Source organism: Orcinus orca, chromosome 2 (assembly GCF_937001465.1).
Source record: "Orcinus orca chromosome 2, mOrcOrc1.1, whole genome shotgun sequence".
Lineage (NCBI taxonomy): Eukaryota > Metazoa > Chordata > Mammalia > Artiodactyla > Delphinidae > Orcinus > Orcinus orca.
Window position 1 is genome coordinate 198321545 of NC_064560.1, and position 285891 is coordinate 198607435.

General features: G+C 47.7%; 3 protein-coding genes, 3 long non-coding RNA genes and 1 pseudogene across 21 annotated transcripts in view; 3 read left to right on the forward strand and 4 right to left on the reverse strand.

The window, feature by feature from the left end:
- The first annotated feature begins 59490 nt into the window (after positions 1-59490).
- On the forward strand, positions 59491-191385 carry PPP2R5C (protein phosphatase 2 regulatory subunit B'gamma). 15 transcript variants are annotated; one of them, XM_033420368.2, is made up of 16 exons: positions 59491-59654; positions 60597-60662; positions 73497-73659; positions 138245-138444; positions 158246-158356; positions 159354-159446; positions 159535-159665; positions 164140-164199; positions 165990-166098; positions 167510-167563; positions 173396-173566; positions 174968-175095; positions 175773-175874; positions 177858-177930; positions 183231-183347; positions 188629-191385. In XM_033420368.2, the coding sequence occupies exons 1-16, from the start codon at positions 59628-59630 to the stop codon at positions 188758-188760; spliced, it is 1737 nt and encodes a 578-aa protein (XP_033276259.1). In that variant the 5' UTR covers positions 59491-59627; the 3' UTR covers positions 188761-191385. The 15 variants fall into 15 exon arrangements, with proteins under 15 accessions (XP_033276259.1, XP_033276262.1, XP_049562293.1 ...); XM_033420371.2 differs by lacking the exon at positions 59491-59654 and adding an exon at positions 60028-60156; XM_049706336.1 differs by lacking the exon at positions 59491-59654 and adding an exon at positions 186253-186338 and having other exon boundaries at positions 188629-188861.
- Positions 68135-70430, reverse strand: LOC101272892 (ATP synthase subunit g, mitochondrial-like). The gene is made up of 2 exons (XM_049706861.1): positions 70421-70430; positions 68135-68630 (listed from the first exon to the last, which is right to left on the reverse strand). Exons 1-2 carry the CDS (start codon positions 70428-70430, stop codon positions 68251-68253), a joined length of 390 nt encoding a protein of 129 aa, XP_049562818.1. The 3' UTR covers positions 68135-68250.
- On the reverse strand, positions 70681-97485 carry LOC117199806 (uncharacterized). Of its 2 annotated transcripts, none has more exons than XR_004481140.2 (3): positions 97387-97485; positions 74414-74560; positions 70681-72293 (listed from the first exon to the last, which is right to left on the reverse strand). It is a non-coding gene; the product is annotated as an uncharacterized LOC117199806 (long non-coding RNA). The 2 variants fall into 2 exon arrangements; XR_007475711.1 differs by lacking the exon at positions 70681-72293 and adding an exon at positions 72307-73348.
- A 10235-nt stretch (positions 191386-201620) lies between the features above and the next one.
- On the forward strand, positions 201621-203838 carry LOC117199810 (uncharacterized). Its single transcript, XR_004481143.2, has 2 exons — positions 201621-202258; positions 202589-203838. It is a non-coding gene; the product is annotated as an uncharacterized LOC117199810 (long non-coding RNA).
- A 4125-nt stretch (positions 203839-207963) lies between these two features.
- On the reverse strand, positions 207964-208060 carry LOC117200307 (uncharacterized; annotated as a pseudogene).
- Positions 208061-218115: 10055 nt separating this feature from the next.
- On the forward strand, positions 218116-284267 carry DYNC1H1 (dynein cytoplasmic 1 heavy chain 1). The gene is made up of 78 exons (XM_004262407.4): positions 218116-218526; positions 226073-226160; positions 228139-228312; positions 228550-228805; positions 229335-229521; positions 231458-231729; positions 231821-232048; positions 235056-236132; positions 236823-237002; positions 238415-238564; positions 240207-240353; positions 242825-242965; positions 243316-243492; positions 243626-243736; positions 243820-243939; positions 244350-244589; positions 246182-246337; positions 246468-246581; positions 246816-246926; positions 247005-247214; positions 247382-247528; positions 247879-248045; positions 248148-248321; positions 249016-249181; positions 249264-249452; positions 249546-249740; positions 250424-250706; positions 251215-251315; positions 251910-252069; positions 253088-253331; positions 253507-253690; positions 253961-254173; positions 254931-255169; positions 255353-255509; positions 257150-257377; positions 257884-258114; positions 258263-258403; positions 258587-258820; positions 258907-259113; positions 259203-259324; positions 259788-259953; positions 261048-261211; positions 263550-263679; positions 265120-265253; positions 265924-266038; positions 266124-266285; positions 266367-266581; positions 266666-266870; positions 268191-268364; positions 268476-268595; positions 268843-268963; positions 270159-270354; positions 270830-270947; positions 271030-271245; positions 271982-272194; positions 272326-272453; positions 274632-274785; positions 275434-275580; positions 275677-275827; positions 275981-276234; positions 276311-276445; positions 276560-276654; positions 276829-277003; positions 277182-277257; positions 277960-278120; positions 278251-278362; positions 278464-278524; positions 278619-278742; positions 278870-278983; positions 279425-279595; positions 279683-279900; positions 279989-280092; positions 281601-281812; positions 282241-282394; positions 282953-283095; positions 283240-283408; positions 283613-283740; positions 283909-284267. Exons 1-78 carry the CDS (start codon positions 218274-218276, stop codon positions 284035-284037), a joined length of 13938 nt encoding a protein of 4645 aa, XP_004262455.1. The 5' UTR covers positions 218116-218273; the 3' UTR covers positions 284038-284267.
- Positions 265034-285891, reverse strand: part of LOC125963573 (uncharacterized) — a 62611-nt gene continuing 41753 nt past the window's right edge. The window contains exon 2 of the long non-coding RNA XR_007475718.1: positions 265034-265707. This is a non-coding gene — a long non-coding RNA (uncharacterized LOC125963573). The remainder of the gene's footprint in view (positions 265708-285891) is intronic.

Genomic DNA, 285891 nt, shown 5'->3' on the forward strand with positions numbered 1-285891 from the left:
GGATGGCCACACATTCAGGCTGCCGTTTGCAAAGTTGGGGGCAGGAAACAAAGCAGGACACGCCCCCCAGGGGGACCTAGGGAGGTCAGGGCCTCGCTGGGGTGGGTTTCCAGGTGGTCGCTGGTCCCCGGGCAGGAGAAGGCTGGTGGGATTTGGGGCCACGGTCAGGTTTCTAGGCACTGGGATTTGGGCCCCAAGGGTGGCTTGGGCTTGGGGAAGGTGGACCCCAGGAAGATGGTCCCAGATACCCCCCCAGGGGAAAGCCAAAAGCATGTGTTGCCCCGGCCCTTACCCTGGGTACCCAGAAGAAGGGCCGTTGGGATCTTGCCCTGGGACTCAAAGCAAGCTCTGGACAAGGGGGCAGATGCTGAAGGGCCCCAGCTGCCCCGGGGGACAGCCACCATCCCAGGGAGCCATCTCTCTCAGCATCGTGGCCGCCAGCCCCTGGGCAGAAGGGGGGCATGTCAACCACTGAGGAATGGGCGTCAATGAGGGGCGACCTCCAGCCCGCTTTGGGGTCACAGCCCCGACCCAGGACTGACTGTCACCCTCGGCCGCTCTCTCTCTGCTCCCCGTCAGTCCTCCAGCCCAGACCCTCCATGTTCTTCTCTGCCCCACCCCAATCCCAGGGCTTTCTCTCTCCTTCCAGACCATTGGAGTGGCCCTTGCCTGACCTCCCTGGGACCCTACAATTCAGCCTGACATCTCTGGTCCAATAGCCTCAGCACAGAATCGAGGGACGGTGCCGCCTGTAGGTCCTGAGGCCCCAGGGTCCTCGTGAGACACGAGGAAGCACCTGTGACGGAAGGCACGCGGACAAGAGCAGGGAAACGTTGGCTGTTACCACATGACAGCCACAGGGAATGTGGCACAGGGGTTCAGGCCTCATCGCCAGTCCGGTGGACACGGACAGGATGGTGGAAGGGAGTGGGACCCTGGCACCCACCCTCTGGGACCCCAACCGAGGGCTCCCGCGCCTGTGCCCAGCGCTCCAACCCCCATGGAAGGCCCAGTGCAGGGCAGAGACCCAGGCCATCACCGTCCAGAGAGACACATGCATCAGGGCTCTGGCAGCCCCAGGCCCCCCAAGCGCCATCCATCTTCCCTCCAGAAACTAAGCCCCACGTCCCCCGCTGTCTCCCCAGCACCCAGCGCAGGGCCTGGCACACAGTAGGACTGTTGCCCAGGACAGGGACGGGGGGTCGGGAACCCCCAGGGGTAGCAACAGCTGGGTTTAGAAAGATCTGGAACGAGGGCCATCCCGGAGACCTGAGGCTGGATCTCACGCACACGCGCACACGCGCGCGCACACACACACACACACACACACACACACACACACACACGGGGGTGGGGGGGAACCGTCTCTAAGGCTCCTTAACCACCTGCAGTCCCAGCCCAGCTGCTATAGGGACCTGCTTTGTTAATCAGCCCTGTGAGGACCTCACCAAGGCATCAGGGACAGGAGTTAGTTCTCCAGAGTCCAGGACAGGGTGGGAGAGAAGAGGCCTGTCCAGTCAAATCCCTGAGGAGGCTGCCTCTTGCAGGGTCCAAGGGGTGGAAATGGATGAAGGAAGGCCAATGACCAGCAGCTGCTGGTGGGTCCATAGGCCGCAAGTGAAAAATTACCCACCTGTGCATAATATAGGGTGTAATGATAGACTTTGACCACCAGAGGGCGGGCAATGATCATCTTTGCTTTTAGTATCGCAAAAATTACCACTTACTTATACAGCAGCAGCAAAGAAAGGTTTACACTTACTGATCATTCAGCACGTGCAAGGCACTATGCAAGTGCGTTTCTTTATTAACTCAGTCTTCACAACCACCCTATGAAGTACTGTAGCCATTTTACAGATGACGCATCCAAGACTCAGAGAGATTGAGTAACCTGCCAGAGGTCACACAGCAGTGACTCACAGATGTGGGATAAACCCAGGCCTTGTTTCCAGCGTCTGCACTCTGCACCCACTATACTGTTTCCCGTTTGCCCTGTATGATTTTTCATGCATTCAAGTTCACGGTCTAGCAAATTCTCTCCCCGAGATGTCAAATTTTAACTTGAAATGTTAGGGGCAACACAAAGGAAGGTCCATTGTGCCACAGGGCACACAGAACCCTCCAGGCTCCCTCTTCCCCAGCAGCCTTGCAGGTTCCTGATCGCAGGAAGGAGAGTTGTGGAGATCGAGGAACAGAGGCGGTGTGAGTCAGACAGAGGGCAGCAGGAACAAACACAGCAAGGTCCATTTGGGGACCGACATGTGGTTCCAAGGAGCTGGCCTGGGGCGTGGCAAGAGCTGAAGCAGGTCGATCTGTGGCCGGCAAGGGGCCGCAGGGGAAGCTATGGGAGTTTGAGGTTTTCCCTGCAGCCGTGGAGTGCTTATCCTGGCTCTTGACAAGAGCTGACTATTGCATTTTCAGGAATTTCTAAGACCGATTGTTACACACACATTGTTAAAAAGTAAGTTATGTAACTTACAACTAAATTATATTAAAAACAAATATTCAAAACGTCACCTTGTTATTTTACTAAACTTCGCTCTGGTCTCTGCTCTCGAGGTCACTTCTGTTTATCGGTAGAGTGGAGACAGCGTACAACAATTTACTACTGTGAGTCTCTTCCCCAACCCAGTTGAATAACTTCAGGTCGGTGGTTTGAAATTGGCCACGGTGAGTGTATTTACGCCAGTGAAATTGGCCAGCGTTACAAATCAGGGCTTTTTACCCAGAGAGTCAGTTGTTACACATTTACACACAGTGAACCCCTGCCTGTAGCGAAGGGCACAGTGTGGTAAGAGCTGCACTTTGCAGAGATCTTGAGGTCAGGAGAACAAGAGACAACGTGCAAACAGGGAGCGCAGCAACAAAAGGATGCGCAGCTCAGCAAGTGGGACCCGGACACATTTGAAGTCCCACGTACTTTCTGAGAGCCACTGGCTGACGTCCAGACACGGGAGATTAAGCCACCCCAAATCGGGTCCTCTGGCTGGGCTCCAAGGAGATAGTTCAGACAACTGGTTGGAGTTTTGTTGCTGTTTTAAATTTTATTTATGTATTTATTTTTGGCTGCATTAGGTCTTCGTAGCTGCGCGTGGGCTTTTCTCTAGTTGTGACAAGCGGGGGCTTCTCTTGTTGCAGATCACGGGCTCTAGGCACGCCGGCTTCAGTAGTTGTGGCTCGCGGGCTCAGTAGTTGTGGCGCACGGGCTTAGGCGCTCCACGGCATGTGGGATCTTCCCAGACCAGGGGTCGAACCCGTGTACCCTGCATTGGCAGGCGGATTCTTAACTACTGTGCTACCAGGGAAGCCCCTGGTTGGAGCTTTAAACCCCCCAGCGGCAAGGGGAAGTTACCGCCCCACCTGCTCCGTGGTCCATCTGCTGCTTCAAATGCGGCCTGGGGAGGGCGCTCTAGGCGGTGCAGGCAGCAGCGCGTTCGTCTGGGGAGAGAGCACTGAGGGCCGTGACCGCTTCCTTCCCCTGCCCAGATGTGGGCAGCTGTGCTGGTCAGCAGTTACAGACGGAAGCCAAGGTCTCCGTTGCGCAAGGACACCTGCCAGGTGCCCACACTCGGACTGGGTGAGACCTGGACGGAGTCCCCACCCCCCTGGGCCAGGACAGCCCGGAGGGGAGCTGGAGCAAGGGTGGGGTCACTCCACCCCTCCTCCACCCCCTTCCCATCCCCACCCCCGTCCCGCATCCCGTGGGGAGGCTGGGCGCTGGACCTCTAGCTCCACTTCTGCCTCTTGGCTGTGGTGTGACTCCTCTCTCAGCTTCAGTTTCCTACTCTGTAAAATGGGAAGAGTGTCGTTTTTAAGGGTTATTTTTCTTGCCAGAAGACGTTACCAAGGTATCTGAGATGTGTCGGGTGGCATTTGGTGGTGTCTGTCTGGGGGACCCCGTTATGCTTGGGTCCTGCTCCCTCAATCACCTTTGGCCTTTCTGGGAAGACACCCTTGGGAACAGTGGACAAACAGGACACAGAGAGCCCTTGGTCAGTGTCCAGCAGGGCCTCTGGGACAGCTGAGCTGGGGAACACCACTGGCCTGAAATCTGCACATGGCCGTCGTGTGGAGCTGAGGGAATGACTGGGACACTCTGGGGTATTTCTGGGGTGCAGGCAGGCAGTAGGGGGCAGTCACTGAGTCCACTTGTCCACTGCCCCGTGGAGACTGGCAGCAGCCAGAGAGGGCAGTCACCAGGGCTGGGCATGACCCTCTTAAGGGAAGAGCAGAGATGTGGACAGGGCAGCAACGCCCCAACATTTGCCCCTTTTTTAAAAATAGACTTTATTTTCTACAGCAGTTTTAGGTTCACAGCAAAATTGAGCAGAAGGTACAGAGATTTCCCGTATGCCCCCCACCCCCTCCCCACACGGCTTCCCCCATTATCAACATCCCCCCCCAGAGTGGCATGTTTGTTACAGTTAACGAACCTACACCCATACCTCATAATCACCCCAAATCTGTAGTTTACATCAGGGCTCACTCTTGGTGTTGTACATTCTATTGGTTTGGAAAGTTTATAATGATATGTACCCACCATTATAATATCATCCGGAGAATTTTCACTGCCCTAAAGATCTTCTGTGCTCCACCTGTGCACCCCTTCCTCCCCACCCCAACCCATGGCAACCGCAGATATTTTTACTTTCTCTATAGCTTTTTTCTTTCCCAGAATGTCCTATAGTTAGAATCATACAGGACGCAGCCTTTTCCGATTGGCTTCTTTCACTTAATAAGATCAAATCAAGTTCCTCCGTGTCTTTTCGTGGCTTCATAGATCATTTCTTTTTAGCGCTGAGTAATATTCCATTGTCTGGATGGACCACAGTTTATTCGTCCATTCACCTCCTGAAAGTGAACGGACAGACTTGGCTGCTTCCAAGTTTTGGCAATTATGAATAAAGCTATTGTAAATATCCGTGTGCAGGTTTTTGTGTGGACGTGAGTTTCCAACTCCTTTGGTAAAAACCAAGGAGCGCAATTGCTGCATCGTATGATGAGAGTTTGTTTCATTTTGTGAGAAACCACCAAACTCTTCCAAAGCGGCTGCACCGTTTTGCAGTCCCGCCAGCAGCGAGCGAGAGTTCCTGTCGCCCCGAACCCGCACCGGCGCTGGGTGTGGTCAGTGTTCTGGATTTTGGCCGTTCTACGAGGTGTGTGGTGGTATCTTATTATTTAAATTTGTATTTCCCTGATAACATATGATATAAAGCAACTTTTCATAAGCTTATTTGCCATCTGTATATCTTCTTTGACAAGGTGTCTGTTAAGATCTTTGGCCCATTTTTATTTTTAATATTTATTTTAGTTAGTTAGTTGCACTGGATCTTAGCTGCGGCCGGCAGGCTCCTTAGTTGTGGCATGCAAACTCTTAGCTGCGGCGTGCGTGTGGGATCTAGTTCCCTGACCAGGGATTGAACCTGGGCCCCCTGCATTGGGACCGTGGGGTCCTAACCACTGCGCCACCAGGGAAGTCCCTGGCCCATTTTTAATTGGGTTGTTTGTTTTCTTATTTTGAGTTTTAAGAGTTCTTTGTATATTTTGGATAATAGTCCTTTACCATGTATATCTTTTGTAAATCTTTCTACCAGGTCTGTGACTTGTATTTTCATTCTCTTGAAAATGTCCTTTTTTGTGTGTGAAGTATATTTGCTTTGCAATATTGTACTAGTTTCAGGTGTATAGAATTGTGATTCAGTATTTTTACAGATTATATTCCATTAAAAGTTATTACAGAACAATGACTATAATTCCCTGTGCTATACAATATGTCCTTGTTGCTTATCTATTTTATACATAGTAGTTTGTATCTCTTAATCCCATACCCTTAATTTGCCCTTTCTGCCTTTCCTCTACCCACTGGTAACCACTAGTTATTTTCTGTATCTGTGGGTAGGTTTCTGTTTTGCATATACTTCATTTGTATTATTTTTTTGATTCCACATATAAGCGATACCATACAGTATTTGCCTCTCTGACTTATTTTACTAAGCGTAATACTTTCTAGGTCCATCCACGTTGCTGCAAATGGCAGAATTTCATTCTTTTTTATGGATGAGTAATATTCCTCTGTGTGTGTGTGTGTGTGTGTGTGTGTGTGTGTGTATACACATATACATATGACATCTTTGTCTATTCGTCTGTTGACAGGCACTTGGGTAGGTTCCAAATCTAGCTATTGTAAATAATGCTGCTTTGAACATTTGGGTGCATGTATATTTCTTGATGCTGTCTTTTTTAATTTTAATGAAGTCCAACTTATCAATTATTTCTTTTATGGATCAACCCTTGGTGTTATATCTAAAAAGTCATCACCAAACTCAAGTTCATCTAGATTTTCTCATGTGTTATCTTCTAGGATTTTTATAGTTTTGCATTCTACATTTAGGTTCATGATCCATTTTGAGTTAATTTTTGTGAGGAATGTAAGGTCTGTATCTAGATTCATTTTTTTGCATGTGAATGCCCAGTAGTTCCAGCACCATTTGTCAAAAAGACTATCTTTGACCCATTGTATTGCCTTTGCTCCTCTGTCAAAGATCAGCTGACTGTATTTATATGGGTCTATTTCTGGGCTCTCTATTTGATCTATTTATCTATTCTTTCATTAATACCACACTGTCTTGATTACTGTAACTTTATAGAAAGTCTCGAAGTTGGGTAGTGTCAGTCCTCTAACTTATTCTTCTTTTTCAATATTGTGTTGAGTATTCTGGGGTTTTTTGTTTTTTGCCTCTCCATATAAACTTTAAAATTTGTTTTTTAATATCCACAAGATAGTCTTCTGGGATTTTGATTGGGCTTTCATTGAATCCATAAATCAAGTTGGGTAGAATTGACGTCTTGCAATATCGAGTCTTCCTATCCATGAACATGGAATATCTCCCCATTTATTTACTTCTTTGATTTCTTTTATCAGAGTTTTGTAGTTTTCCTCATATAGGTCTTGTACATATTTTGTTAATTATAAACCTAAGTATTTCATTTTGGTAGGGTGCTAAGGTAAACAGTATTGTGTTTTTAATTTCAAACTTGTTCATTGCTGGTGTATAGGAAAGTGAGTGACTTTTGTAAATTAACCTTGTATCCTACTTGTATCCTATTTGTTCCATTTTTGGTCAATTCTTTCATATATTCTACATAGATAGTCATGTCATCTGCAAAGACATTTTTATTTCTTTCATCCCAATCTATATACCCTTCACTTCCTCTTCTTGTCTTATTGCAGCATTGGTTAGGACTTCCAGTACAAATTGAAAAGGAGTGGTGAGAAGAGACATTCTTACTTGTTCCTTATGTTAGTGGGAGAGCTTCAAGTTTCTCACTATGAAGTATTATATTGGCTCTAGGTTTTTGTAGGTATTCTCTATCAAGTGGAGGAAGTTATCCCTCTGTTCCTAGTTATTACTAAGAGTTTTTATCATGAATGTGTGTTGGATTTTGTCCAATGATTTTTCTGCAAACACTGAAATGGTCATGTGATTTTTCTTCTTTAATCTGTTGATGTGATGGGTTATTTTAATTGATTTTCGAATGTTGAACCAGGCTTCCATACCTGTGATAAATCCCACTTGGTTGTGGTCTATAATTCTTTTTGTACATTGTTGGATTCAATTTGCTAATATTTTGTTAAGAATTTTTGTATCTATGTTTATGAGAAATATTGGTCTGTAGTTTTCTTTTCTTGTAATGTCTTTGCCTGGTTTGGGTATTAGGGTAATGCTGTTCTCATGGAATGGGACAGGAAGTATTCCCTCTGCTTCTATCTTCTGAAAGAGTTGTAGAGAATTGGTGTAATTTTTTCCTTAATATTTGGTAGGAGTCACCAGTGAACCCATCTGAGTTTGGTGTTTTCTGTTTTGGAAGGTTATTAATTATTGATTCAATTACTTTAATAGGTATAGTCTTATTCAGAATGTCTATTTTTCTTGTGTGAGTTTTGGCAGACTGTGTCTCTCAAGAAATGTGTCTATTTCATCTAGGTTATCAAATTCATGGTTCATAGTATTCCTTTGTTATCTTCTTAATGTCCATGGGATCTGTAGTGATGTCTCCTCATTCCTTTCTGATATTAGTAACTTGTATCCCCTCTCTTTTTTTCTTAGTTAGCCTGAGTAGAGGCTGAGCAATTGCATTGATCTTTTCAATGAACCAGCTTTTGATTTCATTGATTTTCTCTATTGATTTCCTGTTTTCAATTTCATTGATTTCTGCCCTAATGTTTATTATTTGTTTTCTTCTGCTTACTTTGGATTTAATTTGCTTCTCCTTTTCTAGTTTACTAAGGTGGAAGTTTAGATGACTGATTTTAGAGCTTTCTTATTTTCTAATATATGCATCCAATGCTGTATATTTCCCTCCAAGCACTGCTTTCACTGCATCCTACACATTTTGATAAGTTGTGCTTTCATTTTCATTTAGTTCAAAATATTTTTAACTTACCTTGAGATTCTTTCTTTGACCCATGTGTTATTTAGAATTGTGTTGTTTAATCTCCAAGTATTTTGGGATGTTACAGCTCTCTTTCTGTTATTTATTTCTAATTCAATTCCACTGTGGTCCAAGATCGGACCTTGTATGATTTCTATTATTATATATTTGTTAAGATGCATTTTATGGCCCAGAATGTGGTCTTTCTTGGTGAATATTCCATGTGAGCTTGAGAAGGATGTGTATTTTTCTGTTGTTGGATGAAGCAGTCTATAGGTGTTCATTATATCCAGGCAATTGATTGTGGTTGAATTCAACTACGTCCTTATTGATTTTTTGCCTGCTGAATCTGTCCATTTCTGATGGAAGGGTGTTGAAGTCTCCAACTATAATAGTGTATTCATCTATTTCTCCTTGTAATCCTATCAGTTTTGCCTCACATATTTTGACACTCTATTGTTAGGCACATACACATTAAGGATTGTTATGTCTTCTTGGAGAATTGATTCCTTTATTGTTATATAATGCCCCTCTTTATCCCTGATAAGTTCCCTTGCTCTGAAGTTTACTCTATCTGATATTAATATAACTACTCCTGCTTTCTTTTGATTATTTTCAACATGGGATATCCTTCTCCATCCATTTCCTTTTTTGTTGTTGTTGTTTTTTTGCGGTACACGGGCCTCTCACTGTTGTGGCCTCTCCCGTTGCGGAGCACAGGCTCCGGACGCGCAGGCTCAGCGGCCATGGCTCACGGGCCCAGCCGCTCCGCGGCATGTGGGATCTTCCCGGACCGGGGCACGAACCCGTGTCCCCTCCACCAGCAGGTGGACTCTCAACCACCGCGCCACCAGGGAAGCCCCCATCCATCTACTTTTAATCCCTGTGTGTCTTTATATTAAAGTGGATTTCTTGTAGACAACACATGGTTGGGCTTTGTTTTTGAAGCCACTCTGACAATCTCTGTCTTTTAATTGGTTCATTTAGACCATTGACCTTCAAAGTGCTTACAGATGTGGTTGGACTGATATCTACTACGTTTGTTACTATTTTCTATTTGTGCCCTTATTCTTTGTTCCTATTTTTGTCTCTCTACTCTTTTCTGTCTTTTTGTTGTTGTTTATTTGAGCCTTTTATATGATTCTATTTTCTCTCCTCACTTAGTGTATCAGTTGTACTCTTTTAAAACTATTTTTTGTGGTTGTCCTAACATATGCAATATATGTTTACAACTAATCCAAGTCCACTTTCAAATAACACTGTACCATTTCACAGGTAGTGCAAGTACCTATAATAACAAAATAATCGTAATTCCTCCTTCCCATCCCATGTACCATTACTGTCATTTATTTTGTTTATACATAAGTACACATTATGTATCAAGTAAGATGAATTAAGAATTAGGTTGATTAAGAAAAATAAAAGGTTTTTATTTTACCTTCACTATTCCTTCTCCTATGCTCTTCCTTTCTTTATGTAGATCCAGTTTCTGACCTATATTATTGTCCTTCTCTCTAAAGAGCTTCTTTTTACATTTCTTGCAAGGCAGGCCTACAGCAACAAATTCCCTCAGTTTTGCTTGTCTGAGAAAGCCCTTACTTCTCCTTCACTTTAGAAGGATAATTTTGGGGAGCCCCTGGTAGCCTAGTGGTTAGGATTCCAGGTTTTCCCTGCCATGGCTGGGGTTCAATCCCTGCTTGAGGAACTAAGGTCCTGCATGCTGCCTCATGTGGCCAAAAAACAAGGAAAAAAAGGACTCCACCTTCTGATCCACACCTCCTCCCATATTTACCCAAATTCCTTGGTATACTTCTGGAACCAATGAGACGAGCCCACTCCAAAGCCTCTGAAATGGATCAAAATAAGGCAGCCATTATCTTACCTCTAAGCCACACCAGAAACCAGTACCCAGGCTTAACGGCCCCATTCTATTTCCCATTTGAATGATGCTTAGCCCTGGGGCCAGGCCAGCTGCTGGGAGAGTCAAGGGACAGCCCAACCCATAGGGTTCCAGTGCCAACATTATGCAAGATGAACCCCTGCGAAGCCCCTCCCATTCGTCAGTTACCATAAAGAAGCTGAAAAACAAAAATCCCCCACAGAAATTAAAGTTCCAATGGAATGAAAGCACCCCATCTCCCGCCCCGCAAGCCGGCAGACTCAACGGTCAGGCTCCAAGTGTGGTGAGGCCAGTGGGGGGCTGGGGGGTTTATCCTTCACTAATCAGGTGGGTCCCCAGCATCACTTCCACAGGAGGAATTCATCCAGCCTCAAGAGTCACACACTCCCCACAGGTCCCCAAAGTGGCCAGGATGATAAGGACAGGCCCCCAGACCCCAGATCAGCCCCCACAAAGACTGAGTCTCCCCTCTGCCCACCTACCCCCACCCCCAGAGCAGGGGAGGGACTGGGCACACTTGGGCGGAAGCAGGGAGCCAGGAGGAGGGAATTCCTGGGCTCCTCGGCACCAAGATGCTGGTTGTTCTTAGTTTACAGCTTAAGCTGAAACTCAGAAAAAATCTCCCACCAGGATGCAAACTGTGGGCCTCTCTCTGCTTCACAGATTGTCAGAGGAGCCTCCTTCCTACGGCTGTTTGTCCCGGAAAGCAGGATTCGATACTTTCCTCACCACGATGGAGTGGTACCTCATGCCCAGGTTTACCTCATTCCTCTGGCTGGGGGTGTCTGCTGCTTTCGTGCCCCAGGGTCCATCCTCCCAGCACTTGGACCCCACTTTCCCTGGAGGAACGCCCCTCTCAGCCATGTCAGCTGTGAGGCCACCCCCAGAGTACAAGGCGGCGATGATGCAGGGATGACAACCCAGAACACTCTGTTGGCTCGGGAAGAGAAGGGGCACAGGACCCTGGGCTTCAGTTTGTAAGAGCCTGAGAATCCCACTGACCTCCTGGAGCTCCAGTCATGTTGCACCTGAAGCCAGATCTAGACTTTTCCTGCTTTTGTGAACTGATAGATTGATTCCCTTTTCACTTAAGCAAGGCTGAGTCAGATTTTCTGCACATCCTACAACTAATGAAGCCTTCTTCCGCTTAGAGTCCTGGGCGTTTAAGAATTCTTTGCTTTTATTTCTCCTTTGACACCCCCTGCCCCACACACAGTGTGTCACATACGTATATGCACACAGTGGGAAAGTCTCCAAGGAAAGTTCTAGACCTCACGGTCCCTGCTCTGACCCCGCTCTGCCCTGCGCCTGGAGCTATTTGTTGCCGTCTCCTCTTCTAGAATATTCCTTAGTGGATGAGGCTGCTCCCAGGCAGGGTTCTCCCAGCTCCCCAAGCTCATCCCAGTTGGGAAGCGACCCTCTGTGTACTGGCCAGGCCCCACAGCCTGGCGGGTCCTCTGCTCCTGAACTTCCCTTGAATCTCCCAAGGGCAGCTGAAGCCTCCTTCCTCCAGCCCCCTCTTCTTCCTGCAGACCTGGGCTTCCCTGGTGTTCCTCACCCTCTGTCCCCAGGCCCCTGGGGTTCACTGCTCACCAGGTCTCCTTCTGCCCCTGTGCTTGCAGGGTGGACAGATGAGGTCTCATCCCTCTGTTCCCCATCCCTGCTTTGCCTGCAGGACCAACTCCTGTTTTTAAACTTAGACCAGGTCCCCCAAGGTTGATGTCCTACTCCCAGGGACAAGCACCTTCTGAGGCCTCTCCCCCTCTTACTTAGCTTCTCCACCCCCCATTCTACCCACCCCCCACCCCCCACCTCTTGGTGCACCTGATCCAGAGCCCACGGGTTCCAGCTCTAGGCCTTTTTAACTCCCTTCTTATCTCCTGAGATGGTCCTCAGGCTCAGCTGAACACGAAGATGAAGGGTCAGAGCTGTCCTTTCCCTTTACCTGGTCATTAAACACACACCACCACTGTTGAGAGTGAGTGCAGAGGGGCAAAGGCAGAGGCCAGGACCCCAGAGATGTTGCTGCAGGGGCGGCGAGTCGTGGCCAGATTCTGGATCTATTTTGAAGGTGAGTCCAGTGGGTTTCCTGGTGGCTTCCACAAGGGATGTGTAAATAGAGAGGGGTGACTCGGGGTTTGGGCCTGAGCACGTGGAAGGGTGGGGCTGCCATCCATTGCCCTTCACTGTCACAGAGGTGGGGGCAGAAGACAGAGCTGAGTCTGGGGCTGAGATGTTTGCCACCTCATCAGCTACCCTGAGCAACAGCTGGGGGTGGGCGGGAGGTGCAAATCCGGGAGGTGTCGGCATGTGGATGAGACCTCCAAGGGGTGAGTGTAGATAAAGACAGGGAGTGAGGATGGGGAGAAGAAGCTGAAAGTGCGTGCTGGGGACACAGCTCGATCCCTGGCTGGAGATGTGCACCAAACAGAAGGGAGGACTTAACTGGGGGGGGCCAATCTTGTGCCATCTGCACTTCGATTCCAAAAGCCCCAAATCTTGGGTGCCACAGACCACAGTCCTGGCGGAGAAAGGGGTGTGGGAATACAAATACAAGCGTTCCCACTCACCAAACAGCCCGCACCTGAGTTCTGCGTGTATTCGAATGGGGTCTCCCTGACCCCATGATGGGACGTGGGCCCCCGCTGACAGTCTTTGCTCGACCACCTGAGGCTGCAGCAGAGGGCTGAGTGGGAGGGAAACGAAGATCTGCCCCAGTTCCCACAGGTGAAGTGGCCCGGCCACCTAGGGCCTGCCAATAGCCCTTGGGAGGGACAGCAACCCCGACGGAGCTGACACGTGGGAAAGGCCAGGCCAGCTCTAGGGGACCTGCATCTCTTCCACCTGTCAGCACAGGATCAAGCGGGTGGAGAAGACTTGGGGCCTTTTATGCAATGACTGGACTGCTGACCACGCCCGCCAACCACGCCCACCGCGAACTGCGGCGCCACCAGCCGCCCACCTCCGCCCGTGCAATCCGAATTTGTGCCCCCATGGGACGCACTGGGTAGGCGGTAGGCTCAGAGCTCCCTCACCCCCCGCTCCAACCCCAACCCAAACACCTCAGGCGGGACCCACACACAAGAGACAGAAGCAGAGCTGCTCTGGCTGGAAGGGTCGGGGGCTCAGAGCCCACCTGCTTAACCTTTACCTCACTGGGACCAGTAGGGGGGCACGCCCGCGAGAACACCGGGAGCCCACTCAATCCTTCAAACCGTGCTGAGAGGCCAGTGTCATCACTGTGCAGAAGAGGAGACCGAGGTTCAGAGAGGACACAGGGCTCTGGAGTAGCACCCTTGTCAGTCTCCCACGTGGGGCCGGTTCTTCATGTGGTTTTCCTGCGCGCTCCTCCCCAGGTACAGGCTGTCTGTCTGGGAGCCTTATGCCTGGTTTCCTCTAATTATTTGTCATTTTACGTTCTATTTTGTTTAATTTTACATTCTATTTTATTTCATGTTATGTCTTATTGTATTGCATTATATTATTTTGAGCACCAAGAACCTGGAGTCACATCCTGGGCCTACCTGCGGTCACTGCCCAGGTTGAGACACCAGGAGTGGGGCTGGGATAGGACCTCCCCGCCCCCGCAGGTCAGCTGCTGCTGCCTCATAATGGGTCATCCAGTCACTGGATGGAAATATCATCAGAACCCGCCCCTGGGCCCCCAGGATGGGTGTAAAATAAAACAAATTTTTAAAATGTGTATGCAGCCAACCAAAAAGATGCCAGTGACTCAAAGGAAGCCGGACTCTCACATCCCCCAGGAAGCTGCGTTGGAGGCCAGTCGGCCCGGTGCTCCGGATGTCCACTGGCAAAGGAGGAAAAGCAGACTCTCAGCACCCAGGAGATGCCCCACTGGCTCTTGCTGACGTCTCCATGACCTGCCTCAGAGGGATGCCCAGAGGCCCTGACCTCCCCAGCCTCCCTCTTCCGGACTGATAGGCCTGGAATCCCATGTTCCCCAGGGCCGCCCATCCATCCTCTGGCTCCACTGGGAAGACGTAGTGGCCTGGCCCCTGCCTGCCCTGGGAGCCCAGGCTGATCATCTGGTGGGCAAGCAGCCACCCACACTGGTCTGTCTGTGATGCAGGGGGAAAGGGAAAGGTCTTTGACTGAAATTCTCCTCCCCGTGAGGCTGACCTGGTCAGGCCATGGAGAATTTTAACACCCCTCCTCGATCCCAGGTTTCACGCCCCCCTCCCCTTCGTGAAATGACATCCCTCGTTTCTCTTGTTGCCGCCATCCCCCTCCATGCCCTTTTGAGCATTTCCTGCACTGCTGCATCCCCCTGCCTTTGGGAGCTCACTTGACATTTCCAGAAGGAAGAAAGGAAGGGAGGAAGAGGGGGAGGGATGAATGGATGAAGGAACCAAGTAGAATGAAAGCCACTCTGAGCGTGGTGTCCAGGGTCAGATGGGAGACACTTCTCTATCTGGTGAGGGGTGACAGCTGGGGGGTTGCACAGGGGAGCAGAAGCTGGGGCTTAGAAGAGGCTCAGCAAGTGTTTGCCAGAAGCTTCCATCATGTGTGGGGTGGCCCTTCCTGCCACCTAGAGCGTCAAATGAGCGGGGAGAGGTGCAGGGCTGGGGAGAGGGAACAGCTGTCCTCAGCACAGCCTCACCATAGTCTTGCACCCCATTTCCTTCAGGCTTCTTTGAACAAGTCCCTGAGAAGATGCTGGGGATTCCCGGGGGCCACTTGTGGGGATGAGAAGGTTCTGGTTTCGGGTTGGCTGCCTACCGCCTTCTGGGTAATCTTAGTAAGCCCCTTCCTCTCCCTGATGGTCCGGAACTGCACTGTCCTCGTGTGGCTCTGAGCTGAGCTGAGCTGTAAGTGCAACACACACCCTGGAAAGTAAAGACAGAGGGAAAAAAAGAATGCAGAATATATCGTTAGTAAGTTTTATACTGATCACATGTTGAAACGATGGTTCGGATGTGTTAGTTAAATCAAATATATATTAAAATTAGGGTTACCTGTTTCTTTTTACATTTTCAATGTGGCTACTAGAACATTTTAAATTACATATGTGGCTCTCATTCTGTTTCTGAAGGTGCTGCTCTAGAGAGTTCTAAGGCCTCTTGGTGTGAGTGCTATGATAACCCCCCATACACACACACAGCAAAGAGGATGTTGACCTTGTTTGCTGGTCGATTGATGGGTTAAGTAAGTGTGATATTAAGGTGGGGAGGTCCAGGCAGCCCGGGGAAGCAGGGGCTTCGGGAGAATGTTGCTTAGACAGGATGGGGATGGGCTACTTGCCTTTCTTCCGGATCTTCCAGTTTCCCTGGGAGCTCCAGTGAGGGCTGGAGCAGAGAGAAGCCTTCTGTTCTGGAGAGTTGCCACCCCGAATAGCGCCCACTCTTCTTCCAGGGGGTCAAACGATTTAACCTTCCGGAGGAGGTTCCCAAGAGGGTCACTTCCTTCCTCAAGTTCTAGAGCTGGGACGCTGCCAGCCACTCCAGGACTTGCACCCTGTCTGACCCACGGCCTGGCCGGTGCCAGCCTTACAGGGGTCGGAGGTCACCTCCTGTCAACCCTGGATTCATCCCGAAGGAGGCTGGTGGCTCAGCTTGACGGATGCACGTCCCCAGGTCACAGTGACCCAAGGGTGGTGGCAGGAAGTGGCACTCCCCCTGGGAAAAAGCCCAGTGCAGGGGTCAGGGGATCTGGGCTCGTGGAGGACTGGCTAGGGAGAGGACCCAGGCTCTTCCTCCCTCGGGTCAGCACAGTCCCCTCTAACCAGGTCACCAGGGCTCCATGCCTCCGCACAGGTGCTGGCGACAGTGTGTGTTCCCACGCAAATTTACTTCAAGGCTGTGGTCCTCTCCACCCTTTGAGCTCTGGAATACTGAATTTACAACAGGCTGGGTGGGACAACGTGGTAACCCCCTTGCCACCCTCTGCATTCCCTCCCCCGCAGGTCCCCCCTGCTGGACCCGTCCCCCCATTCCTCCCACACCCGAGCCGTCCTCTTGTTCCCAAGATGCTGTTTCAGCTCAGCTCACGACTGTCCTGTTTGTCCCTCCACCTTCCAGAGCCCCCATCTGCCCCATGCCTCCCAGCTCTCCCACCATCCCTCCTTCCCAAATCCCCTGTGAGTGCTCCAGCTGCCCACCACCACCAGGCAGGCTCCCCCAAATGAGAAGCTACTCAAGACCCAGCCCTGGGGAGCCTCCCTCAGCTTCCAGAATGCCCTCCTCCCCCCGCCAACCCCTTGGCTGGCCTACAGGGAGTCTCTGTGCCAATTAGGAAAAGGCGCCCCTGGATGGTTGCAGGGGAGGGAGTGTGGCCTCCAGCAGCAGTTCCCACACCATCTGCAATCTGGTCTTCACTGGCCCTTCTTCCCTTTCCGACCGTGAGCTCTGCCAGGACAGTGACGGGTCTGCTGTACTCACCACTGGGTCCCCAGGTGATCGATCAGGGCTGCTTCTGTGATGGAGCGCCCGGGAGTGATGCCGCAGAAGAGGGGATGTGCAGGCGCCTGTGTGTGGACCAGCCTGGGAGGGGCTGGTGTGTGGCTGGGGTGTGGAGAGAAGCAGGGTAAGAAGGGGGCCCTTGGCAATGGGGGGATAGGTGGACAGCCACCTTGAGGTCCTGAGATGAGGTCCAGAGAGCACTGTTTGGACTGCGCAGAGCTGGGACCAGTGGCCAGCCATTTACATACAGATAAGTTAAAGACCGTGTTAGTTTCCTAGGGCTGCCATGACAAGTACCAGAAACTGAGGGCTATTATGGACCGAACTGTGTCCCCTGAAATTCACACGGTGAAGCCCTTACCCCAGGAGCTCAGAAGGCGACTGTATTTGGAGACAGGGCCTTTAAAGAGGTGATTAAGGAGCTTCCCTGGTGGCGCAGTGGTTGAGAGTCCGCCTGTCAACGCAGGGGACACGGGTTCATGCCCCGGTCCGGGAAGATCCCACATGCCACGGAGCGGCTGGGCCCGTGAGCCATGGCCGCTGGGCCTGCGCGTCCAGAGCCTGTGCTCCGCAACAGAAGAGGCCAAAACAGTGAGAGGCCCATGTACCGCAAAAAAAATTTAAAAATAATAAAAAATAAAGAGGTGATTAAGGTAAAATGAGGCCACATGGGTGGGCCCTCATCCCTGTGCCTGGTGTCCTTATAAAACGAGGAGATTTGACCCACAAAGGTAAAATGGGTCAAAGAGACACCGGGGATGCTTGAGCACGGAGTGGAGATGATGTAAAGACAGGGAGAGGAGAAGACGGCCGTCCACAAGCCAAGGAGAGAGCCCTCGGGAGAACCCAACCCTGCCAACACTGTGATCTGGGACTTCTAGCCTCCAGAACTGTGAGAAATAAACACGAGTTGTTTTAAGCCCCCCAGGCAATGGCATTTTGTTATGGGAGCCCGAGCAAACTAACACAGGGGCTTAGAATAGTTATGTACTGTCCCACAGTTCCGGAGTTTGGAACTCGGAAATCAAGGTGTCAGCATGGCCGTGGGCCAGGCCTCTCTCCCAGCTTCTGGTGGTTCCTTGGCTTCGGGCAGCCAGACTCCCATCTTCCCATGGTGTGTCTGTGTTCAGATCTCCTCTTCTTATAAAGACCTCAGTCATATTGGATTAGGGCCCACCCTAATCTCCTCAACTTAGTTACATCTGCAAAGACCCTATTTCCAAATAAGCTCACATTCTGAGGTCCCAGAGGTTAAGACTTCAGCACATGAATTTGTGGGGAGACACAATTCAACCTATTGTGGACTGAACTGTGTCCCCCCCAAATTCATATGTTGAATCCCTAACCCCCAATATGACTATATTTGGAGTTAGGCCTTTAGGGAAGTAATTAAGGATAAATGAAGCCAAAGGGTGGGGCCCTAATCCTGTAGGGCTGGTGTCCTTATAAGAAAAGGAAGAGAGGGCTTCCCTGGTGGCGCAGTGGTTGAGAGTCCGCCTGCCGATGCAGGGGACGCGGGTTCGTGCCCCGGTCCGGGAAGATCCCACATGCCGCGGAGCAGCTGGGCCCGTCAGCCATGGCCGCTGGGCCTGTGCGTCTGGAGCCTGTGCTCCGCAACGGGATAGGCCAACGCAAAGAAAAAAAAAAAAAAAAGGAAGAGACACCAGAGATATCCTCTCTCTCTCCACGCACACACTGAAAAAGGTTACGTGAGGACACAGCAAGAAGGCAATGTCTGCAAGCTCGGAGGAGAAGTCTCACCAGAAACCAGCCCTGGAGGCACATTGACTTTGGACTTCCAGCCTCCAGAACTGTGAAAAAATAAAGTTGTTGTTTAAGCCGCGCAGCCTGTGGGGTTTTGTTATGTTTTGTTTTATGGCAGACCGAGCAGACTAAAACACAGCCCATAACAAAGCCTTATCAATTAAATCATTTTGTTACAAGTGACAGGAACTCAAACTAAACCACTTTATTTTTTTAATATCTATTTTTTATTTATTTATTTTGTTTATTTATAATTACTTTTTTTTTTTTTTTGGCTGCATCAGGTCTTAGCTGCAGCATGCGGGATCTTCGTTGAGGCATGCGAGATCTGTTGTTGTGGCACGTGGGCTTCTCTCTAGTTGTGGCATATGGGTTTTCTCTCTCTAGTTGTGGCAAGGGCTCCAGAGTGTGTGGGCTCTGTAGTTGCGGCACGCGGGCTCTCTCATTGAGGCGCACGGGCTCAGTAGTTGTGGCACACAGGCTTAGTTGCCCCACAGCATGTGGGATCTTAGTTCCCCGACCAGGGATCAAACCCGCATCCACTGCATTGGAAGGTGGATTCTTTACCACCGGACCACCGGTCAGAAAGAAACCACTTTAAACCACTTTAAACAAAAAGAAAATGTCTTAGGTCGATAACTGAACAGACTAAGACCCGAGTACCACAGGACCCAGGAGTTGTCCAGCCCTTTCTTTCTGTCCCTCTTTCTGCATCTGCCTCTCCTGGCTCCTGTCTCCTCGAAGTGGCTCTGTCCTGGGGTAACTTCTCACCAGCATGGGGGCTGAGGCCACGCCAGGTGAGCTCGGCGTCCCCTTCAGCAACTTCTGTGGAAGGCGACTACCTCCTGCAGGAGGTCAAGGTGCAGAGGGGCTCAGATGCCAAGGCCACACTTGGCATGGGGAGTGGGCAGCTCAAAAAAAAGAACCCCAAATGAACACAAAGGCACCCAGGAGCCAACTGAGAGAGCTCCCAATGGCCAAAGTTGGAACAAATTGGGCAAGAAAATAAATAACCTAGCGTTGGATTATAACCCAAAGTAGAACATAAAGATCCATGAGTCCATATGGATACAAATAAATGATTGAATAAATAAATGTGGGGAAAGAGACAAATCTCCCATGCAGAAGAATTCCAAATAATTTACATAGCTGCTCCACCCTCAAGGAGGCGGGGCACAGCTCCCCACTCCTCAAGTGTCAGCTCCACAGTGACTTCCTGCCAAAGACCACGGTGTGGGAAAGGGGGAGGTCATTTATTTATTTTTTTTTTGTCAGGAGAAACCTGACAAACATTATCTCAGCTGGTTTATCAAGGTCCACGTCAACCAGGATGTTGATAGCATGTACCCTGGATACGACGTGATGGAAGTGAAACTTTACCTCCGTGGTCGTCCTTCCCCAGTCCCATAACACTTGTGTCATCATGAGAAAAACATCTAACAGTTGACAGATATCTTACAAAATAGCCAGTCATCCTCAAATGTCAAGGTCATAAAAACAAGGAAAGTCTAAGAAACTGTCACAGCCAAGAGGAACCTAGGTAGCCATGACAACTGAATGTAATGTAATGTCCTGGGAGGGATCTTGGAATGGGAAAAGGACATTAGGGAAAAACTAAGGGAATGTGAATAAAGTATGGAATTTGGTTAATAACAATATGTCAATATAAGCTCAATAATTGTGACAAATGTACCATGCTGATACAAGATGTCAAGAATAAGAGACACCATGTGGAGTTTACAAGAACTCTCTGGACGATCTTTTTAATAATCCTGTAACTGTAGAACTATCCTCAAATAAAAGGTTTATTTAAAAGTTTCAATAAAATGGGGACCAGTCGGGTTCTGTGATGGTTAATTTTCTGTGTCACCCTGACTGGCCAGGAGGTGTCCTGATTAAACGTTCTTTGCGGTGTGTCTCGGAGGGTGTTTCTGGATGAGATTACCGCTTGAATCAGTGGACTCGGTCAAGCAGAGTTCCCTCCCCAATGAGGGTTGGGCATCACCCAATCCGCAAAAATGACCTAAGAGTCTCCACGTGTGCCCTGAAGGAGATGGTCATGTTCCGGAGCTGCAGGGCTGGAACTGCTGAAACTCAAACAGCAGTTCATCCTGTGGTTGGCGGAATTACAAAGCAAATTGAACTCCCAGCCTCACAGGGTGTCTCCTTTCTGTTAAAGCGAGGGTGTTATCACTTTGCTGTACACTTGAAACTGACACAACATTGTTAATCAACTATACTCCAATATAAAATTAAAAAGTTAAAAAAAAAGAAACAGAAAAACCACGAAGGCTTGTTAATATTGAATGTAGAGCTCGATTTACATAACTGTCTTAGACAACAATTGGAAATCATTCTATAATAATGTTAATATATTTGGATATTGTGCAGTCTTTATTTAAATAAAGATACATTCTTAAATGCTTTCGAAAAAAAATAAAGTGAGGGCGTTGACTGGGGGAGCATGAGGACGTGTGGAGAGACCCTGATGAACTAGGAAAACTGAACCCCAAATTCTTTTGAGTCTTCTCTACCAGTGGCAGGGTCTGCCCACCTTGTAGGGGTATTGGACTCTCCAGGCTAGAGGTAGCGGAATTTCCACCTCCATCTGAGGGGATGAAGCCTACATGCCTAGGAAACTACCAGCTGCCTGATTCCCCTCAGGACCCACCCCATCACCCCTCTTTGCTTCTAGACCTATAACTAGACTCTAGTCCCAATGGGACCCTAAAGATGGGGTACAAAGCGTGACTCATGAGGGGGTGCGCTGCGTTCCAAGACAACTACGTGAGTTTCCTAATTTATAGACAGAAATCAGGAGCACGTGTGGGAATCGATACTAAGGGTGTGGGCTATGGGGGAAGGAATATAAGGTTGTTCAGGCTGAATTTTTTGACGTGGACTGACTACGCAGATATTCCGCATTTATGTAGCAGCTTAGAATGTTAGAAAGGGCTCTAATGGCTCCAACACGGACCAAAAGGTAGCCCAAACCTGAGGGAGTTAAACTATTCTTTGCTTGAATGTACAGAAAGGGACTCAAAGGCCTAGGCAGACTGGGAGGTTAGAGTGGCTTTATCATTTAAGATATACTCACCCACAGTGGGAGGGTCAGAAGACAGCTTTCACCGAGACTGTGAAGAATCAATGGGTGACAGGAGCCCCACCATCCTTGCAGGGCTCTGTGATTGTCCTTCTCTGTAGATCAGACCTCCCTGGGAACTGGGGTCACTAAGTTGGGAAATCTAAATGCAATGGGAAGTGTTGGACCCAGGGTTGTCAGGGGCCAATGGCGGCACTCACCAGCCACTGGCAAGGGGGGCATGGGGACCACAGTGGACGCAGAGTCAAAGCCACGGTGAGAATGGTCTGACTCGCAAGACCTATAGGCTGGCGCAGAGATCATGATGTTCCTAGAAGGGAAACAGTCAGGAAGCCCTCGGTTCTTACTTGGTCTCTATCAGCAGAACATTTCTGGGTCAGTACTTCCCTGGTGGTCCGGTGGTTAAGACTCAGCGGTCCCAATACAGGGGGCACGGGTTCGATCTCTGGTCAGGGAAATAGATCCCACAGGCATGCTACAACTAAAGATCCCATGTGCCGCAACGAAGACCCTGTGTGCTGCAACTAAGACCTTGGATAACCAATAAGCGAATGAATGAATGAATGAATGAATAAATAAAACATTTCCAGGTCAAGTGAACACACGTCTGACCACAATCATAAAAGCAGAGTTATGGCCCCTAAATGGATTCCCAGACTTGAGGCAGTTTACAGACCCAGGACCCCCTGAATGAAGGGGAGGCCATATCCCCGTGAGGAAGGACGCTGTGCACTACTGAAATGTAGCACGTTAGGCTTTCTCCCAGCCTTCCCCCAGGTAAATACACACTGAGAGAAGGGAATAATCAGACCTTTTGAGGACTACTGGACACTGGTTCTGGACTGATTCCAGGAGACCCCAAATGTCACCCTCCCATCAGAGTAGGGGCTTGCAGAGATCTGGTGGTCAATGGACCTTTAGCTCAAGTCTGTCTCACAGCGGGTCTCCAAGCCCATCCTGTGGTTAACTTCCAAGTCCATGCGTAACTGGAAAAGACACACTGAGCAGCAGGCAGAATCCCCATGTAGGTTCCCTGGTCTGTGGAGTGTGGGCTACGAGGGTGGGAAAGGCCAAGCGGAAGACACCAGCACCCCCTCTACCCAGGAAAACAGTGAACCCAAACCACCACACCTCCCTGGAGGGATGCGGAGATCGATGCCATCATCAAAGATTTGAAACATGCTGGGTGGTGATTCCCACCACATCCCATCCAGCTCACCTATTTGGCCTGTGAGAAGACAGAGGGATCTTTTTATATAGATGTAAATTTATTTCTCTTGGCTGCATTGGATCTTCGTTGCTGCACACAGCCTTTCTCTAGTTGCAGCGAACATGGGCTCCTCTTTGTTGCAGTGCACAGGCTTCTCATTAAAGTGGCTTCTCTTGTAGAGCACAGGCCCTAGGTGCAGGCTTCAGTAGTTGTGGCACACGGGCTCAGTAGTTGCGCCGCATGGGCTTAGTTGCTGCGTGGCATGTGGGATCTTCCCGGACCAGGGCTCAAACCCGTGTCCCCTGCATCGGCAGGCGGATTCTTAACCACTGCGCCACCAGGGAAGCCCCAGGACAGATGGATCTTGAGAACAGCAGTGGATTGTCGTTGGCTTAGCCGGGTAGTGACTCAGTCGCAGCTGCTGCACCAGATGTGGTTTCATTGCTTGAGCAAATTAACACATCCCCGGGCACCTGGTGTGCAGCTGTGGACCTGGCAAATGCCTTTTCCTCCATTCCTGTCCCTGAGGTCTAGCAGAAGCCAGATGCTCTCAGCCGGCGAGGGCATGCACACACCTGCACTGCCCGACCCCAGGGGTGGATCAGATCTCCCACCTGGGTCATAATTTAGTTCACAGGGACATTGCCTGCTTTTCCTTCCACAGGACATCACACTGGTCCATTATATTGCTGACATTATGCTGATTGGACCTGGTGAGCAAGAAATAGCAACTTCTCTAGACTTATTGGTAAGACATGTGCATGTCAGACGGTGGGAAGTCATTCCAAATAAAACTCGGGGCCTTCTACCTCAGTGAAATCTCTAGGGGTCCAGTGCGATGGGACATGCTGAGATATCCCTTCTAAGGTGAAGGACCAATGGTTGCATCCAACCCCTCCTGCAAGCAAGAAAGAGGCACAATGCCTATGGGCCTCTTGGGATTTTGAAGGCCACGTGGTCCTCATCTGGATGTACTGCTCTGGCTGATTCACCTAGTGGCCCGGACTCTAGCTCTGAGTGGGACCCAGGACAAAAGAAGGCTCTGCAGCAGGTCCAGGCTGCCATCCGGGCTGCTCTGCCCCTGGGCCACATGATCCAGCAGACCCAGGTGCACCTCAAGTGCCAAAAGGTGATGCTGTTCGGTGCCTTTAGCAGGCCCTGTAGGTGAATTGCTGTGCAGGCCTTTAGGACTTTGGAGCAAGGTCCTGCTATCCTCCGCAGATAACTACTCTCCTTTTGAGAGACAGCTCTTGGCCTGCTGGGTCCTAGTGGATACTGAATGCTTGACCATGGGTCACCAAGTTACCATGTCTTTCGAGCAGCCCATCATGAACTGGGTGACCCACCAAGCCATAAAGCTGGGCCTGCGTAGCAACACGCCATCACCAAATGGAAAGGATGTATAGGTGATCGGGTCTGAGCAGGCCCCCAAGACACAAGAAAGTGACGTGAAGAAGTGGCCCGCATACCCACGGTCCCCACTCCTGCTACACTGCCTTCTCTTCCCAGCCCGCACCTGTGGCCCCATGGGGAGTTCTCTACCACCAGTTGACAGAAGGAGAGGAGAATCCAGCCTGGTTTACAGATGGGTCTGCACGAGATGCAGGCACCATCAGAAAGTGGGCGGCTGCAGCCCTGCAGCCCCTCTCTGGGACGCCCCTGAAGGACCGGGCAAAGGGAAATCCTTTCAGTGGGCAGAACTTCTGGCAGCGCACATGGCCGTGCACTTCGTTTGGAAGGAGAGATGTCCGGGTGTGTGATTATACACCAGTTCACGGGCTGTGGCCAGTGGCTTGGCTGATGGTCAGAGACTTGGGAGGAATATGATTGGAAAATTGGCGACCAATTCGGGGAGGAGGTATAAGTGTAGTCCTCTTTGAACGGGCAAAAAGCATGCAAATATTTGTGCTTCCTGTGAATCTCACCAAAGGATGACTTCAGCAAAGGAGCATTTTAATAATCAGGGGATTATATTTTAATAATCCAATGGTGGTCTCTTTCCCCAGCCACCCCTGTCATCACCCAACAGGCTCATGAACAGAGTGGCCATGGTGGCAGGAATGGAGGCTCTGCGTGGGCCCAGCAACATGGAGTTCACTCAGCACAGCCAGTCGGGCGACAGTCTGGCAGAGTGCCCAGTCCGCCAGCAGCAGAGACCAACACTGATCCCCTGATGTGGCAGCGTTCCCTGGGGCGATCAGCCAGCGGCTCCCCGTGGCAGGTTGACTACGTTGGCTCACTTTCACTGGGGAAGGGGCAGTGTTTTGTTCTTACTTGAATAGACGCTCACTCTGGATATGGAATTGCCTTCTTTGCATGCAGTGGTTCTGCCAAAACTACCATTGATGGACTCACAGAAAGCCTCCACACAGCATCGCTTCTGATCAAGGAACTCACTTCACAGCAGAGAAGTGCAGCAGTGGGCCCAAGCTTATAGGATTCACTGCTCTTACCATGTTTCCCGCCGTCCTAAGACAGCTGGCTTGATAGTGGAGTGGAATGGCCCTTTAAAGACTTAATCACGGTGCAGTTAGGTAGCAGTATTTTACGGGGCTGGTGCAAGGTCTTCCACAAGGCTGTACATGCTCTGGGTCAGCACCTAATATGCAGAGCTCTTTCTCCGGTAGCCAGGATTCACAAGTCCAGGAATGAAGGTGTGGAAATGGGAACGGCATCTCCCACTATACCCCTAGTAATCCACTAGCAAAATTCTGTTTCCTGATCCCACAACTTTGTGATCTGCTGGCCTAAAGGTCGTACTTCCAGAGGGAGGAGTGCTTCCACCAGGAGGCACAATAATGATGCCACTGAACTGGAAGTTAAGACTGTCGCCCAGCCTCTTTGGGCCCCTCCTGCCTCTGAACCAACAGGCAAAGAAGGGAGTTATGGTGCTGGCTGGGGGATTGATCCTGACCTCAGGGGGAAATTGGACTCCCACTCCACAATGGAGGCGGGCAAGGTTATGTCTGGAACACAGGGGATCCCTTAGGGGGTCTCTGTGATTAGTGTTCACGGAAAACTGCAACAACCCCATCCAAGCAGGACTACCAACGGCCCAGATCCTTCAGGAATGAAGGTTTGGGTCACCCCACCATATAAAGAACCATGGCCAGCTAGGGGGCTTACTGAAGGGAAAGAGAATACAGAACGGGTAACGGAAGTAGGTCATTATAAATACCAGCTGTGATCATGTGACCAGTTACAAAAACAAGGACTGTTACTGTCATGAGTATTTTCTCCTTATTTTGCTGTGAATATGTGTGTGGGTTTTCTTTCCTCTCTTATTCCCTTATCATATATTATAAGATGTATTGACTTGGTATCACAGTAGTGAAGTATTGTTCATTTTACATCATAGTATGTAAGTTACAGGATATCAAGGAGAAGAGTAAACATCACTCAAGGACTTTACCTCCTCTTCTGGGGAAGGAGTTGGTTTTTCTGTTGTATACAGGATAGTTATATTGTGTTAGGCAGAATTATGACCTTGTTATTATTTATTTGGAGATAAAGTATGGTTTTAGGAGGTCTGTGTGGTGCCTGCTTGACAAAGAATGAACTTGTGATGGCTAATTCTGTGTCAACTTGACTGGCCCAGATTAAACATTATTTCCAATGGTGTCTGTGAGGGTGTTTCTGGATGAAATGAGTATTTGAATCAGTGGACTCGGTAAAGGAATTTGCCCTCTATAATGTGGAGGGTCATCATCCAGTCCATTGAGGGCCTGAATAGAACAAAAGGTGGGTGAAGGAGGTGTTTCTCCCTTTTTCTTGCCTGGCCCACTGTTGAGCTGGGACATCCCTTGCCATCTCCTCCTGCCCTCAGACTGGGATTTACACGGTCAGCTCCCTGGTTCTCAGGTGTTTAGACTCGGACTGAATTGCACCACCAGCTCTCCAGCAGACTGTGGGACTCCCCAGCCTCCAAAACTGGGTGAGCCAAGTCCTCATAGTAAATCCCCTTTCATGTACATAAATATCCTATTGGGGCCAATTCTCTGGAGAATGCTAGTACAGTTCCTTAAAGAAACGCTGGGCGCCCAGGAACTATGTACCTACACACAATCTTAAACCTCACATCAAAATACACTCTGGATTCTGGATGGGCATAAGATTTTAAATGAAACCATAAAGTGCAGCTAATAGAAAATGGGGGTAAATATTTATATAATCTTAAAATAAAGAAGCTTTTCCTGAATATCACTTCAGAGGCAAAACCCATAAAAGATAGCTTTTACTACATAAAATGTGATCTCTGTATGGTCAATAAGAAAAAAATAATACAGATACAAATAAAAAAGCAAATAATTATATACATTGTATTCCAGGCATTGTTATAAGGACGTTATTAACTCATTGAATCCCTAAAACAAACCTAAGGAGTATTAATATCATCTCCAATTATAGATGTAAAAACAAAGGCTCTGGTATGTAAAGGAATGTACCCAAAGTCACACAGTTAGGAAGTGGTAGGTCACTGTGACCAAGTCTGTGCTCTTAACCACAGAAGAAGCACACACCACAGACTGGGAAGGCTGAGAACATTATGTGAAACACATACAGAAAGCAAAGATGCATATCTTTATGGCAGTAACACACGTAGGCACGCTCACCCCTAAAAAAGAGACAAACACCTTAATAGAAAAACAGGCAAATGAAGTAATAATTCAAAAAGGCAATCCACAAAGGAAGTAATTCAAACAATGCCTTTTAAAAAAGATTCAACCCCCCAGTGATCAAAGTGGCAAATTCATACGAGGCACCTCTCCACCCTATCAAACGGGCTCTTTTTATTTTTTTTGCGGTACGCGGGCCTCTCACTGTTGTGGCCTCTCCCGTTGCAGAGCACAGGTTCCAGACGCGCAGGCTCAGCGGCCATGGCTCACGGACCCAGCCGCTCCGCGGCATGTGGGATCTTCCCGGACCGGGGCACGAACCCGCGTCCCCTGCATCAGCAGACGGACTCTCAACCACTGCGCCACCAGGAAAGCCCAAACTGACTCTTTTGAACTCGTCTCTATGGGGTGAGCATGGCCAGAGGGTTCTTTGGAAAGCAGAGTCTGAGATGGGATGTTTATTAGGGACTGGGCTTGGGATCGATACCTGTGGATGGGAGGGGAGGGAAGCTCAGGGCTCGGGGAGAGGGAAATTGCAAAGCAGACCCAGTGGCGGCTCCCACAGGGTATGCGCGAGCTGGAATGGTCCCTGGAGAGTCGTCCTGAGGTGGGTGGAGTTGGCTGACGTTATAATCCCATGCTGATGTGTCATTGCATAAGGCTGCCCCGAGAAGGGTCGGGACTTTGGGCAAGGTGGCTCTGCAGCTGAGCAATCCCTGCAGGACTGAGCTGAAGGCATTCCCAGCAGCTGGGGTGAAGGTCCTTCCAGGAAGAGGGATCTGGGTGACTCATCCCAAAGGTACAGTAAAATGCATATTAAAAGTCAGTGAAAGATGCAACCCGCTTCTCCAAACTCCATGAGAGAGTTTCAAAGGCAGCTCGAGTTCTCCATCATTCTTGTAAGACCTCCATGCCTCCCACCCCCCACCTCCAGCCTCTGCTGTCACATCCTTCCATGCCATCTGCTTTGGAGACCACCAGGATCTATCCTGTGTGCTTTGGAGACCACCAGACCCTGTATCCAGTGATCTGCTGCCAGAACCGGTTCGTACCAGCTTACAAGAGCCGATTGTTCAGTTTTGGGGCAGGCATTCTGCAAGCTGGTTGTTAAACCATGGGTAATTTGAAACAAGCCATGGTGAGAGTATTTACACCACAGAAACGGGCAAATGCTACAAATCAAGCCAAAAGACACTGTTTTCATCCCTGTTCTCCTCATCCACCAAAGAAGCCCAGGACTCCTGGGTCATCTCTTGGGGAGATGGGGCTGGATTAGGAGATGAGCACAACCTTATGGGAGCATCTCTCCTGTGCAAGTTCTCCCCATCTTCGTGGTCTGTGTCCAGACAGACCAGCTCTCGGTAGTGTCCTCCTCGTTCCTCATGTTTACTTTCAGATTATCCCTCCCACCTTCCCCAAACACTCCAGGTCCTGCCTGTGCTTATCTGCAAATCCCTGGTCCCTCTTACTTGTCCGAGAGATTTTCACTCATGGTTCATTTTCAGCCACTCTAAGCCTCTCCTGTCCTAATTCTTGGTGATCTGAAATCCACAGAGATGGTGTCTCCCTTGCTTGGCCTCCGCTCCTCCGACGATCTCATCTCCCACTCCTCCTTGACCTCTCCCACCCATGGTCATTCTCTCTGTCCAAGGCAGTGGCCGCAACGCCTGAAACACTGCTGGTCCAAAATGAGATGTGCTGTCAGTGTGACATACACACCAGATACACATCCAGATACAAAGATTTCAAAGACTTAGTACAGAAAAAAATGTAAAATATCTCACTAATAATTTTTTTAACATCTTTATTGGAGTACAATTGCTTTACAATGGTGTGTTAGTTTCTGCTGTATAACAAAGTGAATCAGCTATACATATACATATATCCCCATATCCCCTCCCTCTTGCATCTCCCTCCCTCCCACCCTCCCTATCCCACCCCTCTAGGTGGGCACAAAGCACCGAGCTGATCTCCCTGTGCTAAGCGGCTGCTTCCCACTAGCTATCTGTTTTACATTTGGTAGTGTATATATGTCCATGCCACTCTCTCACTTCGTCCCAGCTTACCCTTCCCCCTCCCCGTGTCCTCAAGTCCATTCTCTACGTCTGCGTCTTTATTCCTGCCCTGCCCCTAGGTTTTTCAGAACCTATTTTTTCTTAGATTCCATATATATGTGTTAGCATATGGTATTTGTTTTTCTCTTTCTGACTTACTTCACTCTGTATGACAGACTCTAGGTCCATCCACCTCACTACAAATAACTCAATTTTGTTTCTTTTTATGGCTGAGTAATATTCCATTGTATATATGTGCCACATCTTCTTTGTCCATTCATCTGTCGATGGACATTTAGGTTGCTTCCGTGTCCTGGCTATTGTAAATAGAGCTGCAATGAGCATTGTGGCACATGACTCATTTTGAATTATGGTTTCCTCAGGGTATATGCCCAGTAGTGGGACTGCTGGGTCGTATGGTAGTTCTATTTTTAGTTTTTTAAGGAACCTCCATACTGTTCTCCATAGTGGCTGTATCAATTTACATTCCCACCAGCAGTGCAGGAGTGTTCCCTTTTCTCCACACCCTCTCCAGCACATATTGTTTGTAGATTTTTTGATGATGGCCATTCTGACTGTTGTGAGGTGATACCTCATTGTAGCTTTGATTTTCATTTCTCTGATGATTAGTGACGTTGAGCATCCTTTCATATGTTTGTGGGCCATCTGTATATCTTCTTTGGAGAAATGTCTACTTAGGTCTTCTGCCCGTTTTTGGATTGGGTTGTTTGTTTTTTTTGACATTGAGCTGCATGAGCTGCTTGTATATTTTGGAGATTAATCCTTTGTCAGTTGCTTCATTTGCAAATATTTTCTCCCATTCTGAGGGTTGTCTTTTTGTCTTGTTTTTGTTTTCCTTTGCTGTGCAAAAGCTTTTAAGTTTCATTAGGTCCCATTTGTTTATTTTTGTTTTTATTTTCTCACTAGTAATTTTTTGAAGGCTCAATTAGTCTCAGATTTTAAAAATTTTTTCCACCCTTATTGAAGTATAACTGACAAATAAGAATTACATATATATATACATACAGTGTACAATGGGATGTTTTGATATATGTACCCATTGTGAAATTGTTAACTAAAATCAAACTAATTAACACATCCACCACTCCACATAAATTTCGGGGGTTTGGGTGTGTGTGTGTGTGTGTGTGTGTGTGTGATGAGAACATTTAAAATCTACTCTCTTGGCAAATTTCAGGTACGCAATATAGTATTATTAACTAAATCAGACTTATTCATCATGCATAACCAGAACTTTGTACCCTTCAACCAACATGTCCCCATTTGCCCCATTCCACAGCCCCTGATAACCGCCCTTTGCTCTCTGCTTCCATGAGTTTGACGTTCTCAGATTCCACATGTAAGTGATATATTTGCACTTTGTCTTTCTATGCCTGGCTTATTGCACTTAGCGTAATGTGTTCCAGGTACATCCGTGTTATCACAAATGACAGGATTTCCTTCTTTCTATGGCTGCATTTTATATACATACATATATACATACGTAAACATATGTGTATATATATGTCTGTCACATTTTCTCTATCCATTTATCCTTTGATGGACACTTACACTGATTCCACATCTTGGCTATTGTGAATAATGCTGCAATGAACATGGAAATACAGATATCTCTTTGAGATACTGATTTCGTTAAATTTAACTATATACCCAGAAGTGAGATTGCTGGATCACATGACAGCTCTATTCTTAATTTTTTGAGGAACCTTCATACCGTTTTCTACAGTGGCCATACCAATTTATGTTCCCACCAACAACGCAAGCCAACAACTTTCATATCCACTGAGCTCTACAAGTCATTAGTTGTTCTCCCCACTTTTTAACTTCCCCTCCTCCCTTCCCCTCATACCCTCACTCCTCTTCCTCCCCAGCTGGCACTCAATGGGCCACCATTGCAGCTCCTGTCTCATGCAGATCTTCAGATCCCTCTCCTCCCTCTCACTTTACTGTATTTGCCTGGGAAAACCTTGAACTTGGTTAAGTATAACATCATGGCAGCACCTGTTAAGTTGAATGAGGATGAAGGAAAACTTGCAAACATTGCGAACGGTCTCACTCAAGTACGCCCTCAGTGCAGGCTGGCAATCCCACTACATGTCCACTCCGTTCCCCCCAAAACCCCAACACCTCCTTCCCCATTGCAAGACTTTGCACTCAGCTGATGAACTTATTTCCTATTTCAGTGAGAAAGGGAAGCCATCCAAGGAGAACATCTAGCCAGCTGCCTGTCCTACCATTCTCTGGCTGTGCCCTAAGCCCAACCCCCCACTCACGTACCAGCTACCCACACTTCAGCAACTTTCCACCAGCCCTCATTCCCCTCTCTGTTGGATAACTCCCATTATTTCCCATTAAAATAAAACAAAAACACAAAAAAACTCTTGATTCCTCATTCCACTTCCCTCCTCTTTTCAGTAAGACTCTTTGAAAGGATCCATTTTTACTGTTTCCAATTCCTTTTCTCCCATTTTCTCTTGAATCCATTTCAATCAGGATTTTATCTCTTACCACCGCAGAGAAACGCTCCAGTGGCGCCTCTATTTCACCTGGGATAAAAGCTAAGGTCCCTACAATGGCCCACAAGACCCTTCATGATCCCTACGTGAGCTGGTCTCCTATTATCGTGGCCCCTCAGCAGCCACCATTCCACGGAGCCGGCAGGGCAACTATTCTGCAGTCCAAACCAGGGAGAACCTGGAGAATAGGTGTAGACCAGAGGACCCCTTTTCCTGGCTACCAAGAGGACCCAGACATCCTACAGCCCTCCCCTCAAACACCAGCTACAATCCCGAATAGAGGAGTCAAGGATGGGAGCAGTAAGAGATCTGAGTGGTCAAGCACTTCAGCCTAAGAATGATGAATTTCTCAAAGAATTGTTTAAATTATTGTGAGACTAGTGTTATTAGAATGGACTCCTGTTTTCCCCGCCTCTTATTACCCAGCAGATGGTACCTCTGAGGAAAGCTCAGATTAATTCAGTGGGAAAATAAAGAAGCTCTGTTTTCTTTGCACATCTGATGTATTGTGAGTGGTCTTGTGACCCTGCTACACGCACACATATGCACAGAAAAAAGATGACAGAATACAGACCAAAACATTAACAGGGGTTACGGATGAATGATGACATGAGGAGTGGTTTTTATTTTCTTCTTTATATTTTTCTTATTTTCTGATCTATTTTTCAATGAGTGTGAACTCATTTTATAACTGGAAGAGTATTTTCAACTTTAAAAGAAGGTGGAAACTTTCACTCCCAAATGAGATTGAGAAATAGAAACTGGATTTACCCTCCTGCTTGAAACAACCAAAATAAACTGGACCAAATATAAGAAATAAGAGTTCTAAACTCACTGGATTTCAGGCAACAAAACACAATAATCCTTGAGAATGTGAGAACAAATGAAGTGAACCCCACAATTACCCTAGCTTATTTCCTCTAGAGGGTTCCCAGGCCATGGCACAGAAAGGGGTACCCAGCTGGAACTTGGCATTCTTGTTGAGTTGAGAAAACAGAGTTGAGAGTCCAGGGAGACTAAGACGGCTAGAATTCTCAGGACAGAGTTTGAGAGAAGAGAGAGCTGCATAGAGACAGAAGCCAGAGATCTGCAGAGAGTCCCCCTCAAGCATTCCGCAGGGAATTTTATCAGGACTTGCCTCTGAGAAAACAACCCAAGGCTGGGGGAAAAGCCATCTGAAAGGATTAGTGGTGACAGTGCCTGGCACTCACATAGGGCTAGGAATAGTGTCTGTTCCAACCAGCCAGACTGGAAACTTACAATTCATGGGACATTGGGTAAAGTACTCAGGAAGGACTTTCCCTCCTTGGGAAATAATTAGTCCTAAAATAAAAGCTACCATGGAACCCCTTAACATATCATAAAAGCAAGCCCAGAAAGGATCAAACTGTGTCTAAGCAACTTAACTGTATTCCAAAAGAAAGTTCAACAATATTTGTAGCAATACACGATATCTAGCACCCAACAAGATAAAATGGACAACATCCGGCATCCAATCAAAAATTTCCAGACATCCAAAAAAGCCAGAAACCATAAAGAGGAGAATACTCAATTAATCAAAATCAACTCAGAACTGAGAAGATGTTAGAATTAGCAGACAATTAAAACAGGTATTAAAACTGTATTCCATATGTTATACAGAGGCATGAAAGACATAAAAAAGACTCAATCAACTTTTTAGAGATGAAAACTATAATGCATGAAATGAAAAGAACATTGGGTGAAATTAACAGCAGATCGACATTAAAAAAGAAAGATTAGTTCATTCAAGGACATAACAATAGAAACTATCCAAAATAAAACACAGAGAAAAAAAAAATTTAATGAAAAGAGCATCAGTGACCTATGGGAAAACTTCTAGTGACCTAACATACATATAATTAAAGTCCCCAAAAGACGAGTTCAGAAAAATATTTAAATGGCCCCAAATCTTCCAAATTTCATGGTAACTATAACCCAGAAATCCAGAAATCTCAACAAATCTGAAGTCCAAAGAACATGATGAAAACTCTATCAGATACATCATAATCAAATTACTGGTCAAGACCAGTAATAAGGAGAAAACCTTAAAAGCAACCAGAGGAAAACAAATACATCATGTACAGAGGAACAAAAGTAAGAATGGCAGCAGACTTCTTGCCAGAGATAATTCATGCAAGAAGACAGTAGAATTCAGGGGTGTAAGGTCAGGTAGGAATTTTTACTTTAGAAAAAAATGTAAGGCAGATTCTGAATTTGTCATAAAATGGATCCCTTCTTCTAGAGTTTTGGAAAGCTGTGAATTTAGGCAGCATGGACCAATAGGATTTTCTTGCTCCTTCGAGCCACAGGTTTTGTAGCTTTTGTTATTTTTTCAGAACATTCTTTGGCCTGTGTGTAGTAGAGAAGTTACCAAATATCGGTGAGAACAAATCTTCCTGATAAAATTGAGATCTGTACATTTAAGAAGAAATTTGATTATTTATGCTTGGTTCTGTGTCTCTCCCCTTTTCTATCACTCTTCATTCCTTCTGTTGATAAAGCTAAATATATAGAAACAAACATTGACAGCCACACAGATACTTAGGTTAAGTGCTTTTAAACCAATGGTACAGTATGAAAGAAACTTCTTGGCAATTTTCTGTTGTAGAGAATTAATTAGAACTGACCTGTGGGGGATTTATATCCAACCACCTTTCAAAATCCCTTTTCCTCCTCTTGCCCACACTCCTAGCACAATGTGTGGAACACAGTAGATTCTTAATAAATGCTTGTTGAATGTTGCATTCTGCATCTTCTTGAAATAACAGAACTGTCAATAGTCATTTAACAGTAAAATGTTTTAAAAACTTATTTGGAAATTAAGATGTAAGAGATTAATGCACCAAAAGCAAATCTCATCTCTTAATTGCTTAAGATTGATTATTTCAAGTAACCTTCTTTAATGGAAACTCTTGTGAAGGCTGGAATTTTTAAATTATACCCTTTGTTCAGACCAGCCTCTGAGAACAAGAACAATTAAGGCAATTAAGATAGCATTAAATTTTTGATGAAAAGTTGGCATTTTCTGTATATTAAGATTAGATATTAGCTACTGAAGTTTCTGTGGGTAGGGATTAACTAAAGCTTCCAACATTAATAATACAAAACTGTTAATGAATTTGCAGTAAAATTTTCTTGGACATTTTTTTCATTGAGGTGAAGTCCATGTAGCCATGCCTCAAAGCCAGTTTATTCACCTAGTACTTCCTTAATAATCCATTGGTAGTTTAACATTTAAGTTTTATTTTTTTTCACTAGTTTTCTGATTTATAAATATTAATTTCTTGGAAAATTTGAAAATTTCCAGAAAGTAAAAAATCCAGTATCTTGTTTTCCCACTATACAGAGATAACTGCAGTTAAATGTTTGGTGCATTTTCTTCCAGTCTTTTTTTTCAATGTATAAATATTAAAATTATTTCATAGTTGAGATCATGCTGCGTATATGGTACTGTATCTTGCTTTTTTCATTTTAACGTCGTGAGCATTTTTCCCATGGCATTAAAACTGTCTTTGAAAAATTGAAAGCATTTTGGGCTGTCAGCATAACTGAAAATGTTTTCTTGGTGTGACACATGTATCTTTGTAATTGGTTTGATTTAGTGTGCTTTACTTCAATAAAAGTTCAGTATTACAATTTAAAAAAAAAAAAAAAAGAAGACAGTAGAGCAACATCTTTAAAGAACTGAAAGAAAGAACTGCCAATCTAGAAGTCGACACCCAGAAAAATTAGATTTTTAATGAAAGAAAAATAAAGATAATTTCAGACATACACACAAGCTTAAAGAATTTACTAGCAGATGTGCACTATAGGACATGTAAAAGGATGTCATTTATGCAGAAGGAAAATGATGTCAGGTAAAAATATGGATCTACGGAAAGGAATGAAGAGCACAAATGTTAACTACATGGGTTCACAGTTAAGTTTTTTTGTATTATTTAAATTTTTAAAAAATATAATTTATTATCTAAACAAAATCAAAATGATGTGTTGTAGGATTTTGTAACATATGTACAAATAAAATGTATGACAACGTAAAGGCCATGAGGGGAGATATAGTCATATATTATTATGTTTCTTATAATATACATGATATAACACCACATGAAGGTAAATTGTGATAAGTTAAATATGTACACTGTAAGCCAAAAACAGCCACTAAAATAACAAAACAAAGGCTTGTAGCCAAAAACTCAACCAAGGAATTAAAATGGAATTATAAAAGCAGAAACCAACCCTAATGGCACCTTGATCTTGAGTATCCAGCTTCCAGAATTGTGAGAAAATAAATTTCTGTTTTTAAGCCACCCAATCTGTGGTATCTTGTTATGGCAGCCTGAGCAGATTAATATACCCTTAAAACAGTACTTTGGGGGAAATGTATAACATTCGATGCCTAGACTGGAAAAGAAGAACAATTTTAAATTGACGACTTCAGCATCCACTTTAATAACCAAAGAAAAAAGAGCAAATTTAACTTGAAAGAAAGGAAACCATATGGTTAAAATGGAAATCATTGAAATAGAAAACAGAAAAAAACCATAGATAAAATCGATGACAGGGCTTCCCTGGTGGCGCAGTGGTTGAGAGTCCGCCTGCCGATGCAGGGGACACGGGTTCGTGCCCCGGTCCGGGAAGATCCCACATGCCGCGGAGCGGCTGGGCCCGTGAACCATGGCCGCTGAGCCTGCACGTCCGGAGCCTGTGCTCCGCAACGGGAGAGGCCACAACAGTGAGAGGCCTGCATACCGCCAAAAAAAAAAAAGAAGCCAGAGTTACTTATTTCTAAGAGGCCCCAAGTGGGAGGCTGCCGTGCTTGGAGACACACCCTTTTCTCCTTACTCCCTGTGCCTTTTCATTGTGGAGCTCCTGATGGCTTTGCACTTCCTCCCAGACAGTGCTTTTGGTGTCCGTGCAAAAGAGCCCAAGCCTAGTCCTCGATGCTCTGAGCAATGGTTCAGGTCAGGGGTTCTCAGACTTTGGTGCAGATCTGCCTTGAAGGTGGGGTGGCGGGGACAGCTGTTGAATAAAAAGCTCCAGAGCAGACTCAGGAATTTCTGTTTTAACAAGACCCCCCCGAAAGATTCTAACACCTACAACTGTTTGCCAACCCCTTGCATAGGGCCTGGGTGACAAAAAGAGTGATCACAGTATTCTCCCTGCGCGCAGCGTGGAAATACGCTCCACTTCCCCGAATTCTCCCGCAGAGGTGGCTCAGTGGAGGAGCCAGAGGAGGGCAAATGTCCAGCAAGAAAAGAAAGAATTGCTTTTCATGGAGGCAGGAATCACGGACCAGGGGTGTGGCCAGGGGAAGCGTGGGAGGAAGATAGGCTTCCCGGCGCCAGTGGTGCCCAGCGGGGACCAGACAGCCACCGCCAGACCAGATGGATCCTGTTTCTACTTTCAGAAGGAAGAGAAGGCCCCCTGTCAATAGCAGAACCCGCCAATAACGTTTTCCCTGCCTTTCTCACTTAAATGATTTCAAGGGGTAGGAGGAGGGAACTAGAGGCAGGAAGGAATACCCTTTGCCCGCCTGCGAAAGCAAAAGACAGCAGCCTGAGAGGGATATCAGGGGAGTAGGATGGAGCCGTCCCCAAGAGGCAGCGACCTGCCAGAGGATCCCCATGATGGGGCAGGTGCCCTGGAGATACCGCGATGCTGTCAGCAGCCGGCCACCCTGCAGCAGGCACGCTGAGAGCAGAGGCCAGCTCGCTCTGCCCATCCTGCAGACGCAACTCCTTGGAAAGTGCCGCATCCCTAGTTTAGACTTGGCCTGCTGTTCCCCATCAGACAGGAAGACTGGCGTGTCACAGAAATACCTTGGACTTTGCATTGGACAGGAGTTCAAATTCCAGTGTTATCATTTACAGGCTCAAAGGTCCATTTAAGGGGAAGCTAAACAGTTTACCTTTGGGGTCCCTGGCTCCCAAGGCCCTGGACCTCACTTTGTATTCTAAAATCTATTCTTTCCCTTCAAGGAACCACCCTAATTTAAAAGTTTTAGGACTTATAAAACTGGACCCACCCCTGAGAGGTGCCCAGGTCTAGGGCATGGGGATAATCATTACCATCTTGCAGGGTTGTCCTAGGGATTTAATGAGGTTGTGAGCAACGGCTGTGCACCCAGAAGGCACTGGAGCGCTGGTGCCTGGTCTCATTACGGAGCGCATTGCATCACCCCTGACCACAAGGACCTGAGTCATTTGGATTTCTCTCTAAAACTTAGGGCTCTGGAGAGAAAATCATGTTGCCAGTACATCTTAGCAGCTTTTGGAAGCACAGAATTTCAATATTTAGACACCGCAGTTCTCTGATTGGTGTTGGGATCAAAGTAATAAAAACTCAGTCTGCAAAAAGAGGAGGATAGAAATCAGCAGATTTATTATTTCACAGATTGTTCCTCTCAGGTAAACACAACTAATAGTATCTGCTTAACTAATTAATGAACACTGCATTGTCTTTGGGGCCTCGGGCTCCGCGGATGCTCTGCATGTCTACAGCACCCCACCCCGACCCATCTCAGAGCGCTTCGTTGATAATTAAGTGGGCGGATGTAATTATGCCTCTAATAGGCAGTAGTATGTGTGCATATTCAAGCATGTTATGTGCAAACAACAGGGTGAAATCAACTGTGTTCATTCGGTCAGTTGCCTCCCGTAAGCATCGTTCATATCTCTTCCAGTTACTTATTGCCGTGAAATGAATCACCCCCAGAACTTAGTGGCTTAAGACAACAATAAGCATTTTCAATGAGTATTGTATCATCATCTCCCCCCGGTTCTGGTGGCTGACTGGGCTCAGCTAGTGTTCTTGCTGGTGAGTTGCAGTTGGCATCTTGGGGTAGAGCCATCTGACGGCTTCCTCACTGACACAGCTGGGCTTGGTGCTGCCTGTCAGCTGGGATCTCAGCTGAGGGTGCTGCCAGGACACGCACACACAGCCTCCACATGTGCACTGGGCTTCCTTCTAGCATGGTGGCTGGGTGCTAAGTATAATGCAATGTCCTGAGAGAAAGTCTTTTTTTTTTTTTAATATTTATTTATTTATTTTTTGCTGCGTTGGGTCTTCGTTGCTGTGTGTGGGCTTTCTCTAGTTGCAGTGAGCGGGGGCTACTCTTCGTTGTGGTGTATGTGGGCTTCTCATTGTGGTGGCTTCTCTTGTTGCGGAGCACGGGCTCTAGGCACACGGGCTTCAGTAGTTGGGCTTGCGGGCTCTAGAGCGCAGGCTCAGTAGTTGTGGCGCATGGGCTTAGTTTCTCCGCTGCATGTAGGATCTTCCCGGACAAGGGATCGAACCCGTGTCCCCTGCATTGGCAGGTGGATTCTTAACCACTGCGCCACCAGGGAAGTCCGAGAGAAAGTCTTTTATGACCTAGCCTCGGTGGTCACCCAGCATTACCCCCACCATAGTCACAGAACTACCCAGTTTCAAGGGAATGGAACATAAGTCCCACGTCTGGATGGGAGGAATGTCACCGTCACATTGTGGAAAAGGGAAACCTTGTTGGGACCACGCTGGAATGTGCAATCTGCCACACAAGCCTTCCGAGTACAAACAGTAAATCATTACATTTTCCTTCAATTTAGACTCTAGGGAGGCCTGCTAGATGATTCTTTGTGAATCTGGTTGTCATCGCTGTCTATATAAGGAACTTACAACTACAGCTAATGAGCATGCATTTCTTTGAATGATAATAATCTATAATTCCGACTTTGCACTGTTCAAATTTATCTTCTTCCCACGTTTCCCAGGGAGAGCAGTTTTGCCATATCTCAGGGCATATTTACCACCATCCCCACCCCCCAGCCCTGGGTAGCTGTCGCTGCTCCTGAGGCTGGTAGATTTGCTCCACATGAGGCCTTTCTCCAATCATACAGGTTGATGCTAGCTGGGGCACATCTCTGTGGAAGCGTGGGAAACAGTACACAACTGGGATTCAGCTACAGCAGCCTTGGGCCTTTGCCTATTTGAGAGTCAAATCAGCAGAGGTGTGGGGAATTCCCTGGTGGCCCAGTGGTTCGGACTCAGTGCTTTCACTGCCATGGGCCCGGGTTTGATCCCTGGTTGGGGAACTAAGATCCCGCAAGCCACGTGGTGAGGCCAAAAGAAAAAGAAAAAAAGTAGGAGGGCCTACAGGTGCTCTGTGGCCCCAAGGCCATTCTGCTTGGGCTGCAGCAGACGTGGACAAGGAAGGCTGTCTGGGCAGCAGCGGGCAGGAGGCCTCTCCCAAGAGGCCTGGATGCTCCTCTGCACGCTGGGCACCCCCGGTTTGCTGAGCTGAGGCTGCCCTTCCTGGAGGGATGACTCACAGTTCAGGCCTCCCAGCACTCTCATCACACAGGAAAAGTCCTTTCTGCACCCCACTTGTCACCTCCAGAAAACCTCTGTCCACAATCCGGGTCTGCGACTTTGAACTCCTTGAGCCCTGCAGCACATGGGATTCAGGGAGTGACCCATTCTCTCATAAGCCACACCACCTCCACCTGTGGCCTCCTAGTCAATCCCTCCCCACCTTCTCTCCCCTTTTATTGTAACAGCCCCGTTCCTCTCGCCCAACCCCCCACGGTCACACATTTTAGAACCCGAGCCAGGTCACCCCAACAATCTCGATTTCAGCGTGAGCTTGTCCCAAAGCAAGGCAGGGAATTCCACGTGGACCCCACGGCTGGGCCTCCTCTCTGTGAGGTCATGTTCCCTCCAGGCCCAGCCTTCTCTCTGCTCTGCATTTCCACAGCCCTGACTGTCCCTCTACCTAGTCTGCGTGGAGGGGGCCTTGGAGGACAGTGGGGAAAGCATGGGGTCCTGAAGCGAAAGGCTCTGATGTGGGCTCATCCTTGTCATGTGACCTGGGCAAGCTCTTCACTCTCTTTGCGCCCCCCGACCCCACCCCTGCTCACGGGGTAGCCGCTCCTGTTGTTAGAGGTTGAACTGTTTCCCCCCCAAGAAAGCCATGTTGGAGTCCTAAGCCCCAGGGCCTGAGAGCATGACCTGTTTGGAGATCGGGTCTTTGCCGAGGTCCTCAAGTTAAAGTGAGGTGGTCGGGGTGGCCGCTAATTCCACATGACAGGTGTCCTCATAAAAAGGAGAAATTGGGACACATACACACATGCGCACACACACAGGGAACACAACATGAAGACACAGGGAGAGGATAACCGTCTACGGGCCAAGGAGGGAGGCCTGGCTTCCTTCCCTCGTGGCCCTCAGAGGAAGCAACCCTGCTGACATCTTTGTTGTTGTTGTTTTTTTAAAGATTTTTTTGATGTGGACCATTTTTAAAGTCTTTACTGAATTTGTTACAATATTGCTTCTGTCTTACGTTTCGGTTTTTGGGCCGCGAGGCATGGGATCTTAGCTCCCCCGCCAGGGAATCGAACCCGCACACCCTGCATTGGAAGGCGAAGTCTTAACCACTGGACCACCAGGGAAATTCCTGCTGCTGACGTCTTAAGACATCTTTCAGACTTGTAACCTCCAGACCCGTGAGGCAATAACTCTGTTGCTTCAGCCTCCTGGTGTGTGGTCCTAGGACGGACACTAACACACCTGCCCGGTTGACTTCCCAAAGCGAGGTAACACACGGAGGTCCTGCGTAAAGTGTCGCTGACTCATTGAAACCATGAGCAATCATTGAGCGCCTATGGTGTGCCGGGAGCCACGCCTGAGTGCCAGGGGTCTGCGTGACCAACTCTTCTCAGGTCATCGTTTGCTTCTTTACATGAGCAGCCCCCTTTTAAGTGGAATCAGTCTCAGACTCTTACAGTCCTCACAGCTCCTAGTTAACCATTAAGCACACAGTAGGCACCTCATAAATGCCTATCGAATTGATTCAGCTATGGATGTGTAATAGCTGCAAATTATTTTTTTTTTTTTTAAGGAAGATGTTGGGGGTAGGAGTTTATTAATTAATTAATTTATTTTTGCTGTGTTAGGTCTTCATTTCTGTGTGAGGGCTTTCTCTAGTTGTGGCAAGTGGGGGCCACTCTTCATCGCTGTGCGTGGGCCTCTCACTATCGCGGCCTCTCTTGTTGCGGAGCACAGGCTCCAGATGCGCAGGCTCAGTAGTTGTGGCCCACGGGCCTAGTTGCTCGCGGCATGTGGGATCTTCCCGGACCAGGGCACGAACCTGTGTACCCTGCATTAGTAGGCAGACTCCCAACCACTGCGCCACCAGGGAAACCCTGCAAATTATTTAATGTACAAGTCTGTGTGTGGGCATGCTGAATAGTTTATCGTCTTCAGCGACATCCAGAACAACCAATCATAGTTTAGGTCCAAAATAGCCTCATTGATTTCTCACCACGACAGGCCCGCCTTGTTCTGTGGGGCGTGGCATCTGAGCCCGAAGGGGCAGCAGCATCTCCTTTGCTTTCATGGCCTCATCTCACCTTGCATGGGTACAGATCATGGCTTTGGAGGGTGTTTTGAAACGAGGTTACCTTTTCTGGGCATAGCCGACTGTAGGTAAAAGGCATTTCATGCGACGCATCGCACAGAATTTTAATTCTAATAACCCTGTAGGTCATTTAAAACTGGCCGAAGGAAGGAAGGAAGGGAACGGGAAAGGCAAGCAACACATTTGGGGTGAAAGCAGCCTCTGCAGCGTGTGGACATCAAGTGATGCTGGGCAGAAGGGTTTTCCGCACGACTAGGAGAATGCCAAGCGCATAAATTAGAATGCCACCTTTTCCCTTCAAAGAGTGAATAATTATAGATGCCAAGTGTCTCAGGGAAAATCTGCTGGGCATATGGCCCCTTTTTCCTTTGTGCCACTTTTCTTTGCTCCTCCAGGGTCCAAAGAAACCAGCATGAATTAGCAGCTGGCCACAGCATCCTGACCCATGAGAAATAAATGAGGACATGTTTTCAAGTTCAATCTAAAATGCATTTACTGATTGCTTAAAATGTGCCAGGTCCCGTGGGAATACAGGAAGGGTCCTTCACAAAAGGGGTGTAAAATCTTGCCTGACAGTCCAGTTCCATGATCGTTTATTGAGTGATTACTGTATACCAGGCACTGTGCTCAGCTGGGGCTGGGGGGGAGGGGTGGAGACATCAAGATAGATGTGCCATGATTCCTGCCCCTAAGGAGACTATAGATTTATGGGGGAGGGCAACTCATAAAGAGTCACTATTTTCTCTTTCATTCTCATAGCAATCGATAAAGGAGGCACAATTACTACGCCCATTTTACAGATGGGGCAACTGAGGCATAGAGTTCAGTGGCTTCCCTGCAACGGGGGTTGGAAGTGGAGAAGGAGTGTGGACCTAGCCTTGCTCTCTGCACCAGGCTAAATGGTAATCCCAGCAGAAGAGACACGAGAGATCCCAGGTGAGAGATGAGCGGGATACACAGGTGAGCAGCCACCAAGAATGCACGAGAGGGGACTTCCCTGGTGGTCCAGGGGTTAAGACTTTGCCTTCCAGTGCAGGGGGTGCGGGTTCGATCCCTGGTCGGGGAGCTAAGATCCCACATGCCTGGGGGCCAAAAAACCAAAACATAAAACAGAAGCAATATTGTAACAAATTCAATAAGGACTTTAAAAATGGTCCACATCAAAAAATCTTTAAAAAAGAAGAGGACAAAGAAAATGTTTCTCTAGGGGTGCTGAGGCGGCGTCCTTGGAACCCAGAGGAGGGAGTGACTCCAGCAGGGAGACTGGGAGAGGCACCAGGGCTGGGGTGGACTTTGAGCTGAGTTTGCAAATCGAGGAGGACTTTACTAGGCAAGGAGGTCGGGGAAGCGCAGAGCAGGCACGGGCTAGAGCAGAGGCAGGACTGTGTGGAGAGGGGGTGCCGGGAAGACACGAGGGAGGCAGAGGGAGCGGAGGCAGGGGCAGAGCTCAGAGGGCCCTGCTGGCATGCTGAGGAGTCAGATCTGTCTTGCTGGTGCCGTGGAAAGTCTGTAAGGAGGAACGTGACCTGATCCAGCCCGTATTTGAGGAAGGTCACCAACGGTGAGCAGAATTGATCAAGTCAGAAATAGTTGGACATCTGGGGGCCATTTAAAAGGCTACTGTTGCTCCAACACCTTCTTATGGGGAGTAGATGACCAAACCAGCCCCAGGGAGGCTGGGGCTAGGCCCCCGGGGCCAGAAAGATGGCAGATGTCCACCCAAGGCAGCCAGTGGTGGAAAGATCCAGAGGAAGGGTCCAAGGCAAGGCTAACAGGGACCAAGAGTGAGTCAAGAAATCCACATCTAACAGTCCAAAGACAAAAGGAGGAGACCCTGGGCAGAGCCAGAGACAGGCAGAGCCGGGAGACCACCCTGGACAAGAACCCCACATGAGGGTGGAAGGTCTCTGCCTTGTGTTTACTTGTCCTCGGCAACAGTGGTGCAACCCGGAGTCCAGGAGAGAGAGAGAATAGGGACTCAAAGGAGGGAGGGGTGTGAAGAGGGTGGCAGTGACGCTGACACCAGGAAGGGAGATTAAACAGAAGGACCAGTTTCCTGGGTAGGACCACCCACAGAGCTATGCATAGGAGCAAGGTAAGGTACCAAGAAATTCAGTTATAAAACTGCAGGTTTCATTCTTCCCATTTGTGTCAATGAAAAAAAAATACATACATATATATATATATATAAAATATATGCATAGAAAAAATGGAAAGATATACACAAAGCATGAACAACGACTTCCTTTAGAAGATGGGATTATAATTTGTTTTAACTCTTCTTTCTCTTATTTACCAGTATCTGCTAAAATCTGTGCAACAAATATTTTACTTTTGGAGTGAGTTAGATTTTCAAAAAATGCAGAAAAGGCAGACCCCTGTAACCAGGCTTACCCCACCGTGTCAAAGCTGAGTCAACAGCACTCTGTGAAACACGGTATTATCTTGCTGGTCGGTGTCATGTCAGTAGCAGAACGGCCCAAAGATAATGAGAACATGAGATTATCCAGATCAGTACAAGCTGTAATTAATGATGGAGAAAACAGCCCAAGTCAAATGTACATCCAGCCAGGACCACTGTGAAAGCTGCCAACGAGCATTCTGACTTCCTTTGCCCACCCCCACCCACGCCTCTATCCACCCTCATCCATCGGCCGGAGCAATCCTTCCAGGGTCTAAGTCAGATTGCATTGCCAATGTCTACTCATGCCTTAGGGCCTTCGCACCAGGTGGTCCTTAGGCTGCAAAGCTCTTTCCCAGTGTCTTACATGGCTGACTCCCTCATCGGGTCTAAGTTCAAATTTTAGCTTCTCAGAGAAGCCTTCCGTGATCATTGCAGCGAAAGTAGCCACCACCCACCCCTAACCGGGCGCTTGATGGAGTCTAACCTAGCTAGCACTGTCCATAGAACTTTCTGGGATGATGGGAATGTTCTGTATCTATGCTGTCCAATGTGGTAGTCACTAGAGATATGTGGCTACTGCACACTTGAAATATGGCTAGTGTGGCTAAATAGTTGAATTTTATTTCATTTTAATTTAAATATAAATGTCCATGTGGCTAGTGGCTACTGTATTGGACCACATAGGCTAAAGCATTACTCACTTTGTTTTGGTTTTGGTTTTCTTCATACCCTATCAATAACCGAAATGACCTCACTCACCTGTTTGTCTACATATTCATTGTATGTCTTCCCCCATTAGGATGTAGGTTCTATAAGGGAAGGGGCTTGTTTATCCTCTTCACTGTTATAATCCCAACTCCAGATACACAGAGTAGGAGTGCCATAAATGATGCACTATAATAGGAGAAAAGGTGGACTTTGAAGTTTATTATCTTTACTTTGATAGTTCGGTTAGATCTTGTATTGTACAGCTATTGCCCCATATGCTGCATAACAAAAACACCCCAAAACTTAGTGACTTAAACAGACATCGTTTCATCTCATAGATCTATGGGTTACCTGAGGGTTACAGGACGGTGAGCTGATCCATGCTGGGCTTGGTGGAGATCACTCCCACATCTGTGGCTGCTTGGGGTGGATAATGCAGGTGGAGTTTGCAGGGACCATGCACCTCCAAGAACCGGAAGCTGGCCTGGGCACCTTCTCCCCATGGCAATGGCAGAAGCACAGAGGCTAAGGGGAGCACTCAGGCTTGCTGAAGATTAGGCTTGGAACTGAAACACCTTCACTTCTGCCTCATCCTACGGGCCGATGCAAATCCATGGTCGAACCCAAAGTCACAAGGCAGGGAAGCGCGCTCCACCCACAATGGGAGGGCCCTGCAACAGTCACATTGTAGAGGGTTTGGGTACAGGGAGGAGTGAAGAATTAGGACCAGTAATGCAATCTGCCTGTATTACACGGTAGAGGGTTTGGATACAGGGAGGAGTGAAGAATTAGGACCAGTAATGCAATCTGCCTGTATTATTTTTGTAGCAGTTTGGGCTGCTGTAATAGAATCCCATAGATTGGGTGGCTTAAGCAACAAATGCTTATTTGTCACGGTTTGGAAGCTGGGAAGTAAGTGCAAGATCAAGGCCCCAGGAGATCTGGTGTCTGGTGAGAGCCTGCTTCCTGGTTTATCGAGTCCTCAGAGACAGGAAGAGACAGAGAGAGGGGAAACAAGCTTTCTTGCATCTCTTATAAGGGCACGAAGCCCATCATGAGGGCTCCACTCTCAGGACCTAGTTACCTCTCAACGACCCCATTTCCAGACACCGTTATGCTGGGAATTAGAGCCTCCGCATATGAATTTGAGGAGGATACAAATATTCAGTCATAGCACTACCATTAGGGCTTTTGGCTGCCAGGACAGAAACTCAGTCAGACTAGCCTGAAGAATAGTCCACGGCAAGCTACACAGAGGACAGACTCACATGGAAAGCCAAGGACAGAGGCTCTGACGGGGCCTGGCCTCCGAGAACCGGGGCTAGAGGACAGGTGTAGTTCCAGGGTGGCTCTGACCTCTGCAGTTCTGACTGCTTCCAGCATGCCTACGGTTTTCCATTCCCTTTAGCATCTGGCCTCCTTGGCCTCTAATCTCTGTATCTTTCCTCTTCCTTCTGTCCCTCATAAGTTTGGCTTAAATGTGGCCAAAACAGCCTCCCCAGCTCCCCGTCCTTCCTGATGCTTCTGCCTCAGCCCCTTTGACTTTTTGCTGCATTCTCTCTGAATTTCTTAGATCAGATGGCCCAGCAAACCTTCTCATGTCAAAACACACCCCAAATTGTCGCCCAGACCACAGATTGGCCCCCCTCATCCGAGTCCCCTACATCTGGGCCGATTCGCTGTGGCTACGGGATAATGTGGCAGCAAACGTGCCTGAGAACAAGGCAGCCCCACGAAGGGCCCAGCACTCACGGGTCAGCAGCACAGAGGCTTTGCTGGTGCCTTCACGAGGAGAGAAGCAACGGGGGTTCAAAAGGCCAAGAAAACGGTGGAGTGTTGGCCACTGGGTATCCGCTGTTCTTCCATTTGTCCTGAATCTTCTCCTTTGGGGAACCCTCCTTCCCTAATTCCATGTAACTCAGGGGACTACGGGCTGCCTGTCGAACACAGTTCCCATTCCCTTCTCCCGCAGCTCTCTAGAGAGTCTGCACCCCAAAAAGGAGCACCCCGGTGGAGGAGCCAGAGCTGCGTCCCGCAGAGAGTGACGCTCTGGGTGCTGCATCCGGCACCCAAGAGACTGCCCAGGGCTCCTGCTGTGGGGACCCAGGCCACCCTCAGTTCGTGTTTGTGTCCCCCAGGACCCTGCCAATAAACCTCTTTATTTCGCTCAAGTTAGCGTGGAGTGCCTCCTGTTGGTTGGAACCAAGGAATCAATATTGTGAGCGTGCTTGGGACAGAGCTCATCAGGGATGAAAGAGGCAAAGCACACAGAGGGTTTTAAACGGTCTTATTTCTATCTTGGTGTGAATGGTTAGAAAGTCTTCTCATAGATCAGGTTTGCGTTAGGGTTATCTAAGTAGGAAAGAAAGGCACAGAGGGAGATTAGGTTCACCCAGAGAAAACTTCCTCTTGCTTCCTCAGTTTGACTCAGACCAGCATCTGGAGTCATCACTTAAAAGCTGAGGGTACTGGGACTTCCCTGGTGGTCCAGTAGTTAAGACTCTGCACTCCCAATGCAGGGGGCAGGGGTTCGATCCCTGGTCGGGGAAATAAGATGTCGCACAGCATGGCCAAAAATAAAATAAATAAAGTAGTATCCTATTAAAAAAAAAAAAATCTGATGGTACTGCTGTCTTCCAATGTGTTACTCCAAGAAAGACATGAGAATGCACAACCTCAAGCAAATCAAACAACAAAAATGAGGAATGTACCATTTTTTAAAAGGGAAGGGGGAGTTGTACTCTTTAAAAATGTCAATATCAAAAAAAAAAAAAGAAAAGAAAGATGGGCTTCCCTGGTGGCACAGCGGTTGAGAGTCCACCTGCCGATGCAGGGGGCACGGGTTTGTGCCCTGGTCTGGGAGGATTCCACATGCCGTGGAGCGGCTGGGCCCGTGAGCCATGGCCACTGGGCCTGCGCGTCCGGAGCCTGTGTTCTGCAGCGGGAGAGGCCACGACAGTGAGAGGCCCGCATACAGAAAAAAAAGAAAGAAAGAAGGGGCTGTAGAAATATTCTAGATTGAATATTCCAGATTGAAGAAGGCTAAAGAGACATGACAATTTTTTTGTTGTTTGTTTGTTTTGTTTCCATTTATTTTATTTATTTATTTATTTTTGGCTGCATTGGGTCTTCGTTGCTGCGCGCGGGCTTTCTCTAGTTGTGGCGAGTGGGGCTACTCTTCGTTGCAGTATGCGGGCTTCTCATTGCGGTGGCTTCTCTTGTTGTGGAGCATGGGCTCTAGGCGCATGGGCTTCAGTAGTTGTGGCTCACAGGCTCAGTAGTTGTGGCTCGCGGGCTTAGTTGCTCCATGGCATGTGGGATCTTCCCGGACCAGGGCTCGAACCCGTGTCCCCTGCATTGGCAGGTGGATTCTTAACCACTGTGCCACCAGGGAAGCCCCGAGACATGACAATTTAATGCAATACCTGACCTTAGGTTGGATCCTATAGTGGAGGGGGAAAAAATGCTCTAGAAGGTATAATTAGGTCAACCAACAAAACTGGAATAAGGGAAGTAGATTACAATACTGTATCAATGTAAATTTATGCATTGTGCTTATGTAAGAATACCCTTGTTTTTAGGAAATACAAACTCTAGTATTAGGGAGAAAGACCATAATCTAAGCAATTTACTCTCAAATGGCTCAGACAAAAATTATGTCTGTAGATAGGTAGATAGATGATAGATAGATAGATAGATAGAACAAATGGGGTGAAATACTAACAATGAGTAAATCTGAGTATAGGGCATATAGATGTTCTTTATACCATTTTTATTTTTTCAACTTTTTATAATTTAGAAAATATTTACAAATACATATTTAAAGGAAAAAGCTGTTGAAATGGTTATAGAATGGCTTTGATGGATTAAAATATAGCTTGCTTTTAATATTTGTATCTTGCTTCCAATGGAAGTCACTGATTCACACACACACACACACACACACACACACACACACACACAATTGGTTAAACGGCAGCTGATCGTACTGGTATTGTTGCGGAGTTCTTTAAGCACCTCCTAACCCCATGCCAGGCATGTTCATATATCATTTAAGCTCCACAACAGTCTAGAGGAATGGCTATGATCGTTTCCATTTTGCGTGTACACAGGAGGCCCAACTTCAGTATAAGCCACTGTCATGCCACGGTTCAGATGTGCTCCCACGGACTCATGCCCATGGCCTAAGGAAAGTAACAGTCAGAAACTCTTCTTCCCTAAAACCTTTGTGAGACCCCAAGAGCCCCAGGCAGAGAGGCAGCCCTGCTCTGAAACTGGGAAGCAGAGCAATGAAAAGAGAGGGTCTGAGTCCTCACCACCCCAGGCAGGACGAGGGCTCCAAGACCCCACGGGCATCTGACACCTGGTGTGTATATGCCGTGGCTCGGAGTGCAGGTGCCTCCCAGGAAGCCTCTCAGGACTCAGAGGGCTCCAAGGGAAGGGGTGGGAGAGGACCGCCGGGTACCGGGTGGTGCAGAGAGGGCAGGAACGACCACCTCCTCCACCACCACAGCAGCTCCCACCATGCAGCAGACACAGGACCGCAGCGTGATTCGGGAAGCCCGGTGCAAAATGAACATGCGGGGCCCCTTGTTCAAAAATATTAATAATTTCAAGAAGATAATGTCTGAGCATCAAACAAAGCCGGCGGCCTTCTGCATTTGGGCCCAGCCCAACCTCACAGGTCGCAGGCCTGTGAAGCCCTGACCAGACTCTGTCTTGGAACTTTATTTTACAAAGCCCTTTGGGGGGTGGGGCATCTTTATCTCCACTCAGTTGATGAGGAAGCTGAGCCCCGGGGGTGATTAAGTGAACAAGACATAGCTGGTACGGCTCAGTAAGGAGTGAATGGAAAATGAGTGAACTTGCTCAAGATACACAGACAGCAAGTGGCAGAACTGGGATTCATGCAGGACGCTCTGCATGGATTCTCCGTCCTGCCCAGGAATTCACAGCTGTAGACACCTCAACCTGGGAGCTAACCATGTGAGGGACCCATCTGTCATTAGTCCTAAATTTAATTTACTGTGAGTCAGAACTCATACTGTCATAAGCCTGCAGCACCTTCTATTAAATACCTGAAAGGGTGGCATATCCTCTTTACCTTCTGAGTGTGGATTTGGTATCTGGAAACGCCAAAAGTCATTTTATGTCAAATGTGGTGAAGCTGAGAGTAATGTCTGGGTTTGCTTCTTCTTTTTTTTTTTTTTTTCCTCTTTAAGAAGAAAACAAACTATGGCAAAAAAAAAAAAAAAAAAAAAAAGTAAAGTCTCTAGAGTTCATTATTCCAAAAAAGATGTTTTAAAAATCTTCTGAGAAAAGTACATAGCTATAAAAGGTACATACTCCTCCAAAGTGAAGGACTATTCTTCTGAAGGGGAAATTTGGGGGATGTAAAAATTATAGCATTCATTCTAAAAGGCAGTCTCACTGAATCGGTAACCAAAACCTCTCAACAAAGAAAAGCCTAGGGCCAGATGGCTTCACTGGTGAATTCCACCAAACACTTAAAGAAGAATTAACACTAGTTCTCCTCAAACTCTTCCAAAAAATTGAAGCGAACAGAACACTTCCAAACTCATTGTATGAAATCAGCATGATACCAAACTAGACAAATACATTATAATGAAAGAAAGCAATAGACCATTATCTCTGATGAATATCGATGCAACAATCCTCAACCAACTACCAGCAAAAGGAATTCAATAGTACATTAAAAGACTATATACACCACAACCAACTGGGATTTATTCCTGGATTACAAAGATGGCTCAACATGTGAAAATCAATTGATGTAATACACCACTTAACAGAATATTGGGGAAAAAACACCTGATGATCTCAACTGACAAAGAAAAAGCATTTGACAAAATTTAACACCCCATCATGATAAAAATACTCAACAAGCTAAGAATAGAAGGAAACTACCTCACAATAATAATGGCTATGTATAAAAAGCCAACCTCTGACATTATACTCAATGGTGAAAAACTGAAAGGTTTTCCTCTAAGATCAGGAACAAGACAAGAATGTCTACTTTCACCACTTCTATTCAACATAGTACTTGAAGTCCTAGCCAGAGCAAGTAAGAAAAAAAGGCATCAAAATTGGAAAGGAAGAAGTAAAATTACCTTTGTTTGTAGACAACATGATCTTATATGTAGAAAACCCTAACAATTCCCTTAAAAAAAAAAAACTGTTCGAACTAATCAATGAATTCAGCAGTTGCAGGATACAAAAATCAACACACAAAAATCAGTTGCATTTCTATAGACTAACAATGAACAATCCAAAAAGGAAATTATGAAAACTATTCCATTTACAATAGCATCAAAAAGAATACAATACTTTAGAATAAACTTAATCAAGGAGGTAAAAGACTTATACAGTAGAAACTACAAAACATTGTTGAAAGAAATAAGACACAAATATATTGAAAGACATCCTGTGTTCATGAATTGGAATGCATAATAGTGTGAAGACATCAAAACTACCCAAAGCAATCTGCAGACTTAATGCAATCCCTATCAAAATCCCAATGGCATATTTTGAAGAAATACAAAATCCACCTTAAAATTCATATGGAATCTTAAGAAATCCTGAGCAATCCAAAGCAATCTTGAAAAAGGAGAACAAAGTTGGAGGTCTTACATGTCCTAATTTCAAAACATAGTACAAAGCTACAGTAATCAAAACATTATGGTACTGGCATAAAGACAGACATATTGAACAATGGGATAGAATAGAAAACCCAGAAATAACCCCTCACATATATGGTCAAATGATTTTCAACAAGATTGCCAAGACCATTCATGGGGGAAGGACAATCTCTTCAAGAAATGGTTGTGGGAAAACTGGATATCCACATGCAAAAGAATGCAGTTGGACACTTACCTTACACCATATACAAAAATTAACTCAAAATGGATCAAAGATCTAAACATAAGAGAGCTAAAACTATAAAGCTCTCAGAATGAAACATATGAGAAAAGCTTCATGACACTGGATTTGTCAATAATCCCTTGAACATGACACCAAAAGCACAGGCAATAACAACAACAAAAAATGGATAAATTGGATTACATCAAAATTTAAAATTTCTGTGCATCAAACGACACAACAGAGTGAAAAGGCAACCTATAGAATGGGAGAAAATATTTTCAAATCATATCCATAAGGGGTTCATATCCAGAATATATAAGGAACTTCTACAACTCAACAACAAGAAAACAAACAACCCGATTGAAAAATGCCCTTGACTAGATATTTTTCCAAAGTGGATACACAAATAGCCAATAAGCATATGAAAAGATGCTGAGCATCACTAATAATGAGGGAAATTCAAATCAAAACCACAGTGAGATATCACCTCACACCAGTTAGGTTGCCTACTATCAAAAAGGAAAAAAACAAGTGCTGGTGAAGATGTGGAAAAATTGGAGCCCTTGTGCACTGTTGGTGGGAATATAAGATGGTGCAGCCTCTATGGTAAAAGTATGGCAGTTCCTCAAAACATTAAAAGTAGAATTACCATACGATCCAGCAAGTCCACATTTGGGTATATACCCAAAAGAATTGAAAGCAGGGTCTCAAAGAAATATTTACACACCCATGTTCATAAGAGCCTTATTCACAATAGCCAAGAGGTGGAAGCAATCCAAGTGCCCATCAAGGGATAAATGAAAGGAAGGAAGTGCCGGCACATACTACAACATGGATGAACCTTGAGGATGTTATGCATAAAATGAGCCAGTCACGAAAGGACAACTACTGTGTGATTACACTTATATGAGGTAACCACAGTAGCCAAATTCATAGAAACAGAGAGTAGAACGGTGCTTGCCAGGGACTGGGGGGAGGGAAAATGGGAAGTTGTTTCAGTTTTGCAAGGTGAAAAAACTCTGGATGTGAGTATACTTAAGAGTACTGAACGGTAATTTTAAAACGGTTAACACAGTAAATTTTATGTTATGTGTATTTTACAATTAAAAAAGTTGTTTTGAAAGTCAGTCTCATTACCTCTCAGTTAAAACTTGGATCATGGTTCGTTCAGAAAGGCAGTCTTTTCAGGTCTCCCAAGACGGAGTCATTGCCTGTGAGGGAATTACCACGGTTTGTGCAGAAAGGCAGTCTTTTCAGGTCTCCCAGGACAGAGTCATTACCTAGAAGGGAATTTTGCTCACTAGACAAGGTGTTGCTCTCATCTCTCTAAGGCACAGTTGAGGTTTTCTCTTTCTCTGTGTAAAGGGCAGAAAGATGGCAACAACGTGTGTGTGTGTGTGTGTGTGTGTGTGTGTGTGTGTGTGTAAGTACATTCAGCAAACTGTAGAGTTCTGTTCAGATGGAGAATTTCTTCTTAAACGAAGTCTGTAGACACAGTTTCGGCCCATTATCTCCTATGGTGCTCACAGTAACCATGGAGGGAGCAGGGCAGGTTGCATCATATCCATCCTACGTGGGTGTAGACCGTGGGTTCTCCATCTTGGCAGTGTTGACGTTTGGGGCCGGAGGATTCTTTTTTGTGGGGCTGCCCTGCTCACTGTAGGATGTTTAGCAGCATCCCCGACTTCTAACCACTAGATGCCAGTAGCACCCACCCGCCACCCAGTTGTGACAACCAGAACTGTCTACAGACATTGCCAGATGTCCCCTGGGGGGCAGAATCACCCCCTTTTGAGAACCATTGGTTTAGAGGGTCTGAGCTAAGATCACATGGAGTCTACACGTAAACCTGAGTCTTGTGATTCCAAGTCTCCCATTCCTCTGCAATACAAGGTTTGTCCACTTAAGGCCCCTCCAGAGCACCAGCCCCCCAAGCACACACACACACACCCTTCTTTGCCCTGCTCCATGCCCTGGAACGGGACATCCAAGGAACACATCACTGGTTCCCTGGCCCTCTCCCGGCCTCCCTCCCTGCACACAGGGCTCTGACAGTGACTCTGGCAGGCTCTGGGAGCACCACGGCCTCCCTCTGCCCAGGCAGGCATAGGAATGGGGGCGGCTCCCAAGCCATCACCCCAGCCGTGCTTTGCTCTCTCTCAGTCCTTTGCTTGGCCCCTGCCTGCCTCAATACACAGATCCTTCATTCATTTGCTTCTAGTTAGACCTTCTTGACTGGGACATCTCTTTCCTCCCTGTTAAAGCCAGTAACCCCAAACTTAGGACAAGAGTTCAAATTCAGCACTGAGCACGCTGCAGCTACTCACCAACGCCTTGCCTTCCTGCAAGCGTTCTATGCCCGTCACCCCTCCTCTCTCTGAAACCTCCTAATCCTGGGTCTCTAATGCTCTTACCGTGTTCTTCTCTCTCCACCTCCGGTTATTTCTGTCCTGTCTTATCTCCTCCACTGGACTTAGGGACTTAGGAGGAAAAAAGAAAGGGATTGTATTTACATGAAAATGAAATATTTTGTGTTGTTTGCCCATTTTTCTTCGATACCAGTTATGAAATTTATTAAAATATTTTTAGAACTTTTTATGACTTTCATAGATTGTTTTAGAGCAATCTACAAAACTTTAAGTTTTTAAAATCTTCATAAATATCTCATCTTTTGGCTTCCATGGGGAAAGTACTCCAGGCATGCCCTGCAGAATTGGGTGGTATTTATCCCCAACTGGTGGGACCAACTGGCCCTTGGCACTTATCAAAGCTCTTCAGGGGCTAAGTAAGAGGCTTTTCTTAGTCTAACGAATACTCTGGGTGCCCTTGGGCCTTAAGTTGGTGACTTTGGGGGGCTTCCTTGGATCCTCAGAACTGAAGAGCACCTCATATCAAATCATGGTCCCCTTGGTGGCAACTGAACGGAGTGCTCGTTATGTGCCAGGCTCTGTGGTCAGCACTCCACACAGATATTTCACTTTAGTGTAATCTGACTGAAATTGATTCCCCGCCCCTCAACCCCAAATCTGCAGGCAAACTTGTAGTGCATGAATAAATAGATCCAAATTCAACAAGAAATGAGTGTTTAATGACAGTTCTCTGGAAATGAAGGGAGGAAACGGTAAGGGAGTAAATGAGTTGAACTCCTAGGGTGGGGAAGGCCTGAGGGGTAGCCTTGAAGTTACTGTCCAGTCCAGGCCATGGGCAGCCCTTGCCAGGAGAGGGGAGGAGCACAGGCTGGGAGCCTAGTGGGCAGAGTAGAGGGCCTGTAAGCACACCCCAGGCTGAGGGGGAGACAACACGCAAAGAGAGGCAGTGGGAGGTTGTACAACAGTCTGAGACCATGAGCCGAACCACAGAAGCAGGGGAATCAGTCTCTTCAACAAACACTAGACCCTGGGAAACACAGAATGCCTGTGACGTGATCACTCCCCCAGGAAGCTCAGCTGAAAGCCCAAGTATGCAAGACCACCTCAACGCCCAGAGAGCCCAGAGGGGCAAGGACATGAGAAACTCAGGCTGATGTCCAGAGAGCCGACAGAGGGAGCTCTGGGTCAGGGAGGCCAAAGCAGCAGCATGGCAGGCAGGACCAAGGCAGGCCAGCCTCAGAGGAGATGGTGGGGGTGAGGCCCCTGCGTCACAGACGACTTTGAAGGTGAGAGAGTGGGAAGCACTCCTGAGGGTGAACGCACAAAGGGGCACCACGGCCGATTCCAGGTCGGAGCCATCTTCTCTCTGCCCTGCTTTTCTGCACCAGCCTACCACCCCCCCCCACCCCCGAGTGAGGCAGCAGGACTCTGCGGTCCTATGGCTGACAACTGCAGTGCAGCCAAAGACCTAAGTCCTCTGGGACCTCTCTGAGCCTGAGAGAGACCTCAGGGGCACAAATGAAGCAATCCACTGTACAGAGAAGCCGGATGTGGAAAAAGCATTTCTAGGTTACCAGGGGCCATCTCAGAGAAGTGTTCCAGAAGGGCCGGGGGGGTCTGAAGAAAAGGGCTTCTGTGGAGTATGGGCAGTGTCTTTATGAACGCAGAAGGTGGGGCATCTCAGGAGAGGTAGCCTTCAGGCACACGTGCACACACTCACCACACACATGCACAGATGTTGAGTAGGAACGTGTGCGCAGCATCTCTATGCCCTTTGACGGCCTACTTCGAATCCCTTCTTTTGAGAGCAGGAGCTGCATCTGCCTTTAGCGTTCCTGTAAACGCCACAGCAGCCAGGACACTGCACGGTACCCCGGGTCCCCCGTGAACATGCTATAACTAACTGTTGGCTAACACTGGCTGTGGGATGGCCCTCTCTAATGTGGACAAACGAAAACCAGTTCAGTGGCCATTAAGGAACACATGTGCCAGGTGATGGTGTTGATTCCAATTTCTCTGGTAGCTACGGCGTCAAGGTCATTGGGTGGTAACTAGGAAGCTTTTCTGGTATCTTGTCCTATACTTTCCCTCAAACTCAAACCGACCTGATAAATACGTACCCTGACATGCACGGACACTCTGAGTGTCAGATCTGCATCTCCATTTGCCAACTAAGACACCCCTACTGGCATGTTGCAGATGCAACTCAAACTCAACATGTCCCCAAACTGAAATCACATTCCCTCAAAAGCCTGCTTTCCACTCGTGGCCCTTCCTCGTCATGACGTTGCCCAAACTACAAACTCGAGCATCAGCCTTTTATCTTCGATTCTGGCTCTCCCACCTGAGCAAGTCGGCCTCCAGTGTATTTCTGATCCTTCCTCCTGTTATTGCCACAGAGATGCCTCGCTGGCAGGCATCTGGACCATAATTAGATCCTGGTTGTTCCCCTCCCCCAACATTCCTGCCACAGTGTCTTCTAAAGCACAATGCGCAAGTCACTCCCCAGCTTAGTATCCTTCAGTGACCCCGAACCAGAGTCAAGAACAAAGTCCAATTTCTCGCCAAGGAGTACTAGTCTTCGCTCCTTCACTCTCAACTCCGGCCATAACAGAATACTCCTGTGTTCTTTCACGCTTATGAGCCAGACCACTCTCACTCCAGACCTTGTAGACTTGTCATGTCGCACGTCACGCCTCGCGATTGCTGACTTTCTTGTTTCCACCCCAAGGACGTGGAGTGCTTGAGGACAAGGGTCGTGCCTTGTCTCCCCACAGAATCCCTCGCACTGGGCTTTGCACATAGTGGGCATCCAACAAATGTTTGTTGAATGAATGGATACTGGTGGCATAAATTTGTCTCAGGGAAGCCCCTGAGCCCCCTTAGAGCTCCATGGTCATAAACTAATAGTTTCAGAATTACCCTTTTTGATACAGACTTATACTGGGTTTATTAAATTGTCAGCATATATTTTATTTTAAAAATGAAATGTTGGGCTTCCCTGGTGGCGCAGTGGTTGAGAGTCCGCCTGCCGATGCAGGGGACACGGGTTCGTGCCCCGGTCCGGGAAGATCCCACATGCCGCGGAGCGGCTGGGCCCGTGAGCCATGGCCGCTGGGCCTGCGCGTCCGGAGCCTGTGCTCCGCAACGGGAGAGGCCACAGCAGTGAGGGGCCCGCGTACCGCAAAAAAAAAAAAAAAAAAAAGCAAGAAATGTTATTAACTAGAGGCATTGCTCTACCCCCCCGCCCCCCACTATTTTTCACTATTTGTTTTGGAGAAACTATTAACCCACTTAAAAGACTAATCAAAAACCGTTTCTTCTGCACAAACAGCTGTTTGAGCCTGTGCAGTTTACCTGAGGATATTCTTCTAAAAGCACACATTCAGACACCTGCAGGCACAACTCACTTTCAGGACCTCACACGACACTACTCACTTTAGATCTTTTTTTTCTTCTTTTAGCTTTCCCATGGCAGAGCCACACAGAATAATCAAACTGCTTTGCCTGGCGCCTTTCAGGAGTGAAAACTGGGGCCTAAGAGAACACAGTGGTTTCTAAGTGCCCAGTAAGACTCAGCACCTAATCATCACAGGTGAGACACCAATGCTTCCCGCATGTGAAATCCGCTCACTGTTGGGAGCCTTAACACCTAATGTATTTCTGCACTAGACAGACTGTGGAAGTAGTGTATCCAACAGTTAGCCTTCTTTCCTTGGAAAACTCATCTCCCCAGAGCTATGAGCGAGGCGAAGGAAATCACGTGACTCCTGGTCATGATGCAGAGGTTTCCTCACATGGTTTATGATCAAACCAAAATAAAGAAGAAAATAAAATCCCATTGGCGAAGCTGGAGCCTGATCTGCGGGGCGGGGCCAACAAGGAGGAGGCGGGCCTCGGAGGGCGGGCCGGACATCGGGGGCGGGGCCGACGGAGGAGTAGGCGGGGCAGCCTCAGTAGGTAGGGCCTAGCGGGAGCCCGTGAAATCGCCGCTCGCGTGGCTGACTGACCTCTTCAGCTGCTACCGGGCACTTTCGAGCTCGGCAAGCGCCGCGGCGGCGAGGGTACGAGGCCAGAGGTCGGCGTTCGCACCCCGCCGGCTGCAGAAGTTGTAGCCATCCGTTTCAAACGTGCCTGTTCCACGCCTCACTTGCCCCCTGCTCTCTCCGTCCCGAACCTCCACAGCGGTCCCCGGTCTGTCGCCTCAGTTTGCTGCTCCAGGTTCCCTCCCCCAACTCGGCTCGGCTCACCCAGCCGCCACCGCCCCCGCCGCTCCACCTGAGACCAACTCCAGCCGGAGCGCGGCGGGGGACATCGAGGCCGCGCAGGGGCGGGGATACAGGAGAGCGTTAGGGCACGTGAGGGTGCCTCGGCCAATGGCGGGGCGTCTGGAGGGCGGTGGGGCGGGGCCGGCGCGGGGGCGGTGCGGGCGGTGCAGGGGCGGGACCGCGGACTAGGGGCGGGGCGCGGCAGAGGGCTGGGGAGCGAAGGGGGAGGGGGAGAGGAGGGCCGGGCCGGGCCGGGCTGGGCCGGGGGAGGGGCGGAGAGACGCCGCCGCCGCCGCCGCCGCCGCCGCCGCCGCCGCCGCCGCCGCCGCCGCCGCCGCCGCCGCCGCCGCCGCCGCCGCCGCCGCCGCCGCCGCCGCCGCCGCCGCCGCCGCGAGCCTGGGAAAGGAGAACCGTGAGCGAGCGAACGATTCAGTCCCCGGGCGGCGGCGGCGGCGGCGGCCGGGGAGGCGCGACGGCCGGGGCGGGGGAGCTGCTGCTGCGGGGGGCAGGTGGCGGGAGCGGCGGCGGTGGTCCGCACCAGCCATGCCGAATAAAAACAAGAAGGAGAAAGTGAGTCAGGTACCGCGCTGCTGGACTGGCCGGGCGGGGAGGGCAAGGAACCGCGCGGAGGGCGGCGGGGAACTGCCCGGGAGCGGGGCCCGGCGGGGCTCAGGGGTGCTGCGAGAGCGGGGGCGCTCTCTGCGCCCTCCCGGGGTGGGGGCCGGGGGCGGCGGGTCGCGCCGGGGCCGCGGAGCCCAGGCCGGGACGGGGGTCCTGATGGCCCTGGTGGCGGCCAAGGTGGGGGGCGGCGTGGGTGCCCGCCTCGGGGCAGCGCGCGCGGTGGGCGTGAGGGGGCAGGTGGGGCCGCGCAGGTGGTTGACCCAGCCTCGCAGACGCCTGGGCAGGGGCTCCAGGGGTGAGGGTGCAGGCGCCTATCAGGGACCCCCGGCCGGGGAGATGGGCAGCGAACGGACTCCGCTTAAGGCTTAGGAAGAATCGTCTGCCTTCCGGAGGGACGCTCTGGGGCTCTGAAATACTATTATTATCCTGGGTGGCGGCGGCGGCGATGCATGTGAGTGTGCTGCGTTTGCATTTGCGGGGGGGGGGGTATGTTTTTGCTTCAGGTGGAGCTCTGTAGCGTTTCAGAATCACCCCAGAAATCCTCGCTCGCAGGGTTTAGGGTGGGAAGGAAAAAAAGGGATGTGGTGTGGATCTTTCAAGATGCTGAGAGCGCTGTATAAATGTGGGTTTACCTGTTTCTGCTTAAAGTTGTCAGTGCCACATAATGCAGACGAAGAAAACAAGGAGAATCTGAATTTGGGTGGGTGGGTGTCACATCACAGTATTGTATCTCTAAACCATACGATGTAGAATTTCTTGATGGTATTGATTAAAACTATCAAAAGTCATTGTTAAATTGTATAACTATTTGTAAAACTGCATTTTGGTTTATCTGATGTTTAGCAGTCTAAAAATTGAGAAGCTTAATTGATTCTGCTTTATGTTTCCCAGGAATCGCCAAAAGCAGGGAAAAGTGGAAAAAGTTCAAAAGAAGGACAAGACATAATAGAATCAGAGGTAACTATTCTTAAATATTCACTTTACATTTTTTCATGAACACGTTTTAACTTAGGGTAGAAAAAATGAGGGTGAGAAAACCTAGGGTCTTCTAAAATGTTTCCCTGTATGAGATTTTTTTCTAGTGTCTTTCATAATCCTCCATTTTAGTTATTTGGGTTTGTATTATTCGCCTTTGGGGAAATATAAATGTTTTAATGAAAGTTGTGCGTATCTGTGCTGCTAGTATTTTTAAGTTCATCCCCCACCCCCCAAATCTCAAATCTAGCAGCCCTCCTGTGGAGACTGGTTTCAGGGGCTCTCTCATACTGGAGTTGTTCAAGTTCCTATTAGTTTTCCCATCCTCCCTCTTCCTTTACAAGGGGCCGGATCTGTCTCTCAGCAGCTCAGCCTCTTTCCTGTCACCCTTGCTTTCCTGGATGCAGTCTCTGCTGCTCGTGCCCTGTGCTTTTCTCTTTTGATGTCTGTTCCCCTTAGCCTCTTTCCCCAACAATGTTGGTATATTTTGGCTTATCTAGTTTTGCTATTTTTGTGCAATCTTCTATCATCTTTCACATTTTTTTCTTTGTAGTGGCCAATTCTGACCACTTTTGCTTCTTGCCTTTGGGCTCATTGAGGAAACAGCTGGGATGCTCCATGAGGATTGTGTCTACCTGGTGGGATTGGGCTTTGATAGCATTTGCAGAGCCAGCACTTGGCTTTGCCTTTTCTTCCTTGTGACTAGTTGTTGAACTGGAGGACCTTGGGCTACGGGTCTAGGAGCTGCATGGACCCAGGCAGAGCTAATAGGCCCTTTTGAATCACTGGTAGCAGAGAAGCTGCTTAATTTGGTGTCATAGTTCTCCAGAGCTGGATTGTTGAAGTCCTTCGTCTTATCACAGATGACGGTAATTTACAAGTGTCAGACCCTTTCCTATAAGCCAAATTAGAGTAGAGTTCAGTTCTGTCTGGCAGATAAGACCATTATCTGCAGTAGCCTTTTTTTCTTTTTTTTTTTTTAAGCCCCAGGTTATCTTTTCCTTATCATTTGGTACATTCTAAGCCTCCCTCCTCTTCAGGAGGTGGTTTATTCCAGCAAATCTGTTGCCCTCCCCAAAGCAAAAAACAGAAATCCGAAAGGTTCCTTAATTATCAATATTTTTGTGCCAGTCTTTCCCTGCCCTTTCTTTATAGCAGGCAGTCAAGCTTTACTGTGGCATTCTTGCATTTGATTTGATTACTTCCCTGTCACTCTTTTGACTAAATTGATTTAAATGAAATTTAGTTGCTGCGCAAGGGTGTATGCCTTTCCTTTTCCCTTTTTTGGTTTATTGATCTTGCATTAAAACTGCTTAGACTTCCTAGTGCTCCCCCAAACCTTTCTTGCTCACATACCTGTCTCTCACTGCTCGTGTCACACACACAAAAATCAGCGTGTATGTTTCATTTATTCCTGTTTTAGTGGAAAGAACCTGGCTGTAAGGATGGGAAAATGTTAAGTTTGAATCTGAAGAAAACGTCTCAGTAACTCAAAGATACCAAAGCCAATGATAAGTAAAATGTGTGTTTAAGGTGGATTGGGTTCTTAGATGGTCAGTTGCTTAAGATTCTTGAGGTGTGGCCTGCAGTGTCTTGAGTGTGATGCCCCACTTGTCTTTTTGTATCTTTTCTAGCGCTACTGTCTAAGAGCTGGAGCTACAGAGCTTGAAATTACAACTGAAAAATACTGAAATGTTGGGCCCTTCACTACTTCCTCCTAAGGATCCCAGAGGCAACATGGCATATTAACATGACAGTTGGCAGATCACTGTGTATATTTTGCAGGCGCACAAATTGAGGCACTTCCGTTCCTTTGAACTTGGAGTTGACCATTGCTTTTCCATTGTCTCTCTCACCTCAGTGTTCCTCTCTGTTCTTCATTTCTAGTCCCACCCCCTTACCAAGTGTGATGGACTCACGCAGGTGAATTAGACCATTACACACACTCGCTTCCTCTCCTGTCTGCTGATACTACTCTGAACTCGAATATTTTAACCTGAACCATTCACATAGGTCTGCAGTTCCCACGCTGCTTTTCAAACCTTTCTGATGTCACGTCACCTTCACAGTCAGCGTTGGTTCAGGTTACCCTGTGGACACCCCTCTGTTAGGACAGTTAGCACATCCAGGGCTGCCCAGCCCGAAAGGTGCAGAGTAGGTGCTCATCCGGGGCAGAGAAGTAATCCCAACAGAGAAAACGTTAAAGAACTTGGCCTGTGGTTGACTTAAATAATACACCCCTTCAAATGTGGGGAAGGTCCTTACACAGAAGTCCTGGCCGGTGATAATCTGGCCTCAAGGAAAACAAAGGAGTAGGTGGCTAACATTGCAGACCACTTTGTGGTTAGAACAGGGGGACATCTGATGGCGTGGGTTTTTAGCAAGAAGTCCTGCAGTAAAGGATAGAGTGCTTCAGCCAGGGGCTTAGTGAATAAAATGCTGACTCCTGATGGCCATAAACGATGGCGCCTAACTTCTGTGGCCCTGTTTCCTCTTCCCTAAAACGACTTGGTGAGTTTCAGCTTTGACCATTTTTAAGTTTATGGGATAGATTAGGCGTGACCTCTCTTGAAAGTTTTCCCTGCAAGATATCTGGCAGGATATGTCTTCCCATGTAACAGAAAACCATTAAGAGTCGTAACTGCTGCTGCGCAACTTTTGTCTTTTGGTAGAAACTCCTATTCCTTGAACGATGTGTATTGGAACATCTTTCTTTGCTTTTTTTCTCTTTCCAATAGAATGTTGAATGTTTGATTTGCTTATCCATACGTGTCCTGGGAATCTGTTTCCGCCCAGTACATCCTGCTGGTTTATTTCATAGCACACTTTTAAGGAGTGAGGATGCAAATGGGCTCACAGGTAACTTGACCTTGGAAAACTGTGGAGATGGACAGAGGGAACTCATCCTTGAGCAGCTGTTCTCGGTGCAACACTCAGGTCTGTAGAAACATAGCTAGGCTCATTGGATGAACACTTAGAATCCTAGTAAATTGCTCAGAGAGTCCTAAAGTCCATTTTAGAGGATCAGACCGTGCAGCCGTGGTTTTTGATACCGTTATTTTAATTTGTGTACTGTGTCCAAAGTTACGTTTTAAAAAGTGTTCGCGCTTTTTGTAAAGTGATTCGTTGTAAGCACATTGAAGGTCGTTGTGTGTTGTTCTCCAGTTGTGTATCTTACTTATCCTGCTTCAGCTCAGTTTTGTTTGAAAGTCTCTACAGCAACTCTTACGTAATATCTGTTGCTGAAAGGATAGCTGAACAATCCTCTCTCCAACTTTTTAGCTTATTTTGACCCCTTCCACCTTTAGTGATAACTTTGCTTTCTCTTTATGACCTATCCGTTTACATTCCCCTGGCCCCTTGCCCCCAGGGTTCCGGAGACAGGGAGCCAAGTCTTGCTGGGGTCTCATCGGTGTTGGTGGTGGAGTTGTGTCTTAGAAATTTAAACTGAAATTTTAGAAATATTTACTAATTCATCTAGTAATAACAGTAACACCCGTTACATGTTAATGGGAATAACGTTTTTATGAAAGACACCTTTCCATGAAACATTTTTTGACTCTCCAGTCATGTGACTCTGTAGCAGGCGTTTTAAGCTGAGTGAGTTGGAGGAGGACGAGGAAGTGGTTGTGTTGCTGTGTGGGTTTTCTGGGGAGGCGGCTGTGACTGTCCCCTCCCGAGAAGAGAGTCCCCGACTCCTGTCCCCAAACACCAAAAGCCTCTGTCTGGAGGCTGAATTCTGAGCTCAGGCTCTCACTGGGGGCCTCCCATGCCGCTTTTTCCATTGTTCTCTTCCCGACTTTTTCCAGTACAACCCTAAACTGGACTCCGGTGAAACGCAGAGAGGACTCAAAGGAATAGTACTTTAAGAACTTTTGTGGTGGGACTTCCCTGGCGGTCCAGTGGTTCACTCTGCACTTCCACTGTGGGGGGTACAGGTTCGATCCCTGGTCGGGGAACTAATCCCGCATGCCATGCAGCCAAAAAAAAAAAAACTTTTTTGAAATTCTTACGTAATTATTTTATAGGAAATGGGAGTTCCCTGCTTTTAATTGCCATTCTTCCAATCAGTCCGCATCATATTTGCTTAGAGCCACGGTGTTCAGGAAGGATGGCTCTGCAGAGAGGACAGTCCGCTGCTGACTGGAAGGACTTGGGGTCCGGAGGTGCCGTGAGCTCACTGTCCTCGGGGGAGTGAGGCTTCCCTGAGCCGCCCCCTCTTTGGCGCCCACTCCTGCCCTGCGCTACAAGCTGGACGCTTGGTAGGCCCTGAGTGTCTCCCACGGGTGACACCGCTGCCCTTGAGCAGCAGCCCACCCTCAGTACCATGGCCGGGTGTTCCCTGTGGGGCCGCCCTGTGGTCCTGTGCATGTTCCCCAGCATCCTTGGTCAGCCCCACTAGATGCCAGTAGCTCCCCGTCCCCTCCAGTGGTGACAACCAAAAGTGCCTCTCGACGTTGCCCAGTGTCTCCTGGAGGGCAAAATGGCCCCGTGTTGCAACCACTGCTCTAGAAAGATCCCTCCACAGAGCATGTGCATTTGCTTGCAAATCATGCCTGGCACGTGTTCGTGAGAAGAGCAGTGCTGCTGAAACAAAAGGGACATCAAAATTCATGAGGGTCCCAAAGAGCTCTGATCTAGGTGGGCTGTAGCTTTCAGGTGTTTTTCATATTAGAAACTAAAATTGAAAATTTTTAAATATGCATTAATTCATCTAATAACACCCCCATTACATGTTAACATAAATAGAGTCTTTTTTTTTTTTTTTTTTTTTTGGTACGCGGGCCTCTCACTGCTGCGGCCTTTCCCGTCGTGGAGCACAGGCTCCGGACGCACAGGCCCAGCGGCCATGGCTCACGGGCCCAGCCGCTCCGCGGCATGTGGGATCCTCCCGGACCGGGGCAAGAACCCGCGTCCCCTGCATTGGCAGGCGGACTCTCAACCACTGCGCCACCAGGGAAGCCCTAGAGTCTTTTTATGAGAAAACTATTTACAAAAGTTCACGGAAAAAATGGCATTGCTCTGTATTTTTGCAAACCTCTTTAATGTCTGGCTTAATAAAAGACAGCTGGCCTCTCAAGTCTGCGCCTGCATTCAGTCTGTTTTGATACCACGTCTCTGGTAGCCTGTGAAAAATCAACCTAACAATGGTTACAAAGGCAAAGCGTGTCTTGGTGTTATCATAAAAATAGTAGATCCCAGAAGGGGCCTAAGGGACCCCACTTTGAGAACTGTTGTAGAATACTTTTTCCCATCCTCTTTCTTGCTTATCTGAATCCTTTCATCTTTTTAGCTCCAACTCAAGTTCATTTTTTCTAAAATTTAAAGGAAGGTTTTTCTCACCATCTTGGAGCGTATTTTTTCCATATTTTCAGTTTGAATAGCAGTCATTTGCTGCACCAACTATTTATTATGTATAGTGCCTTGGACAGCCTTTATTTCCCTGTGAGAGAGAGAGAAAGGTTTGTTTTGAGCGTCTCTCGTCCTGTGCAAGCACTGGTAAGATAAAGAGTATGCTATTGTCCTTACTCGTGAAGCACTGTTTTCTGTTACTTGTGAAGTGTCACATCTGTTGAGCTTGGACATTCAGGAGACTTGGGAGTAACTTCCCCCCCGCAGTCAGTCACACTTGCAGCCGCTGAATAGATGGGACAAGATGGAGCACATTCTTGTTAAGAGCCACCTGGAGCTTTGAGTGAGGAAGTCAGATGTCTGAAAGCATCTAAGCAAACACAGGATCGCCATTAAATTGTGGAGTTCCTGAGTGCGTGTTGGATGTGGCGTGTGTGTAGCAGGTAAGCTGGCAGATAAGATCAGTCAGCATCCCTGTCCGTCTTAAATAAAAGCTCCGTTACATGATGTGTAGTTCTAGAAAGAGTCCTTCAAGCGACTTACGTGAAATCATGTGAAGTGTTCCAGTTCGTGGAAGCAGCTGCGAGCGAATGCAAGCCTTGAGCCCTGCCCCACGGTGGTGGCGAGGTTTCCACCTGCGTGTGGGGAGCTGGGAGAGTCAGTCTGCACCAGCATGTCATGGGGACATTTTCCTAAGTCACAGGGAAAATTCCTCTGACAGATCGCAACTCGAGAAAGTCTTCAGTGTTTCCTTGAATGTTGGGCACCTGCCCAGGTCAGGGAGTGATGCCATCTGGTTTGGCCCAGCATTTTGGTAACAGCCTTGCGTCTTGCTGTCAGTCTGTCGTGTGGAGCGGAGACTCCCCGGGCCGTGCTTCTCCCTCAGGTTTGAGAACAGCTGATGCTGGGAAGGGCTGCTTCCCAAACGCCGGCGACAGTGTCATCTTCGTCTTCTCCACCTGGGGGAGTGAGAGAACCGGCCTAGAAATTTAACTCTCCAAGGGTGGGAGGAAGAAAATCTTTGTTAGTTGGAAGACTTTGCGTTTTCCTTTATCATAAGTGTTTTTTAAAGATGAACTTGAGCATGGCTCTAAAGGGGCGTTAGCTCCAACCTAAAGCTGGTTTTGCGCAGTGGGTACCTGGCGGCTCTGAGGTGCTGGACCTGCGCCATCCAAGAGGTTAGTTAGCCTTTAGCCACACGTGGCTGTCTAAGTTAATGAAAAATACATTAGATTGAGAAATTCAGTTCCTTGGTCACACTAGCCACATTTCAAGTGCCCAGTGGCCACACGTGGCCAATGGCTTCCTGCTGGACAGTAGATAGGGAGCATTTCCCACTTCACAGAAAGTTCTACTGGACAGAGCTGCCTTAGACCCTAGCAGTAGCTTCCAAAATAACTCTAATGTGAGCGCACTGAACTTAACTTTGTTAGCTATCACTCTTCTTAATATGAAATATCAAATTTAAGATTAAATTTAAAAGAAGAGACATATAAATTGGCAAAAGAGAAGGAAATGGGTAAAATAGGGTAAAGAAACAGGTGAGAAGGGGCTTTGGTGGTGAGGTGGGAAGGAGGCCCTGCTTACCACTTGGTCCAGGACCCGCCTACGTTCTAAAGACCCCACCGGAAACACAGAGGAGGCCCCGCCAGTCCCCACAGGAGTGGACCCAGAGAGGCCCCAGGGAGACAGCCACCTTGTCTGCTTCTCATCTTCGTCTTTCTTTTTAGACATCTATCTTTACGGCGGCCGGGGGGGGGGGTGCGGGGGTCAGAACACACATGGTTTAAAAAAGAAAGTAGTGCGAAGTCTGTACTTTCCCATTTCACTTGATCCACTCTGAGCCCTGCATCACAGAGCAAACCTCTCTGGACTGTTCTGGTTTGCTCCGGATCGCACTGGAAGCAGTATGGTGTGGTCAGAGGGAGAGGATGGGCTCTGTAGTGGGAGGGAACATTCTCTCTCCCAGAGTCATCTTCCTCCCTTCATCTGGCCTTTCTCCTTCTCCCTCCCTCCCTCCCTCCCTCCCTCCCTTCCTTCCTTCCTTCCTTTCTTTCTTTCCTCCCTCCCTCCCTGACTTCATTCCCTCCTTCCTTCCTTCCTTCTTTTTTTTTTTTTGACACATTGCCTTATTTTATTCAAAAAACAATCTGCTCATACATGGTCCAAGAATACCGAAATAATAAAGCAAATATAATCACATGTGAAAGATTGGTCTTCAAACATCATAGCCAATGATGCCACACATGCCTGTGATCTCTCCGGCATGAAACCACGTCCACACCTCAGTGGCCACCAAACCATTCAGCAGAGCTTCCTTAACTGTGAGCTGTTTGAAGCTACCGGTTTGAGCACCACTGACAATTTTTTTCAAGCTCTGAATAGCTGTAGGGATCTCAGCAGGGGTTGGAGGGACCAGCTCAACCTTGGCATAGTGCCAAAGTATGGCCAATTGAGGCTTCAAGTAAGTCACAGCAGTGTCGACCTGCGCTGGGGCCTTCTCCGCGAGGTTATGGACAAACTGGGCTGTGGTTCTAGGACAGAAAGTCCGTCGCCCCGACTGGCCGGTTGAATGGTCATTCTCTTTCACGTTGCAGGCTTCCCTTCAGTAGATTCACTCACTCATAGTCATCCAGCAGGTACGTTCTGAGGTCCTACTATGTGCTGAGCGCCATCGCAGGTGCTGGGGATTCAGCACGGGACACAGCAGGGCCCCTGCCCTCAAGCAGTTTGCTTTCGGTGAGTGCTGTGTGCACTTGTGTTTCCAATTTCTCCACATCCTCCCTAACACTTGTTTTCCTTTTTCTCTTTTTTTTTAAACTATAGCCACCCTAGTGGGTGTGAAGTGTTATGCCATCGTGGTTTTCATTTGCATGTTGCCTAATGGCTAAAGATCTTGAGCATCTTTTCATGTGCTTATTGGCCATTTGTATATCTTCAGAGAAACGTCTGTTCAAGTTCTTTGCCAGGTTTTTTTTTCCCCGGATGCACTGGGTCTTTGGTGCTGCGCACGGGCTTTCTCTAGTTGTGGCAAGTGGGGGCTACACTTCGTTGCAGTGCATGGGCTTCTCATTGCAGTGGCTTCTCTTGTTGCGGAGCATGGGCTCTAGGCGCGCGGGCTTCAGTAGTTGTGGCCCGCCGGCTCTAGAGCGCAGGCTCAGTAGTTGTGGCACACAGGCTTAGTTGCTCCACGGCATGTGGGATCTTCCCGCACCAGGGCTCAAACCTGTGTACCCTGCATTGGCAGGCGGATTCTTAACCACTGTGCCACCAGGAAAGCCCCCTTTGCCAGTTTTTTAAATGGGTGTTTGTCTTTCTGTTGTTGGAGTTCTTAACGCAGGCATACCTTGTTTTATTGCACTTCACTTTGTTGTACTTTGCAGATACTGTTGTTTTTATAAATTGAAGGTTTGTGACAACCCTGTGCTGTCAGATGATGGTTGGCATTTTTTAGCAATAAAGTATTTTTAATTAAGGTGTGTACATTGTTTTAGACGTAATGCTATTGCACACTTAATAGACTACAGTATAGTGTAAACATGACTTTTATATGCCCTAGGAAACCAAACACTTCACGTGACTGCTTCATTGTGATGTTTGCTTTATTGCCGTGGTCTGGAGCAGGACCTGGAATTCCTCCAGTATCTCTGATATTGCCTGTACATTCTGGGTACTAGACCCTTATTACAAAAGTCACAGATATTTTCTCCCATTCCATGGATTGTCTTTTCACTTTCTTAATAAAAAGTGTCTTTTGTGTCTTTTTGTGTGTGTGTGTGTGTCTCTGATGCACAAAAGTTTTAAATTTGTATTAAGTCCAATTTATGTTTTTTCTTTTGTTGCTTGTGGTTCTGGCGTTATATCTAAGAACCGACTGTCAAATCCAAGGTCATGAAGATTTACCTCTGTATTCTCTTAAGAGTTTTATGGTTTTAGCTCTTAAATTTAGGTCGTGAATATGACTGGTCATTGATCTGTTTTGAGTTAATTTTTGTTTATAATTTTTGTTTATGTGTGAGGTAGGGATTTCCCCCCTCCCCCCATTTCATTCTTTTGCACGTGGTTACCCAGCTGTCCCAGCGTCATTGGTTGAAGAGACTGTTCTTTTCCCACTGAGTGGTCTTGGCTCTTAATTCTGTTCCATCCATCTATCTGCATGTCTGTCCTTACGCCAGTACCACACTGCTTTGATGGAAAGGGGTGCCGCTATGGGGTTTCAGCTACTGGTTAGTGTGATACAGATAAAGCAGCCGTGGAGGGAGCGGGAGATGCGTTGAGTTCCGACTCCTCGCCTCGTTCATGTGGAATCGCCACCCGGGTGCCGCAGCCCCTTCACAGTTGGGCTTATTTCTAGTCGTTTTCCCTGCCACATCGGTGACTCGTCCCACCATCCGCCATCTGCGGGAGCCCGGGTTCCCAGAGACCCCCCCCCCCCCGCCCACGCGCCTCCACTTCCGGGTCTTGACCTCCTGTCTAGACAACCAAAAGCCTTCTTGTGGGCCCTTCGGCTTCCACACCTGAGCCTGAGGGCCTTTTAAAAAGGGAAAGCTTTTTGTGTCATCGCCCAGCCCGAACGCTCTCCATGGCTTCCAGCTCCTTCAGATAGAGGGGAGCTCCGTAGCTTGGGCGCCTGGGGCTGGGTCGGCTGCACGCGGGCTCTCAGTGCCGCGCGCGCGCGCGCGCACGCACACGCACATACACACGTGCGCGCGCGCGCACACCCACACGTAGAGCTCCTCCCCTTCGGGTCTTCGCACGTCCTCAGAGCAACCCTCAGACTTCGCAGGCGCCTCAGCTACGGGTCCCTGTGCGGGGACGTCCCCTCGGGGTTGGCAGAGGGACGGAGTTACAGCCGAGGGGGCCAGGAGCGACGCCTGGGCAGCGGGGAGGGCCTCGCCAGGACCTGAGCGTGGAGAGCGGGCCGCCAGGCCCAGCCCGAGCAGGGAGGTGGTGACCACGGTTGCGGGAGTTTGGAGACAGCCCTTAAGCTGGAGGGGGTGATGGAGCCAGGTTTTCTTTGCTAGACACTCACTCTGCCCGTCCCGTCCCGAGGAGAGCTCTCTGGAGGGAGGCCAGAGGGAGAGGCGGCAGGTGTTCGGGTAACTGTGTTGTCCCGGACGTTGGAAGCCTTACCTCAGCGTGCGCCCTGTGGCGGCTGTCGATACCCCTGGCCTCGGTCTGCTCCGTGTATTGGCCGGATCACCCAGTCCTAGTGCAAAAAGCTCCGTTCGGTAAGACGCACAGTCCACTCTCCTGTCTGGGTAGGAGCAGCGGTGTTGTTTTTGCTCATGTCTGTACCCAGCTGTTTGTCACGGTCATTATGTGCATGGCACTGGGTTCGGCATTACAGGAGAATAAAAAGGAAACGGACTTTAGTGTGCAGGACGTGTGTGTCTGTAACAACATTGGAAACGAGTACGTCTCCTAGGAGGGGCTGTTTGAGACTGTGGAGTAACCGCTAGGGCTTTCTGGGGGCATCTAGAGAAAGCTGTGCAGGATGGTTTTAACTTGGGGAATTCCGTGGAACAGGAGAGTTATGGATGGTGTTTGTAAGGAAGAAAGACCCACGCTTTCATGATTAGGTGGAAAGAACGACAGACATCGCGGTCAGAGCCCAAGAAAGCACATTTCGAGGAAGGAACTGTTGGCTGTAGGAGAAAAGGGAACCCAGGCCCTGGCTCACGGTTCAGAGTTCTGTCTGTGCGTGGCAGTATGGCTTCTTGGAAAACTCTTTCCAAATATCCTTAAGCACCTTATTAAAAAATAAAGCAGCTCTCACTTCTTAGTAAAAATCCCATTCAAGGATGAGAGCATATAGTTGGGGGCTCAAGTCAGTGTGTCTCTTTGGCGCTCTGTAATCGGAAGGGGATTGGCAGGGTCGTGTTTCTAGGACGAGTTTGATGGGCTTTTTAAAAGAGCCTGTGTGCACATACAGAGTCCATCCTTGAGCAGACAGGAGGGTGTGGGAGGAGGGAGTGTGTTGCACAAAGAATCTTGACAGCGGACACTCACCTCTGTGGCTGTCAGCCGTCACTGCTGGGGCTGAGCACAGCCAAGCTCCACAGGGCTCCTGGGCAAGCTCGACCCGTTAGCCTGCACGGATGACAGGGGACCCCCGGCTCTGCTGCGTGTGCCCTCACACTCATCCACCGCCTCTGCTTGAGTGCTGGCAATGCTCCTCACCTTGCATGTCAACTGCACGTCGTGGGACAGCCTAGTTGTCACGGAGCAGGCTGGAGATGAGCACACAGAATCTGGAGCCTGGAGACGAATGCAAGGAAAGGCTAGAAACAAGGGCATTTCCTGTTGCTCAAGAGGAAAGCGCCTTTCGGTAGCCTTTACTGGTTTTTGAGGGCTGAATGTGAGCAAACAGGGAAAGCTGTCATTTATAAGGTATTCAACTATACTAGTTTCTTGTTGGTGCTGTACAAATGACCACAAGCTTAATGGCTTAAAAGAACACAAGCTCATTATCTTAGAGTTCTGGAGGTCAGAAGTCTGAAATGGGCTGAAATTAAGGTGTCAGCCTGGCCAGTCCTTTCTGGAGGCTCTAGAGGAGAATCGTTTCCTGGGCTTTTCCAGCTTCTAGAGGCCACCTGCACTCCTTGGCTCAGGGCCCCTTCCTCTGTCATCAAAGCCAGCAGCGTAGCATCTTCCATCCTCTGACCTCTGCTTTGTGGCCTCCTTGCCTTCTCTTGTCTCGCAAAGACCTGTGTGATTACGTGGGGCCCTTCCTGATGACCCAGGATCATCTGCCATCCCAGGATCCTTAACCTCATCACACCTGCCGAGTCCCTTTTGCCAAGTAAGGAAACATTCATAGGATCCAGGAATTAGGATGTGAACATCTTTGGAGGGTCACTATCATCAACCTATAAGGAAGAAGTTTGAAAGAAGATATGGGAAATTAGGTATATCTGTGAAGTCTCTTGAAATGTAGCATTGGTAGGGGTGGGATGTAGCCTCAAACTCCAGCAACTATAAGGGGTTGAGTTGTTTACAGTAGCGTGAAGGAGACTATCCCAGAGCAAAACTTGCATTTTTAAAAATTTTTATTTATTTTATTTATTTATTTATGGCTGCGTTGGGTCTTCGTTGCTGCGTGCGAGCTTTCTTTAGTTACGGCGAGCAGGGGCTGCTCTTTGTTGCGGTACTTGGGCTTCTCATTGCGGTGGCTTCTCTTGTTGCGGAGCATGGGCTCTAGGCGCGCGGGCTTTCAGTGGTTGTGGCACATGGGCTCCGTAGTCATGGCTCGTGGGCTTAGTTGCTCTGTGGCATGTGGGATCTTCCTGGACCAGGGCTGGAATCCGTGTACCCTGCGTTGGCAGGCGGACTCTTAACCACTCTGCCACCAGGGAAGTCCAAAACTTGCATTTTTATGTGTATTTTTTGCCTATGCTAATTGTGCTATAAAATACAACCATTTGACGTACTCATTTGTTTTTGTTTTCATTTTGGAAACAGATTCCCAGCAGGAAAAACAGCCTTGTTGCTGCCCCGTCTGCAGTATCTAGTAAAGTAAAAGTGCCAGCCCCTCAGCCCGTAGTGAAGAAAGACAAACGGCAAAATTCTTCCAGGTTTAGTGCCAGCAATAATAGAGAACTTCAAAAACTACCATCTTTAAAAGGTAATTTTTATTATTCATCTTTCAAAAGTTAAAAGTTTCCCCATTTAGGGGGAAAGAGTAACTTTTTGATAGTTTGCTAGTTTCTTGTACCTTTGCTGTGTTTAAATTCTGTAGGGTTATTTTTTCTTTATTCAGTTTTTTTAGATTGAATGTCACTAACTTAACCAACTAATATTTCAAATTCCAGAGCCATTTAAGATAAAATTGTAATCATGAGTACATTACAGGTACAAAACACTTAAAAAAAACACACACACGCAGAGGAAAGACTTTAAATCTTTTCCTGTTAATTGTAATTAAGCTAGCCAATTTTCTTTTAAGTAATTCTCCTCTTTCATTTGTCTTAGAGCTCCAGAAATTCAGAAAGGAGTAACTACAAGTAGAGTAATTGTAAAAACTGTGGTAGAAGCTCTTCATTATTCTGGTGTTGGGGAAGTGAGGGCTATAACGATAGTCCCCTATGGACTTGCTCCTTGTGAGTCATTTGGGGAGTACCTCTACCCAGGGTTTCCTACTTGAGACTAGTCAGGGAACAGTGCTCTTTGCTTCAAACGTCCCCCCAAACAGCACAGCCACCCCTTTCCGTCTGAGGGTGTTCAACCCCTAAAAGTGCTCCTCTAGGAGATCTCGAAGTACATAAAACCTTATTGGGGAAATAGGGTAAGGGCCCCAAAGTCAAATGTGAACCTCTGAACACTTTTACGTTTACTAAAATATAAGCCTAGTGTAATGAAACATCAGACAATTTTCATACCTTAAATTCATAGCAGTGGGTCTTCTGCAGTCAATTTTCATCACGTATGAAATTGGAGCAGGAAGCTTGTCACCTCTACAGGTGTATTCCAGCGCCTTCCGCACTGCAGGGCAGAGAGCCAGAGCTCAGTGCAGGTGTCCGGGATTGCTGGACAGGGGGAGGGGTAGATGGAGAGAAGAAGAGGTGGAGGGATGGAGTAGTGGATAGAGGGAGGGATTTATGGATTCACGGATGCATTTCTGGCCCCTCACTTGCTAGGAATCCAGGCTCTCCTCTCGCTGCATTTTACAGAGCTTGTATCTGGCGTATATTTGGTTTAGCTTTGTAGTAGATGACATGCATATAGGTCATTTTTGAGGAGTCTCCCCTCCCAGATAGTCCATACCTTTCTGATGCTATTCATTCATTCATCAGATATTGTGTGGAACACCTGGAAACCGGCCCTGCTCTCGGTTCGGGGGGACCAAGAGCCTGCTCTGCTGGGGCCAGCACCCTCGCCCACTGGCCTGCTGTCACTCCTCCCCAGTGCCCTGAGGAGGCCCAGCCGCAGCACTCAAATGTCTGGGGTGGAAAAGGCTTCCCATAGCTATTGCTGAGCCTCCAGGGTCCAGGCCCTGTCCCTAGTGCCCATCAGGGATGTGCTCTGCCAGGCAGAGCCTGTACTTACACTGTGCCCGGAAGGAGCACACCCACATATCCAGAATTTCCCACTGGTCAAGGCGTGCCCCTCACTGGCCTTGTCTGGTGCATCTTTATGATGTTAAAGTGATTTTGTCTGGCTCAGACAAGAAAGGAACTGATTGGAATTACATTAAAGGTATATTAACTGGGGGAAGATTCATGTTTTTATGATACTCTTTTTCCATCTAGGAACCTGGTGCATCACCTCCATTTTTCGGGTCTTGTTTTCTGACTTTTTAGAAGGTTTTATGATCTTCTTGGGAGTCTTTACCTTTGCATTAAATTGATTCCTAAGTGCTTTATAGTTTTTGTCACTCTTGTGACGGGGTTATATTTTTTTCATTTCTACTTCTAGTTAGTTCTTACCAATCTAATGACATGCTGTTGGTTTTTTAAATATTTTCTTATTCTGTCACCTTATCAAATTTTCTTATTGATCTTAGTAATTTTTTACTAGCATCTGCATATATAGTCCTGTCATTTGTAACTAGATACTTTTCTCTCTCTTCCAATATTTATACCAACACATACTGGTGGTTTTAATTTTATTATGCCGTTAGCTAGGACCAGTAACACAGAGATAACAGAGGTGAGAGCAGGCCTCCCTGTTACCTCCCATTTTGGTCAAAGGCTTCAGCATTTCCTCGTTTCATGTGAAAATGGCCCTTGGTTTCTGGTAAATCGCCTTCACCCAGCCTGCTCCTGCTCCATGGTTCACATTTGCATGGCTCTTACCAGCACCACCCTGGCTGGTTGGTCTTGAGCTAGCACTGCTGCTGAATTTTATCAGGTGCCGTATGGTTTTTCTCCTTAAGATGTTAATTTAATAATTGCCGTGTTGATAGATTTTCTGGTTTTGAGCTATTCTTGCATTACTGAGATAAACCTCAATGTTGTCGCAGTATGTTATAACTTTTCTACGTGCTGGGTTCAGTTTATTAATTTTCGTTAATCTGCTTTCATATCTACTGTGTGAAGCTGGGCGAGAGTTTTCTTCCTTTTTTGTACTACTGTATTTTGTCAGATCTAAAATGTGTTGATCCTGGCACTTTGTGATCTTTCCTGAGGATGGTCTGTACGTTTTTATGCCACTCTCTCATGCTGCCATCCGATGACAGGGATTGTAAAATGCACCCGATTTTAGCAAAAACCAAATGTGGAATAACAGATGCATCTTACAGTACATGACATAGGGTGAAAAGGTTGCTTTAGAACTCAGCTGGGCCTAGTGCTTTGCTCAGTGATAAATCTGCAGATTCCTTCCACGTTAGGTCAGTTTAGAGTAGGTCACGTATTGAGTGGTACATTGTGTTCTTTAATGAATCTTTTAATTTCTTTTACCTCTGTGGTGGTGATGTCTCCTTATGAGTTCATTTATTCTTTTGATTATTTTGTTTTCAATATATTTCACTTCCACTTTTATCTTAATTACTTATCCTGTTTTGTTTTATTTTATTGTTTTCCTCATTTATTAAGTTAAATACAGAGTTCACTTAAAGCCGTGTATTCCTCTGAGTATAACTTCAGCTCTATCCATAGATTTTCTTTTCTTTTTTTTTCAAATCATAGCCTTTTTTAAGAGTTTTATTGAGGCATAATTTACATACTGAAAAATTCACTAACTGTAATTGGAAATTTTGATTATTTCAATAAACATGTAGAGTTGTGCAACCATTACCACAATACAGTTTTAGAATATTTCCATCACCCATCAAAAAAATTACCTTATGCCCATTTGCCATCAATCCCCACTCCTATCCCCAGCTCCAGGCAACCACTCATCTGTTTTCTGCCTCTAAATTTGCCTTTTCTGGACATTGCACATAAATGAAATCGGCAATATGTACTCTTTTACATTTGACTCTTAATATAATGTTTTTGAGGTTCCTCTACTTTGAGTGGTTTCTTTCTAATGCTGAATAATATTCTCTATTATATGAATATCCTACATTTTATTTATCCATTCAACAATTGATGGATATTTGAGTTGTTTTTTTAGCTATTACTTATAACGCTGCTCTGAACATTTGAATACAAGTCTTTGTTTGAACATATATTTTCATCTTTCTTGGGGAGATACCCAGAAGGGGAACTGCTGGCTTGTGTGGTAAGTTTATGTTTAGCTTTTTAAAAAAACTGCTGAACTGTCTTCCAGACCATTTTAAGTTCCCACCAGCAATGTATGGGGTTCCGATATACCCACATTCTTGCTAACACTTGTCATCGTCTGTCTTTTTGATTATAGTCTTTCTTATGGGTGTGTACTGGTATCTATCTTCTTATGGTTTTAATTTGCATTTCCCTACTGGCTACAGATATTAAGCATCTTTTCATGTACCTGTTAGCCATTTGTATACGTTGTGGGGTTTTTTTTGGCTGTGCTGCGTGGCATGCGGGATCCAAGTTCCCCAGCCAGAGATCGAACCCGTGCCCCCTGTGGTGGAAGCGTGGAGTCTTAACCACTGGACCACCAGGAAAGTCCCTGTATATCTTTTTTGATGAAATGTCTATCAGATCTTTTGCCTATTTTTAAATTGCCTATCTTCTTATTGCTGAATTATGCCAATTCTTTATGTAATCTGGATATGAGTCCTTTATCAGGTATATTATTTACAAATATTTTCTCCCAGTTTGTGTCTTGACTTTTTACACTCTTTAATAGCGTCTTTGAAGCCCCCAAATTTTGAATTTTGATGAGGTCCAATTTATTACATTTTTCTTTTATAGATCTTGCTTTTGATGTTGTATCCAAGAACTCTTTGCCTAACTGAAGGTCACAAAGTTTTTTTTCCTGTGTTTTCTTCTAGAAGTTTTCTAGTTTTAGTTCTTATACTTAGGTCTGCGATCCATTTCAAGTTAATTTTTTGTGTAATGTGAGGTAGAAGTCTAAATTCATCTTTTTGCACATGAATATCCAGTTGTCCCAGCACCATTTGTTGCAGAAGCTGTTTTTTCATGGAGTTTCCTTGGTATCCTTATCAAAAAACAATTGACCACAAATGTAAAGTTTAATTTCTGGACTCTCAGTGTTATCACATCAATCTATGTGCCTGTTTTATGCCAGTACCACACTATCTCATTGTGGTATCTCACTGTTGTTTCAATTTGCACTTCTGTTATGAGGTCGGGGGCTTTTACAAATGTTTATCGGCCCTTTTCCATTGGACTGCCATTTTCTTAATTTTTTTTAAAGAGTTTTTATTCTGGATATGAACTCTCTGTTGGTTATATATGTGTTGCAAATACTTTGTTCCACTATAGTTTGGCTTTCATTTTAGCCATTCTGGTGAGCTGGTTTCAAAGTTAACTGATGATGAGTGAAGTTAAGCATCTCTTCATAGGTTTATCGTCTGCTCAGATACATTATTTTGTGAAGTTCTGGTTTAAGTCTTTGGGCCCTTCTTTCTACTAGGTTGTAAGATTTTATAAAAAATAGATTTGTAGGAGTTCAGATATAGGTCCTTTGTAGATATGGGAATTGCACATTTTCTTCTACTCTTGTGTCTTGAATTTTCACTCTCAAAGGCGTTAGCACTCTGAGAGTACTTTGATCTGTTTAATATATCTTTGCTTTCCACAGAGTAGTGAAGATGTTATCTTATGTCTGTTTTCCTAAAACTTTCTTTGACCTTTCGCACTGGACTGTACAGTCTATGTAGAGTTAAGTTTTGTTTCTGCTGTGATGCTAGAGGTCACAATTCCTTTCCCGTGTGGCTCTCCGTCTGGCACAGCACCCTTGTCGAAAAGGTCACCCTTCACTCACTGTGGTGTTATCTTTGTTGTAAATAAAGTACCATCACTGTGCGGACCCGTTTCTGGGCTCTGTTTTGTTCCCCTGGCTGCCTGAGCTGTGTCGGGAGAACCACTAACACACCCTAGGAGGTCTTGGTGTCTGGTAGTGTAAGTCCTTCAGCTTTTTCTTCAGAATTGCCTTGGCTCTTTTCATTTCTGTATAGGTTTTAGAATCAGTCATTTGTCCAAGAAGTCCTGCCTTTTAGTGGGGAATGGTATTTCAAGACCACAGTCTGGGTGCTAGGATTCTCGTTGCTATTGGAATGGTCACTGTTCACAGGACTTTTTAGTAGACCAAATTAGAAAATACGGTTTTTTTCAGGATATAGCACATCAGGAGTTCATACTGATATTTTCCACTCAAATGCAGGTTTGCAGGCATTTATTTAACTTCTGTCTTAAGTACCAGACAATTATTCATTTACTTTGTCCCACATTATACACAGTGTATTTTCAGAAAAATGATACCAACATTGTGACCAGTGTGACGACTGAAAGGTTAAAATTTTTGCATCTTTTCATTTCCTTCCCCCTCCGCCTTTTTTATAGTTTAACTGCCTTCATTCTCAGAGCACATAGTCGTGACAAACTGTATTCTCTCCCTCCCATCCCTGTTTACCCTTGTTCTCCACGGGAATATACAGCTGGCGCTCACCTCCAGTCTCTGTGCTGATACCCCTCATTATTTTGGTGTGAAGCGTCCTCTCTAGGACACTTTTATTTCAGACTTCAAAGAATGTCTGGATAGAAAGTCCTCGGTTCATGTTTTCTTTTCATGGGTATCTTAAGGATGTTCCTCCACTTCCGTCTGTAATAAAGCATTGCTGTCAGACTCTGATGTCAGTTTAATTTTCTTTATCTTACAAGTTACTTGGTCTGTTTGCTTTGATGCCTAAACAGGTTTTTCTCTTCTTTAAAGTCCAGTAATTTCGGAATATATCATTCTGGGTCGACTTTCCCACATACATGCTATGTTCTTTAAATGTGTACTACCAAATCTCTTTTTCTTGGATTATTATTTTGAGGATTTGTTCTGTTCCCTTGCTTTCGTTTACTCCTGTGGAGTCTCCTATTGTATAAATATTGAATCTTCTTTGCCTGTTTTTATGTTTGTTGTCTCCCTCTGGGTTTTTATCATTCCTTTTTGATTTAATTTTTTTCTCTTTTTCATGTACTATTCCCTGTAGGGCATTTTATGTTGTGCTTATTTGCTCTTGTATTCTTTTCAGTTAATCTTCATTTCCGAAATTATTTTTTCCGTTTTTTAATTCTTTACAGAGTTATTACCTATTTCTGAGTTTTTCTGTTAATATTCATGTAGTCCTTTGACATTACGCTATTCCTTTAATGTCTTTTGTCTCATCCTGAACTGTTAGGCTGTAGTTTTCAATGTCCTTGTGGGACGCCTCCCTGTCATCCTTTTACTGCTGCATAGGTGTCGTTTAGTTCTTTTTCGCTTTCTCCTTATGAGAACTCCGTGTAGGACTTGACTTTGATCCCTCCTGATGCTCGCGTGTATGTGAAATTAGAGAAGAGGAGCTTGGGCTCTAGAGCTCTAGCTTCGGTTATTTTTGTGAAACTTTCTAAAATGTGGTGGCTTACCTCCTGAGTGCCCTGATTTGGTTCTCTTCCCCTGCTAATATTTGGACCTTCTTTTTCCATTTCCTCTCCTGCCCCTCTGCTGTTCAGTCTGGATTCTCTTCCCAGCAGTTTCTCACCAGTGTGACCTAGTTCTGGAAGAAAGCTACGGCTGCTGAATTTTGAGGGTTCCAAGGGCCCCTTCAGTCTTGGCTGCGGGCTCCTTGCCCTCATCCATTGTGGGGTACAGACCCCTTCTGCTTTCAGCCGCTGTTCTCAGGTGGGTTCACCCGGCTCTCTGGTTATCTCAGAGTTCTCAGCTCCAGAGGACGCCCGTCGTTCCTCTCTGCCGTCTTCCCCCAGACACTGATAGCACACGAGCCTGTGGCTGCTGGTGGGCTCTCCTATATGCTCACGTGTCTGTGGGGACACATTTTCACCTAATTTTGTTGTAGATGTTGGCTGTGGGTATTTGATTTTGCCTGCTTGGTTGCACTGTATGATTTTATGCAAGAATTTGGGGTGGTTAAAAAAACTCTGCCACAATTTTTTCAAAATATCTAAAACTTGGAAGCAACCAGGATGTCCTTCAGTAGGTGAATGGATAACCAAACCATGATACATCCAAAATATGGCATATTATTCAGCAATAAAAAGAAATGAGCTACCGGGCCATGAAAAGACCTTAAATGCATGTTACTAAATGAAAAAAGCCAATCTGAAAAGGCTGCATCCTGTATGATTCTAACTATATGACATTCTGGAAAAGGCAGTGGAGACAATAAAAAGATCAGTGGTTGCCAGTGGTTGGGAGAATGGGGGGATGAATAGACGGAGCACAGGAGATTTTTAGGACAGTGGAACTCTCCATATGTTACCGTAATGATGAATACATGGCATTTTACATTTGTCAAAACCCACAGAATGCACAAAGTGAACCGTAACGTAAACTGTGGTCTTTAGTTAATAGTAACGTATCAATATTGGCTCACCAGTTGTAAGAAATGTGCCACATTATTGCAAGATGTTAATAATAGGAGGAACTAGGGGAGGGTGGAGACGGGTATGGGAACTCTGTACTTTACATTCAGCTTTTCTGTAAACCCAATAATTAAAGTCTATTAATTTTAAAAATGGCTGCCAGAGGCAGCGGGTGGGGAGGTAGGCGAAATGGCTGAAGGAAGTCAAATGGTACAAACTTGCAGTTAAAATAAGTAAGTCATGGGGACGTAATGCACAGCATGGTGACTATGGTTAATAATAATGTATTGAATATTTGAAAGCCGCTAAGAGAGTAGATATTCAAAGTTCCCATCACAAGAAAAAAAAATTCTGTAACTGTGTATGGTGATGGATATTAACTGTTAACTAGACTTATTGTGGTGATCATTTTGCAGTATATACAAATATCAAATCATTATGTTGTACACCTGAAACTTATATAATGTTTTATGTCAATCATACCTCAGAAAAGGAAGGCTGCCACTGCCATCTCTTCAGGCTCCTCCATCGTTGAGTATCTGAATCCCAATCTTTTTAAGTCCTCCATAACAGTATTACTGTTTTATTCTGTTGATGACCATTTAGATTTATCTACGTATTTATCATTTTATTCTTCATTCCTTTTTGCATCTCAGACTTTCCATCGGAGGTCAAAACCTTGTTTGAATACATCATTTAGAATTTTCTTTAATAAGAGTCTGCTGGTGGCAAACTGTTTATCTGGAAAATGTCTTCATTTGCCCTCATTCTTGAAAGATAATCACTGAATATCTAATCGTAGATTTTTGTGTTCCTTCAGTACATTGAAGATAAGTATTTCATTGCCTTTTGACTTGCATTAGTATTGAGAAGCCAAATTCATTCTTATTCTTTTTTTAAAAATTTATTTTAGTTATTTATTTTTGGCCGTGTTGGGTCTTCATTGCTGCGCACGGGCTTTCCTCTAGTTGCGGCGAGCTGGGGCTACTCTTAGTTGGGTGCGCGGGCTTCTCGTTGCGGTGGCTTCTCTTGTTGCAGAGCACGGGCTCCAGGCACGTGGGCTGCAATAGTTGTGGCGCGCGGGCTCAGTAGTTGTGGCTCGCGGGCTCTAGAGCGCAGGCTCAGTAGTTGTGGCGCACGGGCTTAGTTGCTCCTCAGCATGTGGGATCTTCCCGGACCAGGGCTTGAACCCGTGCCCCCTGCACTGGCAGGTGAATTCTTAACCACTGTGCCACCAGGGAAGTCCCCAAATTCATTCTTTCTGAAAGTATTGTTTGTAATTTCTGGCCACTTTTCTGATTTTGACTATGACATTGATTTTTTTCAGTGATTCCATTGCCAGGGGTCCAAGTATAGATTTCTTTTTTATCAGTCTTTTTTGCCATTCACTTTGAGTCTGTGGATTGTTATATTTCCTCAGTTGTAGAAAGTTCTCAGCCATTATTTCTTCAGTTGTTATCTCTGTATTAGTTTCCTTTATTTTCCCCCTTTGGCTCTAATCAGATGTGTATTGGAATCTTTCGTTTACTATCTTTCTTTAAGATTGTATTTTTCAACCTTTTTGTGACTTACCGTGCTATATTCTTTTTTTATTTTTTAACATCTTTTTTTTTCTTGGTTGCATTGGGTCTTCATTGCTGCAGGTGGGCTTTCTCTAGTTGCGGCGAGCAGAGGCTACTCTTCGTTGCAGTGCGCGGGTTTCTCATTGCGGTGGCTTCTCATTGCGGAGCATGGGCTCTAGGTGCACGGGCTTCAGTAGTTGTGGCACGTGGGCTCAGTAGTTATGGCTTGTGGCCTCTAGAGCACAGGCTCAGTAGTCGTGGCGCACAGGCTTAGTTGCTCTGTGACATGTGGGATCTTCCTGGAGCAGGGCTCGAACTCGTGTCCCCTGCATTGGCAGGCGGATTCTTAACCACTGCGCCACCAGGGAAGTCCCCCTTTTTTTTTTACATCTTTATTGGAGTATAATCGCTTTACAATGTTGTGTTAGTTTCTGCTGTACAACAAAGTGACTCAGCTATATGTATACATATATCCCCATACCTCCTCCCTCTTGAACCTCCCTCCTACCCTCCCTATCCCATCCCTCTAGGTTGTCACAAAGCATTGAGCTGATCTCCCTGTGCTATGCAGCAGCTTCCCACTAGCCATCCATTTTACATTTGGTAGTGTGTATACATCAGTGCTACTCTCAGTTCTTCCCAGCTTCCCCTTCCCCCCACCTCATGTCCTCAAGTCCGTTCTCTACATCTGTGTCTTTATTCCTGCCCTGCCACTAGGTTTAGCAGTGCCGTTGTTTTAGATTCCATATATATGCGTTAGCATACAGTATTAGTTTTTCTCTTTCTGACTTACTTCACTCTGTATGACAGACTCTAGGTCCATCCACCTCACTACACGTGCTGTATTCTTGATCAGAGTTTCACGTTATCCATGGTGAAGGACCAGTTTTCTTTTTAATTTTCAACCCACCATGGACTAGTACTTTCATAAAATTGAGTAAAAATAAGTTACTAGAAAAATGGAATATAAAATACAGCCACAAAGTTTTAAATTTCAGATATTCTTTTTTCATTTATGGAAGTTCTATTTTTAATCTGCTGTGTGACTTTTTAAAAATATTTTCCTATTGCCTTGCAGAAACCATCAAATTTGTCATTTCTTTTAGTCAGCACAGCTGCTTTATAGTCTGTGTGAGATATTACCAACATCTGAAGTCCTTGTCACATTTTGCTCATGACGTCTTATTTCCTGTGTACCTGACTCCTTTTTAGTGTATGCTGGTCACTGTACTCAAATGTCTGAAATAAATTGAAACCTAGGATAAAAGTGTCTTCTTCAGCAGGGATTTGTTTTTGCTTCTGCCAGACAGCTGGGGTCACTACCAGCCTGAGAGTGCCATCAACCGCAGCACTAGTGTGTGACTTGTTAAATTAGCCAAGATGATTGTCCTGTAAAGTGTCCCCCTTATTCCCTATAGTTCCTGAAAATGGAAACCTTCTGTGGATAGAATATACCAGGGGTGACGCTGTGTAACTCAGGAGACAGTTTCTTTATTGTGAGAGATGCATACTGTCTGGTGACTAGCAAAAGTGATGCTAGATTTTACCGCTGTATTATAGTAAGGTGGTGACCGATTGATCTCTCCATTGTACAGTATTTCCCTTTGCAATTCAGAAGTACCAGTGATAATCTACAAGGTATATTTTGGCACCCTGCCAGTGTCTGTTCCCCATCAACCAATGGAAATCCTATTTCCATTAATGCTTTCAGTCAACTCAGGAGAAAGACACTAAAGGTATAAGATTTAGAAACAAAGAGGTGAGATTGCTTTTACATGCAGATCTCATTAGATACCTGAAAACATCCAAAAAAATCAGCTGAAAAACTAGTGCAAACTGTAAGATAATTCAGGAAGGAAGCAGGAGGTGAAAGCAAGATGCAGAAATCAACAACCTCCAAATAAACAATTACCAATTATTTAGAAGACATAATGGAAGAGGAGATCCCATTTACAATAATAGCACCAATAATGAAATATCTGGGCACACACTTGCTAAGAAATGTGCAAAACCCACATGAGGGAAACTTAAAAACACCCCTAAAGGAAATGAAAGTGGCCTTGAACAACTACACACTACACTCTTAGAAAGGGGACTTGAACATCCTAAAGATGCCAGTCCTCTCTGGACATTTTAAAAATTTAATGGAATCACAACAAATATATACCAACAGCTTTTTTTTGCAATGAAATGAGCCAACTCAAAGTTCCTACTGTTTGTAATAATATCATTATTGTTGTCAATCATTTTAATATGATATAGCAATAATTACCTCAATGAAATTAGAAATAAAGATTTTCAGTGTAAGATAGAGATAAAACTATGAAAATTCAAGAAACAAGTGAAAACACTATGATGTTATGAATGCACAACTAATATATATATATATATATATATATATATATATTCTAGAATATATGTTTATGTTCTAGCTCCCTCCACTGAAAGTACCTAAAAGCAACAGCAGTCCAGTAGCAATGAGCACCCACTAGTACCCTGATTTTGGTCTCTAATATCATTCCCCACTGAAAGGAATCAGGGTTCGTTGAAAAATGGCTGATTCCAAGTCTGGGGCAGGGAAGGTACAAACAAGCCTGGGGGGACATCTTACTGTGTCACAAATCAAGGAAACAAAAATAAATGAGGCCATGCCAAAAAATACACAGCAGCTAGTCCAAGTATCACACAATGGTTAAAATTATGCACCTGAACATAAAAAAGAGTATGGGGGCTTCCGTGGTGGCGCAGTAGTTAAGAACCCGCCTGCCGATGCAGGGGACATGGGTTCAAGCCCTGGTCCAGGAAGATCCCGCGTGCTGCAGAGCAACTAAGCCCATGGACCACAACTACTGAGCCTGCACTCTAGAGCCCGTGACCCACAACTACTGAGCCTGCGTGCCACAACTACTGAAGCCCGTGCACCTAGAGCCCGTGCTCCGCAACAAGAGAAGCCACCGCAATGAGAAGCCCGCGCACCACAACGAAGAGCAGCGCCCGCTCGCCACAACTAGGGAAAGCCCACGTGCAGCAATGAAGGCCCAGCGCAGCCATAAATAAATAAATAAATAAATAAAATCTTAAAAAAAAGAGAAGAAAGTATGATTTTAGTAGATTGAAACACATAATGATATTCAAAAAAGAGAAAGCCAAAAAAACATTTAGTTTTCACCATTTGAGGGAAACTTGTAACTGAAAGGCAAAGAATTAAGCTTACCCTCACTTTCCAGTAGGAGCTGTATGTCAAGATAACCAAATAGTTCTATTTGGCAAGAAATAGCTCTGCTTTTAGAAGAATGCCAGATTAAACGTTGAAATCTCTAGAGAAACTATTGACTCAGGCAAGGATTATCAAGTGGTGTCTAATGCTTTAATGGAAATAGGAGCATGATTTAAACACCGTTTATTATTCCCATGGTTTTCAGCTGCTGTAAACCGTACTTTAATGTAAATCTTTTGTTGTTCACACTTTTGAACCTTTCCTTAAGCTGGAATCAAGGAAGGGAAGTACTGATCAAAGGCCACGCGTTTTCAAGAACCCTTTAGATGTGCTGTCCAGAGAGGTTGCACCATGAACACTTCTGCCCAGGGCGCAGGAGGTGCCTGTCTGTCCCATTGCCCCTTTCTAGTACTGAGGCCATTTAAATGCTCAAGTCATTCGTTAAGTGGAAAATAGTATTTCCTGTTTTTATTTTTTTAACGTTGAGGCTGAATGTAGTCTTCAGGCCCTGTTCGTTCAAAGGTTTCTCTGAGTTAGTCCTTTCTTTTAATATTTTCGGTCTGGAAGGTAGAAGTGTTAAATGAAGAGACCAGTTTTTTTAGGTGACTAATGAATCATGAACTTTGTTTCTTGAGGCCGTTCTCCTTGTTTTAGGAAAGAAAGGCCTAGGGAGAAGTCAAAGTTATAATGAAACAACTAGGGCCTAACGTTAACTGGAGACCCTGGGGCAGAAATTTAGAAATGCTCAGTGTTAGGCCATTTGGGAAAGAAGTTGTCACATTATTGTTCGGAGAACTTAACTGAATTTTTAAAAATTGGCTTTTGAGTGGCAGTTAAAAATTTATATGTCTTGCCCTCCTTTTGTGCAAATACAATACTTCACCCTCATTCAAAGCAGTTTATTTTCTGATACAACTGAAAGTCTCGCCATACAAGTGATCATTTTTTACTGCTTAAAAATGAATTAGCATCTGTTTAGAGGAACTTTACCTCTTGCCCATTAATTGAAGAATAAAAATGGAATGTGAGAAGTTACCATAGTGCCTGTTCTAATTCTCATGGCTTCAGAAACTCAGATTTCATCAGTCTTGTTTGTGCCACGTTTGATTCTGTGTCTTCTCTTGACTGCCCACAGTAATGGCAGGAAACTTTCATCGTGGTGAGGCACGTGCCAGTTCACAGCAGATATTTACTGACCACCTGGGCTGTCTGGAGCGTGGGGAGGTAGTCAGGCAGTGACAGTGACCAGAGGTGGCCCTTGCTCTGAGGGAGGCCGCAGACCCAGACCCAGACCCTTGTTCTGGCGGTAGCTGGGGAGCAGAGGTGCCATGGATGCTGCTCTTGTGAACAACTGAGAGCTGGTCTCATGTCAGCCTGAGCCCAACCTCGAGCCACAGCCTGGCCCTAGGGCGCCCTCCTGTCCGCTCTCGTCAGGCCACAGACGTGGCTTTTACTCCAGGGTTGGTCTCAAGCCTCTGCCTGTCATACCCTGCAAGCCCCTTCTGGGAAGAACCCAGGGAGTTGGTTTCAACTGGCAGCTGTAATCTTACGTTTCATGTCTAGCTCAGGCCTTCCCCAGACCTCACCTGGATTTCTCCCGGCACCTTACATCACACACAGACGCACACACTTTGCTTGCGTGCCCTTGCCCACGCCCTGCTGGCTCTGCCTCCTCCAGTGTTTCCTGAGCCACCCTGGCTCAAGCCTGCCTTATCTTTTTTCCTAAATTGTGGTAAAATATACATAGCATAACATTTATCACTTTAACCATTCGCAAGTGTACCATTCAGTGGCATTAAATAGATTCACATTCAGTGTGCCCATCACCACTGTCTATTCATCGTCCCCAACAAATACTCTGTGCCTGTTAATACCTCCCTCTTCCCCTCCCCCAGCCCCTGGCACCTACCATTCTACTTCCTGTCTCTGTGACTTTGATTCCTCTAGGGACCTCCTACGAGTGGAATCATACAGAATTTTCTTCCTCATTTTGAAGGCTGCATAACATTCCATCGTGTGGATGGAGCACCTTTTATCTGTTCATCATGGTGGACACTGGGGTTGCAGAACACACCACACGCTGCTCTGTCTAAAGTGTCACTGAGGGCAGAGGCTGTTTTGGTGCCCAGTCTAGCATCTGCCACGGATCCCCGAGACACAGGTTTGCTGAAGGAATGAAAAGCCCTCTGGGCCCGTCTGCCTGTCCTTCCCACATCCTTCCATTTTCTCAGAACTGTTATGGGGCTGGAACCCCTCCCAGGCTCACGGCTCCCTGCGCCTTAGGTTCTTCTTTGTGAAGTGAGGTTTGTTGCTAATAGTCAACACGAAAGCACTTTGGCGTGTCACGTGTGCTCTGTGTACTTTGTGTGGGTTTCCTACCTTCTCAGAACAAGGAAGGGGGTGAGGACTTGCTTTGGCTTTAAAGGTTTTCCAGCCTAACTGTGGCAAGAACAAAAATAAGCAAAGGTCTCCCAACAGCGCATTCGGGGCAGATTTTACACCGTCTACTCTGCTCGCCTCCGCTGGCCTTTCCTGGGATAAGCTTGTCCACCCTTTTAAACCACTCGCAGGACTCACTCAGATCAACAGGGCAGCAGGCGCCTGTCCCTTTGACCTTGCTGTTGGCAAGCAGAAGTGCCCTGGCAACCTTTGAACACAGCTGAATGCTAGGTATCTTTGATCTGCCTAAGGAAGAAGTCTATTTTAAACTGTAAGCGAAGCCAAATTTTTTAGGTTAGATATCCTACCCAACAAAATGTACATCACCCATGCCCGTGTAGTTTCCGGTTAAGTGTCTGCTCTGCCAGCAGTGTCAGTGCCTTGCAGTTATGACACCACAACTCTCTGGGCTCAAGACACAACCTTCTTTGTTTGTTTGTTTGTTTGCGGTACGCGGGCCTCGCACTGCTGTGGCCTCTCCCACCGCGGAGCACAGGCTCCGGACGCGCAGGCTCAGCGGCCATGGCTCACGGGCCCAGCCGCTCCGCGGCATGTGGGATCTTCCCGGACCGGGGCACGAACCCGCGTCCCCCGCATCGGCAGGCGGACCCTCAACCACTGCGCCACCAGGGAAGCCCCCAAGACACAACCTTCTTTTAATGAAAGAAACTGTAAACCTTCTTCACTAAAATATGAGCATACTTAATTTGCCCGTAAAATTGCCCGGGGAGATGAAAATTAAAACCTTCAGCCGAATTTAGAAATGAAAATGTGAAAGTTTTATTCAGAAATGCTACCTACAAATGGCAGTTTGTTTTTAAATAAAAGCCCAAATAAAGTGACAGAGGAAGCAGAGAATAAAGAATAACTCCTTTTCAACCTTCATCTTTGTGCAGTACAGAGATGCTTGTGTTTGCGTCCTTGACGGGTGGACGCACTGAGAGCTGTGGTCTGTCTGCCCACTTTCGGTTCTGGAAGGAGCTCTGCACTGAGCCCAGAAGGGTGCCTTTCCTCCGAGTCAGCTCAAGCCCTTCAGAGCGGCAGGAAGGTTGTCATGGGAGAGTCCAGAAGCATGGCTGGAGGGTGCCATGGGGGGCACGAGGGCTGGGCACAGACAGCAGTGGAGGGTGTGGTGGGAGCCTGGATGGGGGCTCTGCATGCAGGGGGTGGGACGTGTCGTTCTCCAGGTGGTTAGATGGCGTACCCCTCTTGGTTACGCGCCACGGGGACGGGGTATAAAGAGTGGTGAGGGAGTTTTGCAGGATCAGAACTGGGTGTTACTGCTTGATTCGGCCCTTCATTCAGTCAGTTTGATGGAACGCCTGCTGTGTGCCAGGCACTGTCCTGAGGCTGATGGGGAAGAGACCTGTGGCCCAGAGAGGGGAGAGGAAGACTTCCCAGAGGGGTTAGTCCAAGCAGAGACCCCGTCAGTGGCTCTGCGGCACCCTCACACTGCAGCCCCAGGGTCGAGACCCTGCTCTTCAAGTGCTACAGTGTCCACTGCTTCCAGCACCTTCCCTATAATGGCTGGAGCAACGTGCGGTGGGATCCTCCTTCAGTGGCAGCTGCCCCCTCCTGAGCTCCCCACTCCATCGGTGACGTTTGTGCCTTCTAAAAGCCCTGGCGGTGGGGTGATCACAGACAGCCCCTTTACAGGCGAGGAAAGAAGAACCAGCCTGGAGTTACTGAGGGCGGGCGGCCTCTCCCTGAGTAGGCGGTGAAGACTTATGCCCAAGCCAGTGATGGGGCTGCACGTGAGCCTCCTCCAGTGTGTTTGCTGAGTCCTTGTTTCATCCGTGAGGAAAGTACTCTGGCGGCTAATTGAACCTCGAGAGCTTAGATGAGCCTATTGATTCAGTGCAAACTTGCAGTAAAAATTTAAGGAGTCCGTAATGGATTCTTCAAGACGGGGAGTCAACATCCTGTAATTTGTTGGTTCAGTTTGTCATGCCTAGTTTAGGCTAATTTTGGTTTGTGTGTTTTTACATACTTGATCTCATTTATGCATCACCGTAAATTTTTGCATCATATTTCCTGGGTTCCCATCACAGCCCTTTCTCTGTTCTTAGCCTGTGCCTGAGAGGCAGCATTCACTAAGGGATTCTCTCTGCTGTAACTTAATCTACATGTCTTTTTTAAAATTATTACTTTTAATTTTCATCAAAGTATTGTGTGCTTATTTTAGCAATACTGAACAATATAGAGAAGTTTCAGAAAGAAGAACTACCCATAACCATAACACTCCACGGTGACTACTGTTGATATTTTGAGAGTGTTCCTTTTTATGATCATACTATTTCTGAAAAATTATACACTGCCCTTCTCACGTATATTTTTACTTTACACATTCATAAATATTTTTGATGGATGTGTAATATTTCACTGTGTGGGATAATCCCTTTGACATTAAGGTTGTTTCTGGTATTTTAGAATCATAAATAAAAATGTGATGCTCTCAAAAAGAATAAAATACTTAGAATTAACATAGGAGGTGAAAGACTTGTATGCTGAAAACTACAAAACATTGCTGAAAGACATTAAAGAAGACACCAGTAAATGGAAAGCCAATGTGTGTTCATGGATTGGAAGACTTAATATCGTTAAAACATCAGTACTGCCCAAAGAGATCTTCAGATTCAATACAATCTCTGTCAAAATCCTAACAGTGTTTTTTTACGGAGATAGAAAAATTCATCCTAAAATTCACATGGAATCTCCAGGGACCCTGGATAACCAAAGCAATCTTGGAAATGAAGAACAAAATTCTTAATTTCCTGATTTCAAAACTTACTGCAAAGCTGCAGTAATCGAATCAGTGTGGTACTGGCATAAAGACAAACACATACACCAATAGAGTAGAAGAGAGCCAAGAGATAAACCGTCACAGGTATGGTCAAATGGTTTTCAACAAGGGTGCCACCCACTCTGGGAAAAGGACAGTCTGTGCAACAAATGGCGCTGGAAAAAGTGGATATCCACATGCAAAAGAATGAACTTGGACCCTTATTTTACACCAAACACAAAAATTAACTCAAAGTGGATCAAAGACCTTATAGGAAAACATAGAGGAAAAGCTTCATGATGTTAGATTTATCAATGATTTTTTAGCTATGACACCAAAGCACAGGCACAAAAAGCAAAAGTAGATAAATTCGACCACATCAAAATTTAAAACTTCTGTGCAGCAAGGGACACAATCAACAAAGTGAAAAGGCAACCCACAAAATGGGAAGAACTATTCGGAGATCATCTATCTGATAAGGGATTAACGTCCAGAATTTATAAAGGACTCCTACAGCTCAACAAGAAAACAAGCCATTTAAAAAAATGTGCAAAGGGTAACTTCCCTGGTGGCGCAGTGTTTAAGAATCCGCCTGCCAAATCCACCTGCCAATGCAGGGGACACGGGTTTGAGCCCTGGTCCGGGAAGATCCCACATGCCGCGGAGCAACTAAGCCTGTGCGCCACAACTACTGAGCCTGCGCTCTAGAGCCCGCAAGCCGCAACTACCGAGCCCGCGTGCCTAGAGCCTGTGCTCCGCAGCAAGAGAAGCCACCACAGTGAGAAGCCGGCGCACCTCAATGAAGAGTAGCCCCTGCTCGCCGCAACTAGAGAAAGCCCGCAGGCAGCAATGAAGACCCAACGCAGCCAAAAAATAATTAATTAAAAATAATAATAATCCGCCTGCCAGTGCAGGGGACACGGATTTGATCCCTGGTCTGGGAAGATCCCACATGCCACAGAGCAACTAAGCCCATGAGCCACAACTCCTGAGCCCGCGTGCTGCAACTGCTGAAGCCCACGCGCGTAGAGCCCGTGCTCCACAACAAGAGAAGCCACCGCAATGAGAAGCCCGTGCACCGCAACGAAGAGTAGCCCCTGCTCGCCCCAACTAGAGAAAGCCCGCATATAGCAACAAAGACCCAACGCAGCCAAAAAAAAAAAAAAAAAAAAGTGCAAGGACTTGAATAGACATTTCTCCAAAGAAGATATACAAATGGACAGTAAGCACATGAAAACATGATTAACATCACTAATCATTAGGAAAATGCAAATCAAAACCGCAGTGAGATACCACTTAACACCCACTAGGATGGCTACTATCAAAAAACAGAAAATAGCAAGTGTTGGTGAGGATATGGAGAAATTGGAACCCTTGTGCACTGCTGGTGGGAATGTAAAATGATGCTGCCACTATGGAAAACAGCATGGCAGTTCCTCAAAAAACTAAAAATAGAATTACCATACTTTGCACTTTTGGGAATATACCCAAAAGAACTGGAAGCAGAGACTTAAATAGGTATTTATATGTTCATATTACAGCAGCATTATTCACAATAGCCAAAAGGCAGAAATAGCCCAAGTGTCTATCAAGGCATGGACAGAACAAAATGTGGCATACCCCTATAATAGAATATTATCCAGTCTTAAAAAGGGAAGAAATTCTGACACATGCTAGTACATGGCCGAACCTTAAGGACACTTACGCTGAGTGAAGTAATTCAGTCACGGAAGGACAAAAACTGCATGATGCCATTTATATCAGGTACCCAGAGTAGTCACATTCATAGAGACAGAAAGTAGAACGATGGTGGCCAGGGGCTGAGAGGAAGAGGATGGGGAGGAAGTGTTTAATGGGGACAGATTGCCTGCTTGGCAAGATGAAACGAGTTCTGAGGATGGATGGTGGTTATGGTAGCACAACAATGTGAATGTACTTATGCCACTTAGAGCTGTACACTTAAAAATGATTAAGATGGTAAATTTTATATTATGTATACTTTAGCACAGTTTTTTTTGTTTTTTTTTAAAATTTATTTATTTATTTTTGGCTGCGTTTGGGTCTTCATTGCTGCGCGTGGGCTTTCTCTACTTGCAGCGAGCGGGGGCTACTCTTCGTGGCGGTGTGCAGGCTTCTCATTGCGGTGGCTTCTCTTGTTGTGGAGCAGGGGCTCTAGGCGCACGGGCTCAGTAGTTGTGGCACGCGGGCTCAGTAGTTGTGGCTCACGGGCTCTAGAGCACAGGCTCAGTAGTTGTGGCACACAGGCTTAGTTGCTCTGCGGCATGTGGGATCTTCCCAGACAAGGGCTCGAACCCGTGTCCCCTGCATTGGCAGGCGGATTCTTAACCACTGCGCCACCAGGGAAGTCTCAGCACAGTTTTTTAAATAAATATCTTTTAAAATGTGATGCTCACTCATGGCTACTGCATTTTTGGAATGGACTCCCAAAAGTTAAATTACATAAACAAAGGATCTTTACATATTGCCAAATTATTTTCCAAAAGGATCAGAATAATTTATAGATTTGTTGGCAAGGTTACAACATGCCTTTACCAGTATTAATTATAATTTTTTAAATTATTGCTGATTTGATAGGTGAAGAAATACTTTTTTCATATAATTATTGAGCGGTTATAGTTCTTTTGTAAACTGAATCATTTGAACACTGAGGTCTCAGTGTTTTTCTAATTAATCGCAGTATATTATTAACCTCTTGTAGTTATAGCATTTATACTTCCTTTTGATTTTTGGAGGGAACATACAGAAATTTGTAAATTTTTTAATGTGAGGAATATCCCCTCAAGGTTTGTCCAGTGTTTTTTAATCATCCTTTTCTGGCTTGAGAATTGATATACTCACTTCCCTTTTCTTCCCAAAGCTGTGGGGATTTGTGGGGGGTATGATTTGACTTTTTAAAAATTTAACTGTGTTTGTTTTTTTATTTAACCCGTCTCAGATTTTATTTTGGTAAGACTTAAATTGACTTCTGCCCACATACAGCCAACCAGTTGTCTGAATAATCTTCCCCTTTCCGTGGATTTGAGCTTCCTTCCTTATCCAAATATTACATTTGTACAACTACACTCACTGTTTTGGGAGCTGTTGCTGTCTGTTCCAAGACCTGTCTCTTAAGCCCACATCACACTGTCCTTCATTCATAAGCTTTATAGTTGGTAGGACCAGCCTTTCTCATGAGAAGTGTTCTCATTCTTCATGCTTTTAATTTTTCCAAGTGAACTTGAGAATTATTTTGTCAGATACCCAGAAAAATAAGGAGACTCCTCTGAATTTTGAATGGAATTGCTTTAAAACTATAAATCAATTTGGGGAAGTGTTAACATCAGCTTATTTATAGTACGTATGCTTCCAGTCCCGAAACACACCTTATCTTTATTTGTGCAAGTCTTTTTTTTTTTCCTCCATATTATTTATCTGCTTGTTTGCTTATTTATATTTTAGAGTATGTTTCATCAGTGATTTCCAGATCACAGACTTTGAGTCCTTTAAAGAACTACTTTATATGCATAAGGCTTCAAAACAGCATGGAGGAAAATCACTAATAAAGTTGAGATCCTTTGATCTGAGATCATTAGGGAAAATACATCAACAAGTGTCTTCACTTTTTCTTTGACTTTAACCTGTATATTTTATACAAAGAGTCTAGGAGTCTTTCCGTGTTATTTCTGCATTCCACTCAACAGCACAATCTTAGGACAGGCACGTTTCCCCATCTCATCTCATATGAAGTATTAAACTGTTTGAGAACAGGTCCCTCTCTTTTTAACGTAAGATCTACAGTAAGCATCTGCTTCCTGACCCCTCACAGAGCCCCCTGCAAGCCTCGATCCTTAATGCTGAGTTCATCTGGCACCATTTCCTGCGTGAGGAGGTGATAGTTCTGGGAGAGCCATCCTTGCGCATCTGATGCACCCAGAGGGTCAGCAGCCAGAATCTCAATTCACAATACCTGACTGGGAGCACAGGCTGTGCAGACAGCAGAGGAGCCAGGCAGGTGGGAGGCCCATCACATGACACCCGCTCCCCATTGCTTGTTGTCATTTAATTCATGGCCAGCTTTGGAACCCAGCAGCTTCCTTCAGCTCTGCGGACGGGGGCAGGAGTAGGGTAGGATTTGGTTTGCTTTCATTTATTTTCTTAATGGCTATTGATACACATAGTAAAACCTACCTTCTTACTAATGTAGGGGAACTTAATAAGCACCCCCAAACCATTGTAGCACTTCATTTGCTCATTGAAATGTGTGGAGTGCCAGCCCACAGATGTACTGCTAACCCCGGTCCATTTCAGGTGTTTCTTACTGTTGTGTATTATGTTTAGAAACCAAAGGGCTTTTTGGTTCTTGTTCACAAGCTGGGAAAGGGGGGGTGGGGGGGGCGAGGGGCGTTGTGTGAGAATTTATAGAAAGAGAAGACATGGTTTGGACAAACGTGTGTGTGTGTGTGTGTGTGTGTGTGTGTGTGTGTGTGTGTGTGTGTGAAGGAGTAATTTTTTTCAGTTCTGCCTGGCAAAGAGGTTTTTCTCATAGCTTATTCATTTTCATTTGGAGCTAGTAATAGCACTTCTTTTTGTAGGGAATCATCTCTCCAGCACACACGTACACCCCCTCCCCAGGCCAGGATACTCCAATTCAGAAATGATGTCCTTCTTCTTCAGCTTTTCACATTAACCTTTTTTGAAGATAGGAAATTAAGATCTGAATAATAGCTTTTAATACTAGACCCATTTTAAAAAAAAGTGAAATATCTTTTTTTAATTAAAAAATTTAATTTAAACAAAACGTAAAAAATTAAATAAAAGTGGTATGTTGACATCTTTAAGGTACAAAAATAAACACTTGCATTCTATTTTATGACTTTAACTTTCACAGCCAGGTGGTATAAATAACTTTAACTTACAGCACTTTCTACCTATTAAATTTAAAGAAGCTTTCATTTTTCATATAATTTTTTAACTGAATTTTTCCAATGAAAAAATTAGATCCCGAAAAAAGTGTTTGAAGATTATTAATTCGTAACTTGGTAGTAGGAAAGGTTGAACAAGAGTCCAAACTGATGAATTGGGATTGTGTAATATTTGGATAGCCAATTTGCTTTAAAAAAAAAACAAAACTAGGTTGCCAAAATACTAAATATGATACAGATATTTAAAGTAATTAGAATAGAAAATAGGAGGTGGCCAGGTGGGTATAAGGTACCAGTGAATTTGGGGTACCAGTTAGAGAAATGCTAAAATTTAAAGTTCATGTAGACACACATGCACACTTTTTTTTTTTTTTTTTTTTGTGGTAGCTCTCTCAGAATCATGTGTTTATAGTCTGGCCAGGGTTGTGGCCTCAGTCCTGCCCCTTAAGAAATGGGATCTTTGCCTAAAAGTTATTGAGAAATGAAGACTGCAGAAAGCCAAAAAATGTCCAGGCTTTTCATGCACACTGACAGCCAAACAGAATGCTCTTTCCATTTGCAGTTTTTTTAGTGTCATTTTAAGTTGCAGCTTCCGGCCAATCAGCGAGCCCCGTGCCTGCTGACATCACGAACCAGCCAGTTCCCTCCAGCTGCAGAGAGCTTCAGTTTGTCTTTTTTTTTTAAACTAAAATGGAGGCTGGTTTCTTGCCTTAAGGAGTACATTGCCTTTCCCGCTGAAGTCTAGATGTTGACATGTAATAAAGCGGGCAGCAGGATGGTGGTGGATGCGGCCAACTCCAATGGGCCTTTCCAGCCCGTGGCCCTTCTCCATATTCGAGGTAAGTTATTGTGTGTTTCACTGAAACGGAACCTTCTGTGGTTAGTTAATAAATGGCTATTGTGCTTCAGATAAGAAAAGCAGGAAGTCCTTTCTAGTAGAATTCACCCCGTTTTGCGGCAGACCTAACCAGAGGAGGCTGGGTGTGTCACTGCAATTTGGCATTTTACGAACTACTTACAGAATTTGAGTCTTGAGAGAGGCCTTGCATGCATAGTTCAAAGCTGGTTTTTCTGCTTTCTGCTCGCTCTCCCATCCCCCTTTCAGAGCCGTGCTGATGTCAAAGGATGTGAAGTCACTGCCCGGGGAAGGCATTGGGCGGGGGGTAGGAAGGAGAGGCGGGCGGCACGCCTGGCCAAGTTGTGCGCGCGCAGAGTTTCTGTTACATCTGTGTTGCTTAACACCCTGAAGGTTTCACCGGGACACACGTCTGAATTAACGATAAATTGCAGTCAGAAAATATGCAGAAATGATTAGAAAAGAACTTCTTTAAAAGGATTGTTTTCGTTCTTGCCCTGGAGCCTAAAAGAGAAATAGACTCGTGCTTTGAAATATTGGAATCCATCGTGGGTCATAATTTCTGAGCTGTTAGCGTTTTAATTGAATAGTAGGAGATACTTTGCACTTAAATAGGCTTTGTATTGACATTTGCCTTTAAAATTTTAAATGGCAACAAGTTTTCGATGAGTGTATAGATCACTTTTAATAATTACAGTTTGCCACTTGTAGTTTATACGGAATTGGAGTTCAGAATTTAGCTTAAAACACAATTAGCATAGTAATTAATAATTATATTAAAATATAGGTATCAGGATAATCATATACTTTTTCTTAGCATTTAAAAGTATTTGTTATACAAATTTTTTGTTCATAATTGGGTGAAGTAGAAAATGGATGTTAAGCTTCATCATATCACTTTAATATTTATACAATATCACAGCTCTGTCCCTAACAGAACAGTTCTGTCAGAATCTCCTTTAAGGACCCATGTCAAGGAAGGGTGGGGGCAGGATCTCTAGGTGACTAATAGTCTGTATGACTAAAATACCAGACAAGATTTTTCAGATCCTAGGGTGTTTGCAGATAAAGGAAATAAAACCACATGAATACCCAGTCTGTTGGAATAAAATGGGTGTTGCTTTTCTCTCCAAACCCTCTTGAAAGAAGCTGGTGGAAATTAATGTCCACAATGACCAACCTGTAGGTCATTTTTTTTTGTAGTGCACCCAGGAAAGAGCAAATGTTGACCACAGATGGCACTCAGGTATTTTAGTTGCAGGAACCAAATGGGCAAAAACAAAATGTAATTGTGTTTCGATATAAGTTCTTAAATGGTGACTGACTAGCAAAAAGAAAATTTTATAGCATATAAAATGTGTATTTTGATACTTTTAAGGTATCTTATAAATAACAGATTGTTTTAGTTTGAGTTTTCTGATTTCATTAAACACTTAATGTACTAGTCATTTTTTGAACTTTATTCTGAAATGGAATTGTTTGATTTTATATCTTACACCACATTGTTGTTGTTGTTTTTAATTCCAAGACTTTACTGTGACCAGTTTGAATTTTTTTGCTGTTGGTTGAGTGGTTGGTTGCTGTCTAATTGTGAAGGGAAAAAGTAGTGAAGCGTATTAACCTAAAAGAGACTTGAGATTTTAAGAAGGGGTAACCTTTAGGGCCTAAAACTAACTTCTGGGTCAAACAGTGAACTAGCTAAAACTTGAACGCTGGATTTACTCATCAGGACTTTTTAGAGCAAGCATGTTAATGTGTGGTTTAGCAAAATTTATTTTGTTTGTATTGGCTTTTAGAGTCTTGATCAATTTAATATCCACTATGCATCTCCTCTGTATGTCCAGTGCTGAGGGTCCCCACCCCAGAGGAATGGATGGTTTAGTGGGAGACCCACACAGGGGCCCTGGTGCAGGAGGGGCACAGGAAGAGCTGACTCTGGGCAGGTGCTAGGACAGAGAGCAGGGGCTGATGTAATCATGATGCTGGGAAGGGAGGGGGCAACACTGAGGCTTACCGCTGACTCAGGGTGCATTTAGAGAAGAAGGGTCTTCCGCACAGAGGTAAGATCACCAGCCCAAGGTCACTCAGCCTGTAAGTGGTAGGGCCAGAGTCCAAACCAAGGCAGTTAAACAAACCAAGGCAGTTGTTTTGTTTTGTTTGGAATCTTTTAAAAAAAAAATTTTTTTGTTTTATTTTAAAAATAGAAATTTTGGCTGTTTGTAGAACCTTTTGCCACAGGATTATAATAGCGGGTTTTTCCCCAGTGTCTTGTCAACGTCCGTGCGTTTCAGTGGCCTCTGGTATATGACAGTTTTTGTGCCTAGGGTTCATTTCTTCATTCATTTTACAAATATTTGTCAAGTCGCTACCACCACGTGCCAAGCAGGTACCTAATTCGGAATATGAAGCAAGCCCTGTGGCCCAGCTTTCAGAGTTTACAGTCCCCTGGGTGGTGGGGCAGTCAAGTGAACAAATCAATCAATACGACCACTACACTGATGAGTAGTCCCAGTCGGTCTGATATTTATCTCCTATTACATAGTCTAGAGTTTGCAGTTAATATAGTGAATTAGCATATCCTAAAAAGTCCAAGTGTGACAGGAACATGTTGCTGAAAAGTCTAAACTTTTCTGTCTGTAGAAGGAGAAGGCGTCACCTGGAGGAACTTGATGGCTGTAAATTTAGCTTGATGACTTAAATCCTGTACTTCCAGGGCTGTCCGAGAGAAGGGTCTGCGATGGTGGGAATGTTCTCTGTGCTGTCCACTACAGTGGCCCCTGGTCACATGTGACTGTTGAGCCCTTCAAATGTGGCTACTGCAACTGAGAAACTGAATTTTTAATTTTACTTCATTTTAGTTATTTTAAATTTAAATAGACATGTGTCTAGTGGCTGCTGCATTGGACAGCACAGTTCTAGACTGGGATCGAGAGACTTTTTCAGAAAAGGCTGGAAAGTAAATATTTTTGGCTGAGAAAGCAGCCATAGATAGGCATGACTGTGTTCCAGTAAAGCTTTCTTTACAAAAACAGGTGGCTGGCCAGATTTGGCCCGTGGGACATAGTTTGCCCACCCCTGTTCTAGACTATTCCTTGAATTGTAATTGCCTGTTAAGTATAGTAAAATATATTTCACTTCCAGAGCCAGGTTTAAGGCAAGAATAGCCAAGCCAAAAAAGATGTTAATGGCCAGAGAGGAAGAGAGCGACCTCCATCCTGTGCCAGCTGGCTTTTACTCTGGCCTCAAGCAAGTTGTTAACTGCTCCGATCTTGTGGTCGGTTGGTGAGTCCTGTCTCTGAAAGACTGAGGAGTAACCTCGGCCTGGTGGGGAGCTGGAGAGCAAACTATTCTCTGTGTAAACCCATTTTTCCTGGGGAATGGAAGTCTGATTATAGAAGAGTTTGTTTTCTCACAAGTATTCCTGAGTCACCAATTCAATGAAAGTCTTTACCTTTCCAAAAAAATTTAGAAAAGAACGAGCAGGGGGCAGTGTAGGGTGTCAAACCCGAAGGCTTCCTTTCCCGCTGCAGCCCGTCTGATGACTTAACCAGCGCTGCTAAGCACACCTGTGCACATGCACGCGCACTTGCACGCGGGTTCCCAGGTGTGGGACACTCCTGCGTGATTAAAGTCAGTGAATGTTGTGAGGATGGATGCCTAGCACTGTCCTCATTCCCAGAACTAGGAAGGAAAAATGTCATTGACGACCAAAAACAAAGACCCCTCAAGAGATCAAACCAGTGATTCTTTCTCTCCGAATAGCGTATCAGTCCAACTCAAGGTGTTTGCTCACTAACATCTGTGTGTTGTGTAGCTGTCACTGTCTATGAGGTGGCTTTTTAGAAGTACACCTTTAAAGCTACCTGGAATAAGCCTGTGTGAAGTTGTTTTCTCTTGTCATTCCTGCCAGTGAGGAAGGAAACCAGAGTAACAAATAACTCTCTGGGGGGTGCATGTCTGTGTTAAAGCCTGCACAACTTTTGTTAATTAGTCTTCCCGGAACTGATCATGACTCCTGCCTTGCAGCAAAAGCTAAACTCCTAGAATTTTTTCATTAAAAGATGTTAATTGTGTGGAAGAATGAGACAAAAGTAAAGAAGCAAGGTTAGTAGTCAAGAAAAGGGTGTGTGTTTTTGAATCTAGGAAAGGACCGTGTCTTCGAAGGCACAGAGGTTTGGGGTACACCCTACTCCATTTCCACACATCAGGTAGCACTGCAGGGTGGTTCTCCTCCTATCCGACGGTGACCTGCCAGATGTGATGCGCTTTTGTGAACACTGCCCGACTTGTTCCTCCCAGCATTCCTGCCCGGGAGGTCGGCCGGACGCATCCTAGTCACTCCTCCCCAAGGTTACCAGGCTGTAAGGCCAAGTCCAGGGCCTCTGCCCCTGTGTCAGCTACATGTCCCCAAGCCGCTGCTGGTGGCCGTCCCAGAAGGAAAGGCAGCCACATATGTCATCTTCTGGTATTATCTTTTTGACCTTTTTTGGAGACCCAGCTAAAGCTGGCCTGCAGTCTTTGGGGAGGCTCTGGATTTCCAGGTGATAAGATGAGACAAAGCACCCTTCTGTCAGCCCAGCTCCTGGCCATGCAGAGCGTCCCAGACCAGAGGCCGGAGCAAGGGGCCGGTGCAGGCAAGACGTCTGTCACCCACATCTGCTTCCAGACAAGGCCCACCTCACCTCCTCTTCCCTGTCAGATGGGAAAAGTACCACCAAGGATGCGGAGAACTCCAAAACTGGGGTAGTTTCTCTCACTAATGTACTCAAGGAAAAATCTTTCTTATTAATCTTGGAAAGACGTGGCTAAAGTGCACAAGGACAAACTACTACAGCAAGAAAAATCTGGTTTTGTTTCAGGCCCTTGAATTATTCATAAATCAAAAACCCCTCTAGTTAAAAAGAAAAGCTAAAGAGATATAACAGTCAAATACAGTGAGTGAATCTGTATCAGATCTTTGTTCTAAAAACAAACCAAAGTAAAATCAAGCCTGCAGAAGACATTGGCCGAGTGCAGAGCGATATGGGACGCTATGGAATTACTATTAGTTTTAAAGGGATTGTGATTTGTAGGCACTGTCCTCGTTCTTAGGAATTGCAGACGGAGGTATTTAGGGGTGACGTATCATGATCTCTGCAACTTATTTCAAATAACAAAGAGAAAAATAAATGTAAAGCAAATATGCTAATATGTGAACAATTGGTGAATCTGGGGAAGTGGGTATACAGGTGTACACGTTGAATACAAGTATTCAGCTTCTGTGTAGGTTTAAACTTTTCCATAATGTTTGAGAGAAATGTCTTTAAAATGTTCTGCTTTAGAAAAAATGTGCAAAGGACATGTAATTACTTAGAAATTGTTTCCTAAATAGTGAGCAGTGGTCTTTTATATTCAAGTTTTGGCTTTTCCTGTGTTTTTCCTTTTACTCCATTGCTGACAAATTAGTGGCCAGTGAAATAATCAGGCGGGGGCTTGGTCACCCCGGGTGGGGTGAGGTTGAGACCCTGTAGCCCAGTGCCTTATTGGTGGCCTCCTGCAGCCAGCACTTGTTGCTAACTTGTAGTGGCTGCACAGACAGCTGCACCATCTTACCGAACGGTGTTTTTGGGACATACACCTTTTTTTGATGTTTATTGGCATTTTTATTGGACTTTTAAAGCATAACAGTTTACGGCACGCTCTTAGGTAAAAAGCAAGGTTCCCTCTGAACTTGAGAGGCAGGGTGCTTAGTGGTTAAGGGCGGGGGGTCTGAAGCCACAAGGCTGGGGTCAGATCCCTGCTCCCACCCCACCACTGGTTAGCTGAGCAGTCTTGGGCAGGCTAACTCACTTCTCTGCTTGGAAATGGGAATGAAATGGGGATAAAAGGACCTACCTCTCTGTATTTTTATGAGGGTTAGTTAAATGAGTGCATACACATAAAACGCTTAAAATGGTGCCGGAGTGTTGTAAGACTATGGGAAGTGTTAGTGGTTGCTGTGGTTATCGTCTCTTTTCTAGGTCACTGTGGTAATTCAGAGCCCAGCATCTTAACCACAACTTATTTTATTTTTCCGCTGCTGTATTACCTGTATTTGTTCATCTTGAAGCTTATCTGTCTCTGTCTCTGTCTGCTCTCTCCCTCTGCCATTTACCAAGCCTCTCTCCTTGCAATTTGCTTGTCATTTCACCACCTGGAAGAAATCAGTATCATTGATGATCCTGGAGTGTGCACTGTGTTCTGCTTGTAGACTGTGTGTAAAATTACCTAGTAAGGTGATCCAAAGTCTCTCTAGTCAGAGTGTACTTACTGACCCCCTTTCAGACTTTTCACTCTCAGGGATCTAGTCTGTTAATAAGAAATCAGCATTTAATACATTCCTCTCCTCACCCCATTTTTAACTCTTTTGAAGAAAAGTGTTTTAGCGTAAGATTCATAAGGAATTCTACTTTTAGAAGTTAGAGATTTTATCTGTGATTAGTCCCACATAGGGTGACTTCACTTGTCATTTCCCCTTAGTTGTATTTAAATGCAGATGTTGCTTTCTGATGCTTTAGCAACTGGACTTCCAAAAGTTTACTGTCAGATTGTCAAATCCCATTACATTAAACTCCTGAATTCCTTTTTTGTGTTGGGATTTTTAAATGAAGAGATTATTTGGTGGGACTTCCCCGGCGGTCCAGTGGTTAAGGCTCTGCGCTTCCAGTGCAGGGGGCACGGGTTTGATCCCTGGTCAGGGAACTAAGCTCCCACATGCTGCACGGTGTGGCCAAAAAAAAAGATAGTATTTGAACTAAGTGGGATCCAGACTATAACCTTATACCTTATTGCTTCCAGTTTTAATATTGTGATATTTTTAATAGAGCTTGAGCTGTTTCACCTGTTTGATTAGGTTTTTCAGTCTCTGCTTTGTCGTTGATGTGTGTGAACTTAGTGTATTACATTTGGATTTTTATCTGCTGGTTGTGTTATTCACCAGCAATGTGTTCTAATTATGGTATTTTGACTTATAAAGTTATGAAAATAGTAATGTTTCACTCTAGGGAGCAAGCCTAGTTTTCCTAAATTGCTGGTCCTTTATTCCTGGTAGACTTCAAGGAGGAAGAAATGGGGCGGGGGTGGTCTGTGTATGTTTGCATTTGTAGATCATTTTGATACATATACAACTAGAAGTTGTTTTTTTCACCTTCAGGTAGTAGGCCAGGCTTCTCTAGGGGTGGTATATGATAACCTTGTTTTCACAACTCTGAAGCTGTGACGATATCCTCAGCATTTCCATAGGGCAGTGTTTGTAGGTGCGGTCATTGGGCCCCTGGAGTCCCTGAGATACTTCCAAGGGATCTGCAAGGTCAAAACTGTCTTTCCAAGACTGCGAAGGCCTTTTTTGCCTCTTTCACCGTGTGGTCGTTCGCCCTGATGGTGCAAAGGCAGTGGTGGGTAGAACAGCTCCTTGCTTGGAGTGCGCATTGGTGTCCAGCTAGAAACCAGCGTGTGCTCCACCACGCCACACCAGTCGGACCTAAGACTATCCTTGATGAAGCATGAAATGTTAGGGTTAGTAAATCTCAGCCCTTGCAAACACACCTTTTAATAACATTTTGTGGATGATGTGCAGAGTTCACACAGAGCCCTCGGGCACACTGCAGTGTGCTGGCAGCCTCTAGGAACACTGCACAGTCGTGTGAGTTGCAGACTGAGCTAGCCACTTTCTTCAGGAACATCATTTTTATTCAATACTTGAAAGAACAAACGACAGAAAGATTGGGTTAGTAAGACCTGAATATTTGACGTTTGCTTTCTCGAAAAGGAATGAAGGAAGCCTGTCAATTCAGGGGAAACAGCAGTGACACTATTTGTTGCCCATGATAAAACTCAGACTTGCAAGCAAAAATTTGAATTTTGGAAAACTTGTATCCGCCAGCGTGAACCTGGCAGCTCCTGGTGCCGACGGCTCCTGGTGATACTAACAAACAGGGCTTCTTGATGTGAACGGTGGAAGATCTGCATGACTGCATGCCATCACATTCAGTGATGCTGCAAACATGCATGGGCAGGAGACACATTGAAATTGCAGGACACATCTCAGGGTTTGAGGCCACTGAAACATCCATCAATATGGTTCCAGATTCCATGGTGCAACTAATCTTTAAGAAACTACCACTTATTGAATGTTAGCATAGACTCAAAGAAGAATATCGACAATTTTTTTTAAAAGCCATTGAAATACCTCCCGTTTTCAACTAAACATGTCTGTGAAGGCTGGGCTTCTTTTCATATACTTCAAGCAAAATACCATATCAAACAGATTGAATACAGAAGCAGAAATGCAGGTCTACCTGTCTTTTAAGCAAGGCTTTAAAGAAATAGGCAGAAATGTAAAACAGTGTCATTCTTCCTGCTGTTTTTTTAATGAAGTTATCCTCAAAATGATATTTATGTTAGCACGAAATGAGTCCATTCCTCTCATCTTAAATGAATTAATAAGTAAATGTTTTAAACATTCTCTAATCTGGTCATTATCAGTAGGTAGAACCCACGTGACCTAAGCTCTTCAGGGTCCTCCAGACTTTTTTAGAGGACATGATCCTGACACCAAAAAAACTGAAGACCCTTGGCCTAGGAGAGCTCTCTAGCATGAGCGGGATGTGACCCTGACCCTGTTTTTTACCAAGCCTCTGTATTTTTTCTCTTCCTACCTCAAAAAAAAACTTCCCAGATTAACTAGTCAGCTAGTAATGTAAACAGGTCTCTCAGGCCACAGTGGGAGGTGATAACTCCACCCAGCGTGTGGGCAGTGGAGTCACCCCAGGACCCGGGGCCTCTCTTTTGGCCTTAGTCAGCTTCCATTTATCTTTTTTAAAAAATCCATATGTGAATATAGCCACTCTGAAAATTTTTTTTAATTACGAATAAAACTAAAATTCTCCCTAGCTTTATCCCCAGAATCAGTCTCCTACCTTTCCTGGCATCTCAGAGCAAATTGTTTGGAGTTTGCTGTATATCATTCCACATCTCTGTCTGCGTGTGCGTATTTTCACATTAAATAATGTAAATATGGATTTATTTATTCACTGAAAGTATACAGTATTTTTTTTTTCCTTTTTTTTTTTTTTGACACGCAGTGTTCCCGGACCAGGGATTGAATCCAGGCCCTCGGCAGTGAAAGCACAGAGTCCTAACCACTGGACCGCCAGGGAATTCCCTGGTTTTCTATTTCTTAAGAAAAAAAGTTGACATGATAGCAGTTTTAGAAAACTAAACTTCTCACAAGGTCTTAGCATCTTGATAGCTTTCTAAAATAATTGCTGATGTTCAGAGCTAGTGTTACGTTATATTATCCTGAATTTGTACTATGTATACATACATTACATAAACTCTTAAGTGTGGTCTTCCGCGTCTTACTGCTAATTTGCTTTAAACTCTCTTGGTGGACATCTGGGAGGAGGCAGGAGCTAGAGGAGCACCTGCCCTGTGCCTGGGCCATCCCAGGGACCATCGCAGACACTTAATGCCCACAGCCGGATGGGAAAGAAGCTCTGTGCTCGTTCTACAGACATCAAAAACGAATGTCCACGAGCAGACCTGACCAGATAGTGAGCGACAAGGCCTGAAGAAACCGTGTACTGTTTGACTAGAACTTGGACCACTTCTGCCACACCAAGCTGCAGGACATGTGGACAGTTCTGTGTGCTTGAGGCCTGGTCCCGGGGAGACATCTCACTTGAGAGAACATGGATGACCCTTCTTGCCTGCTGTTTAGAATATTTTACTAGATGTTGAAAACATTGGGATTTTGTCAATTTAGCGACCCCCCCCCCTTCCCAAATTAGATCTAATCGTACCAGAATCGAGCTAGCGGACTCAAGGCGAAGGCCTAACGGTGTCGCTTACCGGGTCACTGGTGTCCTTGACTGTCTCCATACCTTCCTGAGTCTGCGAATGCATTATATTTTAAAATGCGTTTGATTAAATTACTTATTTTCAAGGGAATTGAAAGAAAGGAGCTTAGATTCAAATCCCAGCCTGCTGTCCCTGAGGACAAAAGTACAGGATAAGAATGAGCAGATTCCTCCTTTTCTCTTATCCTTCGTTAAGAGAAATGCTATGCTGGTAGAAAACCTGAGTGACTGTCCAATGAGTGAGGGTTTTTTTTAAGACTTTAATAAATTCAGATACTTTTTTTCTTTGCAATAAAGCCACAAATGACATTATATTGAAGAGGTGTTATTAATCTTAAACAAAGGTTAACTTAAGTTTACACTTTAAGCCAAAGTTAAACTTGTGATGCCCTGAAATGTTTTGCTTGTCTTCTTCCTCTCTGCCTACTTCTTCCCCTTAAGCACTCCTTTCGTATTTTGTCTCATTTATTCCCCAGAGGAGGCCATCGGATATTTAAACTGCCCTTTTCCAGGGCATGCGGGCTTTCTTGGGCTGGCTGCTCTTATTCAGGTAGCGCCGCGTCAGTGCACATGCGGTCTGCATTTTTCACTTCTAAGTGCTGTGCGTCAGTTCAGTGTAAACTTTCAAAATTTTAACCTTGAATCTTTGTGTTCAATTTGGTATGCGTTGCAATCATCAGCATCCAATTAAATAAACGTAGACTGCCCTGCCTACGTAGACTAGGAAAATATCTTTTGGGGGGTATGCGTGTGCATATGCACGCACATGTGTTTCTGTAAAGCCAAATACCAACTCATAAAAAACTAGTTCAGTCTCCAGTCTTGTTGTTTAGTATATAGGCTTAATCCTTTGCTTATTTGAGCCTTTCCTCTATTTTAAAAAAGGAGGAGAGCCTTTAAGTGAAATGTAAGCTAAACTTGGAGCCCCTAAAATAATCTTTAAAACTGTACATCATGTTAAAAATACAAAGGGGAGTTTAAGAAGCATATTTGGTAAAGTGTTCTTCGTCAGGAAACAGGGACTTATCAGCCAGTTAATAGCCTTGACTGTGACATCCAAAGTAACTGAAACACGCTGCCCAGGTAAATATTTATACCAGTTAGGAGTGTGCAGAAATGAGGCACAGCAGCCCAAGAGCCAATGCAGCTCAGGCGCCTGCCATCCCTGTGTGCTCCCTTGCATACTGTCTGGTACACCAAGCATTACCGTAATGCATTTCTTCCAGAGTTTTTCAAAATTGTGTGGCCTTAAGAGAGATTGTTTAGGAAGACCGGTTTCCTCGGAGCAGTTTGGTCCTCCCCGTCTGCAGCATGGCCGAATAGCCAAAGGAGGGTGGAGACGCTTGTTTGTCATTAGCACCCAGGAACCTTTTTCATCTTCAGACCTCCTTGCAGGTGTTCATTAACCATCCTATTTCCTATGAGACAGCAAACAGGTATTATTAGTCCTATTTTTACGGCTGTGGAAGCCAAAGCAGAGAGGTTCCCGGACTTGCCTAAGGTCAGAAGGAAGAGCTCTTGGGTTTTCTGACTCACAACTCTGGGCTCACACCTCTCTGGATGTGCACAGGGCTGCTCTCACAGGCTCCTTTATCACAGAGATCTAGCCACGCAGTACTTTCTGCTCTCAGTTTTTCACAGCGGTGTAGAGTGCAGTGCAGCTGAAACCAGGTTAGTTGATCTTATGGTGTCATCCAGAAAAACAGGAGATGCAGATTCTGGGCCATGAAGGTAAGGCTGTACCTTGGGGGTTTGTGGGTGTGGATGAAATTAAGTCAGTGGGGCCTAAAAGTGCACCCACTTGCCCCTTAGCGTAGCCTGGAAACTCCCGTTGAAGAAACATGGACTCGGGGACTGCTTTCCACTTCGTTTAAGGAACTTGTACATCCTGAAAGATTTACATTGAAGCTGCAATTTCAGCATAGCTAATGAGTATTTCAGTGCTGAACATAAACTTAGTACTGGTAAAGATTCCTCATGAGTAATTCTTTGAATTTAGAACAAAGTGAGATATATTCTATTGGTAGTAATAGAATTTGGAGCTTTTGGGCTGTAAGGAGGAGAGACATTCTTTATCTGAAAACTGGCTGTTTTAGTTTAGGCATTTGTCCGGGGGGAGACAGTAGTAAAGACGACTACTTCTTGATGATGTATACAACTGAGGGGATGTTTACATTGTAGTTTATAAAAAGCCTGTGAACTCATGTTCCTGATTTTCATAAAGCCCTACGATACTCCGTGTGTGTGCTCTTGTTGACTTCAGTGTTGGTAGCATAGCCGCGCTGCATCCTTTGTTGTGCCACGTAAGGTTAAAAGTAAGACCAAAATTTTTAGTTAACTGAGTTTGCTTCAAAGGGAAGGAAAACTTTATGGAATATACCTAACAGAAAGGAGAACAAAATTTAGCTTTGACCTTTTGCCTTACGGCCACCTAAAGCTTTGTCTCATTCCCTTGACAAATATTTGTAAATCACCACCTTGGTGGTTGGCACTGTGCTGGGCGCTGAAGGTGATGTCTGTGCACCTTCAGACTGGCACCAAGGAGGAGGGAGCGGGCCTGGGGGCGGGGGCAGGCCTCCCAAGAGAAGTAATACTTGATAAGCTCACTGGTGGTCCCCGGTTCAGCGCACTGGGGAGTGTGTTGTGAATGGAGTGTGGCAATGTGGTGAGAGAAATGCTGGGAAAGGGTTTATGTCAAGTAAGTAGCGTCTCTTTGTGGACTGATGAGTGGAGTACGCGTCAGCGAGCAGTGGATGAGGAGGCCACTGCAGAGTGTGCCGCCCCCGCTGGTCCTCGCGCAGGGAGGGAGGGCCAGGCTACTTCTGTTACGGCTCCACGGTGAACCTCAAAGACAGGCGGGAAACTAAAAGTGATACCTTTGTTGGGGGGACGCCAGGGTTTTCACCGTGCGTGTGTGTGTGTGCGTGCGCGCGTGTGTGTTTGAACCCCGTAAACATAATACCTATGCAAAAACGTAAAAGAGAGGCAGAGCATTAAGAGTAGAGAGCATATGTGATTATTGATCTTCACGGTCAGAATCAGAGGGTACTGTCTTTCTATGTTTCTGTGCTGTGCTCTTAGTTAACTGGCTAGAACACAGTATGGAAAGGCCACGATCATGGATTTGGATTTGAGACGTGACCAGAGGTTACCTTTGCCGGTCCTTGCCCAGCCTGTTTACGTGCACACCCTCACTCGTGAGGGCAGCAGAGCATGGAATGCAGGAGGATCGGGCAACTCAGTCACCCTCCACACCCCAACCAGGGCCTCACTCAGATCATCTGGTTCTGATTGAACTGACCTTTCATTGTTGTGTTTCATTTTGTTGAATGAACCAGTTTTGCTGTGCTTCAGGTATTGTCACTCTGCGGTCAGCCCTCTTTCTTTCTTGTGTGTGAATGGTAAGGCTGCCAAAGCCAGATCTGCTGCAGACCCGAATTTCAGCGTCGTCTTCAGCAGAGTGTGTTTTCAGAAATTTCCAGGGCAGGAGGGGGAATTTAAGAAGGAAGTTGGGGAAGGTGAGGCCGAATGGCTTTGGGTTTCCTGGTGGCACAAGTGGAGGCCTCTGCAGAAGGTTGAGGGGCAGCGGTGACCTGGGACGTGTGAAGGGTGAGAGGGAGCTGACCGGACTGGTGAAGTGTGCTGCGGCCTGCAGGGCGCAGTCAAAGGTGGCAATCGTGATCATGATCCCTTAGTAGAGATATGCTTTGCAAACACTTTTTCCAAGTCTGTGGGTTGTCTTTTCACTTTCTTGATGGTACTGTTTGCAGCAAAAGAGTTTTTAACTTGGATGAAGTCCAGTTTATCTAATTTGTCTTTTGTTGCTTGTGTTTTTTGGTCTCTTATTTAAGAAATCATTGCCTAATCCAAAGATTTGCTATGTTTTCTTCTAAGGGTTTTATCATCTTATCTTAGCTCTTACATTTGGTCTCTGATCTATTTTGAGTTAGTTTTTGTATATGCTGTTAGGTAAGGGTCCACCTTTATTCTTTTGAATGTGGCTATTCAGTTTTCCCAGCACCATTTGTTGAAAAGACTGTTCTTTCCCCATTGAATGGACTTGGCGTGCTTGTTGAAAATCAATGGACCGTAAATGTGAGGGTTTATTTCTGGACTCTATTCTGTTCCATTGGTCTGTATGTCTGTACCACAGTCTTGATTACTGTAGCTTCATTGGAAGTTTTAAAATCAGGAAGGGGGAGTCCTCCAGCTTTGTTCTTCTTTTTCAAAATTGTTTTGTGTTCAGGATTCCTTGCATTTGCATGTAAATTTTAGGACAGTTTGTCAGCGCTCCTGGCCTCTCTCAGTAGCCTTGTCTGGGCTAGAATCGGTTAGATCAGGACAGTGCAGTTCACACTCTGCCTGGCAGTTCCTCTGACAGAGGGAGAACCGGCTGTTGTTGGAAGTCTGGGGCCATGGGCCTGATATGGTCTAGTAAGAACCCCCAAAATGTTTAAGTTTCTGAAGTCTTGGGTTTTGTCACAGAAAGCTATTTGAATTTTGTATTCTGTTTCATAATTAATACTGTTTAATTTAAAGATGTTTAACATGATTTAATTGCTTTGTAAAACTGATATTCCAGGAAGGGTATCGTGTCTACCCCGTAATAAACATGCACCGCCCCCCTCGCACATGCCCAGACCGCATGCCCCGGTTTAAAAGGCCGAGTTGGGGGAAACCCGCCCATTAGAGCTTTTGTGTTTGTAAAGGTTGTTTCTTTGCTGTCTAACCTCGCCAGACCCAGACCCCAGGCTGGCATCCGTCCACCTGGGTGAAGTGGAATTACCTGATTGTCAGTGTGTCGGTGTCTCTTGCAAAGCTGCCATCCTTTTCTGTTGATTCTTGAGGTGGATTTAGACCTGGTCAGTCTTGGCCATCAAAAAGATTCCTACAGGATGAAACCCGTTTCATTCCCTAAGTTATCATTTTTTGGAAGATCAAGTTCTTGGCCAGGAGTGCACTACGTAGTTTATCTAGGTTCAGATGTGCCGAAGGTGACAGCCCAGGATCAGTCATTTCCAAACGCCTGCGCTGCTCTGGGGCAAGGCTTTTACCTGTCCAGGCAGAAATAAAGATGATATAGTGTGTGTCTCTCATAAAGCTAAGTTTATTCAACTTACAGGTCTATCTATTCTAGGATTGTCTTTTTTGGTATTAAAATATCTTTTATGATTTGTTTAAATGTTCCTATTTGTCAGTTAGGGTGGTAAGCCAATGTCAGTCTTTTAAGATTCCTTGTGAAATTTTACTGGTCTGTGAAATCTGAACCCCAGAACATCATTTTAAGCCACAAATCCCAGATTTGTACCTTGTTTACATTTGGAATTACCACATAATAATTCAGACAATTTATGTAACTTAAAAGTCCATTTTCTATTTCCCTTATATGAAATGTCCAGAACAGGCAGATCCGTAGAGACGGAAAGCAGATTGGTGGTTGCCAGGGGCCGGGGGAAGAGAGACTGGGGGGGGACTATTTAAAGGGCGCGTGTGTTCTTCTAGGGTGATGAAAAAGTCTTGAAACTAGAGAAAGGGGTTAATTGCACAACATTGTGAACGCACTAAATGCTACTGAACTATGCACTTTAACATTGTTAATTGTAGGTTTTGTGTGAATTTCTCCTCAACTTTTTTAAAGCCATTTTATTCAATGTTGTAATTATATATGAGCCGGAAGGTGGGAGGGGGGTGTATCAGGTTATATGAATCCGGGTGAGCACAGGATATATGCTTACACACACAGGTATATATTATTAATTTGTATCTCTAAGCATAATCATTAGAAGCTCACTAGGTAGACAGACTTTCTGCTTTGGGACAGCAGAAAGGTTCGTGTTGATACTCCACTGAAACGCGAAGGTGTTCTTTATTCTCACCTCACAAACGATCCACATTCTCCAGCTTTTTGCAACCTTTCACCCTGGAAAGTTGAAGTTTTGAAATCACCTTCAGGAGAAATTGGAATAAAGTTCCTCTTGATGCTCTGTCTGGTGGCTCTGTCTTAGTGTTTACTGGGACGCCAGCCACCAGGCTGGAGGCAGTTGGCAGTGTTCTGTCCTGTAACCCTTGAAAGGGGACCGTGATTTGTCCTCCCCTGCCCCCAAAAGAGAATGGAGGGAAGGGAAAGACCCTACATTATTTTTAAGTGAGAAGAACCCTTATTATAAATTCTGAGTACAGCGTAGTAGTTGTTGTTGTTTTTTAGACTTTCTCTCCTTGATCGGTCCAGAAGGAAACGCACAGGAGGGAAACTCTGGGTTAGGGCCCCGCCTGGACTAGGGGTTCTGGGGCAATCTGAACGCTCACCACTGTTCAGGTTCCTTAGTTTCCTGAAGTAATTGAGCTTGTCACCTTGCCTTCATTTAAAATACTGATTGTGCTTTACTTTTAACAGTTTCAAGATCTCATAATAAATAGTCCACGAAGGTGGATTTGTTTTAAGGAAGGCGATTTTCCACCTAACTTTGACTTTATGTTTGTAAATGTGTTGAGTTTTGTCGGTGTTTAAATGGTTTTCCATGCGTCAACCCTGATCGCAGAGGGACAGTCCCAAGCACGCTGGTCACATGGAGGAGGAATTCACACATGGCTCCACCACCGTCACCACCAGCCCCCCACCCTGTCACCCTTTAATGTTGCCTTCCAGTTGTGTTTCCCCACGAGCTGCTAGCCGCTCAGTCCCACTTTGTTGCTTGGCGCTTGTCGTCGGGGTGGTTTTTTGCTTTGCGGCATTGAAATTGTAATTGAAACTGAACACTGATGTAGCGTCCATGGTGACGAAAAAGAGAAGTTTCGGAAGCCGTTGCTGTTTTGTCCTCTGCTGCCACAGCTGATCGCTCAGCGTTCTGGCCTCGTAAGAACTAGAACTGAAATTAGGGCATGCATGGTGTTATCTAAACCTCAGATTCTGTGAGTATCATTTTGTGAAAAGAGTACCATTTTTGTAATGAAAACATCTGCTTTGTGCAGGCCTATCGCCAAGGCAGAAGATCTTAATTAGATAGCGTCCCGACTCAATGGAAACCTGAAGTGTGACCCCTAAAAATGCCAACTGCTCTTCCACTCATTCTCCAAGGCTCAGAAGGGTGTTGTCCATAGGAGAGAGAAAATGTCTAAATCCATTAATTCAGGTTCGTGTTACCAACTCATATTCTACCACCCCTGTAACATTTTACACCCGTGAAATCTTCAGTTATCACAAGTGGAGGTGCATAGGATTTATGAGCTGTACATTGCTTCCTCAAAATGAGAGCAGGGTTTCACTGAAACTAACAAAGGGCGATCTACCTCAGAACTGTAAACAAATTCTCAGTTGTGACTTTGAAGGTTCTGACCTGATTTGGTCCTGCTTTGAGGCTGACGACAGCTGAGGGTTAGCCCAGATCAGCGTAAATCAGAGCAGCCAAAAAGTCACCGGAGCTCGGGCTTCTGCTGGGACGCCCCTGAAGGGAATGCTGTGCAGGCTCTGTGTGTGCGAAGCCTGTGTCTGATGAAATGGATCACTTCTAGCAAAAGGTGTTTAGTTGAGGTTTAACATAACTCTATTATTCTATTAAAAGAGACACATGTTTTCTGTCGAGTTAGGTCGAATTATAGCTCTTCTATCAGATACTTGAGTTTAAAGGTGTAAATGGGTAATTCAAGTCCATAAAGCAAGGAACGCAAAGATAAACAAGAGGCTCTGCCCTCAGGGAGTTTGTGGTCTGAGCATAATTAGAAGTAAACATCTGCTGGGGAAGCGCAAATGAAAGCGGCCCCAGAGCTGCATGGGGCTGCAGGAAGAGAGGATGATGAGGTGCCAAAGGGGCATCTGCCAGCCGGCTGGGCTTTCCGCAGCCGGGATGGGCTGGGAGTGTGAGGGCGACCTGGCAGAGCAAAGCGCGGGAAGGTGAAGAAATGCAGGGGTGCAGGTGCAGGGGTCAGGGTTGGACACGTAGCTATACTGGGGCCTTCTTGTAAATGTGTTCACCCAGCACACGTTTCTGAGCACTTTTGTGTCATACCTGTCATACCAGGTGAGGAATATAAAGGTAAACAATCCAGGTGCATACAACTGCAAAGCCCTGTGATAGGGTGGTAGTGGCAGCTCTCCAGGGTGTGAGCAGCCCGCAGGAAGGGCACCTTGCTCAGCTTTGGTGGTGTTTGTCTTGTTTGTTTTACCACAAATGAAATCTGAGCCTTCTTGTTGGTGTCTGTGATAGGTTAATGTATAAGACGTGCTTGCATGTTTATATAAGACATTTTATTGTTTAAATTTTGGCTACTTCCAAAGAAGAATTTGATAAGGCCTAAAACATTAGAACATGTGCAACAGTATATTAAAGAAAAAAAGTTATTAAAAGCCAGTTTGGAGGGCCAGTTCAACCTTTGAATGGAGCTATGTAACAGTTTCAGAAAAAAATGTATGCTACTGATGGCCCAATGGGCATAGCATCTTTTTAAGCTTCCTTCTAGTTTGTGATGCTAAAACCAATGCAAAATGCACAAAGGAAGGTGCTTACCTTCCTGTTTGATTTGTGAGGTGGGACATGCCCACCTTATTGTAGTCATTTCCTTAAATAAATAGAAGAATTCGTCTGTTACTTACACTGGTTAAAGTTGGGTTTAATTTGTCTGAAGACATTCTTATTTTAGCAGCAATATTATGATGTAGATTTGAAGGCAAAACCTAAAAGAACGAATTGATTGCCTGGGATAGATGGAGAGATTCTAACACCGGGTTCCTAAATAAGTCTTTTATTTATAGAACCAAAGACTGGAAGGGGGTCAGCAGAGGCTGAGAGGAATTGATCCCTCGGTAAGAATGTATGATAGGGCTTGAATGATCTTGCTTCTCATTCAGGACCGTAGAGGGTGACTCCAAAGCATGCATTTTGCTGGGTGGTAAGAGTCAGCATAGAAAACTGTGAACCAGCCGAAAGAGGGTTTCTGTTTTGTTCTTCATACGGTGGGTAGCCCAGGATGCCTCCAAGTATGGTCGGTATGCACTGCTGGTGGCACAAGAGATGATTTTGAGTGAACATTATTTTAAAAGTTATACATTGATGAATATAAAAATATGTAATTAGCATGTCAGATCCACAATTTCTTGGATTATTGTTGCTTAGGACAGGGCTTAGAAAAAAGGGTGTGTCCATTTAAATAAAAACACCAAGTAAACGATAGCACGACTGTGCACACATGTGGCAGGTATTGAGGAGGTGTTTGTGAACGCCTGAAGCACAGAAACCCTGGGATGGGCCCGCTGAGTTCATTCCAGGAAGACTGTTCCAAAGAGCCCCCCAGTCTCCCGTTTGGTTCCAAACACAGCGGCCCCAGTGGAGCCGGACTTGGAGCCTGCAAGGTCTGGGTTCCGGCAGCCCTCGGGGAAGGGCACAGCGGCACAGCTCACAGCTGTCTGTCCACTTCCGGCCGCACTCTGGCCTTCCCTGCCCTCTTCCTCCACCTCCTAGCCTCACTGTCACTGCCTCTTTGTGCCCTCATTCACCGGGTAATTTCTCTGCATCTCTCTAAGCCTTTGCTCAGTGGTATAGCTCGAGTGAGTTACTTAACCTCCTGAGTAACTTTCCTCATTTGCAAATTGGGAATAGTAACATTTCTCAGTGGTGGAATAGTTGTGGGTACTCAATGAGAAGGGGGTGTGAGCGCCTGGCACAGAGTCTAGAACGTACTAAAACCCGTCGTGTTAGCAGCCACGGTGAGTAGTTCTGCCCGGTTCTTCCCTTGTTTCCAAATTCATATCCCAACTACTGAAAGCTGATTATTGGTACTTCACTTTTCAGGGGAAGAGCTTTGACTTGGCCAAAACGTTTCCCTGGGATCAAGTTGTTTACTCTTGGCCCAGGCTGCCTGGGAGTGGGGTCTGGGTGTTAGAGAAACCTGCAGCCTGGGTCTGCCCCTGTGGCCGACAGTGGGCCTGCGCTGGGGTCTTCATTAGCCAGAGAGGCACTCAGCCCTGCTGGCGCCGAGGAGTCTTGGCCAACTTGGTTTGACTGGAGCAGATGTTTTAAGAAGATGGGGTTACTGCAGGTCAGCGAGGAGATTCCTGGACTCTCGAAGTTTGGCACAAGTTGTTACAGGATCGGAAAGCTGCCTAAAAAGACTAATTTAATTATCTGGCGTGATAATCCTTCAGAAAGTACCACCGTGGGTAACTAATCTTAAATTTTGCGTTCATTCCTGGCTCTGATCATCTAGCCCAAGGGACCCCTCCCTTATGTTCATTTGGTTTATTTTGAGAGGACACAGTGTGATGGAGTGAGAGGACCTGAGTTTGAGTTCCATCTCTCCTAGCTAACCATCAGGGCGACTGACTCTTCCAAAACAGATTTCTCACCAAATTGTCACAGGGATCACGCAGCAAGATGTTTGTAAATACGCTGTTGGAAACATCAAAGTACTATAAATACGTTTTTGTTTTGAATTTTCTCTCTAATGTGGCTCAGAGTGCTTTGGTTTTGACTTCCCATCTGCATCGAATCCAAAGTTTAAAATGGTCTGTTCCTCTGATTGACCAAATATGGTCCAGTCAGGACGGTTGTGTCACATGCAAAGGGTCACCTTGTCCGCCTGGCCAGAGTGCAGCGACTGACATAGCCCCCAGAAGCCTGTCTGTGGGACGGGAAAGCCCTTGTCTCCGTCCAGCCTTCCTCGTCTCTGTGCTCAGGCCATGGAGGTTGTGTGTGAGGTTAGAAACGGTGACAGAGATACTGAGGCCAGTTTCAGGAGGAAGTGGTCTTTCCAATCTGGGCCCAAAATAGTCTTCTCAAAAAAGGAGAAGAAGAAAGATCATGACATTAAGTTAAATGTCACTTGATTAGGCATTCAAGTGCGGCTGTTGACGTCCCACAGGCCACCAGTAATTAATCTGAGAAAGTATTTCCCTCTCAAGTTGAGGTGGTGGTTCTAGTAGAAATTCTTTTCCCAGACTCACTGTCTCGTAGGTGAAACTTCAGAGCCCCATTGCCCGTCCTGGCATCCAGGTCTCTTAAAACTGTGAGGTCATATAATGCATGCTTAATGCCCAAGCTGCTGTCAAGTTGCTTAGGGGCATTTATACAAAGGATTTATGCATTAAGATACCAATTTGGTCTTACCGGGAATCTGGTTGGAGATTAGAGCAGTGACTTTATTATATGCTGGGAAAAATCAGAAATTAACCCTCTAATACCCTCTCCTCTCCCAAAAAGCCATGAGAAAAAGTCCTCAAATTTTGGAAATTCACTTTCTTAAATACAGCTCACTTGTGAGCACATGATAAAAAAGCCTCAGAGGAATATTAGAAAGTCTGGCAGGGTTTTCTATTTTGCTTGCCTTTCTTGCCAGAGTCCTGGAGAAGGATTTTACTTTTAGGAGTGTGTTCAAAGCACATTCACAGTAAGCGGAAAATGCAGCCTCTGTCTTCAGGGTTTGGGGTCTGTGATTGCAGCCGGATTGATGGCCCCAGCGCTGTTGCTTTTGATGCGGCGAGCACAGCTCCTTGGCCGGGGCCATCTGAGGAAGACTGGCAGGTGCTGTGACAGCGGTGTTCTGTGGCCGCGAGTGGGAAGAAGGGGGTGGGGTGGGGGGCCTCAGGGGCGGGCACTGGCTGAGAGCTGGTGGGCTAATTACACCAGGGAACCCTTGAGGGAGTGACTTGCAGCTTGGGGCACATTTTGCAGGTGGCTGAGTATTCAGGAGAATGCGGTAGGAGGAGGAGTGGATGCTCTGGATGTTTAGTTGGTGGTAATGTTATTAGGTCAGACTTGGAGTTAAGGCAGAATCCCAGACATCCGACGACTTGTTTAAAGGGTTCCTTTGTACATCCCACCCTCTCGTCTAGGATATGGGCTAATGGGGAACTTGGCCTATGTCAAAGTTATTTATATTAGGCACCACGGATTTTAATTCACAGGTTTTTTTTTTGAGGAGTTTTTAAGGTCTTAGAAATAATATTTTGTTAAGGTTTGCAGAGACTGGGTGACGGACAGAGTCTTTATCTTGAGCAGGAACATCAAGGCCTTGATTCTTCCTGTAAGGAGCGGGCAGCATGTAGGGACCAGCCTGGGATATTTGAAAGGGCTCCTGGCCAACTGCATGGTGCCAGTATGGACAGAAGTGTCCCCTCACAGGCATGCTCCTTGTTCCCACAGGCCTCTGAGAGGCTCTGGAGCCACACTGCCTGGGCTCCGACACCAGCCCTGTCGCTTCTGAGCCTTGTCACCCCTAACCTCTGTGCGGATCTGTTTCCTCATTTGTGTAACAGGATTCGTGGGCTTAGAGGAGTTATAATAATACCTGGCACATAGTAAGTACTCAGTAATGGTAAGCTATTAGTATTCCTTAAAAGAGTTAAAAGTGAAGATAGTATGGAAAATTAGCAAGATAAAATACAGTAGGAAATTAGATTTTCAAAAGTGTTTAAGGACATTTTTCAGTCCCCAAGCAAAAATAAATAGGATTAGACTCCCAGCAAAAAAGCATCTAGAATGCTCCACGCAGTTGAGGCCAGGAAGCTGGACAGGATTTCAGCTGAACTGTGGGCGGAGAGCTGGGGATGGAAGTCCCCTGACCTGCCCGCGGAGAGAGAGTGGCAGCCAGGCCTGACTGCGGCCACAGGCAAAGCCTTCCCTTCTGGGCTGCCGACCTGCCAGCTTGAGACCAGAATCGCAGCTTCTAGAATCATGCACACGCTTACAGCTGGTTTTATCATTACTGTAAACATGTCATTCTGTTATTTGGGAAAGTTATACTTCAAGGATTATATGTCAAGGGTCTGAAGATAGTTCTTTTCCAAAATACTATTTAAACTGAATAAATTTATTTAAATATAATCCAATGTTAAATGTCTGGCTAGGATATTGCATACATTTTTCTAGACTAGCAAAATTTAAGGATTATTTCCATAATTTTTAAAGTTACATTTACCCTTATATGTATACTACTGTATATAACAAATTGAACAAACATGGTTCTTCTAACTTCTTTAAATCCTACAGTGAGATGGGTCATACATAAAAGGGTATTAAAAAGAAATAGGATGTAAAGATATGTTAGGCAGATGCAAAAAAACCCAAGTCATAACATTAATAGTGGGCAAAGTTGAAATCAAGGCAAAATAAGGTTCAGTGAGACAGGATTACTTCACCACCCCAAAGTGCACAGTGCGCAGGATGGCAGAGCGACCGTGAACGTACGCGATTTACCCAGGTGGTTCTGTGTCCAGAGCTAGAAGGACTGCAAGACAAAACTGATAAGGGGCTTCCCTGGTGGCGCAGTGGTTGAGAGTCCGCCTGCCGATGCAGGGGACGCAGGTTCGTGCCCCGGTCCGGGGGGATCCCACATGCCGCGGAGCGGCTGGGCCCGTGAGCCATGGCCGCTGAGCCTGTGCTCCGCAATGGGAGAGGCCACAACAGTGAGAGGCCCGCGTACCCCAAAAAAAACAAACAAAAACTGATAAGGCCGGGGTTGGGGCAGCGGGGGTGGAATGTGCCTGGATGGCCCTACCTGTCCCAGATCAGGTGGTGACTACAGATTATCATGGTGAACCAGGGAGACTTCAGAAAACAAGTGCTCACAAGGTTTATACATTTAACAAATAATAGTTCGCAGAGAAAACCTCTGCAGGGACTTTCCTGGTCGTCCAGTGGGTAAGACTCCGTGCTCCCAATGCAAGGGGCCTGGGTTCAGTCCCTGGTCAGGGAACTAGATCCTGCATGCCGCAACCTCTAACCTAAGACCCGGCGCAGCCTAAGTAAATAAATATATAAATATTTAAAACAAAACAACAAAAAAACACCTCTGCAATTTTCAACAAGTTGAAATAAGTAGAAACCATATTCTCTCATCACAATGCAATAAAAATGGGGATAAATGCAAAGGTAGAAACCAGGCCTCAGGGCAGAGAGGGCGTTTGTTGCTGCTGGCGTGGCCCTGTCTGGATCTCAGCACCACTGGCTGCTCCTTAGCGTCCGCATTTAAGCCCCGAGTTGTCTCCATGGACAGGCCTCCCCCGCCTCATCTAACCCATCACTAGGGTTTCTTCTTTCCTAAACTCATTTTGTTTATGAGGTGTTGAGATCTTGGTTTTACTTGCTTGTCTCCCTCACTTGAGTGAAACCCATAAAAGCAGGCCCTTCCCTGCCTTTTGAAAGCTTCATCCTCAAATGAACAAGTTGGTAAAGGTAACAGCCGCGCTACAAGGACTGTTTATAAGCGCATCCCGTCTATTGTCTGTCATCGGCACTGTCATCATCCTCGCTGTACTCTTGGGAGGGCGAAGCACAGGCTCGACACACTGCCCAGGAATGAAGGACAGGGTTGGCCAGGCCAGCTGTCTCAGGCCTGGGCTCTCCCACCAGAGCCACGGTGCCTCCAGTGAGTGACTGAATGAAACAAGGTGATGGCTTACGGAGTTGATGTGTGACACGATTATTAAGTAAGGATGAGAGGAAATCACTTAAACGCTTAGAAAGAAAAGGACCAAGATAAATTAAAGAATTACTGTCTTCTCTAAAGACAGAAGCAGAAACAAATGAATCAGGAAACTGGGGGAAAAGGAATGAAACCCAAGAGCTGGTTTTGGAAGGAGGGCCACAGCAACGAAAGGAGAAAGGAGAGCGGAGAGATGCTTCTAGCCAGCCTGGTGGGAAGGAGAGAATCGTGATGTTAACAGGCCAAGGAAAACAAATGGGAACATCTCAATAAACGTGAAGACGGCATTCTGTAAAATTCAACTTTCGTTCCCGATTTGTCGTTTTGTTTGCTCTTATTTTAACTTTTTGAAATAATTTCAAATTTACAAGTTGAAGAATGGCACAAAGAATTTTCTTTATCAAGTTTCACTCATTTGTCAACATTTTGCCACATTTGCTCTGCCGTTTCTCTCACGTGTATATATTTATATTCAGTGACCTGGGGTGGGGGAGTCTCACCAGCCCCTCTCCTCCTTCTGGGCCCTGGGTCCGGTTTTGCCTTGCTCCCCCAGGAGGCGACCTCTGGTGCAGGGCTCATCTCTTTGGTTTCTGTTATCTTTTCTTGTTGATCCTATAAATCCTCACTATTTTGTGAGCTTGTTGATGCCTTTTATATATATATATATATATACATATTTTTAAATTTTCATTTATTTTTGGCTGCGTTGGGTCTTCGTTGCTGTGCGCGGGCTTTCTCTAGTTGCGGCTAGCAGGGGCTACTCTTCCTTGTGGTGCGCGGGCTTCTCACTGTGGTGGCTTCTCTTGTTGTGGAGCGCGGGCTCTAGGCGCACGGGCTTCAGTAGTTGTGACACACGGGCTCAGTAGTTGTGGCTCGCGGGCCCTAGAGCGCAGGCTCAGTAGTTGTGGCGCACAGGCTTAGTTGCTCCGCAGCATGTGGGATCTTCCCGGACCAGGGCTTGAACCCGTGTCCCCTGCATTGGCAGGCGGATTCTTAACCACCGGGCCCCCATTGTTGCTTTTAAACGGCTTTTTTTTTTTTTTTTTGCTTTACGCGGGCCTCTCACTGTTGTGGCCTCTCCCGTTGCGGAGCACAGGCTCCGGACGCGCAGGCTCAGCGGCCATGGCTCACGGGCCCAGCCACTCCGCGGCATGTGGGAACTTCCCGGACCAGGGCACGAACCCGTGTCCCCTGCATCGGCGGGCGGACTCTCAACCACTGTGCCACCAGGGAAGCCCTTTACTGAACTTTTAGTGAGGTTTTAGAAGGAAGTAGAACTAGGTAAATGTGTTCCATCATTAATCATAAAGCATTTTTGGTCACGTTATTTTAAAAAAAAAAAAAACACCATGAGAAGATTTATTCTTATTAGAAGGTTCGATTTGTTAAATTGTAGCACACGTGGACAGTGAAATTCCAAACAATTAAAGATATGTTGGTCTATTTATTGATCTACAGGACATTCTTGACAGAGGGTTGAGTAAGGTAAAAACAGGAGCGAATGAAGCATGGTCTTCAGTAGCTCAGTCATTCACGTCAGCACATCTGTGTGCGTGGAGAGCACCCCCCGCCCCAGCAGGTGTGCGCCAGAATGCCCACAGTGCTGCTCGCTGAGCTTGCCTTCCTTGTGTTGTTTGGATTTTATTTATCCTACGGTGAACGTGTGTTATTTTTCTGAAACCAGAATTCTTCCGAAATGTGTAATACATGTTGACCAGTGGTCGGCTGTATGCAGAAAGGTTTCACGTGTAAGTTCAGGCCCTTGGTTTCTTATATGTTCCTCCCTATGGTGCCCGCTTATACGTGACCCATTCTAGAGACCTGTTGTATTTTCATCTTTCCGCCCTCTGGGAACTGCTGCCAGCACCCTGGTCTTTGAGAGAAGCACTCTCCCATAGTCTTACAGAGCCAGAAAGAACCTTATTTTTCAGAGGCAGAAACTGTGGCCCAGAAATGCCAAGCAGCTGGTCCCAAACGGGGCACAGCAGTGTCTCCTGCTGCCCCGGTCTGCTTGCCGCTTTCCAGTTTAACTTGCCTCCTTACGCGTGTAAGCTTCAAGTAGCACCCCTGCCCCTCAGAAAACCCCAGCTCCACCGTAATCCTTTATAAACCTTCCAAATTTTAAGCATATTTTTCCACTCAAACTCCGTTACGCCACAAATTGATAGTCTAAAACGTCCATGAACTCATCAGGGAGATTGGCTCCTCCATGACCCAGCAGGCACATGGGTCATAATTGGATTTGGGGTCCATTCAGCCCCTCTCGGCCAACAGTTAAGTAGCTGCCCTTGCGCCAACACTGTTCTGAGAACCAGAGCAGCAGGGCACGGCCGCGGTGCCCTGTTCGCCAGAACTTCCATGTAATCGCGTTACGCACAACCAGACACCGTCAGCCTGAGAGTCGTCCTTTGTTAGGTGCAGATCTAGTTGCTGAGTGCAGTGCATTAGTGGCCTGCTTGGAGATGCCTGGAGAGGATGAAAAACGTTGCTTCCGTAACAGACATTTTTTAAGGGTAGGAGCATAAACAAGATTGAATGATAGAAGCTAACAAGTCACTGCATCTGATGAACAGAAACCAGAAACCAGCACCGTTTACTGAGGACGCACTCCCTCTCAGGCATCGCTCTAGCACGTCACGTCTGCTAATTCACAGCCACCCCACTGGGTAGTTACCCCATTTCCCAGTTGAGGAAACCAAGGCCCAGAGGGATCAAGTATTCTGCCCAAGGTCACTAAGGTAGTTACAGGTGGAGCTGGAATTCCAGCCCACGTATTCTCACTTTCCACCCCAGTTCTTAATGCCTTTGTTCTACTGCTGCCTGGTGTCTCGGGGGCTTAATAAATATCTGCGAAGTGGAGGATTCAAAGTTAGAAACTAAGGGGGCAGCTGTGCCTAGTGATGACCTCAAGGTACCCCGAGCAGCCGTTGTCTTGATTTAACTATAAAACTTGGACCATAAAGAACTAGTCTTTGGAAGTACCTTGTTTTCCCAAATGGCACCAGCTCAGATCACCAAATTCAACTGTGGCTCCAACATTGGAGGACAGGGACAGCTTGTCCAAAGGCCACATCCTGCCCCAGGTCGGGCGAGTGCCCTCGGTGTCCAGACAGGCGCTTCCCTGGGGGTACGTTATGGTGTGCTCCTTTCTAATAAAGTCCTTCTGGTTTAAAATATAGAAAGCAGTCAAGAATAGAGGTTTCTCAGGGTCGAGAGAGGGAAGGGCCTGCCAGGGGGGACCAGGCAAGGCCGACAGGCAGACAGGGAGCAGATGCCCAGGCGGGCAAAGGACCGAGAGCTGGCGTCCTGTCTGAAAGGAGGGGCACCTCATCCTCCCCACCCGGCCATGCCTGTCCTGCCCCGAGACACGGAGGCTGCAGCTGCCTGTTCGAGCTCCCCGTGTGGCCCCTGCGACCGCCTGCAGCTCTGCCCCTCGCCGTCCCCACAGGCGGGTCGGGCTCCTCTTCCCAGGCTCAGGAGCATCTCACGCGGTAGCCAGGCGGAGCCCTCCTTAGGCCAACAGGTTCTCCCCCTCGCCAAACCCTGCATGTCAAGAAGATAGGAACCAAGTAGCAGCAGCATCTCGATTTGCCATGTAAGTTGGGATCAGCTATGCAGAAAAGGATCAGCTAAATGTCTTTCAACACAGAACACAAGAGTGTTTCTTGTTTTAACTAATAATAAAAAAGTCCCATATTTGGTGGCATGTTTTTCTCCAAGGGCAAGTGAACCTTTCGGTCAACGCCTTGGATGGCGCACTAAACGCATTAGGCTTTAACCCGAGAAGAACGCCCTGCGCAGGGGTGTCGAATCACTGCTCAGGAGCACCTGCGGTTGTGTCCTTGTCCCGTCGTTAGTTTTCGTGGCACATTCATCGAGCGCCTGTGGTGTGCTGAGCGTACCGCGGAGGTGGAGGATGCTGTGCCCGTCTTTATCAACATGGTCCTCCCCAGATGAGGCCAAGTTCAGTGCCAGACATCAGAAAGCCCCTGGGGAGGGCTTCCGCTCCATGTCCCTGGAGGGGCGTGGGCCACCCCCGCCTTCAGAGTGCGCTGAGCCTTGGAGACGGGGCCGGGGCAGGGGGTATCGTTCTTCGTCACTGGCCGGTAACCTTACCATGACTGGCCTCTGAGCAGGGATTAGTTGATGGGCGGGTGAGCTGAAGACTGGAACCCAGCACAGGTAAACATCAGCACTAATTAATTAACACTAGACCTGGAGGGATGGGGTGGTGGGCATGTGAGGAGGTGAGGAGGCTGGCGGCTCCTGCGAGGGGGAGGGGGGTGTCCAGCACCGCTCTTTATCTGCTTCACCTCCCCAGAGGGTGGGCACACAACACACGCGCACACGGCCCCTGATTTCGTGGTTCCCGGCGTCCTGGTGCCTGTATCACTTTAGAGCCCTGATTCCCGGGCTCGTTCTCCACAGGACCTGGCACACGGGCCTTCAAGGCTTATTGCTTGCTGCAGCCCTGAGCCAGACATACGTGAAGAGCCCAGAATCCATCCTAAGAGAACTCGTTTCCAGAAAGAACCGCTCATATCTATTTGAGACACAGAGAAAGGAAGTAGAGAACACAAATAAAAACTGAAAAGACTCTATGTATTTTTTCAGGATATCCTTCTCACAACTCCACACTCTTCTATCTGCTGGTAAGCATATTAAACGTTCTGCAGCCTGCCTTTGGCCATCTCTTATTTGCGAAATGTAGTGAAAGCAGTTTTCCTGGAATGATGCCCGCCCTTGCACTTTAGGCAAGAGCTTCTCCATTGCCAGAGCTGTCGGTCGGCAGGCGCAGTGGTGGGGTGTGACGCTTCAGCAGGAATGCCAGCCTAAGTGAAGGATGAGGCGATACAACCAGAGGTGCTGGACGTTTACTGATTTGTACTAGTGGTGAGGGTCTGTCTAATTTGTTCCCAACAGGCATTCTAGAACTAGGTTCTTAAGCAGGAAATAGGGCCTTTGTCAACGCTGCTGGCGCTGTATCTCTGTGCTCCTAGGAATTCGAGCTGTCTTAATCTTTAACTGTCAGAGAGCCAAGGCTTTAATTCAGCAGACATCTGTGGAGTTCCTCCTGTGCGTCGCCTGTGCCAGGAGGTGGGGACACAGTCCTGAATGTCCATGTGTGTCCGCTGTCTTACAGCTTAAGGAACCTGAGGCTGAGAGTCCTGTCCTGACTTCACCATGTTCTTTATGGTGGGGTCTAGGCTAGAAATCAGTATGTTTCTTCCATGTGACTGCCCTCACTGAGAAGTTCACTTGCCGTAATTAAGAGCTTCTCTGAGGAAACCAGTCTCTCCTGGCCTTTATCTCGCCTCAGTCTGACCCGCTGCTTCCGGCTCTCCTCGCCCCACATGCCTCCCCCACGCCGTCCCCGGTGAAACTGCCGGTTCTCAGGTGCAGAGAACAGGAGCGAACTAGACCTTGGCTTCAGACACCGCTTTCTGAAATGAAACTATCTGCCTTATAGATTTACGCTGTAGTTTCACAGTGTAAAAAGGGATGTTGGGCTGGGGGTCAGTGGTGGAAAGTCGCGAGCAAAGTGAATATTACCGCTCTCTCTGCAGATAAAGGCAGGCTGAAGAATGGCAGGAAAACCAGAAGGGAGGGAAGGTCTCAAAGGCTGGAGGGAGGAGTGCCCAGGTTTGTGGGGAAGCCAGTCGGCTGTGGGATTTACACGAGATCGGCTTGTCCTGGGTAGACTTCCACCCCAGACTCGGCCCGGGGGGTCGTAGGTCTTTTCCCGTGGGAGGGAGGATGTAAGCTTAGTGAACAAGTGCAACAAAGCTGGTAACCTACAGAATTGGGATTTGCAAAGGGAACGTTCACAGTGGATTTCAAGCTATGGTTTTCACCAGCAAAACTTGTTTAAAGTGAAAGTGGCGATGTAGAAGCTGCTGGGCAGTCTTGCGTCGCCAGATTTACGTCCAGATGAATAGAGCAGGCAGTGCTTCCGCTTTGCCCGCGCACTGGGATGCCACCCATGAGGACTAGAGAAGGGCGACTCCAGCGAGCGAGGGCAGGAGGGAGGGAGGCCTTGGTGCTCTTGGTTATTTCTCTCCGAACAGCAGGTGGACAGTGCTCGACACGCTTAGCCAGACGAGCGCTCTGGCCCCTTTGCGGTACCAGCTGGTTACTAGCTCCTTGCGTTAGGTAGTACAGAGCGTGACGCGGGGAGCACGTGGGCTGTATTTGAATGGAATAACATCCATCGAGAAACCTGACCGGAGGCTCAGGTTTAGTGAGTGAAGTCCCATCAGATCTAAGACACTGGATTGTAGGTCAGACCTAGTTTTAAGAACCACCAAGAAAGAAAGAGAAAACAGCAAGGGAAAGAGGAACTTGATCTGTGGGAGGTTAACGTAGAAAGTGTAAACATTAGAATGGTTGAACTGTGATAACTTGGCGTTGTGACATTGAGAAAGATTTATTGTAATTTTGAACATCATCAACCAAGTTAGGAACTGTTTGAGGAGATTAACTTAATTTTGGAATTATGTAGGTGCCAAGGATCAGGGTAGAATTCGTTTCATCACATCATCTACATGAAGTGAGTGCTTCATTCAGTATGTTTATCATGCTTTCAAGTTGTAGAAGTTTGGATTTATGGAGTAAGAGATAATTGTTACCAAAAGTGATCCCTGCTAGGCCAGCACCCTGAGGAACCGTGCTTGGTGTCATGACTGCCTCGCGAGAAGGCTGAGAAATTGGTTCCCAGACTGTTGCCTTCTCCTTTGAAGTAGATCTTCCTACTTCTGTCATCCTCATTTCAGTCCCCCGTGTCACTTCTGAAGAGATCTTTTTCCCAGGTCACGTTGTGTCACTCACTCATCTGCTTAAAAACCCTCTGTGATCAAAGCTATCTACTCACAGTACTTCTCAGATTATTCTATCAAAATGCAAACCTCTGAGAGTCCAGAGTGCTGAAATGCCTGTCACAAGCATCCAAGTTTCTTGGAAGAACTTGATTTTGTCCTAAGTTTATATGGACTTTGCATTCTACTCTGATACATGTGTCATTATTTTAATATAAATATGGTTTAAGTTATGGTACCGCTCAGTTAAATTACCTGAATTTCCTTCTTTCAGATCGCCTTTTTTATTTTGAGCACATATTTGAGGTCCCAGTATGTGCTTGACCAGTTCTAGATACTGAGGACAAAGTAATGAACAAGACAGAGTTCCTCCTCTATGAAAAATGTTTGACTAAAGATCCAGTGTGATTAATTTAGGGTTTGTAAAATGTAATCTGTTATTCTCATTTAAGCCTCTGTCTTTTTGAGGAAAATTGGTTTTCCAGGAGAATTTGCCCTGTAACTTCAAGGCCCTTCGATTTGAGAAGTGGGCACCTGTAGATAAAGTCTTTGCAGCTGAGCGTGGCCCCGGTCCCTCCACAGTGAGCCTCAGCCTCCCTGAACTGATGTGGCTCCTGCCCTCCCTCCAAGGCCAAGCTCAAGTGCACCCCAGGAAACCCTTTCCTGCACCTGCACCCTGCCCCCCCACCCCCAGGCCCCATCACACCTCACACGTCAGTACACTTCTCATATGTTTTAGTTGTTATTTTCTTTTAGATCAAGTATCATGTTTAAATTTATCTCTGTGTTGTCATGCCTGGTACAGTGCCTGGCATGTGTATGTCGGATAAATTTTTTAATTAATTCCTTACGATACAGGCTCCACGTGTTCAAGGCTGGTGCCTGCTCTGCTCTGCTTCATACCAGATGCTTTAGATCTGATAAGTCATACCACAATTTTTATATTATACATCTGGAGTCATAATTGCTGATCTTTTCTCTGAGAGGAAGAGGGAGAAACTTTATATAATTAGAAAAATTAGAGATCACTTAGATTTCATCTGGACTGGGAAATTTTTTCAATTAAAAAAAAAGATATCCAGAGCTGAAATTCTTCCACACAAATACCGCATAGAGGGACGTTAGGAAATGTGCTGGGATCGTGTGTGTCCGTGTCCCAAGTAGATGGAGGTTAGTTTGGAGATTGTCGGTGTCTGTTCCCCTAAAGCTGTCATGGCGGACACGCCACGTATACCTGTGCCTGGAGTGTGCGTGCTGGGCGGCTCGGGGAGACCCAGGCGCCGGCTGCCGCGCTTGCCTCTTGGGAGGAGAGTCGGAGGCAGAGGGTGGCTGTGGAGGAAGGAGGCTCCTGTCTCACTGTGTGTTCTTAAGTGTTCTTGAGGGGCTGTTGCCGTACGCACGGATCCTGGGCCTTTTTAATTTGTAATGTAACTCACAGCGCGTATAGAACAACTAAAGAGTGTAATGAATAATTACAAAGCGAATATTTCTGTAACCAGCACCCCTACCAGGCACCCCTGCAGCTCCCAGAAGGTCCTGTATTCCCAGCGCACAGGCACATTTGTGTGCCTCTGTCCTTGGTGACGCCAGACCCCGCAGCCCTGCCCAGCAGTGTGAGACCTCCAGCCGAGCACAGCTCCTCCCAACACTTGGTTTCCTCAGACTTTTTGCCATTCTTTTGGGTGTCTTGTGATATCTCATTGTGGTTTTTTTTTTAATTTATTTTATATTTTTATTTTTGGCTGTGTTGGGTCTGAGTTGCTGCACGCAGGCTTTCTCTAGTTGCAGCGAGTGGGGGCTACTCTTCGTTGAGGTGCGTGGGCTTCTCATTGCGGTGGCTTCTCTTTTTTTTTTTTTTTTTTTTTTTTTTTTTGCGGTACACGGGCCTCTCACTGTTGTGGCCTCTCCCGTTGCGGGGCACAGGCTCCGGACGCGCAGGCTCAGCGGCCATGGCTCACGGGCCCAGCCGCTCCGCGGCATGTGGGATCTTCCCGGACCGGGGCGCGAGCCCGTGTTCCCTGCATCGGCAGGCGGACTCTCAACCACTGCGCCACCAGGGAAGCCCATGGTGGCATCTCTTGTTGCGGAACACGGGCTCTAGGCACGCGGGCTTCAGTAGCTGTGGCACATGGGCTCTAGAGCGCAGGCTCAGTAGTTGTGGCGCACGGGCTTAGTTGCTCCGCGGCATGTGGGATCTTCCTGGCCAGGGATCAAACCATGTGCCCTGCATTGGCAGGCGGATTCTTAACCACTGCGCCACCAGGGAAGTCCCTCTCGTTGTGGTTTTAATTTGCATTCCTCTGGCCATAAATGAGTGACAGCCTTTCATGAGTGATTAGGCTTTGGGGTATATTCATGAAGTGCTTGGTTAAGACGTTTGCCTACTTTTCTGTTGGTACTCTGAATATTTCTTACTGATTTATTGGAAATGCTTACATATTCTGGACATTAATTCATTGGCTATATGTATTCAAATAGTTCCCCCACTCTGTGGCTTGTCTGTTCATTCTTTGTGGTGTCTCGATGAAGAAAAATGTTTGATTTTGTATAGTTCAATATATCAGTCTTGTAATGATTACAGTTCTTAGGTCTTAAGAAGTCCTCTACTTCTTTCTCTCTATGAGATATTCTTTTGTATTATTTTCTAAAAGCATTAGAGTTTTGTCTTTCAGATTGAAGTCCTAACCCTCCAGGAACTTATTTTTTATTTTTGCATATAATGTGGTCCAATTTCTTCTTCTTTTCTTTCTCCTTTCTTCCTTCCTTTCTGTCCCAGCGCCATATTTTCAAAGACTGATCTTTCGTCACTGTTCTGTAATCCAGTCTGTCCTAAATCAGTTATCCACGTCTGTACAGGCCTGTTCTGGGCTCTGTTCTCTGTGGCAGTACAGGGCTGGGCCATTGTCATTTATGAAGCTTCCCCAGTGAGTCTAGATTTCTGGAACAGCAAGTCCCCCCACCCTGCCGTTCTTCTCCAAGGGTCTTGGTTGGTGTTGACCCTTTGCTTTTCCACATAATACCTTTTAGAAGTCACTTAGCACTTCACCGAATTCTCTGTTGGTTGTGGATTGGGGTGGCACTGAGCCTGCAGGTCAGCTCCTTAATCTGGGAAGCGTTATCTAGAGAGTCTGGGGGTAAGCATCGAACTGGGTGGGGAGCTATGGGTGGGGAGCTAGCAAGAGCTTCCCTCTGAGAGGGCACGGAGATGAGGGAGCCGCTCTCACCGCTTCCTTGCAGCGCGTTGCTCAGGCAGGGAAGAGAACAGTGTGGGCATTTCCAAGTGAGAGGGTGGCATACACAGAAAACCGAAGGGAGTTGCAGATACGCCGGTAGGATTAGTAAGAGTCGAGGTAGCTAGGTACAAAAGTAATACCCCAAATCTGTTCTTTTCTAGATCACAGCAGCAGTTAGAAAATTCTTCAGTCTTTTTAAAGGTACAATTTACAGTAGCATCAGAACTTAATAAATACCTAAGAATAAATCTAAAAAATGATTTATTTTTTAGATTTATGTTTTTAGGAGAAAATTGTAAAATTTTATTGAAAGACACTTAAGGAAAAAAGTAATTGGAGAAATATTCCATGTTCATGGATTGAAAGATTCAATATTGCAGCGACTACTGTTCTCCTCATATTGATAGGGGAAATTTGAAGGGCCGTGAATAGTCAAGACATGAAGCAGAGCAAGGGGAAGGAACTTAGGCTCACACATAGTAAGGCCCGTTGTAAGGCTCTGAGAGTCCGTGGTGTTGGTGCCCAGAGAAGCGATGGTGCAGCAGAAGGGCTCTCGTGTCCGCAGACACTTGATCCAGGACAGAGGAGACGCAGGAGGCCGTGGGGAAATGGTCATTTCAAAAATGGTGCATGAATTTTACTTTCAAAAACAAAGTAATACCGCCGAACTTTTCTCGGTGGGGGAAACTTGCCATCTGCTAAGTGTTCTCGTATGCGAAATAGAACTAAGTGGATTAGTGCATATTAATGACGAATCCCAAATTTACTCCAAATTGTTAGTAATTGGATTCAACTTTATTCCTGCTCACTTTGTACTAAGAATAAATACATTGGAAAGACAAGAGGACCCCAGAGCTGAAGGATTGGCTCTGTCCTTTTGGAGAGTTTGCACGCTGGTTTTGTGTGGTGTCTCTTGTCTGCAGGCTCAGGACAGGCACATGTTCGTAGACTCGTGGCCCCATACTGTCAGGAAGGTGGCACAAGTGCTGGGAGGGCGGGGGGCGGGGAGCGGTGGACGCACGGGGGTCTCTGAAAGTCAGTCTGCCTTAGCTGCTTAGCAGAAAGAGTACATGAGCGAGCGCGAAGTGGTTCCCACCCTTACGGGCGTGCCTCTGAGGGCATCTCTCCAGGTGATGTTCTCTGGGCCTGTGGTCTGTGCAGCTCTGGCTTTTTGTCTCATTGGGGTTATGTTTATTTGAGAAAAGCCATCATCTCCGTGCTAGAAAGGCCTGTCTTTCTGTGACTGTCCTACTGAAAGTTGGTCCTTTTTGTGTCTTGGAATGTTTCTCCTCACCACCAAGACGTGTCATGTGGAAGTGGGCTTGGCTTTTTTTTTTTTTCCCCATAGTTTTTCTACTCACAAATAGAGTTCACATGATGACTCTTCACATACAGTGATAGTTTAGTGATGTAGCCTTATCATGTCCTATCCTACAATTTGGTGGTTAAAATTTATTGTCACGTCCATCGGTCCCTTCAGTAATTGAGGTGCCCAAATGCTCAAAACACCTGTGGAGTCAGCTGTGACATGCTCAGTCATTTAGGATTCACTTGGGAAGGCCTGCCCACTGCCCAGCAGTGGCCTCCAGACCCTTGATCAGACTTACCTGGCAGTAGAGTAGTCTCAAGCACACACCTCCAGTGCTCAATTCCTATATTAAATATCAGTGCATCTTACTTTGTTATTCTTTGCAGAAGAAAATATAAGTAGAAGTTCTACTGTCATCACCTTGGGTAGCCCCCAGGGCTCACCTCCACTTTGGAGGTCAGGGGTCAGTGGAGGTGTCCACTCCTTATAGCTTGGTCTGGCGTGCCACTGATGTGAGAACGCTGCCCTCCTCCACCGTGGGACCAGGAACACTCACAAAGCCAGAAATGGGGGCTGCCCCCCACTCTGGGTAACTTCATTAAACATCCCTTTGCATCATTTATTAATTACAGGCTTCCCTTTAGTACGTATGTTTTTAGAAGGATGATCCGTTCTCACCTTCAGGTGCCATGGGTTGGAGTCTTTTCTCTGGTCCTCGCCCCCTGCAGGTTTTGCATGAGTATGTCCATGTGGTTTGCTCCTGGTATCATCAAGGATTTACCTTGAAATAATTGGGAAGTATCCCAAGTTCACATTAACAAATCAGTGAAAATAGTTTGGGGAGGTGGGGAGGGGGCGAAAAGATTTATACAAACATAAGGTACTTGTGATATTATTTGTGTAGAAGAATGTTACAGCGCTTAACGTGAAAAATAATAATAAAAGGATATATTAATTAACGTTAACAGTGTTCTCCAGCCAAAACGGTGATTGCCTCTTCCGTGTTCCTCTTTCTCTTAGGTCAGAGGACTCAATATGGTGTTGGGCCTCTGGGTGGTGTCCTGGGACTTGTCCTGGGCAGCTGTCCTCTTCACACCCCTTTCTAGTTACAGAGCCCTGTCACGGGGTTCCTGACAGTGCCCACAGGCTACAGAATTTTGTCTCATATTATGCTATTTAGTTGGTATTCTCTTCCGGGCTTAAGACTGCTCATTAATATGTCCTGAAACAAGAATGTTGGTGTTAGTAGTCCGTGTACAGTTTAAAATTAAAGTAAGCCAGTGTCACTCATGGGCAGAATTCAAAATCCATTCTTTTTTTTAAAATTCTGCTTCGTAGGAGTAATTGTAAGAATTGGGTCAAATCCAGGGTCATGGTTTATTACCTAAGAGTCAGGCACTCTTGAATACCAAACACTGAAGTGTAATATACCAACAGTGTCAGTCCCAGTTAGTTTTTATCATTTGGTTCACATTACATGATAATGAGAACAGTAAAGTCAGATACAGGTTGTATTCTGTCATACCTTTTTTCTTCTTTCAAGATTAGCAGTGCTAACTTAATAGTTTTTAAAGAGCTTATTTTTTAATTATTACAAAAATAACTCACACTGTTAAAGAATCAGAATACAGAAAGGTAAAAAAGCATATTCTTCTGCCACCTCCACTCATTTTTATTCCCAGTGGTACAGTCCTGTTAACGCAGCAGAAAGTAAAGATTTTTAATATATGGTGACCAATAAGAAGCTAAATTAACTTGCATTCAAAAACCATATGGAAATATTTGATAGGGGCTATGGATGCAATATTTTTACAACTATATTCAACTTGATTGGTATAATATACTTTTTTTTAAACAGTGCAGTTGTAAATGTAACCAAATGAGGTGTTAAAAAATAAAAGAGGGCTTCCCTGGTGGCGCAGCAGTTGGGAGTCTGCCTGCCGATGCAGGGGACCCGGGTTCGTGCCCCGGTCCGGGAGGATCCTGCATGACGCGGAGCGGCTGGGCCCATGAGCCATGGCCGCTGAGCCTGCACGTCCGGAGCCTGTGCTCCGCGACGGGAGGGGCCGCAGCACTGAGAGGCCCGCGTACTGCAAAAAAACAAACAAAAATAATAATAATGATAATAATAATAAAAGAGTTCATGAGATTATGCTCACAAACTTTTTTTTTATAAACTATAAACGAAAATAGTATAGTAACACCTTACCTGTCTGGAACCCTGGGAGAATTGACAATTTCCAGAAAGTTGAGATTTCCTTGCTTTTTAGAAGAATTTTAGATAGAAATTCTATGAAAAAAGGAAAAGATTTTACTCTGCTCTTCCTTCTTACCATAATAGGTTTGTTTTAGTGTTTTGGTGACAGCTAAGTCATCATCAGGTAGCTCTTAGGGGTAAATGTGGGCTTCTCAGTTCTCTGCGGCACCAAGGACATGAGAAAGCCAGAAGGTTCCACGTATACAAGCTGTGGCTACAAAATGCTCTCATTTAAGATGATCCTGGCAAAGTGGAGGGTGAGCAGAGGTGTAGAGTTGAGTGAGGACTGAAGTCAAGCACGGAGCTTTTCATTGAAAAGGGCTGGATATCTGCATGTACAGATACCCAGACATTATAGTGACTAATACTCATTTACGTGATTCCAGTCACCTGGACTCAGAATGTTTCTGGATCACAGTTCGGTTCCCATGGTCCCCTGAGTACCCTTCAGGCAGCATGTCCTCACCCCTTGGACCGGCTGTGCACTGCTGACCTCTGCGTGCAGTGTGGGAACTAGGGGAGCTCCCCAGGAAATGGGCCATTCCGGTGTCTGTGCTGAGTGCCTGCTGTTTGCAGGACTCCACACTGGGCATTAGGGGGTACCGAGAACCAGGAAACAATCACCTGGGACCTGTCTGCAGACAGCAGCTAGATGGGGAAGAAGTGCCCAGCAAGGCAGCTGCCTGTTCAAGGCAGTAGGAGCTTAAAGACAGCCCAGGAGTACGTCCTCTCTGACCAGGCAGGGAGGGAGGCCTGAGCAAGAACCCCGAACAGGAGGGGGCGGTTAGGGCAGGAAAGGAAAGCGGGGTGGGCGGGGCGGGCTCTGAGGCAGAGAGAGGCGGGGGGAAGCAGGAGCGCCAGGCCCCGCCCCCAGGCGCCCACTGGGGTGCCGGCTGTTGTGGGGAAGGGCACTCAGCAGCTTTGATCTCAGGACCCCTTCACGCTCCTAAAAGCTATGTAGGACCCAGAGAGCTTTTGTTTATGCGGATTTGGCTACCGATACTGACCACGCTAGAAATTAAACCAGAAAAAATGTGTGTTTATTAATTCATTAAAAATAATAAACCTTATTACATGTTAACAGAAATATCACACTTTTATGAAAATAGCCATATTTCCTAAAACAAAGACAAGTTTAGTGAGAGGGTGGCATCATTTTCTCTTTTTGCAAATCTTTTTAATGTCTGGCTTAATAGGAGAGAGCTGGATTCTCCTGTGTGCCTCTGCATTCAGTCTGTTGCCACATGTTTTGGTTGAAACAATGTAGGAAGACACTGATTGGGAAAAGGAGGAGTATTTTAATAGGCTTTTCAGATAGTTGTGGACATTTTCTTTCTTTACTACACCAAAACTTAACAAACGAGAAGTTTCTTGAACGAATCTGCAATGTGGAATCTGAAACCATGTGAATAAACTCTCTATACACTTTATTACATTAAAACCCAGTGGACTGGGACTTCCCTGGTGGCGCAGTGGTTAAGAATCCGCCTGCCAATGCAGGGGACACGGGTTCGAGCCCTGGTCCAGGAAGATCCCACATGCCACGGAGCAACTAAGCCCGTGCGCCACAACTGCTGAGCCCACGTGCCATAACTACTGAAGCCCGCGTGCTTGGAGCCGGTGCTCCGCAACAAGAGAAGCCACCGCAGTGAGAAGCCCGCGCACTGCAACGAAGGGTAGCCCCCGCTCACTGCAACTAGATAAAGCCCACGCGCAGCAACAAAGACCCAAAACACAGCCATAAATAAATTAATTAATTTTAAAAAACAAAAACCAGTGGACTCTCTTGCCCTTTGAATGGCTCTTTTGCCCTTGACTGATACTGTAACACCATTTATTGATCACGTGGAAAATACTGGTTCACTGAGTCATGGAGATCTTTGGAGCCATTTTGCAGATCTTGGACACATTTCAGTCAATGTGTCTATAAACCCTATTCGTTAATATCACCACTGATCTCATTTTCACTGAAAAAAGCTGTCAAGCTCACACTGGCAGATTGGAGTTTTCCAGACCTCCCAGAATTCTAGAAAGTCACACAGAGCTCCATCACTTTCCAGCCCTGCACTGACCCTCTATGCCTGTATCTCGTCTCTGTTATGTCATTGCAAAGATTACATTTTGTAAATATGTATAAAGCTTTTAATATGGCACCTGGCCCTGGTAAGCACTCCCTCAGTAATATTATCATTTGCGCTCTTTCTACATTGTTGACATCATGTGTAATGTGCATTGACCATAGCCCGCATTGAGGAGGAGATGTGCTTTGTGTGGGGCACCAGGGTGGAGACCCTCACAGCGTGTGTGTGACAGCTCGTTTGGGCAAGCTCCACACTGATGCCACTTGTTGTTTGCCAGCTGGCCAATGGACGGCCACCGTGCCCTTCCCCTGGAAGTCCAGAGCAACAGCAGACCTGAGGGAGCATCTTTCCTGTGACCTTTTCTTACCTTGCCTGTACCTGTTGCAGCTGTCACGCGGTGTGGGTGTCCGTGCCCCTCACCCCACACCGGGGCTGTGGTTTTTGCCTCTTGTTCCACTGCCCAGCACAGTGCCAGCATGTGATCATTGGTGCTAGGTTATGTTTGTTGAATGAATGCATTTAGAAGGAATTTATTTTGAACAGTAACTCTGGACGTGTCTTCAGAGAGTTAAAAAGTATAGAAACTTTATCATACGAAGCATATGATCTGAGCAGTGACTAGCTGTTCTTTTTTCCTTTCATTTTCTTTAAGGAATGTTTAACCTCAATTCACCCCTACCCCATCTCTTATTTCTTTTTTTTTTTTTTTTTTTTTTTTTTGGCGGTACGCAGGCCTCTCACCATTGTGGCCTCTCCCGTTGCGGAGCACAGGCTCCGGACACGCAGGCTCAGCGGCCATGACTCACAGGCCCAGCCACTCCGCAGCATGTGGGATCTTCCCGGACCGGGACATGATCCCGTGTCCCCTGCATCGGCAGGCGGACTCTCAACCACTGCGCCACCAGGGAAGCCCCATCTCTTGTTTCTTGAATCTCTATTAATTAGAAATAAAAATAGTAGAAAGCTTAAAAGTATTTCACAATAATTCTGGGTTAAGCATTTTTGCAGTCAATATACTTTGCTTTCTCCTTTTCAGATGTTCCTCCTGCTGATCAAGAGAAGCTTTTTATCCAGAAGTTACGTCAGTGTTGTGTCCTCTTTGACTTTGTTTCCGATCCACTAAGTGACCTAAAGTGGAAGGAAGTAAAACGAGCTGCTTTAAGTGAAATGGTAGAATATATCACCCATAATCGGAATGTGATCACAGAGCCTATTTACCCAGAAGTAGTCCATATGGTAAGTGATTACGGTTTAACCAGCGTGTCCCAAACCTGAGTTACAAACAGGACTCTGATATTCTTAGACTGTGCTAAGACATTTGAGCCTAACATGACACTTGCCACGAAAAAATCCTGCTGTTCAAAAATTTGTACTTGTACCTCGAAGAATGAAAATCTTTGTAATATGTCCTGGATTACAGCGAGGGACCTTCTAGGGACGAAAGTGCCCTACATGTGTTAACTCATTTAATCCTCACAACTACCCTGTGGGGTAGAAATGTTAGAACTTTCATTTGTACTTACTGCCTTACCCTCTTTAAATCTTTTTTAAGATATATAACATTAATGTAATAGTGCTCATATATAATTTAGAAGTAAGCATGTTGTCCATACATGTACAGGAAAATTCTAATGATGGGGAGGAGTTAAGACAGTGGTGGGACCAAGCTGGTGTCAGGACAGTCCACCCTGATGAGCTGAGATGCACCCAGCTCTTGTCATCCTGCAGTTAGTTCATCGTTGGTTTCATTCAGCCCCAAAATCTCAGTCTCCTGTTCCCGGGTCCTTTGCAGGTCCCATTGTGACCTCAGTCACTACCGCCTGGAAACATTTCATGTGATACCATTACTAAAACTCTTACGTTTGACACTGAACTCCAGTTTTCTCTTGAGCTTTTTTGAATTGTTGGTGTTTTGTCTGCTTTTGAAATAGTACTCCCCAGTTACTAGGGAATCCTCGTGGCTTAACATAAAATTTTAAATGCTGATTTCCATTGAACTCCTTAAGTTTCTGATTTTTTCCCCAAAGCTATATATTTCAAAATTGACTAGACTCGTTGACCTAAAATATGTTTCTTTCTTACGTTAGTATGTTTGCTTTGGAAAAAGAAAGTCGGGTTCTTTTTGCATTCACAATCTGTTGTATCCAAAGTTGAGATCAACCTGATTAATTTATTACTGTTAACTCTTACAGTTCAGAATTTACCAGCCTGTAGTCAGCCTAGGACTGTGAGAGCCGTTTGGGTTCCTCCACCAGACTCCCACCAGAAGAACCGTCACAAGCATATACTGAGCAGTAAATCCTCAAAAACCTCACCCATTCAGACTAAGGAAAATTGCGGAATGTCTTTTTTTCCCTCTCGGTTTCAACTCTCAATTACTCTGGAAGGCCTCCCAAACCCCAGAATCACAAAGAAAAATCCCTAATACTTTCTCCTAACACTCTCATAATTCTGTTGTTCACAGTACATTTTGTAATCCTCCTGGAACTTTTTTTTTTTAATGGCTCAGGGTAGGGATATAACTTTGTCTTATAAAATGATTGAAAAATCATTAGTCCCTACATTGTGTGTTGAACATTCCATTTTCTCCGTTGATTTTAAATGCTGCTTTATTATATATTAAATTCATTCTCTTTTTGAATTACATGTACTAATATGTCATCTATTAAATTTATAAACACGTAAGTTTATTCTATATTAAATGACACGTATGGAAGGTTTTTCAGTTTCGACAGAGCCTCTGCTGCCTGCAGTCCCTGAGTCCCACTCTTAACCCAGGAGGGAGGAGTCTGCGGAGCCCAGTGAGGCGAGGCTTGGCGGGTTGGGGTCAGAGCCCTGCCCTTGCACCACGTCGGGCCTGCCTGCTTGAATCAGTCTCTCCCGTGCGTTTCACAGAGGCGGTGCGCATTACCAGAACCACCTAGGAGACCGGAAGCCCTTGAGACTTTTTTTAGATTAAATAATCATTACTCCTCATCTCCCTGTTAAAACCATGTCCTAATAGCCAGGTTCTCCTCCTGCCGTCTTAGCTTTGTTCCCCACCCGGAAATTCAAGCCATCTTCAGAGTATTGGCCACTTTATTTTGCCCCTAAAGCACGTAGCAGACACTTCCCGAGTATGCGCTGAGCACTTTTTCAGATGAGGAAGTAGAGTGGTGACCAAGGCTTCTGCCCTCCCAAGGCTCTGACCAGTAATATGTCATTTTAGGTTAAGGTAAGGCAGTGAAGAAGGTGAAACGGGGGAAGTAGGTAGAGTTACAGGACTGCCCATGAGGCGGGAAGAAGGTGCAGAGAGAAATCTGGTACAAGATGAGTTACACTGTCCCATGAAGATATGTGCACAAGAGGCGCTTTTCCGCGTCACTTGAGAGAACAGGGGACAGACCGTCCATTCTGTCCTCTGACTGGAGCGAGGGCAGGAGAGAGCACAGCCGTTCCCTTACCTCGAGCTTGAATGAGTGGTGTGGGGCAGAGAGGATTTCTGTTTTGTTTGCTGTTGTTTTGTTTTCTATAAAGACAGAAGGCATTGATGACAGATATGATGATGAAGGCGGCGTGTGGTGGGGATGGTACTTGGCAGTGGTTTCTAACCCTCTCAGGAGTAGCGAGTGGGTGCAGATTTCAAGCAGCCAATGGAAGGCCTCCACCCCAGGCAGTGCCTGGACCCAGCAGGGCAGGTGGAAAAAGTGGGGGCCCCTTTGTAGTTCCCTCTGGACGCCCCTGGTGTGCGTACCACTGAAGTGGCACTCAGCCAACTTGCTTGAAGGATTGCCTGGTGTGTGTGTGTGTGTGTGTGTGTGTATTTTTGTTTTGTCATAGTTGTTTTTTGTTTCGTTTTGTTTTGGTTTTTTCAGCCGCGTCATGCGGCATGCAGGATCTTAGCTCCCCAACCAGGGATCGAACCCATGCCCCCTGCAGTGGAAATGTGGAGTCTTAACCACTCGACCACCAGGAAAGTCCCTGTCGTAGTATTTTTAAAGACGTTAATGCCTACTTACTGTGAAGAATCCAAAGCTCTACAGATGTTATACTTCTTACGCTTACTTCTTTTAAATATGTTGCCTATTAGACTGTGCTGCTGTATGTTTTTTAACAGAGTTGTTGAGAGGTAATTCACATATACAATCTACCCCTTTAAAATGTACAAGTCGGTTGTCTTTAGTGTATTCACAGGACTGTGCAGGCATCATCACATCTAATTTTGTAACATTTTCATCCCCCTGAAAGAAATCCCATACCCATTAACCATTACTGCCATTCCTCCCTCACTCCCCACTCCCCACCCCTGGTAACTACTCATCTACTTTATGTCTCTATAGATTTGCCTAACCTGGATCTTTCTTAGAAATGGCATTATACACTATGTGGCCTTCTTTCATTTAGCGTAATGTTTTCAAGTTTCATCCATGTTGTAGCGTGTGTCAGAACTTCTTTTTATTGATAAATAATATTCCAGGGACTTCCCTGGTGGCACAGTGGTTAAGAATCTGCCTGCCAATGCAGGGGACATGGGTTCGATCCCTGGTCCAGGAAGATCCCACATGCCACAGAGCAACTAAGCCCGTGCGCCACAACTACTGAGCCTGCGCCCTAGAGCCCATGAGCCACAACTACTGAGCCTGTGTGCCACAACTACTGCAGCCCGCACGCCTAGACCCCGTGCTCCACAACAAGAGAAGCCACCGCAACAAGAAGCCCGCTCACCACAACGAAGAGTAGCCCCCGCTCGCCGCAACTAGAGAAAGCCTGCCCGCAGCAACGAAGACCCAACGCAGCCATAAATAAATAAATTTTAAAAATAATAAATAAATAATGTTCCATTATATGAATATATACCACGTTTTATTTATCTATTCATCCATGGATGGACATTTGGGTTATTTCTGCTACTTAGCAGTTATGAATAATGCTACTGTGACCATTCATGTACAAGATTTTTGTGCATATATGTTTTCATTTCTCTTGAGTGTTTACCTAGGAGTGGAATTGCTGGTGACGTGTTAACACTATGTGTTTAGCGTTTTGGAGAGCTGCCAGACTGCTTTCCAAAGTGGCTGCACCATTTATTCCCACCAGCAGGGTATAAGGGTTCCAGTTTCTCCGCATTTTCAATACTTGTTACTATCTGTCTTTTTGATGTACCCATCCTAGTAGGTGTGAGGTAGGACCTCACTGTGGTTTTGATTTACGTTTCCCTCTTGGCTAATGATGGTCAGCATCTTTTCACGTGTGCTGTGTATTTTTATACATCATAGACTGTAGTCCTAGAAATTAACGGAACCTTATAGATCCTCTAGCCTGACTTCTATTTTCCAGATTTCAAAAACTTAGGTTCAGGGGAGATGAGGATGAAAAGGAGAATTACTCAGGAAGGAAAACTGGCATCTAAATTCTCAGGCCTAAATTACATAAACTCCATTATCTCTTAATTTCACTCATTTTTAAAATATAGTCGGCCATCTGTTTTTGTTTTTTTTCAATTGACTAATCTGTTTTTCAGGCATTGGCATTTTTCTCATAGTGAAAACACTGATAGCAAAATCAAGCTAATAGTGTAGCCACTTTTTTCACAGAACACCATTTTTGCTTGAAGATTGACTGACAAACAGGTTATTCAGACTTGGATATTTAGGGAGCATTTTCTCACAAAATAAAATAAGAATGTCACTTTAAGGAAAATAATTGACAGTGTTTGTTGCCAAAGATAAAATTTGAGCTTTCAGGCAAAATTTTGGATTTTGAAAGATTTGTATCCACCAGTGCAAGCTTCAGCTTCCGGGTGCTGCAAGCTCTCCTGCTGAGATTGGTGTCGTTCTGAATGAATTAGATCTTTAATACACACGACAGAAGGAATGAGGCATGGTGATGCCTGCACAGTCCTGTGGGTATACTAAAAACAATTGAATTGTACACTTTAAAGGGGTGGATTGTGTTATATGTGAATTATCTCTCAATAACTCTGTTTTTAAAAAGCATAGCAGTCCAGTCCGATAGGCAATATATTTAAAATATATGAATACACATAATTCAGTGAGGCCAGTATTTTCTAAATGACCAAAACTGATGATCCAAAATCATTCATCGGCCAGAGAGCCGTTCAAAATGCAAGACACACCAGTGGATTTTCGTGAATTAGAGACCCCCTCATTGATAAGATTTACGATTCCACAGAATAGCTAACCTTTAGTAAACTACCACTTATCAAGTTTTGGTGTAGTATCAAAGAAGTCCACAATTATCTAAAAGGGCTATTAAATACCCCTCCCTTTTCCAACTACATATCTGCTGGAGACAGATTTTGCTTCCTAATTTCAACCAAATTAACATTCTGAACATAGAAGCAGATGTAAGAATCCAGCTGTTTTTTATTAAACCAGACAGTAAAGAGATTTGCAGAAATGTGAAACAGTGCCACTCTTCTCACTGAATTTGTTTTGGGAAATACTTTTATTTAATATGAGTTGTTTTATGAAATAGCAAATGTTATGAAAAATTTATTTTTTTTAAATTTATATTTATACTGACATAATGGGTTTGCTATTTTTTAACGAATGAATATTTTTAAAATTTCTCTGCTTTAATTTCTACTGCAGTCAATATCCATAGATATAACTTTCATAAACAGAAGTTCTTTGGGATCCTCAATCATTTTTAGGAGTTTAAAGGGGTCCTGAGGCCAAAAAGTGTGCGAACCACTCGTCTCAAAGAGCGCTGCTCCAAGGCCGCAGCACCAGCGCCACCTGGGAGCAGGTCAGAAACGGCGTTTCCTGGGTCGCAGCGCTTTGCTTACACGTGTTCTCCAGGTCATTCTGAATGGCCTCCCTGCCTTGCCCCCTGAGGTTAAGCCCTCATATACTACCTGTGACAACTCTTAACTCCCCCTGGGCTGTCAGTTTCCAGAGAGAAAGGTTTGGGATGTCAGAGGCTCAGTAATGCTCACTCTAGAGTCTCCTGCCTGGACAAGGGCACTAAGACTAGTCTTAGTCACAGATGAAACCACCTGCAGGTCAGAAAAGGAATCGGTTAGATCAATGGTTGAATGAAGTGGATGGCTCAAAAGTGCTTCACGTCAAGATGGACCTCTCTAGAATTACCCACATCTTTGGTGCTGGATTACTCTGTAGAAGTCAGTGAATAAGATGTGGGGTGTGGGGCTTCCCTGGTGGCGCAGTGGTTAAGAATCCGCCTGACAATGCAAGGACACGGGTTCGAGCCCTGGTCCGGGAAGATCCCACATGCCGTGGAGCAACTAAGCCCGTGCGCCACAACTACTGAGCCTGCGCGCTAGAGCCCGCGAGCCACAGCTACTGGAGCCCACGTGCCACAACTACTGAAGCCCGCGCACCTAGAGCCTGTGCTCCACAACAAGAGAAGCCACCGCAGTGAGAAGCCCGTGCACCGCAACAAAGAGTAGCGCCTGCTCGCCACAACTAGAGAAAGCCCGCGTGCAGCAATGAAGACCCAATGCAGCCAAAAATTAATTAATTAATCAATTAAAAAAAAAAAAGATGCAGAATGTGCCCTTACGCAGTCTACCCTTACCTTTCCGGGAGACTGTGTTCTAGAGGAATAGAGAGCAAACTGTTAATAGTAGCTGCCTTTAGATAGTGTGATTATGTGGATTTTCCCCTTTTATGAGTAAATTTTTATAATTTTAAAATATTTTCATGATGATCATGTATCACATTTGCCATTATCAAAAATCAATAAATGCGTTTTTCTTTTAAAAAAAAAAAACAAACCTTGTCCTGCATAGTGTAATAGCAGTACTGTCCTTATCAGGACTCATGTTGGGTTTCCAGGGAAAATGAGTTCATCACGGTATTTTAATGCGTACTGCTTGTAAATGACTAGATAGTACCTTACAAGTTTTCTTTCATGCTTAGGGTTCAAGTCAACATTTTCTGTTAAGGTCAGAGGAGTTTTTCTTGGGTCCTGTGGGAGGTATCATGCCCAGATCCCCAGGATGATTGTCTCGTGTTTCATTTAAGGATTGATGTTGGACAGTCTCCTTCTACTGTTTTTATATCTGATGTTTACAGTGTGTACTGGAAAGTATTACTTGTTGTAAGGGTGAAGATAGTTTGGAAATGAGAGAGGAAAGGATGTTTTGAATTCAAGGAAGTATATTAACCAGTGAAGCTTCCGATAGTCTACAGATTTCTTTCAGGTAATGATTTAAATCACGCATTCCTCTTTTTGCTTAGTTGTTTTTGTTTTGCCAAAGTCACAGTAACGTGGGGTAAAGAAGCACTGCCATCATCGATGAGCTAAGGGGAGATGAAGGCATAAAGTGCTTTTGGAAATCCAGCGAGTGACTTTTCTACTTCAAATACCCCGTGAGCCATTTCTTGGAGATGTGTTCTTATTTTGAGAGAATTACCCTTTGTTTTGTTTGATGTTTTTATTAAATGTGTGCTTATTTTAAATAAGTGAAATAAATATAAAAAGAGGAAAAAAAGTTAATCTTTTTCCGTATTCCACCCTTCGCCAATTCTACCTAAACCCACCCCCACCTCCAACCGCCACCGACTTAATTTATATGTACTTTTTTTTCCAAAAGGCTAGTAAGCGATCTTCCCCGGTGGTCCAGTGGTTAAGACTGCACGCTCCCAATGCAGGGGGCACAGGTTCAATCTCTGGTTGGGGAACTAAGATCCCGTATGCTACACGGTGTGGCCTAAAAAAAAAAAAAAAAAGGGTACTAAGAAACTTTTGGGGATGATGGGTATATTTATCGTCTTGATTGTGTAATGGTTTCACAGATGTATGTAAATGTTAAATGTATCGAACTGTACACTTTACATACAGTAAGGTTATACCTCACTAAAGCTGGGGTTTTTTAAGCTCCTAAATTGATAGGTATTTCTTTTGGTCTAGGGGCACAGTGAAGGAATTACTAAGATATTAAAGGCATTGTGAATCAAGAAGGTTTGAGAACTTAGAGCCTAGAAAATATTTACTATCTTTCTGTAACATTTTAAATTATTTTTAAATTTACATTCGGCAAGATTACGTTTTTAGTGAGGAGTTCTCTTGAGATTTGATAAATACGTGTAGTCATGTAACCACCGCCGCCACAGTCGATATAAAACAGTTTTATGACCCTCCAGAAAAGTTCTTCATGCTACTCCTTTGAACTCAGACCTTCCCCTTATCCATTATCTCTGGCTACCACTAATCCGTCCTCTAGCTCTGTCATTTTGCCTCTTCCAGAATGTCATATAAATGGACTCAGAGAGTGTGTAGCCTTTTGAGTCTAGCTTCTTTAACTTAGCATAATCTGTTTGATATTCCTCCATGTTGTTGATGTATTAGTGGTTTGTTCCTTTTTCTCAGTAGTATCTCATTATATAGAGGTATCATGATTTGTCCACTGCCCAGTTGAGGAATATTTGAATTGTTTCCAGTTTTTAGCAATAACGCTGCTATAAATATTCACGTACAAGTTTTGGACATAGATTTTTGTTTGTTTTTTTTTTGGCTTGGGCGAGCACATAGGCGTGGGATCGCTGGGTCGTATGATTAAGTATTCATTTAACTTTCTAAGAAACTGCCAGACTGTTTTCCAAAGTAGATGTGCCATTTTTTGCACTCCCGCCAGCCACGTGCGATAGTTCTAGTTGCTCCAATCCTTGTCAACGTTTGGTGTCTTGAGTCCTTTTATCTCATTTTGACTTTAACTTGCATTTCCTTGATTAATGATGCCGAGCATTTCTTCCTGTGTTCGTTTGTGTATCTTCCTTGGGGAAGTGTCTGTTCAGATCATTGGCCTGTTTTTTAATTGGGTTGTTTTCTTATTGAGTTTGAGCCTTGTTTACATATTCTGGATACAAATGCTTTGACAGATAAGTGATTTGCAAATATTTCAGTGTGTGCCTTGTCTTTTTACTTTAACAGTGTCTTTTACAGAGTTTTTCATTTAGATGAAGTCTAATTTTTGATTTGTTTCCTTCATGGCTAGTGCTTTTGGTGTCATATATAAGAAGTCTTTGCCTAGCCCAAACTCAAAAAAATTTTCTCCTCAAGATTTTCTAGTTTTACATTTAAATCTGTGATCCATTTTGTCAGTTTCGTTTCTTGGCCTATGGATGTCCAAGTGTTTGTTGAAAACCATTTGTTGAAAAGACTAACCATACTCCATTGAATTGCCTTTCCACCTCAATCAAAAATTAATTCACCATATTCGTGAGTCTGTTTCTGGACTCTGTATTCTGTTCCATTGATCTAGGGATCCTCTTGCTTATGCCATACCGTCTTCATTATTGTCACTTTATAGTAAATGTTGAGATCAAGTAATATGAACGTTCCAACCTTTTTATTCTTTTTCAAATTGTTTGGCTTTTCTAGTTATTTTATCTTTCCAAATAAATTTTAGAATCAGCTTGTCGTTATCTACAAAATAGCCTTCAGGGGTTTTAATTGGAATTGTATTGAATATATACATTTGGAGAGAATTGCTGTCTTAACAATATTGAACCTTTCAATCCGTGAACACAGTATATATCCCCATTTTGATCATCTTTGTTTATAGTTTTCAACATGTAGATCCCCTATGTATGTTTTTAGACTCATAAGTAAGTCTTTTATTTTTGGGTGCTACTGTAATTGGGGTTTTTTATTTTCTATCTCTAATTGTTTCTTGTAGTTGTATAAGGTGCTTCATATTATTCAGTGCATAAATATTAGTATTATTAGTTGAATTGACTCCTTTATAACTATAAAATGATCCTTTTATCATTGGTAATATTATTTTCTCCAAAACGTGCTTTGTATGCTATTAATATAGCCACTCCAGCACTCTCTTGACTAGTGCTAATGTGTATAATTTTCCTTCCTTTTATTTTTGACCAATTCGTATCTTTATATTTAAAGTGGGCTTATTGTAGACAGCATATAGTTGAGTCTTGCTCCTTTTTTTTTTTTTTTTTGCGGTACGTGGGCCTCTCACTGTTGTGGCCTCTCCCATTGCGGAGCACAGGCTCCGGACTCGCAGGCTCAGTGGCCATGGCTCACGAGACCAGCCGCTCCGTGGCATGTGGGATCTTCCCGGACCGGGGCACGAACCCGCGTCCCCTGCGTTGGCAGGCAGACTCTCAACCACTGTGCCACCAGGGAAGCCCAAGTCTTGTTCCTTAATCAAACAATCTCTGCCTTTTGGTTGAGGTACTCAAACCATTAACTTGCATTGTTAAGTACTGATGTTGGGTTTAAATCTACCATCTTGCTGTATTTTTTCTCTGTTTATCCCATCTGTTTTTTGTTCCCTTTTCCTCTTTTTCTGTTTTCTTTTGGATCAATTGAATACTTTTATAATTACAGTTTCTTTTGTTGGCTTTTTGACTATCACTCTTTATTGTTTGATCTCAATTATTTAGCTTTTCTAGAATGCATCTTTAACTTGTCACAGTCAGCCTTCAAGTGACAATACACCATGTAAATATCAGTTTACAGCAGTGTACTTCTATTTCTTCTCCACGAGTCTTCCTGCTATTGTCATTTTACTTCTTCATATGTTATAAACCCCACCGTATATTATTTTTAGAAAACAGTTCTATTTTAAAGAGATTTAAATAATTTTTTAAACTCTTTTATACTTAACCAGATAGTTATCATTTTCAGTGTTCTTCATTCTGATATCACTTTCCTTCTGCTTGAAGGACTTTCTTTGATTTCTCTTGTAGCACAGATCTACCGGTGATTCATTCTTTTAGCATTTGTTCATCTGGAAAAGTCTTTCTTTTGCCTTTGATTTTTTTTTTAACAGATCTTTATTGGTGTATAATTGCTTCACAACACTGTGTTAGTTTCTGTTGCACAACAAAGTGAATCAGCCATATGCATACACGTGTCCCCATATCCCCTCCCTCTTGAGCCTCCCTTCCACCCTCCCTATCCCACCCCTCTAGGTCATCGCAAAGCACCGAGCCGATCTCCCTGTGCTATGCGGCTGCTTCCCACCAGCCACCTATTTTACATTCGGTAGTGTATGTATGCTGATGCTACTCTTACTTCGTCCCAGCTTCCCCCTCCCACCCCATGTCCTCAAGTCCATTCTCTATGTCTACCTCTTTATCCCTGCCCTGCAGCTAGGTTCATCAGTACCACTTTTTTTTTTTTTTTTTTTTTTTTAGTTTCCATATATGTGTGTTAGCATACGGTATTTGTTTTTCTCTTTATGACTTAGTTCACTCTGTGTGACAGACTCTAGGTCCATCCACCTCACTACAAATAACTCAATTTCGTTTCTTTTTATGGCTGAGTAATATTCCATTGTATATATGTGCTCATCTTTATCCATTCATCTGTTGAAGGATTGCCTTTGACTTTGAAAGATATGCAGGCATACCTCATTTTATTATGCTTCACTTTATTGCACTTCGCACATTTTGTGTTTTTCACAAATTAAAGGTTTGTGGCAACCCTGCATCAAGCCAGTCTATTGGCACTGTTTTTCCAAAATCATTTGCTCACTTCCTGTCTCTGTGTCACATTTTGGTAATCCTCAAAATATTTCAAACCCTCCAACAGCAAAAGATTGACTCTCTGAAGGCTCAGATAATGGTTAGCATTTTTTAGCAATAAAGTATTTTTTTAACTAGGGTATGCACTTTTTTTTTTGGACGTAATGCTACTGCACACTTAATAGACTACAGTATAGTTTAAATATAACTTTTATAAGCACTGGGAAATCAAAAACTTTGTGTGACTAACTTTTTTCTGACATTCACTTTATTGCAGTGGTCTGGAGCTGAACCCACAATACCTCTGGTGGGTATAGAACAACAGGTCAAAGTTTAATCCTTTAAAAATTTTGCTCCACTCTCTTCTCGCTTGCATTACTTCTGGTAAGAAATCTGCTGCCATTCCTATCTCTGTTCCTCTGGACATAATGTATCTTTTTCTCCTCTGGCTACTTTTTAAGATTTTTTTCTGTTGTTCTTTTTAAGCAAGCAACTTGATTATGATGTGCTTTGGTGTAGTTTCCTTCTTTTTCTTGTCTTTGGAGTTCATTTATAGTTTTTATGAAATTTAGGAAAGTATTTGGCCCTTATCTCTTCAGATATTTTTTTCTGTCTCCCACACCTTGTCCTTTAGAGGCTCCAGTGAAATGTGTCTTAGGCCTCATAGAGTTGTTCCACAGCTGACTTATGCTCTTTTTTTCTAAAGTCTTTTTTTTCTTTGTGTATTTCGTTTGGTGATTCCCTTTGCTGTCTTCAAGTTCAGTAACCTTTTCTGCTATGTCTCAGCTTTTGTTAATTTCCCTCCATAAATTTTTCTTCTCACACTGTAGTCTTCATCTCATGTAGTTTGTGTCTTTTCCATATCTTCATGTCTCCACCTAACTTTTTGAACACACAGAATACTATCTTAGCCTTCTCTGTTAATTCTACCATTGTGTCAATTCCAGGTCAGTTCAGTTGATTGGTTTTCCTTCTTGTTATAAATGACATTTTTCATGCTGCTTTGCGTGTCTGGTCATTTTTTTATTGGACGTCTGACCATGTGGGTTTTGCCTTGATGAGTACTGCGTACTGATATGCTTCTAGTAATATCTGGGGATTTGTTTGGGATGCAGTTACTTGCAAACAGTTTGATCCTTTTGGTTCTTGCTTTTAAGATGTGTTAGGAAGGACTATAGTCATAATCACTCTATGGCTAATTATCCCCCACGACTGAGACAAGACCCTTCTGATTATGAGCCCAGTCCTCTGTGAATTAATGGATTTTTCCAGTCTCGTTGATGGGAACAGGAACTGCTCTGGCCCTGGGTGAATACTGGGTCTCTCTGGTCTTTTCAGGTGGTTCTTTTTGCAGCCTCCAGTAGTTTTCTCACCCCAGTGGGCTATTCAGTCCACTTCTGAATAGTTCAGGAGGACCTCTGCAATCTCTGGAGTTCTCTCTGTGCAGCTCTCTTCTCTCTGGGACTTTGCCTTGCAGATTCTAACCACCTGTGTCTGCTGGACTTCACCCGGGTTCTCTCTCCCTGTGCTGCAACTTGGAAATTCTATCAAAGGAGAAAGCGGGACATTTGTTCCCCATCTCTCAGAAATCTCTCTCTGTCTTGCACTATCTGAAATCCATGTCTTGCAAACCAGAATTCCATGTGTTTTTCCTTGGGTTTTTTGGTTGTTTCAGGAAGTAGGGCAAATCCCATTCCTGTTACTCTGTCTTGTCCAGAAGTATAAGTCTCTGCTTCGTTTATAATAGATACTCGATCAGTACTTAATTCCATCCACACAGGTGATCCAACAACGATTCTAAAAAACATACTAACCGAAGGTTATTTGCATAATTTATAATTTTGTAACTGTATGCATCTGGTCAGTGGTGGGGGGCCCACAGCAAGAAAACAGTTGGGTCTACATATATGACTAGGAAATAAGTACTTTAGCTCTGAAGCTTCCCTTCCCTTTTCAGTTCATTTCTATGGTGTAGAATGCAGAATGTGTAGTTCTGTTTTGTTTTTTAAATTTTATTTTATTTTTTATATTTATTTGGCTGTGCCGGGTCTTAGTTGCAGCGTGTGGTATCTTTTAGTTGCGGCATGCAGGATCTAATTCCCTGACCAGGGATCTAACCCGGGCTCCCTGCATTGGGAGCGCAGAGTCTTAACCACCGGACCACCAGGGAAGAACGTTGATGGTAAAGTCTAGTTGGTGGCTATATCGTTAGTCACTATAAAATTCAACTGTTTTGCCTTGAGGTTTTTCATAACAAGATATTAGGGAATAAATCATTCAGAAGCCTTATGTAAAACTCACCTTTGGACCAGAGTAAACAACTTAAGAAAAACTTGCAGTTCCAATGTTGTGTTTAAATAGCACCAATTGAATTATAAGTATTACAGATGAGTGGTTATCTTTTGCAGGTAAATTTTCTATTCTTAAACTCACAAATAAAAGTAAAAAATAAACTCCTATGCATAATTATAAATGACTAGCATATTTTCATTTGAAGAAGATGCTGTTATACACTTAGTTGTGAAATGGTCATAAAATTTAAAAGTCCACTGTTGAAAACTTGAGAGTAAATTTCCTTTATTAAGTATTCTACAAAGATTTGTAGGTATTTATTTCTAGATCTTTAACTTTGATTGAGAGCATATTTTAGTGATTGTAAAAATAGCAGGCTGTTCAAAGTAAGGGTTTAGCTTGTAGTTCTTTTCTTCGGGCATCTATTTGGAGGTAAAGCTGCATTCTTTGAAAGCAGCTCTTGCCTTAGAGAAAGTGGCGGTGTGGATTCGTGGAGGAGGAGAGCCAGCTTCACTCACCTCTCGTGCGAGTGCTTGCTCTGTGCCAGGCGGTACCATGGACCTTGGGAGGTGGTACCAGGAGGGAAGACATTAGGCCAAGAATTACCCGACCATCCGGTTATATTTGAGACAAAGATCGCAAAGGAAAGGGGCAGGATGATAGAAGAGCTTGAAATCAGGGACCCGACCGGGCCTTGGGTCGGGGGAGGCTCCCCTGACGAAAGTACACTGCAGCTGAGAGCTAAGGTTTAATCGGGAAGTTTTTAGGTAATTACTTGGTGTTGCAGTTAATAAGGTGACCGATAGGTGCTTTTCCCAAAGGATCCGCTTGCTCTCAGCAGGTCTTTGAGGATCTACTAGTTGCCGGGCGCTACGGCAGGTGATGGAGGGTCAGCAGTGAGTGAATCGTCAAGCGAACATTCCCCAGGATGATACCTGAATTCTGCTGTGAAACCAGATTGAACTAATTCTACAAGTGAGGAAGGGGACAGTTCTTCCCTTTAAGATTGCTACTAGGATTTTTACCATCCACGTAAAAAACGAGTTAGAGTTATATGTAAGATTGCTTTTAAAGTATAAATTGCTTTGTGGAGAAGTTACATCTTTGTGATGCAATGTCATCTCACACTGGAGAAGGGAAGGGTCCTCATTCGTTCGGGTATCCTTCAGTGCCTTTCTTAGGGTTTTCATGCTCTCATTGAAGCCTTGTAACTGGGTTACAAGGGGGTTGTGAGTCCCTAGGCCCTTGGTCATTTTTGTGGCCTAGTACCTGGGGTCCTCCTATCGGTTATGTTTCCTCGTTGCCTGTTGTTGGTGGAGAAGATGTTGCTGTTAGGTTGGGGTTTTGGGTTTTTGTATGGGTGGCCCAGCTGTGATGGTCTGACTGTTGTCTCTGCTGGTTTTTCCAGTTATATCATTTGCAACCAAATGACGGCTTTCTATTTAAAATATAATGTGGAAGGACTCCCTACCTCCCCACCTCCAAAATGTATCTCTTAGCAATATGACCCTCAGAACCTGGCATTCCTGTTATAGGAGGAAGAGCTGTAATTTGGCCTTTGGTGGACTCACCTTTATAAACCCTATCACATGAATAAAACAAAATCAAAAGCATAGTAGAAAACCCTTGGGGCGTCCCTGGTGGTGCAGTGGTTAAGAATCTGCCTGCCAGTGCAGGGGGCACAGTTTCAATCCCTGGTCTGGGAAGATCCCACATGCCGCGGAGCAGCTAAGCCCGTGTGCCACAATTACTGAACCTGCGCTCTAGAGCCCACAAGCCGCAACTACTGAACCCTCATGTTGCAACTACTGAAGCCTGCGCGCCTAGAGCCCGTGCTCTGCAACAAGAGGAGCCACTGCAATGAGAAGCCCGCTCACCGCAATGAAGAGGAGACCCCGCTCGCCGCAACTAGAGAAAGCCCGCGCACAGCAACGAAGACCCAACACGGCCCCACCCACCCCCCAAAAAGAAAACCTTTGTGGTTTTAAACAGAGAACTGGGGCTTCCCTGGTGGCACAGTGGTTGAGAGTCCGCCTGCCGATGCAAGGGACACGGGTTCGTGCCCCGGTCCGGGAACATCCCACATGCCGTGGAGCGGCTGGGCCCGTGAGCCATGGCCGCTGAGCCTGCATATCCGGAGCCTGTGCTCCGCAACGGGAGAGGCCACAACAGTGAGAGGCCCACGTACCGCCAAAAAAAAAAAACAAAACAACAAAAACACATTTAAACAGAACTGAATAATCAACCTTTCTTTCCTTGCTGTCTCTGAAATTAGATTATCAGTGTTTCTTTTTGGAGCATATCCCTTCCTGTCTTAAACCTTTATATGTTCCACTGTACTGCAGTTGTGTCACAGCGTGACTATTTTATTACTTCGCCCACTGGTGATGAATATTACAGGTATAGAAAGGCTGCGTGTTATTGAATTGTGAGAACTTTGCATAAACACTTCTTGAGCAATTTTGGTTTGCGTTTATTCAATAAATTTAGCAACTGGGAGAAGAACATCTGCAGGATCATTTAAATACTGAAAGTAGAAAATGTCAAGAAAGCTGTAAAAGCAGGGGCTTCCTACCACCACGGTCCATCCACGCCACACGCGGGGGCTGCGCGGGTCACATACGTGCACGCGTGGTGACGTGTCTGTGTCCCATGCGCCCAGTGCAAAGAGAGGCTTTACCCTCTTTCAACAGGTGAGGAAACCAAAGCTTGAGCAGGCTTCTCAGTCTCGGGTCCTGGTCTGAGTGAGAAGAGGGCCTGGTGAGGCTGTGCCCCGAGGCCACACTGCCTCTCTCTGTGCAGGAGCTGACTCTAGCTCTGTGCCCAGGGCACGGTGCACTCCGAATCGGTGCGTCTCAGCCGAGAGGCGGTGATGGGGCTGCGCGGTCTGCATCAGATCTAAGACTTCTAGGCCTACGGTAGAAACAGATTCCCTCTGGTTTCCATGGCGTGATGCTGACAACGATCGCCTTCTGTGGCTCTCAGACTACGCTCCACGCGTGCAGACAGCGTGCAGATGTCAACACCACGGCACTCCACTAACTGGACCCCTGAAGCTGCTGTGCTAAGAAAAGGTGGAGGGTTAGAAACCCATGGACAGCTCAAGGTGGCCTGATTTTTGCCTTCTGCTCTCTAATCTACATACTAGCTTTTAGTATCTTTAGCCTTCTCTAGAGGTGAGCATTAAATTAACGTGGTAGGAAAAGAGGGTAGAAATTACAGTGTGAGGTTTTTGTTGTTGTGTGAAAGATAGAACTTTTTATCCATTAGAGTTGGCCAGTAATAAAACTGCCTGGTTCGAGGGTGGTCCTCCTCCCAGGACATGAAAAGGGGACTTTTGCATTCAAAGCAAGTTGGTCCATGGCCCCTTGCAGGCCCCTGACTCAGCACCTGGGATTCGGTGAATGTGTAGGTGTTGCGGACGGGCTGTAGCTGACCGAACACTGTGCAGTGGGACTTCAACTTTAGGCTGGAATCATTAGCTTTACTACAGCAGGTCATCAGGAATCTCAGCTGACTGGGTGGATCAGTCAGAGTCCTTCCAGAGAAACAGAACCAGCAGGATGGAGACAGACAGAGAGAGACAGAAAGAGGGATGGATGGGTGGATGGATGGGTGGGCGGGTGGGTGGATTTTTGAGGAACTGTCTTATGCCTTGTGGAGTCAGACGGGGCAAATCTGAACTCCGTGAGGCAGGCTCAGACTCTGCCATCCACAGTGGAATTACTTCTTCCTCAGGGAAACCAGTTTTGCTCTTAGAAGACTTTTCAACTGATTGGTTGAGGCCCACCCACGTTCTCCTTTACTTAAAGTCAGCTGATGTAGATGTGACCACAATTACTAAACGCCAACACAGTGACACTCAGATTGCTGTCTGGTTGAATAATGGGTACTCTAAGGTGTCACACGGGTACGTTTTATTTTTTTCAGCCATCGCCTTTAATCACAATCTGTTATATCTCCCTTCCCTGCCCCTCTGGTTCCAGCTGTCGCACCTAGTTTATCGCTTCAATCCCCGACTCAGAACCTCATCTGTCCCCACCTTCCCCTTGGGCAGCCTGGCCGGAGAGGGACCTGAAGCGGGAGAGGAGGGGCCGAGGGCCGCAGCGCCTGTGCCTGATGTCCTGCGGCAGCCTGGTCTCTGCCCGGGCGGCGGCCCCTCCCAGGGGGCATCTGTGCTCTGGAGAACGTTGGGCTTCCCGAAAGACCCTCCCTGAGGGGCAGCCGTCCCCCCTTGTGCCCCAGCCTCCAGCCCCTGCCCGGGTGAGCTGACCACTGCTCTCTCCCCGCTGACCCCTGCGGCCCTCACGTGCAGCCTCCGAGGTGGCCCGTGTGTGTGCTCCCCTCTAAGTGCCCTGTGCCACGATGTCACGGCACTCGGGCAAGTCTCCCAGAGAGGCAGCGCGGCGGTGCCCACAGACACCTCTGCCCCCGGGGACGCGGCCTGGATCCACCGTCCCCACCCTGGTCTCTGGGTGACTCTTGGAGCCCCCGATCACTGGCTTTGAGGGAGAGGATTGGGAAGCCCCTCCAGGAGTGCTGCGCCCCCCTAGGAGTGCCGCACCCCACAGAGGCCTTGGGCTCCTTTCTGACCCTGTCCTCTCTGCACTCCACAGCCAGGGGTTACAGGGCTGGTTCTGCTGCCCCCATCCCCACGCCGCAGGCCCGGAGGAGACGGTGGCTGGGCTCCCAGTGTCCCCTTCTTCTGTTCTGTGGGCTTTGGGATCGGGGGGCCTGGGGACCAGCGGTGGAGGACGCGCCCCTTCTACCTGACAACATCTGTCCCAGCCTGTGTTCACCGGTCACTGTGGTTTGGGAGGCCTCTTGCTGGGCCGTGTGCACACACCCCATTCACCGGTTCCAGACCTCCTCCTCCTCTCTTTACTTACGTCAGAGGAGCATTACTCATATTTCTATTAAAAGATTTCTTTCATTCCTTGTTTCTGGCTTTTAGTTACTCGTTCCAGCCATTCTTTGTTGCTCCCATTCCTGGACTGTCTGCGTCTGCTCCTCTCGCACGACGCAGAGAGCAAACATTTGATGCTCGGCGCTTCTAGAGCCCAGGACTTGGGGAGTGTGTGTTTTTCTTCATGGAAAATGGTGTTGCAGGAAGACAGGATAAAACAAAACGGGTGCCGTGGAGTTTTAGCTTGGTCTTTACAAGACTGTTATCCGAACAGCCAGGTTTGCTCTGAACCCTCCGTAGAGACCCTCGCTGTCGTAGTGGAGTCGGATTCTATCTTGTAGGTCAGGTGTTTTGATTCTGTGCTTCTGGGCTTGGAAGGACGGAGGGCTTTTTTTGATCACTAGAGTCGAGCTCTGTAACCGGCATATGGCGTGTTCAGAGATTCGGTGAGGTAACATATTTAAACTGACTCCGAAAGAAACATAGGTTATAAATTGGTGATAGTGAAAAACTAGACTTCTACATTTATATCAGGAACCTGTCAATATATGTTGTGCTTTATTCATATTAACCATACAGGCAGTAAAATGTACCTGTGCTCCAAAGAATTGTGGATTTTGTGTAGAAAACATCTGTTGTAAATAAAACATGCTGATTTTTATGAAATGGAGATTGACTGGAGCCTGGGGTGGGGGAGAGTGGTGAGGGACAGTACAGGGTGGAGAGCAGAGCAGAGGGCCATGAGGCATGCAAGGGAATCGTCCAGACTTTGTGTGTCCCGTCCAGTCCCTGGGCACACGGACCAGGCTGTCCCGTGACGTGATGACTCCTCTCCTTGCTAACATTGCGGCCCTTTCTCTGGAAACGATCCTCTAGCCACCCACCTGGAAGTTACTCTGTCTTGACTTGCCGCTCTCATCACTGTCACTGTGGAGGACTTTGGCAGGGAAGCTGTGCCCGACCTCCATGTGAAGCGGCCTCTGCCATTTTCTCACCGTTTTCAGTTCTTTGATCTCTGCTGTTTCTTTCGTAATCTCACCCTTTTCTTACTAGCGCTTTGAACTTTTCTCCTTGCTCTGCACTTACTGGATATAACAAAGGCCTTAGGTGTCATCCCTGCCCATCAGCATCTGTTGGCACTGGTTATCTGAAAGGTCAGGCAGGAACCTTGGTGGCTGGCTGTCCACGGCCGTGGGTCTAGCTGTGGCTTTGACCCAGGCTCTCAGGACCCACACCACTTCCGAATTTTGAGAATAAGGACGAGCCAGATAACCATTGGAAGCAGTTATCATTAGAATTCCTTAAGATTGTTTTAAATGTTCTCTGTAAATATTTTTAATGTCCTGGTTATAATTATAGGATATGTGGATTTTAGTTTGCAGTTAACATGTTTCGAACATTACCACCTTCCTCCAACCCTACGGGAGCAGAATTTGACCCAGAGGAAGACGAGCCAACGTTAGAAGCAGCCTGGCCTCACCTGCAGGTACTGGATTCTGGGGGTGCACCAGACACAGAAGGGCGGGGGTCAGCGTGGGGTCGGGGGATTCTCCGAAGCAGGAGCCCTGGGCCTGGGCCTCTCCAGCTGGTCGCAGATGGGCCTCTGCACTTCGGTGTCATAGATCCTGCAGACCTGTACACGTGAGAGAAGTATTTTAGCAAAAGAGAGAACATTTAATGGCTCTTTGTTTGGACGCTCGGCAGAAACTACAAAGTGACAGAATTGTCAGTATATTTTCAGCGAAAGGGACCGTGGGATTGAGGGCGGAGGTCTCATGCGAACATTCCTCAGTTTGTGTGCCCGCTGTGCACCCCGAGGCCCATCTGCTTGGCTGACGCCTTTTTTCTAACACGTTTTTAAGGAGAAAGATCGATTGGGCAGGGCGCGTGCCCCCCTGCCCCGAGCTAGATCGGGAGGTCTGGGTCAGCTGAAGGAGGGGAGACGGGGAGGTGAAAAACCTGGGAAGGAGCTCGATGGAGAACAGACAGGAAAGGCCATCTCGGTAGCAGAACGTCCCCTCCCACAGTGTCATGTGTAACCATTCGTGAAGGGGGAGGAACGTCCCGGCCCCGGGTGACTGTGTCTCTGACCTGCTCACCTAACACTCCCAGCTTCCTGTCCACCTGGCTTTCTGCTGGGACACTTGGAGGTGACAGGCTGCAAATCCCACCTGGGATTTGGTCACAGCCCGGCTTATGGCTGCTGTGCACTGTGGTCTCTGAGCACTGGTGACAACAGCCATGGAAATCATTTGTTGAAATGCCATTTAAGGATGTAGTCCGTGGTTCTTAGCTAATAACTAAAACAATTACCATCATCCGTTATAATTAAGCCATGTGATTTGACATGAATCCTTTAGACATGTGCCCTTTTTTTTAAGGCTGATATTTGCAGACAAAGATTCAACTCATGGTGTGTTTTTAATCTCCATTTAATAAAATCCCATGTTATTTGACTCACTGTGGTTTTTCTTTCCTCCTAGCTTGTTTATGAATTTTTCTTAAGATTTTTAGAGTCTCCAGATTTCCAACCTAATATAGCGAAGAAATATATTGATCAGAAGTTTGTATTGCAGGTAAGGTGCAAGTTAGCTGAAACTACAAACGCTGTAATCCACCGTTAGAGAGAATACCGCATCACTGAGTGTCTTTTTCTTCTTGAAGCTTTTAGAGCTCTTTGACAGTGAAGATCCTCGCGAGAGAGATTTTCTTAAAACTACCCTTCACCGAATCTATGGAAAATTCTTAGGCTTAAGAGCTTACATCAGAAAACAGATAAATAATATATTTTATAGGTAAGTCAGTGTGGGGGTGACATTTCCCTTTTGCATGTGACGCTCCTGTTCACTCTCGATGTCCCACCTCGTCGTTGGCTGTAGCAAAGTGGCTGGGCAGCAGGAGTGGCCGTTCCTGAGCAGCGGGCTCGTCGTTGGCAGGTGGGCCCCATCTATACCTCCGCCTCTGCGCTGGGCAGGGCCGCCTTCCCTCTGTGCCTGCTTCCCTCCTTCCGCCCGCCCCCCACTCACACCCGGTGTGTGTTCCGGCTTTTACCGTTAGGCCCGGTCACCCTGAACGTGGTTCCTTCTGTGTGGATGAATCGCTCCCTCCAGAGCCAGCGGTTTCCTTGCACCTGTGTGGTGCTCGTTCGTCCCCGCTGAGTCTCAGTGAAAGAGGGAAGGAGTGAGGAGTGAAGTAGGGAATCTTTGGAGACTCCCGCCGTGCACTGCTGGAAGCAGTGGCTGAGGCAGCGCGGTGTTCAGCGGTCGCAGCCTCCCCAGGCCTGCAGGGCCACAGAGGCCTGGCTCTGTTTTAGTGGGGAGGACCCTGCCCCAGGGCTCCTGGAGGAATGTTCTGACAGTCCAGCTCAGTGTTCAGCCTGACCCCGTGACCCCTCACACAGCCTCCCTGTCGCCACCCCTCTGAGTCGCAGAGTCTTAACGCCCCTCCATCTGCCGGCTCCTATGCCGACACGCTCCTTGGACGAGCGGGTGTAGGTCCTGGGCGAGCCCTCGGGTGCCCCTCAGGCTCCGGGCTCCTTCCACACCAGGGCCTCGCAGCCTCGCCTGATCCTCCTGGAACGTTCTCACGTTCCCTTCCACCAGCCCTTCTCCTCACCCTCCCAGGCTTCCGGAGACATCCCTGCGCCAGGGAGGCTCGCAGCTTGGCGGACGGTCCGGCCTGCTGGGAGGGCAGGCATCGAGCCAGCGCTTATCTCACAGCCCCAGCCCCAGCTTCCTACCTGGCTTCTGGGGGCTCCAGGTGAACGTTGATGGATGAAACCGTCCACGTGGTTTCTTCTCTGTCCCTGGAATGCTCACTGCACGAGCAGTTGACTCCATGAGTTTTTAGGGGACAGCTTACCCCACGTGCCCCGCACTCCAGGATGCCGCAGGCAGTGAGGAGTCCTGGCGGTGACGGGCGGCCAGCCCCTGCTGTCCCTCGCCCTGCCTGCCTGCGGTCGCGAGGTCCAGCGCCCTCCTTATCTTCGCACGTGATGTGGCCTTTGGGTGTCGGAACCTCCAGCTTGCATGTGGCTTCCCTTCAAACTCCCTCCAAGCTCCCCACAGCCCGTTTATATGATGGAGCCCAGGCTGGACACACCGGCTTAGGTGGTGGCATCGTGTTTCCTAAATGTCATATTCCTATTTTGTATTTCTTGGTGTCGTGTTTCCTTTTTAACAAGACTGTTCCTTGGCCGACGTACTTATCTATCAAAACGTAGCGTACACTATTTAATCAACAGCAGACAGGTAGGATTTCAGTTCCAGTCTTTTAGCCTAAAATGGAAGCTCTGCCTGAAGGTTTCTTCCCTGCTCACATAGGTTCTGTGCAGAATCACCAGTCAGTGCCTGCCTCATACCTTCAGGAACCCTGACTTAGTAACTGAACTACCTAACTAGGCTGTTGTTCAGAAGTTACAGAGTGCAGCTCGACTCTCGCTGAGCACTCAGTGCTGGCGTGTGTGGTGTCCTCGTTTTGTTTTCAGGAGCCTTTTCTGTAAAAACCGTTCCTGACGCGTCCGATCAGGAGGAGGCAGGTCCTGTGGATCCCACAGCCGGCCTGGCTCTCCACCTTCAGCACCGCCCCCTCCTCATTCCATGTGAGAAAACTTGCAGATGTTCTCGAGAGCTATATTCCGCTCACCTGCGTCCCACGGGGTGTAGCTGCGGCTGGTTAGACAGTATTTCAGGCGTGTTTGGCTGACCTTCCTGGAAGTGTTAGTGTGAGGTTCCTACTTACTTCTGGGGGTTCTCACTCCAGTCAGCATCTTCACAGGTGCGTTAAGCGCAGCTCTGGGTGAGGGATCGTGCCTGCTTGGCACACAGTGGAGCCTGAAGGTTGGGTGGCAGGTGGAGCCCGGGCTTCAGTTCTCTCTGCTGCCGAACAAACCCCCGCGGCTTGGGAGCTTAAATCAGCGTTTGCCATTGCTCTCATTCTGTGACCTGCCCGGGCGGGGCTCCGTGAATGTGAGCGGGCAACCCCGGGGCCGAGTTCTGCAGTGGCTGCCCGTGCTCCTCAGGGCTTGGCCGGGGCCTGGTGCGCGCCGGCCTCGTCCCTTTGTACCGATCAGAGCCACTTAGGGAATTGAGGACAGCCCAGCTTCAAGGGGGAGTGACTTCCACCTCTGCGTGTGCGGCACAGAACACGTCCTCCAGGAGGGAGAGGAATAGATGGCGTCCGTTTTGGAGACTGTCCTTCACAGGCAGGTTCCAGCTCAGTTTGGGGAGAGGCCTAGTTCCTTTTGGCTGAAAGAGGGAGGCACACTGTAGCCTGCTCTGCATGGGCCCTTAGGGCTTCCCTCCTGTTTTGCACCCCACTTTCTTGTTTCCCTCTGGAAAAGAAAGAAGGGGAACTACACGTACATTCTCTTTTCCTATACCTACTCCAGATCTACAAAATAGTCAGGAATGAAGAATTTACCGATGAGAATATAGCAATGTTGATCTAGGAAAACAAAATGGCTTTTGGCTAAAGGCTGCCCTTATTTAAACGTTAGTACTGCTGGAGACAGATCACAGGTGGTGCCCAGGGGCTCGGCCACCTCCACATGCCGAGCACCCAGGCTTCAGGAGCCTCGCCCACCTGCTGCCTGCACAGCCCTGCAGGTGTAAACAGAGGAAGAGGGACTGAAGTTGGGTGGTTGCACTATTACTTTGTACATCTAAACTGTTTTAAGTATTTCAAATAAAACAGGTGAAGTGAAGGGAGCCTCAGGTGGAGTTTCACAAACAAACTAAAGCACCTCCCCGTGGAGATGCCCAGGGAGGCTGGGGCTCCCATGAGGCCGGCTTCCCACCTCAGGGCAGGGACAGTGGCGGGGCCGACGTGTCTGAGGCTGACACGGGTGCCCCACGCGCAGCGCAGCCTGTCCCCTGCTGCCCTTGATCTGACCAGCCGGGCTGCCGGGGTCCATCACGGGTACTTTCCCGCCTCGGCTCCGTGCTGTGGCCGCATTTGTTTCCGTGTCACTGTGTTTTGCTGCTCACTGGTTCTGACCCCGGTCCCTGTGGTCTCAACTCCAATCTGTCTAAGCTGGTGTCTGAGCCTCCGTGTGCCTGCCTTGCCCGCCCGTCGCCCACCTTTGTTCTAGCCAAACGGGCTCTCTCCTCGCTCCGTGCCCCCCTTTGAAAGATCTGTCAAAAACCTAGAGACGTTAGACCCGCTCCTCAGGAGTACGTCACACGTTGTGGGCGTTTGACCTGTTCTGGACCTTAAGGTCACTCTTCCGTTTGTTTCAAACAGGGACAGTGAAAAATTTTAATCATCACAAACACTTATTTTCGGCCTAGAGCTGGCTCTAAACTAGTAGTTTTTGTCTGATAGGCAGGAACCTTTCTCAGACCCCAGACACCTCTCGCTTCAGGCGGAATTCGCTGTGTGTTGGTTTAGCCTGACTCCAGGTGCGCCAGGCTGTGGGGCAGGAGCAGCTTGTTTCTGAGGAGTCCTTGGAGAGAGAAGATGCTTTCCTGCTTCCTGTCCCTGTTCCCTCTCCCTGGGCCCAGTTTATTCAGCAGTCGTGTTTCAAGCACCGGTCAGATACCAGGCTCGGCCCTATAGCACCAGGGGCGACACGGTAACGATAAGTCGTCGTCCCCATCCTCAGGCTGGCACAGGGTGCAGGAGCTGCTGGGAGCCCCAGGGAGCGTGCGCGGGGGCCCCAGGGAGTGCTTTCTTGGGGCAGGTGAGTCGGGCTACTCAGATGGGTGTTTCAGAAGACGGCACTTGAAGCAGCACAGGGAAAGTGTGACGTGTCAGTGAGGAAGTAGGGGAGACGACCCCAGTGGTGAGGAAGTAACTTGTACCCTTTGCAGAGACTGTGCTAAATATTGGAGGCTTTAAATTGAGTAAGATGTCAACTTAGGCTGAAATGCAGCAAAAAATAAAATGGATTAAGCGATGGATAGAGATGTATGTGTGATAAAGCAAACAGCAAGTTGTTCGCTGTCAAATCTGGGTGGTTGAAATACAGGTGATCACTGTAAACATCTTTTCACTTTATGTCTGAAACTTTCAAAATGAAACGTTAGGGAGACATTTGAGCAAGCCCATGCCCTCTGCCCTCCAAGTGTCTGCATGTCCAGGCTTTGCGGAGTCTCTCTGGTAACACTTAGCAGAGCCCCCGGAACGGTTTTCACAAATAGATTTGCTTATTGTTGCCTGGCTACGTAGTTTTCTTCCTAAAAGCATTGTTTCCGTATTCAGAGGATTTTAGTCTTTTCCAGCCATTATTTCAGTGTCTAATTCTAAATGACAAATTGCTTTTTCTAGATTTATTTATGAAACAGAGCATCACAATGGCATAGCAGAATTACTGGAAATACTGGGAAGGTAAGTTGTCTCTTTGTTGTCGGTAGCGAAAGGCCTTAGATGGGATTTATGCCGAAATGATCCAGTTCATTGCATTCCACAGCCCCCTCCCCAAGGCAAGGCAATTTAAACCGTTCTCTAAAAGGACGTAAAGAAGCCTCACTTAATGGCCGGGGCTGGTGAGCTCTTGGATCAGAACTGAATGACACTAAATGACAAACCTCTCCCATCCCTGTGGTTCCACACGTAGATTCTGTTTCATGTACCTCAGGAGCATCGCTATGGGAACACAATTTCAATTATTTCCTCAAGAGCAGTGTTAAAAATAGTTACATTAAGAAGGTTTATATTTGACACTTAGAAGAAAAATAGGTCATTTATTATACATTTGGGGTATCGAGTAAATGCTAACGTGTCGCTTTGATTTTATAAATTTTTCATATGTATACTTATAAAATAATTAACATTTCAAAATTTCATCGTCTTAATCCAGGTAGAGTTCTTGCTTGCTACCTTTTTTTTTTTTTTTTTAATCAATGACCTATAGGTTTTCTGTCAGACCTCCTAACTCACTGATTCCCAGACAGAGTTCCTCAGGGTTCCACGGCTGAATAAGCTTGGAAGTGCTTCTTCCGCAGCACCTTACTTGGGGATTCAGTGTATGTTAGCAGCTAAAGGTTTTGAGGAGTCCTGCAGGGAAGAAACTGTACTCGTGCTTCATCTAGCGATTCCCAGAACTATCTGAACACAGTAAGCTTTTCAAAGGAACACTGTTGTCATCTGGTAGATCTATGGTCCAGCCCTTCTGAAAACAACTCTCCTCGCTGTTTCAGATATAATGTAAAACAAATGACGGTCCTCGTGGAGAACTCTACACTGACATATTCCTGGGATTCTCTCTCCCAGCAGAGTGTAGTGAGTGCTCGAGTGGGTGCCCTTACTAGCTGTCCGGCCTTACTTAACCACTCTCGCCTCCCGTTTCCTTATCTATAAAATGGCAATATACTCATATTCACGTCTGAGGTTGTTGCAAGGCTGGGGTGAACTGAGTAAAGTGTCCAGAGAGCCTGCCACACCGCACGCAAGGGCCTCAGAGGTCCTCTCCTGTCCCCTCATTTGAACGCACACACCATCCTGGAGGCCACTTCAGGTTAACCCTGCCTGCAGCTCCCATGTGCCCCAGGCTCATGAAAGAGGGACCAAGTTAGAAATCGCTTGAACTGCTTCGACAGCTCGCAGGAACTTATACCTCGTTATAATGCCAAATAGATAAAATACTTGATGTCACAAACAAAAGCTTCAGCTTGGAGGTTGAGAGCAGGAGACCCCCTTTCCTTGCAGAAGGGGACAGCTTTCTCGTTGATTTTGAAACAACGCCAGTTTGCACACCCAGACCCTGTTCTGCCAGCACTCGCGTGAGGCAGGGTCTCTCTGGGAAAGTGTGAATTCCTGAAGATGGTGAAGGCCGGAGGAAGGTGCCGGTGTTCCACCTGAGCTACTACCTGGTCTTCATGCCCTGCCTAAGGAAGGAGGTTTTGCCCCCAGAGACCCCTGCTCTTCTGGGTAGCTACTGTACACTCAGAATTTTTAAATTGTCCTGTAGTTACAAGATAAAAGTGACTGTGCTTCCCTGAAGGTGTTTAATGATCTTTTAATTTCTGCTACTCTCCTCCCTCCTTTTTTCCGGCACACATGGTTGGCTTGCTGGTTTTCATGCTGAACGCAAAAACTGAAAGAAAAACAGAAAGATTATGTTTTTTTAATCTGGAACTTGTAAATATTCAAACTTTGGATAAATTCTGTTTTCACAGTATAATTAATGGATTTGCCTTACCACTGAAAGAAGAGCACAAGATTTTCTTATTGAAGGTGTTATTACCTTTGCACAAAGTGAAGTCTCTGAGCGTCTACCATCCTCAGGTAAGGGCTCCTCCGTGACGTTGGTGGGCCCGGAGCTCGTCCGTCTCTGCTTGGACATCAGTGAACTCGGGATACTGAGCCCCAGCCTCTAACTGGGAGTGTTTTGTCTCGTATATCACAGTGTTGACTTGGGTGTCAGGGTGCTGGTGATGAGCGAAAGGATAAGGGAGTAAAGAGAGATTGCTTTTGAGAAAATCAGAAAAACCTCAGGAAAGGAGAATTTCAAAATTGGTTGTAAACACTGAGAAGGGAGTGGCTCACGCGAGGAAGGGGTCAAGGAAGACCTCTCCGGAAGGCTTCCTGTGGTGGGATTGAAACCTAGCACCTCAAAGACAACGCCTCTGTGTCCACGGCCAGTAAAATGGCTTAAGAAAAAGTGGTTTGGGGACTTCCTGGCGGTCCAGTGGTTAGGGCTCCGTGCTTCCACTGCAGGGGGCATGGGTTCGATCCCTGGTCAGGGAGCTAAGATCCTGCATCCTGTGCAGCGTGGCCAAAAAAAAAAAAAAAAAAAAGTATATATTTCTAAAAAGAAAGAAAGAAAAGGGTTTTTTTTTAAAAACTGTGGGGTTTTTATAACTTTGAAAACTGAAAACCTAATCCATAAGTGGTTTCTGTCTGGTTGGTCAGCTGCATTTCCCCAGGAAGTCTATGTTTTCCTTCACTCTTCCTATTCTAAGTTCCGTGCAGACAGAATGTAAGCTACACTGACTGCAGCGCAGAAGGTTCTGGGGAGACGCCCGCCGTCACTGTGGGTGCAGGGTGGGTGGTCCCCACGTCTGGGTCCAAGGACCAAGAACCCCCATTCTGCAGGACCTCCCTCGGGGGGTTTGCCTCATGGCATCAGAAGGTGTATCCTTAGATGATTCTAATGACACTGGCTTCCTGGGAAATCTTTCACTTAGAGTTTTTTCCTCTGATTCCTATTGCCCGGTAATATCTTTACATCCAGCCAGTTTGTTATCATGTTAGTTGTCCTGTATTAGAAATTAATAGTTTAGGAATTTAAGATGGAAACAGATTTTAATTTGCTTTTTCCCAGTAGTTAGATTACTTGTCCATTACAGTCTCCAAAAAGAGCACCAGAAAACTCCCAGCAAACCTGGCCTGGCTTGTCGGTGTTGGTCTAAAAGACTGTCTCCTGGTTTATTTTAGTTTTTTGATGTTCCTTTTGCAGTTGATCTGTGTTGCACACTGATCCTGGGGTCCCTCCCTCAGAGCCCCTCCCAGAGCCTCCGGCGGGGCCACTGGACAGAGCCTGTGTCCACCCAGGAGAAGGGCTGTGGGGGACCTTGCGGGCAGGGGACAGCGCTGATCACATCCGGCCCTGTCTCCCCACAGGAAGATGTCTAACGGTGATACAGCATTTCCATGTCAAAGTGGAATATTAATACTTTTTCTCCTCTTACTGTAGCTGGCATACTGTGTAGTGCAGTTTTTAGAAAAGGACAGCACCCTCACTGAACCGGTAAGTACACCCTCTCTGGTCAGGGCCTTGTGATAGAGTGTGTGTGTCTTAAGCGTCAGTATCGCAGTCTGGCTGCTTCCCCAAGACAGCTTCTTCATCTTAAGTGATAACACTAGTGAACACAAACTGATTTCATTCCTGCGTTACAAGTTTTCAAACTGTAGTGATTTTAATTACAAGTTCCCTTGTCGAAGTGATTGTTCCTGTGAGAAGATGGCCGTCTTCTCCCTCATTGCGTTTTACTCTGAACGGCGTCCTGCTAAGTCATGTGCGGTTTAATACTCCCACGTCGCTTGGTTGAACAGCATAGGTCACTGACTTCAGCCAGAGGCATTGTAGCAAGGGTGCAACATGCTTGTACTAAAGAGATTTTACTGTCTTGAAAATTCTTTCCAAGTTATGGTGTCACTATTTTATGGTCATTGGATCATAGATGAACGTTAGATTGCTACTGGTCAGTGTTTAGATTTCTACGTTTCTTGGCATTTTATCTTTATTAAAAATAAAAAGGCTATTGTAGCCAAGATTCACAAAGTCCGGTGTGTCAGGTGCCAGTTGAAGCATATGAATACACTTTTTTATCAGCTTTACTGAGATGTAATTCACATGCCATACAGCTCACCCACTTAAAATGTATGATTCATATGGTAGACCTAGGTTTTATATTTCTTGTGGACCCAATCAGGAATTAGGATATAGCCTAGAATATAGTCCTATACACATAATATATCCTTAGAAAATACTTAGTAGTAATTTGATAATTATTAGCATCATGATTTAAATTAGTAGATATAGTACAGGAACAAATTTTGTTCTGTGTGTGACCTGCTTTTCATATGATGGTGTACAATTACTTTTGTTTACTTCTCACCAACCATCTTGCACCTTGCAATTTGGAGTTTTAGTCCTCAGCATTAAAATGTTTTTGGTGTTTCTTCCTGTTCCAGGACAAAAATCAGAAAAATCAAAGGTATTTGTTTAATAACTTGCTGTACTTAAGAAAAAACAGTATGATTCAATGGTTTTTGATATATCAGGTTATTAATTTTTTCAATTGTGGTAAAATATACTATATAACAAAATTTGCTGTTGTAAGTGTACAGTTCAGTGGCGTTAATTACATTCACACTGTTGTGCACCTGTCACCACTGTTTCTAAAACTTTATCATTGCCCCAAACAGAAACTCTGTCTTCATTAAATAGTAACTCCCCACTTACCCTCCACCCTCCCCCTGATAACCTCGAGTCTACTTTCTGTGAATTTGACTGCTCTAGATACCTTACGTAAGTGGAGTCATACAGGATTTGTCCTTCTGTAACTGGCTTATTTCATTCAGCGTAATTTGCTCGAGGTTCACCTGTATTGTTGCGTGTGCCAGAAATTCATTCCTTGTTGTGGTTGAATAGTATTCCGCTGTATGGCTAGACCACGTTTTGTTTATTCATTTATCTGTCAATGGAAATTTGAGTTGTTTCCACATTTTGGCTGTTGTGAATACTACTACTATGAACATGTGTGTGCAGATCCCTGCTTTCAGTCACTTTGGGTATATACCCAGTAGTGGATTGCTGAATCATATGGTAATTCTGTGTGGTCAGCTTTTTGAGGAAATGGCATACCATTTTCCACAGCAGCTGCACCATTTTGCATTCCCATCCGCGGTACACGAGGCTTCCAGTTAATCCACATCCTCGCCAACACTTGTTATTTTCCATTCTTTTTTATTATAACCATCCTAGTGAGTGTTTTTTGATTTGCATTTCCCCAATGACTAGTGACCTTGGGCATCTTTACACATGTGTGTTGGCCATTTGTGTTTCTTCTTTGGAGAAATATCTTTAAATTCATTGCCCATTTTTTAATTGGGTTGTTTTTACTATTGAGTAACAAAGCAAGAAGTATTAGATGCTAGTTTAAACATTTGAACACTCTTTTAAAAGTCACTATTGGACCAGAAAAGGTAAATATTGTAATTCCTGAGTCTTTCCTATCCCTTTAGTGGTCTTTCACAGGTTTCTTGTGAAATTTTAATTTTTATAGTTAAAAAAAATAGAAATTCTTAATACTGTATTCTTGAATTAAACTGCTTCTGATCTCTCCTTTCTTTTTAAGCTTTTAAATTCTATGTGTAGCCTCCCCCATCGCACCCCAAAATTCAGGAAAAGCCCCTGGTCATATCCCTCAGCTGCTGCCTGTGGAGGTGATGGAGGCTGCCCTGCTCTGCAGCCCCTTTCAGAGTGACCCATCCCCGTACCCCATCCCTGGGGTCTCCTCGCGCCTCTGCCTCAACTCTGTCCAACATTCTGGAAGCCCCCAAGAAAATGTACCAAATCTTATCAGACTTCAGTATCACACAAAGTATTTACTCCAACTTAGGGTGAGGATGTGTTATTTTATGCTCCTACTAAACTGAAGACATGTTCAGATAGGGAAAGAAAAATGAGATGGCACTGATAATTTAAAAAGCCCTCTTTAATATTTTTCTTCAGTGGTGACACATCCTTATTCCTATCTGTGTTTGATGGTCTTCTCCAAACTAAAGTACCATGTGAAGAAACCCTCACACATACCCTGCCCTTTTCCTATTTCAGAAATAAGGAGAGAAAGAGTGTGCAGTTTTCTGCGATGATTTCTCTTGGTGCATGTTTCTCATACTTTCTAGTGGCTAAAGAATTCACCGAATGTTACCCCACATTTCTCACGGCCTCAGGGTCCCCCCCCCGAGCCCACTCCCGCAGGTCCCGGTCCCCCGGCCCCGTCTGTCAGAGCCTGGTCCTAATCCTGCTTCAGCAAGACTCAGCGTGCGCATCCCACCCTCTTCTGTCTTCCACCTGAAAGTAATGTGAAAGCCGATAAAGTTTATAAATTCCCACGAATAACGCTAATACAGCTTCACAGGAGTGAGGGCTTTTAACTGCGCTTGGCTACAAGGCAGGAGACGATGTGCTGGCTTCGGTGGGGTCCTTCCATCTTCAATGGTAGATAGAAAACCCTGACTCGGCACGAGCACAAAGCTACCTCAAGCTCCCTACGCCCAGTCCCCAATATTTCCACCCAGAACCACTTCATCTCTTGATCTCCTGCAGCAGAGGTGACATAATTGCTCTCTGGATTACAGAAGGCAGATGAATTTTCTGCACATTAAAAATGTTCAGAGCCTCGCCTCAGTAAATTCCTTCCTTTGAAACTTCATGTATTATGACAACACAAAGCCCGTTTTGTCTTACTTCAGCATCGAAAGCATGTAGGTAATTAGATGAAGGTGTAAACTCTCGCGAAGGTGCTGGGAAGGGCAGTCGGCATACGTGTGCGTCTCGTGGTCCTGCGCCGGTGGCACCCCGAAGTCTGTGTGTGTCCAGGCTCAGGAATTTTTAAAGTCTGATCCGTTTAAAAGACGTTTGTTGCTCCTGTCTGTAACCTGTAACTACTATTTTTATTTGTAAACGTTGTACAGTGCCCAAGAGCTTTCTGGGCACGTCGAACACTTTTCCACCCACCTGTCTCTTGAGGCTGATTGAGTTTTACTCTGTGGCCTTTTTCCCTGGTGTTGCAGGACAGGAGAGGGGCTCCTTGGGATGCCAGACTCGCCTGCCTTCCCTAGCCACCCCCTCCCCCCCGCCCCGGGAGCAGGCCGCCCATTGGGTTTCCCCAGGAAAGCTCAATCCTGAAGTGCGCCCAGCCGCAAGCAGCCATTGTTGGCTCAGAGTAGCTTTCCCCGAGCGGACTCCCGCTCTGCAAAATGCAGGCACCCTCGGAAGCAGCTGAAACGTTGGGTATTGGTCATAGGTCATTCCAAATAGTGTGAAAAGTAAGCCCGGCATATACCTCTGATTCCAGAAATAATACCTTTTCCAGAGACATCAAACAGCTAAATCAATTGTGTCCTGTAGTTCACAGCTTAATGTATTTCTCCTAATAAAATTCCATTTGCCAAATGACGAGGAACGGTGGATTTGTGACGTGATTTGCATCTGCTGTGTTCTTAAAAGTGATGCCAATACACAGAGTCTAGTAGGTACCCAAACACCTGTTAAATGGTTTTGAGCAAAAAGTAGGAAAATCATTAAATGATGCATTTTAAAAAATAATCTCTATTTTTTTAAATTAATTAATTTATTTTTTGGCTGTGTTGGGTCTTCGTTGCTGCTCGTGGGCTTTCTCTAGTCACGCTGAGCGGAGGCTACTCTGCGTTGCGGTGCGCAGGCTTCTCATGGCGGTGGCTTCTCTTGTTGCAGAGCACAGGCTCTAGGCACGTGGACTTCAGTAGTTGCAGCACGCGGGCTCAGTAGTTGTGGCTCGCGGGCTTTAGAGAGCAGGCTCAGTAGCTGTGGCACACGGGCTTAGTTGCTCCGCGGCATGTGGGATCTTCCCGGACCAGGGCTCGAACCCGTGTCCCCTGCTTTGGCAGGCGGATTCTTAACCACTGCGCCACCAGGGAAGTCCAATAATCTCTCTTTAAAGACAGTCGTGTCATAAATTTTTACGTCAGACTTCAAAACTAGGAGCACTTTTAGAGTAAATTTTGGAGTTTTATAAAGTGTAAAAATGTAAAAGATTATCCAGGAGCCTGAAGGTCAAAAGCATAAGATAGAATCGTCCTAAATGAATGTTGTTGAAAAGCCCCTTGTTTTTAACCGCGGTGAGGACTCAGGCTGGCCTGTGAGCACAGCTGGCATGATCTGCAGAGCCAGAAATGACTAGTGCATGGAAACCACCACCAATCTGGAAGCATGAGCATTTGCAGTGATGTTCACAGCAGTCCTGAGGCCGGGGGGCCGGGATGACGCGTCCAGAGATCGCTGTGATAAGGCTAAACAGCTGCTTGAAGTAACCGGTTGCAGTTGTACAGTTAGGTGTGCAAGTATGTGTGTGTGCTTTACATATACGAACAAAGTGTTTTGGATCACTGTACTATTTTAGGTAGCTAAACTCTCAGGGGTATTGTTAATCTGCATTCCAAATCTGATATTTTGGGTGAAGAACCTTTCCTGGTAGGAAATTTGGGAACTGCAGGAACACGATAACAGAAAGGTTGCCCGGCAGAAGCTGCCTGTCTGATGGGCACGGAACACAGTGCCCAGCACTCACCAACCGGGAGGCTGCTGCCGCCCGACGGGACGTGCCTCGCAGGGAGCGGCTTCACGGGCCTGCTCTGGGTGGGGCCCCAGCCAAGGCCAGGCTGCCGCCCATTCGCTGCGGCCAGCAACTTCTCAGGCACGTGCGTGGGTCTAGTAATAAAGTCTTCTCAGCAGCCCCAGGGCGAGGGTCTTCGTGCCCCCAGACTTTGATGAGGGCTGTGGGGCACCGAGGGGTGGGCACCCGCCCGTGGCCACACACAGAGGGCTTGCTAGCATCAGTGCTTGACATCTCTCTTTCCGATGTGTTTTAGCATGACTGAAAACACTGTGTACGCACACTGTGTATGTATGTCTGTGTACAAATATATATGAACAGTCAGTTAATTTGAGAGAGAAGCCGATTGTGCCTCTGTGTATATGTCTCCACACTAAGATATATATATGAATTCACATGCTCTGTGTTTCTCCGCTGGTCTTGTTCTCTCTGAACTCTCCTACCTGCCTCTTTTTTTTTTTTAAGGATCTGACTCTTACTGAGATGGTAGTTAATCAGAGTGGTTCACATAAATTAAAACTGTGATTCTGAAGTATATAAAATTAGACCTACCTCTCTAATTATAAAAAACCTACATTCTAGTTTACTGAATCACTGTTCCTTCTGCAAGGAAAAAAGCGCCACCTTGTCTTGTGGCTTTGCAGAGGGGGCGCCTTACTGAGGAAACAGGGCGTCACACTGTGTTGTCTCTTCCGTAGGTGGTGATGGCACTCCTCAAGTACTGGCCAAAGACTCACAGCCCAAAAGAAGTCATGTTCCTAAATGAACTAGAGGAGATTCTAGACGTCATTGAACCATCAGAGTTTGTGAAGATCATGGAGCCTCTCTTCCGGCAGTTAGCCAAGTGTGTCTCCAGTCCCCACTTTCAGGTATGCGGCCCGGAGACGGTGGGCTCGTGTCACTTCCCTTTGGAGCTGGTAGGTCGCGGTGTGGAGCTGGTCATGTTTTGCTTCTCGGGTAATTTGAAGGTAATATTCAAGCTTTTGCTTCAGTGAATTTCAGAGTAAGATCCTGAGACTTCAGCTCTACAAAATACACTCTAGCACCTCGTCCCCCCTTGTCACTGAAAACGTGTTTCTCCATAAGAGTAATTAAAGACAGCTTCTCTGTAAACGACCTCTGGCTCTCTGTTCACTGGGTTCCCAAACGCACACAACCTTATTCTCCACAACTTGAGTGGTCGATGCTCACAGAGAAGATAAAACTGTTTAGCTTTGCGTTCCCTCCCTCCATGAGCTCTTCATTTCTGACATATACGAGTTTGCGTCCCTTTACGCTTTAAAAAACAGTAATGGTTCTGATTCTTGTACCTTCCACATTCCTGTGTGAGAGGTGCCTCGGTCATGCCACTTCCCACTTTTCCTGATTTCCTCCTCACACCTTCCAAGCCCCTTTCAAAGGTCATCATCCCCAGTGGCTTTTCCAGCCTGTCTGCCTTCTTTTAACATATTGGGGACCCCATCCTTTTGTATCGTTGAGACGGTATTTGTTGTGAACTCATCGTGAACAGGGTAGAAATCTAGGCACAAAAGGAGCAAAGCCTCACAGTCACCAGGGAGTCGGCAGCCCAGCGGGAGAGGGGAGATGTGTCCGCACAGCTGACATCCATGTCTGCGTTGCCGGCGGTTTCAGAACTGGCCGCCTCGGTGGCCTCCGCCCCTCCCGTGTTCCCTTGCTGCCCTCCCTGCTGTCATCTCACATCCCCTCCCTCAAGTGCCTCTGCAGGGACAGGCTCCGCCACCACCCATTTTAAGCGGAAGCCATGTTTCCGCACACATGCCAGCACTCCCTCCCGTCCCCTGCTGCTGTTCGCCACACGACTTAACACTTCTAGCAAGTCAGACAATTCGCCCATCGTTTGTTTACCCCCATAGAACGTAAGCTCCACGAAAGCAAGGATTTCTGCCTCACCTGGTTCACTGCAGAATCCTCAGTGCCAGACGGCACTGCCCGTGGTGTAGACGCGTAATAGATGGGCGGTGGATGGCTGACGGATAGGTAAAATGAACTCGTTTGACTTGTCTCCTCGGCATCTAGCCCATGTCTAGCCGAAATGTTCATTGAACTCATGAAAAAATGAGTGACAGTGATCTTGACAGACAGGAAATCATCTGCCTCTCTGTTGAAGGCTCTTCAGGATTACCATCTGTAGAGTATTTTAATTTGTAGAAATAATAATTTTCCAATCCAGTATAATTCATTTTGCTATTTACATATGTAATAGAGCACTTTGATCATCAAAAACAGCAGTCATGCCCTCCGTCTTTCAGGTGGCAGAGCGAGCGCTGTATTACTGGAATAACGAGTACATCATGAGTCTCATCAGTGACAATGCAGCCAAGATCCTGCCCATCATGTTTCCATCCTTGTACCGCAACTCAAAGACCCACTGGAACAAGTAAGAGAGAGCTGGCTGCCGTCAGATCCGGCCATTTTTAAAGTTTGCATATTTTGCTGATACTTCAATTGTGATTGAATCCAAGTCTGACTATCAGTTAAAACACAAGACGCTGACTTCTTTGTGGGCTGTGTCTTGGCCTTCCGTTCACGTCCTTATCCCCGTGCCGAGCCCACGTAGGGCGTATTGCCTCACTCCCCACCCCCCATCTCATCCCGGGTGGGGTCGGGAGCAGCATCTCCCGGGCCGCCTCTTAAGTTCCCTCCGGAACAGTTAAAGATTGTCACAACCTCAGGACTCAGTCCCTGCAGGGACACAGTGGCCACCCCACACGCGGGGGCCCCAGAGCCCTGCTGGCACTCACCCTGGGGAGCCAGAGAGAAGAGCAGGTAACCTAAACACCACTAGGACTCTTGACATCTGCCCCTGCTTCTCTCCTTTGTTCTCTCACTTGCTGAGGATGAACAGACTGATTTACTCAGTGGTCATCTCCCGAGACCTTAGCAGTCAGTATGGATGCCATGTCATTTTCTCTGCTGAACTGGTACTTGTGAAATGTGGGCCATTGAAATGGGCTGATAAGTCGGGAGAGGAAATAGTCTGTGGTGGAGGAGGGAAGGGAGACAGATCAAAAGAGATGAAGCATTCTGAGTTTCAACACGAAGCTTTCGTTACAGGACGATACATGGCTTGATATACAACGCGCTGAAACTCTTCATGGAGATGAACCAAAAACTATTTGATGACTGCACCCAGCAGTTTAAAGCAGAGAAACTGAAGTAAGTTGCTCCTTTCAGAAGTTATTCTTTCAAGGATTTTTTTTTCCTTAATTCTAAAAAACCTCTCCCATTAGTTTGTCCTAAAAAGGTATTCTTCACTTTAAAGCAAAATCAGCCCTTTTGTACTTGAAAAGCAAATTAAAACTTTGTTATGATAACTTATTTTCAAAGAAAACATGTTTAAAGTTAGCTATTCTCTGGGAATTCCGTGGCAGTCCAGTGTTTGGACTCAGCACTTTCACTGCAGTGGCCCCAGGTTCAATCCCTGGTCAGAGAAGTAAGACCCTGCAAGCCACACAGTGCAGCCAGGAAAAAAAAAAAAAAAAGTTAGCTGTTCTCTCCGTTACACTACTAGTTTAATCATTGCAGAAAGTGCATGTATAGTCACGAATTTAACTTTCAGGGTCTTTGCTTTTCTCAGGGGACACTTAAAGGCAATAACGTGTAGTAATTTTTCATGTTTGTCAGGCAGGAATTTGAACTGTATCCTGTAAGGTTTATATGAAAGAGCAGGAATCTTCATCCAGCATAGCTTTATTCTAATTTGTTGATCTCCATAAATTCGGGTGTTCTCTGGAATCTAGTGCCAGAGTCCCTCACAAAATCAGGGCCCTGCTCTCATGCTGTGAGGACTTCAGAACCCACATCTGTCCGGGGACAGGCTAGAACAGGGGTCCCCAACCCCGGTTAGGAACCAGGCCGCACAGCAGGAGGTGAGCAGAGGGCGAGAGGAGCTTCCTCTGCCACTCCCTGCCGCTCCCAGCCGCTCCCCATCTCTCCCCACGGCTCCCCACCGCTCCCCATCGCTCCCCACTGCTCCCAGTCGCTCACATTCCCAGCTGAACGATCCCGTCCCCAACCCCCAAGTCCATGGGAAAATTGTCTTCCACGAATCCGGTCCCTGGTGCCAAAAATGTTGGGGACCGCTGTGCTAGATGACTCTGTCCCTAGGCTATGCTCGTAACAGTATGATTCATTAATTATCAAAATCACATCTTCAGAGTCAGGTGTGGACTGTGAGCAGATCTGATTCTTTGTCACTTGGAGCCGAGGTGGACAGACTTTGAATGAATGTAATTCAAATTACAGTACATATATAACAAAGTGCCACGTTCTTTCCTTAGACAGTATGCGTTTACCTGTGTGCAAGGCCCTGTTACGGGTTCTGGCAACACAGCAGCGAATAAGACAAACAAAAACCTCTGCCCTTACGGAGTTTACATTCTGGGTGGTGTGGAAAGAGAAAGACAGCAGAATACAAATGAGTAAGACATAGTGTGTGAGGGACAGTGACAAATGAAGCAGGAAGGGGCACAGGGAACCGGCTGTGGGATCTTTAAGCCTTCAGGCTGCCCGGCCCATTCCTGCCTCAGCTGAACGCAGTGTTCAGGTGTGAAATACGTGAACATTGGGGCTTTTCTAACGGCGCATCCTCTTTCGTGGAACATCCCATTTCTGGAAGGGACCTTAAAGATCATGTAGCACATTTACTAGATTAAAAAAAAAAAAGAGTTGGTCCCATGATAAGTCATGTGCTGAAGGTCATGTGCCTTGTTGGTGTGGATGTACAGGCTGCGCCTCCGTAAGGACGTCTTCACCCGGTTCCTTCACACTAACGTGTGGTCTCACTTTTCATGGGTATGTAAGCTTCTCACCAAAATCATACATGTCCTGTGATGAAGCGACAAAACAAGGGGAAGGAAGGAGACATAGATGTGCTTGTGCAAGTGTTTCTAAGAGCTTAAATTCTTAGACGTGTTAAAATTTTGGTGTATTTATGTTTTTAACTCTTTTCCTCTAAGCCCAGTTTCTTTTTTTTTCCCGTTATGTACCTTGTGGTCACCACTGTGACGTACATGGAATAATACCAGACAGTGACAAAGGGGAATAGGTGTTGTGTTGCTGGCCACGTTCCCCCTTAACGTTTTCTCTCTTGAATTTGATTCTTTTCTCTAACACCAATGACATTTTACTATTTTTCAGAGAGAAGCTAAAAATGAAAGAACGAGAAGAAGCATGGGTTAAAATAGAAAACCTAGCCAAAGCAAACCCCCAGGTACTAAAAAAGAGAGTAACATGAAAACGTCTAGGGTGTAACTTGAATGTTTTTATGAGATAGGAGTGTGGATTCATCGTGAGAGGGGAGGGAAATCAATTTCACTAACACTGTATATGAAAATATCTGTAATAAAAATACTTTTCAACTTTGTACAAGTACTTATTTTGCCCCACAAAGGTTTTTACCACAGAATTGACATTTTTTTTATTATTATGCTTTTAAAATAAGATATGAACCTTATGAATACACTGTGGTAAAAAGAAAGTCAGGATACAAGCTCTGTTTTGGGCCAAGATTGTAATTTGCTTTCTCAAATGTCATAGATGCTGTAGTTCAAACAATATTTTCCTTTCTTTTTAATATCAAATTAATTCTAAAGGAAAAGAAATTAGATTTGAAATAGATTAAGTATGAAGTCAATGTCCTCTTTCCTAAAATGAGGTTTCTGCAGGCTGAGCCTTTCTTGTTAAAAGGTGACCGACTTCCGTCATCTTAGCCGCTAATCCTTTCTCCCATCCCAGCACGCCCTGGCAGGTGGGTGCCAATGACGTGTCTTCTGGAACTGCCAGCACTGAAGCAGTGTCCCCTGATGCATTACCTTGGGCTGACCCCCGGGGGCTGGGGGTTGGAGCCCTGTCCCGACAGACGTTCTTTCTGATGCTATGTGCCTGTCCGATTATCACTGAAAATCATTTGCCACACTAAGAATTCTCAGGCTGTCCTTAGCTCCCCAGAAAAAATTTTACTGTCTGAGGAAAGCTACTCGGCTACCCCTAAAATCCTAAAAGGTTCAATACAGTGAACCAGATTACAAGCTATCTATTTATTTTCTTTGGTGAGAGGTATGCATAAATCATTACTATCTCAGTTGCTATGTGGGTTTTCAATCTCTCTGATGTTTAATAAAAAGTGATATATGAATACAGAGTTAATACCTATATGACAACATACTGACTTGTATTCCCTCTGATAAAACTATAACCAAGACACAAACCATAGGAAAATTGAATGACATCCTTAAGTGTATGTCCTTGATGCCACCTGAAACAAGTAACTGGCGTTTTTCTAACCATTTTTATTCCATGCTCTTACACAGAAATGCTATTTTATGTGAAAATAGCATGTGAAACTGTGTAGTAGCTAATTTAGGTAGATAGCTATGGATATGTACTTCTTTTTTTTTTTTTTTTTTTTTTGCGCTACGCGGGCCTCTGACTGTTGTGGCCTCTCCCGTTGCGGAGCACAGGCTCCGGACGCGCAGGCTCAGCGGCCCTGGCTCACGGGCCCAGCCGCTCCGCGGCATGTGGGATCTTCCCGGAACGGGGCACGAACCCGTGTCCCCTTGCATCGGCAGGTGGACTCTCAACCACTACGCCACCAGGGAAGCCCCTGGGTATGTACTCTTAAGAATAGAATTTATGTTGAACATGAGGTTAAAATACTGACTGACGTTTGTTGTAAGACACAGTAAAAGCATACGTCTGGGGCAGTGTGGGTGGATGGACCCTGCCCGACGGGGCCCAGGCCGTCTTGCTTTGTCCAGACGGCCCCGTGCCGAGGGCAGACGGGTCCCCATCAGGGTCGTCAAGGACCCCGTCACACACACCCTTGAAATCAACACCCTTGAAAAACATGTAAACTATATACAGATCAGAGGGTCTGATTTTATTTATTTTACCTGGAAAATAGGAATAATCTCATAGAAAATCGCATAAAACCTTACATTACAAGCGAAGAGCTGGCTGTGACTGTGTTAGCAAAGGTGGCCTGGTTCCACTGCTGTGCTGTAACAGATGTTCCTTCCAAAATATATATTGTCCTCATTTCTCTTTTTCTGAACTTTTCCTAAGTGTTCTTACATCACATTTTTATTCCTTTGGCTGCTCTGTTTTATAATGTCTCGGGCAACAGCCTGAGTGCGGTGGGCTTTGCCTGCGCTCACCCCTGCATTGTGCTGTGGCGCTCTGACCTGAGCGCCGTCCTGCTCGCGTCTGCGTGTGAAAACCGTCTGTGACCACACCCCAGCAGGTCCTGTCCGCATGCTCCAGTCCACCGAGCAGTGTCTGAAACGGAAAGTACTTCGTGGGCTAATGTCTCCAAGTGGAAACGAGGGCCTTGGTACCTGCTGTTCACCCTCTCTCGAGTCCTTTCTAAATGGTAGTCGTTGCTTGCCATTTACAACAGCAGCAAAAAGTAAATCGTGTTGTGGGTAATACAGCTTGCGTGCCACTTCCGTAACGAAAACACGTAGGTGGGTTTTTGAAGCCCGATTCCCCATCTCAAATCTGCCGTTTTGAGAAATGATTTAATAGCTTCCTTATCTTAGGTGGGTTCCCAATCCCTCACTCTGTTCACTGGCGTGTACCTAGAAGTCTTCCTGATGCTGACCCTTGTGTTTTCACAGGCTAAGTCTTTCGTCTGCTTGGAGATGTGAAAGCAGGTCCCCGTTTAGGCCGGTTGGGATTTGGAAAGCTGTGGTCCTTCAGGATTTGAGTTGTGTCTGTTTTAGCAGTTGTGGCAGTTTAATTTTTTCATGGGATTAAAAAATGTGATTTAATTTTTTTATTTAATGTTTAATGTGATTTAATGTTTTTAAAGTGAAGATTTTAATAGTGAAGATTTCTAACGTAGTGAGGATTTCTAACATAAATATGCTTTTCCTAGTCCACCAAAAGAGGCCATGTCACAGTTTTGCTCCTGTCTCCCTTTTGTGGGGATCATGTGAAATGAAGACAAGGCACTTCTGTGAATTTTAAGTGCGGCTCTGGCTCAGTGTTTCTGCCCCTTTGCAATGACAAGACGACGCCCTAGGAGGCCCAGGGCACAGAGTCTGGCTGCCTGCCTTTCCTTTGGGAGATGAGCCTCTCTGCGGAAACGGGCCTTCCTTATTTCACCTGTCAAGACCTTCAGCCTCGGGAAGGTTTTTATTCCTAGTGAGAATCCTCTGCCCCCGAGCCTGCTAGTGACATCGATTTCCTATAGGCGTTTTGTAGCGTCCTTGTGCGTACTTTTCCTTGCCCTGAGCCCCAGCAGGGCCTCGGAGCCCGCACTGCTCTAGGCACGGCCGCTGGCAGGGTCCGTGTAGAGCGCTGGTGTCCTCTTGGTGCGGCCGAAGCTGAAGATCCCGCACCACCGCCCGAGCACTGCAGTGTCTCTGCTCTGTCTGCCCCGCCCAGCTGAGCCCCAGGGGGCAAGGCGCCGTGCAGACCCCAGCTCCCTGCGCCCAGCAGGTCACCACCTCTCTGGGCAGATGGGTGCCAGCTGCGTGTCCCAAATGCGCTTTCCCAGGATACAAAACTGAGAATGAGACACGGCCCCAGGTGTTAAGGAGAGGAGCCAGGATGGAAGCAAAGAGAATCCAGTCCGGGCGGTCGGATGATAGCACACGCTGGGGGTTGTGCCGGCAATGCTGGCGAGAGGCCTGGTCGCGCCTTTAGAGACACGTAAAGGAAGGCTGGAGGGTAGGGTGGCCACGGCGAGGCGTCCCCACGGCCCCAGGACCTTAGCCCCCAAGAGTGCTGGGCGCCCTGGAGGCGGAGCCAGCCGCTTAGAGGCTCACCTAAGGGGCTTAACCAGCCGGGGGCTCAAGGCAGGGGAAGGGGCGACTGGGAAACCGAGCTGCTCATAGACGGAGCGTCACTCATGGGGGAGGGTGGGTGTGATCTGTGTCAGGGACAAAGCTGGAGAGGGGGCAGGACCCGTGGATTTTATGCCCAAAACAGTGTGCAGGTGTCACAGCGTCATGCAGAGCTAGTGGCCTCGGCAGGCTTGCGTTTAGGAAGCTCTTCTGGACACTCGGGGGCTCCTGGGGAAACGTGGAGATGCCGCTGCTGGACGGGGCTGACTGGGGGGCGGCAGGCATAGCGCGCCGCGGGGGCCTGGGTGCCCATCGGGTGGAGGAAACAGAGCCAAGGGTGTGGCTCCCGCGAGCAAGCGGCGCATTTCCCAGGGTGGTGGAGAGGCTGGGCCAGGCAGCCACGGGGGCCGGTGGGGGGGTCGGGGGGGCGCGGGCGAGGGTCAGCGAGACCCTCGGGGCGTGAGGAGGGGTACAGACTGTCTTCCCAGCAGTGACAGAGGAGCGGGGGGCGGCCGGCACCACAGGCAGGGAGGGGCAGCTTCAGGGATGACGGTGGCCCCCGCGTGGCCGCAGAGCGGTCACCCACAGCCTGGTGCCCGGCGTCCCGTCGGAGAGGCGAGGCCCAGAGCCGCGGGGGTGAGCCGAGGGGTCGGGGGCAGGAGGGGCTGCTGAGAGATGAGCGGCCCTCTTGGTCGCTCGCACGCCTGGCAGGAGGGAGGTGGTGGGCCAGGCGGGTCGTAGGGGTGGGTGCCGGGTCCCCAGCCCAGGCAAAGGGGCTCGCTGTGGCCAGGAGGGCACGAGCCGGGCACAGGGCGTGGGGGAAGGGGTGCGAGGCTGTGGCTCGGAACCCCAGCTCCCCCTTCACTGGCCTGGGGCCCCGCGGCTAGCGTAGGTACCTCAGCGTTCCCGTCAGCCAAGTGGGATCATAGCAGACACTTTACAGGCTGTGCTTGAAATAGCGCCCAGCTCGCGGCAGACGCACAGAGAGTGGCCGCCAAATGCTGAGGACAGTCAGGGCCTTCCGTGTGCCTTAGCTCACCCGCGCCGTCACAGCCACCTCCAAAGTGATCTCATACCCACGTCCCACTCACAGAAACAAAGTCAGAAACCCGTCCTGCTCACAGCAGAGCCTGACTTGGCCCAGACCCCGAAGAGAGTGGAGTCCCAGGGCGCCCCGTGGGGAACAGGAGCGGAGCCAAGGGGACCCCACTGACACGTGGGCGTACCAGGCCTCCCGCAGGGCCGGCCACGGAGTTGCAGAGTGAGGTGCGAGCTGTGGGACCGATCGGGGTTGTGTTGTTTGGGAGGAGAGCAGAGAGGCTGTGAGTAAAAGGGTGTGATCGGTGATGGGGTTTAGGCGAGTCTGGAAAATGCCGAGATGACCAGAAGCGAGGGGGCAGATAGAGGAGGGCAAGGCTGTGCGCAGAGGTTGGGGGCTGGAGGTTTCCACGGGAAGCTTCCCGTGACCAGATCCAGGCTCACGGGGAGTCAGCAGGCTGGAGGCTCCAGGGTGGGGCGTTGCCCAGCAAGGGGCTGGGACAGTCTGGAGTGAGGCGATGCCCGGGGCCCAGGAGCTGCAGGTGTAGGCCGGGCAGGGAGCACTTCCCTGCACGTGGGCTCCCTTCAGGAGGGGCCGCGGGGGGTGGCCTGGGCCAGGAGCCCTGGAGCCGAGCCCTGAGCGCTGACCTGACCGAGAGTGACTCCGCGCTTTGCATTGCAGTACGCAGTGTGTAGTCAAGCGAGCACCATGAGCCTTCCGGTGGCAGTGGAGACAGATGGGCCTTTATTTGAAGATGTGCAGATGCTGAGAAAGACAGTGAACGAAGAGGCTCGCCAGGTAAAAGTGCACAGAGCTGAGCTGGGTGCGCTCCTTAGAGACTTGCTTAAGACGTGCCTGTGATCTTAGTGACGTGATAGACAGCAGTGCCTCCTGTGTATAAGCTAAAGTGAAAAATTCCATGGTGGTAATCTTACAGGAAACCTTTCATCCATATATCTTAGATCAAATTAGTAGAAACAGTTTTTAAGGATTAAGTGTGTGCCTGAAATGTCTTTCTTCATTTACTTTAACAGTAATAATCCCAATTCTTCACTGCAGTCAAATGTTAACGAGAGCAAAGACTCAAAGGTTTGCGGTGATGTCTTACCCCTCTGCGCCCTCTGCCCCCTTGCGACTTCTGCTCTGGCCCAGAGGCGCCCCTCTTACTTCTCCACAGTTACTGCCGGCCCCCGGGCCCCAGGACATCAGGCAGAGCCCTCATCCTCTCGACAGCAGGGTCACGCTGCCTCGCAGGCCTGTGCCAGGGTCAGGGCTCTGTCAGGACCCTCATGCAATACCCACACTCAAGTGGTTTTGTTTCCACTTTGTGGCGATACATATTTAGATCACCACCGATCCAAAGAAAGGCCCCTATCACTAAATGGGGAACCTTTGCGATTTAGGCTTTAAAGAGGGTAGTGGGTGGAGTTCCCACGTATAAGGAGCCTCGCAGTTGCTGTAGGTCTCTGATTGTACCTCCTGTTCTCAATCCTTGCAGTTGATAAAGTGCTAACTGGATTTGGGGATATGGCCCTTTCTGACTCTGAAACTTTAATCCCCTTTGAGCTAAGAATTCCTAAAGACATCCAGCACTACAATTCTGAAAAGTAACAAGTTAGGCTAAAATTATACTGCATACTGAATGCAGATGGTTTCTAGATGATAGTGTCATTCTGAGCTCAGACAGAGAGGGTTTTTTTTTTAACCTACTTGTTTTTAACTCAAGTAAATTGTATTCCCCACCTGATCAGACAGGATCAGGCATCACCAAGAGCACAGGCTCTAGACCATGCAGACTGCACTGCCCAACACGCAGCCCTGAGGCACACGTGACATGTGGCCGTCTGCACTAAGCCGTGCTGCAGCCCAAAACACACCGGGGAGCTCCCAGGCTTAGCGTGAGGGAAGGACCTAGAATCATCCCCTTCATAATTTTCTGTTACTGACAACATGTTGAAATGATAGTATTTTGGATCTACTGGGTTAAATTTCTAAAATATTATTAAAATAAATTTCATCAGTTGCTTTTCACGTTTTCGATGTGGCTACTAGAAAATCTGGGATTCCATATGTGGCCGGCATCGTCTTCCGACCAGGCAGCGCCAGGCCAGATGCCTTTCCCTTGATGCTTCCAGAGTAAAGCGCCTGCACTGGCCCGTCCTTGCCTCTTCCTGCCCGGCTAGTTCTTGGCCTTAGGTTAAGATAAAAGCAGGTGGACGCAAACACGAAACATACAGTGCAAGAACAGCAGTAACTCGTTTTTTACTTCATCCAGTTGGATTCCATAATTTCCTCGCAATATTCTTAGCAGTGAACAGATTGAATAAAAAACGTGAAAATCCTTATCTTTCCCTCTCTCTCTGGGGTGTTAGTTTTCCTACTTCTTAATTTTTTTTTAAACTTGGAAAGGAATTTGAGGCCACCTCTTTGATTACCATTTTGATGTTTTGGCTTCAGGTGGGCTAAAAGACATGAACACTGGCCTCGTTACTGAAGGCGGTCAGAGGAAATCAAAATCAGGGTCCCTGCTACCGGCAAGCCTGCCCGTGGGTTTGTGACCACATACTAGTCTTTAGGTCACTCGGGCCGTACAACGTAGAAAAGGAAACTGATGTCTAACAAGCCAGTCTTTACACATTAAATATTTTTAGGGTCGGAGGATTTTTCTTTTTGATAGGTACATCCTTGGACTTGATAATTAAAGCTAGGAAAAGAATAAACTATGCCCAAAATGTAAGGAACGTATTACATAATTACGTAATCTATGGACCTGTGGTTTCTGATTTAGGGCCTACTCTGTAGGAGATGAAGGAACGCAAATTAAAATAGCATTCTCATCTTGAGTAAGACTGCCTTTGAAAGTCAGCTCTAGTATCTCCGTGGTGGCCGATCTTCCAGCGGCCCTTGGAGGAGGGCGTGTCTCCCTCCTTCCCTGCAGGAATTATGAAGGAAGCAGCCTCTGTAGTCATCTCCTCATTAGTTGTGAGACACCACATGTAGACAGGACATTGCTTGGAGAGCTCTTTCAGTTTGCTGGTTTGTTTTCATGACTTTTGAAATTAGACTGTATGACTGAGTTTTCTGTGTAATTGACATTCTTACAAAAATCATCCCCCTACCCATAACCTTTAGATCTCTACAGATCACATTCCTGGGTTGGAAGACTCCATGCTATTAAGACGTCAGTTCTCCCCCCAAATTAACGCAATCCGGTCAGAATCCCAACAGGCACTTTTCTTTTTTTTGAAAGACATAGACCAGTTAATTCTGAAATTCACATGGAAATGCAAAGGACCTAGACTAGCCGAAATAACTCTGAAAAAAGAATAAAGTTGGAAGACTAACACGACCCAATTTCAAGACTTACTGTAGATTTCTATTGGTCAATTGAATTTCCCCCAAATATCAAAATAATCCCGCATTTCTTTGAAATGATTCGAATGTGGGCTCGGGATGCATGTGAGGTAAATGTCAGTGTTGCCGGAGAACCGGGAGAGGAGACCCTAATGCTAATGGAATGTACTTGGTTGGAATTTTGTCAGGAATTCAATTATCTATTTACCTGTCGGAACCATGATTTGGGTTTCTTTTGAGAAGATTGTGTAACCCTATATAGAACCTCCAAAATAAACTAGTAACGTTCATGTGAATGACATTTATATCAGAGACATTTAAAATGTTTTACAATTCTCATTTTTAACAGTCGGTCGGGAGGAAAGCAGTGTCAACCATGCAGTTAAGGAAGGTGTAGAAAGACGGAAGGTGGGAAGTGAAGGTATTCCTTACTCAGTACGTAGAAGTGTATTTAAGGCTTTTATATTTAGGAAAATCACTGACAATGTTATGTACATGAAGTATTTTCCCTTTTTTCCCTGTCATTCCAGCTTGTGATGGTGAAGACAAAGAAATCTGGTCCCTCAAGAGATTTTTGATGAGTTCTGTCCTAAATTCAGTAGTAAAACGTGTGCTCTTCTGTATGACCCACCCCGATGTCATTTTCCCATTTACTGTATAGATTTAGCCTTTCAGCGTTGCCATTTTGCTGCAGACAGAGGCCGTTTCTCTCCGGCTTGCACCTCCGTAGGGGCGTCTGGGGCAGCGTGTCCGTCTGTCTTGTCTGCCCACCGTCAACAGCATGCTCGGCCCACACATCCCTCCACCAGTGTCACTCGTCTAGAGGGACCGTCTGCATGATGTCCCACTCTCCTGCCTCCCCTTTTTCTGATTTTTTTTCCCGCCTTGTCGCTTGTGAAATTGCTCTCTGCTTTACACACTGGTTTTAAATGGCTATGCAGAAAGGCTCAGATGGGTCCATCACACTCTCTGTCCTTCCAGAAGCTTCCGGGGTCATGTTTGCCTTCTCAACTTGCATTTATTGGTTCCAGGCATTTTCTATCAAAATGTTTCTTCTCTTTGGAATGCCTGTTGCAGCATTTATTAAATATTTCAAGTATCGGAAAGGCCTGATTTTGTTTTGCTTCGCTTTGCTTTGTTTTACAGCTCCACCTGGAATGGACATAAAATTCAGGGTAGAATTTCCCTCTGAGTTTTGCATTGGTCGAAGGCAAACACGCTCCACAGATGAGACCACTCTTACAAGGACTGTGACCGTGACAGGCAGCCCCTCAGGGACGGAGGGGCCTCCACAGTCTCCTGACATGCGGGGTTGTCCTGAAGGCATCTTACATTAGTTCCCAGGAGAAAAATACCAGAATTCCTGCCTTTGCCATAAATGAACGTTAATATTCAAATAACAGTTCTAGAAATAATCCTAAAATGATGTCATGGAAAATTCCTTACAAACCTTGATATTATTGAGGTTGTCAGATACAAGTTTGCAAAGAACCCTAAGAAACATTAGCTCTGCAAAAGTGTGCACTTTTCATATATGGCGTCTGCAAGGCCTTGGCTATTTCATTAACGCAAAGAGAATTACACTTTGCATGTCGTACCACCGATGTTGGCAAGCTGGGTGCTGTGAGGAGTGGTTAGGGATACGTTCTTTCTGTTGTCAAGTGATTGACTTAATACAGGTTTTCTTCTGGTAGGAGTTTGACCACCACCACAAACGTAACTTCTTCTCATTAAATATAATCTCCCCTTTGCTGGAGACACTAAACAGAAAGGAAGACATGGTTCTGGTTAAAGTTCCTCATGCACTGGCAGCTTCCTGGACGCTGTGTCTAGGTGCTATAGGTGGCTCGTTGTTTTGTTTCAAAGATACTGCTATTGATGCAATGGCCCTACTCCAAAACTGAATAACTTGTTTAACTATTATGCGTGGAAATGGACACTTTCGGTGTATAAACGCCCCATATCAGGCCCCCCCCCCCCCCCGCCTTTCCTTGCAGACACAGATCTCTAAATCCCCATGCAAAAAGGGATTCATGTAGGGTTTTTTTGTTTTGGGGTGTTTGTTTCCGTTTTGTTTTGTTGAGTAAAACCAAAATGTCCTAACTTTAGGAAAAAAATGGAATGGAGATGGGAGTCTTATATCTTACCCTTATTAGGAAATATTATACAAATCATTAAATACAGTTTTTCTGAATTCTAGAGGGTTTTTCCCCCTACATGACCCATTTAATACCTCTCATTTTAAGTATCTTTTTTCAAATTTGATAGAAGTTTTAGACCTGTTATTTATTGGCTTCGAGTCCAGTTTAAGTATGTTATTCATTCTTTCTTTTTATTTACCTCCAAGGGAAATTTCAACTTCCTGAAATGCTTCTGGAAGGGACATAGCCATAAACTGACTTCGGTAACATTTTGTGAGATAGGAAGATTTTACCATTTACGGGATTTACTAAAACTGGTGAATTTGCAAAATAGCGGTACGAGATGCTCTGTACAAAACTACGCATTTTAGAAGACCACGATGCCAATATTATGCACGCCGTCCTTGGGTTACTTTTAATAAATGAGGCGTTCTTGGTTAATGAGGGTGATAAGAGACATCCCGCCCTTTGTGTGCTCCAAATCCCCAGGGAGGCGCTGAGTGTGGGCACCGCTGGCTCAGTGCAGAGCGAGCACACTTCCGGGTCGCTGGGTCTGTGGCCAACGCCGTGCGTTTTTATTCCAGGCACAGAAGGACCTGAAGAAGGACCGGCCCCTGGTGCGCCGCAAGTCCGAGCTGCCCCAGGACCTGCACACCAAGAGCGCCCTGGAGGCCCACGGCCGTGCTGACGAGCTGGTCCCCCAGGACGGGCGCTAGCCCCGACGCCGTGCGCGCGCCAGCCCCGCTCCGGTCTGTAGAAAGTACACGCTCTGTGTGCCATGCAAATCAGTTACACTCAAGTCAAAGCTTTCTCCAACCCCGTTCCGTAGGCAATAACATCCTTCCGCCTCAGCTCGAGACTAGGAGTTCAAACAATGGTGACCACCCAGGGCCACATGCCGCCCATGGTGTCCCCTGCACGGTCCCAAGTAAGCCGGTTTTCCAAAATCAGAGCTAAGGAAAGCACCCTAGTCATCATCTTCACGTTCTCCCCAAATGGAATTTGCGATCATTTAAGATAGGTGGTCCAATGATAATATCAGTGTTTTTCAAATCAAAGGAGCACTTTAAAAAAGTATTACCTACTTTTTAAGACTTTACAACCCTTGAGATTGTTTCCACGTGATTGTTAATGCCAGCAGTTTCTTTCTGGGGTTTTTTGGTTTGTTTTTGTTTTTTAATCTCATTGAAGTGGTTCCTTGCTGTCATCGTTCCAACACCGCTCAACTGGGAAAGTGACACGACAGTCCCCGGCCGCTGTCTTTTCCTGAGGTACTGCTTTACTTTGACCAATGCCACGCGTACCACGTCCTGCTGCTTCTGCGTATCGCTAAAGCCATATTTCCAAGTCTGCGGTCCAGGACCAGGATCTGGGAGTGAGCACGTAGGAGAAATTTGTTTTAAAAAGAGCTTTCTCTTGACTGGAATTGGAATTTTGAAGTGATGTGTTCGTGTTTTACTCTTTGCAGAATGATTTCTCTCTGCTTACACGTTGTTGCCCTTGAACAAGGCTCTTCAATTAATAAAATTATATTCTCTGAGAATTCCACATTTTGTAGAAAATTAGGACGAGATCATTTTGAGTGAGGCCAGCTCTCGGGCCTGATGCAGGCCACCGCTGCCTTTGGGCAAAAGTAGCAGGAACAGCGCCGTGGGCAGGCACCCCCCTCCCCGCAGTGTGGCCCTGAGGGCTTCGTGGAGGCGGCAGCAGCGATGGCTTCCAAGGAGTCTCTTTCTGTTGAAAAGAGCGCACGTAACAGATGCCTCATAAGGAAAATACAGCGTCTTGAGTTTTCCTCGGTCTTCAGTGCTGCTGAATATTTCAGGCTGCCTTGCATGGATTCAGCTTTTTGTTTGTCATGGAACAGCACGAGGAGAAAAATCTTTAAACTTAACGCTTTGTTCTTTATTTCTCTCCGGGTGGCCAGTATTTTGACTTACTTATCCTGCTTGAAAGCTATCTGAGATGCGTACTGCTGCTCTAAACCAGTGATTCTAGTTTCTTCTGTCTCTGGCATAAGATTCTATAACTTGATGTTAAATGTCTTGATGCATCAAAGGTAAAACGTGGCTTCTTTCAGGATCTGTTTTTCAGTTGAGGTCTTGGGAATCCACTCAGACGTTGTGAGAAGCAGACGTGGTTCCCTGTGCAGCTGTGGTACCTGCTGCCCGTTGGTTTCACTTAAACCCTTTGATGATGTTTATTTCCTTGTTTCCTGTAGGAAAATCATTTGGAGGGAGGGGATTTCTGGTGTTCCAAGCAAGTGCTAAATTAGAAGCTGCCCCGGCTGAAAGGGGAGAAGCCCTCTTTGTGAGCAGGAAGTATCCATCCACTTCACCATGATGAAATTTATCCTTTAAAAAAAGTTTAGATGCCTTCTCCTTTTGAGGGAAAAAGGGTGCTTTTTATTGTATAAAGCAGCGTCTTATGTATTTTGATAAACCATTGTTTGAACTTCTGTCTTTAGCTGATAGATTCTCAGATATACTTGGTTTGGATGTTCTCGGTTATGTTTGTGACAGAGGTTTCTGGGAAGCCTCTCCTCTTGCCCTAGGGAAAAAGCAGAACACCAGTGTTTGGGTGATGTGGAAAGCTCAGCGTATAAGAACATCTTTTTGTCTAGGTTTTACTTCTGCTCTTTATTGAAGACAAACATTCACCAAAAAGGGAGAAAAAAAAAAAAGTTTTGAGAGAAACTAATTTTCTTTGACAAGAGTATTATTTAATATTTTGGCCTATGAAGGTTTTCCTAGTTAGTACTCAGATTCCCTGTGCTAATTGTTCAACTGACATATTATTACATAGATACACTGTTCATTCTGTACCAAACTGATTTCAGAAGTACTACATTGAAAATAAACTGGTGACTGTTTTTCTTCATAAAGTTCTGCGTTTGGCATCTTCACTCTTTCTGAAATGTATCTGTACATCAGAAATGTCACTATTCCGAGTGTCTTTTTAGTGCAGCTTTAGTATGGCTTCCTTTTAATATTGTACATACATTGTACCTTTGTTTTATGGTAATGAGTAATAAAAATGTAGACTTCATATTTTGTACAAAATGTCCTATGTACAGAATAAAAAAAGTTCATAGAAACAGCAAAAATAGGTAAGTGGCACAATTATTTTTCTTTAGAAAATATCTGTAACTTTATGCTTTAGTGAAATGTTAAGTACCTACATATTTTTTAACATTTTGTAATTCAAAACTTTTTCTTTTGACATTGTTTATGAAGAGAAACTTCATACACTTGCCATTTAATATGCTCTTTTATCTAATTTTAAAAAAAACTCTACAAATGGTGTATTATATGGACTAAATAAAGAACATGTGAATTTTACTGCTCATCATGACGCTAAATTTAGCCATGGTGTTGGGCAAGCCGGTTCCGATCTCTGTCCGGCGACAGTTAGGGGCAGGGCAGCCCCGCCAGGGATACCGGCTGGAGTCCCTCGCTCAACACTGGCTGGGCGCCCACGCTGCCGTCCATCACAGCCACGTCTTTGCTGAGCCTTCTGTAAGGTCATTTTTCTACTTTTCTAATGGGAAAAAGTAGAGATGACCTTTTAACGACCACCTCTTGTTTTGTGAGTAGGCAAATGTGAATCAGAACGCTGTTTATAGAAATGGAATTATTTGAGCCCTAACCATGATGTTTAAAATTATTCTTGAAGAGACACTGAAGTCTGGAGAACAGAGTCGTGTGGCTAAGAATATGAGTTTGGGATCCTAGCTGATCCACCCCCTTCTTACTGGGGGCCTTGCTGTCCTCACCGGTGCTGTTACCGAAAGGTCGCTGGGGGCAGGCCCAGTCCCGTCACTGCAATGACCTCGGCCTCCCAGCAGGTGGGCTGTGACCCAAGCCCCTCAGTTCCTTTATCTGCCAAACGGTCCCTGTGACTCCCCCCACCCCAGGACAGAAGTGCAGAAGTCGCCCTTGGAGCTGGGGTGTCTAGGAAGGGGAGGTGTCTAGGTAACCAGTCGTCTCGGTTATCAGTCTGGCAAGGTAAGGGCCCAGGCAAAGTCTCCAGGGTGGGATTCTCTGGCAAAAGAGACTTCCTGACTTCACTTACTCGTTCATAACACGATGAACAGGCCCCCTGCCCAAACCAAGAAGCAATCCAGTAACCGTAACTTAATCTACGTCCCTCACGAGCTTTCTTCTCCAGCCTGGAGACCGGCATGACTTCATACCATAGCAAGTTGCTTCGTGGGTGAGGAGACCCAGGTCCCTGGAGGCTCAGTGAGCATAAAAGCCACGTCTCCCAATTCCTGGCCCCTTGCTCGTGCCGACATGATTTGAGACCCCAGATCTTCTCCACCTAAGGTGATGCTGGGACCGTGTCGGATCTCTGATGGCTGTGCACGGGTTCCCACCGCCAGTCTGCACACACCAGTGCCGGCCATGATAAAGGGCTCCCCCGTACTCAAGACGAAAGGGCAACGAGCCGGTTCCCTTCCATTAAAGCACTATCTATCCTTTAACTGACATGCTTTTCCTCCACTCTTGGCATTAAACCTTCAGGAAGTGGCAAACACAGGATTTCCCTGCTGGCGCCGTGGTAAAGAATCCGCCTGCCAACACGGGACACGGGTTCGATCCCTGGTCCGGGAAGGTCCCACATGCCGCGGAGCAACTAAGCCCGTGTGCCACGACTACTGAGCCTGGGCTCTAGAGCCCGCGAGCCACAACTACTGAAGCCCGCGCGCCTAGAGCCTGTGCTCCGCAACAAGAGAAGCCACCGCAGTGAGAAGCCCGCGCACCACAACGAAGAGCAGCCCCCGCTCGCTGCAACTAGAGAAAACGCAGCCGCAGTAACAAAGACCCAACGCGGCCAAAACTAAATAAAATTAATTAATTAATTTTAAAATTAAAAAAAATTTTAAATGGCAAACATAAATAGCAGTTTCTTAGTAATTCCCTACTTGAAAACAGTTGGCAGTACCGTGGGCCACCCTCCACCCCCCGGAAAAAATAATATGGCAACAGTGCATATCAGCCTCCTGACCTGTGGAATCTGGAATTCTGGGAACCCCTGGTCTAGTTCAAAACCCTTGTTTTACAGAAAATGAAATAGACCCAGAGACAGGAAAGCCCGGAACTAGTGGGCGTTGGCACCCGGTCCTTCGTACATATTTAATGGAATCTCAGAGTTGGGTGCTTGTGGGTCGTCCTTTATGTTGCCTGCCACTTGCATTCTTTCTAGGTTGTGAATTTTTTAAATATCTCTAGGAAAATGAAAGATTTACTTGAGATAGGCAACAAGCTTCATATGGAAATGTTTTTACTTTAACAAGTAAAAATTTAGGTATTTCCTGAATAGAAAAAAATGCCATATTAAAATCCAAGTTTCTCAGAACATTTGAGGAAAGCTTTTTGGAGTCATCCGTGCATTGTACAGGATGTACCAGAAATGCTCAGTCATTTATAACCACACATTTTCTATTTAAAAAAAAAAGGTACCTTTATTTTTCACCCGTTGCTCTTGCAAAACTTGAGTATAATAAATTAAAATCAAACACAGGCCCCCTAGAGTGAAGACTTGACCCAGGTGAAGATAGTGGAGAGAATTCCAATCAACAGATGTCTGTGCGCATGTGGGCGCTGGGCCCTCAGGGTGCCTGGGACGGTCTTGACACCCACACATAGAGGGGCCGGTGCTGGCAGGACGGGCCACACCTACCTGCCACCTCCCAGCCACGACCCTGCACTCTTCTTCATCCCAGGAATTGGTGCTGTCACCACTGCTGGTCAAACCCGGAACACAGCCTGGATTCTCCCTCCACTAGGGATTCTTAAATCCCAGAGACCGCGCCTCCCAGGTACATCTCTGTCCATCTGCCTTGCCCCGGCTTCCAGCATCCCCCAGACAGTGTGACGGCTTTCTCTCCAGAGCATCTTAAACGGTGATCATGTCACCCTCTTGCTTAAAACACTTGAGTGCCTTCACATGACACTAAATAAAGCCTGAACTCCTCGCCACGGAGGTAAGAATCTCTGCTCTGACTCCTGCTGACCTCTGCAACCCGTGTTCAATGTGTCCACTGTCCATCAGTGGCCTCCATGTCTCACCCGATGACCTCTTTCCCACTGCAGGGCCTTTGCACAGGCTGTCATGCCCATCCCATCCCCCAAAGTGGCCTGGCTGACTTCTTTTTATCCCACCAGTCTAAACGGCAATGTTTTCTCTGAAAGAGTCCTTCTCTGACCATCCTATCAAATTAGACACACCCGATACCCTCAGCCCACCCCCTCTCCTGCAGAGCCCTGATACAATTTGTAATTCTATTTGTTTCTTAGTTAGGTGCCTCCACCGTCAGACAGGGACCTCATCTGCTTTTGCATCGTGTGTCCCCAGTGCCCAGCTCTGCCCCGGGTGCAGACTTTGCTCACTTTGTCAGGCGAATGAAGGTGCAAAATGCTGGGATGCCCGCCGGGGAGGGACTGGACCCCTGAAAGAGGCAGGCCGTTGGGGAGTCTCGCTCACTGCTCATCCCGTCACGGGGTTTACGGGATGTGCCAGACAGTAATGGTGGTGATGAGCTTCACAGACATCCTGCTTCTACGGAGAGATGCCCAACAAGTCAGGATCACGACAGGCAGAGGGCGGGGCGCTGCAGGGGACGTCTCATTGGGCTCCGCTCAGTGAGGGTGGAGAATGTTCCAAGCAAAGGGATGTGTACAGAGACCCAGCGATGGGGGAGGCCTGAAGTTTTGCTGGTGCTACACCGTCACCAGAGGGACCAGGGAAAGCGGCCGAGGAATGAGGCTGCAGACATCGGCAAGGGCCAGCTCGCTGCGGAATGTGGACCTTAGCCGATAGGTGGGGGGTGGGAAGGTGGGGGGGCACGTAAGCCCCTCAAATTGAATGAGCTGGGGAGAGTGGGGGTCCCGTGCAGAAGAGCGAGGACCGGTCGGGAGGAGCCAGAGCCGCCTCAGGGTGCGAAGTTTCTGCTACCGCTGGGACTCGGGGCGTCTGGCCGTGGGGACCAGGCGGAAAGCCCCTGCGTTCCCAACGCCCGCGTGTCAAGGAGTCGGGCCGCGATGGCAAGGGAAGGAAGGCTGGTGGCCGGAGAAGGCTGTGCAGGGTCCCTCTGCACAGAGGGTGGACGGGGTGTCCACGTGCTCTCCCACCACCCCAGCGCCAAGCTAGGGGGCAGCCCGGGGACAGAGACTCAGAGGATGCGTGGCCTGCCCTGTTCTTAGCAGGAGCAAAGCTCGTGCCTCACCCGGGTGGCGGGGATCCAAACACTGCTCTCATCCTTCACCCACCCCTGCCCGCCCACACCCTTGACCAGACGCAGGAGGCACACAGGAAAGAGAAGCAGCAAGGTGACCCCGAGCTCAGTTGGGTGGCGCTGAATGGTGATGCCATTCGACCTCACGCATTTGGTCCATTCCCTCCACACACGTCTTTGTTGTATTCTGAGCAGGATGGCGCTATCCTCGAGCACCTCCCCTTGGGCAGAAGAGAATGAATTGAAGACGTAACTAACTAGCCCAGCTGCCTGGGGCCCGGAGGCAGGTGGGGTCGGGAAGGGTCTCCGGAGGGCTTGGCCATCAGGGGAGGCTGCTGACCTCGGAGAGAGAACCGCTGGGCATGGTGGGAAGCAGGTCGGAAGGTGAGGACGTGGACAGGGGACGTCTCAGCATCTTGGTGGAGACACTTTGGGGTTTAGGAAACCAGAAAACAGGCCCTGCTGCAGGGGGGCTGCTCAAGTGTGTTTGTGCATCAAGGGGAATAAGCCCATCATGGGGTCTGTGAAGGCGAGAGGGGCCTGGAACCCAGAGCACAAGTGCAGGGCTTGGTCTTCAACAGGAACAAGGACAGATTATCCATTGTAACAGAAGGAAGGCAGGGAGGGAGGAATTCATGTAGATGCATAGATTTGCGGCGGGTAGATGAGCGAGTTGCCCTCTGATCCCCTCAATGTTCAGTGAATTCTGAATGTCCAAATGAGGCTGTACTGAAAGTGAAACCGGTGGTGTGATTCTCTCTGGCCACATGGGAGGCCCAGGGTAGGGCGGCAGACCTTCCACCTCCCACCACCTGCTCGCCCCTCCTCCAGGATGAGGTTTTGCGATTTACCATTAATTCTCCCTGAAACCGGCTCTTGCGAGGACGCTACAGGTGATGACCCAGAATTCACAAGAGGTAGCTGGCCTTTCTCTCACTATAAAGGAGGAAAAAGAATCTGTTTCCTCTGACGGTGCCTCCCTGGGGTTGCATCCCCCTAAGCTTTGAAGAGACATCAAACAGGTGATTACCCCGTAATGCCCCCCGAGGGCAGCTGGGACAGATGCCAGAGGGCCCCATCCACTCATGGCAGCTTTCTAGCTCACCCTCCAAAGCTGGGCTCCAGGGAGGAAGGCGACTTGTAGCCTTCACACTGGGCTGCGATTCCAGCTCCATCCCCCTCTGTGCTCTCATCTGTGAAATGCAGATAATGATTCAGTCCTTCTAGGTGTTTGGGAGGATTAAAGAAATGATCATTTAAAGTGGGCAGAGGGGGCTTCCCTGGTGGCGCAGTGGTTGAGAGTCTGCCTGCCAATGCAGGGGACACAGGTTCGTGCCCCGGTCCGGGAGGACCCCGCATGCCGCAGAGCGGCTGGGCCTGTGAGCCATGGCCGCTGGGCCTGCGCATCCGGAGCCTGTGCTCCGCAACGGGAAAGGCCACAACAGTGAGAGGCCCACGTACCGCAAAAAAATAAATAAACAAAAAATAAATAAAGTGGGCAGAGGAAGCTCAGCAGACGGCACCTGCTGTAATTGTTATTGTTATGTGTCCTCACCCCGTTTCACAGTGAGAAAACAAGGGCTCCCGAGGGAACGGGGCGGGGGGGGGGGGGCTCATCCACAGAAAAGTCAGCCACCCTGGTGGGAGGAGCTGGTCACCATGGACCAAGAAGGAAATTCACACCGCAGTGGGGAGGCTGGGAGGAAATAGCATTTATGTTTATTGTGATGCATATGCAAACTTGTACCACTCTTTAGAAGGGCAGTTGGGTAATGTTTAAAATATTAAATATTAAAACTATTTTAAATGTCATGCCTTTGACACTGCAAATCTGCTTCTAGGAATTTAGCCACTGAGACTGTTCATGGTAGCCTTATTCTCCATAGTGAAAAGTGGCAGAAGCCAGAGAATGTATTAAATAAATACAGGTGCATCCTGAGAACTTGGAGCTCCTGGCACATAATGGCTCCATCCAAACCCCGGCACTGAGACGATCAAACTCTAGCCTGGTTCTAGCAGCAGGAGGCTGTGTCCCTAGGATGACCCCAGCCCCCCATTAAAATGCCTGCCCGAGAAAGCCCAAGGCTGCCAGGAGAATTTCCCATTTGTTCCAGCCAACCCCTGACCACAGGCCCGGACCTGCCTTCCTCAGAGCATTATACGAAGAAGGGCTTACAGTTATGAACCTTGCTCGGGCCCTTTTGAGGTGTATGTGTACCTTCCACAGCTCAGGGGTGTCTTTCTCAACGACCTGAAAGCCACTCCCTTGAAATGGACTCATCAGGAAGCATAGGGCTTTTATGGAGGGTAGAATTCCGACAGGTAATTATCGGCTAGCAGACACAGCCAGCCCAGTCTCATCTACACTGACCCACCAGTGGTGATTTTTCACTTGAGCGCCACTGCCCACACCCCTCCCTACTCCCTCATCCTCCCTTTAAAACACCAGTCACCTCTGAGGGACTTCCCTGGCGTTCCAGTGGTTAGGACGCGGCGGTCTCACTGCCAGGGGCCCGGGTTAGATCCATGGTCGGGGAACTAAGATCCTGTAAGCCACGCAGCATGGCCAAAAAAAATAAAGGCAATAAAAGAATTTTTTTAATAAAAATGGGTATAAATCAACTATACTCTATTAAACACGGGCCACCTCTGCGCAAACCAGGACAGAACTCAGCTCTTTCCCCTGCTGCCTGTAATGACCGAATAATGTCTATTTTCACCACTTTAACTAATGTTGTCTATATTTATCTTCGACCATCCATAGAATGGAATAGTACGTAAACTTTAAAGAAGGTTTTACGTGGGGACTTCCCTGGTGGTCCAGTGGTTAAGACTCTGCGCTCCCAATGCAGAGGACCCAGGAACCAGATCCTGCATGCCGCAACTAAAGATCCTGCATGCGTCAGTGAAGATCCCAAGTGCTGCAACTAAGACCCAGGGCAGCCAAATAAATAAATATTTTAAAAAAAAAAAAAAAAGAAGGTTCTATGTGGAGAAGCACTTAAGAGTAGTGCCTGGAACACATTAAATGTATTAACTATTATTATGGAGATTAACATTTTTTATCTGTTGGGAAAAAGAATGCATTATGGGTGTATACATATATAAAAATGTATTGAGCCACAGACTTAAGATTAGTATATTTTATGCTTTCAACTGTTCCATAAAAGTTTTAAAAAAATGGAGACTGCGGGGCTTCCGTGGTGGCGCAGTGGTTAAGAATCCGCCTGCCAATGCAGGGCACACGGGTTCCAGCCCTGGTCCAGGAAGATCCCACATGCCACGGAGCAACTAAACCCGTGTGCCACAACTACTGAGCCTGCGCTCTAGAGCCTGCGAGCCCCAACTACTGAAGCCCGCGTGCCTAGAGCCCGTGCTCCGCAACAAGAGAAACCACCGCAATGAGAAGCCGGCGCACTGCAACGAAGAGTAGCCCCCGCTTGCCACAACTAGAGAAAGCCTGTGCACAGCAAGGAAGACCCAGCACAGCCAAAAATAAATAAAATAAAATAATTTTTTTTAAAAATGGAGACTGTATTAAAACTATATGTTCTTACATGGAACGTTATTCAAAATATATGTTTAGATGAAACAAGCAAGTTCCAAAACAGTTTGCTTAACAGAATCATATTCTATGCATACACATATATAATATCCCCAAACAGAATATATCATACACTATATATAATGTCAGTATGTGCAAAAAATAAATATTTCAAGAGCTTATATATTTCTGGAATGTGTGCACTAATTTTACAAGTGTACGTTTTACAAGTGTACATTCCTGTTCCAGGTTGCAACACTTGGAATCAGCCAGGTCCTGATGCGAGACGCTCAGGCCGTTACACTGACACGCAGTCTCCCTCCTCACCACCAGAGGGCCGCCAGGAGCACCCGCCGGATCGCACCGCCGCCTCCCAGCATATGAGAGGCCTGCCTTGAGCCTCCTCATGCTCAGGTATTTTTACGTAATCGCTGGTCAGATTGTACTGTAAACTGGACACTCTGTGCTTCTTGACGCGTTCTCCCTGCAACACACATTCTGAAAGGCTTTAAATGGAAAAAACAAACATTAACTCGGTTACGTTTCTCCAGCCTAACAGTCATGGGTTCTTCAAAGCTAGAATAGGAGAAAGAATGAAAGTAATTTTTTTTTTGATTGAAGTGCAGTTGATTTACAATGTTGTGCTCGTTTCTGCTCTACAGCAAAGTGATTCGGTTATACATATACATACCTTCTTTTTTATATTCTTTTCCATTATGGTTTATCTCAGGATATTGAATACAGTTCTCTGTGCTATACAGTAGGCCCTTGTTGTTTCCCCATTCTGTATGTAATAGTTTGCATTTGCGAATCCCAAACTCCCAATCCGTCCCTCCCCCACCCGGAAGTAATTCTTACTGAGCACCTACCACATGCTGGACTGTCCCGCTGCTGCACACAGCATCTTATCAAATTCTCACAACAATTAGGTTGGTGGCATTAATCCCCATTTTTCAGATGAGAACACTGAGATTCTGAGGGATTAAGTGATTTACCCAAGCTCACCAGCTAGTCACTGGTAGAATCTGAATCCCTGCAAGCCAGCAGGGTCCTAAGATTTTGCTTTACCCTCTATAAAGCCCCCACTTGTCTCCAAATTTATGAGTGAAGAAAATAAATCCAGGGTGTGTTGGTGGGAGACCTCAATCAGAACTCAGGTGTCCAGATACCCAGAACGTGCCCTTGCTAATGTGCCCTCTGCCTTCAAGTTTGGTATGCGCCCGGCTGTGACCAGTGCAGAAACACGAAGGCCTGGCATCGCTCTCTGACCTGCCATGTGGTTCAAAATTCAAAAAGAAAAACAGTAAAAAAAAAAAACAACTTTCCTTCCTCTCCTCTCTGCCCTCTCTGCCCTATACCATCCACTCACCCAGTTCCACTCCCTGGAGGCAAACTTGCTTGTTTTTCCAGAGATTATTTTATATGTATGCAAATCAATGTTGTAGTTGGTTTTTTCTGAATTGCAGTTCCCTGGCTACGGTATCCCTGAAAACCCAGAGACAGTGTCACCTATATTACTAACTATCCCCATATCACAAAGACAAAACCTGAGCCCTTGGGAGCTGGAGTGAACTGCCCAAGGTCCCACAGCAGGACAATTGAGGGTCTGAATCTAAGGATGGCTCTGACCTGGGCAGGCCCCTGGGTCCTGCTCTTCCCAGTTTCCCTTTTGTGTTTGTGTCACTCTCTCCCGCCTCCCTTCCTTCTCTCTCCCTGCTGTAATCACTTACAAACCCTCACCTCCCTGAAGTGTTGCTAAATTCGAATCACAGGTGGGAGGACCTTAAAGGTGGAGTCCAGCCCTCACACTTTACAGATGGGCAAACTGAGGCCCAGGAAGGCTCCTGCACATGTCGGATTCTACATCCAGCCCTTGCTCAGCCGTTCCCTTTCCCGCCTCCATCTGCCCAACTCCCTCCTGCTCTTGCATCCCTCACATAAACAGCCAGCCAGCTCTTCATGTGAGAGCACCCCTGGTTTTGCATCTTCCAAAAACACTCATCTCATCAGTCCACACCTTCCTAGCAACCCTCCAAGGGTCAAAACGCTGGCCCTACGCCTTCTCTTCTCTCCTCTTCTCCTGTGACAGGCTGGAATCTTACCCGTGCCGTTCCCCCCTCACCCTGACTCGGTTATTAGCTATTTATCCTTCAGTCTCAGATCTCCCTGGTGACCAATCCAGAGGCGCTCACGGCTTTTCCCTCAGCCCCAACCTCCCTGTGTCTCCCGGAGACCATGAGCTCAGCGGGAACAGTGCCTGGGCCTGTCTTGTTCACCACTGTGTCTCCAGTGTCTGGCGCTGTGCTCCACCCCTCCACTCGCTAGTTCATAGGCTCCATCATGGTTTGATGGAAGGATGAATGAATGAACGATCCGGCAGAGGAAAGAGCCTGATCCCACCAGGGAGGTGTGCAATCAAAAGCTGTGTGCAGTGATACCAAGTGTTCCTGTGAAGTAGATTGAGGAGTGTGCGGAGGGTAATTGGGAGAAGTAAAGTTAGAATATTCTCTTCCCTCTAATAAGCATCTGAGGACATCTGTGCCAGGCCCCGTGCTGACAAAGAGCCCACAGACGAACTAAGTGGGGCCCTGTTAGTCCTGTGAGGGGTCTCAGCATCTGATGAAAGCCCTCCGCCCCCACCAATCCCCAGGGGCTCCTACACAGCCTATTCTGCATATACCTGGAAGCGGATCACAGCCTCCGGAACTCCAGTCAAGGACCACAGCTTAAGTATCCCTACTCTAGGTGGAACGAGAAAAAACAAATGAGTGCTTGGAGCGCGAGCCACGCCAAGACAGCAGTGAGGACGGAACCCAGCGCTTCGGAGACGGTTGCGGGGACAAGGCCTTAGGGCCAGGGAAGGAACAGCGATGGAAGGCCCTTGGACCCATTTAAAGAAACGTATCCTATTATCCAGAAACTGGGATCCGGGCAAACTTCCCGCGCCCAGAAGGGTCCTAATCTCCGGCTCGGAAAGATGACGCAAGCAGCGCGCGAGTACGTGCCAAAATACGACTGCCCCGCCCCCGCCGGTGCATTGTGGGGGGTTAAAGGCACCAACCGGATACCGGTCTCGCGAGCGAGCGAGATTCACGCGGATGACAGAGATTGGGTGGGGAGGAAAGGCGAGGCTTCTACTCTCCGAACAAGAGTCCCGCCCCCCGGCTGGGATGGGCCAATCCCAAGGCCTCCCGCTCCTGGCCCTGCGGATTGGTCCGAGGGCTCACATGGTTAAGGGGGCCATGGGGCACTGGACCGAGCCGAGTCCCGGGCACTTGACCGAGGCGGCGACGGTGTCTTTGTACAGTGGTGAAGGGCCGGAGAGACCTAGAGTCAGAAGCTCGCGGGCTACCGGCCGGTCTCGGCCTCCGCACGCGGCCGTGGGCAAGTCGAGTTCGAACACTTGCTGAGTAAAGAACCCGCCTTAAAGGTGATCTGGCCCTCAGTTCCCTCGCCTGTGACATGGGTACAGTGTTGCCGGGAGAACAGGGTTGCCTCAGGTCTAGGTGAGGCGGGGTGAGTGGAATGCCTGCCAAGTAAGAAGCGGGGCGAAGTCCTGGCTGGACGCAGCGGCCCGGGGAAACGGGCACCCTGTTCATCTGCCCAGAAAGCTGGCCGTGGATCACGTGTTGAGCCGAGCAGCGCCCCCTGTCCTCGAATGGCTTCAGGGACCAGTCGTAGACAGTGGGTATGTGGCGGGCCTGCACCCTCTAGGTGCGAACCACTTGACTTTGTTGTCTTAACTAGATCTTTCCAACAGCGGTGCGGGGTCAGTGTCGTAGATGGGGAGACTTTGCCGAGGCCGGACAGCCTGGAGTGAAGGAGCCAGGGTTGGACCCAGGCATCAACCTGCTCAACCCGCAGGCCTTCCAGCAGTGGCTCCTGCACCCCGAGGGGGCCTGTGCAGCGCCTCCAGAAGGGACTCGGCCCTCGTCCATGAGACCCACCTGTCACTCGTGTCCCCTCTGCTTCCATCATCAGCCTCAGTGTCTGGAAAACATTTACAGGCCTGTGGTGTTCTGAGAGCATAATTAGGATGCTGGAGCCACGGCCCAGAGTTGCAAGTTTCACTGTACAGGATGGGGCCTGACCCTGAGCAGTCTAGGCATGGCCACATCAGGATCCTTTTCCCCAGAACCAAAGGCACCCACCGCCCGTTAGGATGTCTGGCCCTCAAGAGGAGGGGCTCTCTGACACATGAGATCATCACAACGGACCCTGCTTCACTTTCTATTATTAGACTATATTAAGAAAAAGAAAAGGGACTTCCCTGATAGTCCAGTGATTAAGACTCCGAGCTTCCACTGCAGGGGCACAGGTTCGATCCTTGGTCGGGGAACGAAGATCCCGCATGCCCCGCAACGTGTCAATCAATCAATCAGTTTTAGATTTACTGAAAAGTTAAGAGTAGGGAGTGCCCTTATTACAGCCTCCCACATACACACATAGACGGGCACACACACCATTTCCTTTATTGTTAACATCTTGCATTAGTTGTACATTTGCTACAATTGATGAGATGATATTGATACATTATTATTAACTAGAGTCCATAGTTTGTTCAGAGTTTCTTAGTTTTTCCCCAGTGTGTTTCTTCTGTGTCAGGATCCCATCAAGGATACTGTGTCACATGTAATTGTCCACCTCACTTTCTCATTCTGAAGGTGCAGTATTGAGAGAGGTTAAAGAAGCACGTAATTGCTTAACTTGTTCTTGGCTTTAAGTCTGAGAAAATGCTAGGGAAGAGGCTGCTGCTGGGGGCTGCGTTTTGGTGTTGTGTCTGGCGGGTGCCAGCCAAGTGGGGCACTGGGTCCTGGGGGAGGGCGGGGCCCTGAGGAGGGGCTTCCCTCCAGAACGACCCTTCTCAGAGCGGCCCCTCGGGTTGGGGTGATGGGAAGTTATGTTTAGAGGATTGAAAATTTCTGTTTGGGGTGATGAAAACATTCTGGACATGGATAGTGGTGACGGTTACACAAATTTGCTTAATACCACTGACTGTACACTTTAAAATGCTTACGTTTTGGGCTTCCCTGGTGGCACAGTGGTTGGGAGCCCGCCTGCCGATGCGGGGGACGCGGGTTCATGCCCCGGTCCGGGAGGATCCCACATGCCGCGGAGCGGCTAGGCCCGTGAGCCATGGCCACTGAGCCTGTGCGTCCGAAGCCTGTGCTCCGCAGTGGGAGAGGCCACAACAGTGAGAGGCCTGCGTACCGCAAAAAAAAAAGTTTCCTGTGAGTGGCTAGCTGTGCTGACCACTTTGTCTCATGTATTCCTCTCATAGCTCCAGGGGCAGTTGCACTCATTAGCCTCATTTAAATAAGGGGAACTTGGCACAGAGAGGTTAAGAGACTCACCCAAGGTCACACAGCTGGTAGTGGCAGCGCCAGGATCCTACCAGAACCAGGACTTTCTCACCACCCACTGCCGTGCCAGCCAAGCATTCCAAACCCCTCCAAAGCCAACTTAGTAACAGGAGAAAGGTGTCCCTCAACAGGCCTGCAAGTGAGGCTGGTGGGTGACTGCGGAATCCTCTGTCTGGTCAAAGTGAGGACTAATTAACTATTGGTGGGAAGCGCTGGTTGCCTGCTTTTTCAAAAAGCTGCAGTAGTGACCCTTGGTTATTAAACACATGGGTCTGTGTTCTGCAGCAGTGTTCTCCAGGTATCACCTGTAAATCTCCAGCCCCGCACTGGCTGGATTTTGACGTTGCACCAAAAGAATTCCATAGCCAAGGAATTTAAGAAACTACACCTCCCCTGCCCCGCAGAGACTCACAAGGCCTTCTAGAGGCTCTGAAAAGTCCTGTCCAGAAGAAACTCGTTAAGCTTTGTCTAACGTAGTGATTCCCAACCTTATTTGACCCCAGAGGCCCATTTTCAATGCACGACAAGCCCCCAGCCTCCAGGTTGCCGTGCACAGCTGCCCGGGCGATACTGGGAAACGTGCTGCTTCTAAGCAAGGGGTCTCACATCTTCACTTCGTGGAAGAGGAGCAGACGTGCAAGGAGGTTAAATGGCTTAACCACGGCCCCTCCTTGCTCAACTTAGAAATTGAATATGAAATTGTTTAGGTTACAGAAACAGCAGTTGTCAAACTTACAAGAAGGCTGACTGGCAGTGCAGGGGGATTCCAGCATCTACTGGGATCAGGGAAATAGTACATGTTTTCTGATGAAACCCTTTAGATCCTACCACTTTCAGGGCAAAATGGAGGTTTTGTCTTGTCAATAAAATCATGGAAGTGTCCCCCCTCTGCCCCCATGGTGAAAAGGGATCATTGCACTGAGGTTCAGCAAAGTCCCAACCTAGCAGGACACTGCCCTGTGCTTTACACCTCAACAGATAGGGAATTCCACTGAAAATGTGGGAGCACCCCATCAAACGTTTCCATCCTTTGGAGTAAAGAAGGAGATTCTTTCTTCAAAGTGAACACTCAGATGCTTAACCCTGTGAGCAGAGTTTTGGATGGCTATGCAGTTGCTCTAGGCCAGTGATCACTGTTTTACAGATGGAAAGTGGAGGTGGGCGCCAGGGGACACTTGGGAGAGGGAGGGAGCATCGGCAGCCCCCCTGTGCTTGGTGCCACAGTGGAGACTGGAAAAAAGACAGTCCACGCGCTCCTGGTGGTTAGAAGCCTCTAGACACAAGCAGTCTCTGAGTCTGAACTCCTCCTCTGCCTCTTGCTGCCTGTGAGACCTTAAGCAGGTTACTTCTGCCTTCGGCTCTATTACCCCGTCTTCAAACTGCGGTGATAATAAGCTACCTTGTTAACATTGTGGGTGTCGGATAAAGCCGTTAGATCGGGCCAGCTCGTGGCGGTAGCACAGCCGTGATTATCGCAAGCATGACTCTCCGGCCACAAACTTGTGTGCAGGAAGTTCCACTGGCTCCGTTTTCTATAACAGCCTAATTTCTGACCCCAGTTCCCATTCCACGATTCCACGGACTGGCGCATCACAGAAGTCAGTTCCAGAGTTCTGCCCCTTCCTAAGTCAGGACTCCCACAGGGACAGGGCCTGGGGAGGGGAGAGTGGGGACCTGTTGGCCACTCATCATTTATCCACACCGGTACTGCAGGCTCCGGGTCCCATGCCGCAATGCTGTCCCCAGCCTCGAGGACCACTTTGGCCAGCCTGCCTGGGGTCCTACCACCTGGGTGCACAGCCTGCATTGCTCTCTGGGGGCTGGTGGGCAGCAGGCCCGGGACCTTGTCACCTGCCTTCCCACTGCAGCCCAGGGAATCTTCCCACGGCCCAGGATACCTCATCGCCCCCTACTTCTCCAGGACACTTTGCCCACAAGGGAGACTCCAGTTCTTCTTTCCTTTTCCTTACATCCTTGTTTTCCTAGGGGCTAGGACTTCTGGGAAAAATCAAAGTCTGAAAGACCCACAGACACCTTCTGCTTTTAATCCTACGGCAAGGGACCCAGGCCAGCTCCTGCTTGCAGGGGGAGAAGGCGCAGGAAGACAGAGGGAAAGTGGCAGTGTAGGTGGTCCCTACTTTGCACAGTTCCGATGTGCACAGATTTTAATTACTGTGGTCTAGTTAAATAACGCCAAATATCAGTTATAGTTAATATAGATAATATTATATAGTTATAATATAACTATATAATATTGTAAATATTAATAATATATATAATTATTTATTATATATATTATTTATATAATTATATATTATATAATGATATATATAATATATTATAATAATATATAATAAAACTAATATATATAGTATATATTATAATTATAATAAAACTAATATATATTATAATTATAATATAAGTATAATTATATTATATTATAATTATATATAATAATTATAATATAATATAATAAAACTAATATATTATATAGTTATAATATAACTATATAATATTATAAATATTAATATATAATATATTATTTATTTTATATATTATTTATATAATAATTATATATAATATAATAATATATAATAAAACTAATATAATATAGTTAATAATATAGTCAAATATCAGTTACCTCGATGCGTTAACGTGAGTAACTGCGTCAAGTACTAACTGTGCTGCAAGCTATTCAGTCTGCAAATCACCAGCAGGTGCACCTCAGACCCACAACCCATCATGGCGCTACTTTCAAAGTCGGTCAGGGCTTCCCTGGTGGCGCAGTGGTTAAGAATCCTCTTGCCAATGTAGGGGCATGGGTTCAAGCCCTGGTCTAGGAAGATCCCACATGCCGCGGAGCAACTAAGCCTGTGCGCCACAGCTACTGAGTCTGCGCTCTAGAGCCCGTGAGCCACAACTACTGAGCTGGCAAGCCACAACTACTGAAGCCCACGAGCCTAGAGCCCGTGCTCTGCAACAAGAGAAGCCACTGCAATGAGAAGCCCACGCACCACAGTAAAGAGTAGGCCCCCACTTGCCTACTCTATTTGCCTACTCGCAACTACAGAAAGCCTGCACACAACAACGAAGACCCAACACGGCCAAAAAATTAAAAAATAAATAAATAAAAATTTAAAAAATAAAAGTTGTTGGTCACCACACACCTGCTACTCAGTTCCTACACAGCCAGCAAAGTGTGTAGTTGTGTTGCCTTCTGTGATAAACCCACTTAATGTCTTACAAAAATGCATCATTGACACAGGGAATTGGCCAAAAGGTGGAAGTGCAGGAAGGGTGCCAAAAACACTAATAAAGCTGGCAGTGCAACTGGAGTGAAGGGTGACGGTCCTAGAAGGAAAGGAGGACAGGGGAGGGTTGGGGTGCAGGCTCTGCCGCTGCTCCAGGGCTGGAGGTGTGTGGCTGAGGGACCTGGGGAGGGACAAGAAGGAAGAAGATGCCGAGGAAGTGGTGCTGGCAAAAACCTTCGCGGTAAAGGAACTCAGAGACGTGTCAAATCACTCAACCTGCAAAGGTCACGTTGGAGGCTGGTCCAGACCTAGAAAAGACGATGACGGTTCACCATGGCAGAGAAAAGATGCTCATTCCATATCCTAAGTTATACAATGAGAAGAAGGCAAGCACTGCCCAAACTACTCCTGATCAGTTTTTTTCCTTAAAATTGTGGTTAAATACATGTACTATAAAATCTGCCACCCCGTCCACTTGCAAGTGTACAGTTCTGTGGTATTGAGTACACTCACACTGTTGTAAAAATTCAGAGCGCTTCATGAATTTGTGTCCCCCTTGTGCAGGATCGTGCTCACCTTCTCTGTATCCTTCCAATTTTTAAAAAATAAATTTATTTTTGGCTGCATTGGGTCTTCGTTGCTGCGCACAGGCTTTCTCTAGTTGCGCCAAGTGGGGGCTACTCTTCGTTGTGCGCAGGCTTCTCGTTGCGGTGGCTTCTCTTGTTGCAGAACACGGGCTCTAGGTACGCGGGCTTCAGTACTTGTGGCTCACAGGCTCTAGAGCGCAGGCTCAGTAGTTGTAGCACGTGGGCTCAGTAGTTGTGGCTCTTGGGCTCTAGAGTGCCCAACAGACAGTGCTCCAGATAGAAGCTGTCCCATCTGCCCGGGTCTCAGAATAAGAGCACATGCAGCGAAGTCACAGCCAACCCCGGATAGACATGGAGCTGGGGCAAGAAATGTTCTAGCCACTGAGGTTTGACTGTCATTTGTCCCTGCAGTATAACCCAGCCTCTCATGATTGATACAGTTACCCTTACTTTCCATGAGGTTGTGTGTTGGAGTTTGCTCTACTGGGTTCTGTGACTACAAGTGCAGAGATCACTTGAAAAACCTTCCCCTGGGTTCTCTAAAAAAAAAACTAAAAATAGAGCTACCATATGATCCAGCAATCCCACTCCTGGGCATATATCCAGAGAAAAACATACTTTGAAAAGATACATGCACCCCCTATGTTCATAGCAGCACTATTCACAATAGCCAAAACATGGAAGCAACCTAAATGTCCATCGACAGGTGAATGGATAAAGAAGATGTGGTACATATATACAATGGGATACTACTCAGCCATAAAAAAGAATGAAATAATGCCATTTGCAGCAACATGGATGGACCTAGAGAATATCATATTAAGTGAAGTAAGTCAGACAGGGAAAGGGAAATATCATATGATATCACTTATATGTGGAATCTTAAAAATTGATACGAATGAACTTATTTACAAAATGGAAACAGACTCACAGACATAGAAAACAAACTTATGGTTACCAGAGGGAAAGGGGGGTAGCGGGAGGGATAAATTAGGAGTTTGGGATTAACACATACACACTACTATATATAAAATAGATAATCAACAAAGACCTACTGTAAGGCACAGGGAACTCTACTCAGTATTCTGTAATAACCTATATGGGAAAAGAATCTGAAAAACAATGGATATATGTATATGTATATATATAAGTGAATCACTTTGCTGTACACCTGAAACTAACACAACATTGTAAATCAACTATATGCCAATATAATATAAAATTCTTTAAAAACAAAAAACCCCCAAAGCCTCCACCTGGTCATAATGTTTCTTGCTGATACAAACAGATGGAACAGAAAGAGAGGGCACGGAGCAGAAACTTATGTTTGAGGGAGCACACATCACCATTCAGGAAGTCCCAGGAAACCAACAAAAGAGCTAGCCTTGCGCTAGACGTCCCTCAGCTTGCGGTCCAGCAAATTCTTCATGAGGGGCAGAAAGCGAAATCTTACCACCTGCACCTGCAATTTCTGCTGTAGGTGTCAGAGGTCCCAGAAGATGAAGCTCGCTCTGCCGGTCCCTCACATTTAATGACCAGACGGTATTCCATGTCAATATCAGAGTGAATCCCGGAATGCTGCATGAGGACACTGAAAGCAGCATGTCGCAATGGCACTCATAAAAGATTTGCCAAAAGCTCATATCTTTGTGCCCCATCAGACACACAGGTCTCTCGCCCATTCTATTTTGCGGAGGACACAGTGACAGACTTGCAGTGGGGTGATCTATCCCACAGCCACAGGAAGTCTCAGACAACTTCGTTTTCTGCAGAAGGAGACCTAGCTGCCTTCCGTCCCATAGTCTTAAAGCTTCCATGATGCAGGATTCGGTGTGCCGTCAAATTATTAAGCTGTCTCTGGAACAGTGGTGCATTCATTCCCTAGGGCTGCTGTAATAAATTACCACACGCTGGGTGGTTAGAACAGTAGAAATTTGCTCTCACGCAGTTCTGAAGGCTGGACATCCACAATCCAGGTGTTGGTAGGGCTGGCTCCTTCTGGAGACTCTGAGGGAAGATCTGCTCCAGGCCTCTCTACCGGCTCCTGGTGGCGGCTGACAACCCTTGGCTTGTGGACGAATCGCTCCAATCTCTGCCTCTGTCGTCACACATTGTTCGTCCTGTGTGTGTCTGTGTGTCTGGGTCCAAATTTCCCTTTTCGTATAAGGACACCAGTCATTGGATTTAGGGCCCATGCTAATCCAAAATGACCTCATCTTAATTGCATCTGCAAAGACCCTATTTCCAAGTAAGGTCGCATTCACAGGTTCCAGGGGTCAGGACTTCAACGTGTCTTCTGGGGGACGTAATCCAACCTCTCAAATCCCCAGATGTCCCATCAAGTAACTCTTCATGAAGACGCATCGAGAACTTGATATTTGTGTCGCCTCTTCCCAAAGTCTTGAGGAAATGAAGGAATGCATTGTGGGTTTGGAAGGAGATGAGCTCAAAACACCTGGGATGACTTAGAGCGGCAATCAACATGTGCGTGTGACATCATAGAAATAAGCTGTGACCGTGTCTTTACAAATCGGCTTTGATGTGTTTGTAGCTAACACCTGCTGAGTAATACTGGTATTTTTTTTTTTTTTTTTGGCTGCGCTGTGTGGCATGAAGGATCTTAGTTCCCCGACCAGGGATCAAACCCATGCCCCCTGCATTGGAAGCACAGAGTCTTAACCGCTGGACTGCCAGAGAAGTCCCACTTTTTTTTTTTTTTTAACTTCTGTTCTTTTAGAATCAGCCTGTAATTCACCTGAAGGGAACAGAATTACTCTGTTTATTTCCTCAGGCCTCAAAGATTCCCTCCTCACCCACAGTGAGCAAAGACGCGGTTCCAGCCACTGTCCCACTCTAAGGTTCAGTGTTAACCAGAGCAAGCCCTGGACCTCATTGAATCACATTCTAGGTGGGGACTCAGACCCTAAGCAAGAAGCACAAATATGTGTCATGCAGGGAAACATGCTCTGGAGGAAAATGAAGCAATAAACAAAGGGGTAAGCAGTGGTGGTGTTATTTTGAAGACCCCTCTGAAGGGTCACGCTTGAGCAGAGGTCTGGCGCAGAGAAGGAGCAAGCTCCTTAGGACCCTGGAGGGAGAGCATTCTTTTTATTTTTTATTTTTTAAAAATTTTTATTGGGCTTCCCCGGTGGCGCACTGGTTGAGAGTCCGCCTGCCGACGCAGGGGACACAGGTTCGTGCCCCGGTCCGGGAAGATCCCACATGCCACGGAGCGGCTGGGCCCGTGAGCCATGGCCGCTGAGCCTGCGCGTCCGGAGCCTGTGCTCCGCAACGGGAGAGGCCACAACAGTGAGAGGCCCGCGTACCATGCAAAAAAAAAAAAAAAAAAATTTATTGAAATATAGCTGATTTACAGTGTTGTGTTAGTTTCAGGTGTACAGCGAAGTGATTCATATATTTTTTTTTCAGATTCTTTTCCATTATAGGTTATTACAAGATATTGAATATAGTTTCTCGTGTTATACAGTAAGAACTTGTTGTTTATCTAGTTTATATAAAGTAGCGTGTATCGGTTAATCCCAAACTCCTATCTTATCCCTCCCCCCCACCCCCCTTTCCCTACTGGTAACCATAAGTTTGTTTTCTATGTCTGTGAGTCTTTCTGTTAGGAAGAGCATTTTAGAAAGAGGGGAAGACCCTTAGGCTGGGACTGGCAGTGCAGGTGGAGAAGAGATGCCCGATTTGGGAGGCGTCTGGGGAGAGTGGCAGGGTTTGCTGCTGGACCAGATGGAGATGTGAGGGGCTGGGAGTTTTTTCAGAGACACCAAGGAACACCGTGAGCACCTGGCTGAGGCAGGCAGTGTTTCCTGAGATGGGGAGCTCTGGGGGTGTCGGGGAGGGGAATCAAGGGTTCACTTCTGGGCAAAGAACAGGTGGGACAAATAGAAAACAAATAGCAAGACGGTGACTTCACCCAGCCATATCTCTAACCCCACACCACCCCGCAAATAAAGGGCAGAGATTGTCAGATAGGATTTTTTTTAAAGCAAGAGCCAACTATAAGAAACCCACTTTAAATATTGGGTTGGCCAAAAAGTACCTTCGGTTTTTAAGTAAAAATAGAAGACACGTCTTTCATTTTCACCAAGAACTTTATTGAACAAAGTAGTCACACTTTTGTTCCACTGCCTTCTGCCATTTTTCAGGCAACTTCATAATTCCATCTTCCCCAAACTTTTTATCTTCTTGATAAAAGGTACTGTTCCGAGTACCTTTTACAGTCTTCCAGGGAATTGAAATTTTTTTCCATTAAGAGAATTTTGTAAAGACCGAAATAAATGGAAATCTGAAGGTGCAATGTCTGATGAATACGGCAGATGAATCAGAACTTCCCAGCCAAGCTGTAACAGTTTTTGCCTGGTCATCAAAGAAACATGCGGTCTTGTGTTATCCTGATGGAAGATTATGCGTTCTCTGTTGACTAATTCTGGACGTTTCTCGTCAAGTGCCGCTTTCAGTTGGTCTAACTGGGAGCAGTGCTTGTTGGAATTAATCGTTTGGTTTTCTGGAAGAAGCTCACAATAGAGGACTCCCTTCCAATCCCACCATGTACACGACATCACCTTCTTTGGATGAAGACCGGCCTTTGGTGTGGTTGGTGGTGGTTCATTTCGCTTGCCCCACGATCTCTTCTGTTCCACATTATTGTACCGTATCCACTTTTCACCGCCCGTCACAATTTGTTTTAAAAACGGAACATTTTCCTTACGTTTCAGTAGAGAATCGCATGGGGAAATATGGTCAAGAAGGTTTTTTTCGCTTAACTTATGTGGAACCCAAACGTCAAAGCGATGAACATAACCAAGCTGGTGCAGATGATTTTCATAGCTTGACTTGGATATTTTGAGTATGTCAGCCATGTATAACGTTGGTTGTTCTCAATTAACGTCTTCATTTGATCACTATCAACTTCAACTGGTCTACCTGACCGTGGAGCATTGTCCAGCGAGATATCTCCAGCACAAACCTTTGAAAAACACTTTTGACACGTTGGATCAGTCATAGCACCTTCTCCATACACTGCACAAACCTTTTTTTTTGCATTTCAGTTGGATTTTTACCTTTCCTGAAATAATAAAGCATAATATGCTGAAAATGTTGCTTTTTTTCTTCCATATTAAAATGGCTGCACAGAAATTCACCAATTTTGATACTTTTTTTTAAATGCACGCTGATGTGACAGCTGTCACGTACAATCTAACAAAATTGTTTCGAATGAAGTTAAAGACAACTAAGTGCTACTAGAGCCAGCTTACGGAAAAAAACGAACGCACATTTTGGGCAACCCAGTATAAAGGCACAGATGGGCTAAAAGCGAAGGATGGAAAAGACATCACACTAACACTGATCCAGAGAAAGCCAGAGAGACCGTGCTCATATCAGATGAAGTAAATTTCAGAGCAAATAATGCTACTAGGAATAAAGTGGGGCGTTTCACTGTGATCCAGGAGTCGATTCATGAAAAGGACACGACAATGCTTTATGTATCTAATAATAGAGCTTCAAAATACAGGAAGCAAAAACAGACTGAACTGCGTGGAGAGAGACAATTGCACAGTTATAAGCCAAAAGTTCAACACCTCTTTCAATAGGTAGAACAAGTAGCACGGATATAGGTCTTAACACTTTCAGCCAAGTTGGCCTGATTGGCATTTTCTAGAACACTCCACCCAACAACAGCAGATGTGACTTCTAAGGTTGGGACTCATCGGTGTGCAGATGTACTGAGTGTCACAGGGCTGGGAGGGAGTGTTGACAGCACACACAAGCCGCGCAGTGTCAATGGCGTCCAAGGGTCGAGCAAGAGAAGGGCCCAGAACTGGTCACTGGATTTGGCCATGTGGAGGCCATTGGTGACCTTGACAACAGCACTTGCGGGGGGGGGGGGGGGTTGGGCTGGGTGAGAGGCAGTCCCCACCTATGCTCATTTTCAAGGAGTTTTCCTGAAGAAGTCAGCAAAGCATGAGAAGTGCTGGCAGGAAGGTGTGGCAGGGGTTTCTCGAAAAAGGGATGCATTGGAGCAGCTTGGACGTGGCCGGGAAGAACCCAGGAGGGAGAGAGGGAACGTTTGAGGGCGAGGGCAGGATTTCAGAGACGATGTCCATGAGAGGTGGTGGGGCCCAGCGTCCCCAGGGAGCGGTGGCCGTGGCTGGGGACACAGACAGTTCTCAGTTAAGAGAAGAGGCTGGGTACCTCCAGAGGAGCGGCCAGGGCAGCGGCAGGCGTCCCGGGGGGCTTGCACGCGGGAGAGAGACTGAACTGTCTGCATTAGAGGCAATCGCCTCTAACTTTATCATTGGGCGGTGGGATGCAGGCTGGACCACGGGCTGGCATTTCCCTCTGGTCACCGCCATTGCTCGCTTTGCAACCCTGGACGAGTCACCCGGGTGACCTTGGGAAGGTGAACCTGGAGGCGTCCCCGGGACGGATGGGGCAGCAGGCTGGGAGGAGGCCTAGGAGCAACAGGAAAAGATTCCGGGGTGCGCGTCCTCCACGGCGCCACTAGAGGGCGCCAAGCGACCGCTCTGTTCCTTAGGGGCGCTTCCCACCCCCACCCGCCTGCCCCCCAGCCGCGTCCAGCCCGGCTCAAAGTCGCCAGGAGCCCGGGGTGATTCCAGACTCACCCAGAGGCTCATCAGACAAGGAACCGAGACAGAAAAGGGGGGGATGCCAGGACGACCTTCATCAGAAAGTGTCCTGTAGCCCGGTGAGCGATAGGTGGGTGGAGTCCCGCGCTGGCGACGGAATGACGCTGCCTGGTTTCGAGCAGCTGGGAAGGTCAAAATCCAAAATATGCTCTGTGGACCGGCCGCCGCTGCCACCCGGCACCGCGTTCCCGGGACGTGAGGCGTTGCTTTCACAGCCATTAACCAAGCACCCACGTTGCGCCAGGCCCTGCTGGTGCTGGGAATGAGCCCATGGAATGAATGAATGAGTGAGTGAATGGGCGAACCCAATGTGGAATTTCGAGGGGGGAGAGGGGAATGCCAGACGCAGAGCCTGAACGTGCTGGGCCAGCCGGACTTCCGCTGAGGGCTCAATGTGGCCCAGGGTTGGGAGAGGGAGAGGGAGAGGGAAGATGGGGATGAGAAGGAGCCCTCAGCTTGGATTTGAGGGGCCATCCAGTGCAGTACTTGAAGGAGAAGGGCGGGGAATGGACATGTGGACAGTTCATCACCAACTTCTGATAAAATACATGTGGCCCAGCAGCCACTACCATCCCCCATCAACTTAGAAAGAATTCTCTCTCGCCAGCACCCACTGCCTACTGCCAACTGAAAGCAGCCTCTACTATGAGCAAGAGAAAGCGGAGATGCCAAACAGAGTTTGCGGTGGGAGAGGCCAGGTTTGGGTGGAGGGTCCCCCCCCAACACACACAGAGTCAGCTCGGGGCAGAGTCCTGCCCCAGGAGGCCAAGGGAGCATCTCACAAAAATATCCCCTTCCCTGTCAGCTGGGGGCAGTCTAGCCAGCCCCCAGGATAAGGAATTTAGAGTGCTGGGCACCCTCTGTAAGCCGTCAGTCAACATAGACCATTCTTCTTACGATGTATTTATTCAACACAGCAAACATCTTTAGAAAACAGAAATGCAGGCACATTTGGTCAATGTATGGATCCTTGTAGACTGATGGTTCAGGTTCCTCTGATTTCCATTCTCTTAGAAACAACAAACACTTTTAATTTTGAGCCTATCACACATATAGGGCTGCACCTCCGGAGCCTGCTGCCCTGTTGCCCTGGCTCGGAGCCAGATTGCAGATGTTTGAGTCCCTTGGATGCCCAAATGGCTGCGTCTCCTGGGTGGTGCTGACTCACGGTGCAGGCTGCAAGCAGCCTCTCTCCATCTGCCAGTTCGCTGCTGGGTTTCTGGGGCTCCAATGGTGCGTGGTCAATTCAGAGTTCACTAACCTGCACCTCACAGATTTTCTTCCATCCCTGTTCCTACCCCAAAGGATATGGGGCAGGGGGCAGCCCTTAGCAGAGTGCCTGGTATTGAGTGAGCTCTCAGTGTTAGTTGTTGGTGGAGTTATTATTATTCATTACCATTATGATCATAGCACAAACTCATTGCAGTGCTTTGTATTTTTCCAGGAAGTTTATTTAGATCTGCTCGGGCATATGATGTAAGACTGGACTAGTGTGAAATAACAGACAGAGAAAGACAAGTATCACATGACATCACTTATATGTGGAACCTTCAGAAATGATACAAATGAACTTATTTACAAAACAGAAATAGACTCACAGACAGAAAACAAACTAATGGTAAGCAACAAGGACCTATTGTATAGCACAGGGAACTACACTCAATATCTTATAATAGGGACTTCCCTGGTGGCGCAGTGGTTAAGAATCCGCCTGCCAATGTAGGGGACACAGGTTCGAGCCCTGGTCGGGGAAGATCCCACATGCCGCGGAGCAACTAAGCCCGTGTGCCACAACTGCTGAGCCTGCGCTCTAGAGCCTGCAAACCACAACTACTGAGCCCATGTGCCACAACTACGGAGCCTACGCGCCTAGAGCCCGTGCTCCGCAGCAAGAGAAGCCACTGCAATGAGAAGCCTGCGCACCGCAACGAAGACCCAACGCAACCAAAAATAAATTAATTAATTAATTTAAAAAAATCTTAACCTATAACGGAAAAGAATCTGAAACAGATATATATATATATATATCACTTTACTGTACACTTGAAACTAACACAACATTGTACATTAACTATACTTCAATTTTTAAAATTCCACAGAAAAAGAAGAGTGGACTGATGGAAGGCAGGAGGAGGATGGGATATTAATCTGTCCCCTCTGCCATGAGCTTCTTAAAGACAAGAATCATCTCATTAGTCTTCATGTTCCAGCAGTTCCTGGGGCTTGGCACTGGGTAACTGAACAAGAATAGGCATACTGCATGTTTTGCAGTTTTCCAAAGATGATTTGGGGAAATCAAATCATCCCATCATCGTTCTACCAATCAGGATTCAGCTCTCTGACTGTGCACTTTGATATAAAAATAGCACCTTTGGCTTCCCTTCCTCCACCCAACTTAAGAAGCGAGTGATGAGTTTGAACTTCCAAAAGCCAATTACTGCTCCTTATAATAACTGTCATTTCTAAACCAAGAATGTGGGCAGCCTCCATTCTGGCCCTTATGTCATCTCGGTGTACTGGAGGAGGTCCAGGCAAATGGGAGCTGGGGGGAAACTTATTGGGCAGGCACGGCAGTCCCTGCCTTGTGTGGACCCAGATGCTGAGGCCATCGGAACGACAGCGTCAGCCCCGGCTGCTGTTCTAGGTGGATGCTTGTAGGTCTCCCCCGTGGTCCTCACGGCATTCTGGGGGGAATTATTTTGCCATTAGCAACCAGAACCTACAACAGCCAGGCTTCACCCCACCGTTCAAGTGTCACCTTCTGGCTTTCCCGTACATCGCTCCTACAGTCAGGCCTCTCTGCTTTTGCAGAAGCTGCTTCCTGCTCTGGGAACGTCCCCTCCCAACCTCCCTCTTTCCAGCCTAGCAATGTGACACTTCCCTCATCTCCTCTCCCTCTGAAAAAGATCCTCAGTCTCCATATGTATATTTAATAACACAGATGACTATATTCTAGCTCAACACATCCTAGTCATTCATTCGTTCAAAGAAACTACACAGGTTAAGTGCTTAGAACAATGTCAGGCACAGGCTAAATGCTCAAAACACGTTAGCTCGTTAACACCATTCATTCATTCAGTATTAGTGCAGTGTCTCAGGCTCTGTGCTGTTCGCTGAGTCCACAGCAGTGAACAGGACAGACGTAGTCCCTGACCACCTCTCACCGCCCCCCGCAAGTTCCCACCGTTAGGGCTTGAGGTGTCGGTACTGCGGAGCCCCGCCCAACACTGGAACTACGAGTCCCAGAAGGCTGCGCGGCGGAGTCACCCGGGCCGCCTGAGCGCGACGCCGTGACGTCGGTACCGTGAGGGGGCCCAGTGGCTGCGGCGGGCGCCGGCCGCGGGCGACGGGAGGCGGGCGGCGGCGGCGGCGGCGGCGGCGGCGGCGGCGGCGGCGGGGCGGGGCCGGCGGACGGCGGCCTTTAGGGAGGAGCCGGCGCTCCCTCTCCTCAGTCGGCAGTGGGCTAGCGGGCGGTCGGCTTGTGCTGCTCGTTTCTCTCGTGCGTCCGCCCGCTCGCTCTCGCGCCGAGTCGCGGCCGCCTTCTCAGCGCTGCCTGCGGGTCCCGAGCGCGGCGCCATGTCGGAGCCCGGGGGCGGTGGCGAGGACGGTTCGGCCGGCCTGGAGGTGTCGGCAGTGCAGAACGTGGCCGACGTGTCGGTGCTGCAGAAGCACCTGCGCAAGCTGGTGCCGCTGCTGCTGGAGGATGGCGGCGAGGCCCCGGCCGCGCTCGAGGCGGCGCTGGAGGAGAAGAGCGCCCTGGAGCAGATGCGCAAGTTCCTCTCGGACCCGCAGGTGCACACGGTCCTGGTGGAGCGCTCCACGCTCAAAGGTGCGGGGCCGGGGCTGCGGTGGGTCCCCCGGCGCCCCGCCTCGCTCCCGCCACACCCCTTGCCGCCGGGGCCCCAGGGTGCCCCCTTCCGGGTCGCGGGGACGGAGGAGGTCGCCCAGCCTCGCCGTCACCCGCAACAATGGGATCGCTTTGTCAGCTCGGCCTCAAGATGGCCGAGTTGGGTGGAGACAGCGTCTCCCGGGCTGAGCGCGGGCGGAGGCCGCATCCCGGCCTCCAGTGTCACATGGGCTTTTCGGTTTCGATTTGCGTCCAGGCCAAGGCCGGCCTCGGGAGGGATGTGTCAGGGGTGGCGCCGGGGGCAGCCTGGATTGTGGTCCTTCGGTCGTCCGGGTGTAGGGGGAGATACTGGCGAGCCGGAGCTGGGGGAGCCCTGACCGGCGGGCATCCCGGCCTCTGCCTTGTGCGGACCCAGATGCCGAGGCCCGAGGAGTGACAGTGACAGCCCCGGCTGCGAGCGGGGCATCACTGTTCTAGGTGGATAGCGCACGCAGGTCTCCCTCTTGGACTTAATGCTGTCCCTGTTGAGTGGGTGCATCTGCCCACTTCAGACGCGAGAAAACTGAGGCTCAGTCGAAGTGACTGCCCCAAGGTCACACCAGCTAATCCTACTCCCTAGGCTAGACTCAGCATCTCAGTGTCCGGCCCACTGCTTGTTTTCCTTCATCATGCCTTGTATTTGTGTGATGCTTAGATGATCCTAATGATGGCCCCATGGTCTTTGAATCTATTTTACAGATCTTAAAAGGAGAGAGACTTAGATTAGGCACCTAGTGGAGGGACGGGACAAAAGGTTTGCATATTCCAGCAGTCTCCTCAAATAGTGACCTCCCAAAAGCAAGCCTAGGTTCCTCTTGAGAGTGGAGCTTGCCTTCAGGGAGGGTTTCCCCTTGATGCTTTCAGACCATTTTGTAGCCAATGGCGAGCTTATTTGACAGCACATGTCTGGGTGTGGCACCGTCCATCCGGGAAGCCAAGGATGATGTCCAGGTAAATGCTAGCTTAGCACCAAGGATTGGGCATTGTCTGAAAGTGTTCGGAGACAAGCTTCTTATGATCTCAAAAGCTGTATGGTTCTGTCAGTAAGAGAATCTCAACTCTCTGCCTCACCGCTCCCCTACACACACTTAGTTTCTTGCAGATAGTTTGTTTCTTTCAAAGGTTTTTCCTACTGGGGAGATGCTTCATTGTAGCACTGGCCTCTGCAGGAGGGTCAGCGAGTGTGACCCAGCGAGTGTTTGGGGTTGTTTTCCTGCATGGAAACTGCTACTGTTTAAAAAAAAATTTTTTTGACTCATCTATTTTCTTTCAAAAAAAGTATATAGTCACAATAGAAAATTAAAGTATTCAGATAAAAAAGTCACCTGACCTGAAATCCTTCGACCTGGATATGACCACTGTCAGCATTTTGATATCTGTCTTTCTGGTCGTTTTTTAATGAATATACATTATTTTATTAAAATACATTTTAATCTGCATTGTTATTGTATTTTGAGTAGCTTTACCTTGGCTGATTCTTGATCATATTTTCATTGCACAGTTTTTGTTTTGAAATCAGTGATTTCTACCTTAGGTCTCAGTTTCTTTTTTACAGGAAAAAATGGTAGGTTTTGTTCTTTGCTTCTAGAGTGCTCCTCAGTGATTCACTTTTCTCAAACAACTTAGAATTGAACTTTGCTCAAATTATTGGAGGGGGACCCTATTTCTGTTGAATGCTTTCTGGTGCAAATCACCTCTGTTTTCTTGATGGGTCCATTTTCTCCTTTCAGCAGAGCGAGTATCCACGGATCCAAATCTTGGCTCCATAATGACTTGCACTTTTGAATGTTGACTAGGTAATGAGACTGTCTGCAATTGAAATCCTATCTCATTCCTGGATTTATAAAAGTCCTGGAAGTATTTCTAGTAATTCAACCTGTCTTAACTTATTTTTCACTTACAAAAATCTGAGGAAGAACTATGCCGTCCCATCAGTCTTATTAGCATCCTGGCTACACTAGCATAATTTAGACATAAGTGTTAGCCCAGGTCACTTAGAAGGAGGGCTGGTTTTTATGAGTTAGCGTTGCCATTTGCACATTTAATCAAATACGAACACCCAGTAGTTATTTACGGTGAAAAGGCAGGCTTGCATTATGATGTGGAGAATAAATCTGAATGGTTTGAACTCAATAAAGACCGCCACCAACAATGAAGTCATATAACTTATTTAATGAACGGGAGAAGTTACTTTTACTTTATCTTCCCCCCACTTTCCCCCTTTTTTATGGAAAGAATTTTCCAAACACATGTAATTGTATATAGAAGCTTTTTTTTATATGAAGGTATATCTCTGTATGTTTTTTTAAGTACTCCAGCTAGCTTTAAACTATTTTTGTTAAAGTAAAGCCGCCTTTAAAGTGTAGAATAAAGGTTGTGACTGTAACACTTGATCATTTTTTTTTTTTTTTTGGCCACACCGCGAGGCATGCGAGCTCGTAGTCCCCCATCCAGTGATCGAATCTAACCCGTGCCCCCTGCAGGGGAAGCGCGGAGTCTTAACCACTGGACCACCGGGGAAGGCCCCCTAACAGTTAATTTTGATAGTGAAGAGTTGGTGAAAGGGAATGTCAAATTGTAGCTCCCCGTTTTAAAAAGAGAAATCTCCTTCCTGTAATTCCTGGCCTATAGAAAATTGTTTTCCTCATAGCGTACTTCTAAAAGTATGACCAGGTGGGTGATCCCTACGTGATAGGCATATTACGATGTTAATGACACTTTTGTAGCGCTTTTTACCTGAAGTGCATTTTGGGGTGTGTTCTGCCCCGTGAAAGGTTGGGTGGTGAAGGTAGGGACTGGTAAGGATGCTGCGGTTTGCAGCTGCTGGAGTGGTGGTTCCAGGGCTTGTCTGGGACCAGGCTGGGAACGGGTGCTGTGGGGTTTTGGTTCGGTTTTGTTCCACTCAGACGTGTTACCCTTGGAGCTTTGTCTGTAAGACCGGAAGTAGTGGCTGCCTTTAGTCGGTGCCTACCCGAAGCTTGGGATTCTAGTTGTTCCTGACGTACATGGTTCAGGGGTTTTACCCTCTTCATTAGTGCAGAGGTGACTGGAGTCTGGAAGAAAGCCATTGCTCCTTGCAGGACTCGGCTTCCTAGAGGCGCGGTGGCATACAGAGAGGTATGTTTTTGTGGAGTTTTAAACATTATTTTTCTGAGGACTTAATTTCCCTAAAAAGAGAAGAAATGTCGTAGATGGATGAGTAAAAAGTATTCATTTCTGGCTTAGACCCCAAAATGGTTAATAAAATGATTAATAAATTAATAGGAAATATTGGCTGTGACATGGCACTGTCTTGGAGCGCTGGGCCAGGAGTCCATCAGCCTGAGTTCTTGCTGTCCTGTGCTGTCACGCCATAGGTGGGGCCCCCACCCTCTGTAGGACAAAGCAGTCTGCAGCAAGATGCTTTTTAAAGTGAGGTGTTTCGTAGTGAGTGGAATTCATGTACAGGAAAGGGAAAGCAGTCATTACTTCTTTTTAAAAAGTAAAGACAGATGGAAATTTCGACTCTCAGCATCATGGAGTATCAGGCTGGGAACGGCGGGAGAGATTTAGTCCAGCGCCTCTGTCATGAGTGAGGAAACCAAAACCGCAGAATTTTAAGACCCAGTTAGGAAAAAGATGTTTTAAGAAGGATTCTGAAACCTAAGAACTAATTTCTCTGTTGAATTCCTTGGTATCCATTAAATAGGAGTGTTTGTTTTCATTTACTTCATAGCAATTACTTCTTTTGAATTAGTGTTAGCCTTAAAAAGCATGAAGTCTTAAATCCTTTAGGCATTACTGACTTAGTTTTTTTCACTTCCTTCTCTTTTTTTCTGGAAATGTCAAGAGGAGCCCCAGTTTTACCTTGTGTACAAGGATTACATGGGGTTCAACCCTCCTTTCAAATTCCCAACAATGTTATGATGGAGGAGAAGACTCAAGACGCTCACCACACTCTTAGCCTTGTGCGGGGCAGGGAGTGGATGCGAAGAAGTCACGGCCTCAGAAGGAGGACAGAAGGGCGGGTGGACGTCAAGGTGGCTGGAGGAAGTACCAGGGATGGGAAAGCGGAGAGCTACCAGGAGGGCGCGTACCAGGAGGGAGTGTACGACAGCGAATCGCCCAAAGTAATGTGGTATTAGGAGTCTGTTTGGATTTTAAAGGGAAAAGAAAAGGAAAGATAAAGAGAGCCAGGAACACGTAACACGTCATCTGGCCAAAGAAAATGACTGGCTTCGTTTGCTAGCTTGAGAGGAGGCTTGCCCTGTGGCTGGAGAACGTTGGGAGGGGAGAGGGGGGGAGGGGATGACCAAGGGCAGGGGAGCCGGCAGCCTCCCCTCACCCCTTTCCAGTTGCCTGTTCACCAGTCTGCGGACACATACCCATCTACCTAGGAGAGGTGATATGAGTCTTAAGGTAATTGAATGGGCATCTGTTTGTATTTCATTAAATGAGGCACATTGCTTACCTAATTCACAAGGTAATGATACAAATCACTTGTACTTTGAAATACATTCATCTTTCAATAGAAGCATATGCAGAATAGTGCTAAATGACATTTTGAACATCTCGAGGAATTTGATGAACTCTCAGAAGTTAACCAAAGAAATGTCCACAGGGCGCTGTAAGATGTATCAGTATGGCTTGCAGCACAGGAACTCGAGAGTCAGGTGCAGCCTGTCTGCGCTGGTATTTTAGTTCCCTGAATGTGTTAGTAGGCAGCACAGTATCAGTCTGTTGTGTATTAACCAGTAACTTTAGCATCATTAGGAAACTGGTTCAGACTTTACCGAAAGTGGTATTACCTGATAAACGTGCAGATGGTGTTCGTATATAGCAGGATTAGTACCCTCTTTGTTGGGAATCAACTAATAAGTGTCTTTCTCTCCTCCTTTAAACAATTTTTTTTTAAAGTTTCTGCAGAAATAGAATTATTGTTATTTGGAAAATACAATAATTTATAAAGAGGCAGGAAAGTTTAAATTGTTGGGCAGTTTATAAAACCATGTCATGTGTTCTTTATAACGGGAATCAGACATCCTCAGACTTCATATGATCTTCGTATTTATGGGGAATAGCGTTAAAAAACTAATCCAAAATGTAGTCTATGGCTGATATTAATAATGACTTGCATAAATTACTGTCATCAAAGGAAGTTAGACTTTTACAGAGCAGTAGAGGGCACGTATTTCGCATACCCGTGTCTGAGGATTATGTCATCGTGTGTGCGTTCCCGAGCCCCAGCCGTCTCCTGCTGCATTGCAGTGTTATTCCTAGCGCGGGCTGGGCTGGGCTGGGCTGGGCGTTCACAGTGGTCCCGAGACAGCCGTGACTCATCACCTGGCCTGCTGCCAGTTCCTTTAACCCTGTTCGCATTAGGATGTGCTGGGGATGTGGTTAGATGTTGTGTCCAGTTGGCATGTTTTCTATATGATTTTATTTGTATAGAGGATGCCGCTCTGTCCAGGAGGAAGATATGATTCAAGGTTACACCATATTTTTTACTTAGTAATTTCCTTTGGTGATTATAGAATGTTACTTTTATTGTCTATTTATTGTTTGGGTGTTATCTTAATGACATATTTTATATAAGTCATAGAACAGCATTATTGAAAGTTCCAAAAGTCAAGGGAAAAAATATTTCATAATCCCACCACCCTGACAAGTATTTTAGTTTGGGGGTATTTCCTTATACTCTTTGTCTTTTTGTTTTACAGATTGCAATTATATGTTTGATTGGTTTCAGGCAGTATGATTTATCTTATCTTGTGGTATGTCCACATTTCAGTAGTTAGAAAACTCAGTTGGTTGGTTTGGGGTTTTTTTCAGGTAGTTAGTAATTTTAAAAAACAGCTAGAGGGCTTCCCTGGTGGCGCAGTGGTTGAGAGTCCGCCTGCCGATGCAGGGGACACGGGTTCGTGCCCCGGTCCGGGAGGATCCCACATGCCGCGGAGCGGCTGGGCCCGTGAGCCATGGCCGCTGAGCCTGTGCGTCCGAAGCCTGTGCTCCGCAGTGGGAGAGGCCACAACAGTGAGAGGCCCGCGTACCGCAAAAAAAAAAAAACAAACAGCTAGGACGTCACTGGCATACGAAAATGTTCCGCCACTCACTCCTCCTCTCCTTCCTAAAATTATACTAAAAACAACATTTTGGAAGAGTAATTGTCTTGATGAATATATATTTATATATATATATAAATAAATATACTAATACTTTATATTCTTTTAGTGTGAATTTTGTATTTGTCTCATCTTAAAACGAAAGAAGCAAATAGCTTTTGCGCATAGTTTTTAGCATTTATAGAAACCTTTTAGACCACCTAATTTAATATCCCACCCCCTCCTCTGTTGCCCCTTTTACGTTTTACGAATTTGAAGCTGACAGGAAGAAAAATGACTTTCCCGAGATCACTTAGTTAAGTCTACTGCCTTTGTTATTACACCATGATGTAGAAGTGAAGGCGAATCGTACATATCAAGTTAGATTAATCCTTCGATATTAATTTTTGCTAATGCAGTTATTCCATACAGTATGTCGTCCCAAAGATAATTCAGCTAGAGGGTGTACCCATCTAGCTGATCAGTACTAGATCCAGAGGTTTGTATTACTTCCCATTTTTATGATTTTTATATTAATTTTTCAACTTTCATTTTTAACTATCTAGAAATTTTATTCGCATGCATCTTGAGTTATCTTAGTATTAAATTCCAGTAAGCTTTTTCAAATCACTGCTGTATTCATAAACTGACCCCAGAGCAGGCTGTGAAAGCGCCGTAAGAGCAGAAGGGACAGCCAGGTGAATGCCCCCTTGGTGACCTGGGGATGCTTCTTGCTGGGGGTTTCCCTGTAGGGCCTTAAAGAGGGAAGAGGGCAGGCTGTTGAGGAGCCCGGGTTTGGAATCAGACTTCTGAATTTTCACTCTGTCCCTTTCCAGTCACATGTCTGAGGGCAATTTACTTACATTCCTTGCTTGGAAAATAATAATAATAATTGTCATGCCAAGCCCCATAGTGTCGCCGTGAGGGGTAGATGTGTGATGCGCCTAAAGTAATGCCTGTCGCATAGCAAGTGCTGAGTAGACACCTGAGCAGAATACCCTGGGGCTGGGGGTGGGAAGCGGCCTCTGTGATTGGAGCACAGGGGATGAGACTGCTGGGATGCGGTGGGGAGGACACCACCTAGCACCGCCCTGGGGCCGGGGCCCACTCTAGGCAGCGGCTCAGTCAGTCATTCAACGACCCAGGCATGCCAGTGCGTCCCCAGTTTACAAACAAGGAAACGGAGATGCCAAGAAGTTAAGAACCTTGCCCAAGATCCCACAGCAAATAAGTGCCTGGGTCAGCAGTCAGAAAAAATGGGTAGAGGGAGAATTAGGTAGAGCCGAGTCACGTAGGGGTTTAAACGTCAGGCTGGAGTTGGGGTGAGGCTAGTCGTGCTCTGAACAGTTGATAAATTAAAAATTGGAATACTGACATGAATTTGATAGAATATTTATTATGATTTGTAGAGGATGTTGGTGATGAAGGAGAAGAAGAAAAAGAATTTATTTCCTATAACATCAACATAGACATTCATTATGGAGTTAAGTCCAATAGGTGAGTAGTATGAATATACCATTATTTTGGACTATAAACTTGTGAGGATTAAATGTAAATCCTAATCGACTCAGACAGAGATGCTAAGAACACTCAAAAGATTTCTGCTCTTTAATTCAGTTTCTTATCTTTGATTTTATTTATTCAAATTAAGAGGATTTGCAAGTCAGTATAAAATCTAAAATATTTTTATTTTAATTGCCATATCATGGCATCATCCATTCTAGGTTTGAGCCATAATGCACTTAGCATATCTAATAATGCTCTCAGAGTATACCTGGGTTTTCATTATTACAAGTAAGTAGTAAACGTTCATAGGTACACCGGTCTGATTCTTTTTAGGATAAATCCCTAAAGATAGCATTACGGGTTCAGATGCGATGCATCATTGAAGTCTTTAACGTGTGTTACCAGATCTCCCACCTTTTAAAAAGGTTGTGCCAGTTTATACTCCAGTAGACATATTCAAATTCAAGTGCGTAAATGTTTATCTTGCCTTGGCTTTTTAAAACTTTTTACTTTGAATAATTTCAAGCTTACAAGAGTTGCATGGGTAGCATGTAGAACTCCCAGATGTCAGTTAACATTTGCCATGTTTGCATCATCATTTTTTTTCCTGAACCATTTGAGAGTTATAGACAACCTGCCCCTTTATCCCTAAATACTTCGCAGCATTTCCTAAGAACAAAAACATTCTTGTTCACAGCCTCAGTACAATTTTCAAATTCCAGAAACTTTGGTACAGTATTACTCTAGGTATAGTACATATTCATATTTTCTCAATAATGTCCCCTACAGTATTTCTCCCATGATCCAGAATCCAATTCTGTGTCTTTCTTTCTGTGTCTTTGATGACATTGCCATTGTTGATAAGTGCAGGCCAGTAGTTTGACGGACTGCCCCTCCATTGGATCTGTCTGATGTTTCTCCATGGTTACAGTCAAGTTGCACATTTTCAGCAGGAATACTACTCCGACTGTGTTCCTTCTCAGCGTGTCACATCAGGAAGCTTCACTGACTTTTTAGAATAATGTGAAGTGTTATGTATAAAGTACATATACGTAATATGAGAACTGGAAAATTCAAGTGTTGCTTCTGTTGAAGCTGTTAATTCAACCACCTTTGAGCACCTGTTATGTGTAAGATACAGCAGTAGGTGTGCAAAGGAATAAAACATAGCTCCTTTTCCCAAGAAGTTTATGGTCTTTTGGGAGAAAGGATGGCAGATACACAACCAGCTGTAATACTTGGCAAAGTCTTAGAGGTGTGGAATACCATGAAACATGAAGACTGGGGAGATTGCTCCTGCTTAGGAATGGCCCCATGGGAGAAGTGATGCTGGAGTTGGGTTTTGGGGGTTCCTTGGAATTTCAGCAGATGAATATAGGTTTCTTAAGCAACTACACAAAAGCACATGAAGTTTAGAGAATGGGCCATGTAGTTTAAAGGGTGTCTCAGGTGGGGTAGGGGGTGCGTAGCAGGAGATGAAACTGGAAGGGTTGGTTTAGGCCAGGCTGCAGGCGCCTGGAATGTCCTCTCGTCAGTTCAACCTGCAGGTGACTTTTGTTTAGTCAAGTTGACATGTGATTCAATGCCATAAATGAATGGGACAAATTATTATGAGATCGGATTTAAGTTAATCGGGGCTTGTAACTTGCAATTGCTAGGGAGGTTAGTTTTCCTGAGGGCAAGGTTATGAACTCAACCCCCATATGAGATAAACTAACTTGGTCTGCTTTCATGGTCACATGTTATAACCTTAACCTTGATTTGCTAGTTCTCACATAGGTGAGTAAAGAAAGAGAAGCAATGTATTTCACTATTAGAAAAGCAACAGTTTAGTCTATTCCTAATATGATTTTAAAATTAAAACATTCAAATGAATTTTTAGTTTGCATGCAACACAAAGAAGGCTGCAGTTACTGAAACTGATGAAGAATGAGACTCTGTTCTAATTTCTTCTTTTCCGTTCTTTCAGCCTGGCATTCATTAAACGGACTCCAGTGATTGATGCAGACAAGCCGGTATCGTCCCAGCTCCGTGTCCTCACACTCAGTGAAGACTCGCCGTATGAAACCTTGCACTCTTTCATTAGCAATGCGGTGGCTCCTTTTTTTAAGTCCTATATCAGAGAGTCTGGCAAGGCAGACAGGTAAAAACCATTTTTCCTTTGGTAGTTTGAATGCCATATTTTACTTCATGTTCACAACACGCTGTGGAAGATGATGTAAAATTCAGAAATCGGGAGGGAAAAGCTAGTAAACCAAGAGGGTGTAAATCTGTTGCATTAATAAAATGTGTATTATTAATATTTGACAGACCTGAAATAATAGAATCTCTTTGGAGACCAATAGCGCACTAAAGTTTGAGGTATTTCCTGTCTTTTTAGGGATGGTGATAAAATGGCTCCTTCAGTTGAAAAAAAGATTGCAGAACTTGAAATGGGACTCCTTCACCTGCAGCAGAATATTGAAATTCCAGAGATCAGCCTGCCCATTCATCCAATTATTACAAATGTTGCAAAACAGTGTTATGAGCGTGGAGAAAAGCCGAAAGTTACAGACTTTGGAGACAAGGTTGAAGACCCAACTTTTCTCAATCAGTTACAATCTGGAGTTAACCGCTGGATCCGAGAAATTCAAAAAGTAAGAGCACAGTATTGAAAATGTCATGTAAAACGCTTTACTCTTTAATATCTGTGAGAAAACTGGTCCGAGTTCTTGTCAACGAGGTGAATTCTGTGATGACTGTTAGCAGTACCTCCCACTGGTCCCGGGAATGCTCAGTGGAGGATTAACGTCGGCCCAGGTGGAGTGGAGTGGTCAAGGGTACCGTGTGACATGGTTTAAATACCATCCCTGAGAGAGCGCTAATCTCAGCTGTCTCAGACCTTTGATTTCTTTTTTTTTTTTGGTTGTACTTTGTGGCATGTAGCATCTTAGTTCCCCAACCAGGGATCGAACCCGCACCCCCTGCAGTGGGAACGTGGAGTCTTAACCACTGGACCTCCGGGGAAGTCCAGACCTTTGATTTCAAACTAAACCGCTTATAATACAAGGAAGGAAATCTGCTTGAAATGTAAAAACTAAATTATAATGCATGTTCTTAGTTAACGGTACTTTTTTTACCTTTGTTTAAATGCTGAATACTCTTGAATGTTATTTTATATTTAAGGTGACCAAACTTGATCGAGATCCTGCCTCAGGAACTGCCTTACAGGAAATCAGTTTTTGGCTAAACTTGGAACGTGCGTTATACCGCATCCAGGAGAAACGAGAGAGCCCAGAAGTTCTCCTGACACTGGATATCTTGAAACATGGCAAGCGTTTCCATGCCACCGTCAGCTTCGACACTGACACAGGTAAGCACTAGAGCTGATAGTCTGATCAATAAGCTGTTGACCTGGGTTTTGTGATGAAAATGAATAGATGCACCATCTTTTCTGACTGTTTACTCCTTGGCAACTTATCTCATCTTTCCCCCAGCTCTAGGTAATGAAAATGATTTTCTCACATACCTCCCTTTCCCTTCCAGGGTTTTAAGAACATAAGCCAGTTTCTAGGCATGAGTACAGGGGACGCTGGGAGCTTCCCTCCTGTTTTCTCAGTTACTTGGTTCCTTGAGTAGGCTGTACTTTTTTAGTGTAAAGTCAAGTGTGCTTTTGACAATCCAAGCAGAAACACGGTTTATGTTAAGCAGAAGTTCTTTGCCCACAGGGCTGTGGAAGGAGAGCTGGTCAGTACTTTCTCTTCCGCTATTTACCTGCCCCTTTCCTCTGTTCTCTGCCCTCCTCCCTGTTCTGAAAAGTAGTCAAGATAAAGTTATTTTCTGAACGGGCAGCAGGGGGAGTGATGTTGAATGAGCATGTACCAGGCACACAAATGTGGAATGACTGGCCATGGGTGGACATTGCTCTACCACTCTGTGCCCACCAGAGACGTGTTAGAACAAGTCATCAGGACTGCAGCAGTTGTCATGTTCTTTTCTTCGCCTCAAAAAAAGGTTGTGGGGCTTCCCTGGTGGCGCAGTGGTTGAGAGTCCGCCTGCCGATGCAGGGGACACGGGTTCGTGCCCCGGTCCGGGAAGATCCCACATGCCGCGGAGCGGCTGGGCCCATGAGCCATGGCCGCGGGGCCTGCGCGTCCGGAGCCTGTGCTCCGCAACGGGAGAGGCCACAACAGTGAGAGGCCCGCATACCGCAAAAAAAAAAAAAGGTTGTGGTGCCCACATGTTACATGTTAGAGGGAATTCCGGGTGGAAACCTTCCAGTTATTTTGGTCATACTGCATATGTTCACTGGGATATGGGCACTCACTAGTACTGAAGTGTATACCTTGAATTTTTTAATACCTCTGAAACCTTTATTTCTTTCCTAATACATTTCTTTTGTAAATCTTATGCCAGAGGAAGTAAAAAAAAAAAAAACAGACCAGGAGCCAGGTTTTTCTGTGATTCCATGTCCATAATACATTCCCCTAACTTGAGCCATGGGTATAAAATTTAAATTTTACTGTTCTTAAGGATGATAAAATTCTAATTTTTTAAAACTAAAGTAGGGCTTCCCTGGTGGCACAGTGGTTGAGAGTCTGCCTGCCGATGCAGGGGACATGGGTTCGTGCCCCGGTCCAGGAAGATTCCCACATGCCGTGGAGTGGCTGGGCCCGTGAGCCATGGCTGCTGGGCCTGCGCGTCCGGAGCCTATGCTCCGCAACGGGAGAGGCCACAACAGTGAGAGGCCCACGTACCGCAAAAAAACAAAACAAAACAAAACAACTAAAGTAGTGGGAGACGCAAGAGGGAAGAGATATGAGCATATATGTATATGTATAGCTGATTCACTTTGTTATAAAGCAGAAACTGACACACCATTGTAAAGCAATTATACTCCAATAAGGATGTTAAAAAAAAATACTAAGGTGGTATTACTAGAATGTTTAGATGATATAGAAAGCAAAAAAAAGATGAAATCTTTGGGGCTACCACTCGTAGCCTTTGGAGTGCATATGAGTTGTCTGAGTTGACTGATATTCTTAAAAAAGCAATAATGAGACCACACTGGGATTATCTTGTTAATAACACTCTTTTCTTTCAAATAGCACAATTTCTGTGTCACTAAATCTTTTGCAACATCAAAATGCTCTGTTGTGAGGATATACTTTCGTTTACTTAAGCAGTATTTAAACCTAAAAGAAATATCTTTTTGCTTTTTTTTTTCGTTGTGGTATAACTGACATATAACAACATTATAGTTGTATCACTTCATGTGAAAACCATTAACTGTTTCTATGTTAATCTAGGTCTGAAACAGGCTTTGGAAACTGTGAATGACTACAATCCTCTGATGAAAGATTTTCCTCTGAATGACTTGCTGTCTGCCACTGAGCTGGACAAGATAAGGCAGGCACTTGTTGCAATTTTCACCCATCTGAGAAAGATCCGAAACACAAAATACCCCATTCAGAGGGCACTGCGTTTGGTGGAGGCGATCTCAAGAGACTTGAGTTCTCAGTTACTCAAAGTGCTGGGCACTAGAAAACTGATGCATGTTGCTTATGAAGAATTTGAAAAAGTGAGTTGTAATATATCAGAAAACCAACCTGGGGGCACTGAGATGAAAATCCGCTTTAATAATAAACTTCCTTTCTTAAATTATATACCAGGTTATGGTCGCGTGCTTTGAAGTCTTTCAGACTTGGGATGATGAATATGAGAAACTCCAGGTGTTGTTGAGAGACATTGTCAAAAGGAAAAGGGAGGAAAACCTGAAGATGGTGTGGCGCATCAACCCTGCTCACAGGAAGCTTCAGGCTCGCCTGGACCAGATGAGGAAGTTTAGGCGCCAGCACGAGCAGCTGAGAGCTGTCATTGTCAGGGTCCTGAGGCCACAGGTGTGATTCACATTCTAGAAATTCGTATGTGCATTGTTTGAATGACCCTCTCTCTTTTTTTGTTTAGATTTAACTACTTGTTTCTGTTTTATACTGTGAAGTACTTCCTTAGCTCCGTTTTTACCCATCACTGTAATCTTTTTAAGATCTAGTGATTCTGAATCCTGGTGTTTCAGTTCAAATCTTTCACATTCTCCATCGATTCATCCCCATCTCCAAATTGCATGGACCCCAGAGCCAGACTTCGTGGGTTTAAATCCTAATCCCACCGTTGAACTAGCCATGTGCCTGGGGCACGTTATTTAACCTTTTCCCCAGACCCCTTATCTCTAAAATGTGGATAATAATTGCATTTGCCTCAGATTTATTAAAAGAATTAAATGACTCCTTTTCTTTGTTCGTGCTTTTTTATCTCTTCTCAGTCCACCACTCTTCTTCACCAATGCCTTTCTCCCTTTAAAAAACCCAGTCCAGAAATACTTACAGGTAGAAGAGTTGGTAAGTGGATAGATATAGGATAAAGCCAGTACAGAGCCAATGTTAATTATAGGCTCTAGGTGGCGGTATATGGGTATTCAGTCTAGAATTCTTTCTACCCTCCTGTAGTTTGAAAATTTTGTAATAAGCTGTTAGTTGGGTTGGGGGGGATCCAGTCTAGAAATTATGCCATCTAGAAGGGTTCATTCTCCGATAGGAGGGCCTGCTATTCAGGGTGGAGCAGATTGTTAATAACGCATCCTCGGCATCTTTTTACTTACTGCGGTGCTAATTTATATGTACACACGTGCGTGTGTTGGTTTAAATGTTAACCCTTCATTGTGTCCATGAGAGACTTGAGATTGGGGCTGATTTGTTCTGGCCTAGGGTGTCTGGACCCTTTTTTGCCACGTCCCTCTTCCCAGATATCATTGTTTCAAAAGATCATTGTCTGCTTTCTTTTTGTTTGTAAACCATATGGAATATGTACGTCCTTTACATTTGTAAGATGTATAATAAACTCAGGTGTGCAGGCATACATTCTCAGAACGGTCTTTTGGACTACTTAGTCTGTTCACACGTAAGATAATTATTGATATGGTTGGATTTAGACCTGCCATTTGCTATTTGTTTTCCATTCGTCTCATTTTTGTTGTTTCTCTGTTCCTGGACTGCCTTCTTTTGTGTTATTTTTAGTATATCATTTTAATTCCTCTGTAGACTTGTAGCTGTATTTCTTTGAATTTTCTTTTTTAGGGATTACTCTAGATCTTTAATTTATCATGACGTGCTCAGTACTGACTGAACCTCATAACCGGTGTAGCCCTGTCTCCTCCTGCTTGTTGTATTTATAACAGTGGAAATAACGCTGTTCTTCCCATACATGTAATTACATACCTATTACATGTATTGTAAACCCAGCAATACAGTGTTACAACTTTTGTTTTAAACAGTCATATATATCTTACAAAAATCAGGAGAAGAAAAGAAAAATAATGATACAATCTTTTACGTTTGTCCCCGATTTATAGTTTCCAGTTCTCTTCATTCCTTCCTATGGCCTAAGTTACTCTCTGCTGTCTTATCTCTTTAGCCTAAAGGACTTGCTTTAGTATTTCTTGTTCCATAGGTTTGCTGGCAACAGTTTCCCTCATTTCTCGTTTATTGGGAAAAATATTTCATTCTCATATTTGAAGGATAGTTTGACCAGTTATAGAATTCTTGGTTGACAGCAAGTTGTAAATCTGCCCAGACTTTTCATTCTTGCAGGACTCCCCAGGGTCTCCTGTGTGTCCGTGTAATTTAGTACCTCGGCCCTCGTCAGGCTGTCTTTTCCAGAATCTCCCCTTTATGCTTATTGCTGTTGTCCTCCCACCTGCAAAGCTGCGGGTTTCCCTGCCTGAGCTGGCGGATGGGAGCCCCTCCAGGCAGGACGGCCGTCAGCTCACTGCTCTTACCTGATACAAACACAGCTCAAGGTGCTGGCCGCCATTGCTTGCTTTCCGCTGTCTTGAAATGGCTGCTTAATCACCGTGCCCAGTTTTTGCTCCTACACTGTCATCACCCAGAGTCCTCAGAATGTTTTTAAATACATAAACTAAAACGCACAGGTTTACAAATAAACGGTTGTCAGCAGTTTTGAAATTGTGACCTAGTCATCTGTGTGCTTCTCCATGAACACGTAAAAGAGCAAGACCTAGTGACAGGCCTAATACCATAAGTTTGAAGTAGTGAACATAAACATGATCTTAGGATGTGTACAGCTGTAATGTGATGAGGAAGGAGTTATTGATGACAGAGTCGGAACTGTGAACAGCGGTGGCTGTAGCCCACATTCATAATTGAAGGAAATGCTAAATTTAATTAGGGAGTTAGTGAAAATAATGATTTTCCCCAAATTCAGAGACTGTCTGAGTTTCATCCGAGGCATCTGTGGACCCCAGATCAAGACCCCTGCCTAGCGTTATAATTCTGTGAGAGTGTGGGCCTGAGATATGCCTGGAAGTCTTAACATTTCCTGAGGCAAAGATCCTGTGTGTACTCTGCTGTCTCTCCAGTAGCATGAAGGGAACTGGATGGACTCTGCTCAGTTACTGTAGCACTTTATCTGTCCCTCTACTGTGGTATGGACCGACGGATTATAATTTAAAGTTTAAAAAAAAAAAAGAAAAGGAAAAGCATGTTGGGTACTAAGTTTGTACGTAGCACTTCTGTGAATTCCTGAGCTTTCCAATGCAATTTTAATCATAGTCTAAACACTGAAGAGGGAAGAACCCCAAACCCAGGTTTTAAGACATGTTCTTTTATCTTAAGCAACGAAACTACATTGTCAGAAGATCTTTCCAGCACAGAGTTAAAACATACCATATAATGTCTTACATGGTCTTGTTGAGTTGTAGTTATAAAATGTTCAGCTACACGTTGAACCTGCGTGGTGGACGGGTCATTTTGTGTGGTGTGTGCTGCTCGTGCGCGACGGGATGAGTCTTCATTTGGCAGACCGTTTTTGTTACGAATCCTCTCCTTCCAGGTCACAGCAGTTGCACAGCAGAACCAAGGAGAGGTGCCCGAACCCCAAGACATGAAAGTAGCCGAGGTTCTCTTTGATGCTGCTGACGCAAACGCCATAGAGGAGGTCAACCTCGCTTACGAGAATGTCAAGGAGGTGGACGGGCTCGACGTCTCCAAAGAGGGCACGGAGGCCTGGGAGGCTGCGATGAAGAGATACGACGAGAGGATCGACAGGGTGGAGACCCGGATCACCGCTCGCCTTCGAGATCAGCTCGGCACGGCCAAGAACGCCAATGAGATGTTCAGGATTTTCTCCAGGTTCAACGCGCTGTTTGTCAGGCCTCACATCCGTGGGGCCATCCGCGAGTACCAGACCCAGCTGATCCAGCGCGTGAAGGACGACATCGAGTCTCTGCACGACAAGTTCAAGGTCCAGTACCCGCAGAGCCAGGCGTGTAAGATGAGCCACGTGCGCGACCTGCCACCGGTGTCGGGGTCCATCATTTGGGCGAAGCAGATCGACCGACAGCTGACGGCCTACATGAAGCGTGTGGAGGACGTGCTGGGCAAGGGCTGGGAGAACCACGTGGAGGGGCAGAAGCTGAAGCAGGACGGAGACAGCTTCCGCATGAAGCTCAACACGCAGGAGATCTTTGACGACTGGGCCCGCAAGGTGCAGCAGCGCAACCTGGGCGTCTCAGGCCGCATCTTCACCATCGAGAGCACGCGCGTCCGGGGCCGGTCCGGAAACGTCCTCAAGCTGAAGGTTAACTTTCTCCCCGAGATTATCACGCTCTCCAAAGAAGTTCGAAACCTCAAGTGGCTCGGCTTCCGAGTCCCACTGGCGATTGTAAACAAGGCTCACCAAGCAAACCAGCTCTACCCGTTTGCCATCTCGCTGATCGAGAGCGTTCGGACTTACGAACGCACGTGTGAGAAGGTGGAGGAGCGCAACACCATCTCCCTGCTGGTCGCGGGCTTGAAAAAGGAGGTGCAGGCTCTGATCGCGGAGGGCATCGCCTTGGTGTGGGAGTCCTACAAGCTCGACCCCTACGTGCAGCGCTTAGCGGAGACTGTCTTCAACTTCCAAGAAAAGGTGTGTTCTGCTTTCATCCTCCACGTCCGGGGAATGAGCTAAACCCAGCGATGGCTAATCCGTTAATACATTAGCTCCCCCGCAGAGGGCACGCGTGATCCCTACAGCTTAGGGCCGAGTCCGCTGAGAGGGAGAAAGCAGCCTTTCACTCACCGGGCTGCTGGATGGTGTTGCGGCTTTAGGGAAGCCGTTAAGTGACAGCCTGAGTTCAGGTCGGAAACCAGTAGAGAGGTGAAGGGCACGAGAGCTTTATTACTGGTAAAGCTGCGTGGAGAATGGGCTCTCGATCTGCAGTCGTGGTGCTTGCGGTCAGTCTGCCCCAGACCTGGACTTCCACCCCAGACCCTCGCCCAGCTGCCACTGCGGGCAGGACAGAGTCCACTGGTCTGGTGCGCGGCCGGCTCCCAGCGAGGGAAAGTGCTGAGCGGAGCGCGTTGGTGTCCTCCTCCCAAACTGACAGTCAGAGGTCGCCCTTCCTGGGAGCAGGGGCGGGCAAGGGGGGAAGCTGCTCGTTTCCATACATTTCCCTTCCTCCACAGAGAGACAGGTGTGTTCTCACGCCAACACGTAGGGTTAGCTATTTGTGGAAGAACTTCTCTGCCTCGGACATTTATTAATTGAGAAGAATATACGTAAGATAAAGAAATAGAGTGAGTGGCTGTTTTAAATACTAAGTATACCTTCCTTTAGGTGGATGATCTGCTGATTATTGAGGAAAAAATAGACCTGGAAGTCCGGTCCCTGGAGACTTGCATGTATGATCATAAGACTTTCTCCGAGATCCTGAACAGAGTGCAGAAGGCTGTGGACGACCTCAACCTGCACTCCTACTCCAACCTGCCCATCTGGGTCAACAAGCTGGACATGGAGGTGGGTATGGGGCGTGTTACACACAGTGCTGCCCACTTGTCTGCTGTCTGCATAGCGGTGGGCCCTGTTCCATAGCTGATTAGTTTGTCACTGAGAAGCATGTTTCCATAGAAGTTACCAGTGACAGTCCAGTTCTCTCCGGAAATCCCATGTAGCTAATGATAGAGCTGAACTGTGGTATTGGCCGTAGTAACCTTCTTTGTAAGTTGGAAGCAGGGAGCTATGGGGGAGGAGAAAGAGTTCTCTCTGTTTTCTGGATATTTGACAACCTCCTACTTGCCCTTCCCTGCTCTGCTGATAATTTAGGTGGTTCTTCCTGGCCCTCTTCTCCTGGTACCCTTCTCTGACCACCTTGTCCCCCTCCACCATCCCACCCAGCATCCAAGAACCTCTTATTCCTGGTGGAGAGGATCTTGGCTCACGCGTGTAGGGGTGTGTGTGTGTGTGTGTGTGTGTGTGTGTGTGTGTGTGTGTGTGTGTGTGTGTGTTTGAAGCATACTTGCCAGCTCATGTCGCTTTCTCGTCGGTGTATGTCAGAGAGTGCAGCTGTGAAGTCTCTAGAAGGAGGATGTTTTATGGCAGAGGTCACTCAGTGGACAGATGGTAGTTGGTCAGTTCTGAAGTTGTTGTGTGTGGGTCACAGGTTTTCTCCTTTAAAATGGATACAGAAGTTGCAGTGTATCCACCAGTGGGACCCAAACAGTGAAAGTTCACAGGCCCCCCTCTTCTGAATCGACTGCAAGTCCCAGTTTATCTCAAGCCGCCCTCGCAGCATTCCCAGGATGGTTGTGTGGCCAGACGCTAAACAAGACATACAGACATCCTAGTCATAGGAAATCTATTTGTGAATCTGTTTGTCTCGTTACAGATCAGAAGAGAATTCTGGCTTCTTTACTTGTTGAAAGAAAACGGTCACTGTTTGGTGACGGCTGTTAACTAGACTTACTGTGGTGATCCTTTTGCAGTATACACCAGTATTGAATCATTATGTCGTATGTCCAGAACTAATAATAATGTTACATGTCACTTATGCCTCCGTTTTGAAAAGAAAAAGAAAATTGTTTAATCTCCAAATTATAGTTTTCTAGTTTTATCTCTGAGGCTACCAGGAAAATGCTTTTGTTCTGTAAATTGTCTATCATACCGAACAAATATCCAGACCGTCGCTACATCTGCTGCGTTTGTGTTGGTATCTTTATCCCTTATAAGTGGGGATCCTGCAAGTGGAAAGCACAGTCAGCCTAGCAGACGGTGATCTGAGGCTGGAAGGTGAGGAAATGAGGCTGAGAAGCAGGGGCGAAGGCTTGCAGTCAGAAGCGGTCCGTCCTGGACCTAAAGCATCAGCTTTCTGTTAATGTGCTCTGAGCTAACGTTTGGAAGAAACACTGTTCTTGGACGTGTTTTCTCTGCAGATTGAAAGAATACTGGGCGTCCGCCTGCAAGCTGGCCTGAGAGCTTGGACCCAGGTGCTTCTTGGACAAGCTGAGGATAAAGCAGAGGTTGACATGGATACGGACGCACCTCAAGTTAGTCACAAACCTGGAGGAGAGCCAAAGATCAAGGTCAGTATTTCCCAGGGCAGCCGATTCGATAGTAAATTAAACAAGGTTCTCCCCTTAAAAACTACCAGGGAAAAGGTCACTTTACAGTGGAGAAACCTGACAGGTGCCACCACGCTCAGCTGACCCAAGTCAGCATCCCAGGGGAGATGTATGCTGTCACCTGTGGTGAGATGAGAAGGGCTCTTCACCCCTATGGTCTTCCCCCCAGTAACCATGAGGAACACGTCAGGTGAACCCAGGTGGAGGGCCATCCCACAGGACACCAGAATGCCACGGTCATGAGAGAGAGACAGGACAAGCTGAGAAAACGTCACAGACTGGAAGGGAGTGAGGAGCTGTGACAACTAACTGTGATGTGCGTCCTTGTTAGATCCTGGGAATCTGACTGAAGTCAGTGTTCAGTTCATAGTATTATATCAGTGCTGACGTCTTTGTTTTGGTAATTACACCACGTTAGAGGAAGCTGGTGAGGGTGTATGGAAACTCCTCATACTTGCCTTAGAACTCTGCTGTAAGTCTAAAATAGTTTCAAAAACAGAAGTTTTTTTTAATAGAAAATAATATTTAGAAATAAATTTACACTGGGGAAAAAAAAATCTGTGCTTTCTAAGCATGTATGATGTGTAAGAAATCATTTCCAGAACTGAACATGATAATCTGCTACAAGCAGGTGTTCAGACTATGACCCTAAAATGTCACTGTTTTCACAAAAATCTGAATCGAATTCTTGTGAGAGAATGCAGTAGCGCACTGGTCAGCAGTCTGCGTCCAAGCCAGCTGTTTCCCATTCGTGTGAAGGAGTGGTCAACCGGGGCCTAGCAAGCTTTCCAGAAAGTGCTGTTCAGACTCTGCAAGTAGGTCCCTGTCTCCTGTCGTGGGTGGTGGTTATAAAGCTGTCCACCTCACACTGATTCATTAAGCCATGTGTTAGTTTTATGTAGTTTACAGTATGTGTGTTATATTTACCAATAAAAAGGTCTCACAAAACAGAAGCCTGGAAGAGCTGGGCAAGTAAAAACTTTGATCTGGGAGAAACAATTGGCGTTTCTTTTTCTACGCAAACTTTATACCTTTTCTTTTTTTTTCCGCTTTTATGCTTGAAAAATGTTTTCACTTTGGAATATTACAGATATTCATCCCCAGAGTGTACTTTTTAAAATACTGAGATGCAGAAAAGCCAGTGAGTGTGTCTGAGTGGATACAGTATCTAGTGGAGACTGAGCTGGAATTCTCCATTAGCTTAAAGCACTGGCAGGTGGCACAGACTGACCCCGACTTGTAAACATACATCAGTAAAATCGGCCTCGTGTCACTGGTTTCTCAGGTCGCAAGGTCCTCGTGTCCAGATATCATCACACACGTCATATCCGATGGTGCTTCACTGAGCACCTGTTGTGTGTATGACACCCAGGCACTGGGGGACCCAGGAAGGACCCAAGCGGGGCCTGCCCTTGACCTCCTCTTCCTTGGCGGGGGCACAGACCACAAACATGAAGTCAGGGAAGACCGAGTCTGTTGATAAAGTAACAGACTTTGTGGTTCAGACGGAAGTAGTTTAATAATTAGAGAGAGAAAGTGTTCTTCATAAAAGCCATTTTACTGAAATAGATTGCTGAGTAAAAATGAAATCTTTGCTTCATAGAATGTCGTCCATGAGCTGAGAATAACCAACCAGGTCATCTATTTGAACCCGCCAATCGAGGAGTGCAGGTACAAGCTGTACCAGGAGATGTTCGCCTGGAAGATGGTGGTGCTGTCTCTCCCCAGGATCCAGAGTCAGAGGTACCAGGTGAGCTCCGCGTCTCCCTCTCGCTCTGGGACTCCACCTCCACGCGCCTCTTTAAAGAGCTCCTGACGCGTCTTTTCAAACTCCAGACCTCAGCTCGGCACTCTGAGGGAAAGCTGGAGGAAGCTTTGTGTGACCTGACGTTCTTCCCAGTAGTTACTTTTCCACACAGTCGGGTTCGGAGGTCTGGTGTCAGTGGTCTCTTAGAAATTCCCTCCGTGAACTTCTGTGGGAATTTTAATTCCTGCTTTTCCCTGCCCACCCTCCCACTTGCATTTTTATTATGGGAATTTGCAAACATACACAAAAGCAGAGGGAATCATGTGAGCTCATAAGTAAAGCTCCGCTTTATTTATCAACATGTGGCCAATTTTGTTTCATTATATTCCCTTCCCCACCCCCCAGCAGCAGATTATTTTAAAGCAAATCCCAGATATAGTATGCTCTTAGTAGGACACTCCTAGAGCAAAAGGAAAACTCAAGAGACCGTTGCATTTAGTCCCTGGTCTCTAGGCAATAGTACTTCTAAATAGGACCAGTGGTTTTCAAATAAACATATTCCACGATCTCTGCTGTAACCGACTTTTCTGGAAAACAGTGATCCTATCCGGAAGCGTGTCTCTTTCCTTAACTGTGAACGTGAGCTCAGTTCTCTTTTTCCTGCCCCCTCCTTGCCACACTCTTTGCCGGCTCTCCTGGCTTTCCTCCACCTTGCTGGCCTGTCTGCTTCACTGGCTCTACGTGTGCAGCGCCGTCTCCACCCCGCTCTCTCTGTGTCTCATCCAGCCTGTTGGCTTTAAATACCAGTGCCACAACTCCGTGTTCCTGTCTCCAGCCAGGCCTTTTCCTGAACTCCAGACTGCCTGTCCCTTTGCCTCCTTGGCGTCTCCATGTGACCACCTGATGGACGTGTCAAACTGGACTTGTCTCTCAGACCCCTCCCTCAGATTTGCTCCTCCCCCAGTCTTTTCTTTCCCATCCTCCAACCTGCTCCTGGACACCCACTGTCGTTATCTTCAAAATTAACCCTAATCGGGACTTCCCTGGTGGTGCAGTGGTTAAGAATCTGCCTGCCAATGCAGGGGACACGGGTTCGATCCCTGGTCGGGGAAGATCCTACATGCCACGGAGCAACTAAGCCCGTGCCACACAACTACTGAGCCTGCGCTCTAGAGCCCGCGAGCCACAACTACTGAGCCCACACACTACAACTACTGAAGCCTGCATGCGCCTAGAGCCCGTGCTCCACAGCAAGAGAAGCCACCACAATGAGAAGCCCGCGCACCACAACAAAGAGTAGCCCCTGCTTGCCGCAACTAGAGAAAGCCCGCGTGCAGCAACAAAGACCTGACGCAGCCAAAAATAAATAAGTTAATTAATTAATTTAAAAATTAAAAAAAAAATTAACCCTAATCTGTTTCTTACCACATCCAGCACTACCACCGTCCAAGGTACCATAATCCCTCAGTCGGATTATTTAAGCCCCCTCCTGACTGGTCTCTCCGTGTCTGCTTTTGCCCCCTACAATTTGTCATCAACACAGCAGCCAGAGTGCGTCTTAAAACTGTGTTTGCCCTGACGTTTCTCTTTTTGGAGCCCGTTAACTGTCTCACCCACCACGGCGCCTTGCTGGGCCCCACGTGACACGCCGCCTCCCTGATCTGCTCCTCCCCTCATGGCTCTGCTGCAGCCAGCGCTGGGCTCTTGCTCATCCTCACATGTGCCAGGTGCACTCTTGCCCCTGAGCCTTTGCACTTGCTCGGAAGCCCTGGGAGCAAATACTCACCAGGCTCCCTCCCTCCATCTCCTGGTCCCTGCCCATGCGTTACCTCCTCAGTGAGGCCTTCCCTGACTCCCCTGCTCAAAATACATCCTCCCTGCTCCCACGTCCCCTCGCCCCCTCTTCCCCTCTTCCCTGCTTTCCTCCATGGCACTGCTCACCCTGTGACATGCTGTGTATTTTGCTTTTCCCTTAGTTGTCTCTCTCCTCCCACAGAATGTAAATCTATGTGAGCAGAGGTTTTTGTCTGTTTGTTGTACCTACAACAGTGCCTGGCACGTGACAGCCCACAAGTGGTTGAAACAAACGAATGACTGTGTCGCGGGTTCCAGCATCCACGTTGGTGTTAACACTTGGTTGTGGTCACCTCACGCTCTCGTAGGCGCCACCTTCAGTCCTGCTCCTTGGATGAGAGGCTCAGGTCTTGCAGGCCCTGCTCTGGGGCGCCTGCTCTCTAACCGTTTTTGCCTTGTGCCGGTAGTGACGCCACATCTTTTGGCTTGTGGTTGATGTTCCTTTCGTTGGTTTGAGGAGTTCTATTATAAGTAGGCTTCTGGTTACCTGTGACTGGGATAAGTGAATGTTATCCCTTAAATACAGTTTCTTTCGGTTTATTTTAATTAAGTGAAAGTGACTCTGAGATTCACATTTTCGTGCGCACTACCTGCGTTCATTTCCGGCTTTGTTTGGTTAGGTGGGTGTCCACTATGAACTGACCGAAGAAGAGAAATTCTACCGGAATGCTCTAACACGGATGCCAGATGGCCCCGTTGCCCTGGAGGAATCCTATTCTGCAGTCATGGGCATCGTAACTGAAGTCGAGCAGTATGTCAAGGTGAGAAGCTAATTTCATCCAAGTATGTTGTCTTACACACTTAGGAGTATGAGATTCAATGAATATGGAGCTAAAAGGTCTTGACTATGTGTATTGTAAACGATGAGGTAATATTTGCTGTCTTAAAACAAGGAGTGAACAATAGGGCAAACCTTGTGGGATATTAATCATTTTGGAGAACAGGAAACTATTCTCTTTTGATAGGAAAATTCTGAGGATTGGAAGTGAGAGTTTTTCTAACGGCGATGAAAGAACATGAGACTTTTAACAGAATATGAAAATATATGTTAATATTTTACAAAATGAAAAGTCAAACTGTAGTGTTTAACTCTGTTCTTCTTCACTTGCAGGTCTGGCTTCAGTATCAGTGTTTGTGGGACATGCAAGCTGAGAACATCTATAACAGACTCGGGGAGGATCTCAACAAGTGGCAGGCGCTCTTGGTGCAGATAAGGAAGGCCCGAGGAACCTTTGACAATGCAGAGACCAAGAAGGAGTTCGGACCAGTAGTCATAGATTACGGCAAGGTGAGCTCTGCTGTCTCACTGAAAGGTGTCCAGGGAGCTGGGACGGCAACATCTGACTAAAATGAAGTTGAGGCATAAACACTCCAGCGTGAAAGACTTGCTCATCCGCTGTCGTGTGCTCCTTCACCTGCAGGTCCAGTCTAAGGTGAACCTGAAGTACGACTCTTGGCACAAGGAGGTCCTCAGCAAATTTGGGCAGATGCTCGGCTCAAACATGACAGAGTTCCACTCCCAGATCTCCAAGGTGAGGAGGCAGGGTCCTGCTGGTGTGATGAACCCCCTGGTGCCCCTCGGCTCTCCGTTAAACGCTCTGCTCTCTCCGGACAGTCTCGCCAGGAGCTGGAGCAGCACTCCGTGGACACGGCCAGCACCTCCGACGCTGTGACCTTCATCACCTACGTGCAGTCTCTGAAACGGAAGATCAAGCAGTTTGAAAAGCAAGTGGAGGTGAGCTCTGTCCCTCACTGTCTCAGGTGGGGTCTACGGCGCGTCTCTGTCGTGCCCCTGCCGTGCTTGTAAGGGTGGGCAGGTGATTCTTAGGCACTTCAGGGTTTGAGAACCACAGGCTCCTGTCTTTTAAAATCTTTTGCTGTAGTTGTGGACCTTCAAGTCCTCAAACTTGAATTACCTTCTCATAGTTTGGAAGGAGGGTGTGACGCCCAGCTCTAGCACGCTTAGACCCTGCTCGGGGCCGCCCGGTGCAGCCAGGAGCAGTCGCGGGACTGGCCACGGCGCCGTCGGGAGGGGAGCACGTGTGCTCCGCAGCCGCGGGGTGCCTTCCCGTCCGTGGGAACCTGACGGCAGTGTCTGCTGCCCTTGTGAAGGAAAGTGCTAAGTTTATTCTGTAACCCTCAAAGCTCTACCGCAACGGCCAGCGCTTGCTGGAAAAGCAAAGGTTCCAGTTCCCGCCTTCCTGGCTTTACATTGACAACATCGAGGGAGAGTGGGGGGCCTTCAACGACATCATGCGGCGGAAGGACTCTGCCATCCAGCAGCAGGTGGCGAACCTGCAGATGAAGATTGTCCAGGAGGACCGGGCTGTGGAGAGCCGCACCTCCGACCTGCTGACCGACTGGGAGAAGACCAAGCCTGTCACGGTGAGTCTCGCCCCCGGCGCCGCAGCTTCTCCCAAGCCGGCAGCAGGTGACCTGGCGTCTCTGCTTTCGGAGACTTAAAAGGCCCTGCCATGGCTTAGATTTCCAGAATGAAGACTTTTCCCTGTAATTAAAAGGAGCAGTACTTGCAGGTAGTGGATTTGGAAACACGAAAGCCGACTTAGACCTCCTCGTGACAGTCACTTAAGTCAGGGAATTGTTTTAAAGACTAACGTTTTTCTGTTTGTAAGTTATCCTCTTACTTAGGCATAGTCAGAAGTTAGAATTTCCTCTCTCGTGGACACAGGCCAAGCATCCCGCTGCCGCCACTACTAGGTCTGTGCGGTGGGGGGCAGCCCTGAACTCTGACGTCATTGTCGCGGTCGTTAGGCTTTCTGTACCGGGACCTGCCACACCGTGGTCTCTGGGTTCATTCAAGTATTTATTGAGCACCGACTATATTCTGGGCAGCAGAGATACAGCGGTGACCAGAAAGGAGCCCTACCTGCATGGAGTTAACGCTCCACTGGGGCACGGAGGGTAAAGAGTGAACGAGAAGAACAGGTGTTTTAAGTCAGATGGTGATACGTGCCACGGGAAAGGGGTGTTGGTGCGTTCCTGCTCTGCAGGGGGTTGTGGAGGCTGAGGGAGGGGCTGGCAAGCGTGCCGTGGCCGAGGGGGCGTCCAGGCAGGGGGACGGCCAGTGTGGGGCTCAGGCACGTAGGTCACGGCCTGCCTGGCTCACTGGGTGGAATTCAAACTTAGACATACGTGTACGCATAGAAGGGGAAGGGTTTTGAAATGCTCTGAACGTCAGTCTGGCTTTGTAGTGTGGATGGAGGTTCTCCGCACCAGTCCTGGGGGCTGATTTGGCCGCCCCACGTCTACTGGGTTGGCCTCTGTGCTGCTGGGCCCAAGGTCCTGCCTTGTGTTTCATTTTGGCCGAGGGGCCCCGCTGTTCAGCAGGCTTGTGCTTTTGCTAACGCCAGAGCTTCCAGGCTCTGCAGGGGAGTGAGTACTGATCACTAGACAAGACTGTGATCACCTGAATTTGAATATCTTTTGTTGCCTCACCTTGCTAGTAATGTGTTATAGTGAAAACTTCGATATTTTGTGTAGTCATCCTCAAGGTTATCAGAATGGAAAGGAAGTGTGTAAACAGCGTTAAGGCTGAGGTAGTCTCCTCCAGTGAGAACAGTGCTTTCCTTTTCATTCTTCTCTCGGTAACTGATACCACGACTCCACACCTCAGGGAGGGTGTGGCTGGCAGCCCCAAGCACCCTGTCCCCTCGGTCAGGAGTGTCCTGCTCCAGGCCCGGGTCTGTCCTGACTCTTCTCTTCCGTCTCCCTCGGCACTTAGTGAGGGGATGGCTGAGTCGAGAGGTGCTCCCCCTTCCCTGTGTCAACCCTGGAGGTAAAAGTTCATCCAGTAATGGACGTGCATCATCAGTGTACAGCTTTTGGATGTTTACGTACGTAGACGTGTTCAAGGAGTCACATATTCTAGAAGCCCAGCAGGCCCCCTCCACCGTTTCGGAGCCAGAGCTCGTGTGTCCTGAGCCCCGGCTCTGATCCTCTGGCCTTGACTCCTTCAGGGCAACCTTCGCCCAGAGGAGGCGCTTCAGGCTCTCACCATATATGAAGGAAAGTTCGGCAGGCTGAAGGACGACAGGGAGAAGTGTGCGAAGGCCAAGGAGGCGCTGGAACTGACAGATACGGGACTTCTCGGTGGCAGCGAAGAGCGCGTCCAGGTACGAACCGCTCCAGCGGGCAGCTGGGGCCGGGCCCCTCGTGCTCACGCTGCCTCTGGCCCACAGTGTCTCGAGAGCCGTGGGGTGGTTCTGCTTCCAAGTTCAGCTGCTTTACTCTGCTTCATCACAGGTGGCCTTAGAGGAGCTACAGGACCTCAAAGGCGTTTGGTCAGAACTCTCTAAGGTCTGGGAGCAGATCGATCAGATGAAGGAGCAGCCGTGGGTTTCAGTGCAGCCTCGGAAGGTACGTGGAGCACCGGTAGCTGTTGTGTACGCGCCTTCACGCACTGAAAGTTGTAGGCGTCACCTAGAAGCTCGGCAAGCAAGGAACCGTTAGAGTTCACAAAACGTCACTTGATGGTCGTTTACATTACTCATCCAGATTAATGTAAAATTTCTCCTGACACCATTTTAAAAATATTCCATCGTTTAAAGGAATGTTGGCAAACTAAATACCGTCTTGTGTTTCTCTTGACAGCTTCGGCAAAATTTAGATGGCCTCTTGAACCAGCTGAAAAACTTCCCCGCACGATTACGGCAGTACGCGTCCTACGAGTTTGTCCAGAGGCTTCTGAAAGGTTACCTCAAGGTCGGTGACTCAGAGCTGCGGTCACAGATGTCCGCTAGAAACACGCCACACGGGTAACACGGCTCCCTCTCTCCACAGATAAACATGCTGGTGATTGAACTGAAATCTGAAGCACTTAAAGATCGCCACTGGAAACAGCTGATGAAACGGCTTCATGTAAACTGGGTTGTTTCTGAGCTGACCCTCGGCCAGATCTGGGACGTTGACTTGCAGAAAAATGAAGCGGTTGTCAAGGATGTGCTGCTTGTAGCACAGGGGGAGATGGCTTTGGAGGAATTTTTGAAGCAGGTAAGTAATAGGGTGATGGGCATTCCAGATCTTGTTTCAGGCTGTGACATAGACTGACGTAGACTGAGCCTCACATGTGGTCCCTTTTGTCTCCATTACACTCGGTCACTTGTGTGGCTGGCGAACTCCCACATACTGATGACGTGCCTCTTTCGGTTTCAATTCAGATAAGAGAAGTGTGGAATACTTACGAATTAGACTTGGTTAACTATCAGAACAAGTGTCGCCTGATCCGAGGCTGGGACGACCTCTTCAACAAGGTCAAAGAGCACATCAACAGCGTGTCCGCCATGAAGCTGTCTCCATATTATAAGGTACCGCTGTGGGGAGGTGTCCCTCCCGCACATCCACCGTTGTACCTTCAGACTTACAGTCAGGGCCTTCCCAGGCGGTCCAGCGATTAAGACTCCGCGCTTCCACTGCAGGGGGCACGGGTTCGATCCCTGTAGGGGAACTAAGATCCAGCATGCTGTGTGGCCAAAATAGATTCTTTTTAAATAATTAAAAAATAAAAATGGCCAGACTCACAGTTCCCAGGTGCCTCTGGTAGAAAATGTGAGTCACGTAAGTTGACAGGATCTTTATCTGCATATTGGCATGAGTCCTGGTGTATCTGAGAGTGGAGAGTGCAGCAGTTGAGCTCTGCCTTCCATCCACCCGCTAGGTGTTTGAAGAGGATGCCCTGAGCTGGGAAGACAAACTGAACCGGATCATGGCTCTCTTCGACGTGTGGATCGACGTGCAGAGGCGCTGGGTCTACCTGGAGGGCATCTTCACGGGCAGCGCAGACATCAAACACCTGCTGCCAGTGGAAACCCAGCGGTTCCAGAGGTACAGCCTCGAGCCGGGACGGAGGGCTGAAGGGTAGGCTTGGCTGGTGACCACCCTTTGCACGAAGGCTGACGTTACCCTCGCTCTTAATTTGATTTGTAGTATCAGCACGGAATTCTTGGCTCTCATGAAAAAAGTATCCAAGTCTCCCCTGGTCATGGATGTTCTGAACATCCAGGGGGTACAGAGGTCGCTGGAGAGATTAGCAGACCTGCTAGGAAAGATCCAGAAAGCCCTGGGAGAGTACCTGGAAAGAGAGCGCTCATCTTTCCCCAGGTGAGAGGGTGGTTTTTACGGGGACTGAAGGGAAGGTCAGCTCCGGCGCCTCCTTCCCGCCCCTCCCTCCCTCCTGGCCTGTGTGTTGGTCACTCTGGCGTCAAGGGTTTTGTTACCAGTAACCGATTCAGTGAATACCGTTTCTCCTTCATCCATTGCTTCCTAATTATAACAAATAATCCTTAATTTTCTACCGTGGGTTCATTTACTAAGCTTCACCCTCCCAGGCAGCTAGCATCTCTTAAAAATTTAGCTGTGATTCTTTTTTTTTTTTTTGGCCACACTGTGTGGCATGCAGAACTTCCCTGACCAGGGATCGAACCCGTGCCCCCTGTGGTGGAAGCACGGAGTCTTAACCACTGGACCACCAGGGAAGTTGTATTTTGTTTTCTAAGTGGCATTCTTTTCTTTCTGAATAGTTTGCTTAATATAAATAGAGCAGGTTTTTAAAACATTCCTAAGGTGCGGTGAATTACATGAAACCCATTGAGTTTCTCTTCAGGATCTGTTAGGTGAGTGTATATCTTTTGCTGAGGGCTGGAAGAAATTTGGATGTGATCTGAATTCAGGCTGGAGGTGGTCCGTCACAATCCATATCCACTTTCCTTTCCTATACAGTTTGAAGTTTTGCCTTGATTTCCCTTTTTTGTGTATATGTAATGTTTTAGCAGCTTACATGCTATTTTAATTTTAGGTTTTATTTTGTGGGTGATGAAGATTTGCTTGAAATCATTGGAAACAGTAAGAATGTAGCTAAGTTACAGAAACATTTCAAGAAAATGTTTGCTGGTGTTTCGAGCATCATCCTAAATGAAGACAACTCTGTCGTCCTGGGCATCTCATCCCGTGAAGGAGAGGAGGTAGTTACATTCATTGATTGTAACTTAGAAAACTTCACTCCCATCTTTGCGCACTTTAATTCTTAGAGTTTCTTTATTTCAGGTCATGTTTAAAACTCCCGTGTCAATTACTGAACATCCCAAAATCAACGAGTGGCTCACCCTAGTAGAGAAGGAGATGAGAGTCACGCTGGCCAAACTCCTTGCTGAGTCTGTTACAGAAGTTGAGATTTTTGGTAAAGCAACTTCAATTGACCCAAATACCTACATCACCTGGATTGACAAATACCAGGTACTGTCCAGTAGAAGGGGGACAGTCTGAAGGTGAGGGCACTGGCTGATCTTTAAAACCATCCTTTTGGGTCTTGGGTGCCGTGTCTCGCAGGCCCAGCTCGTGGTCCTGTCAGCCCAGATTGCCTGGTCTGAGAACGTGGAGACGGCGCTGAGCAGTGTCGGCGGGAGCGGCGACACGGCCCCCCTGCACTCCGTGCTCAGCAACGTGGAGGTCACCCTCAACGTGCTGGCCGACTCGGTCCTCATGGAGCAGCCACCGCTCCGGAGACGCAAGCTGGAGCACTTGGTTAGTCCCATTCCTCCCAGCCAGGCTCCTGGGGCTTCGCCTCGGACAGTTGAAAGAACTCACGCTTGAAAGAGATCCTAATTGGTGTCAGGGAGAAAAACAAGTGGATGGCCTGTTGACAAATGCTGGGGTGTGTACTTGACTCTCTGGTACTGTTGAAAGGCAATCTTGGGGGACAGGAGTTAACACACACGACCTCCCGACACAAAGGGGTGATACTCGTGCCTCTGGGTCTTTCACACTCTCGTCCTGTCCTTCGCAGAGAACACGCCCCGTGGCGGACCAGCCCAGCGTGTCTCTGAGCCCGAGTTGCTTGCTGCTGGCCTTTGCACTGCCGTGTGCAGCAGATGGACTCTTAGGATAGAGACAGCTCTTCTCCCATCACGTTTGATGCTAGTCGCAACTAGCAGAGTTTTTGTTTGTTGTTTCTTTGTTTTTGCTGCAGCTCTTGATTCTGTGTAATTCCATTGTGTGAATAACAGTTTTATTGTTTTTAAAAGTGAACAACAGTTCTGTTGTTTTTAAAAGTGAATGTTTACACTGTAACTGGACCTAGAATCTCAATTTAAAAGTCTACTGAATAACCCCCGCACCCCGAGGATACGCTTATGTACTTTAGTTTACACGCTTCAGCTCATGAAATGTACTTTCTGATAAGCTCTTTAAAGTGACTCTTTCTTCAGATCACAGAGTTGGTTCACCAGAGAGACGTCACCAGGTCCCTGATGAAGAGCAAGATTGACAACGCCAAGTCTTTCGAGTGGCTCAGCCAGATGCGATTTTACTTTGACCCTAAGCAAACCGATGTGTTGCAGCAGTTGTCGATTCAAATGGCAAATGCCAAGTTTAACTATGGCTTTGAGTACCTGGGTGTCCAGGACAAGCTGGTCCAGACCCCCCTCACCGACCGCTGCTACTTGACGATGACACAGGCCTTGGAGGCCAGGTTGGGCGGGTCCCCCTTCGGTGAGTCCCTCCCCACACCTGGACAGGTGGAGTCAGATAGGAAACGTACTTTTCCAAGATTTAGCGAATGATCTAAATGTATTTCTTAACTGCGTGGCTGGTACCTTCTAAAACTTTAAATCCGTTGGCAGCTATCACATTTATACTTGACCCCTGAACGACATTGATTTGAACTGTGTGAGTCCACTTAGACACAGAGTTGTTTTAATAGATAGGCAGTCGGCCCTTCCTGTTCACCGGTTTCACATCCTCAGACTGACCCAACCATGGATTGAAGTTTCCATCCGAGGTTGGTTGAATCCATGGACGCAGAACCTGTGGATACGGAGGGCCAACTATTGGACTCGAGGGTCCATGGATTTGGGTAGACGCAGGGGTCCTGGACCAGCCCACATGGAGACCGAGGGATGATTGTACTTCGGTTTTTTTAAATGAATTCTTTTTACAGTTCTTAAAACTAAAGGTGTGTTCTTACTTGAGTTCTCAATTCCTTTTCTTCAAACAATAGGGCCTGCTGGGACTGGGAAGACCGAGTCTGTCAAAGCTCTCGGCCATCAGCTTGGACGCTTTGTTTTAGTTTTCAACTGTGATGAAACCTTTGACTTCCAGGTGAGAAGCTCTGTGGGAACCACCTAGAGTTAAGGGCCTGAGAGGGCTGTGTGGGGAATAGCAGGCGGCACCTCTTAGAACTGTGTTGGCCTTACAGCACAGCATGGTCCTCTGGGGACAGGGTTACTTGAGCTGTTGGAGGTTTCCAGCACGTGCTTGACACCGACTTGAGCTTCACGTCTTCAAATTCTTCAGACTCGTCAGTGTAACATATCTTCCTGGTGTCTATGCCTGGGAATAAACAAATATTATGGGAAAGGTTTTTTAAACAACGTGTTAACCTTGTCATTGGGATTTTATTGGCACAGGAGGAAAAATGATACGTTACATCTGTACCACTGTTTATGAGGCACTTGACCTGTGGGGCTGGGCTCCTTGCCTCATGTGTGAAGCTGATGCCTCCTTCACAGCCCCTTCCACCACCCCCCCACCCTGGGAGGAAGACGATATTGTTCCCATTTCAAAGATGAGCAGACAAGGGTTTCAAGATGTGATTTGCCCAGGGTGGGACCAGTCATACAAGCCAGAATCGGAGTCCCGTACAGCCAGCACCACGGCCGTGGTTTCAGCTCCCTTCCCTTCTTCTCGTTTCAGGCGATGGGACGGATCTTTGTGGGGCTTTGCCAGGTGGGCGCGTGGGGCTGCTTTGACGAGTTCAACCGCCTGGAGGAGCGGATGCTGTCGGCCGTGTCCCAGCAGGTGCAGTGCATCCAGGAGGCGCTGCGCGAGCACTCCAGCCCCAGCTACGATAAGAGTGAGACCGGCTTCTCCTTACAGTTGCCTGGAGGGCGCAGAGGGGGTCGCCTCTTTGATCAGAAATAAGCGAGACTTTAACATAGCTCCAGGACTCGCTGCTGCAGGCGGGGCAGTGCATCCTGAGTGAAGACAGGCGGTAGGGCCCAGGGTAACGCTGCACCCCTCGTCCCAGAGCAGCCCCGCGGAGCCATCAGTCCTTCCCCTGTAGCAGAGTCCCTGTGCTCCCTCCCCCGGCGTCTGCACACAACACAGGTTTGAGCCGCTCTGGGCCCCCCGCATTCCCCTCCTCCTCCCTGCATCCCACAGAGCCAGGCCTCCTGGCCAGAGTGTTGGGAACAAGCCCTCGTCACGGTGGGAGTGCCTGCTCGGAGGGCCCCGGGAGCTTGTTGCGCACACAGCCTGGGCTCGTGAGCTGGAGGATGTAAATAAATACATCCACGTTGGAGAGTTTACCTTTTAAAGTTCCCTCTTTTCCCATAATAATGGTAACTCATCTTACCAGACCTCCTAAATAAAACAAAAGGAGTGTCAAATCAGTACCTGTGTACTCCATGTTCCGTGTTCTCCTATGGAGGAAGTCTGATCCCTAAGTAGTCCAGGGATGGGGGGCGGGGGGGCTGTTTATTTTGTGTTTTCCTTTGATGACCCTACGAGAGGGTCATTCTCATGACTTCAGCCGGTCAGTTTTGTCACAACATGGATTGGTTTTTATTTCTGCAACTATGGTTGCGCTGTGTTTCTATTCTTGCATTGACCTTGTGACACTCAGTAATGCACAAATAGTGGGCTTCCTGCCTCTGGGACTTGATCCGTTACACGTTCGGATGGCTTTTATGTGGGTGAAGTGGGTGAAGATGGGCCTGCCTGGGCCGGTGGGCATCGTGTCTGGTGAGAGCCTCCAGCTCCCCTGGAGTCCTGGGCCGGCAGGGAGATGGGTGCTTGCTCTGCAGTTTTAGAGAGATTTTGGAGTGGATTTTTGACTATCACGAGTCTTAACACCATCCTCCGATTTTCAGCCTCTGCCCCCATTACTTGTGAGCTGCTGAACAAACAAGTCAAGGTGAGCCCAGACATGGCCATCTTCATCACCATGAACCCCGGCTACGCGGGCCGGTCGAACCTTCCAGACAACTTGAAGAAGCTGTTCCGGAGCTTGGCCATGACCAAGCCCGACCGGCAGCTCATCGCCCAGGTCATGCTGTACTCACAGGGCTTCCGCACCGCTGAGGTCCTTGCCAACAAGATCGTCCCGTTCTTCAAGTGAGTCACTTGAGTTATTCCGAATCGTGTTTCTGGCATGTGTTAAGTGTGCCATTTAAAGTTTACCTGTGTAGTTGCGACACTACCTTCCAAGTATCCGTCTCTGATTTCTTGATGTTCGATGCTCTTGGTGCTCAAAGTGTACTGTTTTTTAAGAAAACGCTTTCTCTTTTAGACTATGCGACGAGCAGCTCTCTTCTCAAAGCCACTACGACTTTGGTCTCCGAGCCTTGAAGAGCGTGCTGGTGAGCGCCGGAAACGTGAAGCGGGAGCGGATCCAGAAGATCAAGAGGGAGAAGGCGGAGCGCGGGGAGGCGGTGGACGAAGGAGAAATCGCGGAGAATCTTCCTGAGCAAGAGGTGGGCGGGGCGCCCCAACCGCTCAGGCCCAGGCTCTGCTTGTATTACCCTTTGCCACCCTGAAGTCGTGCCTGGAGGGCTCTCACTGTGGCTCACGTGCCCCGGGGTGAACGGAGGGGACCCGCATTTGACGGGAGGCCTGGGGTGGGGGCGGGGCGCTGGGCCTCACTGCTTGCTCACGGGACAGCTGTGCCGTGGGTCCTCCGGGGACAGGGCAGTAGACGTGGAGCCGCCCCTCCCTGCAGAGCTCATCCCCTTCACCCCACGCAGATCCTGATCCAGAGCGTCTGTGAGACGATGGTGCCAAAGCTGGTGGCAGAAGACATCCCGCTGCTTTTCAGCCTCTTGTCGGACGTGTTCCCTGGGGTCCAGTATCACCGGGGCGAGATGACAGCGCTGAGGGAGGAGCTCAAGAAAGTGTGCCAGGAGATGTACCTGACATACGGAGACGGAGAAGAAGTCGGCGGGATGTGGGTTGAAAAGGTAGCTGGGATCGTGGTGTTGGCTGGCGCCTCACAGACCCCACAGGTGGCCACGAGCGGTAACGATGGCCGCGGACTTGGTGGAGAAGCCGCGTCTTACTGGGCTTTGTCCACCAGGGGCGTCGTCTGGTTTGTGGAGATTTGCCCCAAGTCCTGTTAGGATTTTTTCTTAACTTTTGAGAGTAGTGATAGGGAAACTTACCTGAAATTTTCAATTATGTGGTACAGTTTGTTCTCTGAAAATGCTGGCTAAAAGGGGATCCTGATGAAAACCGTCTGTGGCGGTAAATGATCTGCTTACAAGACTTCCCAGTACCACAATTAACAACATAAATGTGTAATCAATAGGGTTTACATTCTGTATCGACTTCTTTCCTTTATCTCCTCTGTGAGATTCACTTAAGAAAAAGCGTGTCACGTGCACAAGCTGTGCGTGCTGACCCTCCGCTGCGGTCCTGGGTTAGACAAGGCGGCTCGTTCATCTGGTCTCTGTCCTCCCGGCAGGGCACCTCAGGGGTCTCTCCTGAGGCAGCTCGGTGAGCATCTCCTGACTCAGTCAGACAGCTCCACAGTTCAGTAAAAACCCTCTGTGTTTGCTGTGCTGTGGCCAGTTGAAGGTCTCTCTGGTTAGAAAGTCCCAGTACTTGCCTTGGAAGAGTCACAGCACACGTCTCTTGCTTGGCGGCGGGAGAAGTGGTGAGGAACCTTCCACCTTCTTTCTCTGGAGTGCTTACGGTGCTGGTCGGTCTGGCCCTCAGGTTCTCCAGCTCTATCAGATCACCCAGATCAACCACGGCCTGATGATGGTGGGGCCCTCGGGCAGCGGGAAGAGCATGGCCTGGCGCGTTCTTCTGAAGGCTCTGGAGAGGCTCGAGGGTGTGGAGGGCGTGGCCCATATCATCGACCCTAAAGCCATCAGCAAAGACCACCTGTACGGAACCCTGGACCCCAACACCAGGGAATGGACAGATGGGCTGTTCACACATGTTCTGAGGAAGTAAGTGCACTTGGGTGGGTGTCCGCACTCCGGAGAACTGGGACCTAGGCACTCTGTCCTCGTGGTAACAGCGTACGTTATTCTTCTTACCACGCTCTGGACAAATTAAAGTCACTTTAGAAACCGTTACAGGCTGAGCGTTTTCAACCTCAGTCACGCGCTGCTGTGAAATCCTCCCACCAGGATCATAGACAACGTGAGGGGCGAGCTGCAGAAGCGCCAGTGGATCGTCTTCGATGGCGACGTGGATCCCGAGTGGGTGGAGAACTTGAACTCGGTGCTGGATGACAACAAGCTGCTGACCCTGCCCAACGGAGAGCGCCTCAGCCTTCCGCCCAACGTACGAGGCTAAGTATCCCGCCCTGACTGCCTGGCGCGCGGCCGGGGGAGCGGCTCCAGCTCTGTGGCAGCAGTCAGTGTCGGGGCCTCTCTGTGCTACGTTCTTTCCATTCCTGTGGCTGGTGAGAAATGTTTTCAAAGCGTTCATTCATGACTTTCCACTACTTGCTGAATATTAAGCCTACTCAGTAATTCCCGGGTAGCCTTTCCTACAGCTCCGTGAGGTGGGGTTGTAGTTAGGATCTCTGGGAAATGGCAGAGCAAGGGATTTACATATGGACACTTTCAGGGTCATCCCTTGGAAATGAGCACTTGATCCAGGTCCTGACCACGCCCCCTGACAGCGGTCAACATGGGCAGGCCTGGCCTGGGCGTGCGTTCATACTTTGACCCCACTTTTCTGGAGTTCCGTCGTGTGCCGGGCCTTGTTCTAGATGCTGAAAACGTAGCTGTAAACAACACAGACAAAACCCCTGCTCTCCCAGGGCTCACAGTCTGAGGTGGGAGACAGCATAAGTGGTGATGGGGCTACGGAGAAAGTAACCTGGAGGAGAGCAGCCGCCGGTGCCAAGGGGTGGAGCTTGCACTGGCAGAAGGGGCGGCGCCGAGGCTCCCCGGGGAAGCTGAGGGCACGAGGGGGCGGCTCCTGTGGCTTCCGGGCGTTCCAGGTGGAGGGGCGGGTGGCGGGGGAGGAGCGTCTGGCCGTGCCCGGCGTGTGCGAGGAGAGCGGGGCAGTTGGCTGACACGGAGAGAAGTTGGGGCGGGACCCAAGGGGGAACAGGCGAGATGAGGTCAGGCCCGGGGTCACTGAGGACTGGAGCTTGCGCGCTAGGTGAGCTGGGAGGCCACGGCACCCCAGGCACAGCCGTGGAGGTGCTGAGAAGTAGCTGAGCTGTGGGTGTGAGTTCAAGCTTGTGCCAGTGGGGTCGGCTGATGGGCTGGAGGTGGGTGGAAGGGAAGGGAGGAGTCCGGCCGCACTCCTGAGCCGCTGTGGAGCAGGAGCCTTTCCTGCGACGCAGGGTCAGCATCGATGGTTATCGCCGCTTCAGAAACCAAGCCGCGGGTCTGGGAACATGCACGTATGCAGACTCGTGTCTTGATTTGACTTGTCGGGTTCTTTTCTTACAGCTCACTACCCAGTAGATTCCAACTGTTGTCAGAAAGATTGATCTCCTTGTGAGGCGTGTTAGCAGTGATGTTAAGGCTCTGGGATCAGATGGTCCAGTTTGAATCTCAGCCCCACTGGCGAGTAGCAGTGGGACCCGGCGAGGCTGCCAACCCCACGTGCGAAAGGGGACCCTGCTGGCCAGCCTGCCGGCGGGTTCGAGGCCAGGAACCTGGCCACAGCACCTCACTGCTGACCCTGCCACCCAGGGAGCTGTTGGCTCCGTCCCACCAGAGCTCCTCTCCTCTCCTCTCCTCCCCACCACACACAGGTTTTGTCCCGCCCAGATTCTCAGGGAGAGAGTGTTGGCGGATGTTGTGATGAGGCAAACCGTAGACATTTTTACTTCTAAACCAAGTGCAGTGAGATTGGATTTAAACTGCTCTTTCGGTGGGCATATAGGTAAAGTAATTTTAGTACCCGGGTCTGTACCAAACCCATGTCATTAACCGTGCTCGGTGTTCTCTTCTCTCAAGGTGCGCATAATGTTTGAAGTGCAGGACCTGAAGTACGCCACCCTGGCCACGGTGTCGCGCTGCGGCATGGTCTGGTTCAGCGAGGACGTGCTCAGCACGGACATGATATTCAACAACTTCCTGGCCAGGCTGCGCAGCATCCCCCTGGACGAGGGGGAGGACGAGGCCCAGCGCCGGCGCAAGGGCAAGGAGGACGAGGGCGAGGAGGCCGCCTCCCCGATGCTGCAGGTACGCGGGCCAGTGCCGCTCCGCCGAGTACAGCCACCTGGCACCTGAGGGTGCTGGGCCACGGTGCAGAGCGAGGCCGGGTGTCCCACCCTGAGCATCTGGAAGGCGGGGTGCTTTTCACGATGGTCACTGCTCCGCTGCTGAAGCCGGCCACTCGCTGGAGGTTTGCATAATCAGTGCAGTCGCTGCTGCAAAAGCGTAGCCGTGCACGGAAAATTTAAAGAATTCTTTCAGTTTTCTTTGCAGATTGATGAAAGGTGGACCTTTTGCATTTCGATGGTGGAGACCAATGTTCCTAGGAAGCGTGATTTTTTTTTTTTGAGAACCACCAAGATGAAGGAATAAAGGGTTGGTCGTTGAAGCTTCATTCCTCATTTTTTCAACCCATAACACTACTTTTCACAGTTGCGTGATCCTCTCCTTTTCACAGTTGCCTAGGTTAGAGGAGACGAAAACCTCCCCGCTTTTTGAGATGGTAGCTAAGCATCATTCACTCCCTCCTGTAGATCCAGAGGGACGCAGCAACGATCATGCAGCCGTACTTCACATCCAACGGCCTGGTCACCAAGGCCCTGGAGCACGCCTTCAAGCTGGAGCACATCATGGACCTGACACGCCTGCGCTGCCTGGGCTCGCTCTTCTCCATGCTGCACCAGGCCTGCCGCAACGTGGCCCAGTACAACGCCAACCACCCCGACTTCCCCATGCAGATCGAGCAGCTGGAGCGCTACATCCAGGTCAGGAGGGGTCCAGCTGTGGCCAGGTGCTGGGGGAGGTGCCAGCAGCATCTCTGGGCACCACTGCTTCAGGGTAACATCGTTGTAAATGTCTTTCCTTTATTGTTGAAATTCCATTCAAAACGGGACCCACTTCCTATTCCAATAGCGGTATCTGGTTTACGCCATCCTTTGGTCCTTGTCTGGAGACAGTCGGCTGAAAATGAGAGCAGAGCTGGGTGAATACATCAGAAGGATCACGACGGTGCCACTGCCTGCTGCTCCCAACATCCCCATCATCGACTACGAAGTGAGTGCGCGCCTCGACTGGATGTCGTCTTTTCTTTCGTAGGAGGGTTTTGTCCTTTTAGTTTTCTGTGGCACAAGGGATGCAGGTTGACTTGGAGGTTCTGACTTGCATGAAAGTGAGCAAGTCTTGTAGGTGAGCAGGTACGTGGGTCCCAGGGTGACCGGCACCCGCCCGTGTGTGCAGGTGTCCATCAGCGGAGAATGGTCGCCGTGGCAGGCCAAGGTGCCTCAGATTGAAGTGGAGACGCACAAGGTGGCCGCCCCTGACGTCGTCGTGCCAACGCTGGACACCGTCCGCCACGAGGCCCTCTTGTACACCTGGCTGGCCGAGCACAAGCCGCTGGTCTTGTGTGGCCCTCCTGGGTCTGGCAAGACCATGACGCTCTTCAGCGCCCTCCGGGCCCTGCCCGACATGGAGGTAAAGAGGCTGGAGTGGGCGGCGGACCTGGGGCTCAAGCACGGGGTCGGCCTTCCAGCACCTCACTTGTTTCTTCCCTTCTCCAGGTCGTGGGTCTTAACTTCTCCAGCGCTACTACTCCAGAGCTCCTGCTGAAGACTTTTGACCACTACTGCGAGTACAGACGCACACCAAACGGGGTCGTCCTGGCCCCTGTTCAGCTTGGGAAGTGGCTGGTGTTGTTCTGTGATGAAATCAACCTGCCAGACATGGATAAATACGGGACGCAGAGGGTCATATCCTTCATCAGACAGGTGTGTTTATGTCCACGAGGTGCCCTCTTCTCCACGACGTGTCCTGTTCACATGTGCCCCTAACGTGTCTCACTCCCCCTTGCCCTCAGATGGTGGAGCACGGAGGCTTTTACCGAACCTCAGATCAAACTTGGGTGAAGCTGGAGAGGATCCAGTTTGTCGGGGCTTGTAACCCGCCCACTGATCCTGGAAGGAAGCCCCTCTCTCACAGGTAACACACAGCCCCGTAAACTTCCCTGATGTCACACACACCAGTTCCGGGTTTGCTTTAAATGTAGCATGACGAAACTGTAGTTGCCATTATAAAAGCTAACAAAATACTGCTCATCGTGGGGTTGCTCTGGGGTTATGTCACTGTGCTGGGAACACACTCAAAATGAAAGCGACAGCTGGGCAGTAGTGAGCTGCCCCAGACCTGCCTGTAGGGCCAGGATGAGGCTGAAATAAGCCTGAATCGTTTTCCCACCTTTGCTTGGTTCTTTTCCGGTTTTTTGCATCTACAGTTACATGTCAGACCCAGGCACGAGTAGTTTGAGTGAGACCTCAGTCAGCTGTGGCGCGAAGCCGTGGGGGCGGGTCAGGAAGCCCCGGGTCGGCCTGGGACAGGGAGGCAGCCCTCCCAGGCATGCTGCCCCTCACCCCATACGAGGCTGAGCCGGGCTGTCTTTGTGTAGGTTCCTGCGTCACGTGCCTGTGGTGTATGTGGATTACCCGGGACCCGCCTCCCTGACGCAGATCTACGGCACCTTCAACCGGGCCATGCTGCGCCTCATCCCGTCCCTGCGCACATACGCAGAGCCTCTCACCGCGGCGATGGTGGAATTCTACACCATGTCCCAGGTGTGTGGCGTCTTTGCCCCATCGTGACCGAAAGGCTCTGTTGAGAGACTGAGCTTCACCTGGAGCTCCGGCTGAGCCGGGAGACTTGCTCCAGGGTCTCAACAGATGATGCTTCCAGCCGGTTCTGCAACCGCGAATATCCTTTTGTTCTTGCCGTCCTCGTCTGGCACATGTACATGTGTTCATTCCCCTTATGAAACCGAGACCGTGCTGTGCCATTTCTAAAAGGACGTGGCCACTTCTGTTTTAACAGCACCAACATGTGCCTGTTTGTACTTGTTCTTCTGCAGTGTTTGTGGTGACTGCATGTGGCCAAACCTGTCGGGGCTGGACCGGTTACAGTTCCACCACAATGCCTCTTTCAGCCTTGAAAAAATATTTATTGAAAAGGTCTTTGCCCACTGGGACTTCCCAGGCAGTCCGGTGGTTAAGACTCCATCCCTCCAATGCAGGGGGCGCGGGTTCGATCCCTGGTTGGGGAGCTAAGATCCCGCGTGCTGTGGGGCACTGCCAAAAAAAAAAAAAAAAAAAAGATCTTTGCCCACCGGATGAGCAGAAGTGGCTCTCACGGTTTTGGCTTGCATTTCTTTGTCAGCCTCTGACAAGGGCCCTTGCAAGAGAACTGCCGACTTTCCACTGAGACAGCCATCTTTTTTTTTTTTTTTTTTTTTTGCGGTGCGTGGGCCTCTCACTGCCACGACCTCTCCTGCTGTGGAGCACCGGCTCTGGACGCGCAGGCCCAGCGGCCATGGCCCACGGGCCCAGCCGCTCCGCGGCACATGGGACCCTCCCGGACCGGGGCACGAACCCGCGTCCCCTGCATCAGCAGGCGGACTCTCAACCACTGCGCCACCAGGGAAGCCCTATTTTTTTTTTACGTATAAATCTTTAAATATAATTAATTGCAACATAAAGTGAGCGACTTGGATCTACTGAACAGTAGTCCCAACATTATTTACCAATTCATTCTCAAATATTCCAGGGTCTAGAGTCTTTATTCTTAATATAAAAACGTTATACTGCATTTGACTTTTTAACTACTTTCCGTGTCTTAGGACATTTACATGTAACTTGCATCTTTTCGATTCCTGCAGGAGAGGTTCACTCAGGACACACAGCCCCACTATATCTACTCACCCCGTGAAATGACCCGGTGGGTGCGAGGTATCTTCGAGGCACTGAGACCCCTGGAGACTCTGCCTGTGGAAGGCCTCATTCGGATTTGGGCACATGAAGCCCTCCGTCTCTTCCAGGACAGGTAAAACCAAGGACGTTGACCCTTCCGACCCCCCGAGTTAGGGTCTGCATGAGGCAGGCTGAGCTGGTGATGGACAGGAGTGAGGTGGCGAGGGCAGCCTTGCATCTGGGAGTTGATCACGGCCACCCCTATGTACGAGACCCCGACGGCCCTGCTGGTTACCGGTAACCTCGGGCAAGGCACTTTAACTCACCTCTTTCACTGTCGGGTGGGCCCCACACAAGGTCAGGGCACAGAGGTCACAGGTGAATTTCAGTGCCTTCTAACAGCAGCCTGGGGTGCAGTTCCGTAACCACCACCCCTTCCTCACCCTCAGTCTTTGCTCTCATCAGAGGATTTGCAGCTGTATCTCTGGGACTTTAGTTTTCTCTTTTTACCTGTTGGTCACTTATTTCAAGTCTTGCAAGTTTTGACTTTTTCTAGTTAAGTGACCAGTACTGAAGGGAGAGACTTGCTAGTGGCTGTAGTGGTCAGCTTGGATTGTGGAAGATTTTGTGGTTTGAACATCGTAAGTCTCAGTAAAAAGTTGAGTCGTTTTCTCTCTCAAGGCATCTTGAAAATTATTGATCTTTTTTTTTATTATTCATTTATTTTTGGCTGCGTTGGGTCTTCGTTGCTGCGCGCAGGCTTTCTCTAGTCTGGGTGAGCAGGGGGCTGCTCTTCGTTGCGGTGAGCGGGCTTCTCACTGTGGTGGCTTCTCTTGTTGCGGAGCGAGGACTCTAGGCACGAGGGCTCAGTAGTTGTGGCGCACGGGCTTAGTTGCTCCGTGGCATGTGGGATCTTCCTGGACCAGGGCTTGAACCCACATCCCCTACATTGGCAGGCGGATTCTTAACCACTGCGCCACCAGGAAAGTCCCTATTAACCTTTTTAAATCAGAACCTTTTTCTTGTATTCTTTGTTTATAGTTGTGTACGATCTTTGTCTTATAGTAGATTCTTAGTTTTCCTAGTTCCTGCTCTGTCATTTTTATTGACTTTTCTTATACTGTTAATTTTATGTACCTCAGCACTGCAGTCCTTCATAGCCTTTTAGGCTCAGTTTTGATTAGCGAGAAAAAGTTAGACTTGTGTTGCTTTAACTCTAAACTTCTAACAAACAACAGATCTTAACTGACTTACTATTTAGTGCAGCACCACGATTTCCTGTTGCAAACTATTTGGGGAAATGTTCTGCCCGTGAACAGGTTACTCGGAACAGAGCAAGAGGGGCTGCAGAGTAGGAGCAGGAGGGCAGGACCCCTCGGGCCCGGGCTACGTGTGAGGTCGCCCGAGGTGGCCCATCCGTAGAGGACACGGTCCCAGCAGGACAAGCTCCTCTGACCACTCATGGCCTCAGGTGTGGGTAGTCGTAGGAGTCGGTTAGTAGTTACTCCCCTGGCAGAACGCAAGGCAGGTGGTTCCCTCCAGGCTAAGAAATACTTAAGCCTTTGGCAGCCACACGTCTGGACCAGTTATTCTTGCCTTCAGGCAGCTTTTCTCACCCATGCTTTCGAGGAGTCTTGGAATATTGCGTTGTTGTAGATGACTGGGCTCCACGCCAGCCTCCTTGGAGTTCTCATTTCCCACAGAGCTGCCCTGCAGAGAGCCAGGGAGAGAGATGAGCTAACCAAGGCAGAGCGGGGGCACACGAGCCCTGGCAGCCCAGCTTTGAGCTCTCGTATTGCGGCTCTGCCACTTTAAAAGGCGGTCCTTTTTATGTTACGTGAGCTACCTTCATTCTTCCTTCTTTAATTAAAAAAAATAATTGGGCTACAGTATCATCTTTATATTTCTTAACATACCAGAGATATAATTTTGTTTAGATTGAAATTTCGCAATAGCAGTTGTGCTTCTAAATTCTGGTTGGCTACGGTAAGTACGTGACATGCTCATTGGACCTTCACCTGGTAGCCTAAGTTATCATGTATTCAGCTGCTCAGAAGGTACCTCCCACACCTATAGGGACAGTTAGAGTCTCACCTGCTTGCTCTGTGGTTTCCTCCGTAAGCCCTGTGTTTCCAAAACTGTACACCTTGTAGTTCTCTATTTCTGTTCCCATAATGCCCCTTGATACTTGAAACATTTATATTAAGCAAGCTTAGAAACTAAAATGAAGTTTTCATTTTGTAAATCAATGTAATTAAACATTTTTAGAGGAGTTTTTTTTTTTAAGATTTTCGTGTTTAATATCTATGTTTCCGACTACTTAAGTCGTCTCGAGTTCAGAGTCTTAGGTTCTTCCATTTGTAGAAAATGAAAATTTCTGGTAGAAGACTAATGCCAGCCCTTGGAGTAGCCCACAGCACCCACAAAACCAGGTGTTTTCTCATCATGGCCTCTGTCTTCTCTTCCGACAGACTTGTAGAAGATGAGGAGAGGCGTTGGACCGACGAAAATATTGACATGGTTGCTCTGAAGCATTTCCCCAACATAGACAAGGAGAAGGCGATGAGCCGGCCCATCCTGTACAGCAACTGGTTGTCAAAGGTAACGCGTCTACATCACGTTAGGAATACTTTTCTTTGCTCCTGTCCTTCTAGTTAGAATTACCTTCTCGTCAGAAACGTCTTTGCCTTGAAGGGCACTATAAAGGAAGCTGTGGCTATAGGCATGATGGGCCACGTATTTACAGCCGTTGATAATTCAGGGCAGAGAGTCCCAGGACCGCTCCAAGAGCTGTGGATCCAACCAGCAGGAGACGGGACTTCAGTGAAATCAGGGCAGTTAGGGATAACTTGGGTGAAAATGTTTCGTATACTAGGATGCTAAACAGAGTGACATTTCCAGAATAGCTGTGAGCTGCCATTTTCTCTGAAAAGGAGAGCCGACATCCGACATTGTAGGAAAGGACAGTCTTGATGTGCATGTCCTTCGGTAGGCGATGCTGATTTAGGAATGAGGACAGCCTTCCTTTAGGAGCTCCGTCTCATAGGGTGGATGGCCCCACCTTGGGAGAGCTGACCCTGACGTAGGGGCTTAGGCAAGTGTCCATAGGCCTTCATCTGAGTGTTGGCATGGGCATGGCAGGCACAGGGCCTGATAGGAGCAAAGGCACAGAAACAAGACGAACAAGAGAGATTTGCTCAGTGTTTCTAGAATTTCCTATTTCTAGACTCTAGATACTAATCCTGTTTCATTTATGGGCACCATCTTCTCCCAGTGGCTTGTCTTTTCACTCTCTTTATAGCGTCTTTTGAAGAACAAACATTCGTAATGGAATATCGTTTAAACCCTTAATCCATCTGAATTGAGTTAGTGTATGGGGTGAGCTGTGGGTTCATTTTCAGTTTTTCTTTTGTGCATGTCCATGGTCCCAGCACTGGGACTCTGCAGTGTCGCACTGTCACATGGGTTTCCCTGTGCGCGTGAGTCTGTTACAGAGCTCTGTCCTGTCCATGGGTCCATTTGCTGCTTCCTGTGCTAAAACCACGTGGTCCTGATCACAGTTCTAAGTCCACCGGATAGGACAGTCCCTGTCCAGAGCACCTGGTTCTTAAAGGGGTGGGGCGTCTTTCCAGTCTTGGGCTTTCCCCTTCCAAACGAAATTCAGAATTGGCTTGCCAAGTTGCACCAAAACAACTTCCACCATCCACCACTGAGATTCTGACTGGATTACATTGAATCTGTGTGTCAGTTGGGTGGAACTGACATTTTTAGTTGTGTGTTTTTCTCTCCATGATCATGGTGTATCTCTTCATTTACTTAGATGTTCTGTGACGTCTTTCAGTGAAGTTCAGTTTTCTCTGTAAAAATTTTCCATGTCTTTCCGTATCTCATCCTAGTTTACTTATATTTTTGTTCCTATATTATAAATACCTGCTTTCGTCTCATTTTTTGACAGTCTTGGTATATGGAAATAGAATCCACTTTGCTATAAGAACTAAGATGATTTCTTCTTCGTAATTGGATCTACCTTTTTTCCTACAGGATTACATCCCAGTAGACCAAGAAGAGTTAAGAGATTATGTCAAAGCCAGGCTGAAAGTCTTCTATGAAGAAGAGCTCGATGTTCCTCTGGTCCTGTTTAATGAGGTGTTGGACCACGTGCTCAGGATTGACCGGTGGGCTTTTTGTTGCTGCAGCCTCACCACTCACCCGAGCTGCTCTCGATCTGATGGGGGCGGGGGTCAGGCCAGGCCTCGTGCTGTCCTCTTGACGGGCCTCCCACGCCCCTGCCTTCATCTGCCAAGCGACTCCCGCTTCTTAGTCCAGCTCTGCTGAGCGGAGCTTACCACCGGCTGCGACTACAGCCCTTCACCCTCCTGCTAGAATCGGCCTGTCTCCCTCGAGTCATCAGGGTGTCCGGGGGCGGCGCCATGTCTTTTTGATCTTTGCCGCCTCACCGGACCTGGCAAATAACAATTGCTGTACGAATGTTTAGTGTACAAATTCAAGTTAAAACACGTTCCAGGGCTTCCCTGGTGGCGCGGTGGTTGAGAGTCCACCTGCCGATGCAGGGGACACGGGTTCGTGCCCCGGTCCGGGAAGATCCCACATGCCGCGGAGCGGCTGGGCCTGTGAGCCATGGCCGCTGAGCCTGCGCGTCCGGAGCCTGTGCTCCGCAACGGGAGAGGCCACAACAGTGAGGGGCCCGCATACCGCAAAAAAAAAAACAAAAAAAAACGCGTTCCAAATGTTGTAGACTAATCCTGAGAAGGTTTAGGACTTGAGTGTCAAAAGGGGAATGGAGCGTAAAAGCCTGACTCTTTCTTCTTTCTGATAATGTTTCAGAATATTCCGTCAGCCTCAAGGCCACCTGCTTCTGATCGGGGTCAGTGGAGCGGGCAAAACCACCTTGTCCCGTTTCGTGGCCTGGATGAACGGTTTGAGCGTGTACCAGATTAAGGTGGGTCTGGCCACAGCCTGTCAACCCCTATTCATGCACGCAGCTCCTTGAGCAAGAGAGGAGCTGACCTGCCCCGCCTCTGTAGGTCCACAGGAAGTACACGGGGGAGGACTTCGATGAGGATCTCCGCACGGTGTTGAGACGTTCTGGCTGTAAAAACGAAAAGATAGCTTTTATAATGGACGAGTCCAACGTGTTAGATTCTGGATTCCTGGAGCGGATGAATACCCTTCTGGCCAACGGAGAGGTAATCAGTGACACGCCGCATCGTGTTACGTGGCGCCGGCTTCCGAGGACCGGCCAGCCACGGTGCCGTCTTATTTCCTAGGTTCCTGGCCTCTTCGAAGGAGATGAGTATGCCACCCTGATGACCCAGTGTAAGGAGGGGGCCCAGAAGGAGGGCTTGATGCTGGACTCGCACGAGGAGCTGTACAAGTGGTTCACCAGCCAGGTCATCCGCAACCTCCACGTCGTCTTCACCATGAACCCATCCTCAGAGGGGCTCAAGGACCGCGCGGCCACCTCCCCCGCTCTGTTCAACAGGTACGCCGATCCCACTCAGCTCTGCTTTCCGCGGGGCAGACCCTACTCTCGGGAGCTGTTTTGAGATGTGGGCATCTCTTTCAGGTGTGTGTTGAACTGGTTTGGGGACTGGTCCACTGAAGCTCTGTATCAGGTCGGCAAAGAATTCACTAGTAAGATGGACCTGGAGAAGCCGAATTACATCGTGCCTGATTACATGCCAGTCGTGTATGACAAGCTGCCGCAGCCGCCGTCACACCGGGAAGCCATCGTGAACAGCTGTGTGTTCGTTCATCAGACTCTTCACCAGGTGGGTTCAGTTTTTTTGGGGGGTTTGTTTTTTGTTTTTTTAACATCTTGATTGGAGTATAATTGCTTTACAATGGTGTGTTAGTTTCTGCTGTACAACAAAGTGAATCAGCTATACATATACATATATCCCCATATCTCCTCCCTCTTGTGTCTCCCTCCCACCCTCCCTATCCCACCCCTCTAGGTGGTCACAAAGCACCGAGCTGATCTCCCTGTGCTATGCAGCTGCTTCCCACTAGCTATCTGTTTTACATTTGGTAGCGTATATATGTCCATGCCACTCTCTCACTTCATCCCAGCTTACCCTTCCCCCTCCCCCTCCCCCTCCCCGTGTCCTCAAGTCCATTCTCTACGTCTGTGTCTTTATTCCTGTCCAGCCCCTAGGTTCATCAGAACCATATTTTTTTAGATTCTGTATATATGTGTTAGGATATGGTATTTGTTTTTCTCTTTCTGACTTAACCTCACTCTGTATGACAGTCTCTGGGTCCATCCACCTCACTACAAATAACTGAATTACGTTTCTTGTTATGGCTGAGTGTGGGTTCAGTTTTGAGATCATGGGGAAAGCAAAACTAACTGCTGTACTAACGTAAAGCTAAACCGATGTAAAAGCAGACGCCCAGGTGCTTTGGGTTTGACGCTGTACCATCACCCGCAAAAGAGATGCCCGTTTCTCACCTGTTTTCCTACCTCTGTCAATGACGTCTCACCCCGCCTGTCGCCCGGCTGTGTGTTCCGGAGCCGTCTGGCCCCTTCCCTGCCCACACTGATTCCATTTGCTTCTCTCGCTGCCTCTCTGGCCAGGCCTGTGTTCTTCCCCCAGAGCAGGGGTCACGCACTCTCTCTGCAAAGGGCCAGGTGCCAGCTGGGCTCCTGCACGGCTACCCAGCTCTGCCACTGTGGCGTGAGAACAGCGTTGCCATGAGCAAGCATGGCCGTGGGGCTGACACTCCGCGTGCAGAGTCTGTGCTGCAGGGTTTGACGGGCTGGCTGTGGTTTGCTGCCCCTCCTTTAGACTCTTTTTGTTAGAAGAGTCCAGTCTGCTCCCCTCTGGAAGGCTCTGTGAAGACCACTCTGAGCCTGTGGGTGTCCTGTTGGCCCTTCCCTACCCCTAGAAGTCGGAGGAGAAGCTCAGAGGTGTGAGGGCTCCTTGCGGTCCCGTGGGCGCCTGAGCTAGACTCCGTCTCGAGCGATGCAATTCCCGTGGGCTGGGGCCGTGCCGTCGCGCCACACCAGCGCAACAGTTATCTTCTGAGGTTAAGCCGCAGAGGACGAACGTCCTGAAGAGTGAAGAGATTTGACTTTTTTCCAAAAGGCTAATGCTCGGCTAGCGAAGCGGGGAGGCAGAACCATGGCCATCACGCCTCGCCACTACCTAGACTTCATCAATCACTACGCCGACCTGTTCCACGAGAAGCGGAGCGAGCTGGAGGAGCAGCAGATGCACCTGAACGTCGGGCTGAGGAAGATCAAAGAGACGGTCGACCAGGTACGTCGCGGCCTGAGCAGCGTTTTCTGGGGCTGCGCTAGGGGAGGGCCTCTTAATTTGAAGGTAATTGCCGCGTGTTTTCCATTTCCCTGATGTGGTTTTGTTCCTCAGGTGGAAGAGCTGCGTCGGGACCTCAGGATAAAGAGCCAAGAGCTGGAGGTGAAGAACGCGGCGGCCAACGACAAGCTGAAGAAGATGGTGAAGGACCAGCAGGAGGCGGAGAAGAAAAAGGTGCTTCTGTGTTTTGGGAACCGTGGCCTGTGTGGGCCGGGCGATCTGTGTCTCATGAGGGAGTAGGGAGTTTAGTCTGAGATGGGTTTTAGGGTTGAACGGGTCTGTGGTGGGGGCAGGGGTGTGTGTGTGTGTGTGTCTGTGTCTGTGTCTGTCTGTCTGTCCCGGGCGGCATGAGGAGTGCCACTTTAGGACTCAGCGAATTAACCACTGCTTACCCCAGAGCCGAGCCGTCCTTCCTTTCTAGGTCATGAGCCAAGAAATTCAGGAACAGCTGCACAAGCAGCAGGAGGTCATCGCAGACAAACAGATGAGCGTCAAGGAAGATCTTGACAAGGTGGAGCCGGCCGTCATCGAGGCCCAGAATGGTGTGTGCACACTGTCAGAGGTCTGGCTCCCTGGGGAGAGTGGACAGATTAGGGGGCAGCATGGCCTTCCCCCAGAGGTCCCGGTTATGTACGTTTCCACAGCGTCATTGATAAGTCTCAAGTCTCTGAAGCCTTTTCTAAATACTTAAAGACTGTCTTCATCTCTTAAAGCAAAGTTTCCGTAAAGCTAGTCTGCTTTCACCATAGTGAAGCCCTTTTCATAAGAGAAAATGGACAAAATCAGCTTTTTGTCAGTACGTTTTTTAAAATCTGGTGATAATTTCATAAATATGCTATTTGCAAATCTCTGGCTTGAATTTCATCCAGAAATATCGTAAAGTAGGCAGTGTTGCTATCTTATTTATAATTATTAGAGGGTCCTGGTCGTGGCCAGCGATGACTAATTTAATTATTGGTAGCAGTCCCCCATCCTTCCTTTTCCACCCCATGTACCTGGGAAATGCTGCAGGAGGGAGCGCAGTGACCCGGCGTCCCGTCTTAGTCTTCAGTCTGCCCGGTACCTAGGCGTGGCCCTAACCCTGGGCCCCTTCCTGCCCATCAGCCTTTAACTTACTTCAAATAACCCAATTGCTTGTAGTTTTCACATTACACCACAAGAGGAATTAAAATGCACCATAGATTTTCACTGAGAGTTGTACTTTGATGAGGATTTAATTTAGCTCTCACCTGCCGAAGAATTACTTTAAAAAAGTGCTTTAATAAAAGTTCAGGTTAGGAAAATGTGCATTTCAGTTTATGGAAAGTGTTGGCCATTTTTTTTTAGAACTGTTAATTCCAAATCTTCACCCCAGCTGGTAAAGACAACTTCTAAATTGTGGCAGACTGAAAAGGTCTTTGTTCAATTGGTGTAAAATAAATGAACAATTTTGCTTTTTTTTTTAATACTTAAATCTTCACAGAGCTAAAGGAATTAACGAGGATTTGGGAGACATTTTTAAAGATGCTGTCCTTTATACAGAATGTTGCGATTTACGCTTAGTACAGCAAGATCTCTGTCATTATTTTGGCCACTTCAGCTATTCCAGAGGGTTTTAAGACAGAACATCCCACGTTCACTTGGATCTTCTGCGCACTTGTCCCTTTTCTGGTGAGAGTCAAAGTGTCTGGCTGTGCTCTGGTCCCCTTCTCACCGCGTCCTTTCCACCCCACCCTCTTGTGCTCCCGCCACGCCCAGCTGTGAAGTCCATAAAGAAGCAGCACCTGGTGGAGGTGCGGTCCATGGCCAACCCCCCTGCCGCCGTGAAGCTGGCGCTCGAGTCCATCTGCCTGTTGCTCGGGGAGAGCACGACGGACTGGAAGCAGATTCGCTCCATCATCATGAGGGAGAACTTCATCCCCACCATCGTGAACTTCTCTGCCGAGGAGATCAGGTGGGTGGCACCCGGTGGGGGAAACTGTTCTGGTGGCCTGAGGTTCTCGTGTTTGCTTGTGGCCTCGTGTCTCTGGCTTAGCATACACAGAAGGTAATGTCAGCTCAGCAGTTGCACAAACACCTTTCCAGGCCATTTCCACTCAAACTAGTCAGATTTCCTCTCCGCATTCCTGACAGTAGTTCCCTGACCCCTTTACCTCTGTGAGCCGAATGCTGTTCCGTCCCCACGAGTGGCTACGAGCACAGCGCTGGCCCTGAGCTTGTCTCCTGTCGGGGAACAGGGAAGGGGCGGGAAGGTGAGAGTCCTCAGCAGCAGTGGCCTTGTCACCTGAGAACTAGGGTCAGGCTGGCTCATCCTTGGTGGTCACTGGAGCAACAGATGGGAGCTGGCTCTAGTCTTTACATTTTGATTCCCTGAAAATTCTTTACTTTTTGCCCTGCACGTACTTAGAAATACAATTCCTCTTTTGCAGTGATGCCATAAGGGAGAAGATGAAGAAGAACTACATGTCCAATCCTAGTTACAATTACGAAATCGTCAATCGGGCCTCCCTGGCCTGCGGGCCTATGGTTAAGTGGGCCATCGCACAGGTAATCAGCCTGGCTGGGAATCCCTGTGCGAGGGGGCCTAGTGTCCCGTCCCTTTTGCAAACAGTCGATCTGCCCTCCGCAGCTTAACTACGCCGACATGTTAAAGCGAGTGGAGCCCCTGCGCAACGAGCTGCAGAAGCTGGAGGACGACGCCAAGGACAACCAGCAGAAAGCCAACGAGGTGGAGCGGATGATCCGCGAGCTGGAGGCCAGCATCGCCCGCTACAAGGAGGAGTACGCGGTCCTCATCTCAGAGGCCCAGGCCATCAAAGCGGACCTGGCTGCCGTCGAAGCCAAAGTAAGATGGTCGTCACGAGCGCACTCTTTCTGCCGCTCCCCTGAAACGCTGCCTTTCGGTGTCCTTCACCGTGCCGTGCTCGCTGGCCTCGCGGGGGGAAGCGCTGAGAGTAACAGACGACAACACAGGCTGCACGGACCGCGGTCATCCCGGGGGATTAGCTCTTTCACGTCCACGGGGGTCCTGGTGACTGTTTCCTGTGCGTTTACTGAGTGGTGTTGGGTGGATGCCAGCCGGGCACTTTGAAGCCGGGGAATCCCTCTCCCCCGCGGCCAGCTCCAAACCCATTTGTTCTCCCACCTTGGGCTTCAGAAGTGGCATCACCGAGGGCCTCCTTGTCAGGGTCTCCCGTCCCTCTGCTTGTCCCTTCTGCTGTGGTCCCCGTCGCTCTTGCCCCCATTCCTCTGTGTCCTCAAAATGGGCGCTTCAGCCTCCCGCCTCTGGCACCTCTTCCCTCCAGGTCAACCTTCCCCTGGAGGCTCCTTCCACCTGCTTCCTGCCCGCATATCTGCTCACACACAAGTCTCAAGGCTGACACTTAATTCTCTACACTCATCTTATGCCCTCAGATTCTGAGGCTTGTGTCATCCTCAGTTGTGGGTGATCTGGGTCCCAACCTCCTTCGGGGTCTGAACCATGAGTGTGCTTGTCTCTCCAGCCCTCCCAGACCCTGCCCACCGTGGGCAGGAACGGATGTGCACTTTTCAGCATAAAGCCTGTTTGGTTTTCTTTTTAGGTAAACCGGAGCACCGCTCTTCTGAAGAGCTTGTCTGCTGAACGGGAACGATGGGAAAAAACAAGTGAAACTTTCAAGAACCAGATGTCCACCATCGCCGGGGACTGTCTCCTGTCAGCTGCGTTTATTGCTTATGCGGGTTACTTTGACCAGCAGATGCGCCAGAACTTGTTTACCACCTGGTCCCATCACTTACAGCAAGCCAACATCCAGGTAACCGTCCGCAGGGAATTTCAAAAAGGTGGGAGGCAAAATGAGGGTCAGTAAGCTGTCACCGTCTCCACTGGGAAGCCGTGCCTGTCTGCGTCCTGAAGAAAAGGATCCGTAACTGCTGTCCCTCTCAGTTCCGCACAGATATCGCGAGGACGGAGTATCTGTCCAACGCTGACGAGCGTCTCCGCTGGCAGGCCAGCTCCCTGCCTGCAGACGACCTGTGCACGGAGAACGCCATCATGCTGAAACGCTTCAATAGGTAAGTGCTTGTGCGCAGCAAGGGCACGGGTTAGAAGTCTTCGTGTGCAGTGCTCCCCTTTTCATTTTTTTTCAAAACACACCTTTAGAAGCGGGGAATAGGACACTGGGAGGGTCCGCGTGCTCACCTCTGATGGTGGGCTGTGCACAGTTCCCTTTTTCTTTCGTTGTGACTGTCCAAACTGTCCTACAATGAGTGGTTCTCATGTAACCTTTTTTTTAAAAAAAAATATTATTTATTATTTAAAAATATATATATTTATTTACTTATTTGTTTTTGGCTGCTGGGGCCTTCGTTGCTGCACACGGGCTTCCTCTAGCTGCGGCGAGCGGGGGCTACTCTTGGTTGCGGCCCGTGGGCTTCTCATTGCAGGGCCTTCTCTTGCTGCGGAGCACAGGCTCTAGGCGCACGGGCCTCAGTAATTGTGGCATGCTGGCTCAGTAGTTGTGGCACACGGGCTTTAGAGTGCAGGCTCAGTAGTTGTGGCGCACGGGCTTAGTTGCTCCGTGGCATGTGGGATCTTCCCGGACCAGGGCTCGAACCTGTGTCCCCTGCATTGGCAGGTGGATTCTTAACCACTGCGCCACCAGGGAAGCCTCCTGTAACCTTTTGAAATTGATGGGCATGGCTGTGTATTGGGCGAAAATCAAAACAGACCCTCTCGGGAATTCCCCGGCGGTCCAGTGGTTGGGACTCGGTGCTTTCACTGCCAGGGGTGTGGGTTCGATCCCTGGTTGGGGAACTAAGATCCCCCAAGCCATGCAGTGCGGCCAAAAAAACAAAAACAAAAAACAGACTGTCTCTTAAAATATTACAAGAATTGGAAGTGTTTAGCTACAGAGAGAGTTAAGGGAAGCGGCTCCCTGATTTTGGTTTAAGGAGGGGGCCAGAGTAAGAGGAGGAGCGGGCCTGCAGCCGAGGGGGGCTCACAGAGCAGTGCAAGGACTGACCCCCTCCTCTGTGGCAGCTCCCAAACCCAGCCACCCTGGGTTTTCTTTCTCTTTCAAAAAACTGATTCCCAGAGTCCTATTTAAGCATATCTGCACATCTTGGAACCTTTGAGCCCTTGCTGTATGCCACTGTCCCCAGGGCACAAAGAGGAGCCAACCCTCAGGTCTCACAAGTGGCGCGGGGTCTCGCCAGGGGCCGCTGGCGGGAATGTCCATCCATTGTGGCGTCTACGAGGGGTCTGTGTCGGGGGCTGCATTTGTCTTACATGGAAATGCATGCTTCCGGGTCTCCCAAAGCCCGGCACTCGTGAAGAATGATGCATCTCAGAACATTCACAGGACAGAGTGTGTCCTACCAGAGGCCCAGAAATGCCTCTGACGCCCCTCGTTGGGGCCAGTGAACAGGTCACCGTGCGTCCCCCCGGTGAGAGGCCGGGGGCCCTTGCAGACCTGGCCCTTCGTCCAGAGCCCGCGTGTGAGGGTGCTTCCGGCAGGCCACAGTGTGGGGTGGTGTGCTCCCCCGGGGACACACGTGTGTCTGTGAACACATAAACCTCCTTTGTGTACATGGACCAGAAACCGGTGACCAGGGAGGAGGGGGAGGGGCGGTTCTCACCACTTGCCCTTTCGTAGCTCCTGAATTTTGTATAATCGCGTGTGTGTATTATGTTTTTAACATTTTTTTGTTAAGCAGCTGTGTGACCCTGGACAAATGACGTTCGCCTTTCTGTGCCCCTTTTTCCTCCTTTGTGAAATGGACGTGAGGATAACACCTGTCTTGTAGGGTTATCATGAGCATTGAGTGAAGGAGGGTCCTGGGCAGCGTAAACCCTTCCCAGCCGTCAGCTCGTGGGGCTGCAGCAGCAGTGGTGTTGATACCTGCCCTGCAGGAGTTGGCCCTGAGAGGGGCAGCAGTAAATTCTACAGAGAACAGTCATCCTAGTGCAGTATGCTCGGACTTCTTAGAGAAGCACTGTGTGTCCCAGAAAGAAAAGCTTTGACTACAGCCCTTTTAGCAGAGTCTGTGGTTTAGTTACCTCCCCATCATAGAAGTTCTTCAAAAAGATGATTTTAGTATTAAGCCTTAGGTCACGTTGGTCTCTGCTGATAAACCTGGAACCCACAGCTGAGCGTGGGACAGCCTTCCCGTCATCTTGTCGGGCTCTGCCTGCCACGTCCTTGTGCTTCCTGTGGACCTCTAACCTCCTTCTCTGGGGCCCGTCCTCAGGTATCCACTGATCATCGACCCCTCAGGACAGGCCACAGAGTTCATCATGAATGAGTATAAGGACCGCAAGATCACACGGACCAGCTTCCTGGACGACGCCTTCAGGAAGAACCTGGAGAGTGCGCTGAGGTTCGGCAACCCCCTTCTGGTCCAGGTTCGTGTGCATCTCAGCTCTGCAGACTCTGCTTCCCACAGGGAAGGCCTTTAGAGCTGCATTTAGGTTTTTGCAAATGCAGTTGATGTGAATCACATAATACGTGCTACTTTTTGAACTTTGCAAGACGTCATCTGATATGAAAGCAAGGTTAGGGGATTACCCGATGGTCCAGTGGTTAGGACTCCGCACTTTCACTGCTGAGGGTCCGGGTTCAACATCTGGTCGGGGAACTAAGATCTCACAAGCCGAGCGGCGTGGCCAAAAAAATTTTTAAAAGGCAAAGCTAAAGCTCTGAGATAGATCTATAAAAAATCCAACAGAAGCAGTGTTTGCACTTAAAATTCTAGTTGGTCTAGATCGTCACCATCCACCGGGACAGCGATGGAAACGTTCTTTAGCTTGTGCTGAACTGCATGGCGGCCCCACTGTTGAGCACTTCACGGGCCAGCGTGACAAGGAACTGAACTTTCAATTTTGTCTAAGTAACCACGTGTGCCTAATGGCCACGTATTGGGCAGCGCAGGTCTAAATAGCTGGGTGGCTTCTGGGGAGATGTATTTATCTGGAGCAGGAAGTCAGTTATATGGGTGGAAATAAACACTGTAAAACTCTCCCTGTCAATGACACCTACATATACACACGTAGGACGTGGAGAGCTATGATCCAGTTCTGAATCCAGTTTTGAACCGTGAAGTCCGGCGAACAGGGGGGAGAGTGCTGATCACCCTCGGTGACCAGGACATAGACCTGTCGCCATCCTTCGTCATCTTCCTGTCCACCCGGGATCCCACGGTAAGGGACGGGGCCCTCCTCCGTGAAGACGGGGTGGCGTTAGGTGAGGCCACGGATGTGTAGCAAAGCTGCCTGGTCTGTCGCCCCTTTTGGCAGGTCGAGTTCCCACCTGATCTCTGTTCCCGGGTTACTTTCGTCAACTTCACCGTCACCCGTAGCAGTTTGCAGAGCCAGTGTCTCAATGAAGTTCTCAAGGCAGAAAGACCTGACGTGGATGAAAAACGTTCCGATCTTCTTAAACTCCAAGGTATGTCTCTGGATCCACAGTTCTCGGTGCAGGTCGGGGGCCTGAACTTTCACAGGACGAGGGTGCGCCGGGCTTGTGTCGGACGCATCACAGAGCACTCCGTGGAAAGAACCTAAGTCCTGTAGTGAGCTCTGGGTGTTCTCATCATTTAAGGGGAATTTCAGCTGCGCTTACGTCAGCTAGAGAAGTCTCTGCTACAAGCTCTGAATGAGGTGAAAGGGCGCATTTTGGATGATGACACGATCATAACGACCCTGGAGAACCTCAAGAAAGAGGCCGCCGAGGTGACGAGGAAAGTCGAGGAGACGGACATTGTGATGCAGGAGGTGGAGACTGTGTCCCAGCAGTACCTGCCGCTGTCCACCGCCTGCAGCAGCATCTACTTCACCATGGAGTCCCTGAAGCAGGTGAGCGGGGCCGCGCCCAGCCGGGGACTCCCGCCCCGCGTGCACAGGCGCTAACAGCCGCCTTCGCCACTTCCAGATACACTTCCTGTACCAGTACTCCCTGCAGTTCTTCCTGGACATCTACCACAACGTCCTGTACGAGAACCCGAACCTGAAGGGCGTCACCGACCACACGCAGCGCCTCTCCATCATCACCAAGGACCTCTTCCAGGTACGGCGCATGCCCGGCTGTCCCGGGGTGCGTGCGTGCGTGCGCGCATGTGTGTGGTGGGGGGCTCGGGAGTAGTGCTTCAGGGTCGGCAGTGCTTCCTGCATTTGGCTCCAGGTGGCGTTTAACCGGGTAGCTCGAGGCATGCTGCACCAGGACCACATCACCTTCGCCATGCTGCTGGCGAGAATCAAACTGAAGGGCACCATCGGGTAAGTCGGCTGCCCCGCCCCACTTTCCACCAGAGAACGTCGTCATTTTGCAGCCTGCCTGCCAGCATTTTCTGATGGGATGAGCTTTTTTTTCTTCTTAAAGCCATTATTGCTCTTTTAGTGACAGTAGAAGTGAATCTGAGAGACCCCAGCTGACTGTTGCCCCCTTCCCAGGGAGCCCACCTACGATGCCGAGTTCCAGCACTTCCTAAGGGGGAAGGAGATCGTCCTGAACGCTGGCTCGACGCCCAAGATCCAGGGTCTGACGGTGGAGCAGGCCGAGGCGGCGGTGCGGCTGAGCTGCCTGCCCGCGTTTAGGGATCTGATTGCGAAGGTTCAAGCAGACGAGGTAAGTGTCTTGTGAACGCTCCCGGGGGGAAGCTGGCCTTACTCCAGGGAGTCACGTGTGTCGTGTAACACCCAGGATGTTGTGTGTGTCGTGTAACACCCAGGATGTTGTGCGGTGTTTTCTCACGTCAAACATCGACACGTTGGTCCCAACCTCACTTCCACTGTTGCCCCCACAGCAATTTGGCATCTGGCTGGACAGCAGCTCCCCAGAGCAGACGGTGCCGTACCTCTGGAGCGAGGAAAGCCCTGCAAGTAAGCCCCACGAGGCCTTCCCCGTTGTTTTCATTCTGGACCAGAGTGTACAGTTGGGCTTTGCTGCTTGAATGCAGGGACGCTCCCCAAAGATAAAAAGCCATTGATTCCTGAGATAAGTATTTCGGTGTTAAAACTTAGGAGACAGCTTAGGCGTAAGAAAGCGAAAAACTCCCAATTCCTGTTGCAACTCATGCTTAAAGACCAAAAGAGAAATAGATCAGAAGGTCCTTGCCCAACATCGGGGGGAAACCGGCTGGTTTGGAGCGTGTTATGCGAGGCTGTGGACCAGACAGGCCCCACGATGGGGAGGAAGAAAAGGGTGATGTCCAGCGTGGCTGCAGCTCAGTCGTGGGCTGTAGGGTGTCTGTGATCTTAACGTTCCTGAGAATCTTCAGGGTTCTCCACAAATGGGTACGATGTAGTTAGCCATTTAGCATCAGTCACCGCTCATCACCCACAGACCCAGGCGTAGGTCTTGTCACAGCTCTTCCCAGAGGGCTCAGTGACAGCGTGGAGGTGGTGGCAGTTCTCAGGCAGAGAGGACAGAGCGGGCGTCGTGGTGTCTGGGGTGTTTGAGCTGAGACTCGGACAATGAGTGTTTGCAGAGCGAGAGCTGGTGGCAAGAGCAGTCCAGGCGGGAGAACATCTCAAAGTCTGTGCTGTCACCAACGCCCAGCCCTTCTCACGGCCTCGTTTCAGCTCCTATCGGGCAAGCCATCCACCGGCTGCTCTTGATTCAGGCCTTCCGCCCCGACCGCCTGCTGGCCATGGCTCACATGTTTGTCTCCACAAACCTCGGGGATTCCTTCATGTCCATCATGGAGCAGCCGCTCGACCTGACTCACATCGTGGACACAGAGGTACGCTCTGGCCCCGCGGACTCTGAACCCAGCCCGTTTTCACGAGCCCCTCCGCAGGGCTCTCCTCCCTCGACAGGTGCGCTGTCGGGTGGGATGCTCTCTCACCCAATTCCGACTTCCTGATCTGCAGGTAAAGCCAAACACCCCTGTCCTAATGTGCTCTGTGCCTGGTTACGATGCCAGCGGGCACGTGGAGGACCTCGCAGCTGAGCAGAACACACAGATCACGTCCATTGCCATCGGTAAGGGTGCTTGGTCAGTTCCACGGGGGCACCCCAGACTTCAGTGTGGGTGGGCGTTGAAGTCCAAGTCCATGTGCTGACACTAAGCTTTCTGGTACCAGGCTCGGCAGAAGGCTTTAACCAAGCAGATAAGGCAATAAATACAGCCGTGAAGTCGGGCAGGTAGGCTTGTTGGGTTTTGCTTTACCAGGCCCGAGTGCCCAAGAACTCAGGCCGGAAAGTGAGGTGTGGCTGCGGCCTTGTCCCTGCCCTGCAGGTGGGTAATGCTGAAGAACGTGCACCTGGCCCCGGGCTGGCTGATGCAGCTGGAGAAGAAGCTGCACTCGCTGCAGCCGCACGCCTGCTTCAGGCTCTTCCTCACCATGGAGATCAACCCCAAGGTGGGCGGCACGGAGGGCGCGAGGCGGTGCGCCAGGCGCTGGTTTGGCACCTGTGTGTCCGTGTGCACGTGTGTGTGAGCTGAAACACACGTGGAAACCGCGGTCACAGCTGCCGTGTCTTGCTCAGGTGCCCGTGAACCTGCTCCGAGCGGGCCGCATCTTTGTGTTCGAGCCGCCGCCGGGCGTGAAGGCCAACATGCTGAGGACCTTCAGCAGCATCCCCGTGTCTCGGATATGCAAGGTGAGCACGGGGCTCGGAGTCAAGCTGGGTGCGGCGGCCACGCTGACGTCCGGGCGCCAAGAGGAGACCAGGGCCCGGCTCGCGGGCAGGGGAGCGTTGTGGCAGGAGCGGTGCATCGGTGCGTCGGTTCTGTGTTTCTTAAGCGCTGTTTCCTTTTGTGCCTTAATTCACATTTTCTACCATTTTTAGAAACTTCTTCTCTTCTATGTAATTTTCTGGTTACATAGCGTAGTTGGGAGTACACCTTTATTAATATAAAAATTGGCGTAGTTTTCTCCTAACAACAATATTCGTGTTAATTACTAAGATCACAGTGGTTCCAACGTTAGTACGTGGAAAGCTCTTTTTAAGACTTTGATTCCGACAGGATCTGCACTATTTTCTTAGCTAGAAAGGGGGCTGCGTTCTGGTGATTCTCTCCTTGCTAACTTCCCCACCTAGTCTCCCAACGAGCGTGCTCGCTTGTACTTCCTGCTGGCCTGGTTCCACGCCATCATCCAAGAACGCTTACGATACGCACCCCTGGGGTGGTCGAAGAAGTATGAATTCGGGGAGTCTGACCTGCGGTCGGCCTGCGACACAGTGGACACGTGGCTGGACGACACGGCCAAGGCAAGCGTGGGCTGTGCCTGTGGCGGGGGGGACTCGCGTACAGGTGGCCGCCTGCCGTGGGCGTGACCAGCCTCCCCCACCCCCCAGGGAAGGCAGAACATCTCTCCAGACAAGATCCCCTGGGCGGCGCTCAAGACCTTGATGGCCCAGTCCATCTACGGCGGCCGGGTGGACAATGAGTTCGACCAGCGCCTGCTCAACACTTTCCTGGAGCGTCTCTTCACCACCAGGAGTTTCGACAGTGAATTTAAGCTGGCCTGCAAGGTCGACGGGCACAAAGACATCCAAATGCCAGACGGCATCAGGTATGCGTCCGCCCCCGGGACCCACAGGGGAGGCACCGCGCGCTTCCGGCCCGCGTGTAACGGCACTAACAGCGTGCCGCCTTTCCAGGCGAGAGGAGTTCGTGCAGTGGGTGGAGCTGCTCCCGGACACGCAGACCCCCTCCTGGCTGGGCTTGCCCAACAACGCTGAGAAGGTCCTGCTCACCACGCAGGGTGGGTACCCAGCTGTCCTCCCCCAGACCGCACCTCCCTCCCTCCACTCTGGGGGTCAGGGAAAACCATCTGCTCCCGCTGGTGTCTTTCCTGCGGTACGGGCTCCGTCCTGGGGAAAAGGCTCGATAGCTGCTTACATGGAGTCGGGAAATTGCATTTAGGTTTTTTGTCTTAGATTCAGAAGAAATTTCACTTTTTCTCCTGTTCAGTTTCCTTAAACTCTTGGCATTAAGTGACGTTTTAAATCTTTTAGTCTCTTTTTGGAATACGCTTTTTTGGAACTTCAGGACTATTCAAGAAATCCTCTAACCCAGTGGTTCTCGAAGTGTGGTCCCCAGACCCACAGCTTCAGCCTCCCCTGCAAATTTAGACAGGCAGGTCCTCGGGCCCCACGCCGGGGAATCGGAACTGGACTTGCTGGGGCCTGGCGTCTGTTTTGATAAGCCCCCCGTCGCTGAGACACTCAGGTTTGAGAACTGCTCATCTGAGCCAGGCTTCTCTTTATGGGAAACAGGCCCAGAAGACGGGTGATTTGCCCAAACTCACACCCTGGTTGATAGGACAGACCCCAACAGTTCACCTCAGGCCCGCGATTCAGCTCTGTAATGAGAAGAACCCCTAGCCGTGGGGCCTGCTTTCTGACTGACGACGACCTTGAACGCGTGCCTCTCGCTGGGGGAGGTGGCGGGTGGCAGGCCCCACAGGTGACCAAATGGGAGGCCGGGCTGGCCAGCAGGGAAGCAGAGGAGGGCTTGAGGCCTGGGTGCTGGGCAGGTCTCGGCCAGGGGTGGGGGTGGGGGGGCGCTGGGCCTTGTCTCATACAGCAGCGTGTACTGAGATCACTTAGCGAGTTAATACCCGTGCTGCCTGCTGGGACCGGCGCTGGGTCCCGCTCAACACTGTAGTGAGTGTTATCTGAGCCCCATGTCACGCCAGAGCTGATGGTGCCCCAGGTGGTGTGGCCCACGTGGAGGCCGTGAGGTATGAGCCACAGGGGCCTGGCTTGGGGAAGCTGAGCGCTGTCCTCCAGCCCAGCCTCCAGGTGAGAGTGCCGCTCAGGAACTGGACTTGGAGCGCCCCACTTGGGTCAGGGACCGCAGGCAGAGGCAGAGTCCAGAGCCCGCGGGAGGCCGCCACACGGCTCTGCGCAGCCTCAGCCGGAAGTGGTCACACGTTAGCAGCCCAGGTGGCCTCCCTGCCTGGCGCTGGCGCGCCCCAGAGCCCACCCCCTGACGACAGTGGATGCGTGAGCCTAGCAGAGGCCTCTGGGGTTTGCACTCGGCCCCTGGAGCAGCCAGCAGTCAGGACTTGACCTGGTGGCGCTGTTTCTTCTGTCGTTGCCGCCTTACCTTTCTGGTCAGGCCGTCCTCCGCGCTTTAGGACAGGTACCCCCGTGGTACCTTGCAGGGCACACAGTTACACCTGTGAAACAAACGCATCGTGCGGCCTTTACCTTCAAGTCCCTTTCTCTCTGCTCTCCTGCTGTGCACTCTCTCCCTGCGGCCCAGGCGTGGACATGATCAGTAAAATGCTGAAGATGCAGATGCTGGAGGACGAGGACGACCTGGCCTACGCAGAGACGGAGAAGAAGACGAGGCCGGATGCCACGTCCGACGGGCGCCCCGCCTGGATGCGGACGCTGCACACCACCGCGTCCAACTGGCTGCACCTCATTCCTCAGACGCTGAGCCACCTCAAACGCACGGTGGAGAACATCAAGGTGGCTGGCCCTTCCCCCGCCGAGTCCTGGGGCTTGGGGGGGTCCTAGCAAGTGGGACCGGGCGGGTCGAGCCGACCTCAGTGTTGTCTCGGAGCGCACGCGCGCCTGGGCCGGGCTGGAGGGAACTCCCTAGGATGAAGGTGGTGCGTCTTCCACGAGGAGGTGAATGACTCCCAAGGAAGTGGCGGCAGCCGTTCTCCTCCTTTACAGAATTGCCCAGAGCTGCCATCGGTCAGGCAGGCCCGCAGCTTCGTGCGAGGTCTAGTGCAGGGTCGAGCTGGGTGACACTGTGAATAATACGGGGAGGGCTATGAAACCGGGGCTCCCTGAGGCTGAGTTACTTCTGGTTGTCTTTTCTGCTGGAGAAAAGACCTCTTCCCAGACTCCCTCCCCTCCTTCACTCTGGCCTTCTTTCCCAACACCTGTAGGATCCTCTGTTCAGATTCTTTGAGAGAGAGGTGAAGATGGGCGCCAAGTTACTCCAGGACGTCCGCCAGGATCTTGCTGACGTTGTGCAGGTGTGCGAGGGCAAGAAGAAGCAGACCAACTACCTGCGCACACTAATCAACGAGCTGGTGAAAGGTGTGCCCGCGGTGCCGCTGGCGTGCAGGGGTTCTCCCGGGAGCCCCTCAGAGTGGCGGCAGGTCCCGGCCGGGCCTCGCCCAGACTTCCCTCAGGGCAGCTCGATGCCCGCACCTGGGAGCAGACTTAGAAACGCCCGAGAATTTGTATCCGTTTTATGCTGGTTCACTGAGCACTGAACAGAATCTTTACTCACTTCTGCAGTCTTTAGGGAGGACTAGGGCAGGGTGCTGGAGTCCAAAGGCACAGGGACCCCCGGGGTTTCCATCGGCTCTGAGAGCCTCCATTGGCAGTACCGCCGAGCTGCCCGTGGCGGGGGTTTGTAGCTGTGGTTCCTCGGGGCGGTTGTGCTCCTCCAGACGCGTCCCGTGGGTCACCTGGACTGGGCGCGGAGCACGTGCGGTGGGGATGGTGGCCCATGCAGGGCGTGAGGGGCACCAGGGAGGGGAAGCAGCAGAGCCTGCACGCGGGGGCAGACCTGCCAGCGCTCAGCTGTGTGCCCACCTGCGCCAGGGGAACTGTTGGCACTGATGCCAGGCCGGGGCTCCTCGCTTGCAGGAATTCTGCCCCGGAGCTGGTCCCACTACACGGTGCCCGCCGGCATGACTGTCATCCAGTGGGTCTCCGACTTCAGTGAGAGGATCAAACAGCTGCAGAACATCTCACTGGCGGCTGCCTCTGGTGGCGCCAAGGAGCTAAAGGTGGTGGCCACTCCTGAGGAGCTGGGGGAGGGTCCCGGGGAGGGTCCCCGGGGAGGGTCCCCGGGGAGGGTCGGCAGCTGGCCCGGGTGCTGGCTCTCGGGCCCGGTGGGGCCGGCTCTCAGCTGGGGCTGCTTCTTCCCACAGAACATCCACGTGTGCCTGGGCGGCCTGTTTGTGCCCGAGGCGTACATCACTGCCACCAGGCAGTACGTGGCCCAGGCCAACAGCTGGTCCCTGGAGGAGCTCTGCCTGGAGGTGAACGTCACCACCTCGCAGAGCACCACGCTGGACGCCTGCAGCTTTGGGGTCACGGGTGAGTGGGGGCCACTCCGGCCGGCCGGGCTTCTCTGCTCTCTCAGGTTCCCCTCCCCTGTCCCCGGGCCTGCAGCTCAGCCATCGCCCCCTCGCGGGCCGCCTGCTGGTGGTTCCCACGCGAACGCGTTAAGTTAGAGCCCAGGCCCGTGGCCGCACAGCTCGTGCTCCCCTCGGGGGGTCCTGACCGCCCGCCCCCCCACAGGGTTGAAGCTCCAGGGGGCCACGTGCAACAACAACAAGCTCTCGCTCTCCAATGCCATCTCCACCGTCCTCCCCCTGACGCAGCTGCGCTGGGTCAAGCAGACAAGCGCAGAGAAAAAGGCTAATGTGGTGAGTGGCTCCTTCCCGTCCTCTGTGGTCAGGGAGGCTCTGAGGACGCCCACCAGGCGCCAGGGCGACGTCCCCGCCCTCTCCCGGCCACGAGTCCCTGCGTCACAGGAGGAACCGTCCGTTCCCTCTTGCGTGAAGCCCCTGCCCCAGAGCCCCCTTTCCTCGCAGGTGACCCTTCCCGTCTACCTGAACTTCACCCGAGCTGACCTCATCTTCACCGTGGACTTTGAAATCGCGACCAAGGAGGACCCACGCAGCTTCTACGAGCGCGGCGTTGCCGTTCTCTGCACCGAGTGAGACTCGCCTTTTCTAGCGCCCCTTTCTGTAACAGTAAAATTAATATTTAACGTTTATTCGTTATTAGGATGTGTGGAAGGTACGGACTTGTCAAAGGAAAGTTGTTGGTGTGAGGCTAGAAGAAGCCGAAAGAAGCCAGACGGCTGGGAGGTGGAAACGGGAGGGATACAGGGACGTGGTTTTGAGGGCCGAAGCATGGCTTGTTTTATGAAATAAAACACTAAGCATGAGCCGGCTCCGGCCTCTTGTCTCAGCTCCGGCTCCTGTGGACACCCTGGACCCTTCACAACACAGAGGCAGCCCCGTTCCTAGGAGAGCGCTGGCGCTCCCGGGGCGTGGGGCTGGCGCCGTGTCCGTCACCAGGAACCCGTGGCCCAGGTGGACGCCCTCGTCCCGCCTCCTCTCTGGCGCCTTCGTTCCCACGACCCTAGGGTGGTGGCTGGAAGTGACGGGCATGCTGTCCTGCGAAGCAGGTTTCTGGCCTATGCGGGGCCTCGCGAGAGCTCCTGGGGCGCCAGGGCGCCGGCCCAGGCATCAGCGCAGGCCCCGCCGTGACCCCGGCCGTCCTGCCGCGGGCTGCCTGTGAGCCAAGCTCGGCCCCAGCGCGGTGACGGCCTGAGGCCCGACTGGACGCCCTGGCCCTGCCCACACCCTCCCAGCCCCAGTGGCCTCCGCGGAGCGGCCAGGGGCCTCAGAGCCGGAGCCGCCTCCCACCCAGCTCCGGACGGGCCCTCTGGGGTCCCTGGGGGGCCTGAGGAAGTCCAGAGCGGTATCGGACTGAAGGTTGGGGCCCATTTTACATGGTTTTCTCTGAACCAATAAGGCCTTTTAGCTTTTCTTCAGTCACCGGGAGTATTTAACGGTGCCGCAGGCTCTCGCCCAAGCGCTGCTAATGCCCGGGAGAGCCCCGGGAGGCCCACCGTGGGTGCCTGGCCCCTCCTGAGCCTTCTTCGCCCCCCCCCACCCCATTTATGGGGAAGGGTCTTGAGCACAGGTGCTGGGTGGTGCCGGGCAGGGATTCCAGGGCACAGGGGAAGGAATGCCATCCTAGAAGCCCTGAAGGCCTGGCAGGGGTGGGGAACGCAGGGCAGGAGCCACTCCCACTGCCAGACCCTCGTCCCCATGTGTCCTGGGGGTGGGGGCAGGGCACTGCAGGCCCAGGACTGAGGCTCCCCATCAGGGTTCCCCGTGGACCCCACAAGGAGTACCCTGAGCCACTACTTCCTGCCCCCCAGCCTCACCCCCGTGGAAGTTCTGTCCATGGGGCCCGAGGAGGGACCCCACATCAGACTACCCCTCACCTGCCATCAGGGGTTCAGGCTAGACCGTGGGCAGAGCCGGCAGAAAGGGGGACCAGGGGCTTCCCTGGTGACACATTGGTTAAGAATCCACCTGCCAATGCAGGGGACACAGAGTCCTCGCTGCTCCGGGAAGATCCCACATGCCACGGAGCAACTAAGCCTATGTTCCACAACTACTGAGCCTGCGCTCTAGAGCCCGCGAGCCACAACTACTGAGCCCACGTGTCACAACTACTGAATCCCGCGTGCCTAGAGCCTGTGCTCTGCAACAAGAGAAGCCACCACAATGAGAAGGCCGCGCACGGCAACGAAGAGTAGCCCCCACTTGCCGCAACTAGAGAAAGCCCGCGCACAGCAACAAAGACCCGACGCAGCCAAAGAAATAATAAACAAACCAAAAAGAAAAGAGGCTCAGTGAGAAAAAGGAACGAGCCTCCGCCACCTGTTCTTTCAGATGTTACCCCATCAGGACACCCTGCTCGGGAGAGGAGACGGGACAGCGAAAGGACGGGACGGGGCAGAGGGAGTCTTCTCAGGCCAGGGGCAGGGGCCC

Bases quoted from the DNA above. Each gene is read 5' to 3' on its own strand.
- PPP2R5C (XM_033420368.2), top strand. From the start codon at position 59,628: ATGCCGAATAAAAACAAGAAGGAGAAA. The intron at 59,655-60,596 runs GTGAGTCAGGTA...TATGTTTCCCAG, and splicing joins ATAAAAACAAGAAGGAGAAA to GAATCGCCAAAAGCAGGGAA. The intron at 183,348-188,628 runs GTAAAAGTGCAC...TTTTTATTCCAG, and splicing joins TGAACGAAGAGGCTCGCCAG to GCACAGAAGGACCTGAAGAA.
- DYNC1H1 (XM_004262407.4), top strand. From the start codon at position 218,274: ATGTCGGAGCCCGGGGGCGGTGGCGAGGACGGTTCGGCCGGCCTGGAG. The intron at 228,806-229,334 runs GTAAGAGCACAG...TTTATATTTAAG, and splicing joins GGATCCGAGAAATTCAAAAA to GTGACCAAACTTGATCGAGA. The intron at 278,525-278,618 runs GTAGGCTTGTTG...CCTGCCCTGCAG, and splicing joins ACAGCCGTGAAGTCGGGCAG to GTGGGTAATGCTGAAGAACG.